The following is a 288,358-nucleotide window of genomic DNA, read 5'->3' as shown; positions in this document are numbered from 1 at the left end:
CTAGAGTTTGAGAGAATGGACATATGGATGGGCTACACTTGATTCTTAAGCTCTGACTCCAATTCTGGTGTATATCAGCATTCAATTTCCAGAGAATGTCCTACTAATTAGCAAATAGGAAAAGTACTTTGGTTAACCCTCACTTTTTTAGGGTTTTGTGTCTCAAACTCAGGCCTGGGCACTGTCCCTGAACCCTTCAGCTCAAAGCAAACACTCAACTACCTGACTCACAGTGCCACATGTGCTCTTTGTGTGGTTCATTGGAGATAAGTGTCTAACAGGCTTTCCTTGCTGAGGCTGTCTTTGAACTGTGGTCTTCAGATCTCAGCCTCCTGAGAACCTAGGGTTCCAGTTGTGAGCCACAGGCATCTGGCCTATTGTTTTTGACAGTCCTGGGGCTTGATCTTAAGGCCTGGGTACTGTCTCTGAGCTCCTTTTCCTTAAGCCTAGTGCTTTACCACTTGAACCCCTCTACAGCTTCTGGCTTTTTCTGAGTATGTGGCACTGAGGAATCAAACCCTAGCATTCATGCATGCTGAGCAAGCTCTCTACCACTAAGCCACATTTCTAGCGCCACCCTTACAATTTTATCCCTGAACTTGCGTCTCCCCAAGAAAAGGCTTCTGAGTATAAATCATCTAACGAAATTCCTATAGGAAGATTCCAATGATAAATAAGAGAAATCTCATACTTGGGAGAAACTCTAAACATGTGAAGACTGTGATAAATGTTTCCATTTAATTATGTACCATGTTGCAACACTTAATTTATAATAGATGTACAACATGTACTAAATATTATGTGTATAATAATACTAAATACAATTAACAATAAATAAATGAATCAAGTAAAAAATAAATTAAAAGTCAATAATAAAATCATAATATGTAATAAATATACATATGTAAATATATATCATATATTATACATATATATAAATATTTTTTCCATTGCAGAGCCTTCATTCAGATGCTGGGAACTCTAGCCTGAATTTCTTTTCCTCAAGACATTGAGCTTTGCCTTCACCCATGGTGCAAAAGTTTTACCTGGATGGTGAGATCAAATCTAGCAATGATGGTAATACTGGCCCCAGTTCCAAGGCAGTAACTTAATTTTTTTATGGAAGCGGTTATGTTTATTCAGTTACATACTGAACATTAAAAAGAAGCAGTGCAGAAATTTGTACATCTATTCAGACATCTTTCTCTTATCCCCCAAATGCTTCTCTTAGCACTACTTTTTCCATTTTTTTATTGTAAAAATGTTTTACAGAGGGGTTACAGTTAAATGGGCAAGTAATGAGTATATTTCCTATGGAGCATTGTTGCCTCCTCCTCTGTTTTCCCCCTACTATCCTTACCCTGTCATCTCCACAACTACTCCTCCTGCTGACTTAATTTTTATTTTTGGATTTGCATGGGGTTTGTACTCAAGTAGTGGCATCTCTGCACTTTCCCTCACATTGCTACATATTTACCAAGACCCTGAGTTCAAATCCAAGGCTAGGAAAGAAAATTGTTAGAAATTCCAAACCAGGGAGCTTTATTTATTTTTTAATTTAGTTAAATTATTATTTATTTATTCATTTATTTATTCTTTATTTTGCCAACACGGGCTTGAACTCAGGTCATAGCAACTCTACCTCAGCTTCAGTAGCCCTAGGGTGCGGTGCAGCCTCCGGACCCATAGCCAATCCAGGGATCCTAGGCCCAGAGGGCTTGCAAGAAGAAAAAAAATTATCATAGCACAAAAAGTGGTGAGCTGCAGAGGGCTGGGTATTTTATGTTTTTTTTCTTTACATGGTGACCAGCCTTGGTCTGAATGACATGGTTGCAAAGTGGACCTGACCTGCGAAGGCTGGCAGGTTATCAGGGAATCCATAGGCCAACCTGTCAACATAGGTCCCGGGTTCAAATCCTGGTACTGACACCTACCAATGGCAGGAGATGACAAGAGACTCGTTCCTATGCATAGGAATACCAACTGAAAGAGTAGATCATGCTTCGGGCTAGTCTAAAATTGGATGCAATAATCCTAGGATGCTGATTAATGATAATTAATAATATATTACACATGAAAAGAATAATATTCCTTCAATGGCGTTATAATAAATGTCTAAGAGTTGGTAGGAACGTAGTAGGTGTCATTCAATCATAGATAGATGGATCTGGCGCTCTCTGGGAACCACCTGAGGGCTTCATTGGCTAGAGGCTGCCATGCTCACTCTCATCCATTCACGAATTGGGCCTGCTAGGCCCTGAGTTCAGATCCTAGCACTGCCAAAAATGTAATCTTGGAGTAAGAACCGGAGTGTGACACTGTTTTTCTTCTCTGGGAGAGTCCTGGGTGTCAGGCATGATGGAGAATATATCTACAAATCTGGATGCTGTGTGATAGGATGTAAACAATGTAATAAATGGTAGAGGTGTCATCAGAGTCAATAAAAAAATGGTAAATAAATGAATAAAACAAGAAATAAAATGAATAACGACACCCAACATAATATGAACTCTATATCTGTATGGAAGTATAAATCCTATCTTTAAAATGGATATGAGGAGTATGTTTTCCAGGCCAGAATCTTGAATTCAGGTGTAGGGAACAAGCCTGACATTCTTGTCTTCAAGTATGGTCAGATTCCCTTCCCTCACAGTGCTGCATATTTGCCCATACCTTGAGTATAAATACCAGTCCTGGCAGAAAAAATGGCATGAATTGCAAACCAGGAAGCTAAATTTTTTTTTAATTGTGGACTATTGGGGAAGCCATAGTCCCACACAGCAACATAGGCCTACAGTTCAAATCTCAGTTATGTTACTTTCGGATGGTGGGAGATCCTAAGAGATTCTTTCCCATCCACAGTAATAACGATGGAATGTTATCAGTGTCACGATTGAATGAGTTGCTCATGAATGATACTTTTATAACATTAGACATCATAATTTCAGTCAGCTGATGGATTTTATTTAATATCTTATGAATTATCAAAAGAATACTATTTCTCACAGGGATGCAATAATTCAGGACACTGATTAACTTAATAGTTTATTAAAGATGAAAATAATAACATTAATTATATGGAGGCATAATAAATACAGAAGAATTGGTAGGAATGCAGTCTATATAACAGATCAATCGATAGTCATCTCTGGCTCTATAAAGATACATATTGATTAGCATACTACCATCTGCGTGTCAATCTGTTCTTATTTTGTCAAACCCTGGGGATCGATCTCAAGTCCTGGGAACTGCCTGTCAGCTCAATTTGCCCCAGGATAGCATGCTGACACACACCAATTCATGAATTTGGCCATGTAGCAGTGAGTCCAGATGCCAGCATGCCCAAACAATGAATCATAGAGTAAGAAACTGAATGTGACACGTTTTCCTTTTCTGTGAAAGTCCTGGGTGTCAGGTAAAAGTGCAATACATATGCAGACTAATATCCTATTTAATCAATGTAATCAATGTTCTATGTGGCATATTAGTCAATAAAATAAACAGTCAATACATGAATAAAACAAAAAACAAAAGGAATAACTACACTGAACACAATAAGGAGTCAATCTATGTATGTAAATATAAATCATATATTTAAAATGCACACAAATAAGATGTTTTCTAGTGCTGGGGATCGATTTCAGACATAATGAACAAACATGAATTTCTTGCCTTCAAGGAGGCCAGCTTTCCCTTTCCACACAGTGCAATAGAGTTACCCAGACCATAAGTTCCAATCCCAGTCCTACAGAAAAAATTGCACCTTTATACTATATGATGCCCAATTCTTAGGTATTTTATTATGTCTCCATTTAATGAATGTGATTGATTAAATGATTCATAAAGTATTGATTAAAATCGGTCAGTGTCCTATAATATAAATGTGCATATTTTTATCCTAGAATTATTTAAAAACTTCCCATTCAATCATGACATACATCACATTCCATTGGTATTAATATAGATAGGAATGAATTTCTAAGCATCTCCTGCCATTTGGAGGTGGCAGGATCAGGACTCCAACTGTGGGCTTCAGCTCCCACCACTTAAACCCGAGGATAGGGAACTCATTGGTCTGTCCAAGAACAGCAGAACCTATGATTAAGCTGGCACCTGTGGCTCCCAGCAGTCCTCCTTGATACTTACAAGGCTGTGATAGGAGGATCATGGTCAAAATCACCCTACACAGGAAAGTTCTTGAGAGCCCTGTCCAACTTCAGTGACAACAAAGCCAGAAGTAGAGCTGTTTGGCTCCAGTTATAGAGGGCTAGACTTGAGCAAAATCAGCTCATGGACTGTGCCCAGATACTGAGTTCAAGGTCCAGGACTGGCAACAAACAGTCATACACAACAATTTGTGCAGCCATCTGGCTAAAGCAGGTCACCCTCTGGTCTCCATCTGAATTGGACAGAGTTCCCTGAGAAAGGGGTTGGGGGAGTAGCTCTCATCTTGACTCTATCCATTATGCCTGCATCACAGGATTCGGACCACACCCCCATTCTTTCATTGTTCTTTCTGACCAATGGGATATAAGAATTGTGGCCACGCCCACATTCCATGCTGACCTGCACCAGGATTCCCTCTGTTGGTTGTCACCACCACCAGCAGTTGAGGAAGGTAGAGGTGGCTGAGTGATGAGCAGGAGACATGAGGCGACTTTGGATTAGAGTCAGAAATTGACATCCTAGTCAGTGATTCAGAGAATAGAGGATTTCCCAGAGTGGTCAGCCCATCTTTCCCATCCTAGTGCTCAGATATCTGAAACAAGAAGACTCCCTGAGAGAGCTATGGGCAAGAAACTACAGCCAGAAAACTGGCAGAAGAATACTTCCATCAGACATGCAACATTCAAGGAAACAAAGAACACGAAAAAAGGAGGGGTCCCCAAAATACCACTGGGGAAGGTGATTCAACAGAGGGTCCAGCCAAAGGTGATGCCCACCCTGGGCATCCCCTGCCTTTGGACACAGTCACAGCCACCAAGGTCCAGAGTGTCAAGGGAACTGATACCACCAAGGATCTGCAGAGATGTTAAGGACACATGGTGTCTGCCCTGGACTGCAGCAAAAGAAGAAACCAGGCACTCTGTGCCAAGATCCAACCACTGAAGCAGGAAAATACAGGCCTGCAGGATCGACTGAAGAAAGAGAGGGAGAAGATAGCCCAGGTTTACGAAGCACCAAAAACATAGCTAGAGATCCACAAGCCACCCATACAGAGGTTGGTTTTTACAGAAAGTGATTTACAATCTGCACTGGCCCAAGTGAAGCAGAAGGCCAATGACAGAGAAATGGAGCAAGAAGGTCTCACCAGCTGCTGGCAGGCCACAGAGCAGCACGTGGAAGAGGCTGGAGATGGTGGTTTCTGCAGTCACTGCTGCACAGAAGGAGGCCAAAATTTTCTTCTAAAAGCTGAATGATGTGACACTTCAGCTTGAGGAAAAGACCAGAAGATTCGATGAAAGCTGGAAGCATTCTGGACACAGAAGAGCAACAGGAAGAACAGAATCTGCAAGTTCCAACAAGTGCTGGTGGGGCGTGGGGCACTGAAGAAACTACTGGACAACCTCAGATGGATAGTGACCTCAGCAATTCTGGAGAGAGACACCTTGATGGAGGGTCTGAGCATTGAGAGTTCCACATGGAAGGAGAAGGGTCAGTGGCTGACGGAGCCACTGACTGACAGGAGAAGGAGCGAAGGGTGAGGCAGGTGTTGGACCTAGAGAAAGAGCTAGAGGAACTGACACAGAAGCTGGCAGAGCCATGGCTCCCCACAGGACCATCTCAGGCCGAATGGTAGTTGCAGGCCCAGGCCTACCACATGCAGATGGAGTTGAAAACCTGGAGGAATAACTTCACATCCAGGTCCAGGAAAACCAGAGGCTCTATCTGCAGAATGTGTAGCAGCGGGAGAAACTGCGGAGACTAGAGCAGAAGGCCAAGGACTGGCAGGAGATCCCAGAGACCCCACAATGTGCATGTGTGTGCGCCCCATAGCCAGAGGAACAGATGGCCCTGCTGTGGGATGCTCTCCACAAGGTGAGCGGTGAGAAGGAGGAGCTCGCCAGTATCCTGGACTCAGAGCAGCAGGTGAAGAAATATCTGTGGGAACAGCTAGACCACACAAAGGAGAATATAGAGGAACGGAAAGAGGTGGCTGAGAGAGAAAGCCTAGCGGCTTGGGAGCTGCAGGAGCAGCAGGAGCAGTTCCTGGCTCAGCTGCATAAGCTCAGAGCCACCTGTGAGCCGCACATTCCCTCCAATGAGCAGCTGAACTGCGAGAAGGAGGCCCTGCAGCAGCACCTGCAGAGGCAGATGCAGCTGCTGGAGCAGCAGAAGCAAGTGCAGGGCCCAACCAACTGAGCGACCAGGGGGTGCCCCGAAAGTGGCAGGACACTCCCAAGTGCCTGGAAGTGACCAGACCAGAGGAGGAACTCCTGCAGGCCCAGCTGAGCTTCCTGGCTTTCCCTGGGGAAGGGCAAGGTGTGAGTGCTGGAGAAGCAACAGGTGAGGAGGTGACTCCACACCTATGTGATTATCGCAGAGGTGATTCTTTTTTTGGGGGGGGGGGGTCTGGTAGTGGGCCTGAACTCTGGGCCTGGGCGCTGTCCCTCAGCTCTTCAGCTCAAGGCTAGTGCTCTACCACCTGAGCCACAGTGCCACTTCTGGCTTTTTTCTTTTTGCTTATGTGGTGCTTGGGAATCGAACCCAGGGCCTCAAGCATGCAAGGCAAGCGCTCTACCACTGAGCCACCTTCCCAGCCCCTGATTATTGCAGAGGATGGAGACATGCGCCAGACCTAGAGAGATGTGGCTCTGCGAGTGCTCTCAGAGACTGATCCACAGGGGGAAACTCCTGCTGCAGTTGCGGCAGCCCTACTTCAGGTGCCTGGCCCACCCGGCAGCTCAGTGCCAGACAGAGCTGGAGCCACAGGCTCCCACCCCGTAAGCTGCTACCACAGCAGGGGCAGGGATGGGATGTAGCACACGTGGGCATCTGAAAAGAAAATCTGCTTCGTTCACAACTTGCCTGATGAGGTGGATATCCATAGTCCAGCAGATGAATTCCACCATCGATGCAGTCAGCTGTTGGCACACATCTGCATTGTCAAGGAGTCCCTGGAGGCATGTAAAGAGCAGATGTTCATCCTTCATGAGCTGTGTCAGGAGAAAGCCAAGCATGTGTGCCAGCTCTCCTAGGAGAAGATGGAGAAGAAGAGAAAGCTGTGGAGCTGCTGTCGCTCCTCTCAGTGGAAAGTGTGGACAGCAGGGTCAAGATGCCAGCAGAGCCCCCCCCCCACTGCCTCAGATGCCTCAAACTCCGGGGTGGAGGAAATGAGTGAGGACCAGAAAGGTTTTGAAGAATTGCAACTTCAAGACAGCTTGGAAACTGACAGACCTCATAGATAATTCCCCCACAGAGCACGTCCTGAGGAAGATGCCCCACACCCAGAGCATCCTACAGCTCACGGGCTCGGGCAAGGAGCACTCCCTCCCTTTTTTCTGTAGAGTGATGTGGATGATGACACTCTATGTGACATACTGACTCTCAAAATCCTCAGCAGCCACCAGAAGTGGTGGCCAGGTGTACATCAAATGACCCATTGGTGGCCAGGGAAGAGGCCCATGCTATGCTTACAACAAACAGTAAATTGTTTTCAAAGGGAAAAAAAGCCTTCAACAAAATTTTGTTCTTCCAGTCCTGGGGCTTCAACTCAGGCTGTGGTCACTCTCCCTGAAAGCTGTTTTTGATCAAGGCTGGCACTTTACCAGTTGAGCCCCACCTCCCCTTCCAGCTTTTTCTGTGTGGAATGGAACCCAAAGCTTCAGGCATGCTAGGCAACCTCTCTACCCCTGAGTCACATTCTTATCTAGAATGATTCCCCCATCCCCTCCCAAACCCATATGGCCATTCCTCAGATATATAGGAAGTAGGGGCTAGGATGCATATGAAGCAAAAGTCTGGTTCACACAGAAATACTCCCCTGCCCCCTCTTCGACTCCCTTAACTAAAGTTTGTCTTCCTCCCTTGAGGGATGAGAGATGGAGAGGGGAGTCCCAAGAGAGGACTACCAAGAACAATGGCCACCTGAGCCCCACAGCCTACCCCACACAAATGGTCCTCTAGATTCTGATCTTACCTGATTCAATGTGGAGTCTACACTGTCACACCACCTCTTCAATGCTCAGGATGAAATAAATGTCAGCCTTGGCCTCAGCCCACACACAGGGTAGAAGTTCCTAGTCCCAGACCAACTTCCATCTCTGACTGCCCCGAGTTAGCCGGACCCACCACCCACCACAATGTAGGTAGCAATGACCTCACAGATGGATTCCAGGAAGAATGTTTATGGCAAAGAGCAGAAGGAGCAGGGTGAGCAGGGCAGAAGGTGACAGGGTGATTGCTCTGGGATCTTCCTCCTTTGAGCCCTCCGGTCAAGCCAGAGCCATGCTGACCCAAAGCAGGGTCAAGGCCAGAGTGTGAGACAGGATGGAGGAACATGGGACTAAAGGAGGTACTGCTTTGTCTTGGAGCACTTGAAAATTCCAATTGTATTTAGCTCATGCCAATCCCAAAGCCAACATGCAATGCCTCTCCTTATTGTTGTTGTCCATGAGCGCGTCGCTGAGCTCTTTTTCTCAAGGCTGGCACTCTACCACTTGAGGCACAGGGACACTTCTTGTTTTCTGATGGTTCATAGAAGATCAGTCTCACACACTTTCCTGCCCAGGCTGTCTTGGCACCATGATCCTCCAGATCTCAGCTTACTGAGTAGCTAGGATGACAGATATGAGCCACCAGTGCCCAGCATGTGATGCTTTTTGAAGGCATCTTGGAGATTCTGTAAAAGGAGACCAAAAAGGCCTGGATAGACCATGACCCAATCAAGAAGCTGGGATGGGGGAAGGCTGATCTTCTAGCCATTCTATTACCCAATATTAAAGGTGCCAGGTGGTGTTGTATGCATCAAACTCCTTGTCCAACAGCACTCATGCTTAATGGGTAAAAGGTAGAGAATATCCAAAGATTGCAGTGTAGAAATCTCTGATTTTGCATGCATGCGTGTGTGTGTGTGTGTGTGTGTGTGTGTGTGTGTGTGTGTGTGTGTGTGTGTGAACTGAGAGCTTAGGCTCTATCCCTGAGTTTTCTTGCTCAAACCTAGTGCTCTTCCACTTGAGCCACAGTCCCATTTGCTTTCTATGGTTAATTATAGGTAAGATTCTCAAGGACTTTCCTGTCCAGGGTGGCTTTGAAGCATGATGGGGCCCCAGGGAAGCAAGAGTAAACACAACTCACAAGTACAATCCCTATAGTGGGAGACCCCTGCCCCCTAGTGGCCAGATGTGGGACATTGGCCCCTTGCCATCATCCTCTAAAGTTCAATTGAGGGAAGTGACCAGGCCCAAGCTGACTTTTGCTCACCCTGAGTACTGATGCTAGAGCAGGTCTTTTCCACACTAGGCCAATAGTACTCCAGGAGGTCCGGCTACTAGGGCACAAGGAAGGGAGAGGTCAGCTCCAGACTGAGCTAAGAGCCTTTGCCCATGGACACCACAACTTGTCCTTCCTGATCACCATAAGACCTGTCAAATAACAACCCCCCCAAAAACCCAAAATTGGAGCTGTGGCTCCAAGTGCTAGAGCTCTAGCATTGAACCAAAATGCTCAGGGACAGGGCCCTCAAGCCCTCCCCCTTAAAACACAAGTTGGCTAATGTAAACTAGTAGGATTTGTGAAGCTGAACTTGTGACATACAGCTAGGTGCTGAGTCCTTCACAGGGTGCTGTTTGCTGGGGCCTTCTCACATGGGATTTTGTGCTGAGTCCTCAAAAACTGCTGTTTGCTGAGTCATCCCAAAGGATGCTATGTGCTGAGTCCCTGAGAAGAGTGGGCCGTCCAGGGTATTTCAAAAGGTGCTGTGTGCTGAGTCCATTACACAATGTACTCTATGCTGAGTCCTTCAAAAGATGTGCTGTGCTGAGCCCTTGAGAAGAGAGGGATGAGGTGAATATTTCAAGTGATGTGTACTGAGTCTTTTACACAGGGTGTTCTGTACTGTCCTTCAAATGGTGCTGTGTGCTGAGTCCTTCAACAGTGTAGTATGTGCTGAGTCCTTGCACAGGGTAGTATGTGCTGAGTCCTTTAAAATTGTGCTATGTGCTGAGTTTTTCAAAGGGTACTGTGAAATGAGTGTTTTACACAGTGTTTTATGTACTCAGCCCTTCAAAGGAGGCTCTGTGTGGTCTTAACAGAGGGTGTTATACACTGAGTACTTGTGAAAGAGGCTACATGGTGAGTTTTTCAAAGCATGCCATGTGCTGTGTCCTTTATACTGCGGGCTATGGACTAACTCCTTCAAAGAGTGCTGTGTGCTGAGTACTCTACACAGGTTACTATATGCTGAGTCCTTCAAAGGGAGCTGTGTGCTGAGTCCTTTACACAGGGTGCTTTGTGCTGTTTTTTGAAGTGTGCTGTGTGTGGAGTCATCTCAAAGGGTGCTATGTTCTGAGTCCTTGAGAGGTAGTTGTCCCCCAAAATCACACACACACACACACAAATACGAGGGTCATCATGCACCTGCTTGGTGTGTGGAGTGAAGAGGATGAAAGAGAGTCTGCTCCAGCAGTAGGGCTGAGGGGAGATTCGATCCCCAGGCCAGGTACTGGGGTTGGGAGGTAGTGATGGGCTGAGGTGAGGCTGCAATTGCCATGGCCTGGAAGCCTTAGGGCCCAGTCAGGGCTAGGCTTGCAGCCAGGGGTGGGGGCAGGGCCGAGGGGAAGAGGGGGCGGGGCCAAGGGGAGGAGGGGGGCGAGGCCCAGGGAGCTCTGTGGTGGCAGCAGTGGCCAGGAGCAGGGGGGGGGCGGGCAAGGGGGTGGGTGTGCCAGGCAGGGACAAAGCGGCCCAGAAGAGGAGTGTGGGCAGAGAGAGAGCACAGAAAGAAGAGTGAGCACATGCACAAGGTTAGGTAGCTTCATCAGCTGGCGGCCTCCCGGATCCTAGCAAAGATCTTGGAGGGGAGTAGAGCATGCAGAGCCAGCACAACAGGTACATTGCCAAGGGCAGCCACACGTAGGTGCAGTGGCAAGGCCGGCCTTGAGTCTGATGTCCTGGCGCAGGGATCACAGCAGCAGTGGCGGCAGGTGAGGCAGCACCAGCGCCTGAGTTTGGGGCGGCATTGGCTGAGGAGGAGGAGCAGAGGCCACGTGCAGCCCCGCCACTGCACCCTTAGACGCCCCTGCCCCTTCCCAACAACATCGTGTCTCAAACAAGGTTCTTCCGGCTTGGACCTGCAGTGCCTCTTGAATTCGCCTAGCAGAGATGGCACACCCTTGGAAGGCTTGCAGCCCCAACCTAGTCCTGGCCCCTGGTCCTCAGACTCTGGGACCATGAGCACCGCCTACAGCTTCTCCTAGCAGCTCACCTGAGTGGCCTCCCAAGGTTTGCACCTTGGGAACCCTCCCAACAACTCCCCCTCCCCCGCTGACACAGGTCCACACCTCCTACCTCCCCTCTACCATCCCGCCCGTAGCTCCCCCATGCCACACAATCCAACATGGCCCTGCCACAAATGTGTCCCAGGGGTGGGGGTTGGGGTGGGTGTCAACCCTCGGATCCCAACATCATCTCTAGTGGCCAGTGTCCCAGGATATGGGGAGATGCAGGAATCGGTGAGGAAGGAGCACAACAGAGCCTCTGTATCAGAGCAGTGGGAGCCACACAGCCATGCATCTTCACCCTTCCTCTCCCTGGTGTGAACCTGGTGGCTTTAGTCAGAGGTGGGGAGCAGCAGCTCCATACCTGCCTTCTAGGGTCTTTTCCTTTTTGCTGGGGTTGGTGGAGTATAAATCATTTAAAGTAATACCAATAGGAAGGTGTCCAAAGATATAGAAAACAAAGTTCATACTTAGAGAGACTCTAAACATGTAAAGATTATGGCAAATGCTTCCATTTAATTATGTATCATGTTTCAACACTTAAAAAGGATTAATGAAAAATGAGTCAATGTTCTATATTATTTTTTCCTGTTTAATATATTTTTTATTGTGAAAATACTGTACAGAGGGGTTACAATTACATGGGCAATATAATGAGTACATTTTTTATCAAGGATTGTAGCCTTCTCCTTTGTTTCCTTCCTATCCCTTCCCATGCTCTCCCCGATCACCATCCAATCCTCCTACCCCCCAACCAACCTTGTAAGGTTCGTTTCGACATAACGACTTGAACATCTCATTGTTGGATGGGTCCACCTGTATACCTACTAAAATGCTTTGTTTTTTTCGCTTCCCCTCCACAAATTATACCTACATCAAATACAGTGAAAGCAAGGGTTATACCATGGGGGAGGGACATACAAAGCAACAATAAATAATCTTATAAATGTGTTAGAAACAATCGCATGAAAGAAAAAGAAACATTTGAATACATACCTTAGGGTTCATTTCTCTTAACATCAACTTATCTGACCTTTTCTGCTTGACTCATATACTAGTTATTGCAAATAAGGGAAATCATGGGACCTATGTTTATTTGGGCCTGCATTACTTCACTTAAAATAATTTTTTCCAAGGCTTTCCATTTCCTAACAAATGGGGAAACGTCATTATTTCTGATGGAGTCATAGAATTACATTGTGTATATATATCACATTTTCTGGATCCATTCATATACTGAGGGGCATCTGGGTTGGTTCCATATCTTATCTATGGTAAATAATGCTGCAATAAACATAGTCATGCTGGTGACTTTAGTATGGTCTTGTTTGTCAACAATTGGGTAAATGCCCCAAAGTGGGATTGCAGGGTCATAGGGGAGCTCTATGTGGAGTCTTTTGAGGAACCTCCGTACTGCTTTACAAAGTGTTTGAACAAGTTTACACTCCCATCAACAATGCAGTAAGGTTCCCTTCTGTCCACATCCCCTCCAGCATCTGTTGTTATTAGAGTTCTTGATTATAGCCATTCTAACTGGGGTGAGCTGGTATCTCAGTGTTTTAATTTGCATTTCTTTTATGGCTAGGGAGGTTGAGCATTTCTTCATGTGTCTATTGGCCATCCTTCTTTCCGTTTGAGAGAAGATCCTCTTTAAGTCTTTAGCCAACTTATTTATTGGGAAGTTGTTTCTTTGAAGATTTGTAGTTCGGGATTTAATTTTTTGAGTTCCAGGTATATTTTAGATATAAGACCCATGTCCATTGTATGGTTAGTGACGATCTTCTCTCAATCGGTGGGTTTTCTGTTAATCTTGCTATCGATGTCCTTTGCCTTGCAGAAGCTCTGCAATTTCATGAAATCCCATTTGTCCAAACTTTCTTTGACTTATTGTGTTTCTGGGTATTTATTAGGAAAATTTCGGCCTGTGCCAACTAGTCCTAGGTTTTCTCCTATTCCATCTTGTAATGTTTTCAGAGTGTCTGCTTTGACTCTGAGGTCTTTGATCCATTTGGAGTTGATTCTGGTCCAGGGTGGTATATAAGGATCTAGCTTTAGTTTTCTCCAAATAGCTAACCAATTGTGCCAGCGCCATTTACTGAAGTGGCTGTCTTTCTTCCATTCTATTTTTTTTAGCTCCCTTATCGAAGATTAGATGGCTGTAGGTCTGTAGGTTCATTTCTCGGTTTTCAATTCTATTCCATTGGTCTTGAGGTCTGTTCTTTTGCCAGTACCAAGCTGTTTCTGATTACTATGGCTTTGTAGTAATTTGAAATTTGGAATTGGTATTCCTCCAGGACTGCTCTTTCTGTTGAGTTTCGTTTTTGCTATTCATGGTGATTTATTGTTCCATATGAATTTTTGGATTGCCTCTTCTATTTCCTTGAAGAATGGGTTTGCAATAATGACAGGTGTTGCCTTGAATTTGTAGATAGCTTGGGAAGTATTGCCATTTTCCTGATGTTGATCTGTCCAATTCAGGAGCATGGGAGTTTTTTTTTGCCATTTTCTAAGTACTGATTTGATTTCCTTTTTCAAGTTTTTAATGTTTTCATCATAGATGACCTTCACTTCTTTGGTTAAGTTAATTCCTGGGTATTTTATTTTGGTGGGGTTTATATGAATGGAGTTCCTTTCCTGATTTCAGCCACACTTTTCTGATTGTTGGCATCCAGAAAAGCCATTGATTTTTGAGGGTTAATTTAATAATTTGCTACTTTGTCAAAGTTTTGAATCAGCTTCCGTAATTTGGGAGTGGAGTCTGTGGGATTCTTTAAATACAGGAGCAGGTCATCTGCAAAGAGGGAGAGTTTTACTTCTTCTTTCCCTATTTGGATCCCCATTATGTTTGCATCTTGTCTTATTGCTGTAGCTATGCTTTCTAATACTAGATTGAAGAGAAGTGGAGACAGTGGACATCCTTGTCTCATTCCTGAGTTAAGAGGAAATGGATTTAGTTTCTTACCATTAAGTATAATGCTGGATGTAGGTGTGTCATATCCAGCCTTTATTTTATTGAGGAATGTACCATGGATTTCTAATTTTTCCAGAACCTTCATCATAAAGGGGTGTTGGATTTGTCAAATGCTTTTTCTGCATCGATCGAGATAACCATGTGGTTCTTATCCTTGCTCCTGTTGATGTCATGAATTATGTTAATTGATTTGAATATATTGAACCAGTTTTGCATCACTGAAATGAATCCTGTTTGATCATGGTGTCTGATTTTTTTGACGAATTGCTGAATTCGGTTGGCCGAAATTTTGTTGAGTAGTTTTACATCAATGTTCATCAAAGAAATGGGTCTATAGTTCTCTTTCTTTGATGAGTCCCTGCCTGGTTTTGGGATGAGGGTTATGATGGCTTCATAGAATGAGTTCGCTAGTGAACTTTCTCTTTCAATTTCGTTGAAGAGTTGGAGGAGTATTGATGTGAGCTCTACTTTGTAGAATGCCTTGAGGAATTTCGCTGTAAATCCATCTGGTCCTGGGCTTTTCTTAGATGGGAGGTCTCTTATTTCTCTTTCTATTTCAGTGCTTGATATGGGCCTGTTAGATGGTTTAACTCATCTTGGTTTAGTTTTGGCATGTCAATATGTGCTAGGAAAAGGTCCATTTCTGCCAAGTTCTCAAACTTATTAGCATAAAGATTTGAGAAGTATTCCATTATAATGTTCTGAATCTTGTTGTTTCTGTGGTGATGTTTCCATTCTCATCTCTGAGTTTCTTTATTGGGTGTGTTCTCTTCTTTTTCTGATAACATTTGCTAATGGTCTGCCAATTTTGTTAATTTTTTTGAAGAACTATCTCTTTGTTTTGTTCATTGTTTCTATGGTTTTTTGGATTCTAATTCATTTAATTATGATTTAATTTTAATTATTTCTTTCTGTCAACTGGATTGGGTTTATCTTGCTGCTCTTTTTCAAGGAGGTTTAGATGTCTCAGTAAATTGTTGGTTTCAGATCTCTCCAATTTGTTGATGTAGGAACTCAGAGCTATAAACTTGCCTCTGAGTACTGCCTTTGCTGTGTCCCAGAGGAGCTGGTACTTTGTGTGCTCATTTTTGTTAAATATCATGAACATTTGAATTTCCTTTCTAATCTCTTCTATGACCCACTCGTGACTCAGCAGTATGTTTTTCAATCTCCTTATGTTATAGGACTTTCTTTGGTGCCTTCTGCTGTGGAGTTCTAATTTTATTCCCTTGTGGACTGAGAGATTGCAAGGTATAACTTCAATGTTTCTGAATTTAGACAAGTTTGCTTTGTGGCCTAAAATGTGGTCTATTTTGGAAAATGTTCCATGTGCTGCTGAGCAAAACTTGTATTCTGATGCTACTGGGTGTAATATTCGGTAGATGTCTGTTAAATCTAGTTGATCTATGTAGTTGTTTAGATCTGCGGTTTCTCTGTTGAGTTTTTGCCGAGTTGATATATCTAGTTGGGAAATTGTTGTGTTAAAGTCCCCAACAATTAATGTCATTGGATCTATTTGGGATTATAGGAAAATAGTGTTTCTTGGAAATATTTGTGTGCTTCATTTTTTGGCGAATAGATATTTAGAATTGTTATATCCTCCTGAAGGAGAGATCGCTTAATTAGTATGTAGCGACCTTCTTTATCTCTTCTCACTAATTTTAATTTGAAATAAATTTTATCTGATATTAGGATTGCAACTCGTGCATGTTTATGGGGTCTGTCTGCTTGTAGATTTGTTCCAGCCTTTAATATTCAAAATGTGTTTGTTTTTATGGGCAAGATGTGACCCCTGAGGGCAGCATGTAGAAATATCTTCATTTTTAATCCAACTAGACAGTCTATGTCGCTTAATTGGAGAGATAATTACATTAATGTTGAGGGATAGGACTGAGGTATTTGGGAGTTCCTGCCATTTTATCCACTTCTTGGGGGCTGCGGCAACTGGGTTCTTCTTATGGTTCTTGTATTCTCAGTTTGGGTGTGGTTTCTTGGGCTTTATTGTGGTCTTCTTAGTTTTCTATGTGTAGGACATCTTTAAGAATCTTTTGTAGGGCTTGTTTGGTGGAGATATATTGTTTAAATTTTTCCTTGCTATGGAAGGTTTTTATTTGATCTTTGGTTATGAAGGAGTGTTTAGCTGGGTACAGTATTCTTGGTTGATAGTTGTTTGTCTTCAGGTCATGGCATACGTCATTCCAGGATCTTCTTGCTTTATCTCTGATGAGAAATCTGAGGTTATTCTAATTGGTTTCACATTATAGATGATTGTTCTTTTCCCCTTGACAGCTTTAAGGCTCTTTTCCTTGGTCTGAATTGATCCTGTGCGGATTATAATGTGATGATGGGATGTCCTTTTCTGGTCTGGTCTATTTGGAGTTCCAATAGCTTTTTGTATTTGAATAGGCCTATCTTTTGGCATATTTGGGAAGTTCTCTGCTAGGATCCTGTTAAACAAATTGCCTATATCATTAACTTCAGTCTCTAGGTGCTCCTCTTCACTCATTATTCTCAGATTAGGCCTTCTGATGGTGTCCTCAAGTGTTGAATAGAATCTATCACATTTCTTGGATTTGTCTTGGATGGTTGTATGTTCTTTCTCTATAATATCTAGGCTGTTCTCAATCCCCGAGATTCAATCTTCTGCGTGGACTAACCTACTATCAAGACTTTCTATTTTTTAAAAAAAATTTTCCTTCTAATTGGTTGACTTTGTTGGCTTCAAATTCTTTGTTGGAGCTTTGTTTTAGATCTTGTAAGACCTTCTTTACTTCCTTAATTTGGTGTTCAGTGTTTATTCTCAAATCACTTAGTTGATTGGTTATGGTTTCCTTGGACTCCCATTCCTTCTGTTGGGCTCCGTTCACCATTCCCTTTGTGGTCACCCTGACTTCTTTCAGCTCTCTGTTTATGGATTTCATGAATGCATTTAGCGATCTTTTTGTATTATCATCCTGCTCTCTCAATTTAATTGTTACTTTTATAACATTCCATTTGTACGGATGTAATATTGGAATGCGTTTCTTAGACCATCTTGCCATTCATTTGTGACAGTTCCGGGATTAGACTTCCAGGCCTAAGTTGCCGGTTTCAGCTATGGCTTCCCTAATAGCCCACCAAACATCAGCAATGCAAGAACATGTGCACTTTATGGGTCTTGTCATTTAGACCCAGGATGGTCACAATACAAAGGAAAAAAAAGTAAAACCACCTTATTGAACTTGTGTTTTATCCTTTTCCTATTTTTTTTTTTTTGCCACCCCTCAGATTTGAACTCAGGTCCTAGGATCCCAGAGTTGGCTGTGGCAGAGGTGCCAAGACCCAAGTTCAAGCCCCGTGCTTGGCCAATAAACAAACAAACAAACAAACAAATAAACAATAAGGCCCTGGCTTTGAATTTGTTTCATTTTTCTGGCAGGCCTGGCATTTGAACTCAGGGTCTGGGTAACTCTGTGGCATTGTGGGTGAAGGGGAAGCTCACCATCCTTAAAGAAAAGAAATTCAGACCAGTTTCCAGGGTCTGAATTAAGGCCTCAGCACTGGAAAAAATAATATTCATATATGAGATCTATTTACACACATGGGTTTACTGCCTATAACGTTTATTACCCTTATTTATTTAGTATTATTATACATATAACACTTCATTTATTACATCATATCACCTAGAATATATTTGCATATGGATTATACATCATACTGAGACCCAAGACTTTCACAGAAAAGGAAAAATGTGTAAAAATTGGCTTCTTACTAGACAAATAAATTTTTGGCCTTGCTGGGATTTTAACTCACAACCTAGAATGCCCAATCCATAAATTGGGTCTCAATCTTAGCATACCAGCCTCCAGCAAACTGAGCTGCGAGGAAATTCTGCGGACCTTTGATTAAGCCACAGTCGTGCCCAATATATACATTGATAGATATGTATATGTGTATGTTTATATATAATGCAATATACAGAAAGAGAGGGAATGTGAGGATATTCAATTATGTATATTATTACCAATAATTAATTATTACATTATGCCACTTTTTAATGAAGTATCATGGTAGAATACTTATAAGAGTATTAATTAAAAATTAATCAATATCCTTCTATTAGGGGAATCATACCATGGTGCTAGAATGAAAGACATAAATCCAATAATATTTGCGTGGCATTCTAAAATACAATCATGAATTAACTGCAAATTTAATTATTACTTTTATAACATTCCATTAGCATTCACAAAAATAAGAATGAGTTTGTCAGGATCTCCTTCCATTTGTGGGTAGCAGTCCTACCATTTGAACTCCAGGACTGGGTAGTTTACTTCGAATGCAAACCATTGGAATACCTTGAATATTTCAGATTGTCATGATAAAAAAAGAACAAGGGCTGGGAAGGTGGCTCAGTGGTAGAGCGCTTGCCTTGCATGCCTGAGGCCCTGTGTTCCATTCCTCAGCACCACATAAGCAAAAAGAAAAAAGCTGGAACTGGTGCTTTGGCTCAAGTGGAAAGATTTTCTCACAGGCACCTAGAAAGGGCCTGATGTATTAATCACCTCGGGAAGAGGGTATGCATGTGTGTTTCCACAGGATGCCGAGTCACCCATCTGGATTCCCAACTGATTTATGCGCCCTTACAATAATAACAAAAACCCAGAAACAAAAAAGCAGAAGATGCAGATGAAGAAAGCGATGCAAAAGCTCAAAAGGCTTCACCTTTCTCCTCAGCAGGAAAAGACAACGAAAGAGGCCCAACCACCAACCTGGGAACAAATTAAGAAGTTCACCCTTTCTACGGAGGAGATTGTGGTTTCTACAGGAAAGAATATCACTGTTGAAAATATGTTTCTTGCTATGCTTGCCATTATTGCTGCAGGCAGCGTTTGTTTCAGGAGAACAATACTGGGCATATGTTCCTAACCCTCCTCTTCTACATCCGGTGGGATGGGGGGATGAGTATATAATAAAAGTAATGACAAATAATAGTGACCTGCTAGGGGGTTTTGGAGGACTATTCTAATTCTCATATAACTTCTCAAACAATTAATTATGAAGGAATGACAGATACCACCCTAATTTGCATAACACTATCAGGAAAAATATCTCCGTGGGTGATTGCCTACAAACTATAGAACATTTTTGACTGATGCTCTTGATCAATCCAATGATAAAAAGTTCAAAAAAAGATTGATGTGGGAAATTGGGATGATGACCTTAGGCTTTCATACTTATAATGAATCCTTTGTCATTCCCAAGAGGAATATACATTTAGGTAACTGCCTACAAAAATATCATGACAAAGATCAATTTTGGGATGCATTAATTACCTCACCAAACCACTGAGAATGTGGATTTCAAAAGGCTTCTTTTTTACAACACTATGGGGCACTAGATAGTACTTTTTATTTTTCCATTGCTAACCCCGATTATGATTATGCCGCCTACTTAAAACATAATTCATGAAAGTTTAATGGCTATGCTCCTGATATGCATGGGGAACTCCTAAAAAGATGACTCACTCCAGGGTGGGTGGCTTCCATTTTGGTGAGTCACTCTCCCTTTCACAATAAAACAGGCATTCAGCCTGATTTGTTCAGATTTTTTTGCCACAACAAACAAATTTTACTGAAAAAGCCCAAAGAAACTAAGAGTACTGCAATTGGGGTAAAATCACGTGTGGCTTATCCTTGGGAATGTTAGCTGGAAAACTTGATAATTCAATTATTATTGTGTTTTTATTAATTGTCTTCCTTCTTCTCTAGATAAAACATATTCTGTAATTTTTATTTTAAAAAGACCTTCCTATGTAATGTTACCTGTAGATCTACAATATGACCCTTGGATTAAAAATTCTGCTTTACAAATGCTGAAAACTCTGGATATTATGTTTTGGTCAAAACGCTTTGTTGCATCCTTGATTTTAGGAATAAGTGCTTTAATAACAATAATTACCTCTTTAGCCATTTCTACAGAAGCCTTAGTAAATGAAGTAAGCACTGCTCATTTTGTTAATGATTTAAGCAAAAATGTTTCATTAGCCCTAGCAAAAAAGGAAGTACAGATAAAAATTAGAAATGAAAGTAAATGCCCTGGAGGAAGTGGTTCTGGCTATAATAGGTCAGGAAGTTCAAAATTTAAAGACACAACTCTCAGTTAAATGTCATGCTAGTTTTAAATATATCTGTGTTACTACTCTAACATATAACTTTTATTTCAATTGGAATGCCACCAAAAATCATTTGTTAGGAGTTTAGAGAGATAATGATATCTCACATGATATTGAGGCTTTATAGGACAAATTTACAGCAGTTAGTAAAGCTCATTAAGATGTAAAAAGTTTACAATATCTGGCAGAGTTACTTAAGCATAACTTGGAGGCCCTCAATCCTCTGGATTGGATTCATGCAATAATTATAATTGCCATTGTGGCATTAATTCTCCTAATTATTTTTCTTATATTTTCAGTAATTTTCATGCTGATTTTTAGATCTGTCTCTTCTGTGCGCTGAGACATTCATGAACTTCAATTAAAAAATTAAAAGGGAAGAAATGCCACGCCACCTCCTGCTGAGTCTGCATAATAGATCACGCCAGGCAAAGCATAAGCTTCATAGAAACATGCCTGCAGGAAAGGGTTGTTGGTTCAAGGATTATTATACACTTGGCTGCACCTTTATTACCTCTACTTTTATTCTTACTATATTCTTCATGGTTGTATATTTGTTGTCTTTATTCTCATTTTGGCTATTTTTCTATTGATCCACGAACAGAGCATGTTGTTTTTTTTTTCTCTGAATAATAAAGACTAGCACCAAAGATTAGATGTGGACAGTGCTCCAATCAATATATCATCTGATGTGACGCTGCCTCCAGAAACTCCTGCCACTTCACAAGCAGGTTTGCTGTTCACTCATAGTAAATATAGAAATTTAAATTTTCCAGATATGTTACAACAGGCAGAATTAATGAATTAAACTAAACCAGAAGGAGTTATCCCAAAAGCACAGAGAATTATAGAAAAAGGGACCCCTGATAATAAAAGGAATAGAAAGATTCCTCCAACAATTATGACTAAGTTTAGTCCAGCTTAAGTTATAGGGAATAGATGGAAGTTTCCCACAAAATATAAAATTAGTGACATCATATTTCCTGAGCTGACCGATGAACCATTGCCTTATACAGGAATTTTTTTGGGGGGGTTCGGTTGTGGGGCCTGAACTCTGGGCCTGGGCTCTGTCCCTCAGCTCTTCAGCTCAAGGCTAGCACTCTACCACTTGAGACACAGCGCCACTTCTGGCTTTTTTTTTCTTCTACTTATGTGGTGCTGAGGAATTGAACCCAGGGCCTCATGCATGCAAGGCAAGTGCTCTACCACTGAGCCACCTTCCCAGCCCATTATACAGGAATTTATAAAGATGAAAATAGATGGATTAATGTAAAAGGAAAAAGAGTATCTTGGTACTCATTAGATTTTATGCAAAGATTAGGCAGCTCTAGACCATTATGGTATTTGTTATAAAAAAAAAAAACCAACAAGATGGTTTAAAATGATGCTCAGAAATTTATGTGAACAAATATTGGGATTAAAATCATAGGAAACCAAAGATTGGAGGAAGATGCAGAAGAGAAGCTGGAGGCTAAACAAGCTTTAGCATAGGAAGCAGTTTTAGTGTTCCAGTGAACATCCTAGTCCAGAGAATTACACCAAGTGTGCCATCACAGTACAGAGAGTTTGGCCAGAGAGGGAAAATCCAAGGAAAGGGACAGATGTCTTAATGTGCCAGCAGCTGTGGCAGCATTGGCAGAGGTGGAGGCGGCAGCCGTAGCTGCCATACCTTCATTACAGAGAGTTGATGACAAAGGCACCAGATGCAGCTGGCAAGCGGATTCTACTTAACATCAGCATGAATTGACAAGGAGCAGATATCTTCCTCCTATAGATCACAGACTAGAGACGGCCCAGGAACCAAGACTCTGGCAGCTTGTGTAGAGATATCCTCACTCCTTCTCAGGGAGCAGAGGAGGGAAGGCACCCATCCTCCATCCCACTACTGGAGATCTCCATCTTCAATACTGACAAAGGCCTCCATGAGCTGCCAGCTCCAACTCAGGCCTTGGGAGAAAACACGAACATCATTTAGCAGGTCACAGGAACCTGACCAGACCTGCCAAGAAATTGCTAACAAAAATATATTATTTTAAATTTTAATTCCAATTTAGCCAGTTCTACAAATTCCTATATTAAATAAACTTTGCTATTTCTCCAGGCTTAACATTTTGTAATCCTTCATCATTTGTTTGGAATCCAACAGAATGATACTTACTTTTTCAAATTTTTGGTTGGGAATCATGAGCCATTTTGCATCTAGGAATGTTCTGTAATGAAGAGAGCGTTTAAAACACAACTGAGGAATATATATGAGCTGCATTTCATTAGGAAACTTGACTTTTCAAAATATAATGACAAAATTAGTTCAAACTTCCAATTCTGTATTATGTTCTTGTTTGGTTTGTTTTATTGAGACAAAATTATACTTTCTGGTACAGGGAAGGTATCACTGTGTAATTACACTCTCTAATCTCCTGTCTTAGTCTGAGTGCTAGAATTCCAGGCTTTTATCACATTACCCAGCTATAGTTAGTTGGTTTATTTAATCTAGAAACAGACTATCAATTCTGAACTTCTCCGATTATCTTATCCACTAGACTGACTGCTCAGAATGTTTATGTACAATTTTCAAAGATGTTCTAACATTTTTTTTGGTGTCTGGTCATGGAGCCTGAACTTTGGGCCTGGGTGCTGTCCCTCAGCTCTTCAGCTCAAGGCTAGCGCTCTACCACTTGAGCCACAGTGCCACTTCTGGCTTTTTATCTTTTTGCTTATGTGTGGCTGAGGAATCGAACTCAGGGCCTCATGCATGCAAGGCAAGTGCTCGATCACTGAGCCACCTTCCCAGCCCTTATTCTAACATTTGACACAGGATATGAACATTTTCAGATGCATCTGCTGTGGTCTCTGATTCATTCCTCCTTGGATGGATCTGATTCCTTTAATAATCATTATGTGACTTTCTTATTATCTCTGGGCACTACCTATGTAATATTCTCAAGCTTTAATGGGGAAAGTTCATTTTCTTTTTTATGTTTAGTTGTTTTTTTTATTGTGAAAATACCATACAGAAGGATTACAATAATATGGGCAAGGTAATGAGTACATTTCTTATCAGGCATTGTTGCCTTGTACTTGAGGACTTTCTGATGTTAAAAGTTATCATTTGTTCTAGTCTTACTCAGGACATATTTTCTATCATTTTCCAACTTTTCTGCACATTCTGAAGATTGTTTCATGTATGTGTTTGCACATATAAGTGCCTCTGTTTGTATGTGCATGTTTATATGTGTGTATGCAAAAACCCCAAACTCTTATACAGCAATCTTGCTCATAACTGGTATTCCATCACTTACGCGATGCTTCCAATGCAGCTTTTGGCTGGTTAATTATAGGTAGTGTCTCAAAGACTGTTCTGTCCACCCTAGATGCAAACTGAACTTCCCAAACATTTTTATATTCTTAGGTTTTACTTTTACAAGAGTATCAACTTATAAACTAGAAACATTTTTATGAGTGGAAAGTCTAAACTGTAGCCCAGATTTTAACACAAGAATTCATATAAAGTTAGATGAACATACACATTACATGTCCTGAATGTACGCTGTTAGAAATGTGATCTTAAGCCGGGTGCCAGTGACTCATGCCTATAATCCTAGCTACTCAGGAGGCTGAGATTTGAGGATTGCAATTCAAATCCAGCACGAGTAGGAAAGTTTCCAAGGCAATTATCTCCAATTAACCACCAGAAAATTGGAAGTGGCATTGTGGGTCATATGGTAGACTGCTAGCCTTGTGCTGAAGAGCAGAGACAGTGCCCAGGCCCAGACTTCAAGCCCCACTACTATAAAAAAAAAAAAGAGCAAAAAAGGAAAGAAAAAGAAATGTGATCTTAGCCACCAGTTCATTGCTAGTATAATTCCTGCTCTCTCAACATGGCATTTTTTCCAGTTAAGTCCATGCTCTTATATCCGACTTGCTTTGGAACCAGAATTATTCTTCCATTCTTCTTTTTACAAATTTGCATGATTTAGAGCTAGTAGAGGAAAGAGAGTGACCTCATTATTCATGTTCTACTTAGTAATAATGTCTCTTTATATCACTCCCATAGACCTACATACTGGCCTTGGCTTTATTGTTTCAAAGTTGTCTTTTTGCAGAGTCTTCTATAGTGTATTGAACCATTATACTTAAACACAGAGCTTCTCTTTCTCCTATTATTCCTATTGTTTCTCCTACTGTTAACTTATGTACACTTGGGAAATAATACATAACACGCACACTAACACACAAAAAATGTTTCTGAGAAACTTCTTGCCACTTAAAATTGGTCTTAGTTTACAGAGCATTTATTCAATTTGAACATAATATGCTCCAGAAAAATGGTTTTTTCATGCTTTTTATTGTAAAAATATTGAACAGAGGGGTTAGAGTTACATAAGTAAGTTAATGAGTACATTATCTATCAAGCATTGTTACCTCTTCTTTTGTTTTTCCTCTGCCATCCCTTTTCTCCTCACTGTCCCAAACTCCCCCCTCCCCTCCCCAAGTTGTAAAGTTCATTTTCTACATAGTGTCTGTTCATCTCATTGTTACAATGGGTCATACTGTATCCTTGTTTCAGCATTTTGTTTTTTCCTTTCCCCTCCCCATATTAGAAAAATATATATGAAAGATGCAGGTCACTGACATCAAATACAGTGAAAACAGGGGTTATACCATGGAGGAATAAAATAGCAGAGAAACAAAAAATCACATAGTACATGTTAGATACATAGAACACAATAGCAAGAACGATAAAAACAAGTTGTGTCCCTATTTTGGGGCTCATTTCAGTTAACAGTCTTATATGGCCATATGTACATGGATAATGTTTTATAAACCATGTAAACTCCATATTTTCTCGTTACTAAGTTGTCTCTGAAACACGTGTTACTTCATGTCCAAAATATACTTGAACTATGTCAGTGAAGCCAGAAAAAATTCATTTTACCTGGAGCAGCACTATAGATTGTTATTATAAGTAAGTGGAAGGAACTGTTACTGCAAGTGGAAACTGATTCCAAAAGAGGAAATGAACATAGAGAAATGACAAAGTTCAAATTAATTTTTGTTGTCCTTTTTACTGTAGAAGGAAAGAATTCAGGCATGAAAGAATCTCTCTCCCTGACTTGGAGTATGTTCTTTACTCATATAAAACTTTTCTTTAAACTTCTAGTTGAGAGTATTACAAAAGGAAATAATATTCCACTTGAAATCCAGCATAGAAAAATGGAACTAACTTTGTTACAACAATGAGATGTACAAGACTTTATGTCGAAAAACGAACTTTACCACATTAGTCGGGGGGGGGGGGAAGAAAGAGGAAGGGATAGGAAGGGGAAACAAAGGAGAGGGCAACAATGCTTGATAAGAAATGTACCCAATACAATGGTCATGTAATTGTACAGTATTTTCACAATAACAAAATCGAAAAAGGAGAAAACACAACAAACGAACAAAAAACTGTTCTACTGCAAAAAAACAAAGAAATGGAAGTTTTAAAGTGTCATGCATGGATATTTCCCTCCTGAGATGATTCTCTTCTTGCAAAAGTCAGTTATCCATTCCTTTATTCTGGTCCTGAGTTCTCCATAGCAATAAGGATTCCAAAAAGCAGGATCCAGTGAGTATGATCAGCAAAAGGATCGGCTTTTCAAACCAGTGCTTTAAGGATGATCCCAAAAAAGTATGTGGGGTTTTTTGTTTCCTTGTTTGCTTATTTAGATTTTGCTGGTTCAGGGACTTGAACTCAGAGGCTGGACCCTCTCCCTGAACAGTTGTCTTTCCCGCCCACCTCCCCCAAAGGTAGTACTCCACTGTTTGAGCCAAAATTCCACTTCTGGCTTTTTGGTGTTTAATTACAGGTAAGAGTTTGACAGACTCTCCTGCCTGGGTTAGCTTTAAACTGAGATAGTAAGAAAGCCAAGTGACATCAACTGTATGGATTTCTCTTTTGAACCAAGAAATATTTAGATGAAGTTTATTATAAATGTAATATTTCACAATTTTTAAAAGAAGAGAATACATCCATCAAAGAAGCCATAACTTAAATAACTCAGAAAAAGTAGGTGCACTGAATCATTTTAGCATTTTTTTTGCTTGGGAACATTACTATTGACTTTGTTGTTCCTTTTGGGGAAACTTAAAGTCATATTTGCACTTTTTGGTTGGTCGTGGGACTTGAATTCTGATCCTGGGTGCTGTCCCTAAGCTATTCAGCTCAAGTTGAACACTCTACCATTTTAGCTACAGCACCACTTCCTGGTTTCTGGTGGTTAATTGAAGATATGGGTCTCATGGACTTTCCTGACCAAGCTGATTTGAACCACTATCCTCTGGTCTCAACTTCCTGAGTAGCTAATATTATAGTCGTGAGCCATCTGGCTCATATTTCCACTTAGTGCACTTAATGACACTATGTAGACAAAGAATGGAAATTTGAAGCAAAGGATGACATTGAAACTTTTCAGAAAAACTGAGATAGCAATAAATATGTCCTCCTTTTTCCATGTTGTTTCATTAATGACTCATGAGCTATGGGACTTTTACATTAGCATCCTCTGCTCTCTGTATATGTGGATTTAGTAAATTGTTCATAGAGAAATATAGAAAGACTGAGATTTTTAGAAACCAAAGGAGATCAGGTATGAAAGAACAAGATACAAAGATATACAACTTATCACACAGAGAACTAATCTACGTGATTTGAATGCTAAAGGCAATGAGGAATACGCCTAGTTGACAACTAGTAATTCAACAACCAAAAATTGTTCCCTAGAAGAGTTTCTGGTATGCCTTAGTTTTTATTATTATTTATTCTTTCTATCTGGATTTATTCCTTCTCTTCTGTCACAACTGTTTGTTAGCCTCTGCCTTTTTGTTGCCATGACTGACCAAAAAGATTTCCAAAATCTCACATCGACTACCCTTCTGAATGTGATTAGCAGTGACAACTCAAAAGCCTGGAATCTTTGAATTTCCAGGATTAATCTTCACCTGATATCTAAGCACATTCCTGGCACTAATTGCAGTGACCTATCAGCAAAAAAGTTTTTTTTTTTCAACACAGAATTCTAATACAGGTAGAGTACATGAATTAAGGGCTATTGTTAGGTATCAGTTGGAAGGAGCTATTATATATTCCAAGTATGGGTTCTTTATTTTGCATTTACTAGCTAAGTGACTCTTTTGACAGTCCTGGTGCTTGAACTGAGGGCCAGCAATATGTTCCTTAGCTTCTTTTCTTTGCTCTAAGCTAGCGCTCTACCACTTGAGGCACAGCACCATTTCCAGTGTTTCTTTCTCTGTTTATGCAGTACTGATGAATTGAACCCAGGATTTCATGAATGCTAGGAAATCACTGTACCATGAAGCCAAATTTCCAGAGCCTTAAATAACTTTCTTTTTTATGTAAAAAAGTTTTTTAATTGTGAAAATGCTGTACAGAGGGGTTACAATTTCATGAGCCAAGCTAATGAGTACATATCTTATCAAGGATTGTTATCTCCTCCTTTGCTTCACCTTACCATCCCTGCCATCCGATTTCCCCCCACTAGTCGCCCCCCCCCCACCCAGCACCAAAGTTCTAAAGTTGCAATGGGACTTTATAAAATGGCATTACTTTTTTATTCCGTTACTACGTATTATAATTCAAGCCAGGTGGTAGAAAAGGAAATGGAAAACAATATTAAGTCCAGTAAGGCTGACATTCCTATCACATCACTAAAGAAGTACTGTACTGTTAAGACCTGCAGGACTCATAGGGCTGTTGCATATGACGTTATAATGGAAAACACTATTAACAGTGATCTCCGACATCCATAACATTCTGCTTCCACTTTAAAGGTCAAGAGCCAAATATGTTAGCCTTTTTGGATGTGTTTCCTACAAAGAAAGAAGGAGGATGTGGAAGGTAATGGTGGAAAAATATGTATATTAGCTCCCTGTCCACATTTTTTTGCATTTTTAAGAAGTGCTACTGATAAACTCCAACTTACATCTAATTGACTATGCTGTCTGCACAAGATGCAGATAAATGAAGACATTTATTCTTGTGGATAGTCACATACATTAACAAAATACAGTTCTGGAAAAAAGATACTAGGCATGAAAGTATAAAGTGTTGTCTATAAAATGATTTCTTTTCCTAGCAGAACAAAATGTAATATTAAAATGATTACTCCAGCTTTCTTAGAGATTTTTTGCTGCCTCCGTATCAAAATATTTTCTAATTCCTGTAATATCGAAGAAAAAAAGACAGGATTTGAAAATCTCAGGAGTTTTAGAAACAAAGGTACATAATAGCTTCCTTCTTGAAGTGACATGTGATGGCAAGTATGATTGATTGTACTACAGTTCTCTTCTTTTTCCTCTTTACGTCAAATGTTGCATATCTTGACATACTACTCGATGTCCTGTTTCAGCTTTCTGTAGGTGAGATTTACCTCTATTCGGAAATGACAAGATGGGTCATGTGACTTACTTCAGATTACAAAAATGACCAGAAATGGTGAAAAGATATTTCTAGGGGAAGATTTCTATCTTATTATGTGTCTAACAGCTGACTTGTTTTCCCTTATATATAAAAATAGCATATTTCTAGAGGGAGTCTTCTTTCAACTTATATACTGGAAGAACATAGCATGTAAAATTGAGGCAAAACTCAAATACAGCTACATATATATAACAGGCAGAACTAAGCCAACATTAGAATATAATATTAAGATTTTAGTTTCTTACCATTCATGTATATCTTTATGATAGTTGAATACAGCATGCCAAAATTTAACAAATATAAACAAGAACTAAACAAATAGATAACACTTCCTGTTTGATGCTATTACATTTTTTTATAAATAAGCATTCTTCATGTCATCATTTGTGGGGTTATCTTTTCGTTTAGATTGGTATAATCCCTCTATAGCACTGCATCTAATATTCACAATCATTATCCAGACCTTGTGATTGAGATGAGGAAGAACAAAATATCAAGAATTCGTCTTCTCTTTTCCTCTTCTCCATTTCCTAACGTGAATTCTCATCCTTTCTTCTAATTTTCCTATTAATAAAAGAATGACATATTGTGGATATCAAGCAAAAGGCTTCAAATCAAGAATTTCATTTTTCCAGAAGTAGATGAAGTAAATTAAAGTGGCTCAAGGAAGAATAAAAACGTGATTTTTTTCTCTTTCTGGCTTCCACCACAGAGTCTGAACATGACTCTAAATATCTAATAAACCATTTGGCTTCGCTAACTCTTTAAGGCATAGTTTTTAAAATAAATAATAATTTTAAAATTAAAAAATTAAATAAAAAGTAATTTGTTGTTTGCTTTTGGGAGGCATGAAATAAGACTGCATTAACATTGTGTGAGATGAGAGGCTAAATTTTATCAGAATGTAAACATAATGAAAACGGATGATTTAGATAAATAGCTTCTAGGTACATTTTTAATGTAAAATACAGAGAGAGACATCTTTTTTCTTTTTTCCCTCTCCACACTGATTCAACTTCAACAAGCAGTTATGTAATACAAATAACTGTGATTCTTTCAGAAATAGATTAGACAAAAAAGTTAGAAAAAGAGAACCAGTATTCATGATGCACAGTTTAAAAATAACAGTCAAATAAATATAACCATAATTCCAAAATAATAACAATCAAATGCTCTTGAAAAGAAAAGATTTTAATCAGAATGTATAAAAAATGATAGTGTCAGAACTGCTTCAGGAGCTGCTCTCTGGAATTTACAATTTCTAGTACATAACAATGTTTTAATCAGGATTAATAGGTTTCAGGGACTACTTTTTTCTAGTTATATTTCATTGAAGAAATATGTGATTCAAATTTAATGAAACAATAGCAGGTAATAGTAGAAAGAATGCTACACACTCATTGTAGTAGGCAGTAAAATACCTTCCATATATCTATCTACATTAATTCTAATTCCTTAAATGTAGATTTGCATTATATATGTTTGTAAAATGATCATCTTTCATTACTCAAGGAACACAAACTATAATAATTGTAAGATGGAGGAAGTATACTCAAATGGGTACTTAAAAGACTCATCTGAAGTTCAAAGGGGACATGATTAGGAAAGAAGCATCACAAAGATGTAAAGATGCTACATTAGAAGATAAAGGAAAAGACAACAACCCAGATTTTGAAATTCTGGAAAGCTGAATATGAAGTGAATGCCTTTTTTACTAGAATCATTTGAAAAATATTTTAGCTCTGTAGGTGGCTCGATTTTAATCTAGTGAGACTTCTTTTAGATTTATGTCCTTTAGAACTGTAAAATGATGAATACAGATTATTCAAGACAATTAACTTGTAGAAATATTTTACAGCAGAATTGGTTTAGTAAACTAACTCAACCATTTCCTGATGCAACAATAGGGACACCACATGTCCTAATTTCTGAGAATATGAAAAAGTAGCCACCGGCTTTATACCCATGAATGATGTACATACTACTAAGGGACTTGCATTAATGAACTCTTGAAATTCTAAATAATATTTAAATAAGAAGCTCCCTATTTTCATTTTCAAATTTGGGATCGCTAAGTACCTAACTTACGTAGAAAGCTAGGGTAAGAATATGGAAATGAAATGAAATCTGTCTCCTAATATTATAAAGATAATTTATGTAATTTTGAGTTACACTTTCTAATGTAATAAAAAATAAGGTAAAACAGAAACAGAAACTCAATTTTCTATCCTTCCTAACATTCCAACAGAAATTAGAGAATCCAGTAAAGATACAGCAATCCCAGGATGGTATAGGATGTTATAGGATCACTAGATGGTGAAAAAGAATATAACAAAAATGTATCTCCTGATACAATGAGAAACAAAATCTACACATTCAGATTGTGATATAGGTAGAAAATAGTTTCTACTATGCTAAGTCTTTGATATTTTAATTTTGTTTACACAGCAACATTCCTCTCAGGAAATGACTCTTCATTAATACTCATGGGTTTGGAGCTTATAACCCAGCAACAAATAATGCTTCTAAATGTAAACAAGCATGATACTAAGAGTAACCAAGGCTACTTCCGTTGCTTTTGCTGATAAATAAGAATGATCGTGGGGAACAGACAAAAAACCTTGAACTTTTTCATACCTTTCCTCGTCTCCAACACGAGAAGTCCTAGTCAATATATGTGAAATATTAATAAAGGATTTTTATATTTTTGGTCCACATTAAAGCCAATACACTTTCACACTTTGCAAGCCTGACTTTGAAAGAGTCAGACCCTCATAATTAGTTTTTAGGCAAAAGTTTACTGCTTTGGCTTAGGTGTTTTCCAGCCTTTTAGTGTTGCTCTCTATTATTTTGTCAACTACATAGAAAAACAAAATAAATCCATTATGCTTATGATGGATTGTTTAAAGTCAAGCTGTCTCCAAACAAAGTTCCCTCCTTCTTTACTGCTAATTAAAGTTTAATTACTCCTTTTTAAATGATGACAAAACGTGATACTTTAACGAATATTCTCATTGCATCAGGTGAAGACAGGAGTGTCTGCCATTGCTTTTTAAATTGTTTCCAAGTATTTTCCTCCACTATTTTAATTATTGCCTTTGTTACAGTCTTCTAATCAGGAACACAGGGTTACACAAAAGATCTTCTAAAGATACAGAATGTTAGGCAGAAAAAAAATTCACATATAATTAAAGATTTTCATCTCTTAAGATACTGAAAAGCTCAGAAGACATCTTGCTGTTACTGGCATGGTTAAGATGACTTGAATGTTTTGATTCTTAAACTAAGTAAAATGCATGTAAAATGTTACAGTTGTTCCAAACAATGATTATGGCTTATACTTTTCTGCTCCAATGAGACGAAACCTCTGACAAGGTTGGAGGGCATATCGATTTTCTGGTAGAAGGGTTAATGTTAGAAAGCCAAGGGAGATTCCTAAAACAGCTCTGCCTATCACGAATCAGTTCATTATACTTATGGCATATAAGTATATAAACATACAAATATGAATTGAGTGAGAAATGTCTGACTTACACAATTGATTCAATGTCAACTAAAAGCAGAAAACACTTCTTGACATTTATATAAACTAGTATATCTAGTGAGGATTTTAAAAAAATTAGAATATATATTTTAACGTTTATGTCAAGTTATTTGTTTATTTTTAATTGTTTTCAGTCGTGGGGTTTTAAATCAGGGCCTGGACACTGTCCCTCAGCTCTTCATCTGAAGACTAATGCTCTACCTCTTGAGCCACAGCCAGTTTTCTGGTGGCTCATTGGCGATAAGAGTCTCACAGACTTAACTGCCTAGGCTGGCTTTGAACCATGATTCTCTGCTCTCAGACTCCTTAGTAGTTAGGGTTACAAGTATGAGCCACTGGCGCCTAGCTACATAATTATTTTTTACACACTTATGAAGTATTGAGTGGAAATCCTCTTCACTAATATGTTGTGTAATGATCAAGCTATATCATATACATTAATTTCTGCATGTAACATTTCTTTTTAGTGAGAATGCTCAAAAACTTATCTTCTGACTGTGATGAAATATCTATTCTTAACTAAAGTAATTTTGCCTCTTGTGGTATAAAATTAATATAATTTCTTTTATTCATAGAAATATTCTAATCAAAATTATATAAAACATGAATTGTGAAATGCAAGAAATTCATGGTTCCATTACGTGTTTTAAGAAAACCAATATGCCTTTTGTTTTTAATTTTATTTCTGTGTGAATGTGTAAAATTCATTGATTTATCTGTTAAAACTTAGATACATTATATCAAGTTGATTCAAATTTGTATTTGAAATTTGCACACTTAACACAAATATACTTCCAATTTCTCATAACACATAATTAAAAATACAGCAAAGCAAAGCTTGGTGTTAGTGGTTCATGTGTAGAATCCTAGAAGCTCAGGAGGCTAAGACCTGAAGATTTTGGTTCAATGTCAGTCCAAATAGACAAAAATGTGAAAACTTATCTCCAATTATCCAGCAAGAAGCATAAGGTGAGGAATGTGGCTCAAGGAATAAAGTGTCATGAACCATGAGCAGAAAATACAAGTGAGACCTTTAAACATTTAGTTCAAGCCCTAAAAAAATGGCATATACGCACACGACAAGAAAAAAAATACTATGAACAAAAATAATGAAGACAAAATAGTAGGAATGATCATGAGAAATGTGTAAACATTTGGAAGACAGAAATTATTTGACAGAAATTTGATTCATGAGAGGGAAAAGTCTCAGTCTCATTTGTACATTCTCATTGTAGTCCTTTGCATTGAAACCTGGCCATTGGGTAACATGTGAAAGACTAGACTGGATTACCTGACATATCAGACATTGCCTATGACTATGCATCATCCCACTGTGCAAAAATCTAAAATCATGCTTGTTAATTTAAATAAAACCTCATGTTAGAGATTGTTTGGTCCCCACAGACTGGGGTTCTTATTTTGAGGCTTCAGACCAGAGCTTTTGTTTATAATCAATCCTGTTTTATGCTCACTTCCCTTGTGCAGCTATACCTTACTTAGCTGGCACCAAACAAATGTTTTGAACTAGAACCCCCTGCCTTAATCCCTCCTTTCTCCAGCTACAACACATTTCACATGCTATCTCTGTCTTAGCATTAGTTGGTTTCGTTCTAATCCCCACCAGAAAACTCTTATATTCATGTAAATCCACAATAAATAACCTAGTTAGAAAAGGGAGTAAGGATTTAGCATTGGCTGAGGCTCTCATCTTTAGGTTTGTTCCCTAATAAATCTGTGCTACACTATCTCTTTTGTCTCCATGGCTTTTGAGTCGGACAAGTGATTGATTTAGTTTGATGTAATCCCATTTATCCAGACTTATTTTGGAAGTTTTGACCTGTGCAAAGGAGCTCTCGTGTTTCCCCTAACACTTCCTGTAACATTCTCAAGTATCTGGACTTACATTGAGGTCTTTGATCCATTTGGAATCAATTCTGTTGCAGGGGGATATATAAGGATCTAAATTCATTTCTCTGTGTACAGCCAATTCTACGGCCACACTTTTTTGAAGAGGCTGTTTTTCTACACTCCTGTGATTCTGATTTCCTTATCAAAGATTATGTTCCTATAGGAGTGGATTCATTTCTGGGCCTTCAATTCTGTTGCATTGATGGAATTCTGTGCTTTCATTGGAAAGAATGGCATTACACAATACCGGAGGAAATGGAAAGACTGGAAATTAGCTAGATCCAAATAAATATATGTTGCATGGTTTTCCTCATTTGTAATAACTAGATATGTCCATAAATCTACAAATTATCCAATAGATAGTAAAGGACAAATAATTACAATTGGACATGATTAACTAAAAGCACTGTAAGCATTCACATGTCAAGAACAAGGGAAGCTATTCTTAGGAGAGAATCAAAATGGCTCAATAGCTATGTGCATATGACCATACAAAGTGATGATTATTGCAATGAACTCTAAGAATCAATAATACATGTGAAATACATACATCTGTATATAATTTTAATAGATGTCATAAAATTAACGGACTTCCCTGTAATCTCAAAAGCAAAATTTTATGTTCAGAAGATAAAATTGAGGAAAGTTTTCAACACATAAACTAAAATACATAGGGGAAAATGTAAGAGAGCAAAGATAAGATGAAAATTAGAATAGCCAACTATTGAAGAATTTATTAACAATTTCCGAAACTATACAAAATAGCTGGGGTACAACTCAGTTGTAGAACTAGACTAATATGTACAAAACCATGGTTCAATCTCCAAGAAGGCCTACTAATAAGATAATAAATATTAGTAATTCAATAGTTACTTGAAATAAATGCTTTCATATTAGAAAGGCCTGGATCCTCAGACAGTAAGCAAAATACTTTCAATTCTTGTACTCAATGATAGGAAACCACAAAAATGAAGATGAAATTGTTTCCTTTTCTATCTTTTCCTTTCCTTTTCTGTTTTCTTCTTTTCGTTTTGCCTTTGGCAGTACTGATGCTTGAAGTTGTTAAGGCTTTAATTACTTTAGATTATTTTCCAGGCCAAGCCTCCCTTGAGCAATAATTTCTTACGTATGGCTTCCACAAACGTGAGATAACAGGGAAATTACACTATATCTAGCTTTCTTTGTTTTTGTAATTTCTCATGAATTTTCTTTTGTAAGAACTGGCCTTGATATCAATCTTCTAAATCTTTGCCTTCCAATTATCAAGGTATATTTCATCTCAAACTTGGACCCCAGTTTTCAATGTAAACATTCAATATTGACTTCTGTTTTCTAGATAACATTAAATTCTATTGAGGTTAGTATGGATCTTTATGATGTTAAAAGACGAACACAGAGATATCCCTTGAATACTTTTCCAATTTATTTTATATTTGTAGTATGACATCATAAATAGGACATTAATAATTCACAAGTACCTTATTCAAACTTCAGTTGTTTTAATTATTTTTTGCACGTATTTAGTCCAGTATAATTTTATCAACTCGATATGAATATACCATATTTACAGATACGTTTCTTTACCAAAAATAAGTCTGTCTCATGCTTCCTTTTTATAATTAAACCCACTACTTCTCTTTGTCCCATCCCAAAACTGTTTCATCCTGGCAAACAACACATTTTGTTTTCTCTCCCACTTCTAGATCTTGCAATAATTACGCTTTTAATAGGGCCTTCAAATCTATGGTAGATTATTCACAGTTATTGTATGCCTTAATATTGTATTGTATTCTCTCAAGTTGCCTTTTGGTTCTGTCATTAGAGAATGTAGCACAATTAATTTCCCATTCACTTGAAGAAAGCCTGAATTGATTTCCATTTCTTTGACTACAGAAAATAATGCTGCTATAATCCTCTGTGTTTTGGCCTTTGGGTGAACATCACCTTTTATTTCTATGAGACAAAGCCTGAAGAGCTCAATTCCTCTACTATACGGTGGGTATTTGCATATTTTCTATTCTAGGAACATGTCAAAATATTTTCAGAAGAGCTTTCCCATTTGACATTCCTGCCAGCATCCAGTTTCTTTGTTTCTTGATAGCATTTAGTATGGTCATTATTGTATTATGCGAAGTAATTCTCATACAGGTTTTATGATGTAATTTTAGTTTTAATGTGCATTTATTTGATGACTAAGATGCTTCACTGTGGTTATTTTTCACAAAATGTATTTTGTTGGTTTATAATTGGTGTTCTTTTTAAAATTAGGTTTTGAGAATTCTATGTAGAGTCTAGATTTGAGGTATTCTTCATGTATAGGATTTGCAAATATTTTACCTTTGACTATGGGTACCCTTCATGATCATCATCATTACCCTCATCATCACCATCATCATCACCATCATCACTATTAGTATTACTACTATTATTTTTGTAAATGTATGTATCCTCTTGGGGCTTGAACTCAGGGTTCTTGAGATTTTTTGCAATTTGTTAACAATTTACCATTTGTCTTATGCCAAACTTCTGCCTTTTTGGCCATTAATCAGAGGTACGATTCTCAGGGACTTTATTTTTTGAGCTGCATTCAAACAGCAATACTCAAATCACAGCTTCCCAAGTAGCTAGGATGAGATAGATGAGCCCCCTACTCCCAACTTCTATTCACTACTTGCATATGAGTGTTCACAGACCAAATTATTATACACTTTCATTGATTTCTACTACATCAAGCTTTCCTTTCCTATAATTTTAATGCAAAATTTAAGAATTCTTCATCTCTAAAATTGTCAAGACATCTTTCTTTGCTTTACATTTACATCACCCTTTTTGTTTTATATGCCACGTTTTAATCCTGCGTGAAGTTAACATTTGAATAAAATGTTTAATTCAATGTTCACTTTTTAATTCTCCCAAATACTGTCTACCCAATCACCACTTATTAAAGAGAGTGTCACTCCACAAATGTTTGATTTTACCCCTTATTAAATATCCTTTGATAATATTTATATTGATCTAGTCTGGTGCCCTACAGACCCATTGAGCTGTATAATCTTTCCTATACAAATATAATATTATACACTAACAGTTTTAATATTTGATAGAGAAATATATTCCAGTTTATTTTCCTTTGTCAGTCAGTCAAAGATAGCTGGTCAGGTGTTTTTAGAAATTGTCATAAACTTATAAATAAAACTGTGACCCTGGGCACTGTTGGCTAGTGCTTGTAATCCTAGCTGCATAGGAGGCTGAGATCTGAAGATTGTGGTTCAAAGCCAGCTGAAACAAGAATCTCCCTGAGACTCTTATGTCAAATTAACCATGAGAAAACCAGAAAAGACACAGTTGCTCAATGAGTAGAGAACTCACTTAGGGCTGAAGAGCGGAGGTACAGTGCCCAGTAACAGATTTCAAGACCAATGAATGACCAAAGACAAAAGGGAGTTGACAATTTATATCTTTGTTCAACTGTACCCTCTAATCCACAAAAACTATATGTCTCCATTTATTTAGATTTTTGCTTTTATATTCAGCATTGTATAATTTTCAATGACGGTGGGTGAACAACACTTTAATGTATTTTGACATGTTTAAAGATAGCATAAAGAAGTTCACAGAAAACAACTTAAAATTAAGGGGCAATGGGAATGGAGAAAGACAGAAACAATTTAATCAGGCCTTTGATCAATATGTGAGTGTGTAAAATATTTCAATAAGATTTTGTTTTACAAATAATATATACAAATTAATAAATATCTTCCAAAGCATTGGTATTCAAGTAAGACATAAAGGATAAATACAGATTCTGTGGTGAAATGAAAGATAGATGAGAAAATTCATACTTATAGTAAGTGTGTAAATAAACTAAGAAATTTTGTCAACATTCTGAGGGCTCATGCCTCATAGGAATAGAAGGCTCTTGGTATCTAATATAGTACTAAAATGTTATACTTGAGCCTATCTTTAATACTGCTTAACAGTATTGCTTTTTGAGTCAGTATTCTTTTTTTGTTGTTGTTGGTGGTGGTGGTGTTGGTAGTGGTGGTGTTGGTGGTGGTGGTAGTTCTGGTCCTGGTCCTTGTCCTTGAACTCTGGGCTTGGGTGCTTTCCCTCATCTCTTCAGCTCAAGGCTAGAACTCTACAACTTGAGCCAAAGCTCCACTTCTTGTTTTCTTATGGTTTATTGGAGATGAGTCTCATAGACTTTTCCTTCCTAGGCTGGCTTTGAACTGCTATCCTCAGATCTCAGCTTCCTGAGTAGTTAGGAGTATAGGTGTGAGCCAATGGCACTGGGCTTGAGAGTATTCTTAGTACAAGGTAAACGTACAAGTGGTTTGGAATCAAGCTGTAGAATACTGCCTTTTTGGCTTCAGAAGACAGCTGTCAGATACCTTATGAGTAGATCGATTTATCAAAAATTGAACATATAAATCCACATGGAATGCTACAAAAAGTTTTTCCGAAGTTCCAAAAATGATAAGGACATGAACTGCAATAATTACCTTGGTAATGAAGGACATGTTTGAGCATTGTGTCTTTGTTGTTACTGTTGAAAATGTACAACGTTATTTTATTCATTTTGTTGTTGTTTCCTTTGTATATTCTTTCCCCTATGGCATATCCCCTGTTGTCATTGTACTCGATTATGATATGCTGCATCTTGTATATACATGTCTAATTTGGGGAGGGGAAGGGGAATTACAAAACCCTGAACCAAGGACACAGGATGACCCATTGCAACAAAGATACCCACAAGACATTATATTGCAAACAAACTTTACCACTTCATGCTGTGAGGGATGGGGAAATAGGAATGTGTGAGCTGGGGGCGGGAAGGGATAGTGGGACAACAAAAAGGAAAGGAAGGGGTAACAATGATCAACAAGCAATGTACTCATTGCCTTACTCATGTAACTGTAACCCCTCTGTACAATATCTTAACCATAAAATAAAGTAAAATCAACAAAGGACATGTTTGTCAAATACAGTAAAATGATAACTTACAGACAAATGAAAATAATAATGTGCATATATGTCTACATACATGAATGTTCACATCTGTATATTCATATATGTGTATACATATATAGGTATTTGTATATATAAACATATAAGTATGAATATATGCATATGTACACATAGTGTGTATACATATACATATATTTAAAGAGAATAGAATCAGAAATATATGAAGAGCATATTAATGCCAACGAAAAACTTTAACCATCCTGAATAAGTTAGCAAAAAATCCAAATAAGTATCTCTATACTAATATACAAACAACCAAAGAACATATTGAAAGATCATAACATACCTAGACATTGCATACATATAGTGATTAGTGGAAAAAGAAACAATAAGAGAGCACTGCACAACCACTATGTAGAAATTGGAATCCTTATACATTGGTTCTTGGCACTTAAAATGATATAGTCAGTTTGTTAAACATAGTGGCAATCTCTTAGATATTACACATAAAGTTGCCGCTATGATACAACATTTTGAATCATAACTTTATATACAAAATATATTTCAACATATGTCCCATGAGACACATGTACAGGAATATACATAGCAAAACCTTTTACAATAACATATAATAACATATTGACATGTCCATTGAAGGTATTACACAAGTATACACATGCATATAAAACAATACCACTAAGTCTACATTAAGCCACATTCCCAGCCCAATATACTGCATCTTGATGATCATTATCTCTCATCCCTCTTAATTCTATTTCATCCCTCAACTTACATAATTTTGTAGAATATGTCATATGTAGTCACTCAGAGGATATATCACATCATATTTTATTGATAGTCTTATTCATCAACATACTAAACCTATACCTTTCAGAATTGTGTGATATTAAATTCTAAATTGTCACTCAGATTCACCCACTACTAATCTAAAATTTTTCCTAAGGTTAAAGCAAATGCAATCTGTAATTCTTCAATAAAGTACATCAATTCTTAGAAAGTTAAAGAGTTGGACTATGAACATCACCTTCAGTTCTAGAACATTTTATCATCACTACCCTCTCAAAATACTCCAATATTTATTAGTAGTCATTTCCTGTCATAATTTCAACTTAACCTCAACTTGAGCAGCAATTATTTCATATTCTACCTCTACAGATGGGCCAATTTATAAACCTCATATAATTAGATTATGTACTCTATTTTACACATTTCTCCCAAGTAATATTAGTGTTTCCAAAGTAAGTCCATGTAAACAACAACAGCAAAAAGAATACTGACTCAAAAACAATAGCTTTAAGCAGTCTTAAAGATAGGCTCATGTCTAACATTTAAGTATTATCTTAGATACCAACAGACTTCTAATCCAGTGAGCCATGAGCCCTCAAAATATTGACCAAATTTCTTAATTTACACAATTACTATATTTTCTCATCTATCTTTCTTTCATTTCAACACAAAATCTGTTTATATCCGTATGTCATACTTGAATACCAATGCCTTTGGAAGATATTTATTAGTTGGTGTATAGAAGTAATCTTACTGAAATATTTTACACTCACATATTGATCAAGGGCCTTATTAACCTTTTCTGTCTTTCTCCATTACCATTGCCCCTTAATTTTCAACTGTTTTCTGAGAATATCTTTGTGCTAGCTTCACACATCGTCAAAATGTATTTCAGTGTTATTCATCCACTGTCATTGAAAATTATACAATGCTGAATATAAAAGCAAAAATCTAAATAAATGGAGACATATAGTTTTTGTGGATTGGAGGATATAATTGAACAAAGATATTAATTGTCCCCCACACCGCTATTTTTGGTCATTCATGGGGCTTGAAATCTGGCCTGGGCACTGTCCCTCAGCTCTTCAGCTCAAAGTGAGTCCTCTACCCATTGAGCAACTGTGTCACTTCTGGTTTTCTGGTGGTTAATTGGAGATCAGATTCACACAAACATTACCGTTCCAGCTAGCTTTGAACAGCAATCTTCAGATCTCAGCCTCCTATGCAGCTAGGATTATAAGCATGAGCCACCAGTACCCAGTTTCACAGTTGTATTTATAATTTTATGACAATTTCTGAAAACACTTGATCAGCACTCTTTGACTCAATGACAAAGAAAAATAAACTGGAATATATATCTCTGTACAATATTAACACTGTTAGTGTAAAATTGTTATACAAATTGTAGAGGAAAGGTTATACAACTCAATGGGTCTGTAGGGCACCAGATTAGAGCCACATACATATTATCAAGGTATATTTAATGAGTGTAAAACCAAACATTTGTGGAATGACATTCTCCTTAATAAGTGGTGATAGGATAGAGAGTATTGGGGAGAATTAAAAAGTGAACAATGATTTAATCATAATTTATTCAAATATTAACTTCAACCAGGATTAAAACGTGGCATATAAAACAAAAAGAGTGATGTAAATGTAAAGCACAGAAAGATGTCTTGACAATTTTTGAAATGAAGAATTCTTAAATTTGGCATTAAAATTACAGGAAAAGAAAGCTGGATGTAGTAGAAATCAATAAAAGTGTAAAATAGTTTAGTCTGTGAAAGCTCATATGCAAGCAGTGAATAGAAGTTGGGAGTAAGGGGCTCATGTATCTCATCCTAGCTACTTGGGAGGCTGTTATTTGAGTATTGCTATTTGCAGGCAGCCCACAAAATAAAGTCCCTGAGAATCGTACCTCTGATTAACGGCAAAAAAGGCAGAAGTTTGGCATGAGTCAAATGGTAAATTGTTAACAAATTGCAAGAAATCTCAAGTACCCTGAGTTCAAACCCCAAGAGGATACGTACATGTACAAAAATAATAGTAGTAATACTAACAATGACGATTATGTAGATGATGATGATGAATATAACAATGATGAAGGGTACCCGTAGTCAAGGATAAAATATTTGCAAATCCTATACCTGAAGAATGACTCAAGTCTAGACTCTGCCTAGAACTCTCAAAATCTAATGTTAAAAAAGAACATCAATTACAAACCAAAACAATACATCTTGTGGAAAATAAGCACAAGAAAAACATCATCAGTCATCAAATAAATGTACATTGAAACTAAAATTACATCATAAAACATGTATGAGAATAACTTCCCATAATACAATAATGACCATACTAAATGCTATCAAGAAACAGAGAAACTGGAAACTGGCAGGATGTCAAATAGGAAAGCCACTTCTGAACAAATTTTGTCAGGTACCTAGAATATTAAATATGCAACCACTCACAGTATAGCACAGGAATTGATCTCTTCAGGCATTGTCTCATTGAAATAAAATGTAACGTTCACCCAAAGGCCAAAACACAGAGGTTTATAATAGCATTATTTCCTCTAGTCAAAAAAATGGAAATCAATTCAGGCGTTCTTCAGGTGAATGGCAAACAAATTATGCTACATTTTATAATGACAGAACCAAAAAGCAACTCGAGTGAACACAATACAATATTAAGGCATCCAATACCTGGGAATAATCTACCAAAGATAAGAAGGCAATCCTAAAAGCTTATTTATTGTATGATCTAGAAATCAGAGCGAAAAAATGTGTTGGTTGCCAGGATAAAACAGGTTTGGGATGGGACAAAGAGAAGTAGTGTGTTTAATTATAAAAGTGAAGCACGAGACAGACTTATTTGTGGTAAGAAACGTATCTGTAAATATGGTATATTCATATTCAGTTGATAAAACTATAATAGATTTAATATTTGCACAAAATAATTTAAATAACTGAAGTCTGTATAAGGTATTTGTGAAGTATTAGTGTACTCCTTGTGATGTCATACTAGAAATATATAAATAAACTGGAAAAATATTCAAGGGATTTCTCTGTGTTCTTTTATTTGTGTTTTTTATTGTGAAAATACTGTACAGAGGGGTTACAATTACATGCACACGAGGATGAGTACATTTCTTATCAAGCATTGTAGCCTCCTCCTTTGTTTCCCCTTCCCATCTATCCTCCCTTTCCCCCCTACCCCCCGAACCAACCCTGCTCCACGCCACCACAGTTGTAAAGTTCGTTTTCGACATAACGACTGGTACGTCTCATTCTATCAATGGGTCCACCTGTATCCCTATTTAATCGATTTGTTTTTTCCCTTCTCCTGTACAAATTATAACAACATCAAATACAATGAAAGCATGGGTTATACCATGGGGGAGGGACATACAAAGCAACAAAGAAATAATCTTATAAATGTGTTAGAAACAATTGCGTGAAAGAAAAAAAAAAACATTTGAATCCTTATCTTAGGGTTCATTTCCCTAACATCAACTTATCTGACCTTTTCTGCTTGACAGACATATATTATTTATGGAAAATAAGAGAAAACATGAGACCTATGTTTCTTTGGGACTGGCTTACTTCACTTAATATAATTTATTCCAAGTCTTTCCATTTCCTAACAAATGGAGAAATGTCATTCTTTCTGATGAAGGCATAGAATTCCATTGTGTATATATACGACATTTTCTTGATCCATTCATCTACTGAGAGGCATCTGGGTTGGTTCCATATCTTAGCTATGGTAAATAAGGCTTCAATAAGCATAGTCGTGCTGGTAGCTTTAGTGTGGTCTTTTTTGTGAACATTTGGGTAAATGCCCAAAAGTGGGATTTCTGGATCATAGGGGAGCTCTATGTGGAGTCATTTATGGAACCTCCATACTACTTTTGAAAGTGGTTGAACAAATTTATACTCCCACCAACAATGCAGTAAGGTTCCCTTCTGTCCACATCCTCTCCACCATCTGTTGTTATTAGAGTTCTTGCTTATAGCCATTCTAACTGAGATGAGATGTTATCTCAATGTTGTATTATTTGCATTTCTTTTATGGCTAGAGAGGTTGAGCATTTCTTCATGTGTCTATTGGCCATCCTTCTTTCCTCTTCAGAGAAGTTTCTGTTTATGTCTTTAGCCCACTTATTTATTGGGCAGTTGTTTTTTTGAAGATTTGTTGTTGGGGTATTTAATTTTTTGAGTTCCAGGAATATGTTAGATATGAGACCCTTGTCCGTTGTATGGATAGCGAAGTACTTCTCCCAATCCGTGGGCTTTCTATTGATTTTGCTAGCTATGTCCTTTGCCATGCAGAAGCTCTGCAATTTCTTGCAATCCCGTTTGTCCAACCTTTCTTTGATTTGTTGTGTTTGTGGGTCTCTATTAAGAAAATTTCAGCCTGTGCCAAGGAGACCTAGGTTTTCTCCTATTCCATTCTGTAATGTTTTCAGTGTCTGCTTTGACTCCGAGGTGTTTGATCCATTTGGAATTGATTCTGGTGCAGGATGATATATAAGGATCTAGCATTAGTTTTCTGCAAGTAGTTAACCAATTTTACCAGCACAATGTACTGAAGAGGCTGTCTTTCTTCCATTCTATTTTTTTAGCTCCCTTATGGAAGATTATATGGCTATAGGTCTGTAGGTTCCTTGCTGGGTTTTCAATTCTATTCCATTGGTCCTGAGGTCTGTTCTTGTGCCAGGACCCAGCTGTTTTGTTTACTATGGCTTTATAGTAAAGTTTGAAATTTGGTATTGGTATTCTTCCAGCACTGTTCTTTCTGTTGAGGATTGTATTTTTTCTCTGTGTTCTTCTTATAACATCATAAAGATCTATACTAACCTCGATTGAATTTAATGATATCTAGAAAACTGAAGTAAATATTGAATGTTTATATTGAAAAATTGTCTGAGTCCCACCTGAGATGAAATATACCTTGCTAATTAGAAGGCAGAATTTTAGAAGACTGATATCCAGGGCCAGATCTGATAATAAATTCGTGAGAGACAACAAAACAAAGAAAGCTAGATATAGTGTAATTTCCCCGTTATCTCACGTTTGTGGAAGCCATAGTCAAGAGATTATTGCTCAAGGGAGGCTTGGCCAAAAGCAAGACCTCCTCTGAAAAATAATCTAAAGTGTCACAGCTTTAGCTTCATGCACCAGTAGTGCCAAAGGAAAAAAGAAAAGAAGAAAGCAGAAAAGGAAAGGAAAGGATAGAAAAGGAAAACCATTTCCTCTTCATTCTTGTAGTTTCATGTCATTGGATTCAAGAATTGAAAGTATTTTTTTCTTACTGGTAGGATCCAGGCCTCTCTTATATGAAAGTATTTATTTCAAAGAATTATTTTATTATTGCTATTTATTAACTTATTATTTGGCCTTCTTGGAGATTGAATCCATGTGTTTGTATATATTAGTCTAGTCCTACAACTGAGCTGTACCCCAACTCTCTTGTATAGTTTTGGAAAATGTTTATGAATTCTTCAATAGATAGCTACTCTAATTTTCATCTTATCTTTTCTCTCTTACATTTTCCCCTATGTATTTTAGTTTATGTGTTGAAAACTTTCCTCAATTTTATCTTCTGAACATAAAATTTTGCTTTTGAGATTACAGGGAAGTCCGTTAATTTTATGACATCTATTAAAATTATATACAGATATATGTATTTCACATGTATTATTGATTCTTAGAGTTCATTGCAATAATCATCACTTTGTATGGTCATATGCACATAGCTATTGAGCCATTTTGATTCTCTCCTAAGAATAGCTTCCCTTGTTCTTGACATGTGAATGCTTACAGTGCTGTTAGTTAATCATGTCCAATTGTAATTATTTGTCCTTTACTATCTATTGGATAATTTGTAGATTTATGGACATATCTAGTTATTACAAATGAGGAAAACCATGCAACATATATTTATTTGGATGTAGCTAATTTCCAGTCTTTCCATTTCCTCCAGAATGGTGTAACGCCATTCTTTCCAATAAAAGCACAGAATTCCATCAATGCAACAGAATTGAAGGCCCAGAAATGAATCCACTCCTATAGGAACATAATCTTGGATAAGGAAGTCAGAATCACAGGAGGGTAGAAAAACAGCCTCTTCAAAAAAGTATGTCCGTAGAATTGGCTGTACACAGAGAAATGAATTTAGATCCTTATATATCCCCCTGCACCCGAATCGATTCCAAATGGATCGAAGACCTCTATGTCCAGATACTTGATAATATTACAGGAAGTGTTAGGGGAAACACGAGGGCTCCTTCGCACAGGTCAAAACTTCCAAAATAAGTCTGGATAAATGGGATTGCATCAAACCAAATCAATCACTTGTCCGACTCAAAAGCCATGGAGACAAAAGGGATAGTGTAGCACAGATTTATTAGGGAACAAACCTACAGATGAGAGCCTCAGCCAATGCTAAATCCTTACTCCTTTTTCTAACAGGTTATTTATTGTAGGTTTGCATAAGAGTTTTCTGGTGAGGATTAGAATGACAGCAACTAATGCTAAGACAGAGATAGCATGTGAAATGTGTTGTAGCAGGAGAAAAGAGGGATTAAGGCAGGGGGCTCTAGTTCAAAGCCTTGGCTTGGGGCAGTTTAGTAAGGTTTAGATGCACAAGGCAGTGAGGGTAAAGCAGGAGTGGTGATAAACAAAAGCACTGGTCTGAAGCCTCAAAATAAAGATCCTTATATATGTGAACCAAACCGTCTCTTTCATGAGGTTTATTTAAAGTAACAAGCACAATTTTAGATTTCACAAGAGTGACATGGTACATAATTACTGGCAATGTCTGCTATGTCAGGTCATCCAATCTACTCTTTCACGGGTTACCCGTTAGCCAGGTTTCAACACAATCAGTTCAATGAGATTGTATAAATGAGACTGTGACTTTTACCTCTCGTAAATTAAAACCCTGTCTAATGATTTCTGTCTTCCAGATGTTTACACAATATTTCTCATGATCTTTTCTACTATTTTGACATCATTATTCATGTTCATACTACTTTTTTGTTGTTTTGTGTGTATATGCCATTTTTAAGGTTTGAACTCAATTTTTAATAGTCTCTCTTGCATTTTTTGCTCATGGCTGATGACATTCTATTCCTTGAGCCATATCCTCAACTTCTCCTTCTTGTTGGACAATTGGAGATAAGTTTTCACACTTTTGTCTGCTTAGAGTGACATTGAACCAAAATCTTCAGGTCTTAGGCTCCTGAGTTTCTAAGATTCTACACATGAGCTGCTAACACCAAGCTTTGCTTTACTGTTATTTTAATATGTGGTAGAAGAAAGTGGAGGTATATTTGAGTTAAGTGTGCAATTTTTCACATTATAAGTTTGAATCAACTTGATATAATGTAACTGTTATAGATTTTAATAGTTAAATAAACGAATTTTACACATTCCCACAGAAATATAATTGAAAACAACAGGCATAATTGTTTTCCTAAAGCAAGTAATAGAACCATGAATTTTTTTCATATTAAATTTCTTGTTTTATATAAGTTTATTAGCAGACTTCCAAGACTAAAATAAATGTATTAATTTTATAGCACAAGAAATAAAGTGATTATACTTCAGGAGAGATATTCATCACTGCCAAAAGATAATATTTTTAGAAGTCTCACTAAAAAGGAATGTTACATACAGAAATTAATGAATATGATATAGTTTGGCCATGACACAACATATAAATGAATGTGATTACCTCTCCATTCTTCACAAATGTGTAAAAAATAATAGTGTAACGAGGAGCCAGTGGTTCATGTTTGCAACCCTATCTACTAAGGAGTCTGAGAACTGAGAATCTTGGTTCAAAGCCAACCTAGGCAGGAAAGTCTGTGAGACTCTTATCACCAATGAGCCACCAGAAAACTGGCAGTGGTTCAAGTGGTAGAGCACTAGTCTTGAGATGAAGAGCTGAGTGACAGTGTCCAGGCCCCGATTTCAAGCCTCACGACTGACAACAATTAAAAATAAATGGTTAAAAATAAACAAATAACTTGACATAAATGTTAAAATATATATTCTAAATTTTTTTAAATCCTCACTAGATATACTAGTTTATATAAATGTCAAGAAGTGTTTTCTGCTTTTAGTTGACATTGAATCAATTGTGTAAGTCAGACATTTCTCACTCAATTCATATTTGTATGTTTATATACTTATATGCCATAAGTATAATGAACTGATTCGTGATAGGCAGAGCTGTTTTAGGAATCTCCCTTGGCTTTCTAACATTAACCCTTCTACCAGAAAATCGATATGCCCTCCAACCTTGTCAGAGGTTTCGTCTCATTGGAGCAGAAAAGTATAAGCCATAATCATTGTTTGGAACAACTGTAACATTTTACATGCATTTCACTTATTTTAAGAACCAAAACATTCAAGTCATCATAACCATGCCAGTAACAGCAAGATGTCTTCTGAGCTTTTCAGTATCTTAAGAGATGAAAATCTTTAATTATACATGTATTTTTTTTTCTGCCTAACATCCTATATCTTTAGAAGATCTTTTTGTGCAACCCTGTGTTCCTGATTAGAAGACCAGAACAAAGGCAATAATCAAAATAGTGGAGGAAAATACTTGAAAACAATTTAAAAAGCAATGGCAGACACTCCTGTCTTCACCTGATGCAATGAGAATATTCGTTAAAGTAACACGTTTTGTCATCATTTAAAGAGCAATAATTAAACTTTAATTAGCAGTGAAGAACGTAACAGAAAACTTTGTTTGGAGGAGTTCCAGGAAGATGGCAGTGGAGAAGCTGGAGGCTAAACAAGTTCTCACATAGAAAGCAGTTTTAGTGTTCCAGTGAACAATCCTAAGCCAGAGAATCATACCAAGTGTGCCAACACAGGACAGAGAGTTAGGCCAGAGAGGGAAAATCCAGGCAAGGAGATAGATCTAAGCGCTTGCCAGCAGCCGCGGCTGCGGCTGGAGCTGCAGTGAGGGAGGCCATAGCCGCCATACCTGTAGGACAGAGAGTCCCAAATGAAGGAGCCAGACATGGTGGGTGAACGGATTCTACTCAATACCAGCAAGAACCTAAAAGGAGCATACATCTTCATCCTGCAGTTCGCAGACCAGAGAGGAGACAGGAACCAAGACTTGTTGTGAGTAGAAGCCTCATATCCTCACTCCTTCTCAGGGAGCAGAGGAGGGAAAGCCACCCATCCCCCCACAGTACTGGAGATCTCCATCTTTGATACTGACAAAGGCCCAGCTGAGCTGCTAGCTCCAACTAAGGCCTTGGAAGAAAAGTATTGTCATTTAGCAGTTTACAAGAACATAACCTGACCTGCCACACTCAGCTCCACCCAAGGAAAAGTCACTCAGCCAGGGCCACCAGCCCAAGGAGTGGCATTCTTCACTGGGTAAACAGAGCCAGGGGCTGCACCTCCTTACAGCAGCCTTGTCAATCAATGGAAAGTCAGTAAACATAAACCCTGAGTATGGCTCCAGGCTGGACTCTGTGAGTGTCTCACAAGCTAGCCCCTCAGGGAAATTCTACTGTTTGCTGAAAGGCCTCAACTCTACCCAAAACATAGCCTCATCACAGCATCTCCAAACTAGAGGAAACCACCATCTCCCTCTTTTCTGATACTCAAAGCAAATCTCCCTCCCATTGAACTAGCCTGGGTAGAAGAACACAAAATCCTGGGTAAAGCAAAGCATTTTTCTGTCTGCTCAAACATTCTGACTTAAGAAACCCACCAAGACACAAAAAAATCAAACACCACAAGCAGACCAGACACTCCAACAAGAGAGTGGTTATGGCAAACGGGAAATACAGGATCTTCCCTTCCCCCCCCCAAAAAAATCAAGAACTTTTTTTTGGTACCTTGTATAAAAAATTTTTTTCTAAAACTTTTTTAATTTTTAACTTTAAAAAATTATTTTCTAGTAACTTTTTTTGCTTACTCTTACAATTTTTATTTTAGGGGTATATGTGTGTGTGCATTTTTCTTTTTTTCTTTTTAAAAAATTTATTTTTTTTGTTTTTTATTTAGCTCTACTGAACTTTTGATCTTTTTTTCTTTCTTTCTCATTCTTTTCACCTTTTCTTCTCTTTTGTTATTCTTTGTGTGACTTAATTGATATTCTGCACTTCCTCAGATGTACCCATAATCGATTATTAGACCTTATCCCCCATTGTGTACACACTTAATCCAGAAATTTATGACTCAATTCAAACCTCTGAGACTTAAATTCCTTAATAGCAGTACTACTTCTTTATACCTATATAATATTTTAAGCATTTTTTGTAAGTTTTTCACGTCTCCTTTATATCCCTCCCCTTCTCTCATTTTATCCACGTTCCTCTCAGAACATTTTGTTTTCAATTTGCATAATTTTTAAGCATGGCATATTTTAATTTTTTCTTTTCTATTTTTTCTTGTCTCTTTTTTCTCTTTCTCTTTCTTCCTTTTCTCTCTCTCTCTACTTTCATTCTATCCAACCTATTTCTGGCTTTGAGATTAGGACTTAGTTAACTCTCCCTGTGCCTTCCCACATCCTTCTATTCTTATTTTTACCTACATCTCTCCCTAAAACTAATAATTTATGGTTTGCCTAATTCTTCTTTGAGGTTCGTAGCCCACTAATATATAGTTGTTTCATGTTGAACTAGCTTGTATCTGCTGACTTTTGACTGTGCAACTACAGACTTTGGTTGATGCTTGCCTTAATATAGTGTTCTAGCACAAAACTGGTGTTACTTTCATCCCAAATGGGCAGAGTAAGCCAGAAAAACACATGAAAAATGGCAAGTCCGGGTATCTCAACTCCCACTCATGGTAATCAAGAGACAGAACAGATAATGAATAATCCAGAGGAGAATTCCCAAATAGCTCTACAAACATTGCTGGTAAACATGGTAAATGAAAAGACTGAAAACTTACAAAGGACTCTGTATGAGCGTGATAGGGAGAGAGAGGAGGCACACCAAAGGTTAATACAGGAATATCATGAGCATGAGGAATCTACTCAAAAACTGATACAGGAATTGCGTGAGCAGTTTGAGCACACTCAAAGAGAAAGGCAGGAATGGCATGAGCAGGCTGAGAACACTCAAAGAGAACTACAAGAATTGTGTGAAGGTGAAGAAGCTAATCAAAGAGTAGTACAGGAATTGAGAGAGCAGGATGAGAATACACAAAGGTCACTAAAGGCATTCATGGAATCCATTACCAAAGAGCTGAAGTAAGTCAGGGAGACCACAAAGGGAGTGCTGAATGGAACCCAACAGAAGGAATGGGTGTTCAAGGAAACCATAAACAATCAACTGAGTGATTTGAGAATAAACACTGAACACCAAATTAAGGAAGTAAAGAAGTTCATACAGGATCTAAAACAAAATTTCAACAAAGAATTTTAAGCCATCAAAGCTGACCAATTAGAAGGAAAAGAAATAATGAGATGTAGAAGTCGTTATGTCGAAAACGAACTTTACAACTTTGGTGTGGGGTTGTGGGGGAGGATTTTGTGGGGGGAGGGTGAAGGTTGGAAGGGGTGGGAAGGGGAAACAAATGAGGAGGCTACAATGCTTGATTATACATGTACTCATTACCTTGCCCATGTAATTATAACCCCTTTGTACAATATTTTCACTGTGTTTGGAGACGGCTTGACTTTGAACAATCCAACATACACATGATGGATTTATCTTGTTTTTCAATGTAGTTGCCAAAATAATAGAGAGCAAACCTGAAAGGCTAGAAAACATCTAAGCCAAAGCAGTAAACTTTTGTCTATAAAATAATTGTGAGCGTCTGTCTCTTTGAAAGTCAGGTCCCCAAAGTGTGAAAATGTACTTGCTTTAGTTTGAACAATAAAACACTTAAAATATCGTCTGATAATGTTTTACATATCTTGCCTTGGACTTCTCATGTTGGAGAAGAGGAAAGGTATGAAAAAGTTCAAGACTGACTATTCCCCAAGATCATTCTTATTTATCAGCTATAGCAATGGAAGTAACCTTGGTTACTCTTAGTATCATATTTGTTTACATTTAGAAGCATTATTTGTTGCTGGGTTATAAGCTGCAAACCCTTGAGTATTAATAAAATCATTTCCTGAGAGGAATGTTGGTGTGTAAACAAACCTAAAATATCAAAGACGGCCTAGTGGAAACCACTTTCTATCTATATCACAATATGAAGTTGCAGATTTTGCTTCCCATTGTATCAGGAAATCCATTTTTGTTATATTCTTTTTCACCATCTAGTGATCCTATAACATCCTATACCATCCTGGGATTGCTATATCTTTACTGGATTCTCTAATTTCTGTTGGAATGTTAGGAAAAATGGAAAATTGAGTTCCTTTTTCTGTTTTACCTTATTTTTTTATTACTTTAGAAAGTGTAGCTCAAAATGACATAAATTATTTTTATAATATTAGGAGACAGATTTCATTTCCATAGTCTTACCCTAGCCTTCTACATAACTTTGGTACTTAGTGATCCCTAAATGTGAAAATAAAGATAGGGGGCTTCTTATTTAGATATTGTTTAGTATTTCCATACTTTATTAATGAAGACCGTTAGTAGTATGTACATCATACATGTGTACAACACCAGTGGCAACTTTTTCTTACTCTCAGAAACAAGGACATATGATGTCCCTGTATTTGCATCAGGAAAAAGGCTGTAGTTGAGTTAGTTTACTAAACTAAATGTGCTGTAACAAATTTCTACAAGTTAAGTGGATTGTACCATCTGTATTTATAATTTTACAGTTCTAAAGACAGAACTCTAAAAGAAGTCTCACTAGACTAAAATTGAACCACTGACAGAGCTGAAATACTTTCAGATGATTTTAGTGGAAAGGCATTTGCTTCCCCTTCCGCTTTCCAGAAACTTCAGAATCTGGATTGTTGTCTTTTCCTTTATCTTCTAATGTAGCTTCTTTACCTCTTTGTGCTGGTTCTTACCTTATCATGTCCCTTTCAAAATACAGCTGGGACTTTTAAGTACCTATTTGAGTATGTTTCTCCCATCTGATAATTATTCAAATTGGCATTCCTTGGGTGATAAAGGTGATTGTTTTACACACACACACACACACACACACACACACACACACACACACATATATATATATATATAAATCTACATTTGAGGAATTAGTTATTTGGGGATGATAGATATATTGGGAAGGTATTTTGCTGTTTAGCATTCTTTCCACTATAACCTGTAATCCTGTCATTAAATTTGAACAACATATAAGCTATTTGCCTTAAAATCATCTATTTTTCATTATGTTTAGATTCTGATAAAAATTTAGCCTCTCAATTCACACAATGTTAATGCAGTCTTATTTCATGCCTGCCAAAAGCAAACAACAAATCATTATTTATTTAAAATTGTTTTTAAAACATTTAAAAAATTCTATTTAGTAAAAAAAAAAAACTGTTTTAAAAAATTTGCCAAGGCCAAGGAATTAGAGAACATTTTGATACTGAGACAACATTAAATCTCAAAGAATCCTGGAGTAATTATTTCAATATTACATTTTGTTCTGCTAGGAGAAGAAAGCATTTTATCGACAATACTATTTACTTTCTTACCAAGTATCATTTTTTTTCCAGAAATGGAATTTGTTAAACTTTGTGACTATCTACCAGAATAAATGCCTTCATATTTCTGCATCTTGTGCAGATTACATAGTCAATTAGATGTAAATGAGAGTTTATCAGTAGCACTTTTTAAAAATGCAGAAAATGTGGATAGGGAGCCAATATACATATTATTCCACCATCACCTTCCACAACCTCCTTCTTCCTTCCTAGGAAATATACCCAATCAATAAAAAGGCTTAGATTTTTGGCTCTTCAGATTTTAAGTGGAAGCAGAATATTATGGGTGTCAGAGATGAATGTTAATGATGTTTTATGTAATAATTACACATGTAACAGCCCTATGAGTCCTGCAGGCCTTAACACTATATTTCCTTAGTGATGTGATAGGAATGTCAGCCTTCCTGGACTTAGTATTGTGTTCCACTTCTTTCTGAATTATAATACGTAGTAACTGAATGAAAAAGTAATGCCATCTTAAGAAAGTCACTTAGAGCTCTAGGAATATGGCTTCGTGTTACAGTTTTATATGGGTAAATAAACCACTCGAACAATTCAGGGACAGAGTTTCCTTCAAGCCTTGGAATATTTTCTTGTACAGTAAAAAGGACAGCACAAAATAACTGAAATTTTGTCATTTCTCTATGCTCAATTCCTCTCGTGATCAATTTCCACTTGAAATAACAGTTCCTTCCACTTAACTTCCAGTAACAATCTAAGGGGTTGCTCGAGGTAAAATGAATGTTTTCAGGCTTCATTGATATAGCACAAAGACATCTTTGGACATGAGGTAACACGTGTTTCAGAGACAACTTAGTAAAGACAAAATACGGAATTTAAATGGTATACAAAATCTTTATCCATTCACATATGGCATATAAGATGATGTTAAGTGAAATGAACCCCAAGATAGTTACACAACATACATTTTTTTCTTTCTTGCTATTGTTTTTAATGTATCTAAAATGTACTATGTGATATTTTTGTTTCTTTTCTATGCTCTTCCCCCTTGATATAATCCCTGTTTTCACTGGATTTGATGTCAGTGCCCTGCATCTTGTATATACATTTTTCTAATGTGGGGAGGGGAAGGGAAAAAACAAAATGCTGAAACAAGGATACAGTATGACCCATTGTAGCAATGAGATGAACAAGACACTATGTAGAAAACGAACTTTACAAGATCGGGAGTGGAGCGGAGAGTTAGGGAGATGGGGAAGGAAGGGATAGCAGAGGAAAAACAAAAGAGGAGGTAAGAATGTTCGATAGGAAATATTCTCATTACTTTACTTATGTAACTCTAACCCCTCTGTACACTATTTTTATAATAAAAATATGAAAAAAACAATTATACAGGAGTATATTAAGTTCAAATTTCATAAGTACTCCATAAATGAAGGCCAATTTTTAGTGGGAATATGTTTCTCTGAAACGTTTATTTTTGTTGTTGTTGTTTGTTCGTTTTTTTTGTTTGTTTGTTTGTTTTTGCTAGTGTGTTTTGTGCATTATTTCCCAAGTGTACATAAGTTAACAATAGAAGAAACAATAGGAATAATAGGAGAAAGAATAGTTCTGTGTTTAAATGTAATGGTTTTATATACTATAGAAGACAACTTTGAAACAATAGAGCCAAAGCCAGTATGTAAAACTACGGGAGTGATACAGAGAAAGCACTACTACTATGTGCAACATGAAGGATGAGTCCATTCTCTTTCATCTTTTAGCTCTAAATCATGGTAGCTAATCAATCAAATTTTTAAACACAGAATGGAAGAATAATTCTGGTTCCAAAGCAAGTTAGAGATCATGGACTTAACTAGAAAAATAGGCCATTTCTTTTTCTTTGTTTTTTCTTTTTGTTCAATGTTAATGCATATAGGGGGGCTTGAATTCTGGGCCTGGGTGATGTCTTTCTGCTCTTCAGCTCAAGGCTAGTGATCTACCACTTGAGCCACAGCACCACTTCCAGTTTTCTGGTGGTTAGTTGGAGATAAATGCTTCAGAATCTTTCCTACTCGTGCTGGATTTGAACTGGAATCCTCAGATCACAGCCTCCTGAGTAGCTAGGATTATTGGCATGAGACAACAGCACATGGCTTAAGCTCACATTTCTAACAGGAAATGTAATGTGTTTGTTCACCTATGTTTATATGAATTCTTAAGTTAAAAATCTGGGCTAGAGCTTCGAGTTCACACTCACAAGAATATTTCTAGTTTTAAAGTTGATACTGCTGGAAAAATAAAACCTAAGGAGGTAAAAGAGTCTGGGAAGTTCAGTTTGCATCCAGCCAAGGAAGAACAGTGTTTGAGACACTATCTATAATTAACCAGCCAAAGCTGCATTGGAAGAATGGTTCAAGAGATGGAATATCAGTCATGATCGAGATTGCTGAATAAGAGCTTGAGGCTTTTGCATATATACATCCAAACATATACATACACGGAGAGGCACTTATATGTGCACACACAAATACACAAATGAAACAACTCTCAGAATATGTAGAAAAGTTAGAAAACAATAGAAAATATGTCCTGAGTAAGACTAGATTAAATGACATTTTCTAATATTAAAAAGTCCTCAAGTGAACGTTCTTCAAAAAAGTTTGAGACTTTTACATAGGTAGGGAACAGAGATAGTAAGAGAGTTAAGTAATCAAGATTAAATGGATCAGATCCATGGAGGATTGAATCAGAGACCCTTGCAGGTGCATCTGAAAATGTTCATATCCTGTGTCAAATGCTAGAACATCTTTAAAAATTGTACATAAACAGTCTGAGCAGTCAGTCTATTGGATAAGATCATCGGAGAAATTCAGAATTGCTAGTCTCTTTCTAGATTAAATAAACCAACAACTTATGGCAGGGCAATGTGATAAAAGCCTGGAATTCTAGCATTCAGACTAAGACAGGAAGTTAGAGAGTGGAATTATGTAGTGATACCTTCCCTGGATCTGGTAGTATAATTTTGTCTTAATGAAACATACCAAACAACAAAAAAGGTATACAAGGTTGGATGTTTGGGCAAATTTTGTTATTATGTTTTTAGAAGTCAAGTTTCTTATTCAAATGCAATTCACCAGTCTTGTGCTAGAACTCTTTTGAGGCAAGGATCAACCAAAGTCCTATAGTTGCTGCAGATACAATCTAATTCAATACATACAATCTGTTCAACATCAAACAACTATGGATTAATTGGATGAGAAGAGCAAAGAAGAATTGGGCAAACCAGAAATTATTAGGTTTAGGGAAAAATGATGGGAAAAATAGGAGTAGAGGGATTTGGGGAGGTAAAAGAAGAGTGAATTTAACCAAGTCCTAATCTCAGAAAGGGAAATGGATTGGACAGAATGATAGGAGAGAGATTTTAAAAAAACAAGGAAAATGGAAAAAACAAAAATTTAAATTTAAAAAGTGAAACCCATGAAAATTATGTAAGTTTAAAAATGATATTGAGAGAAGAAAAAAATAGGATGAGAGAAGGGGACAGATAGAAAGGAGACATGAAAAACTAAAAAATAAAATTCTTAAAAATAATACTCAGTTGTGTTTTTAATCTCTCTTCATTACATAGCATTCCTAGATGGATAATGTCTCATGATTCCAACCAAAAATTTGAAAAAATAAGCATCGTTCTGTTGGATTCCAAAAAAATGGTGACAGATTACAATAGTTTAAGGCTGGAGTAATTGCAAAGTTCATCTAATGTAGGATTTTGTAGAACTTGCTAAGTTAGAATTTATATTTAAAATAAATATTATGGTTTTGTTTGTAATTTCATATTCTATAGGATACTACAAAATTCTTTTAAAGTAGAGGGTTTAATTGACAAATTCACAAATGATTCTGACATTCTATTTGCCTAAAATATTCTTTAAAGCAAGGTATAATTAGAACTTAGTTAATAGATAATTCCAAGAATTCATGTATAAAATAATGTGAATAATCTAGAAAGAGTTGCCAACAAATGTATGATATTAATTTATAAATTTGGAAAAACAATTTTTTGAGGCTTTGGTGTAGCATGTTATGAAGAGAGTAAATGTGTGACATCTTGGTTCTTCTATCTACTCCTAACACATTAAGCAATTTCTTTAATTATGTGCCTCTGTATACAATGAGAAAAATGCTAGAGTTGGGGCTTGTTTTATTTTATTTTATTTTATTTATGTTGTCCTAGAGCTTGAACTCTGTCTGGCCACTCTCTCTGAGCCTGTTTGTGCTCAAGGTTCGTGCTATATACCACTTTTAACCTCAGAGCCACATGTGTCTGTCTTTTCCTGATAAGTTTATTGGAGATAAGAATCTAACAAACCTTCCTGCCTGGGTGGGCTTTGTACCATAATATTCAGATCTTAGCCTCCTGAATATCTATGATAGTTTAAAAAAGTATAAATATAAATAATATTTGCAAGTGTTTTGATTTCAAGAATACCACTGACCGGGGCCGGGGGGGTGGGGGTGGGGTGGGACGTTGCAGCAAAGATTAGTGTAGTGTTCTTTCCACAATAGGAAGGCATCATATTAGTAGAAGTGTAGAATTTTTTCACAATAGTCATAAGCTATTCATGATGTGAATTAAGGGAATTTTAAGGTACACCTTACAAGTTGGAAACTGTTGGGGTGGGATGACTTTATGGAATAAAAGCTTGGGATTGATGGTCGTAGAAATAATAGCTTACTCTGATGAACAAATGTTTACTTTTGAGGAATTAATTTTTACGAATACTTCATAGTTTTATCCTCTACTAAAATGTGGCTATATTTTCTGTTGACTTATCAATACGTAACACCCCATTGGAAACTGCATCTATTGAAGAATTAAATAACATGCAAACAGGTACTGTTTTGAATGTCTCTTGAAAGAAATGTTCAGAATTTGAAAATGAATAGTTAGTAGTTACAGGAATTTTGAAGAATGCATATATTCTGTCCTGTTAACAATTATTCAGTTTTGAAAGTTAGAACTTTCAATTGAATTAAACTGTTTTCTGTTTTACTATGATACAATAATAAAATATGTGTTTTTCAAAATAATGACAAGTATATTGTGAAAATATTGTATAGTTGGATCTCATTCAAGTTGATTAGCCTCTGATAAAGAAAGGGTAATTCAAATTAGATGCCATATCTTAGCTATGGTAAATATTACTGTGATAAACATAATTGTGCTGGTAGCTTTAGTGTGGCCTTGTTTGTGGTCACCAGGTTAAATGCCCAGAAGTGGGATTACTGGGTAATAGTGGAGCATTATTATGTACATCAAGGATAATCTTAGTAGATGAGCAGAATAGCTATGTAAATATGACTGTATAAGGTGATTCTAAGTGAAATGAACTCCAAGACATGTTCTTTGTTGTTGTTGTTCTTAATGTACTAGGTGATTTATTTTTATCATTTTGTGTTTTCCCCACCTGTGGTTTATCTCCTGTAGTCACTGTATTTGATTTTGATACCCTGGGTATTGTAAATATGTTGATCTGAACTGGGGAAGGGGAATGAAAAAAAACAAAACGGTGAGACAAAGGACGAAGGGGGAACCTAGGCAACAGTGATACAAAACAATATGTTGGATATAATCTTAGGAGTTGCGTTGGGAGGGAAGAGGGAGAAAATTGGGTGAAGGGGTAACAAGTTAGAAAAGAAATGATTTCATTACCTTACTTATGTAACTATAATCCCTCTGTACATTACCTTGACAATAAAATTTAAATAAAAATAAAATAAAATATATGAGAGCATCAATACAGTCGATGGGACTAGGGGAAATTCTGTACTATACAAAGAAGTGTAGAACAGCTGTGAGGAGCAGCAATTTGACTTTAACATAGGAAGTAATAAACTAGGATACAGATTTTCATCCTCATGTAAGTCACTATAAAGGGAAAACAAAATGCATAATCAGCAAACCAATAGAGATAAAATAGAAAACTAAACAATTAAGGTGAATAGATGACTTGGACCAAGAATAACAAATGACACAATTAGGAAACAATAACAAGCTGGTAAGTTTAAAAGTATTACCCATAATTCTATTAAATGTTGTTTACATTACAATTTGTTAGAACTATAAATCAAATCACATTTTAATAGTATATCATGTTAATATTAATATATTTATTACTTATTTCTTAATAGTGAATGTTTAATAGATGATTTTAATTTCTGCATCTCTAGAAAAGAAAAAGGGAAACTAATTTTAATAATATATTTCTTGAATTTTAAAATTGAGAAGCATTAGAATTTAAACAAATAATATATCATCATTGTTTCATTTGTGTGAATTAATGTATTAATTCAAAGTGTATCCTACACTCAGCACTCATCTTAACAGCAAATAATAAATTATTGCACATGACTCGGTATTACGTGGAAAGGTTCAGCACTGTAGTAAAATTCACACCACACAATACAGGAGTGTATGACTCCTCTAATCTCACTTAAATTGTGGAAATTTGATTTCTACATGCATGTTAAATTCCTGTCTAGGTGACATCTAAAAAGAATATACAATTATATATACGAGGTGTATTTCAGATGATACTTAGAAGTCATATTCATTAATTAAATTTTTACTATCTTGTACCAAATAAATATTTATAGAGAGACTGAATTTCTGAGTAGATTATGGTATATGTGTGCCAGATTATTCATATTGAGGCTTATTTTATAATTCTGACATTGTTTCTACAGTTGGATTTAATTTTCCTTAAGGGGTTAAGTGTATTATATTGGATATTGGATATATGAAAGTAAACTGAATATCTATTCCATTAATCCTTTCCCACATGTCTAATCCCAATATAATTTATCCCTGTGTTTGAAGTAATGAAAATAACAACAGATATAAGCAAGATAAATCAGTCTGTAGTAGACAAGGAATTTTGCCTTTATTTTGATAGTTGGTCTTCTTTACACTACAAAATATTCTTGGGAAAATGTGCTGCAGGCTGGTCACAAATGTAGAATATTATGGTTTGGTGTATCATAAGAGAAGGAAGGAAGGGGAACCTTCCTTCCAAAAGTCTGCTCCGAGGAATGTGATCTGCTTTATGGTGGTGACTTGGAAATGAAAATTTTTCACAGTCAACCTTGAAAAGCCATCTTGATAGAATATTTCTGGATGTTGTTACAGATTATTATTGATGGCTTTGCAAGGATGTCAGATTGCCTCATTTTGAGAAAATTAAAACAGGAATTTAGTCAGCTGTTCTTTGTATCTTTAGGAGAAAAAAACCCATTGAATCTAGGTCAGGGGTCACTGGGACCCAGAGAATCTACTATCTTGAATAGTAATCCTAGACCTCTAAAACCAAAAAAAACCCCACACAAAACAAACAAACAAACAAAAACTCCAGTAAGCACAGCCAGTCAGGACTGCTATCACAGCCTACATGAAGTCAGGCAAAAAAACAGAAGCTGAGAGTCATTTTGTTGATAAATAATACAGTTTTTATGAGGCAGACTGAAATGAGGCTCCAGAGAGATGGTCAGAAATACGGATCAGAGAGACTAAAATTGATCACACAAAGATTAGAAAGTAGAATTCCTTGTAGAACCAATACATCAAAGAAAGCCTGTGCATGTAAGAACAAGACAGCAGACCAAAATCCAGAAATGCACATTTCCTTAGAGGTCAGCTTAATGAATTTTCAATGGACATCTTTTAATTCTTAAATATTTGACCACATGTGGGAGAAGGCTGAAGAGAATGAAAATGTCATCACTCTGTTAGGAGGACCAATATCACATTAGGAAGTAATCCAGCAAAAATTTGTAATAAAAAGAGAAAACAGTTATTCCAAAAGAGGGTCTCACTTGTTTTGATGTAACAGTTCTTAATTTAGGTGTTAGCAATTGCCCTACAACTGATCCAATCCCAAAGCTGAGTTGATATTCACTGCAGTATTCCTACATGAACAAAAAGAAAAAAATTATAAATGTCTGATGAAATGAGTTGAAGGTGAAGTGTTCTAATAGTGATATCTGAGGTCTAGACACAAGTGAAGAGGTGCATTTTCTTTTCTAAAAATCCCCCATTATTAGCCTAGTGCCAGTGGCTCACAGCTGAAATCCTAGCTACTCAGGAAGCAGAGATCTGAGGACTGTGGTTCAAAGACAGCCTTGGCAGGAAAGTCCCTGAGACTCTTATCTCCATTTAACCACCAGAAAACCATCAGAAGTGGAACTGTGGCTCAAGAGATACAGCACTCACCTTGAGTTGAAGAGCTCAGAGCCCAAGCCAGGACTTCAAGCCCCTCGACCAACAACAACAACAACAAATTTCTCTTTTCTTGGACTGCCTACATCTTTTCTTAATATTCAACAAAGAAGCCATTTTATCACCCACTACCTTTAAGTCCTATGCTAGCTACTGCAAATAGAATGATTTGTATCTTATGTCCAACAGTTCATATTTGCGGGAACAAATACCAGCAGTGGTAACTTTTTTCCAGTCCTTGAACTCTGGGCCTGGGCAATGAACATGGTTATACTGGTAGCCTTTCATGTGAGATTGTTATTTATTGGATTACTACCCATGAGGGGAATTACTGGGTCTTAAGGGATATCTATATTTAATCTTTTTAGGAAACTCTGTACTGCTTTCCACAGTGGTTGAACAAGTTTAATTTCCCACCAACAGTATAATAGAGTTCCCAATTTGCTACATCCATGCCAGCAATTGCTATTGTTAGTTTTCTTGATAATGACCATTCTAACTGGGATGAGGTAGAATATGTATTGTTTACTTGTAGATTTGTGGGCACTTTCTAGCTACCATAAATGAATGAATCCATGAAACCTATATTGCTCTGTGTCTACATTTCTTTCTCTTTTCTCTTATTATAATTTTCCCAAGCCTTTCATTTTCCTTAAGACTGGTGAAAAGTCATCCTTTCTGATGGGTGAATAGAATTCCATTGTGTGTGTGTGTGTGTTTGTGTGCGTGTGTGTGTGTAAGATGACTATAGGCCCATGACTATAGGCTCATTTCTAAGCCTTCTGTTTCATCTGTAATTTTGTAATTCCATATTAAATTTGAATGGCTTTCTCAAATATTGTTGGGATTTTGATGAGTATTGCATTGCCAATTGTTTAGGGGCAGTATTTCAGTTTTCAAAATGTTAATTCTTCCAACAACGAGCATTGAAAGACTTTCCATTTCCTTGAATCTCTTTCAATTTCCCTTTTTAGATTTTTACAGTTTTTAGAGTAGAGGTCCTCCACATTTTTAGTTAAATTAATTAATTCCTGGTTTGGTTGTTGTTGTTTGGTTTTGGTTAGATTTGATTTGATTTTGAGGCTAATACATATGAGGTTGTTTTTTGGATTTCAGCCTGGAGTTTTCCATTTTTGATAAAAAAAAATTCTGATTCTTATGGGTTTTATACCCTGCTACATTGCTGAAGGTTAGCATCACCTTTACTAACTTGAGGGAGGAAGCTATAGAGTCCTTTAAATACGAGGTCATTTCATCTGTAAAAAGGGATAGTTTTACTTATTCCCTGTTTGTATGTTCTTTATGCTTTTCTCTTGTATATTGCTCTTGCTAGAAAATCCACTACCATATTGAAGAGTAGTAGAGAGAGTGGACATTCTTGTCTCATTCCTGATGTTAATATTTTCATGCTTCCACTGTTAGGTAAAGGCTAATTATCTCTGTTATGTACATACTATGTATTATATTGAGTAATGTTCCATGCATTCCTAGCTTCTCAGACCTTTTAACCATAAAGTGGTATTTGAGCTTGTTAAAAGCTATTTCTACACCCCTATAGAGGTTCATGTGTTTCTTGTCCCTGCTTCTGCTGATGGTTTTTATTATATTTATTGACAAGAATATTGAAACCAATTGTATGAAAAATGAATCCTATTTGATCATACCATATGATTTTTTGTTAGTTCCTGAAATTGATTGGTGAGAATTTTATTAATAAGTTCTGCATCAATGCTTATCAAAGATTTGGGTTTATAGTTCTCTTTCTTTGGTGAGTTCCTATGTGATTTGGGGAAGATTCTCATTTCTAGCCTCAAAGAATGTGTTTTGAAAATTCCATTTCCCTTTCTATTCCATTGCAGAGTTAGATCTGAGTATTGTAAGTTCTTTGCAGGCCTTAATTTCATGATAAATTCATTGAGTCCTAGATTTCTCTAGAATGGGATATGGTTTATTGACATTTCATTTTCATTACTTCTTTTGTGTTACTTCTTGGTTCAGATCGAGTATAGGAAAGCATCAATTTCTCCAGGATTCTCCAGGTGATTAGCATAAGGTTTTCAAAGTACTCTCTTATAACATTTTTAATTTTGCTTATATCTGTTGTGTTGTCTCATTTTTGTCTCTAATTTTCTCTATTTGGGTGAGTTCTCTTATTTTTTTTTTTGGATTTTGTATCATGAATGTGATATACTTAGGGGTGGGTTACTGTTACATATGTAATGACTACATTTTTTAACAAAGTTACCCTTCCTCATTTTTTCCTCCTTCCCCCAACCCTGACATCCTACACCCCAAAGTTATGAAGTTTATTTCTAACATAGTGTGTAGTGTATATTACTGTTGCTTTGGTTATTCTTTGTCTGACCATTTCTGTGATTTCCCTTCCCTTTCCCAAATCACATTAATTTAGGTATAAGACAAAGGGTACAGAAATAAAAAACAATGACTACAGGGAATAAACCAAAGGGTAAACACTAAATAGAAATAACTAAAAACTGTTCACTATACAATCATCTTGTATCCATTTCTTGGAGCTCATTTCGATAAGCATCCTTTTATATGGTGATATGCACGTTGTAATTGAGCTATTATGAATATCGTAGACATATTCTAGTTTTTCCAAATGAGTGCAAATCTCTAGCCTATGATTCTTTGGGTCTGGCTTGTTTGACTTACTATGTTTTCCAAGTGATTCTATTTTCTTACTAATGGGTCAATGTCATTCATTCTGACAGAAGCATAGAGTTTTGTTGTGAATATATATGACATTTTCTTGACCCATCATTGCTGGGTGATAGGGGAGCTCTATTGAGGAACTTCTATACTTCATTACAGAGTATTTGAACAACTTTACATTTTGACCAGTAGTGTAGTAATTTTCCTTTTTGGCCACATCTCCACAGTCCAGCATCTGTTATTATTAATTTTCTTCATAATGGTCATTCTAACTGTGGTGAGGTGGAATGTCAATGTTGCTTTGATTTGCATTTCTTTTATGGCTAGAAAATTTGCATATTTCATCATGTGTCTATTGGCCATGCATATTTCTTCTTCAGAGAGGTCTCTCTTTAAATCTTTAGCCCATTTATTAAGAAAGTTGTTGTTTCTTTGCGAATTTTTTTTGATGAGTTAATTTTTGGCACTCTAAATATATTTGAGATATGAGGCAATTGTGCATTACAGAGCAACTAAAGTTCTTCACCCAATCTTCGTGCTTTTTATCTATACATCTATATAAATTCTCTTCTTAGTCAGATTTGGTATGGGTCTGCCAAGTCTGTTTATTTATTTAAAAAACCAACTCTGATTTGTTGATTCTTTCTACGTTTTATTTTCACTATATTTAGTTATTTCTCATTTAATTTTTTTTGTTTCTCTCTACTGCTTTGGGTTTGAGGCTTCTTCCCGTTTTCAAGGAGTTTGAGATACATAATTAAAATATTCATTTGAGATTTCCCCAATTATTGATGTAGGCACTCTGAGCTATAAATCTTCCTGTAATTACTGCAAATACCAGAGGAGCTGGTATTTTGTGTGTTCATTTTTGTTAAATTCTAGAAAAGTTCAGATTTCCATTCTAATCCCTTCAGTGTTGCACTGGTCATTCAGCAAATTTTTGTTCACTCTTCATGGGTTTGAAATTTTTTTTTGCTTTAGCTGTTTAATTCTAAGTTTATTCTGTTATGGTCTGACAAGATATGGGTATTCAAATAATTTTTCTTTCAATTTGGACAGAATTTCTGTGTGACATAGGTATGTTCTGTTCTGGAGAATCTTCCATGAGCTGCTGTGAAGAATGTATATTCTGATGCTGAATATATATTCTGTAGATGTCTGTTAGGGCTAAGTGGTCAATTAAGTTATTTAGGTCTGCAGTTTCTTGGTTGAGTTTTTACTGGATAATCAATCCATAGATGGGAATGATGTGTTGAGATGTCTTTTTGGGTTAAGTAGAATTTGGTTGATGTAGTGGGATGCTCCAGGATTCAGGTCATTTATATTTAGACTGGCTATACCTCCTAATTGAGAGTTGCCTTTATCAATATGTAATGTCTCTTCCTACTAATTTTAATTTGAATTCTATTTTATCTTATGTTACTTATTCTACTGTGGCCTTTTTATGGTATCCATTTGCTTGAAAATTTTACTTCCAGCCTTTTAGTTTGAGTAGGTGTTTGTTTTTGCCAATAAAATGTGTCTCTTGAATATACTAGATGGATGTGTCTTGGTTTTTTTGATACTACTATCTAATCTATGTCTTCTATTTGGAAATTTAAATCCATTGATATTGAGAATTAAGACTGAGAAATATCTGATAAGTCCTACTATGTTATAACCCGGCTGTTAAAAGCTGTGCCTTATCTACTGTTGATATATTTACCTTGTTCTTTGGTAGGGAGCATTTTATAAAACCAGTTCCTATTCTTCTTGATCTTCTCTATGTTGGATATATTTGATTAATGATTATCCTGCTGATTTGGTGGAGATACATTGTTTCAAGTTTTCTTTGTCATGAAATATTTTTATATATCCTTTAAATGTAAAGGAGAGTTTGGCTTGGGACCATATTCATGATTGGTAGTTGTTTACCCTTAATGTTTGTCTTATATCATGCCAGGCTCTCCTTTTTACCATATCAGCTAAGAAATCTGTGTTTATTCTGACTGCATATTCTTTATAAATAATCAGTCTTTTTGCTCTGGCAGTTTTAAGAATCCTTTCCTTGATCTTTAATGATCCTCTAATGGATTATGATGTGGTGGTGGATTTTTCAGTTCTAGAATTCTGTTTGGTTTTCTAAAGGCTTATCTTCTCTGAATGAGCTTATCTCTTTGGATGTTTGGCATGTTCTCTGCTAGAATTCTGTAATATGTTTCCCATCAATTTAGTTTCCTGCTCTTCTCTTTCTTGATACCGATCTCCCTGAAATTTGATCTTCTGAGTCTTGAAGTTCTGGCAAGATCATTTCTTATTTCTTGGATTTGTTCTAAATGATTATTTCCTCTTTCCTATTAGACCTATTCTGTCTTTCACCATGAGATTATCTTCCTTGTCATTTATTTGCTGTGGAGACTTTCTACTTTGTTTTTGATTTCCCTGTCTTCTAATTTTGGTCATTTTTAGTGGTTCTATCTCTTTATTAAAGCTTTGTTTTAGGTCCTGTATGGACTTTTTGTACGTATTTTCTTTGGGTGGGGAGTAGCAAGGGTTGTTTTCTTAGCTGTGTCATCTCTCATATCTTTTAACCAGGCATCTATTTTTTCTTGGACTCCCTTGCCTTCTCAGTATTTTTTATCTATCTGTTTGTAGTCTCCATAAATTATTTTGCTAAACTTTGGTTGGTCTCATCTTGTTCACAAATTTCCTTGTAGAGGAAGTGGCACTGTAGCTCAAGTGGTAGAGTGCTCGCCTTGAGCTGAAGAGCTGAGGGACAGCGCCCAGGCCCAGAGTTCAAGCCCCACGACTGACAAAAAAAAAAAAAAAAAAAAAAAGATATTCTGTATTACAAATTTCCTTGTAGAGGTTTTCTATCTTTCCTTCAATCACATTTTTCAGCAGTATTTGTAATGTATTTTGATAACTATCTTCAAGGTCCTTGATTGTCTGTTCCAATACCTGGTTATTTACTATGTGATTTATACTACCTTGACATCATCTTTCTTGTATTTTTCTGATTTATGCTGTCCATTTGGAGATTTTCTTTTGGGGGAACTATGATCTTAATACATGACTCTCTGTGTTCTTGGTTGATTTGCCAGGTGTTGGTTTTCTGCTGAGATTTGCTTTTCTGGAATTAGGTTTTTGTCTAGACCATTAAGTGTAGAAGTAGAAACTAGTTGTGGTGAGATGTTGTGATGTTAATACTTGTGGTTCCAGCCACAGTTCATACTGTCCAGTGGTATGGTGAATTGTCTCTGAATATGGATGTGGCTTTCTGTAATGTACATTTCTGTTCCTGCTTTTTTCAATGTTGCCCTATTTCCACACTGCAGATGTGCTTTTGAATATGTTGGCCAACACACTCACAACAGTCACCTACCTGGCTGGGGAACTTTTCATAGATTTTTGTTTTCTTCTGAAGACAGTACAAACTCTTCTTTCGAATTGTATATCTATATGTAATTATAGCTGACTTGGTGTGACCCTCTAGAACTGGAGTACCTGCTAGGACTCTAAATCTCTGTTTCATTAGAGAAAGCTAGGGTAATCTTCTGTTGTTCTTCTGTCATTGTTTTTCTTTTTCCTCAGATTTATTTATTTATTTATTTATATTTTTTTGGGGGGTGGGGATCCAGACGTGGGGCGTGAACTCTGGGCCACTGTGCTGTCCCTCAGCTTTTCAGCTTATGGCTAGTGCTCTACAACTTGTGCCACAGTGACACTTCCATTTTTTTTTCTTTTTGCTTATGTGGTGCTGAGGAATTGAACCCAGGGCTTCAGGCATGCAAGACAAGCGCTTTACTACTAAACCACCTTCCCAGCCCAGATTTATCTATTTTTATTGTGGAATTTTTCATTTAATTTAGGATTTGTGATTGTTGTATCAGGTTATTTTTGTTTTTCTGTGTGTGTTACTTTGAAGTAGTGATTTCAGGCTTCTATGAAGTGACAGTAAAGTATGAAATGTATGTTATTATATTGAAGGAAAGAGAGCAAACATTTTAACTTTTTGCTACACAGTTAAATTAATATTAACAAAAGCTAATTAAAATTATTACTTATTTACATTTCAGAGGATGAGTATAGTACTCTTGGATATCTTGGAGGAAAAGACATTAGACTCATTATGACTGATGCCTTACATTGAAATTACCGTCTAAACTTTCTTATTCAGAAAAGCAAAAACTCCATTTCTTTCATATTAGCATTATAAAATCATACTAGCTGCATGTTGAATTGTTTTCCTCTGCTATTTTCAATTCCATTCTTCATCCATGAGTTACCTAGGGCTTTGAATGACCAATTCCTTAAAAATATCTATATTGCTTATATTTGACGTAAATCTCAGTAATATTAATATGAATTTATCTGTTTCTCATCTTGAGCTACATTCATATGAAATTTATGCAGTCTCAAGCAAGGAACATATTTTACTCTTTTCCATGTTTTAACCAATAAATCCAATCTCTTTAGAAATATGTTCTCATCTTTTATATTGCTCCGGTAAATATCATGTGTTTCTAGTACTTTTACTGAAGTAAATATAAAGTTTGGAATAGGAAGACTCCACCCCATTATTAGTTTAAAGTAAACCCTTGAGGATTATTTTATATGTAAAAATAAAAAAATGACAATGCACATGTTCATACACAAACAATGTAGTGGTTAAGTAAATAAGACACAAGAACTACCACATCAATTCTCAATTTACTTAAAAGCATCAAAATATTGTGTTCATGAATATCACTCATTTTAAGAAAATGACTAGTCAATACAAAGTTTATATTATTTTTGAAATTTACAGAATGAAAACTACACCCAGATTTACTGTCAATATCCTGTTTCCAGGAATACATTTATTCAGCAAATAGAGAAACAAAAAATAAGGGTTCGTCACATAGAATGAAACATGTAGTAGCAGACTATCTGCTTAAGATTATAAGTATATGCAAATTGTGTGATTTATTCAAAGATACTATGAACATTCATAAAAGGATTTGTGATCAGAAGTGATAGGTAAGCAAAGTAACTGGAAAACTGTATATGTAAATTGAGCTTTCAATATAGGATGACAAGTTTTCAATACATGAGCCTACAGAAGTTGATTCGGTATAACATGTGGAGGAGATGGGGACAAACAAGTCGTTTAAGGATTCAGGTGGACCTGTTGCAACAATGAGAAGTACAAAATGTCATGTCAAAACCAGCTTTACAATGTCGGAAGGGGGGGAGGGAGGGTATGATTGGGTGGGGGGGGAGGGGGGAGGCTGGGAAGGGAGGTGAAGGGTAAACAAAGGAGGAGGCAGCAATGCTTGGTAAGAAATGTATGCATTATCCTGCCCATGTAATTGTAACCCCTCGGTACAGTATGTTCTCAAATAAAATAAAATTAAATTAAAAAAAAAAAAGATGTAAGATATTGTGTAAAACTGCAGCATATTTTAAGAAGAATGAATAACATCAAAGTTACAATGAATGAAAACCAGTGTCGGTGTTACTTTAAACATTCAAATATAATTTGGTTTAAAGTGTGAGTTACTGTTTTAGTTCTGGTTAGGGTTAGGGAAAGACAAGCTTTAGGGTAAAATTTAGTATTCGACTAAGAAGTAGAAGCAAAAAAAATGTGTGATTGATTAAATAGAGACAATTTTCCTTACATTAATCATTCGGTTTTAATTCAGATTGTGATTAGCGTTAGGTTTCTGCTTAAAGGGGTTGAGGATAGAATAAAGAAATGGATTAAACTGGTGACTCATGCCTATTATCCTAGCTACTCAGGAAGCTGATTTCTGAGGATCAGAGTTCAAAGCCAGCTTCCTGTGGCTTTTACTATGAAGGAGTTTTGCCTAAATTTTATTCTTAATCTATTAGTGGTTTAGTAGCATTCTTTAGTGCTACCCTTCATTCTTCTAGTTCTGTGTTCCATTTGGAATACTATTGTAACTTAGTTTATAATCTTTGTTATCAGAATAAATAAACTACAACTGCTGAAGTTTTAAATAAAGAGACAATTTTAGGTGTGCATTACATTTTATGTGCTTAATACTTTCCTATAATTATTCCTTTTAGGTTATATATCCCTAACAAACTATTAAGATTTCTTATATGATTTATAGATTTATTATATGATTCTTACATGATTTCTTAGAGATCCATAAATAAAACATCTCAGAACAAGAAAAGAGTAGGTAAGAAGTCATAAAAATACTATTATGGTGTCTTAATGGCTAAGTGTAAAGAACATGTAACAAAACAGTTGGAAGATTCATTTGCTCTGTTTTCTATTCTCTCACCCTTCATTGTAGAAACCTCCTCACTATAAAGTGCCAAGTGGTCTGGACCTTTCAAGCCTCGTCTCAGTGACAGAAGTGATGGGATTAGGACAAGTGCTCCTATGACTGGCTTTTAGGAAGTTCACAATAAAGCAATACTAGTACATATAAAGAAACTTTTGTGAGTGATGTGTATTGACTTCCTCAATTGCCAAAATTAAATTCATATGTCAAAACATCAAATTACTTACATTATAATATATGCAGTTCAACTGGCATCACTAACACTTCCATAAATCAAACGCAAACTAAAAGCTCTATATCAAAAACCAACATCTAAGGCAGTGTTGGAAATACAATAAGAAAGACAATAAATCTAATGGAGTGAGATCTTTAACACTGGCAATGAGAAATGATAGCTGAATTTTTAACCAAGCTTGGAAAGTTCAGGTGTCCACTAATGATGTGATTATAGTTGCGGAACTGACCTTGGTATTAAGATTAGAGCTAAAATTCAAAGGCAGCTAAGGTTGCTGCAGTATTGTAGCTGTTTACAGTGTGACGTTCCCTGATAATGGTAAAGCACAGAGTAGAAGCTAAGTCAGTAAAATGTATAGGAAGGATTTTCCACTGAGAATAATTGCAGGGGATGATCATCACTCTTGTATTGAATATGTACAGCCCATCATTCTACTTTAAACTGTAGAGTATTTCTGATTTGAAGACAATTATAACACACCAATTTGCTGTGAGCACTGAGCCGTTTAGGTGTGTATTACTGTAATATATGTAAAATCTTTAGAGGTATGGCGTGGCCTGACCCTCAAATTTCATTCTGTTAAGTTTCATGGAGAAATGTTCATAATTATGCAATTCACACTCATCTAAGTCGGAATCAGGCAACTGAGATAAGACATTAGTATCATTACTTCAGTGATGAGGTTTGTGAGTAAGGTACATTCCATGTTGAATACAATGCTTGATAAGAAATATACTCACTATATTGCCCCTCTAATTGTAACCCCTCTGTACAGTATTTTCAAAATAAAGTAAAAAAATAAAAAAGAAATGTACTCATTACCTTGACCATGTAATTGTAACCTTTCTGTATATTATTTTCACAATAAAAAACAAATAAAAATTTAAAAATCCCCCCCAAAACAAAAAAATAACATTATTTCACAATGTATATGCGTTTCTGAAAATTCATGCAATATCAAATACCAAATGTAAAAATGGGACAACTGTCCATCGCTTATATTATCAGAAGTTAAAATACTCCTGAATTATACTTTCTTGCTAGAGGATCATAGGTTGACTGCTGATGTTTGGTACCTTTTCAGGTGCTCCTATACATTTGTAAATTTTCTTTGAGGAAGTGTTTTTCCATAGTTTGTTTTGAGGTGTTCAAAATATCAGTACTGTCACTAACCACAACCATAGAATAGCAAAGATGATGGGATACCTGGCCATAGAACTGAGAAATCACAGGAAGTGATAGGAAAGAGACACCAGAGGACCCAAAGCCTCATTGCTATCTTCTGGACCCTCAAATCCTGCTTAACATGCTTTATATTCATTCTACTACAGGGGTGAGATAGTGAGTGGCTACAGGTATGTCCACAAACTTAGGCATCAATCTAGCTTGTGGTTACAACTATTAACTGAGGTATTGTTTGTATACATAGTGATAATTGAATCCCTTATTTTTAGGGAGCAGAAGGAAGCAATAGTCATTACAACCATAGCACAGACATCCATCTTGTCTCCAAAGTCTTAAACTTTTAGTGTACAACAGCTCTAACTCAAATACTTTTGAGGTAATAACCCATATGCCTGTCTTCCCTTAACTGTTTGACCTTTCCAGAGCACAGCTCTCAGCCTTTTGATTGTCGTTTGAGATGGCTTCCCAATATATCCCTTTCCAGGTATAACAGTTTGACTCTAGAATCCCTCACAAGTACTTTTACAGATGGGTTATTTTGGGGTCCGGTAGTGTGGCCTGAACTCTGGGCCTAGGCACTGTCCCTCAGCTCTTCAGCTCAAGGCTAGCACTCTACCACTTGATCCACAGCACCACTTCAGGCTTTTTTCTTTTTGCTTATGTGGTGCTGAGGAATTGAACCCCGGGCCTCATGCATGCAAAGCAAATGCTCTACCACTGAGCCACCGTCCCAGCCCTACAGATGGGTTATTTTGAAAGGCTATTTTTTTTCTAGGGTAGGTTCACTTATTTAAATTGTATTTTATTTAAAGGTACTGTACAGATTGGTTACAGTTACATGAGTAAGGTACATTCCATGTTGAATATTGTTGCCCACTCCATTGTTGTTCTCCTATCCTTTCCCACTCCCACCCTTACCCCCCCACCCCAAAGTTGTAAAGTTCATTGCCAGTATAGTGTCTTGTGGATATCATTTTTGCAATGGATCACTTCTTTGATCATTATGTTATTTCCCTTTCCTTCTCCAAATCTGATAATGTATATACAAGATGGAAGTTACCAGAATCAAGACAGAGATGTCCAGGGATAAATCAAAGACAAATGAAATAAAATAAGATCAAGATACACTACTTTCCGACATCAAGGTTGATATCTGAAAAAAAAAAAAGTACTTGTTGTTTCCATGTCTTGGAGTTCATTTCAATTAGCATCATTTTGTATGGTCAAATGTACATAGCTCTGGAGCCAGCAATCCCCCTCATGGTCATTTGTCGAATTTATCTCTAGATACCTAATGGATGAAGAATGGAATTGAAAATAGCAGAGGAAAACAAATCATCATGCAGGTATTATGATTTTGTAATTCTAATTATGAAAGAACTGAAGTTTTGTTTCATGAAGAAGGAAGTTTAGCCTGTAATTTCAATACAAGCCATCAGTTGTAATGAGTCTAAAGTCTTTTCCTCTAAAATATCCAAGAGTACTATACTCATCCTCTGAAGAGTAAATAAGTAATTATTTTAATTAGCTTTGCTTAATAATAATTTACTTGTAGAAAATAAGTTAAAATATCTTCTCTCGGGCTGGGAAGGTGGCTCAGTGGTAGTGTTTGCTTTACATGCAAGAGGCCCTGGGTTTGATTTTTCAGTACCACATAAGCAAAAAGAAAAAAGCCAGAAGTGGCACTGTGGCTCAAGTGGTAGAGCGCTAAACTTGAGCTGAAGAGCTGAAGGACAGCATCCATGCCCATAGTTCATGCCCCACGACCGGACTCTAAAAAATAAAACACTAAAACTACCAGCACAAGTATGTTTTTTGCAGCATTATTACCAGATCTAAGATATGCAACTAGTCCAGATGCCCCTCAATAGATGAATGGATCAGGAAAATGTGGTATATATATATACACACAATGGAATTTCATGCTTCTATCAGAAAGAATGACACAGCCCCTTTCTTAAGAAAATGGAAAGACTTGGAAAAAAATCATTATGTGAAGGAAGCCAGACTCAAATACATATTTTTAAATGAAAAGGGTGTGCGTAATGACATTGTAGGTGATCATTATACCAACTAAAGCCTGAGCAAAAAAGAAAAGTAAGGGGCTGGGAAGGTGGCTCAGTGGTAGAGCGCTTGCCTTAAATGCATGAGGTCCTGGGTTCAATTCCTCAACACCACATAAGCAACAAGAAAATAGTTGGAAGTGGCGCTGTGGCTCAAGTGGTAGAGCACTATCCTTGAGCTGAAGAGCTGAGGGACAGCACCCATGCCCAGAGTTCAGGCCCATGACTGGACCCTCCCCCTCCCAAAAAAAGAAAAATAAAAGAACCTAGGCCCCAAATTTAAGTCATACTTCTGGCACTCATATACCATATATATATATATTTATATATATATATATATATACATATACAAATATGTGTGTGTGTGTGTGTGTGTGTGTGTGTGTGTGTGTGTGTGTAGTTCCTAAAATATACAGTGAGTTTATTTGTCGAAACCTGGTCATAGATTAAATATGAGGTGTGAAAAAGTATGTAAGTCTGATGACTCCAAGGTATTTTGAAAAGACAGCTGGAAGATTTATCACTTAATCAAATAGTAATGAGGGATTGGTTTGTAGATAGAGATCAAAGCTCACATTGGGATCTTTTGAGTTTGCTAAAATCAGTACTTAGGAGTTGTCAGTAGACAGGATGCTATTAAGGACTTGAATTAAATAAAACAGAACTGGAGAAAAAATACAGAAATAATTACTGTACTCAGTGGTAACAACCATGAGAAGGAATATTACAGAGCTAAGTCCTGGGATACACAAATATGTAAAACATGAGAAATGAAGAAAAACAGTAATAAGTATGTAATGCAGGCTTATATGGGTAGGTATTTTTAATGGTTAAGGTCTATGAAGTGATTGTGTAATGACCTAAAATTTAAGAAATTGGTAAGTTCAACTATCCTTTGGGTCAACTATAGCTGATAGTTTAAGTAAAACTTGGCCATAATAGTGTGTCTTGTTTTACCAAAGTGAAAATAGGCCAATATTTAGAAAGACGCTTTTTGGACATGTGGTTGGAGTGGCAATTACTGCAGTTTGTTCAACTGTCAATAGAAAGCTACAGGTTTAGCACAATGATAGAAATCTTTCAGGGATCTGGTAGATTTTCCCTCTGTCTTCAATTTCCCTTTTTTTCTGAGAGCTATAATATCATTACTGGAAGCCTGTCTAAATTGTGCCTTTGGCAAGTTAACAGATAGTCAGTCTGTCACATGCCCAAATAAAAGAGAATGGGAACAGGTCTACATTGAGCACTCACAGTAGACCGATCTCTGGACTTTCTCAGGAAGAGCCTTACGCCATGGTGGGATGGATAGGGCTGAATAATATGCAAAATAGACACCATAGATTGAAAGTATTCTGCTAAGTTGACACTTGAGATATCGGATGTTTTAACTGCATTGTATTGATTTTTATGAATCAGTTAATCAGATTCTTCATACCATATCATGTTACTAGACTGTAAAATGCATGCTTATTGCATTTCCTTTGTATAACATATAGTATGTTTTGAAATTTGGTATAAAATATTCATCTTTTCTTTTACTTATTTTTAATATGGATTACGCTAGTTCTCAAGAGTAGGGAAATGCCCTGGAACTTTGTAATTTGATGTCATATATAATTTATTTTTTTAATTCTTATTTATTGTCTATTGCAGCACTGGCTATATGTAATTTAAACTGTAGTTTTCTTCAAGTGTATCATCCAACACTGAAGTTTTTTTCTTACAAGATTTCTAATAAATATGTAATCTATTCAATTTTGAAAAGTACTGCTGTACCTTCCACTTTTTTGTGGCATTTCTGAAATCCAAGTTCCTCTGTGTGTCAGGGTGGATACTTTTGCCTGTAACACTTTTGTTATTGAATACATAGCATCTGGCTACTTAGGGAACAGTGGATGTGAAGCTACAGTATCCCGATAAAGAACTTCCAGGTCAATTCAAGGGCAACTCATATACTCTCTGTGTTGGTGAATAGGAGCAAGAAAAGAAATTCTTATACATGAAGGTGACTGGGAGTGTGTGCACATAGGTATTTACTTATTTATCTGTTGTTATAGTTTTACATATTCACTATTAATAAACGATATGTTATATATATGTAAATATATATGATCTATTTCATATATATATATATGAGATCACAATATCCATAATCCAGAGAACCACATCCATGGGCATCACTTTCCTATGTTGCTCTCTGTGTAATAAGAATGAACCATGGTGTTGTCCTGTGGTAGAGAAATAACTCATATATTCAATCATTTTTCTTTAAATATGTTGCCTGTTCCTACATCTAAAATTAGGCAGTCTGTTAATACATAATACATGTTATAATATATTTAATATATAATACAATGTATAATATATTCTATATTATAATATATATTATATAATAACTGACAGTATTATATATTTATAAGGAAAAATACAACAAACATATCAATGTCCATACTTTCCTAGCCATGATTAGGTTCAGTAGAGTTAGGGGCATTATATCTCAACAGGAAAAGTCTACTGAAGTTCTGATGAGCTTGAACTAGATAAGGAGAATTTCTGTAAAAGGAGCCTCTCTTCAATTATGAGAAAAGATTAGTTTGGAAGTTTTGTCTTTTGTTTTATTTTTTTGTTTTTATTCAGGCCGGACAATGGGCCTGAACTCTGGGCCATGAGCACTGTACCTCACCTCTTCAATTCAAGGCTAGTTCTCTACCACTCGAGCCATAGCAGCATTTCTGGATTTTTCTGCTTATGTGGCACTGAAAAATAGAACCCACGGCCTCATGCATGCAAGGCAAGCACTCTACCACTGAACCACATTCCCAGCCCAAGTTTAGAAGTTTTTGAGAAGAGGAATTTGGCATTTGCTTTGCATTCTTGATTAGTAAAAATAGATATCATTTTGCTCCAAATTTTTTCTCCTTTTATGTTCCCTAAACAGTTACACATGATCATCATTCCATCGCATATCTTTAAGTCCTTTTATTTCTATTATCATTATTGTTTCTTGTTGTTTTGCTGATCCTAAAGCTTGCACTCAGGGCCTAGGCCTTGTCCCTGAGCTCAAGGCTCGTGCTCTACCACTTGAACCACAGGACCACTTCTGGCTTTATCTGCCTGGGCTTGCTTTGAATCATAATACTCAGATCTCAGCCTCCAGGGTAGCTAGGATTACAGGTGTGAGCCACCAGTGCCCCGCAAGTCACTCTCTTTTAGATATTATTCTAAAAGCCTCCTATCCAAGGTCACTCCTAAGATAGTAAATGGACCTATGCCAATATTTCCTTCATACTCTCATCTCCTGTTATGGCTATGGTGTGTCTTTCCATTGTATCCTGAACCTACTTTACTGCTCTCTTCCTAATCCATGATTCTAGATGTATTACTAATAATTACCTAATTTTGTGGCTATAAACCCTAAATTACTTAACTATTAACTTAATTTAATTTTTTTCAATATGATTGTTGTTCTGTACAAATCTGAGCTTATTTTCACCTCTTGAATCTACCTTTTGACATGAGCATAGCCTGGGGCTATTCTACCTTAAATGCAAGAGGTTAGCCAAAGAAGAGCCTACAGTATTCCTGCCTAGGAGTCAGGACAGGTAGTTGAGTGCCTGAAAGAAGCAATGCATTCCTGACATGAGAAGGGTGAGAGAGACAACAGCCTAGAGAGCAAACTGGCAGTCACAACATTTAACAACTTCTCCTTTGATGAAACTGACCTCCTGCAAAGTGGCAGTGAGATGAAGGAAGTTGTCATGTCTCAATACATAACTCCCTTGTAATCAAAGAGAGGGTCATTCTTTTGTTTCCTCCTTAGGCCCAGTCTCAGTTTATATCCATCTTAGACTTTGCTCAGACTCTATTCCTACCAGAAGGTCCTTGATGAGGAGGAAAGTGTGATCTCTTGGCTTCTGACTGGCCGTTTGGGACCTGAGGCCACTTTTAGTTTTCAACCTGTTCCTTCTGACAATGGGAAAACTCATTCTCTGATTTGTGCCCTAGTATCAAATCTCTTCAGAGAAAGTCAATTAATGACAGATTCTGCCTGAGGGAGTGAGTTTCTCCATTTCCAAAGAGGTCAATTAATATCATATTCTGAGAGCCAAGTGGAAGTCCTTTACCAGATCCTCCAAGCTGGAGGGGATGTTAGCTCAGACTCCAAGCCATCCTCATATTTCTCCAGCTTTTTCTCATGAAACAAAAGATTACAGGAGTTTAGTTCAGAAACAAGGAGAAATGAGAGTAGCAGAAGAACCATTGGCAGGGTGAGGAATTAGAAACTTTGGGTGAAAAAAAGGGCTCAGAAAATCTAGAATCAGGGAGCTGGGAAGGTGACTCAGTGGTAGAAAGTTTGACTTACAGGCCTGAGGCCCTGGGTTCAATCCCTCAGCACCACATAAGCAAAAAGAAAAAAGCTGGAAATGGCACTGTGGCTCAAATGGTAGAGCACTAGCCTTGAGCTGAAGAGTTGAGGGACAGGGCCCAGACCCAGAGTTCAGGCCCCACAACCGGATCCCCCCCCCCAAAAAAAAAGAAAATGCTAGGATAACTCACATCATTTGGGAATCACATCAAAAGATTAGGGAATAAAAGTAATAAATTACTACCTAAATTACTAACTCCACTGCTCTACATTACAAGTGTTCTATCAAAAGTTAGCTGTCCTAGCTCTATTTTGATCAGGAAAACGGAACACATTCTTTCCTCAAAGTTCTACTGAGTATCTTTATCCATACCCCAGGTTGTTCTTACTCTCTACTTCTCTGTTAATTTCCTTTCCTGGATTCAATCAATGACACTTGAAAGTATTAGCATCTTCAAATATGTAATTATACTTTCTCCTAATCCATTTGTTATAAAGTAAAACAAATTATGGGGAAACGTACATCTATGGTACATTTTCTTCCATGGCATATTTATTTGATGTTATTATTATTTTAATAGTTTCATTGTTAAAACTTGAGGAAAATGTTTTACTATTAGCAGTAATTAGTTTCACATATTTTTGTATTTTTCCATGGCTGTGTATTTGTTAAGCATGTAACAGCGTCTATTTCCCCAACCGTTGCCTTCTTAAAATTGGTTCAAATTATAAACTATATATGATGGTCCGCTATGTGTTCATGGATATATTTAAATTTTGATCTAATATCCACATATTATAGGATATCTTCAACCTATTGTAACTGGTCTGAAAATCAATATGGATGTTCCTCATTAAAGCAAAAACACAATGCCACAAAACCTAGTGAAAGTAGGATTAGGTATATATTAAAAATATTTAACAATGATACAGTAGAAACATTCACTTCTCATATACCAGAACATGTTTACAGCTATGAATAGCACATTTTAATCATTTCCTCTTTCTGGTGCATCTAGGTTGATTACACAGCTTGGTTTCTATGAATATTGCTGCCATGAACATGGATGTTCATGTTGATTTATATTCCTTCAATATGCATCCAATGGTGGTAAAGGACATCAACATATCTGTCTTTTTGATATTGTGTAAACTTCCATTAAGATATCCCTATCGGTTGCACTACTTTACAATGCCACAAATCCAAATATAGTTCCAGATTTATTTCAACCTCTCCAGCATTATATTTATTTGAGTGGTGATAGCTATTCTGGTGTGTAAGATAGGATCTCAGTGACTTTCCTCTTTATTTTCCTTCTTATTTCCTATGTGTATATGAATCTCAAACATTTCATTTATTTATTAAACACTTACATTTTTCCTTCATTCCTGATTAGTGTCTTTCTTTCTCTTTTGGTATTTGATCGATTTTAAAGATTTATAACGTTTGATTTTTTCCCATTACTAATACTCAGTTAGTAAAAAGATTTTTTTTCATTACAGTGGTGCACAATTAACTAAAAACAACAGATTGTACATTTATATCACTGGATGTTTTTGTTTGTATTTACAGCCAGGAAATTGTTTCAATAAAGATGCTGAACTTCTTTCACTGATATACTGAAAGTATAGTATCTCATATTGGCCTAAACTGATCTCAGAATTAACAGTCACAGCATGGGCCATCACAGTCTAGGCTAAGTAAAACCACTAACACAGCACAAACTGCATTTAAAGAGAGCAAAGGGTTTCATAAAAGTTAGAAGAAAGACATCACCTTCATGAAGAAAATGTTGAAGTTCATAAGCAGACCTTAGGAATCTGAATATCAAGAAGATCAAATGATAAAAGAATTTAGGACAACTTCAGAACTCAAAATTGGGGAGGTGGGACAAAAAATAGATACCAAAACTCAATGCTGAAGGGCAGGAGTATTTTACCCCAAACCTCAGCTGTGTCTGACTCTCTCACACAACACACACACACACACACACACACACACACACACACACACACACACACCTAGTGAGAAGTCTTTGCCAAAGTACAGGCATTCTAGACTTAGACTCCGAATACTCTGAAAGTATCCATTGTGAAGACCTTTACTGAAAGTACTCATTGTAAGTAGACTTTTACTGAAAGTTAGAATTCAGGTTCCTGGAAAAACCATGAAATGTCACAATAACGTTCTGCCCATAACTCCCGTAGCAATAGCCATCAGCGGATGACAGGAAGTACCTAAAGCTACAGGTTTTTTTAATTTTTAATTTATTTTTACTTTTTTATTGTGAAAATACTGTACAGAGGGGTTACAATTACATGGGCAAGATAATGAGTACATTTCTTATCAAGCATTTGTTTCCCCCTCCCATCCCTTCCCATCCTTACCCCCGCCCCTCATCCAATCCTCCTCCCTCCCTCCCCCCCACCAAAGCTGTAAAGTTCATTTTTCTCCATAAGAACATTTACATCTCATTGTTGTAATGGGTCCACCTGTATCCCTATTTAAGCGATTTGTTTTTTTTTCCCTTGTCCTCCACAAATTGTTCTTTATTGCTTAGCCTGCACTCTCTAGCCAATAAGATTGTAATAAGATTACCCAGTTAACTGAAGGGTCTGGGCTCTCAACTCTGACCCACTGCAATGGTGACAGTTGTGAGTCCAGGCTCGAGTTTGCAATAAATGACTCTAATGTGGTCACATCAGACTGGCTTCATGGTGGTCTTTGGGGATCCTTATCTAAGCACAAGACTAGTGTACACAGAGAACCCCAGGGACAGCTGTATCTGGGACAATGAAGCTTTTTCCCTCTTCTTTTTAGATAATCATTCATGATGTTGCAGTTGGCTCCACAGCTGCTCCACACCAGAGCACGAGGAAGGAAAGGATGCCTTAGACTTCAGGACAGCCTTGTGTACTCCTGGATTTCTGTGTAAGAATGCTGTTTTTGGTCCTCTAGGCCGGGGTCGCCAAGCTGAAATGGGGGTATGCTTTGCCTGGAGGATGGCACCCTGTGAGCCCTGCATGCATGGTGAAGCAGCCTGAATAGCCCTGTGAACATCTCTGGGATGGCCTCTCAGTGGCTTGGAGAAGTTGACTCCTGTAGTTGGACATGGCAGGAGGCAGGAGGAGAGCAGGAATCCAGAAGATGGGAGAGGCACAGAAGCAAATGCACCTCTCCATTGAGACTCCTCGGCCATTCTAAGGAGGTTCACAACCCACACGTGGCAGCCACTGCACAGGTCCGCAGAGGCCCTACTTGTCTGGGAGCAGTGCCTGATCCTGTCCAGAGCTGGAACTTCCCATGTGGCCCTGAGCTTGGCTGGCCTGGAGCAGAGCCGACCAGCCATGCTTCCTGTGCCCTTCTGTGTATACCCTCCTAGCAGCTTCCCAGGCTACAGCACCCACAACAGGCCACCTCCTTGGGGCAGGCTGAGGCTGTGCTGACAATTCCTGGTGCCTGCTTCAAGGCAAAAGCCAGGCCTAGCCCACAGCAGAGCTGGCCCTCACTTCCAAGGGCATCGAGAGAGGCATGACAACCACAGGCCCAGCCTTGCTGTCCTCACTGCCCCGAGAGGTTACCTATAAGTCCCTGCCTTTGTTCTTGAAAATCTTCAGGCATTGGTTGTCTCATTTTTCATTATCTGTTTGGGTGGGACTAGAGACTTCTTCTTCTCCTCACCAAGCAAACAGGCCCTAGCAAATTCACCCCAAATTCCACACCTCACAGACACTCCCCAGAACCCAGCTGCCTTTAGGGCTGCTGCTGCATGAGCTGTTAGCCAACTGCCTCTTCTTCCTTTCACAGCCTCTGTCAGGGCCTCCCCACCATCCTCTCCCCACCGCCCTTAGCCCCAACCAAAGCTCGGCCTCCCATGCGGCCTCCTCCCTCTCCACACAGCCCCATCCACAACCCCAGGAGGGCCACGGCTCTAGGGAAAAGAACTGTGGGCCTGGCACAGCAGAATCAAAGGTGTAACAGTGTGCAGCCTGCTGAGAATTGGAGGCAGCATGGGTCTCTGACAACTGTCTTTACTTCACTTACACATGTATTAATGTATTAATTTGGTATTTAATATTGGATCTCATAACTTCTTATTAAACCTTTGCAGAATAGCTAGTAGAATTATAGTCCCAAATTCGTATTGTCTCTTTAATTCTTTCGAGATTTAGAGATATTTTAAGTAGCTACAACCATCAGAAATTCTCATTTACATAACAGAGTGTTATTCAGAAAATATTTGCTTATGTATCTGTTATCAATTATTTCCAAGAGTGGAATATTTTAAAGTTCCAAATATTATAGGAAGATCTTTGATTCATGTTGAATGGATGTGAGTAGATTGAACTGTTGCATACATTCGTGTGTGTGTATGTGTGTGTGTGTGTGTGTGTGTGTGTGTGTGCGCGCGCGCGGGCGCGTGCGCTTGCGCGCGCTTATGGGGGAGTTATATGTATCATTGAAATCAAGGACAAGGAATTTTTTCCTTTGTCTGAGATATGCATTATGGTGTTTCTTTGTTGGTGGTAAGCTCTGATTTCTTGCTTTTGCTTGATGTGCACATTCCAGCTCAATTTTTCAGTTAAACCTTCTTATTTATTATTGAGCATATAGTTCTCTGATATTGCTTTGTCTTTAATTTGTCATCTAGGATCTTCTTTTCCTCTTTAACTATTAACATTCAACATAAATTTTACCTCCTGACTGTTTTTCCCCTTTAATTTGCATCTTGAAATAAGAATTATAAGACCTTTGATGTCTGTATTCATGAAGAAAAAACATTTTGAATTTTCTATTTAATGTAATAACACCTGGACACATTTGTTAGCAACAAGAGCTTAAAATTTCTTTTGTAGTTTTAGTTTAAAAAACCCTCCTCCATGTGTTTGGTACGGGGAGACAAACACTTCCTAGTATCAATGATAACAGTTTTATTCATTAAAATATCAGATATTTCATAATTTTGAATTTGTCTAGTGGCAATTGAATATATTTGCTCAATAGATTTGCTTGATAGGCTGAGAAGGTGGATCAGTTGTAGACAGTTTACCTTGAATGCACAAGACCCTGGGTTTGATTCCTCAGCACCACCTAAGCAGAAAAAGGTAGAAGTGGTACTGTGGCTCAAGTGGTAGAGCACTAGACTTGAGCTGAAGAGCTGAGGGATGGCAACCAGGCCCAGAGTTCATCACCGCCGACAAATTAAATCAATAAATAAAACTCATACTCAAGTACAATAATTTCAAAGATTAATTACCATTTTAGTTATGGGCAGGGTGCCAAGATATAGCAGACCTTTGTCACAAAGATTTAAGAAGGATTCAACACCTGACAAGTACTAAAAACAAAAAGTAAAAATTTAGCTCTGACAACAACATATAGAATCGCCACTCAAAGAGAAAGAGGTACTCAGAATGAAATACTTTTTATAACATTTCTTAAGAGATTCTGGCTCTACATTAATTATCATATAATGTGACCTTCAAAAACTCCAGGTGAACCTGAGTCTTAAGGACCTCTACAAAAACTGGGATAGAGAATCATCAACCTGGATTTTTCAAATAGTTTTTGTTAAGGTAGTGTACATACAGATCACCATTTTATAAGTCGCTAATGAGATCACTTCTTGTTTGACAATCGCATCACTTTGTTCTCTCTCTGATTTTCCATCCTGTCCCTGTCCACAAGTTTAGCTCATTGTGAATATAATATCTACAGCGTACAACTGGTGCATTGGTTTCCCCGTTCTCCTTGAATTTCTGTGGCTCCTTCAATATCCATAAAAGGATAAACAAGAACAGAAAAATTACTCTTGTTTCCAATTCCTGGAATTCATTTCAATATAAATACCAGTAGTTTTATGAGAGTGTCAGACTCTGTCCACACATCCTGCACATAGTCATAACTCCCACTGGATTCATAGGTCCACAAAGTAATTCTTTTCACTTTCCACACAGGAAGAACCTGAGTGTCAGAAAGATTAAGTAACTTACTGGAAATACTGGGCTGAGCATAGTGGCTCAGATCTGAAGATCATAGTTTGAAACTAACTCAGGTTGACATATCCATTACATGTTTATCTCCAGTTTGAGGCAACCTGGACATCAAAGTAACCCATCCTAGCTACAAGAGTCTGGATATCCAGAGCCACAGAGAGAAGTTGGAAGAGCATCAGCAAATGCTCTTGCCCTATTCTAGGGAGTGGCTTGGTGCCAGCTTAGGGTATAGCTTCACCAGTGAAGGAGAGTAAAACAGGAGTGGTTAGTTAAGAAAGCACTGGTCTGAAGCCTCAAAATAAGGACCCCAGTCTGTGTGGACCAAAAAGTCTCTAGCAAGAGGTTCTTTTTAAATTAACAGGCATGATTTTAGATTTTTGCAGAGTGGGATGGTGTATAGTTACAGGCAATGTCTGCTATGTCAGGTAATCCAGTGTGCTCTTTCACATGTTACCCAATAGCCAGGTTTCAACAGAAATAACTTCAATGAGATTGTTAAAATTATACTGTGACTTTTACCTCTAATGAATCAAAATTCTGTCAAATGATTTCTGACTTCCAGATGTTCACACAACATTTCTCATGATCTTTTCTACTATTTTGTCTTTATTATTGATGTTTATACTACTTTTTTGCTGTTGTCTTTTGTGTATATGCCATTTTTAGGGCTTGAACTCAATGTTTAATAGTCTCTATTGTACTTTTTGCTCATGGCTTATGACACGCCATTCCTTGAGCCACATCCTCACCTTCTGCTTCCTGCTAGATAATTGGAGATACGTTTTCACATTTTTGTCTGTTTGGACTGATATTGAACTAAAATATTCAGCTCTTAGCCTCCTGAGTTTCTATGATTCTACACATGAACAGCTAACACCAAACTTTCCTATACTGTTATTTTAATTATGTGTTAGAAGAAAGTGGAAGTATATTTGTGCTGTGTGCAATTTTCAAATACAAGTTTGAATCAATTTGATATAATATAATTGTTATCAATTTTAAGTTAAATCAAAGAATATTACACATTCCAAAGAAATATAATTGAAAAAATGCATAATCATTTTCTTTCAACATGTAATGGAACTATGAATTTCTTTCACTTTACCATTCATGTTTGATATAACTTTAATTAGCAGACTTCCATGACTAAAAGTAAATATATTAATGCTATACAACAAGAAGCAAAGTGATTATAGTTAAGAATAGATATTTCATCATAGCCAGAAGATAAGTTTTTGAGCATTCTCACTATAAAGAAGTGTTACATGCAGAAATTAATGGATATGATGTAGCTTGATCATTAAACAACATATAAATGAATGGGATTACCAGTCAATACTTCATAAATGTGTAAAAAATAATTATATAACTAGGCACCAATGGCTCGTGTTTGTAACCCTAGCTACTAAGGAGGCTGATAGGTGAGAATCATATTTCTTTTTTATTTTTTACTGTGAACATACTGTACAGAGGGCTTACAGTTACCTGGGCTAGATAATGAGTACATTTCTTATCAAGCATTTCAGCCTCCTCCTTTTTTTACCCTTCACTTCCCTTCCCAGCCTCCCGGGCCCCAACACCCAATCCTCCCCCCCCCACCAAAGTTGTAAAGTTCGTTTTCGACATAACAACTTGTACTTCTCATTGGAACGGGTCCACCTGTATCCTTAAACGACTTGTTTTTCCCCTTCTCCTGCACAAATTATACCAACATCAAATATAGTGAAAGCTGGGGTTATGCTGTGGGGGAGGGACATACAAAGCAACAAAGAAATAATCTAATAAATGTGTTAGAAACAAATGAATGAAAGACAAAAAAACATTTAAATACATATCTAAGGGTTCATTTTCCTAACATCACATTATCTGACATTTTCCACTTGACTCATACATATACTACATATTTTCCGCTTGACTCATACATATACTAGATATTAAAATAAGGAAAACCATGGGACCTATGTTTCTTTGGGCTTGGCTTACTTCACTTAATATAATTTTTTCCAAGTCTTTCCATTTCCTAACAAAAGGGGCACTGTCAGTCTTTCTGATGGAGGCATAGAATTCCATTGTGCATATATACCATATTTTCTTGATCCATTCATTTACTGACAGGCATCTGGGTTGGTTCCATACCTTAGCTATGGTAAATAATGCTGCAATAAACATAGTTGTGCTGGTAGCTTCAGTGGGGTCTTGTTTGTAAACATTTGGGTAAATGCCCAAAAGTGAGATTGCTGGGTCATAGGGGAGCTCTATGTGAAGTCTTTCGAGGAAACTCCATACTGCTTTTGAAAGTGGTTGAACAAATTTACACTCCCACCAACAATGAAGTAAGATTCCCTTCTGTCCACATCCCCTCCAGCATCTGTTGTTATTAGAGTTCTTGATTATAGCCATTCTAACTGGGGTGAGGTCCTATCTTAATGTTGTTTTGATTTGCATTTCTTTTATGGCTAGGGAGTCTGAGCATTTCTTCATGTGTCTATTGGCCATCCTCCTTTCTTCTTCAGAGAAGTTTCTCTTTAAGTCTTTAGCCCACTTATTTATTGGGCAGTTGTTTCTTTGAGGATTTGTTGTTGGGGGATTTATATTATAAGTATATTTTAGATATAAGACCCTTGTCACTTGTATGGCTGGTGAAGGTCTACTCCCAATCCGTGAGCTTTCTATTGATCTTGCTAGATATGTCCTTTGCCATGCAGAAGCTCTGCAACTTCATACAATCCCATTTGTCCAACCTTTCTTTTATTTGTTGTGTTTCCGGGTCTCTATTCAGAAAATTTCGGCCTGCACCAAGGAGACCTAGGGTTTCTCCTATAATGTTTTCAGCGTGTCTGCTTTGTCTTCGAGGTCTTTGATCCATTTGGAGTTGATTCTGGTGCAGGATGATATATAAGTATCCGGCTTTAGTTTTTTAAAAGTAGTTAACCAATTTTGCCAGCACCATTTACTGAAGAGGCTGTCTTTCTTCCATTTTATTTTTTTTTAGCTCCCTTCTCAAAGATTAGAGGGCTATAGGTCTGTAGGTTCATTTCTGGGTTTTCAATTCTATTCCATTGGTCCTGAGATCTGTTCTTGAGCCAGTAGCAAGCTGTTTTGATTACTATGGCTTTATAGTAGAGTTTTTAATATGGTATTGATATTCCTCCAGCAGTGTTTTTTCTGTTGAGGAGCATTTTTGCTATTCGGGGTCTTTTATTGTTCCTTATGAATTTTTGGATTGCCTCTTCTATTTCTTTGAAGAATGAGTTTGGAATTTTGATAGGTATTGCATTGAATTTGTAGATAGCCTTGGGAAGTATTGACATTTTTACGATGTTAATCTTTCCAATCCAGGAGCATGGGAGGTTTTGCCATTTTCTAAGTTCTGTTTTGATTTCCTTTTACAAGTTTTTAAAGTTTTTATTATAGAGTTCCTTTACTTCTTTGGTTAAGTTAATTCCTAGGTATATTATTTTTTGTGGGGCTATTACAAATGGAGTAGCTTTCCTAATTTCAGGCACACTTTGTTAGAATCATATTTCAAATCCAACTTAGGCAGGAAAGTCCGTGAGACACTTATCCCCAAAGACCCACCAGAAAACTGGCTGTGGCTCAAGCGGTAGACCAATATTCTTGAGCTGAAGGCATGACGGACATCGTCCAGGTCAAGATTTCATGCCCCATGATCAACAAAAACTAAAAATAAACAGTTACATATAAACAAATATTTTGGCATAAATGTTAAAATATGTATTATAAAAAGGTTAAAGCCTCACTAGATATAATGGTTAATATAAATGTAGAGAATTATTTTCTGGTATTAGTTGTCATTGAATCAATTGTGTAAATCACACATTTCTCACTCAATTCATATTTGCGTGATTATATACCTATATGCCATAATTATAATTAACTGATATGTGATAGGCAGTGCTCCCTTGGCTTTCTAACATTAACCCTTCTACCCTAAACTAAATATGCCCTCCAACCTTGTAAGAGGTTTCATCTCATTGAAGCAGAAAAGAATAAACCATAATCATTTTTTTGAATAAGTGTAACATTGTACATGCATTTCACTTAGTTTAAGAAACAAAACATTCAAGTCATCTTAACCGTACCAGTAATAACAAAATGTCTTCTGAGCTTTTCAGTCTCTTAAGAGATGAAAACGTTTAATTATACATCTATTTTTTTCTGCCTAACATCCTACTCCTTAGGAAGATCTTTTGTACAACCTTGTGTTCCTGATTCGAAGACAGAACAAAGGCAATAATGAAAATAGCCAAAGAAAATATTTGAAAACTATTATAAAACAATCGCAGACACTCCTGTAATCACCAGTTTCAAAAAGAATATACGTTAAAGTATCACATTTTTATCATTTAAAGAGTAATAATTAAACTTTAATCAGCAGTGAAGAAGGGAACAGAAAACTGAAGACATCTTGACTTTGAACAATCCAACATAAGCAAAATGGATTTATCTTATTTTTCTATGTAGTTGCCAAAATAATAGAAAGCAACATGCAAAGGCAAGAAAACACCTAAGCCAAAGCAGTCAACATTTGTCTATAAAATAATGGTGAAGGTCTGACTGGTTCAAAGTCAGGCTTCCAAAGAGGAAAAGTGTATTTGCTTTAGTGAAAACAAAAAAAATATATAAAAATCCTCTATTAAAATTTTACATATCTAGACTAGGACTTCTCGTGTTGGAGAATTGGAAAGGTATGAAAAAAATTCAAGATTGTTTGACTATTCCCCAAGATCATTCTTCTTTATCAGCTATCGCAATGCAAGTAGCCTTGGTTACTCTTAGTATCATGCTTGTTAATATTTAGAATCATTATTTGTTGCTGGGTTATAAGCTGCAAACACTTGAGTATTATTAGTCATTTCCCAAGAGTGAAAATTAGCTGTGCAAACAAACCTAAAATAGAAAGACTTAGCATAGTAGAAACTATTTTCTAGCTATATCACAATTTTTATGTATAGATTTTGTTTCCCATTGTTCCAGGGGACCCATTTTTGTTAACTTTTTTTTCACCATCTAGTGATCCTATAACATCCTGGGATTGCTGTATCTTTACTGGATTCTCTATTATTTTGTTGGAAATTTAGGAAAGATAGAAAATAGACTTACCGTTTCTGTTTTGCCTTATTTTTTATTACCTTACAAACTGTAAATCAAAGTGACATAAATTTTCTTTATAATATTGGAAGACAGATTTCATTTCTATATTCTTACCCTAGACTTCTACATAACTTTGTTAATTAGTGATCCCCAAATGTGAAAATGAAGATAGGAACCTTCTTAGTTAAATATTATTTAGAATTTCAAGACTTCATTAATGCTAGGCCCTTGGTATTATGTACGTCATACATGTGTACAAAGCTGGTGGCAACTTTTTCTTATTCTCAGAAACTAGGACATGTGGTATCCTTGTAGGTGCATCAGGAAAAGGCTGTGTTTGAGTTACTTTACTAAACCAAATCTGCTGTAAAATATTTCTACAAGTTAATTGGCTTGAATAATCCGTATTTATCATTTTACAGTTCTAAAGGACAGAAATCTAAAATAATTCTCACTACATTAAAATTGAGGGCCCCACAGAGCTAAAATATTTTTCAGATGATTGTAGTGGGAAAGACATTTACTTCCTGTTCCGCTTTCCAGAAACTTCAGAATCTGGATTGTTGTCTTTTCCTTTATCTTGTAATATATCATCTTTACATCTTTCTGATGGTTCTTACCTAATGATGCCCCTCTCGAACCTACAGCTGGGACTTTTGAGTATATTTTTCCCATCTGATAATTATTCAAATTTTGTTCCTTAGGTAATGAAAGGTGATTATTTTATGAACTTATATATAAAATGTAAATCTACATTTCATGGATTAGATATTTCTGGACTATAGATATTTTGGGAAGGAATTTTACCGCCTACCACAATGAGTGTGTAAGCATTCTTTCTCCTATAACCTGTTAATTTTGAACAAGATATTTCTTCAATGAAATATAACTAAAAAAATTTAGTTCCTGAAAGGATTTAATCCTGATTAAAACATTGTCATGTACTAGAAATCTTAAATGTCAGAGAGAAGTTCCTGAAGCAGTTCTGGCACTATCACTTTTTGTAATATTCTGCTTACAATCTTCTCTTTTCAAAAGCATTTATTTGTTATTATTTTAGAATTATGGTTAATAGTTATTTGACTGCTATTTTTAAAGAATGCACCACCAATCCTGGTTCTCTTCTTCTAACTTTTTTATGTCTAATATATTTCTGAAAGAAACACAGCTATTTGAATTACATGAAGTGCTTATTGAATTGTGGAGAGGAAAAGAAGAAAAAAATGGCCCTTTGTGTATGTCATGTTGAAAATGTGCTTAAAAGCTATGTATCTTAACATCATATATTTTTCATTTTGTTTAGATTCAGATAAAATTTAGCCTCTCAACTCAAACAATGTTAATGCAGTCTTATTTCATGCCAACCAAAAGCAAAAAATAAATTACTATATATTTTAAATTTTTTAATTTTTAAAATTATTATTTATTTTTAAACACTATATTTTTTAAAAATTAGCCAAAACAAATGGTTTATTAAATATTTAGAGTTGTGTTCAGACTCTATTGGTGAAACCAGAAAGGGGGAAAAAATCATGTTTTTCTTCTTCCTTGAGCCACTCTGATTTACCTCATCTATTTCTGAAAGAATAAAATTCTGGCTTTGAAGCCTTTTGCTTGATATGTACAATGTCTCATTCTTCCTTTACTAATAGGAGAATTTGGAGAAAGGATGAGAATTCTCACTAGAAAAAGGAGAAGAAAAGAGAAGCGAGAAATCTAGATATTTTGTTCTTCTTCATCTCAATCACAAGATCTGGATAATGATTGTGACTGTTAGATACAGTGCTCTAGAGTGATTAAACACATTTATAGAACAAGTTAACCCCTCAAGTGATCACATAGAGAATGCTTATTTAAAAAATGTAATATCATCAACCAGGAAATGTTATCTATTTGTTTAGTATTGTTTAGTATTTCTTAAATTCTGATGTGCTGTAGTCAACTATCATAAAGATATAAAAGAATAGTAAGAAACGAACATCTAAATATCATATTCTAATATTAGCTTAATTCTTGCTGTGTTTGAGTTTTGCCTCAATTTCACATGCTATATTCTTCCAGTATATAAGTTGAAAGAAGATTCCCTCTGGAGATATGCTATTTTTATAGCTAAGGGAAAAGAAGTTAGCTCTTAGACATAGACAATGGGATAAAAATTTTCCCCTAGAAATAGCCTTTGACCACTTCTGGTTCATTTTTGTAAGCCGAAGTAAGTCACATGCCCCATCTTAACATTGCAGACTAGAGGTAAATCTCACCTACAGGAAGCTGATGCAGGACAGACTAATATGCTAAGATATGCAACATGAGATGAATAGGAAAAAGAAGATAACTAAAATACAATCAGTCATACATGCCATCACATGTCTCTGCAGGAAGGAAGCTACTATGTACTTTTGTTTCTGAAACTACTGAGATCTTCAAATCAGGTCTTTTATGCTTGTACATTATTGGAATTAGAGAACATCTTGATACTGAGACAGCATAAAATCTCAAAGAAAGCTGGATTAATCATTTCAATATTGCATTTTGTTCTGCTAGGACAAGAAACCATTATATAGACAATATGTTATACTAGTAACTTTTTTTTCCAGAACTGGATTTTGTTAATATAAGTGACTATCCACCAGAATAAATGTCTTCCTTTATCTGTATCTTGTGCAGACAACATAGTCAAGTTGATGTGGGAGTTCATCAAGACCACTTTTTAAAAATGAAAAAATATCGACTGGGAGCCAATATACATATTTTTCCAACATCACCTTCCACATCCTCTTTCTTCCTTCCTAGGAATAACACCGAATCAATAAAAAGGCTTAGATTTTTGACACTTGAACTTGAAAGTGGAAGCAGAATGTTATAGATGTCGGAGATGACTGTTAATGGTTTTTTACATAATAATATAAAATATTATGTAAGAATGTAAAATAATAATGTCACATGCAAGAGCCCTATGAGTCCTGAAGGTCTTAACACTGTACTTCCTTAGTGATGTGATAGTAATGTCAGCCTTACTGGGCTTGTATTGTTTTCCACTTCCTTTTCTACCACCCAGCCTAAATTATAATACATAGTAATTGAATGAAAAAGTAATGTCATCTTAAGAAAGTCATTTAAGGCTCTGGGAATGTGGCTTCATGGTACAGTGATTGCTTAGCATGCATGAAACCCTGGGTTCAATTCCTCAGTACCACAAAAACAGAAAAAGAAGTGGTGTTATGCCCCAAGTGGTAGAGTGGTAGCCTTAAGCAAAAAAAAGAAAAATCTCAGGAAGAGTTCCCTGGCCCTGAGTTCAAGCCCCAGGACTGGCAAAAAATTCATTTAGCTAGTAAATGCCAAATAAAGGAGCTATACTTGGAATATATAATTGATCCTTTCAACTATGACCTAACAATTGTTCTTAATTCATGTACTTTACCTATATTAGAAGACTGTGTTGAGAAAAAAAAAAAACAAACGTTTGGTTAGTAGGTCACAGCAATTAATGTCAAGAATGTGCTTAGATATCAGGTGAGGATTAATTTAAGTCTAACTGAGATTTGGAAAACTTTTTGGTCACTTTTGGCACCAAAAAGGCACCAGCTAATTAATAGTTGTGATAGAAGTGAACGAATAAATCCAGATGGAAGAAATTAAAGATAATAATAACTAAATTATACCAGAAACTGTTCGAAGGAACCATATTTGGTTATTAAAGAACTAGTTATCAAGTAGGTTTATTCCTCATTGCCTTTAGCATTCTAAATCCCTTAGGCTAGTTCTTAATCTCTGTGAGATAAGTTTATCTCATTCTATGTTGTTCTCTCATATCTGATCTCCTTTGCTTTCTAAAAATCTGTTTCTCTATTTCTCTACTAACAATTGCTTATACTAAGTCCACTGATGCAGACCTAAGAGGATGCTAAAGTAAGAGTCCAATATCTCATGAGTCATTAATGTAACAACATGGAAAAGGATGACATAATTTTTACTACCTCAAATTTTCTGAAAACTGCAATATCATCATTTAATTCAAATTTCCATTATTTGTCTACAGTGTCATTATGTGCACATAAATGCAAATATGAGCCGGGTGTTGGTGCTCACGCCTGTCATCCTAGCTACTCAGAAGGTTGAGACAAGAGGATTGTGGTTCAAAGCTAGCCTTTTCAGGAAAGTCCATGAGACACATCTTCAATTAGCTACCAGAAACCCGGAAGTGGTGCTGTAACTAAAGTGCCAGAGCACGCAACTTGATCTGAAGAGCTGAGGGACATGCCCAGGATCAGAGTTCATGCCCCACGACCAACAAAAAAGTGAAATATATTTTAAGTTTCCCCAAAAGGAATTACGAAGTCAATGGTAATCTACACAAGCAGAAAAATTTTTCCAATATCACTCAGTGCACCGACTCTTGCTAAGTTATTTAAGTTATGGTTTCTTTGCTGCACATAAAAATTCTCTTCTTTTAAAAATTGTCAATTATTACATTTATAATAAACTTCATCTAATATTTCTTGGTTCAAAAGAGAAGTCCATACAGTTGATGTGACTTGATTTTCTTACTGTCTTAGTTCAAAGCCAACTTAGGAAGGAGAGTCTTTTAAAATCTTATCAGTAATTAAACACCAAAGAAGCCAGAAGTGGAGTTTTTGTTCAAGCAGTTGAGTACTAGCTTTGGGGACAGATGGTCAAGAAAGACAACTGTTCAGCCACAGGGTACAGCCTCTCAGTTCAAGCCCCAGAAACAGCACAAAGTAAACAAACAAACAAGCAAACAAAAAAAACCCACGTATTTCTTTGGGACCATCCTTAAAGCACTTCTTTGAAAAGAGGCTCCTTTTGCTGATCATAGTCACTGGATCCTGCTTTTTGGAATCCGTATTGATATGGCGAACTCAGGACCAGAGTAAAGGAATGGATATCTGACTTTTGCAACAAGAGAATCATCTCAGGAGTTAAATATCCATGCACAAGACATTTAAAAATGTCCATATCTTTGTTTCTTTGTAGTAGAACACTGTAAAACAATGTTATTTCCTTTTTTTTCCATGCTGGCCTTCAAATGGCATATTGTTTCCTTTTTTAATACTCTCAACTAGAAGTCTACAGAAAAGTTTTATGACTAAAGTGCACACTCGAAAAAGTTAGGGACAGAGTTTCCTTCAAGCCTTGCATTATTTTCTTGTACAGTAAAAACGAGAGCACAAATTAACTTGAACTTTGTCATTTCTCTATGTTCAATTTCTCTCCTGGATTCAGTTTCTACTTCCTGTAGAAGTTCCTTCCACTTATTTCCAGTAACAATCTACGGTATTGCTCCAGGCAAAATGAATGTTTTCTGGCTTCAATGAAATAGCACAAAGACATCTTTGGACACGAGGTAACACGTGTTTCAGAGACAACTTAGTAATGAGAAAATATGGAATTTACATGGCTTATAAAACATTATCCAGGTACATATGGCCATATAAGATGATGTTAAGTGAAATGTACCCCCAAATACGGACACAACTAGTTTTTTCTTTCGTACTATTGTTTTTAAAGTATCTACCATGAATTATGTGATTTTTTTTGGTTTTTCTTCTATTTTCTTCCTCCATGGTATAACCTGTTTCCACTGTATTTGAGGTCGGTGAGCTGCAACTTGCATATACATTTTTCTAATGTGGGGAGGGGAAGGGAAATAAAATGCTGAAAGAAGTATACAGTATGACCCGTTGTTACAATGAGATGAACAAGAAACTATGTTGAAAATGAACTTTACTAGTTGGGGATGGCAGGAGAGAGTTGGGGCGGTGTGGAGAAAAGGGATGGCAGGGGAAATACAAAAGAGGAGGTAACAATGTTCCTTAGATAATGTACTCATTAACTTACTTATGTAACTCTAACCCCTCTGTCCACCATTTTCACAATAAAAAAAAAGAAAAAAATTCATCCTGGAGTACATTAAGTTCAAATTTCCTAAGTGCTCCGTAAATTAAGACCAATTTTAAGTGGGAAGAAGATTCTCAGAAACATTTTTGTCAGTGTTTGTGTTGTGCATTATTACCCAAGTTACATAAGTTAACAGAAGGAGAATCAATAGGAATAGGAAAAAGAGAAGTTCTGTGTTTAAGTATAATGGTTCAATACACTATAGAAGACTGCAAATAAGACAACTTTGAAATAATAAAGGCAAGGCCAGTATACAGATCTATGGGAGTGATATAGAGTGACATTATTACTAAGTAGAACATGAAGGATGAGGTCACTCTCTGAGTTCTGAGTTCCTGAGTCAATACAATAAAGGCTGTATATGACAAACTTACAGCCAGCATTATACTTAATGGTGAAAAACTAAAGCCATTTCCTCGAGTGATAATTTTTAATAATAGAAAGTCCTCAAGTGAAATTTCCCCAAAAGAGCTTGAGAATATTACATAGGTGGGAGCAGAGATAGTAAGAAAGTCAAGTCATCATTAATAAAGGGATCAGATCCAGGGAGGAATGAATCCGAGACCCCTTCACTGCATCTGAAAATGTTCATATCCTGTGTCAAATGTTAGAACATCTTTGAAAATAGTACATGAACAGTCTGGGCCATCAGTCTAGTGGAAAATATTATTGGAGAAGTTCAGAATTGCTACTATATATCTAGATTAAATAAACCAACAAAATATGGTAGGACAATGTAATACAAGCCAGGAATTCTAGCACTCAGACTAAGATAGGTGATTAGAGAGTGGAATTACACAGTGATACATTCACTGGACTAGGTAGTATAGTTTTGTCTCAATAAAACAAACCAAAAAAGGAATAAAAAATAAACAAGAAAGTTATACAGTTAGATGTTTGGGCTAATTTTTGTCATTATGTTTTGAGAAGTCAAGTTTCCTATTGTAATGCAACTCATATATACTCCTCAATTGTGTTTTAAATGTTCTCTTCAAAACAGAACATTACTAGATGCAAAAGAGCTCATGATTCCCAACCAAAAATTTGAAAAAGTATGCATCATTCTGTTAGAGTCCAAAGAAATGATGAAGGATTAAAAAAGCTTAAGCCTAGAGAAGTAGGAAAGTTCATTTAATGTAGGACTTTGTAGACCAGGCTAAATTAGAATTTAGATTTAAAATAAATATTTTTTGTTTGTATTTGATATTCTATAGGTTACTACCAAATACTTTTAAAGTAGAAGATTTAATTTACAAATTCACAAATGAATCTGGCATTCTATTTGCCTAAAATATTCTTTCAAGTGAGGTATATTTAGAACTTAGGTAATAGTTAATTCCCACAGTTCATAAGTAACATGATAATGTGACTAATCTAGACAAAGTTGCCAACAAATTGATGCTATTAATTTATAAATTTAGATAAAGAGCAATTTTTTGAGATTTTGGTGTAACATGGTATGAAGAGAGTAACTGTGTGACATCTTTTTTCTTCTGCTTATACATAACATATAAAGAAATTTCCTGAACCATGTACCTGTGTATAAAATGAGAAAAATGCTACGGTTAGGGTTTGTTTTTATTTTGTTTTGTTGTTTGGTTTGTCCTAGGGCTTAACTTCTAGGCCTGGCCACTGTTTTTGCTCAAGGCTATTACTCTTCCACTTGAACCTCAATGCCACTTGTGTCAGGATTTTCGTGAGCAGTTTATTGGAGATAAGAATCGAACTAACCTTCCTGCCTGGGTGGGCTTTGAACCATAATCTTCAGATCTTAATATTCAGACATTCTGATCTCCTGAATATCTATGATAGATAAAATATATAACTATATATAATATTTGCAAGTGTTCTGATCTCAAGAATAACACTGGGTGGAAAATTATGCTGCAAAGTTTTGTGCAGTATTCTTTCCACAATATGAAGGGCATCACATTAGCAGAAGTGTAGTATTTTTTTACAAAAGTTATACGCTTGTCATGATGGGAAATTAGGGAACTTTAAGGTACACCTTAAAAGTTGGAAATTGTTGGGCTAGGATGACTTTATGGCATAAAAATTTGGGATTGATGGTCATAGAAATCATAGCTCACTTTGATGAACAAATGTTTACTCTTGAGGAATTATTGTAGATACTTCATAATTTTACCTACTACCAGACTGTGGCTATTTTTTTCTGTTGAATTTAAATATGTAATACCCAATTGAAAACTGCACCTATTGCAGAATTAAATAAAATGCAAACAGGTACTGTTTTGAATGTCTCTAGTATGGCATGTTCAGAATTTGGAAATGAGTAGTTAGAGTCATAGGAATGTTGAAGAACACATATACTCTCTCCTCTTAACAAATATTCAGTTTTAAAAGTTAGCGGTTTCAACAGAATTGAACTATTTTTTTTTAGTATGAGACAATACAAAAAATTTTTTTTCAAAATAATGGCAATTATATTCTGAAAATATTGTATACTTTGATAATATTCAAGTTGATGACCCTCTGATAAAGAAAGGGATAATTAAGTCAAATTAGCAGCCAAAATGTTCATTTTAAATGAACATTTATTATAATATATTATAATATTTATATTTATAAGTATTATAAATAAATATTTATATAATATTTATATATTATAATATTTATTATACCAATACAGTGAAATTTTATTTTGTGCAGCTCATTTTTAAATTTAATTTTATTGTCAAAGTGATATGTAGAAGATGTTGCTGTAATTGTAAGGTAGTGAATACATAACATGATGAAGTTTTTACCCGCTCCCTCATTTTTCTCACAGTTTTCCTTCACTCCAATACCCCTCACAAATTGTAATGTAAATTTCCAACATGTTGTCTTGTGAGCATTGCTATTCCTTTAGTTTTCCCTTTTTTTCTTTGTCTCCCATTTTGTTGTTCCTCTTCCCTTGCCATATTAAGATAAATGTATATACAATACACAGGATACTTTAATCAAATATAACAGGGATAAACCAAAGGGAAAACACAAAAGAAAAAAGAAATCACATAGTACATTAAAAACAACAACCACAAACAGAAAACTCTGTTCCCATATCCAGGAATTCATTTTGCTTATCATCATTTTATACGGTCATACATGCATACAGTTGAGCAATTCTGTTCAACTGCTAGGACTATCCTAAACATTTCCTACTTATTACAAATGAGGAAACCACGGAATCTGTTTCTATGTGTCTTGTTTATTTTACTTAGTTTGATTTTTCCAAGACTTTCTATTTCCATATGAATAGGAAGCATAAAATTAGACAGTGCCTACATAAATCACATTTTGTCAATTCATTCATCTACTGAGTGGCATATTGTTTTAAAACATGACTGCTTGTAAGTATCACTTAAGGGCATTCAAAAACGAGAGATGCCACTTCCCCTGACATTCTAAAAGCATGATTTCTAAGTAAGATAGGATGTTATGGTGGTACGAGTGTTGAGATATCTGGATGATTCTAATGTATATCTTGCACTGAATTAGGCAGGAAGATATCCAATATCATAAAGGATAAATACGGTAGTGAAAAAATATTTCCCTTGAGAAATATATAGGAGGCTTCCAGAAGTATAAAGTAGTTCAGATAATTTTGAAGAATTTATAAATGCAAGGTCAAGTATGTCTCTTTAAATAATAATTATGTAAGTGGAAGGGCAAAAGAAGGGGAAGAGAAAAAAATAAGTGACAGCAGATCACTGTCCCAATAGAATATAAAAAGACACAATCTATAACTTTCATGTTAAAGAGAGACCAATAGAATATATGCAAAATCTGTACTTGGCTTTTTCCTACTTTAATGTTCCAATGGCTTTCATAAAATGCAGATGCATAGATTTGTGTCTTCATTTGCTAAAAGTTTCTTCCAGAAAAGGTTATCAATTACTTATAAATGATGCATAATTCCTAGGTATTCCAGTTATCACATACACTTTTGATTGAGTTATCTCTGTAGAAACTCAAAATAACAGACAAAAAAACCCTCAAAATGAACAGAAATCACATCTTTGTCTTAAACGCTGTAGATTACAAAGATTTTAGCCAACACCAAAAACGTCTCTTTAGGTATTCTGCATTTTGTGTGAAGAATTTTTAACAATAGTTTTTTTGCTGACATGTAATTCACTTGCAATATATTATCTCCTTTTATTGTATACATTTAGTGCTTTGGAAGTGAATTGTACCTTCATAGGCTTTCAAAGCCTAATTTTCACAAACTTGCATTTCTTCAAATAGAAATGCTATACATTTTAGAATAGACATTAAAATAGATATAAAATTCTGTTACAGGAATTTGTCCAGCATACATCCTCTATAGTGTGTCTTTTCAAAATTTGATTGTGGGGATTTTTTTTCAAGGGTCTCACACATACTACTCAAGTGCACTGTCAATGAACTACTTTTCCCTTTCCAAATGCTTTTTATTTCTCTTTAATACATTCATAGAAGTGTAATGAATTGATCCTATACAATTTTTTTGACCTTTAAGATTTGAAAACTTGCTCGCTAAAATAATTGCAGTATTATACAAATCGATCATTATGAGGAGTTTATCAATTTCTCCACAAATGCATTACTATATTTTGTGTCATCTTTTTATATTAAGGTCATACTAGTGAGTTTTCTTTTTCTTTATTCTTAGATACTAAAGAGGAACTTATTTCATATGCTCCTCCTATTGGCTAATAATTTACACATGTTCTTTAAAGAAATATCCTATTCAGGAAAAATTATATAGAATTAGAAGATATAAAAATACTTAAGATTCAGAATCATTGTAGCATTCACATTGTAGCATTAACAAATATGTTCCCTGTACCTGTTGAATATGTTTTCACTTCGGTTATAGTGTCCTTTGAATTATGGGTATAGTGTCCTTTGGATTTGGAAAGGCTATCACTTGATATAATCCAGTATATTCTTACATTTCTTTAGCCACTAATGCTTTTCATTTAGAAGCCTTTACTGATACAATGTCATGAATTTTTACGTTTATCTCTTTTAGGTTTTTATATCTCACATTTAGTTTGATAATCATTTTTTATTTTAAATTTTTGTATAAGGATTGAGGTAGGCCAGGCGCCTGTAGGTCACGCCTATAATCCTAGCTTCTCAGGTGTCTTAAATCTGAGGATCACGGTTTAAAGCCAGCCCGGGCAGGGAAGTCCATGAGACTCTTATCTCTAATAAACCACTAGAAAGCCAGAAGTGGTGAGGTGGCTCAAGTGGTAGATTGCTCCCTTTGAGCTGAAGAGCATACGGACAGCGTCTATGCCCAGAGTTCAAGCCCCATGAGTGACAAAAAACAAAACAAAACAATCAAAAAAAAGGATTGAGGTAGTAGTCTAAGATCAATCTTTAAATCTCGAAAGAGATCAATACACCCATTTAAGATTTTATTTTTATTTCATAAAGTCATAGGATAGTTTTCAAAATCTATTGACCATAAAACAGAATTTATTTTTGACAAATCTGTTACATTCTTCTATATGTCTGCTCTTGTAGTAGAACTATGTTGTCTTCACTACTAGACATGGTAATAAGATTCAAAGCTAGTATGAAGGCTGAAGCTACACCATTTTACAAGATTGTTCTGACTGTATTCCTTGAATTTACATACGAGTTTATTGATCAGGTAGACCAATAATCTACAAAGATATCTAGATGTTTGATAGACACTCATATTTTGTACCTTGTAAAAACACAAGACCCCAGATATTATATATAGAAAAATGTCTTCAGAGAATACTTGAAACAACCAAAATTAATTCAGGAATTAGTTAAGATGTAGATAACACTGTAGCATAACAAAGCTGAATGCTAAAAACTTGAGCTGTAAAACAGAGGAGAGTGAGAGGGGAAAGAATGATGGACCGCATAGGAGCTATATATCATTACTATTGTGTTTCAAAAAACAGAATCAGAGAAGAGAAGGAGAAAAATAAAGTGTCCTGAGACAAGTTTATTTTTAATCCATCTAATAGCTTGTACTAAAAGACAGTGAAAATGGGAAAAATTAAAATAGAAATTAAAGCATTGTATATACCTGTTACAATGAAAAGAAATTGTAATAGGAATATGATAATTAATTCCCAAAGAAATAAGAGAAAGAATAGTTAAACTCTAAAGGGAAAAAGAATGAAGAGAGAAAAGAAGCAAAGTAAAAACTTTATCAATAACAAATACAAGAGTTTGGAAGTGGAAAGGCAGTGGAAATATTCTAAATAACAATAAAAATTGCTACCATTGAAAGAATATGGGTCACATGTCATCATGTATAATTTTGAAAAAACATACTAGGAATGAAAGTTTGAAAGTCATGGTTTAAAACACTATTAGGATTATAACTAGACAGTATAGCTCAGTGGTAAACCATTGGCTTTGCATATATGAAGCAATGGTTTGATCTCCCACGCATTACAAAGTACACACAAAGCACACACACACACACACACACCCAAAAACCACATAAGTACACACACACACCACATCCACAAATTTGCAATATTGATTTTATCATATTAAACGGAGGAAATTATCACAAATAGTAAAAGTATGTTAATATATGAAATCATAATATTGCTTGTACTATTTAAAAGTTTAGTAGAAATAAAATAGTCACAATATACTTGGATTTTAATAGATTAAGTAAATTGAAATTAATAGAAGACATGAGAACTTTTGCAAATAAGTTTTAAATAATAAACATTTTGAAACATGTGTCCATTTATTTTGACAAAAGATTGATGTTACTGGTGTTTTGACTCAAGATTTAGAATATGATAGTGATGTGCTGTATATAACGCTAGGGATGGCTATATCTATAATCATGTCACTCTTACTACTTTTATAATAAGGTCTCATAGTTTCCCAGTCTCTCCCAAATGACAAAGCCTATTTACACTTCCCAACATAGCTAGAAAATGGATGCAACAAATCACTATGCCGACTTCAAACTTTTTTTTAAATTCAAGTACAAATATTTCCAAAAAGTGATCAGGTAATGAAGCCTTTCTTAATAAAGTATGTGCTTCTTGAAAATAAAGTAAGTATTTGTTAGCTGAACAAATACGTTTATAACTATAAGAAAATAAATGTGGTTAGATTCACAAACCACATAAGAATTAAGAAAATAATTTTTAAATAGCCACATGTTAAATATTTTAAAAGCAAAATATATGTGTCTGAATAATTTACATGTGTAAAAATCATGCAAAATTAAATTAACTGATCCTAAACTCTGAAAAAAGTATTACCCTAAAGAAACAAAAGGAAACATTTAATATCAAAATTTGAAATTTAGAAAATAAAATGAAGTAGGGGCTGGGAAGGTAGCTCAGTGCTAGAGCACTTTCCTTGCATGCATGAAGCCCTGGGTTCGATTCCTCAGCACCACATAAGGAAAAAGAAAAAAGTCGTAAGTGGCGCTGTGGCACAAGTGGCTCAAGCGCTACCCTTAAGCTGAAAAATTGTGGGACTGGGCCCAAGCCCAGAGTTCAGGCCCCACAACCGGACCACCCCCCACAAAAAAAAAGAAAAGAAAATGAAGTGTACTATTTAGTTGACTTAATTAAGTGTAAGCCCTCTGTATATCAATTTTATCATAAAATGCATGAACAAAAAAAGCAAAAGTACCCATTGATCAATAGCAACAGCAAAAACATCAGTAGTTCTTGTTTTGAGTGTACAAAAATATCGATGGAAGATATAACAATGTTCCTTCCTTATGAAATGTACTCGTTACCTCATTTACGTAACTGTAACTCCTGTGTACATTACCATTAAAATAAAATTAATTTGAAATTAAAAATTAACCAAATGATATACCAATTACGAATTCTTAGAAACCATTGGTTAAAAACTTTGTAAAAAACTGCACTAAATATCCAAGGAATATAATTTGATGATACTATTTAAATACTTCAACTTCTGCAGAAAAGCAAAGAGTTTGAAAACTGTTACAAAGTACCTCCCATGCTCCTGGATTGGAAAGATTAACATCGTGAAATTGGCAATACTTCCCAAGGCTATCTACAAATTCAACGCAATACCTATCAAAATTCCAACCTCATTCTTCAAGGAATTAGAAGAGGCAATCCAAAAATTCATATCGAACAATAAAAGACCCCGAATAGCAAAAACGCTCCTCAACAGAAAGAACACTGCTGGAAGAATATCAATACCAAATTTCAAACTCTACTATAAAGCCATAGTAATCAAAACAGCTTGGTATTGGCATAAGAACAGACCTCAGGACCAATGGAATAGAATTGAAAACGCAGAAATGAACCTACAGACCTCTAGCAATCTAATCTTCGATAAGGGAGCTAAAACAATAGAGTGGAAGAAAGACAGCCTCTTCAGTAAATGGTGCTGGCAAAATTATTTAACTACATGTAGAAAACTAAAGCTAGATCCTTATATTTCACCCTGCAACAGAATCAACTCCAAATGGATCAAAGACCTTGAAGTCAAAGCAGACACTCTGAAAACATTACAGGATGGAATAGGAGAAACCCTAGGTCTCCTTGGCTCAGGCCGAAATTTTCTGAATAGAGACCCGGAAACACAACAAATCAAAAAAGGTTGGACAAATGGGATTGCATAAAGTTGCAGAGCTTCTGCAGGGCAAATGACATAGCTAGCAAGATCAATAGAAAGCCCACGGATTGGAGAAGATCTTTACTAGCCATACAACAGTCAAGGGTCTCATATCTAAAATATACTTGGAATTCAAAAAATTAAACCCCCAACAACAAATCCTCAAAGAAACAACTGCCCAATAAATAAGTGGGTGAAAGACTTAAAGAGAAACTTCTCTGAAGAAGAAAGAAGGATGGCTAATAGACACATGAAGAAATGTTCAACCTCCCTAGCCATAAAAGAAATGCAAATCAAAACAACATTGAGATATCACCTCACTCCAATTAGAACGGCAAAATCAAGAACTCTAACAACAACAGATGCTGGAGGGGATGTGGACAGAAAGGAACCTTACTTCATTGTTGGTGGGAATGTAAACTTGTTCAACCACTTTGGAAAGCAGTATGGAGGTTCCTCAAAAGACTTCACATAGAACTCCCCTATGACCCAGCAATCCCACTTTTGGTCATTTACCCAAATGTTTACAAACAAGACCACATTAAAGCTACCAGCACAACTCTGTTTATTGCAGCATTATTTACCATAGCTAAGATCTGGAACCAACCCAGATGCCCCTCGGTAGATGAATGGATCAAGAAAATGTGGTATATATACACAATGGAATTCTATGCCTCCATCAGAAAGAATGACATTGCCACATTTGTTAGGACATGGAAAAACTTGGAAAAAATTATATTAAGTGAAGTAAGCCAGGCCCAAAGAAACATAGGTCCCATGGTTTTCCTTATTTGCAATATCTAGTTTATGTATGAGTCAAGCGGAAAGGTCAGATAATGTGATGTCAGGAAAATGAACCCTTAGATATGTATTTTAATGTTTTTTTCTTTCATGCATGTGTTTCTAACACATTTATAAGATTATCTCTTTGTTGTTTTGTATGTCCCTCCCTCAGACTATAACCCCTGCTTTCACTATATTTGATGTCAGTATAACTTGTGGAGGAGATGGGGAAAAACCAGTTGTTTAAGGATACACGTGGACCTGTTGCAACAATGAGAAGTACAAGTTGTCATGTCCAAAACGAGATTTACAACGTCGGCGTGGGGGGGGGGGGAAGGGGAGGGAAGAAGAAAGATTGGGATTGGGGAAGGAGGGGGGAGGCTGGGAAGGCAGGTGACGGGTAAACAAAGGAGGAGGCTGCAATGCTTGGTAAGAAATGTATGCATTATCCTGCCCATGTAATTGTAACCCCTCTGTACAGTATGTTCACAAATAAAATTAAATTAAATTAAAAAAAACTGTTACAAAGTAAAGAAATAAATCAGAATAAATTACTATTAATAATAATCATAAGACAAATATATAGAATCAAATATGTAAGACCTGAGGCAATTTGCATTCTTTTGCACTTAATAAGTGAAAATTTTCTAGGTCTTTTAAAATTATCATAAGTTTAATGAAGAAATTATTCTGTCACATCATATGATAATCAGATAAAGCTGATATTTGAGCAAAGAACAGATTGCATTAAGTTTTGGGATGTTAATGTATATACTTATTTTGATTGTGGGAAAATGTGGGGATTTCCACTTTGGGTATATTGTTCTTGCAGGCCGGTGTCATATCAGTGGTTAATTTTAGGAAAGGGTTCCCTTTCCACAAGAACATGCACCTGATCTGTCCTTTTAGCCTTCCCATCATCAATAGCATCAGAGTTGCACACCAACTTGTCTAGCTTGCTACCTTGACTGGCCTGGATCTGCAGTCCTTCCAATCTTAGTTTCTAGATAGCGCAGGATGGTGGAAATGATCCAATTCACCCAGCTATAGATTGAGAAGTAAGTCCACTAAACTTTTGGCTTGGGTTCTGTTTTCAAGCCTCCTAACTAGTTAAGAGTACACATGGTATCCCTTGGTGCCAAGCAGTAAGAATATTTTTAAAGCAACTAGACATATATATGACTTAGGCTTGTGAATACCTCAGAAAAAAGAATAAAAGAGCAGTGAAGCGCAGAGGACAGGGAGAATTTTAACTAGCTATTCAGAGGCTGAATAAGCTTAGCTAGCTACTCGGGAGTCTGAGATCTGAAGACCACTGTTCAATCATGAAAGTACAACGATTATCTCAAAAAAAAAAAACAAAAACAAAAACCAGAATTGTAGCAGTGGCTGAAGTGGTAGACCACTATCCTTGGGCACAGAAACTGAGGAATAGTTCCCAGGGACTATGAAGGCTCAAGAATGATGAATGCATTCATGAGCATATGCACATGTGCGTGTGCGTACTCGTACATGCATGCACACATACAAAAACACAAATGAGTATTTCAATGTGTAGTTCTTTATTTTTTTACCTTGCTGTACTTTGTTTCCCTGTATTAGTTCACAAATTAACAAAATCAGCTAAGGACATATTTACATAAAATTCATCATGTTTCTCTAAAATCTACTCTCTCTTTGGAAGCCCGGTTTTATTTGACGCAAAAGTAAATTATTCAGGAAGTCAATTCATCACTCTCAAGTCTATAGTATTAGAAGATTTTTAGTTTCCTCCTAGCAATATGATTTTTTGAAATCCTGCAACAAGCAATATATTTCTTTCACTAGAAGAGAAACCTCTGTCAAACAGTTAATAATAGCTTATTCTCCTCCTGGCATTCATCTGTAGTTTTATTTTCTTCATATATTTCATGATCTCTCTGTGTATGCCAAAGACTGCCGTGAAAATAAAAACACCCTTCTCAGAGCTTAGCATGTGTATACCATTCATAGATACTGAAATTGCCTTGGAATAAATAATGTTCACGCTGACTATCTTGAGAAAGAAGAATTGGTTTTTCAGCCCTTTAGGTAAGAACTTGAGGGAAAGAAACAAAAGGAAAAGTGAGGAACAACTCAGCACATAGATTCAAATGAAACAAAACAACCCAAGAAAACACAAATTAATTCAGTACTCAAGAACCTGCAGGAAATGAAAGATTTTAAAAAAAATCAGCTATGACAAGCTTATGAAATTCATGACTACACGGGAGTGCACTGTTTTGAGGATAGTGGCTAAAGCCCAGACTGAACAGAAAGGTCTGTATACAATGCACCTGTTATTCTAAATTCCAGGCAGAATAAAATCAAATTGATTGAGGCCAAGTTCATACACAAGTAGGAAACCAGTTTCTAGCTGAAAAATAATCAGGATAACTTAGGGCTGGGGGCATGACAAAGTGGTAAGAACACCCATTTAAGGGGCACAAAACACTCAATGCAAACTCTAGTATTAGGGGTATTAAAAAAAAAGCTATGGTTTTAAATAATTAGAACAATCATAATACTTGAGTATTTGAGTGGAGAAAAATCCATTAGAGAGATAGAATGAACCCACATTGCAATGCTACTTTAGTGATGTTTAGTGGTACTTCAGACAAAACAGAGTTACCTTGCAAATAAACATGGATGTGCATTTGGGTGATGGAAATACTCTACTTACGCAGGTGTAAATTAAATAGATTTTTTGGGTTAGATTGTAGTTCTTGAACTAAGAGCCTGGGTGATGTCCCTGAGCTTTTTCTCTCAAGGCTACCGCTCTAATACTTTGAGCCACAGTTCCAATTCTGATTTTCTATTCGTTGTTTGGAGATAAGAGGCCCATGGACTTTCCTGCCCAGGATGGATTCAAACCATGATCGTCAGATCTCAGCCTCCTGAGTAACCAGGATTCCAGGCATGAGCCGTCAATGTTTTTAATAATTTAGTAAATTGTATAGGTACAGAAGTTATAAATTATCATTGTAACCTTTTTAATATATGTGTGTATGTATAGATCAATGCATACAGTTAGAAATGTATTAACATATTTTTACATCTACAGTAGATTTATGAAATAATCCTTCATTATAAAATAAAATGGAAACAAAAGTTAATAAGGAGCAACACAAAGGGAATTGTTATACGTTACTTTTTGTTGAATGGAATATGAATTGTGAGAAATAGTTTGGGAAAACCATCTCTACTTTAACAAAATGGATAATTGCTATTAATTCCAATCCATCTATTTGCCTATATTGTGCACCCTCACACATGAGTGTCAAAATCAAACCACACTTTTTGCCTTTGTATTTAACACCCCTGATATAATTTAGGGGATAGATGAAGTAATCAAATAAAGATTAAAATAATAATAAGTGAGTCTATGAGTTAGAGCTGAAAAAGATTTTAAATATGATAATAGCTAATTAAAATGCATACTTCTTACTTTTTCTCTGTTGTTATGTCTCTCATGCCCACATAAGGAAAGTGCATAGACTGTTCTCACTAAATTTATGTAATTATTAAAAATGTATTGAAAGAATATGGGCACAGTGTGGTATTAGCTTATTGAGACCTGTATGAGTTAGTGTGTTTTTGAGGACTTTCAATACGTTGTGATGGAGATGAAGGGAAGGATGTGCTTATTCTGGAAACTGGCTAGAGGATTTCACCCAGAAAGATAGTGATGAATTCTTCCAAAAGGTTACAGTAAAATCACTTTCACTGCACTATTCACTGTAGCCATGTTATGGAAACAGCCCAGATGCTCTTTGGCGGAGGATGGTTGGCAAAAGTGTCATATATACATAAGTGGATTGTTCCTATCCATTATGAAGACTATTACGTTATTTGCAAAGAAATGGATAGATCTAAAATTATGTTAAGTAATCGAAGTCAAAGCCAGACACACAAAGGACCCATGTTCTGTCTCATATTTGGAAGCTAGAACTTTATGCAAGTTTATACAGCAATATTAACCAAATCGTGCTATTTGTAGAGGAGTATTTAAAAGATGTAATTTTTTATAAAATTGAACTTTTAATAAAAAAAAATGAATACCAGGAAACTATCACTTGGAAGATGTGAGGGGAAGTCAAAGGGAAGGAATAAAGAGAGTTATGGAGGAAGAAACTGAAGACATAATATTCAATGCAGATAGTATGAAACTAGAAAAAATTAAAGTGTGGTGAGGTTTAGAAGGGTAGGGAAAAGTTATATAAAGATCCATTATACTTAAAAACATGATTTATTGAATGGAAATTGCCTCGTACAACTAGTTAAGATAATAAAAATATAATTAAGAACAATGAAGACATCTGATCTTAAACTGTGTTCTCTTAAACCATGAGTCAACATAATAGTTACCTCCTCAGAAATTTTCTTTGCAGGTATTTTCCTCATAGTGAGAGAAAAATGATCAATGCAATGAGTGTCAATACATCACATTGCACATCATAAAGAAACACAATAAAAATCACAGTAAAAATGTTAGAATTCACCACATGATTAAATAAAGGTAGAATGTGCCAAATGCTAATTGATTATTTTTCCAAGTACTTTACCTGTGGTATCTAATTTAATCCTCACAATAATTCCATAAAGTGGAACTACTTACATTTTTAATTCTCAGATGATGATATTGAAGTCTTCAGAGTTGTAATTCCATGTACAACATTGCACACATGGTAAGTGTTAGCCTGAGGTCCATCTCCAACTGTATCAATTAACCTCATTCTATTTTATGACTAAAATACCAGCATGTAGTCTACAAATTCAAGGAAAAATTCCCAGAATTATTGTGTACACTCATAATATTTCAGTTTACCTTTGTTAGAAAATAGGGAACTGTAATATGAAAACTCAAAGTTCATAATCAATGCATACCTCCCTGGTGAAAGGAACTGCTAAAGTGTAACATTCTTGTTTTCTAGGTCAAAATAGCAGAAATCATATTATATCCCTTCACTCAACACTGCACTGCCTGGGGACCCTATTTCTGTTTAACACTGTCTTACTGAAAGAATGACCTCCCCAATTCCTGATGGAAAGAGACTGCAGGTTTCATGGACCAATCATTTCCACATTGTAGCTCAACTAAGTTGTTAACCATTAGAAGTATTTTGATTGCTTTTTATACCCAACATTTTGAGAGAAAGGTACTACTTTAAAATGCTATTAAAGCAAGACTGATATAAAAATCACCTTTGATCCCAGATAAATATTTTACCTTTCATGTACCCAAAAATGCAGTCTGACCTATCATTAATGCTAGGAATGAGAGGATAAAAAATCATAGACAACAAGGCCTAAGCATGAATTAAATCCTCTCCAACTTGTGAATACTATTGGTTTAAAAAGACATAAAGGGCTGGGAAGGTGGCTCAGTGGTAGAGCGCTTGCCTAGCATGCATGAAGCCCTGGGTTCGTTTCCTCAGCACCACATAAGCAAAAAGAAAAAAGCCACAACTGGCGCTGTGGCTCAAGTGGAAGAGCGCTAGCCTTGAACTGAAGAGCTGAGGACAGCGCCCAGGCTCAGAGTTCAGGTCCCACTACCAGACTCCCCCCGCCCCCCCCAAAAAAGACATCAATACTACTACATTTGTTTAAAATTTCTTATGATACTGAAGATTCAATTGTAAACTGTTAACACTTGAAAATAACTCATTTTCTTGGGAGTAGGAAACAAAAAACAAGATTAATCTTAATCATTTTCAAAGACATTTATTTATACTACAAATTCACTATTATAACTACAAAGATTCTAAAAATAACTGAAGCATAGTGTCACAAAGGCCATAATTTAACTTCATCATGTACATTCAAAGGACTTTGCTAATAGAAAATAAATTTATACTAATAATTACCTCACCCAATTCACTTCCATTCTTTTACTCTATGTCTTTTAGTTTCATAAAAACTGGCTTTTCATAAAATGATGCATAAAAAGCCTATATACCCACTTACATTTTCAGATTTTAACCATGTTTATTTCAGAAATGTCTTTAGCTGTGTAGTCAATGAACTGAAATAACACTAAAATATTCAAAGGGTTTTCAGAAATTGCAAGACTCACTCTGGGTTGTTATTTATATTGGAAAATATATTCAAAAAGCCATATTTGTTAAAGTTGTGATAGTTACTCCCACAAAAGAACTATTAATGAAGAAACCTTTGTATGTATAATACAACTTCAAATGCATCCACAATCTGGAGGTGGCACATGTTTTTGTTTGTTTTTTCAATGTGTATCTATCAAACATATCCACAATACTGATTTTTCAGTCAATATGATGGGATATTCAAACCTAAAAAATACGGGGTTTATTATCTTAGTGTGAATAGATACAATCTTACAAAGAAAGTTATTTTCAACAGAAATCCGGAAAGAGTTTATCGACCTTGAGTTTCACAGGAATAACCAGAGAGTAATACCTGTTTGGTCAAGTTGGTCAAAATCACTCCATGAGTATATCTTAAAAGTATATCCAATGTAAGAGGTCAAATTCATATTTTGTACTGACAGTCATCTTACAGCAATAACTTACTACCTAATTATATGTGTATCTTCTTACCTAACATATACTAAGAGCTGAAAGTGATCTCTTTTATCTAACTTAATGATGTAAATGCTTTGATTATGATGATGTTATTATTTGACAAATAAAATGTACAGAAGGGTGGTTCCACTGAAATGACTGGACAGAACACTGATAAATAACAAAATTACAACCCAGCTCTTTTTAGCTTCACTCTGTCCACATTGGCAAGCAACATTGCAACCGCACACACACATACACACACACATGTGTGCACATGTAAACACACATAAACATGCATGCCAAATTCAGGGCTTATTGTACAAAAAAGTTCAAATAAAATATTAGTGATTAGGAAAAATGATAATTTGACTTATTACAAAATAATACATAATCCAGTCACCATGGTTGTTATATTTTACCTGTCTCTCCACATGTGACCACTTAATTTATTTTTAGTTCATTCATTCGTTCATTCATTCTTTCATTCATTAGTTTGGTGCTAATACTAGAGCTTGAACTCAGGCCTTGCTCTGTCCCAGAATTTGTTATTATTTTTTGTTTTAGTTTTCTCAAGGCTAGCGTTTTACTGCTTATACTACAGCGCCATTTCTAGATTTTGTTGGTTACTTTCAAACCAGAATCTAATGGACTTTTTTTGTCTGGTTTCAAAGCACAATCATCAGATTTCATCTTTCTGATTAGGTAGGATTAAAGATCTGAGCCACCCGTGTGGCTCCTACTTTTTCCTGTACTTATGTAATGTACATACTTAGATAGTAATTTAAAACTGAGAACATAGAAGCAAGATGTACAGTGATGATATTGTCCTGTCAAAAATTCAAGTTAATAATGTAAATTTCTTCTTAAGACCATACACAAAAAATACTTAAGAAGAAATCTGATGATGATGTGTGTGTGTGTGTGTGCTGTTGCAATATGTTCCACAAATAAGCACTGTGCAGGGGTGTCCAGCCATTCACAGTTATTGCATGAATATGTGCCTTCAGATACCAACTCATGGACAATGTCTAGGTGTCCACTCTAGGCTTCCCGATGAAGAGGGGTATACTCATCCTCATCCCTAGTATTCATATGAGTGGCCTTTTTGGAAAGTAGTCTCTGCACTGTAGTAAGCTGCAAGGCAAGCACTCTACCACTGAGCCACCTTCCCAGCCCAAGGATTAAGATTCTTCTCTTTATGTAGGCGACTAAAAATGTATTTACTAATTTCTATATATGAATTCTATTTCCATCTCTTTTAAAAAATCAAAAAATTGTTTGCTCTGTTAATTGATTAGAAGCATGGATTTTGTGGCTAGTTAGGTCATTGCACATCTGTATCTTTCTTCCTCTTTCTCTTTCATGGTTCTCATAGACAATATGGTTGCTCCATAATTATCCTAATTTATTTTGCTTTTATATTTTTGGTTGCATCATTTCACTTTCTGCTCTGCCATTTCCCAAAACAGCACCAAATAAACAGAAAAATCCAGAAGTGGTTCTGTGGCTCAAGTGGTAGAGCCCTTGCCTTGATTTGAAGAGCTAAAGGACAGTGCCCAGGCCCAGAGTTCAGGCCCCACAACTAATTTTTTTTAAAAAAAGAATCTAAATACTTGGTAATTCTACTAACAGATGTGACTGAAATCAGGTGAATTACACTTTTCCTGTACAATGAAGGAATAGATCCAGGCTAGGAAATCAACTAGAGAAGGCAGACAGATTGTATCTGTGACAAAACTTTGTGGAAAATGGAATCGTGGATTACTTACTGGTGATTCATTTGCAGTTGAAGCATGATTCTGAACTATTGCTTGCTGATTGTGAACTATTGCTTTGATCATTATATTCTCCAAGAAGTAAAAGTGAAATTTAATTGATAGCAAAGGACTACTAATACATTTTGACTTCTCATTAAGCATCTTCAATCATCAAAGTCACCTGAAGACAATAGACAGGCCTATTTGTAGATGAAAACAAGTGTCTTTAAAAAAACAAGAATTGGACATTCTTCTTTCTTCTTCAGAGAAGTTTCTCTTTAAGTCTTTAGCCTACTTATTTATTAGGCAGTTGTTTCTTTGAGGATTTGTTGTTGGGGGATTTAATTTTTTGAGTTCCAATTATATTTTAGATATGAGACCCTTGTCCTTTGTATGGCTAGTGAAGATCTTCTCCCAATCCGTGGGCTTTCTATTGATCTTGCTAACTATGTCCTTTGCCATGCAGAAGCTCTGCAACTTCATACAATACCATTTGTGCAAACTTTCTTTCATTTGTTGTGTTTCTGGGTCTCTAATAAGAAAATTTCAGTCTGCACCAAGGAGACCTAGGGTTTCTCCTATTCCATCCTGTAATGTTTTCAGAGTGTCTGCTTTGACTCCGAGGTCTTTGATCCATCAGAAAGAATGACATTGCCCCATTTGTTAGGAAATGGAAAGATTTGGAAAAAATTATATTAAGTGAAGTAAGCCAAGCCCAAAGAAACATAGGTCCCATGGTTTCCCTTATTTGCAATATCTAGTATATGTATGAGTCAAGCAGAGAAAGTCAGATAAGGTGATGTTAAGAAAATGAAACCTGGGCTGGGAACGTGGCTCAGTGGTAGAGTGCTTGCCTTGCATGCCTGAGGCCCTGGGTTTGATTCCTCAGCACCACATAAGCAAGAAGAAAAAAAGCCAGACGTAGCGCTGTGGCTCAGGTGGTAGAGTGCTAGCCATGAGCTGAAGAGCTGAGGGATAGTGCCCAGGCCCAGAGTTCAGGCCCCACGACCGGACCCAAAAAAAAAGAAAAAAGAAAATGAACCCTTAGATATGTATTTAAGTTTTTTTCTTTCATGCATTTGTTTCTAACGCATAAATAAGATTATTTCTTTGTTGCTTTGTATGTCCCTCCCCCACAGTATAACCCCTGCTTTCACTGTATTTGATGTTGGTTTAATTTGAGGAGGGGATGGGGAAAAACAATTCGTTTAAATAAGGATACAGATGGATCCGTTGCAACAATGAGAAGTACAAGTTGTCATGTTGAAAACGAACTTTACAACTTTGGTGGTGGGGGGAGGCTGGGAAGGGATGTGAAGGGTAAACAAAGGAGGAGGCAACAATGCTTGATAATAAATGAACTCATTATCTTGCCCATGTAATTGTAACCCCTCTGTACAGTATGTTCACAATAAAAATTTAAAAAAAATTCAGAATTGTGTAGCTATTTAAAAAAAAACACAAGAATTTAGGTAGTCATACAAAGGACTTCTATTTTACTACTGCATTATACATTTTTTCTAATGTTGGATACCAACATTAGAAAGCTATTAGAAAACTCTTAAACCCTTTTTGTTGACTAGTGAGTTCTTTTACACTATAACATGGTATTTCCCAAATCATTGATATAGAAGTCATTGTTTCCTATTTTCTCATTCCTAGAATAAGCTGCACAGGAAGACCCCACTGGTCCTCAATTTCAGTCTGTACTTTTGAATACTGAGGAAAATCTTTCCTCTGCTCTCTATCAATTCCGTACTATCCAGTTAGAATAATTTAAAATAGTAAAAATGGAAAAAGATAAAGTAAATCATGGTGAAAAAACATATGCAGGAAATTCACCAGATTTTTCTGACCAGTTCAACCAATGTGAACTGTTGGTGAAATACATGGACATCTCATTCCCACTGGCACTCAAAGTCTCTGGTTAGGCAATTCTGAGGAAGACAAGGAACAAGATGAAAAAGTCAGGAATGGTATCAATTGCAAGAAAAAAGTGGAGTAGGATCCAAGCAAATTTATTCTTTGGGATGCCGAAATTAATCAACTTACTATGATGCGGAGACTACTTTCCAAAAAGGCCACCCAGATGAATACTGGGAATGAGGATGATTATACCCCTCTTCATTGGGAAGCCGAGAGTGGACACTTAGACATTGTCCATGAGTTGGTAGCTCAAGGCAGATATTTATGCAATAATTCTGAATGGCTGACAACCCTGCACAGTGCTTATATGTGCAATAATACCAGGGTGGCTTCTTTCTTAATTCATCATGATGCAGATACCAATACCCAAACTAAAGGCCTCTTGACTGCCTTGCATCTTGTTGCTGGAAATAGAAATAGAAAAGATACTCTGTTGAACCATTATATCAAACCAGGTCTGAAGAACAACTTGGAAGAAACTGCATTTAATATTGCAAAAAGGATAAGTATGTATCACTACCTTTTTGAAGTTGTGGAAGGCTGTACAAATTGTTCTCCTGAGTTGTAATGGTTTGGTTAAGTTTCTTATATTTCAAAAATGCCAGTCCATCCTTTGTGTCCCTTAAATTTTTTTTCATAATACAAAGCAACAGCAATATCTTACTTTAAAAATTCATGGATTCCATGGTATTCTTCCAAGTGAATTGCCTGACTTTGATGTCAAAATATATTCAAGAGTTGTTTGTATACATCTATAATGATTTATGCAGAGTTTGTGATTTTTTAAATCAGAAATAATTTTAACTTATCTGTTAAAATGAATAGTATAGAAACTACAGTTGTTCCTGGTAGTTTTCTGAAAAAAAGTATATCTATGTTTGTATAATATCCCTAATCTATTTCATTCGCTCCTAGATATAATACTTGGAATTCTACATTGTTATATAATGTATAGATTCATTAATAAATGCGTCCTTTCAAATTGCATTTCATATAGAAGAAGTTTAAGATTTCTTTTTTTCCTAGGTCCTTATATTATTTTATTTCTTTGGGATAAAATTACAATGTTATCTAATTTCAAGTTTTGTAAAAGTTATGCTGTGTAAAGGCCTTTCTAAGGTGAAGAATTAATACACTGATGTGAAATTAACCTTTAATTCTATGAATTACATGTATTGTTACACTTGTATTTTTATAATTAACTTTTTAATAACTGTTTTTCATTTCTTGCATCAGAAGAATGAAAAATATGGAATACTTCACAAATTTTCATATCATCTTTGTGCAAGTGCCATGTTAATCTCTGTATTGTTGTAATTTGGGTAGACCTGCTTCTGAAGCATATAGTACCCTCTAAATTTAAGTACTTAATGATGCAATCTTTATACAGGCATATATCCATGGTTCCCTATTTGTAACAAGGAACCCTTATTGTTCCTAAAAATGCTATTGATCTTATTTCTCTAAAATTCTGTGTATAGTGGAAAAAACATATCGTTTGGTCCATTGCTCATATTTACAATTTTTTTGTCAATGTCTATTTTGTCGTGTTCATTTTAAATTTGATCATACTTTGAAACATTTTCAGCTAAGTCCAAGTACTTATTTATCAACTCAGTTAGCTTTGTAGAGCTAATGGATTCAAAGTAAGCCTTGCTTAAGAGCTACTTCTAAACTTCTGCAGCATAAAATTTCCTAAATGAGGTCTCAGTGGTACAAATGTCTACCTGAACCTTTACCCTTCTTCCATGTAGAAACAGAACAACCAGAATATTTTACCCTGACAGCATAGATTGTCTTACTGGAACAAAACTATTCTTAGTTACAAGGGATCATAGAGAGATGAACAGTTCAGACAGAATTGTTCAGAATGGAAGTTATTTTATCAAAATTAATTGTTTATTATACTTATCATTTCAAAAGTAGATAAAGCCAAGAAGGTGAAAAAATTGTTCATATGCATGATTACCTACTGTTCTGGCCTGTCTATCATCCAACCAGGCAGGAATTTACGCTACTGACTTTCTATCACCAAATATTTCCATAGCTCCTGGAGAAGGCCTTATGTTTCTCCTTGATATTAGGCCTTAAATTGGTAATGTTTTAATCATAGCGTTTCCTCTTGCCTCTAGGCTGTAAATCTACAAATGGTAAAGCTTTAAGTCTAACTCTACCAAAAACTGAGGTAGAGATAATGGAATAATACTTTAAAACAGAGTTGCCTTTGATTCCCTAACCACAACACAACAATGCAAAACAATTTTTATTATATATATATTTACATATTTTCTATTTATATGTGCTGATTTTGAATTTCACACAGTGAATCTTTCTAGAAAATAATTGAAGACTCATCTCACTTTCTCATTTCCTACATTATTTCAGGACCCCAATTCCTTACAAGAATTAGCAGAAATCAATTGTGAAATGTAAGGCAACTTAAAATGAAAGATGAGATCACAAAATCTGAGAGAAAGTACTGTAATTCAAACTTTCAATTTACAGATGACCAGCCCATACAAGTGAACAAAATCACAAATGAACAAGATTATTTTTAATACTCCTCTCCTAATGATTAATGAAAGATTTCAGTGCAGCCAAAAAAATAGTTCCTGTAGGGCTGGGAAGGTGGCTCAGTGGTAGAGCACTTGCCTTGCATGCCTGAGGCCCTGGGTTCGATTACTCAGCACCACATTAGCAAAAAGAAAAAAGCTGGAAGTGGCACTGTGGCTCAAGTGGTAGAGCGATAGACTTGAGCTGAAGAGCTGAGGGACAGTGCCCAGGCCCAGAGTTCAGGCCCCACAACTAGACCCCCCAAAACAATAGTTTCTGTAATGATAGATCCATAATTGGTCTACCAAGGCTAGGAATACTTGATTTAGAGGTCAAATATAATTTAGAAAAACATTAAGTGGGAAGATCCTTAACGCTTCAAAACACTGGTACTTCAGTAAAACTAGGTTCTGTAGTATAAAAATGTTGTCATTCTCAAACCAATGATAACCTACATTTAATCTCCTGAATGTATATTCATTTTCAAATAAACTGTTAAAAATCACATTTGCAAAAATAACCATTGACAAGTAGATGATAGTGACATTACAACGTTTTCAAGTTTAGGGAGCAAGTTACAATAGAGTTGATTTACGTACCCAGCAATAATACCAAACAAGTTCAACCATTCATTAAAGTGTAGAAATAGTACCCTCACCATTCGTGTTGTTCAGTAGGTGCCTTCCATAAATGTGTTAAATGTATCAGCCTCCCATATTTCAAACCCAAATATTAGCTAACAAAGTAAATTTCATCACATAAGAAGGTACATTTTTAAAAGTCACTAATAGATGCCTTATCATGTGTTGTTTTATGTTTTCCCTATCTTTCTAACATAGTAAGAAATATGATTTTAAGTCTTGAATATGGATACTGATGAGAGATGTGACAAACATAAAATCTGTCTTCTATTTCTGTCATATTCGACTAAGAAGTAAATTTTAGTTTTCTTATTTTTCCAAAACTTATAGGTAGTAGAAAAAATTATCCTATGTAAAATAAATAATCACACACCATTGTACAAAGCCATTTATAAAAACTGGTAGTTAGGAATAAATTCTAAGCCATTTTTAAACTTTCTTATTGATTAAACATTAATCTTCCAAATGAACGAGAATAAAATCATGTCTAAGTGCTTAACATCTCCAGTCTTGCAAATTGTTATTACAGATGAATGAATTATGGAAATATAAGCTGACAACAGTTCAAGTGTATGTGGGAGTGAAACTCCATGGAATGTATATAAACCTTTCAAAGTATTAACAAGCAGTTTAACAGAATGACTATCAGGAAATTGAAACCAGAGAGGAACAATAGTCAAGAAATAGAATGAATGAAAAATGGAACAAGGGGCAAGTACAGCTAGAATACTCAAAGTACATATGTAATAAAGGAAGTGGAAAATCTGAACTACATCTTGGAGAAAGGGTTGGTTGAGATTGATAGAAGGAGTGACTCTGATCCAGGAGCATTAGACAATTAGATGGACAAATTTAATTATAACACACTTGCACAACCTTTTGAAATTCAGTTAAAAACAACAAATAAAAACACACAAAAATCACAACCAAACAGCAATGTCTAGAGCGTATGAATATGACCTCTCAAAATTTTAAGCAGTTAATGAAGAGCAGTCTTTGGGAAAGCAAACAAAGCTGTTCAAAGAGGGCAGTTTGGGGTAGGGGAGAATTTTGAACAGATTTAAAAAGGTTGTCTAAGGTTATAAATCACCCATATCTACTGCAAATATTTTCTTCTGCGAGTGCTCTTTGTCTGAACTGGATACTCCAGTCCTGAGGCACATTTGATAGCTTGTGAAGAAAGAATGGAAGAATCAAGATCAAGAACCTATTACTCCAGTGGAGAGAAAACAGTCCTCTATGTTTTCTCTCAATCTCTTCACTACTCCATTTTCATATGTTTAATAACGTCATTTGATTTTGAATTATCTTTCCTTCTTTGTTCTCACAAAGTAATTGTTCAAAATAATACATTAAATATTATTTGCCATTATTTTCTATCATGCTGTTTACTTGTTCAAGCGAGTCCATTAAACTTCCCCTTTTCATTTGGTTGCCACGAAAACCCAACAACTATGTTAATGAGGACCAACATTAATGCAACACTTTGTCTCCAAAAATCCAGTCCAAGAACCTATAATCACAAATATTTGGCTATATTTTTTTTCTTTTTTCTTTTACCTTGAAATTTTCTTGTGTCTAAAGTGCCCACAAAAATAAGTACTCCACCACTTTTTGATTCAATCACTTTTAACCTCAAAGATATATTTTGCTAACAAGATATTTAAAGGAAACCTAAGAATACTCCACTTTTATCTTCTCTCTTAATACTTTTATCTTCTCTCTTAAGACTCTCCTTAGATACCATATCAGGAACAGTGAAGTTATTCTTTGCAAAATTATTTCAATAGATTATTTTCCTCTTGGTCTTGTATTTGCTCAACATGATGTATGGAGAAGAATAGAGTTAAATCACAGATTCCTTGGATGACATTGTCTGTTACAAATGACAATACTTCTATCTCCTACTTCTATGTCCTCCTCTTAGCTCTTGCTTGATTTCCAATTAATCACAACTTCTTGGCTTCAAGTCTAGTGAAGCTGAAGGACTATAAGGCGTCACCCACTGCTACATCTTCATGGTTTCTCTTTGAAAACTCTTTTACTTGGAGATGGAATTTATTGTCATGTCTTCATTCAATTTGTTCTGCATTATACTGAGCCAAATAGGCTCTGTAAAATCACTTTAGGTAGCAAAAACATTAAGACAATCTATATCAAAAAGTTTGGCCCCCTCCACTGCTGAAACCAAAATGCTTAGCTAGGGTTTCTAATAACGTGTTTTCTTACCTTTTCAAATTGCTCAATTATTTTCTGATCCCCAAACTTTTAGGCTTATGTAATAAAAGAAGTCTTCACTATCTCATATTAATAAGGATATTATATTTTTGAGCTACTATGAAATGTGAAATCATTAGTTTGAAGTATCTAATCAGATTTTTTTCTATGTTTAAGTGCTTCAAGTGCAAAGGCATTGTGGAAAGTATTAAAACAGAAAAGTGTAAACTCAATACGTTCTTTCATTGTGAAGGGCACTTTCTCCCTAAATATTTTGACCCAAATTATCTTTTTAAGAGAAATACTGTTTAGTAATTAAAGGTCAATTCACAAATTTTGATATCTTATTTAAAAAAAAAACTTTGAATTTAAATTCCACTACAACCTTGTTTCACGCAGTAAGAGTATATTTCCTGGGTAAGGACAATTCTCATGGGAACCTACAAGATTTACAGCAAGGTTTTTGAGGTTTGTTTGTTTACTGTGAAAATGAGCCATCTTATCCACATTGCTCCTTCTCTGCTAAGTCTCCATGAATTTCTTAGCATGAAAGCCTATTTTCCCAGGCAATTTTAAATTTCCTTAATAGGCTAAGTTAAAAAGTTTGAACAATTAAAATTTACCTGTCATAATTTTAAAACTCTTTTGAAATTCCTTTATCAGAATCGCAAATTTACCAATCCTAATTCCACCTTTACCATCAAAAACAGTTAACATGTTGTTTTCATGATATAGTATCCATGAAACTATTATTTTCCAGTGGCTTTGTTATGCATATATATGAACATATAAGCTGATGCTGAGCAAAATGAACTCCAAGATATGGAAAGAGATATTTATTTGCAGTTGTTGTTTTTAATGTACTATGTGATTTCTATTTTCCTTGGGTTTTCCCCCTATGGTTTATCTCCTACTGTGTTTGATTTTGGTGTATTGTGTATCCATTTACCTTAATTAGGGAAGGGAAGAGGAACAACAAAATGGCGACACATAGGACAAAAGGCAAACCAATGCAATAACAATACTCAGAAAACAATATGTTGGAAATGTACATTACAACTTGTGAGGAGTTTTGGGGTGAAGGAAAACTGAGAAAAATGAGAGAGGGTATAAAAAGTTTGAAAAGTTATGTATTCACTGCCTTACAATTGCTAACCCACTGCACATCACATTCACATTAAAATTAAATTTAAAAAATAAGCTGCATGAAATAAAATTTCACTGTATTGGCATAGTAAATATTGTTCTTTATGTAGTAACTTTTTAAAAAATCAGTACTATTTGGCATCTATTTTGAATGAATTACCCCTTCTTTATCGGAGGGCCATCAACTTGAATGTTATTGAACTTGACAATTTTTTCACAATATACTTGCCAATATTTTCAAAAAAGAATTAACTAGTACTTTCTCATACTAAAACCGAAAACCGTTTAATTCTATGGAAACCCATAACTTTTAAAAGTAAATAAGTTGTTAAGAGGACAGAATATGTATGTTCTTCAAAATTCCTATGACTAATAACTACTCACTTTCAAATTCTGAACATTCCATACCTAAGAGATTCAAATAGTACCTGTTTCCATGTTATGTAATTCTGCAATAGATGCATTTTCCAATGCGGTGTTACAGATTGAGAAGTGAACAGAAAAATAGCCACATTCTGGTATAGGATAAAACTATAAAGCATCCATTATAATTAATTTTTCAAGAGTAAGCAATAGTTTATCAGATTAAGCTATTATTTCTATGACCATCAATCCCAAAATTTATACCATAAAGTCATCCTAGAACAACGGTTTTCAACTTGTAGGGTGCACCTCAAAATTCCCTTAATTCACATCACAAATAGCTTATCTCTATTGGGAAAAATACTACACCTCTGCTAATGTGATGCCCTCCATGTTCTGGAAAGAACACCACAATAAACTGGGTTGCATCATTTTTCCTCCACTGGTATTCTTGCAAATATTATTTATATTTATACTTTTTTAACTATCATAGATATTCAGGATGCTAAGATCGGAAGATTACATTCAAAGCCCACCCAGGCAGGAAGGTTCCCTAGATTCTTATCTCCAATAAACTTCTCAGCAAAAGCCAGACACAAGTGATGCTGAGGTTGAAGTGGTAGGGCACAAGCCTTGAGCTTAACAGGCTCAGAGACAGTGTCCAGGTCCAGAGTTCAAGCCCTATGACAAAGCAATAAAACAAAAGCAAAAATAAAAACAAACCCCAAACCTAGCATTTTTCTCACTGTATACAGAGGCACGTAATTAAGGAAATTGCTTCCTGTGTTACATACAGGTAGAAGAAAGAAGATGTCACACAATTATGCTCTTCATACCATGTAACATTAAAGCCTCAAGAAATTTCTTTTTCTACATTTATAAATTAATATCATCAATTTGTTGGCAACTCGGTCTACATTATTCATATCATTTTCTACATGAACAGTTAGAATTATCTATTAACTGAGTTCTAATTATAACTCCTTGAAACAATATGCTAGGCAAGTTGAATGCAAGAAACACTTGTAAATTCGTCAATTAAACCTTCTACCTAAAAAAAAAAATTGTAGTATCCTATAGAATATGAAATTACAAATGAAACCAAAATATTTTTTGAAGTCTAAACTCTAATTTAGCAAGATCTATAAAGACCTACATTAGATAAACTTTGCTATTCCTCCAGGCTGAATCTTTTGTAATCCTTCATCCTTTCCTTGGAATCTAACAGAATGATGATTACTTACTTTTTCAAATTTTGGATGGGAATCATGAACCATTTTGCATCTAGGAATGTTCTGTAATGAAGAGAGCATTTAAAACACAACTGAGGACTATATACCAGTTGCATTTCAATAGAAAACTTGGCTTTTCAAACCATAATGAAGAAATTAGCCCAAACTTCCAACAGTGTATTCCTTTCTTGTTTGGTTTGTTTTATTAAGACAAAATTATACTACCTGGTCCAGGGAAGGTATCAGTAGTAATTGCAGTCTCTAATCTCCTGTCAGTCTGAGTGCTAGAATTCTAACCTTGTATCACATTGCCCCACCATAGTTTCTTGGTTTATTTATTTATTTGTTTGTTTGTTTATTTTTGGGTCCGGTAATGGGGCCTGAACTCTGGGCCTGGGTGCTGTCCCTCAGCTCTTCAGCTCAAAGCCAACGCTCTACCACTTAAACAACAGACCCACTTCTGGCTTTTTTCTTTTGCTTGTGTGGTACTGAGGAATCGAACCCACGGCTTCATGAATGCAAGCCAAGCTCTCTACCACTGAGCCACATTCCCAGCCCCTTCTTGGTTTATTTAATCTAGATATAGATTAGCAATTCTGAACTTCTCCAGTGATATTATCCACTGGACTTCTCAGACTGTTCGTGTACTATTTTCAAAGATGTTCTAACATTTGACACAGGGTATGAACATTTTCAATGCATCTGCCGGGTCTCTGATTCATTACTCCATAGATCAAATCCCTTTAATATTGATTACTTGACTCTCTTATTATCTCTGGTCTTTACCTATGTAATATTCTCAAACTTTTTTGAAGAAAGTTCACTTGAGGATTTTCTCATTTCAAAAATTATCACTTGATTCTAGTTTTACTCAGGACATCTTTTCTACTGTTTTCTAACTTTTCTACATATTCTGAGAGTTGCTTCAAGTGCCTCTGTGTGTATGTGTATGTTTATATGTATGTATGCAAAAGCCTCAAGTTCTTATTCATCATTCTTGCTCATGACTGTTATTCTATCACCTGAGCCATTCTTCCATTCCAGCTTTTGGCTGGTTAATTATAGATAGTGTCTCAGACACTGTTCTGCCCAGGGTGGATGCAAACTGAACTTCCCAGACTCCTTTATATTCTTAGGTTTCATTTATCCAGTAGAATCAACTTTTAAACTACAAACATTTTTTGATTGTAAAGTCTAAGCTGTAGCCCAGATTTTTAACTCAAGAATTCATATAAAGATAGATGAACATACAAATTACATATGCTGAGTGTACACTGTTAGACATGTGATCCTAAGCTGGGTGGTGGTGAGATCTGAGGATTGGGGTTCAAAGCCAGCCCATGTAGGAAAGTCCCGGAGACTCTTTTCTCCAATTTACTGCAAGAAAACTGGAAGCGGCACTGTGGCTCAAGTGGTAGAGCATTAGCCTTGAGCTGAGTAGCAGAGGGACAGTGCCCAGGCCCCGAGTTCAAGTGCCAAGACCACCACCAACAAAAAATATATAAGTAAAGGAAAGAAAAAAATGTGATCTTATCCATCAGTTCATGGCTAGTATAATCCCTCTCTCTGAAGATTGACTTTTTTTTTCCAATTAAGTCCATGCTGTTATATCTGACTTGCATTTGAAACAGAATTATTCTTCCACTCTACTTTCTACAAAGTTATGTCATTAGCAAGCATGATTTAGAAAGGGAGTGGCCTCATACTTCCTGTTTCACGTAGGAGTAATGCTTTCTCTATATCACTTTCGTAAATCTACATACTGGACTTGGCTTTATTGTTTCAACGTGGTCTTATTTGTAGAGCCTTCTGTAGTGTATTGAACCCTTATACTTAAACACAGAATTTCTCTTTCTCTAATTATTGCTATAGTTAACATGAGTTAACAAATTCATGTAAACTTGGGAAATAATGTGCAGCACATACACTCACAAAAGAAATGATCTGAGAATCTTCTCCCCTTTAAAATTCGCCTTAATTTTCAGAGAATTTACAAATTTGGAACTCAATATACTCATGGATAATGTATTTATAAGAAATATAAATTTCATATTTTCTCTTTACTAAGTTGTCTCTGAAACACGTGTTAACACAGGTCCAAAGGTGTCCTTGTGTTATTTCGGTGAAGCGAGAAAACATTCATTATACCTCAAGCAGCACCATAGATTGTTCCCAAAAGTAACTGTTACTGGATGTGGAAACTGATCCCAGGAGAGGAATGGAGCATAGAAATTTGACAAAGTTAAAGTTAACTTGTGCTTTCCTTTTTACTGTAAAAGAAGAGAATCCGAAGGCTTGAAGGAAACTCTGTCCCTGACTTTTTCTAGTGTGTTTTTACTCATATATAATTTTTCTGTAAACTTCTAGTTGAGAGTACTACAAAAAGAAATAATGTGTCATTTGATGTCCAGCATAGAACAAAAGGAAATAACAATAACTGTGTTTTAAATATGATCTATTGCAGGGGCTGGGAAGGTGGCTCAGTGGTAGAGCACTTGCCTTGCATGCCTGAGGCCCTAGGTTAGATTCCTCAGCACCACATAAGCAAAAATAAGCCAGAAGTGATGCTGTGGCTCAAGTGGTAGATCGCTAGCCTTGAGTTGAAGAGCTAAGGTAAAGTGCCCAGGCCCAGAGTTCAGGCCCACGACTGGACCTCCCCCCCCAAAAAAATTCTACTGCAAAGAAACAAAGACATGTTGGTTTAAAAGTGTTTTATGGATGGATATTTCACCCCTGAGATGATTCTTTTGTTGCAGGAGTCAGTTATCAATTCCTTTATTTTGCTCCTGAGTTCTCCAGAGCAATAAGGATTCCAAAAAGGCATCTCGTGCATATGGTCAGCAAAAGGAGCCACTTTTCAGACCAATACTCCTTTAAGGAGGGTCCCAATGAAATATCTGGTTTTTTGTTTGCTTTTTTATTTAGCTTGTGTTGGTTCTGGGGCTTGAACCCAGAGGCTGGACCCTGTCCCTCAACAGTTTTCTTTCCTGCCCACCTACCCCCAGAGCTAGTACTCTACTGCTTGAACCAAAACACCATTTCTGGATTTTTTTGCTGTGTAATTACAGATAAGAGTTTGACAGACTCTCCTACCTGGTTTGGCTTTAAACTAATATAGTAGAAAGCCAAATGACATCAACTGTATAGACTTCTCTTTTCAAAAAGAAATATTAGATGAAGTTTATTGTAAAGCTAATATTTGACAATTTTTTCTTTATTTGTGTGAGCATACCGTACAGAGGAGTTACAATTACATGGGCAAGATAACGAGTGCATTTCTTACCAATAATTGTTGCCTCCTCTTTGTTTCCCCTTCCCATCTCTTACCATATACCCCCTCCCCACACTTGATCCTATCCCTTCCCCACCAAAGTTGTAAAGTTTGTATTTGACATAACGACATGTACATCACATTATTTCAATGGGTCCACCTGTATCCCTAGTTTAACGATTTGTTTTTGGAGAATATGTCCAGCAAAGAATCCATAACATAACTCAGCAAAAGTAGGTGCACTGAATCATTTTGGAATTATTTTCTTTTGCTTGGGAAGATTATTGATCTTGTCGTACCTTTTGGGGAAACTTAAAGTCATATTTCACCTTTTTTGTTGGTTGTGGGGCTTGAACTCTGATCCTGGGTGCTTAGCTACAGCACCACCTCTTGGTTTCTGGTGGTTAATTGAAGGTTAGGGTCTCATGGACTTTCATGACCAGGCTGGTTTTGAACCACAATCCTCTGGTGTCAACCTCCTGAGTAGCTAGGATTACAGGAGTAAACCACCAGCACCTGGGTCATATTTACATTTATGTGCACTGAATGACACTGTGTAGACAAAGAATGGAAATTTTAACCAAATGATGACATTGCAGCATTTCAGAAAAATTGAAGTAGCAATAAATATGTCCTCCTTTTCCATTTTGTTACATTAATGACTGATGAGCTATGGGACCATTACATTAGCATCCTCTGCCATCTGTATAGGTTTATTTAGTATCAGGAAATGTTCATAGAGAAATATAGAAATAATAAAATTTTTAGAAAGCAAAGGAAATAAGGAATGAAAGAATAGCATAGAAGGAGATACATTTATCACTCAGAGATTAGGAGCTAGCCTAATAGATTTAGAATGCTAAAGGCAATGAGGAAAAGCCTAGTTGACAACTAGTACTACAATAACCAAAAATGGTTCTCAAGAACAGTTTCTGTTATACCTTAATTACTATCATTTATTCCTTCTATCTGGAGTTATTCCTTATTTTCTGTCACAACTATTAATTAGCCTCTGCCTTTTTGGTGCCATAACTGACCAAAAAGGTTTCAAAATCACACATAGCCTACCCTTCTCTTTGTGATTATCAGTGATGACACAAATCCTGAAATCGTTGAATTTCCAGAATTAAACTTTCCCTGACATCTAAGCACATTCCTGGCATTAATTGCTGTGACTTAATGAACAAAACTTTTTTCAACACAGTATCTTCATATTAGTAAAGTACATGAATTAGGGACTGTTGTCAGGTGTCAGTATGGAAGGACCAATTATATATTCCAAGTATGGGTTATTTATTTTGCATTTACTAACTGATTTTTTTTTTGTTTTGATTTGTTTTTCTCTTTTTGCCAGTCAAGGGGCTTAAACTCAGGGGTAGGGAATTTTCCTAAGCTTTTTTTTTTCTTGCTCAATGCTAGCTCTTTATCACTTCAGGCACAGCAACACTTCCAGTGGGTTTTTTTTATGTGTTACTAAGGAATTGACCCTAGGGTTTCATGGATGCTAGGCAATCACCGTACCATGAAGCCACATTCCCAGAGCCCTAAATAACATTCTTAAGATGGCAATACATTTTCATTTCGTAACTACGTATCAGAATTTTGGCCAGGTGCTAGAAAATGATGTAGAAAGCAATACAATACAATAAGTCTAGTAAGGCTGGATGGACAATGAAGAACTCTCACGGTCTAGCCAGGGAACAGAGGGGCTTATCTCATGGAGCTGTTTCAACAAGCTGAGAGAGACAGCTCTTGACCCACAGCCAACCTCCAGAATGAGAGGGCCTCCTTGGGTTCCAGCCACATGGGGATGCTGGTCCCCCTCCTCCAGCACCCATTCAACCAGTTCTTGTGAGAGAGAGACAAAAAAATGTAGATGAATGGATCAACAAAATGTAGTATATATACACAATGCAATTCTATGCCTCCATCAGAAAGAATGACATTGCTCTATTTGTTAGGAAATGGAAAGACCTGGAAAAAATTATATTAAGTGAAGTAAGCCAGGCCCAAAGAAACATAGGTCCCATGGTTTCCCTTATTTGCAATAACTAGTATATATCTGAGTCAAGCAGAAATGTTCCGATAAGTTCATGTTAGGAAAATGAACCCTAAGATATGTATTCAATTTTTTTTCTTTCATTCGATTGTTTCTAGTACATTTATAAGATTATTTCTTTGTTACTTTTTATGTGGCTTCCCCATGGTACAATCCCTGCTTTCACTGTATTTGATGTTATAATTTATGGAGGGGAATGGAAAAAACAAATCGTTTAAATAGGGATTACAGGTGGACCCATTGCAACAATGAGACGTAGAATTTGTATTTCGAAAATGAACTTTACCACTTTGGTAGGGGGAGGTGGAGGATGGGGTAGGGGGGCGGGGGGAGGATGTGATGGGAAAGGGAAACAAAGGAGGAGGCTACAATGCTTGATAAGAAATGTACTCATTATCTTCCCCACGTAATTTTAACCCCTCTGTACAGTATTTTCACAATTTAGAAGAAAAAAAAAGATTCGGCTGCTATGGACTAAAAGTTTGGGATAATCCATCTAAATCAATGACTGTGCATGTTGCTACATGTCTACCATCCCAACTACAGACTACCAGGCCTGGTGAAGCATACCTGTCACAGATAGGAGGAACTCGATCCAGCCCAGCCAGAGCATATATTGAGGCTCTGCTTCAGAAATGCCCAAGACAGAAAGGTGGCTCCTCACAGCCAGGGAGAGGACACAAGTAGGGGGTCATGGTGGCCCCAGAGGGTTGTCTGACCCTGGGTAGGGGTGGTTTTGGGGCAGCTACTCACATGTGCTTCTGGGAGAAGTTGCTTGAGGCTGCTCCAGGTAGGGCGAGCAGCGATGGCAGTGCCATTGCCGACACATGGCCTCAGAGAAGAGAACCAGGCCCAGGGACCAGGTTGGGGCTTTACATAGCCTGGCAGGGTGCCATTGCCTGATGTTTGAAATTCTGAACCTTGGGAAGGCGGGAGGGGGCTGGGGTGTAGGCTGGCATCACCATTTCCTTCTATATTCCAGTTGCCTTGAGTCTCTTCTCACCACTCAGCCATCTCTACCTTCCTGAACTGCTGGTAGTGGTGTAAACTAACAGAGGGAATCCAGGTGCTACCAGGCAGCATGGAATGTGGGCGTGGCCACCATTCTTGTGTCTCATTGGTCATAAAGAACAATGAAAGAATGGGGGTGTGGCCAGAATCCTGTGATGCAAACAGTATGGGAGGAGTCAAGAAGATAGCAGCTCTCCCAGCCCTTTTCCCAGGGAACAATGTCCAATTCAGTTGGAGACAAGAGGGTGACCTGCTTCAGCCGAATGGCTGCACAGATTGTTGTGTATGGCTGTTTGTTCCCAGTCCCAGACCTTGAACTGAGGATATGGGCACAGTCTGTGAGCTGCTTTGGCTCAAGGCTGGCCTTCCACAATGAAGCCACAGGGATTCTGGCTTTGTTGGCACTGAAGTTCGACTTTCTTGTCTAGGGTCACTTAGACCATGATCCTCCCATCACAGCCTTGTAAGTATCAAGGAAGACTGTTGAGAGCCACTGGTGCCTGCCTAATCATTGGTCTTACTGATGTTCTTGGACAGACTGGTGAGTTCTCTATCCTTGGTTTTAAGTGGTAGCAGCTGTAGCCCACAGTTGGAATCCTGGTCCTGCCACCTCCAAATGGAAGGAGATCCTTAGAAACTTATTCCTGTCCATATGATTACCGATGGAATATGATGTATGTCATGATTGAAAGAGCATTTCTTGAATGATTCTAGGATAAAATTATATGCAATTATGTTATAGGACATTAATCAGTGTTAATTAATGCTTTATGAAGCATTTAAACAATCACATTCATAAAATGGAGGCATAATGAAATACCTAAGAATTACTATACTAATATATAATATAAAGGTGCCATTTTTCTGCCAGGAATGGGATTGGAGCCTATGGTCTTGGTAATTCTGTTGCACTGTGTGGGAAGGGGAAGCTGGCCTCCTTGAAGTCAAGAAATTCAAGTCTGTTCTTTAGGCCTGAAATAGATCCCCACCACTAGAAAACATCCTATTCATGTACAATTTACATATATGATTTATATTTATATACATATGTTGACTCCATATTATATTCAGTGCTTTTATTTTATTTTTTTGTTTTATTCATTTATTGTCCATTTATTTTGACTATTATAGCATATAAAACATTGATTACATTGATTACATAAGATACAGGTCTGCATATGTATTCCACTTCATACCTGACACCCAAGCCTTTCACAGAAAAGGAAAACATGTCTCACCATCAACTTCTTACTTCACAATTCATTTTTGGGGAGTGCTGGCATCTGAACTCATGGCCTACAAGCCTACAAGGCCCAATTTATGAATGGGTGAGTGTCAGCACGCCATCCTGGGGCAAATTGAGCTGACAGGCTGTTCCCAAGACCTGAGATCAAGCCCCAGGTGTTAGCAAAATAAAAACAGATTGACATGCAGATGGCAGTACGCTAATAAATATGTATTTTATAGAGTGTTAGAAATGTCTATACATTATTCAGTTATATAGACTACATTCCTATCAATTCCTGGGTATTAATCATGCGTCCATGTAATTAATATTATTGTTTTCATCCTTATTCTATTAATGAAATCAATCACTGTCCTGAAATTATTGTGTTCCAGTACGTAACAATATTCTTTTTATGCTTCATAAATATTAAATAAAATCAATTAGCCTCCTGAAATGATGCTGCCTAAATTTATAGGAGCATCATTCATGATCAACTCATTGAACCTTGACATTGATAATATTCCATTTTCCTTCCTATGGATGGGAACCATTTCTTAGTATCTCCTGCCATTGGTTGGTGTTAGGAGGGGGCCTATGTTGCCATGTGAGCCTATGAGTTAACAGATATTCCGGCAGCCTTCAGCAATGCAAGGTGAAGTACCCTTTGCAACAGTGTCATTCAGACCCATGTGGGTCACCGTTCAAAGGAAGAAAACATAAAAAGTCCACATTTTTTCTGTGCATAGCTTTCCCTGCAAGACCTGGGGGTCTAGGATCCCCGAAGCAGCTATAGATCTAGTGGCTGCACCCCAGCCTCAGGTGATTGAAGCTGAGGCAGAGTTGCCACCACCTGACTTCAAGCCCGTAATGAGAAAATTAAAATAAAAAAAACTAGCTCCCTGGCTTGCAATTCGTGATATTTATTCTTCCAGGCATTGGATTTGAACCCAGGATCTGGGTAAATCTGAAACAATGTGGATGCAGGGGAAGATCACTGTAGTTGAAGATAAGAAAGTCAGGCCTGTTCACTAGTCCTGAATTCAATCCTCAGCCCTGGAAAACATACTATTTATATACATTGTAAAGATAGGATTTATACTTACCTATAGATGTTCAGTCTATACATTTTTGGTGTGGTTGTCCCTTAAATTTTTTGTTTTATTCATTTATTTACCATTGATTGTACTATGATGATATCCATTCCGTTTATTATATTGATGACATCCTATCACAGAGCATCTAGATTTGTAGAAATATTCTCCATCATGCCTGTATTCTCAGGATCACTCAAGATATTCAGAGAAAAGGAAAACCAGTTTCACACTTGGCTTCTTACTCCACAACCCACTTGATGGTATTGCTGGGATCTGAACTCAGGACCTAGTACTACCAATTGGCCAATAAGTCAAGGAGAACACACAAAGCTGTGAGCAACTAAGCATGTAGTCCATTCCCAGGATCTGACACTGATCCCTAGGGTCGTCCACTATAGTCATAAATTCATAATTTAAATATACAATCTATATTGACATACAGCATCTTGTGTTTAGTGAACTTCTCCTTATTTTGTCTCTATCAATGAGGTATTGGGTATTTTACTAAATATGGTGACAGGTATAACTTTGCTGACATGGATGACAACCTGTTGCTATGGTTATAGGGTGCCTATGAATTTCTCTTCTTGGTTGAGACTCAGGACTTTCACAGGAGAGGAAAACGTGTGAAACAACTGGCTTCTGACATCAGGAGGAAATTTTTGTCAGTGCTGGGATTTGAACTCTGGTCTTGGTAGCTCTGTTGCACTGTGGGGGAAGGGGAAGCTCACCATCCTTGAAGACTAGAATTTCAGGCCTGGTCTAGGGCCTGATTTGAAGCCCCAGCACTGGACAAAATAGCAAGCCCACCTATTTTAAACATAGGATCTCTCTTTACCTAAAGGAGTGGTATACATCTTGCATTCAGTGTAGTTATTCTTTTTATTTTGTGTTTTATTCATGGATGTATTGTGCGTTTTATGGAATATGGTGACAGATATAACTGTGTTGGCATGGATGACAACTTTTCCCATGGCTATGGAATTGCTTATATAGCATTCTCCATCCTCGATGAGACCCAGGACATTCACAGAACAGGAAAACATATGCAACCTTGGTTTTCTCACATCAGAATGAATCTTTTGGCAGTGCTGAAATTTGAACACAAATCCTAGCAGGCCCAATTGGTGAATGGGTCATGGTAAGCACAGCAGCCTGTGAGCCTCTAAGGAGCTAGGCCATTCCCGGTACCTGAGATTGAGCCCTGGTGGGGGGCCAATATACTCATAAATTCATAATTATACAAAGGATCTATATTTCCAAACATGGGTGGGCTGCATCTTGCATTTGGTGTAATCATTCTCTTTATTTTTTATCTTATTCATTGATGTATTGTGTATTTTCTTGAGTATAGGTTGACATATAAATGTGGTGAACTGGATGACAACCTATTCCCATGAGTATAGAGTTGCCTATATATTCTTCATCCTGGCTGAGACCCAGAATTTGCACAGCACAGGAAAACCGGTGCAATGACTAGCTTCGCACATCACAGTGAATTTTTGGCAGTGCTGGGATTCGAACTCGGGGCTTAGGAGGCCCAACTGCCCAATCGGTCCACGTGATCACACTAGACTTTGAGGCACTAAGGAGATGGGCTCTTCCCAGGAACTGAGATCGAGCCACAGTGAAGCCAAAATAGTGCTCAATGCATCATTGAAACATGAGATGTATATTCACATCAGTTTGTGGACTGCATGGTGCATTGTGTGTACTTATTTTGTTTATTTTGTATGCTATTCATGGATGTATTGTGTATTTTCTTATGTATATGATGACAGGTATAACTGGGCTGACATGTATAACAACTTATTCCCATGGCCACAGGGTGGCCCATGCATTCTCCATCCTAGCTGAGCCCCAAGACTTGCACAGGAAAGGAAAACAGATGCAACAATTGGCTTCTGACATCAAGATGAATCTTTTGGCAGGGCTGGGATCTGAACTCAGGGCCTAGCTGGCCCAATTGGTGAATGGGTGCACATGAGCACACCAACCTGTGAGCAACGAAGGAGCTAGGCGTTCCCAGTACCTGAGTTTGAGCCACACTGTGGGGAGTATGGGGAGCACAATAGTCACCCATTCATAAGCTGAAGGTAGAATGCAAATAAGCATATATTTGTTTTTTTTTGGGGGGGGGTTCCTGTCTTGGGGCCTGAACTCTAGGCCTGGGTGCTGTTCCTCAGCTCTTCAGCTCAAGGCTAGCGCTGTACCACTTGAGCCATAGCACCACTTCCGGCTTTTTTCTTTTTGCTTACATGGTGCTGAGGAATCGAACCCAGGGTCTCATGCATGCAAGGCCAGCGCTCTACCACTGAGCCACCTTCCCAGCCCCAAATAAGTACATATTTGTATGGAGTAGGATTGATGGTGAACTGTGATTGAATCTAATCTATGAGTTCCTATATTTGGATCTTTTCTGATGCATCCATTTCATGTCTGTGATGATTTAATCATGCTTCATTAACTCTTCTGTACAAATAATCTACACCCCATGAGTCTTGAGTATCATTTCCTACTCGCATCATGCACGAATTTCTCATTCAAGGATGAGATCGATCGCATGCCATGACTCTTCCTAGGTCCAGAAACAAGTATCTCAGGATCTCCTGCCATTCCCTCCTCCTACGGGGACTGAATTCAAGCCTCAGACCTGGAAAAGATGCTCCTTATATATATGTTAATGATAGGATTTATACTTCCGTTTAGATGTTCAGTCCATATTGTGTTTGGTGCATTTATTCATTTTATTTCTTGTTTTGTTCATTTATTTACCATTTATTTTATTGACTCTGATGACACCTATACCATTTATTATATTCATTACATTCTATCACATAGAATCTAGATTTTAGATGTGTTCTCCATCATGCCTGGCAATGTGAGGATCTGAACTCAGTGCCTAGCAGGCCCAATTCATGAATGGGTGAGTTTGAGCATGGGAGCCTCTAGCCAATGAAGCTGTCAAGTGATTCCCAGGCACTGAGATCAACCCCCAGGTTTGGCCAAAAGAGTGATACATGGATAGGCATACAAATAAATATATATTGTTAAAGAGTGCCAGAGCTGGGCTGGGAAGGTGTCTCAGTGGTAGAGTGCTTGCCTTGCATGCACAAGACCCTGGGTTCAATTCCTCAGCACCACATAAGCAAAAAGAAAAAAGCCAGAAGTGGCGCTGTGGCTCAAGTGGTAGAGCACTAGCCTTGAACTGAAGAGCTGAGAGACAGTGCCCAGGCCCAGAGTTCAGACCCCACAACCAGACCTATCTATGATTGAATGACACCTACTATGTTCCTACCAACTTTTAGGTATTTATTATACCACCATTGAAGGAATATTATTCTATTCATGCTTAAAAACCTATACATTAAGATCAATCAGCATTCTAGGACTATTGCATCCAATTTTAGACTAGACGCATATATGAACTACTCATTCAATCTGTATTCCCATGCATAGGAATGAATCTCTTGTGATCTCCTGCCATTGGTGTCAGGATTGGGATTTGAACCCAGGGCTTATGTTGACAGGTTGGGCTATGGCTTCACTGATAGCCCACCAGCCATCAGCAATGGCAGGTCAGGTATACTTTGCAGCCATGTCATTCAGACCCAGGATGGTCACCATGCCAAAAATAAAATCTTAAAATGCCAGCCATCTGCAGCTCACCACATTTTGTGCTTTCCATCTTCTTTTTTCTTCCTGCAAGCCCTCTGGGCCTAGGATCTCAGAATCAGCTATGGGTCTGGAGACTGCACCCCAGTCTAGGGAGGTCCAAGCTGAGGAAATGTTTCCAGGACCTGAGGTCAAGCCCCATGGATGGGCAAAAAATAAATAAATAAATATATATATTAATTATTTAACTAAATAAAAAAATATAGCTCCCTGGTTTGGAATTTCTGCCAGTTTTCTTTCCTAGCCTGGGATTTGAACTCAGGGTGTTGGTAAATTTGTAGCAATGTGAGAGAAGAGTTGCCACTACTTGAGTTCAAACCCCATGCCAACCCAAAATGAAAAACTAAGTCACTGACCTCAGCAGGGTGAGGTAGTTGAGGAGATGGCAGAGAAGGGATGGTAGGGGGAAAACAAAGGAGGATTCAACAATGCTCAATAGGAAATGTACTCATTACCTTGCTCCTATAACTGTAACTCCTCTGTAAACCACTTTTGCAATAAAAAAGTGCAAAATAAAGAGAAAAAATGTCGTTCTCAGAGAAGCACTTTAGAGGTAAGGAAAGGATGTCTGAATAGCTGTACAAATTCCACACTGCTTTTTCTTAATGTTCAGTATGGAACTGAGTAAACATAATTGCTTCCATTAAAAAAAAAAGAAGTCACTGTCTTGGAACTGGGGCCAGTATTTATGCCATTGTTAGGATTTGAGATCACTGACCAGGTAACTCTTTTACACCATGGGTGAAGGCGAAGCTCACTGTCCTTGAGGAAAAGAAATTCAGGCTAGAGTTCCCAGGGCCTGAATGAAGGCTCTGCAATGGAAAAAATATTTCTATACATATTTAATATATGCTATACACATACATATGTATGTTAATTTCATATTATGATTTTTATTTTTGATTTTGTATTTTACTTTTCTTTTAGTGATTGATTGATTATTGTATTTAGTATTATTATACACATAATATTTATTACAATTTGCACATCTATAATAAAATTCTATACAATAATTTAGGATATTGACTCATTTTTATTAATATTTTATTAAGTGTTGAAACATAATACATAATTAAATAGAAGCATTTGTCACAGTCTTCACATGATTAGAGTCTCTCACAAGTATGAGCTTTTTACAATCTTTGGACATTTTCCTATTGGGATTTCTTTCAATGTTTTATAGTCAGAAACCTTTTCCTGAGGATAGGCAAGTGAGGGATAAAATTGTAAGAGTGAGACTAGAAATGTGGCTTAGTGGTAAAGAGCTCGCTTAGCATGCATGAATGTCAGGGTTTAATTTGCAGTGTCACATACACAGAAAAATCCAGTAGCTGTGGAGTGGCCCAAGTGGCTAACCTTGAGGAAAAGGAGCTCAGAGACAGTACCCACGCCCTAAGATCAATCCCAAGGACTGCCTAAAACAATAGACGAGATGTCAGTGGCTCACACATGGAACTCTAGCTTCTCAGGAGGCTGAGAGCTGAAGATCACAGTTCAAAGACAGCCTAATCAAAGAAAGCCTTTTAGACCCTTATCTCCAGTAAACCACGAAAAGACCCCATGTGGCACTGTGGCTCAAGTGGTAAAGTGTTCGCCTTGACCTGAGGGGCACTGAAACATGCACAGTGGAAGTCAAAACAAGGATGAAAGTTAACCCCTCTGACTCGGGTGATCCTGACGGTCGTAAGTCCCCTCCCTATTCCCTCGATTGGACGGGAGGTATGGCACCCTACGAGACCTGTGAGAGGGACTTGCAAGACCCAGATCCCTATCCCATGGAGTTGTCAAGGGCTGGGGAAGTAGCTACTGGAAGGCCTACCCTAGAAAGTAAGGGTCATCCGAGAGCCCATACTCTAGGCCACAGGATTTGCTTCCCCAAGCCTATCCATTCAATCTGTCACCAGGGGCTAACAGGCCCTTGGAGTAGTATCCATGGCAAGCTAAGGATCTTAAAGAGCTCCACAAGGTGGTGGCAGAGGATGGCCCAAACTCTCCTTGGGCCCAGACCCTATTACAGAACACTGCTTAACCCCCATGTGTCCCTAAGGACTGGCTGGATGTGGCCAAAACCGTCCTTACTATTTCTCAGTTTATTAAATGGTGGGATTTCTTTGAGGAGGAATGCAGAGTGTGCGCGGAGAATAACTGGCAGGCTCAACCCACGATGCCTATTACTTATGCCATGTTAGCAGGGATGGGGGAAGGGTACTCCACTGACATCCAACAGGCCACCATACCTGGCCCATACTGTGACCAGATGAGGCAGGCAGGACTTGCCACGTGGTACAAACTGGATGATAGGCCTACTGAGTCCCCCATAGCAGGAGTGAGACAAAAACCGGGTGAGCCTCTACCAGATTTTGTAGACCGAATCCAATCGAGCATTCACAGCAAGCTGCCGGAAGGGAACCTCCATGATCAGTTTGTAAAGCTGCTGGTCTGGGAAGGGATGAATGCAGACCACCGCATGGCCTGCATGGGATTGAGAGAGATCCCTGGGCAGCTGGGTGGTGGCCTCCCAGGATGTGGGAATGCAACAGCACCAGTTCCAATCATTAGCTTTAGCTTTAAAGGCTCAGACATCTGCAATGACTGAAGCTATTACCCAGGAATTGGCAGCTCAGGGTCAAGGAACCCCAAGATCATCTGGGAGAGGACTTGTTTTGCATGCAGGCAGGAGGAGCAGTTTAAGAGGGACTGTTTACAACAATCCCCCACCAATCAGCCTGGGGGCAAACCATCCCCTACACTCTGCCCCAGGGGCAGGGAGGGATACAAGTTTGATTTAGATGGGAAGCCTTTAAACTAGGGGAGGGGCATCCTCCAGCCCAGCTAACTCAAGGATTATCCCCCTTGTGGCAGGGTGACTCAGGCCCATTGGACCGTCCCTCTGGTGGAAGGACTAGGCCCTAAAATGAGTATTCTCGTAGGCGGAAAGAGGTCTCACTGCTTAATGGACACTGGGGCAGAGCGAACCATACTCAGGGAGGAGGAAGTGCCCTTGGACTGGAAGCTTTCACCTGGGCCCCTGTTATTGGGGTAGAGGCAGGAGGAAGTGCACTTGGACTGGAAGCTTCACCTGGGCCCCTGTTGTTGGAGGTAGAGGGCAACACGCAGTTCCAAGAGATGGTTGCCCTTATGACATGGACTAGCCCAAATGGAGAACAGGAAAAGATATGCCCTTTAGTGGCAAAAAAACTCACTGCCAATTTACTAGGACAAGACATTCTAAGATAAATGGGTGCTGTGGTCACTACAGACCATCAAGCATCCTATGATGATATCCTGGATGGGGATGAAGCACAAAGGCTTAAACAGGATCTAGAGGGAGTTAAGGAAAAGGATTTTTTTAACTTTCATAATTACAGAGAAGAACATAGGGGACTGCTCAGGTGCACCCCCAATCCTAAAATGTCACTTCCCCCGGAGTACCTCCCATTAGGTGGAAGCCAGGAAGCCCAATCTGGATGGAACAGTGGCCATTGACAATATCTAACACCCATATTTGTTATTCAAAAAGCCTCCAGGGCTTGGCATATGCTCCAAGATCTACATAAGGTACATGAAAGAATGGAGCTAGTAGGAACGCCCCTAAGAGGCATGCCCTGGATGCCTGCTATAGCTTCAGAATATGCCTTGGTTGTGAAAGATTGTTATTTTCTATCCCCCTGACATGACAATGGAGAGGACCTGAAGCCCTAGTTACTATGGGCAGGGGATTTGGATGTGTTTTTCCCATAGGGGAGACAGCCCCCATTTGAATCCCTGCCAGGAACCTTAAGTTTTTACCCATCTCCTCTATACAGGAGGATGCCCAAGGATAAACTAACTAACAAGGAAAGAAAAACAGCCGTGGCTGAGGCTTGTGTTTAAAAGAGAAAATCCAGAAAGATAACTAATAACTATCCCCAAGGGCAACCAGCCCTTGAGAAGCTCTTTTGTTCTCTAACAATTGCAGATGGCGATACTCCAGCTGTTTGCTGTCCTGACCCTCCCAGTCCTGGCAATGGCCCTACGGAATCTGCATCAACCTCAACGGTTGACCTGGGCAGTGATCAGCGCTGGCAATGCAGAAATCATCAATAGCACCACAAGAGAAGCTGTCCCTTTGATCTGGTGGCCTGACCTTCATTTTGATCACCACCGTATGTCATTTTAATATTACCTGCTTTAATTGTTCTTTTACTAATTGCTTGTATGGCGGCATTGAATCCATACTTATTGTTAAAAAACCACCTTTTGTTACAAGCCCCACCTCTGGACTCTGAAGTGGCAAAGACTGCTATTCCATCCTTCACTAATGTTAAAGGACTGGTAATGACATTTCCTGGCCTGCTAATGCTTTTGCTAATAGTTTTTCTATGCCTTCCTTGCATTATACGTACACTGCAAAACTTGTATGAACTTGGCCAGCCTGTTACATAAGATCAAGCTCCAAGTGAATGAATTTCCCCCCTAGAGGAATTGCAGCCAGAGACAGGTAAGAGGGGGTGTCAGTCTAACCAACCTAATACAGGACCTTCAGCTTTGCTCTGAAGAAGTTCCCGATGACGAGTAAGGCAGACAAGGCAATCCACCCAATGTAAGACAGGTGGGTTTGCTTCTTTAAACAAAGATGGGGGAGATGATGTTGGGAGCCATTGAGAGTAAAGCTCAAAGGTCATTTTGACCCCTGTGCTAGCTTAAAGGCATATACAAGGAACTTGCTTACTTAAAAGACACCAGGTGCCCAGGATTGCTTTGCTATGTCTGCAGTTGGTTTTAAATTTTCCTTATTTTTCTGGACTATAGTAGAATGGCCTGAGTGTGGGGCCCCACGAGGATATACCGTCCCACATGTGTGCAACTCCCAATACCCAGGATGCTCCCATGTTCTAAAGAGGACGACCTTACGAGATACTGATACTGACTTTTATATATGCCCAGGAAATAATTGAACTGCTTCAGACATTTCTAACTGTGGTGGGACTGATGTTCATTACTGTGCTAGGTGAGGATGTGCGGCAACTGGGACAGGATTTTGGATCATGCACAAGGGCCCTCCTTATCCTTGTCTGGCAAATCTCGACCCCCAGACTTCCCTCAAACCCCCTGTGTGGCAAATCCTATTCTTACAAATGTAATCCTGTGAAAACAAGAAAAAAATGAGGGGGAATCTGCAGGGCACATGGGCAGCAAAAAAGTGCTGAGAGAGTAGAGTGGGCTGAGCCCAATTTGCCTTAAGTTCAGTGCGGAACCAGCCCGTGAAAGCTTAGTTGCCTGATAGGGTGTGACCTTGACAGTGGTTGGTTCCTCTTCTTCCCCTGCCATGCCACCCACCCTTTTTGGCTTTAAAAAGGGCTGTTCTCTGTTAATAAATGAGTTTTTCTTCCTGCTTGATTTGGCTCCCCACTGTGTCTGATTGTCTCCCGAGCTGAGGTAGCCTAGGGAACAGGAGAGCACACGGTAACCTTTCCTAGGACCCCGTTCATCTTTCCTGGGACAGACGAAGACCCAACACCTAGGTATATTTTTGCCAGTTCTTGTTTTGAACTCAAGGCATGGGCACTGTCTGTAGCACTCTACTACTTGAGCCACAGTCCCAATTCTGACTTATTCTGTGTATGAGCTACCAAGAAATCGTACCCAGGGCTTCTTGCATGTTAGACAAGCACTCTCTCATTAATCCACATTTCCAGCTCCCTCATCTTTTCCTTAATGGGATTTTACATAAGTATGCTGCCATTTTACGTCCCCAAGTTTAATTTTCTGAATACTGGTTACTTATACGAAACCTGATCTTCTCTTCCCCTGCCTGATTTGTTACTGTTCCTGCATTGGCCTCATAATAAAATGTAAATAAAATCTGCTGAGAGCGTCAGTGTGTCATATAAGGACACAGGCCTGGAACCCTGGAAGAGAAAAGCCATGGGCCTGAAATGAAGAGAATGATGCAGTATGCATAAGGAGCATAACTGAAAAATAAATCAGTAAATAAAAGGAGAAGCATTGCGTAAGGTCTGTTTGCATTCTGGGAGGTAGTATACAGACTAAGTAGGTAGAGCACTGAAAATTTTTTGTGGCCATACTACGGCTTAAACTCAGGGGCCCATGCGTTTCTCAGCTGTTTTTACCAAGGCTGAGGCTTTACCACTTCCACAGCTCCACTTCCAGCCATCTGGTCGTTAATTGGACATAAGCGCCTCCAAAGTTTTCCTTCCTGATCAGGCCTGTGAATCCTGCTCGGCTTTCTCGCTTACAGATGGAGCTCTACTCTCTGGACCACTGGACCACTTCTGGTTTTCTGGTGGTTTATTGGAGATAAGAGTCTCACAGAATTCCTGCTCAGGCTGAATTTGAACGGCAATCTCGCAAATAAGATTCAATCGGGTTTCCTCAGGAAGACACCAAGGACCCCCTCCACAGAAAACCTTAGTCTAAATCTCGAGAGGCACTAGAGAAAAAGAAATACATGAAGACGAGTCTAGTGTGTTCTAGATATTTAAGGTTGGAGACACACAACACTCATAATTACTAGATCATTTTATAGACAAAAGGAGCAATGAAGACAGTATAAGGATCTCTCCAGCTTTTGGTCCTCTCATCTTGAGACAGCAAATTCACTGCAGCTCAATGCTAAGTGACAGAACGTGCGTGTCCTGTGGACATTTGCTCCCAAATCCTGTGACACTCTTTTCTCACTTTTGGCTTCAAACCTGTGATCGAGAGAAGATGAGAAGAGAAAAGCCTTCTCAGAGAAAACAGCTATAAAGAACATTGGGTAGATAATTTATAAATTCAAACCTTTGGAATGACCCTGTTAAGAAGACAGATTGTCCGGATGAAAAAATGAAGAAGAAAAGAAAGAAGGCGCCAGTCGCTTCTCACTGTAATCCCAGCTTCTCAGGAGGCTGAGGTATAGAGAATCTGAATTTGAACCCAGCAAGTATAGCAAAATCCATGACACTGTTATTTCTAAGAGATCACAGGAAACCAAGAAGTGGGTCTGTGATTCAAAGTTAATGCACTACCCTTGAACAAAAGTTCAGGGACAATGCCTAGGCTCATAGTGCAACCCCAGCACCTGCCCCTCAAAAAGAGCCTGTTCCTCCATGTCTTTGGGTATGTATGGATATATTCCTATAGGTGAAGCTCCAGAGTAGTTATGATGAATGGCATCAAGCTAGGAAATTTCTATTCAATAAAATGATTTCATAACAGAGACTGCTTTCATGACAGTGCATAATACAGAGCTCCCCTCACTGTTCCCAGTGTAGCCTGAGGGTTTCTCTGCATCCCAGACCTGCTGGAAAAAGTCTCTCTTGCTGGAAGAAGTCTCTATCATTGTCTGGACAGGCAGACAAAAGCCCTCACTCCTGTACAGCTGTCTAACAAACAACTCCATCTGGGTCAGATAGTGAGGATGATTTGGGGTAGGCTCTGAAGGTCAGGAGAAAAAGGTCTCTTTGTATCCCAAACTATCTCTCTCCCTAGTGCTCTGGTTTGACAGGAGGCCTTTATTTGTGCCCCCTCATGTGGCAGGCCAAGACCTGTGCACTTATCCTGCCTTTCTGAGACTATATTCCGGTGTTCAGATACAATGCTCAATATAATTCAAGAGTCCTCCTGGCAGACAACTAGGGCACCGAACTTAATTGTTTCATTGCCTGTGATGATGGGCCTATGATGCCTCTCCTAGGTTTCTGGAAGCTTGGGAAATCCAAGCACATATCTGATATCACAAAGCTTCCTGTCATCTAGGGCTGGTGAATCTCATCAGGTTTTGAAACATTTGCCCTCTCCTAGTTGGGCCCTGGGTGGCTAGGTTTTGGGGTTGAACACAGGGCCCGAGTGCTGACCATGAGCTCAGTGCAGAAGCCCGGTGCTCTACCATTTTGTGTAACAGCATCAATTCTAGTCTCTGTGTGTGTGTGTGTGTGTGTGTGTGTGTGAGAGAGAGAGAGAGAGAGAGAGAGAGGGAGAGAGAGAGAGAGAGAGAGAGTATGCACGCGGATGCACAGGATACACCATTCTTGGAGGTTGAACTCAGTACCTGAGCACTGTACCTAGTTTCTCTTGCACAATCATAACCTTCTCCCACTTGAACCACAGAGCTACTTCAGTATTTTTTTACTGTTGTGGTCCTGAGAAATCAAACCCAGGTTTTCATATTTGCAAAGCATTCTACCCCTAAGGCACATTCCCAGCCCTCTACTTCAGGTATGTTAGTTTGTTTCTCTACATTTTTATTATTGTAGGAGTTGATGTCTGGGCCTGGATGCTCTTCAGCTCAAGTTTGTGCTCTACCATTTGAGCCAAACACCATTTCAGCTTTTCTGGTGGTCCATTGGAGCTAAGTGTCTCAAGGAGTTTCCTGCCCAGGCTGGCTTTGAACTATGATCCTCAAATCTCATCCTCTTGAGTAGCTAGGATGACAGGCATGAGTGACAAGCACCTAGCTTCCACTTCAGGTTTCTTAGTGGTGAACTGGGACCTTTTGTGTCTTGGATAATTTGCAACCCAGATCCTCAGATATCAGCTTCCTGGGAAGGCAGGATGAGAGACCTCAGCTATAGACCCCTAGGCTGTGGCATCTGCTGCAAGGGTGTCCATGGCTCCAAGCGGTGGAGTGCTAACCATGAGCCCAAGAGGTAAGGGTCAAAGATTAGGCCCCTATTTCAAGGTTTATGACTGAGAAAAAACAAAACAAAACAATTGTCTGAAGTAGACAACTCACTAGTCTACAGTAATACATAATTTTGTCCCTGCCGTGGATACATATATGAGCCTCAATATTCTTGTTTGCATAATCATCTCAGTGGGGAGATCTTACAAGGACCCAATGAAAGAATGCACCTGGTGAAGGACACAGCACATGGCACTCTTTGCATGATTCAGCACACAGCATCCTGTAAAAGACTCAGCACCCAGCACCCAATGCAGGACTCAGCACACTGCAACCTGTGAAGGACTCAGCACATAGCACCATGTGCAGGACTCAACACAGAGTACCCTATGGTTGACTCACACATAGCTCTGTTCCACAAGCTGTCATTAGACTTAGGGCGTTCCAATCAATATCACAATTCTTTGAGGAACATTTCACAAACCACACAAGTTCACACCTAACTGTTTAGTGGGATTTTTTTTGGGGGGGGTGTTAGTCATGGAGATTGAGCTTAAAGATTGGGGATATTATTGTTCTAATAACATTTGCACAAGGCTAGAACTCTACCACTTTGAGCCATATTTCAAAGAGTTTAGGAGACTTCCTGCTAGGTTTTAAAGGCCCAGAGAGGCCAGGATATTGGAGGTAAGCCAGGGTAAGCCAGGGTAACCCATGGAGCTGGGTTGCAGCAGTTTATATCTGGCTAAGTCAGTTTAGGTGGCAGCTGTCAGCATCAGACTCCTAGCTTGCTCTGTCATGTGGTATTTGAAGTCCTGTCCTTCTATAGTTGCCGTTAGAACATTGTACCTCTTTTTGGCAGCAGTCCTGGGTCTTGAGTAAAGGTTTGGCACTGTCCCTAAGCATTTATGCTCAAGGGTAGAACTCAATTGATTGAAAGACAGCAGAACTTCTGGGTTTTCTGTTTATGTGGCACTGAGGAATCGAGCCCAGGGCTTCATGCTCACTAGGTGAGCACTCAACAACCGAGCCCCAGGAGTGAACAAGGTATGAATAGAGATTGATGTATATAAGCATTATATACACAGAAAGATGTGTGTATATTATTAATTTATAGATATTACTACCAATTATTACTTATTAAATTATGTCTCCATTTAATGATGTATCCCAGTTAACAATTAATAAAGCATTAACTAAATTACTCAATATCCTGTTATTGTTTATCACATATGTACATACATCCATACACATAATTTCATATTTTATAGAATGAGACAAATATATATATACATATATATTGTTAAATTATACATCATGTGTTACTTCCAATTATTAGGTATTTATGTTTCCATGCAGTTTTTATTCTGGTAATGCTTAATTGAACTAGCTCCTGAGAGGAGATTTGAGCTGGGACAGCTTCTTTACAGGTTTTGTTTTTGTTTTAGGGATTATAGAAAAATAACAAAAACCTTGGCTCCAACCAGTCCAGTTCTTGGAATGAAAAGAATGCCGCTAGGTCCCCCTCCCCTTAACTTAACCCACCTTCATTGTTTTGTTAAATACTGACCAATTAAACAGGTAGCCAGTAATCCAGCTCATGCTGGCATGCTGGCTGGCATAAACTCTACCTTTTTCATATGTATATGTTAAACTCCTTTGTGTATGTTTATGTATACCTTAAGCTCTTCTTTACCATTGAATTCACGAGTCATTTAAACCAAAAGTGATAGGCTGGTTCAAACAGCCATTATGTGACAAAGTGTAACCTCACTGGCCACATGTGTGTGGTCTGGTATGATTGTGCAATCTTTTGGGTGTGTGAAAATCTCATTGGTCACCTACGTGACCAGGCTTCACCTTCTGATTTTTGCCTTTAAAAACCTAAGCATGTGGGCCGCTCAGGGCCACAGTATCGGCTCCCAAGCCTGTGCTGCTGCCCTGGCCGGTCAGTGTAGAAACCTTCTCAATAATGTTGCTTCTTAATATCAACTTTGTTGCGGTGGGCTCTGTAACTCGGATGACTAGGTGGGCTTGCCTGCCTGAGTAGGGGTCTTCCTACTACATAATAAGATATTAAACTTAATCCACATCCTATAATTTTTGTGTCTAATTTTATCCTAGAATGATTCACTAATAATTCAATCTGCTTTTCATTTATTGTAGTAACAATTCTTCCACCTATGACATTTTTTACATTTAGGATATCCTATTACATATAGATTTGCATATACTACATATAGATTTTCATCTGAATTATACATCCTACCTGTCACCAAGCACTTTTAAAGAAAAAGAAAACATGTGTCACGCTCGGCTTCTCATTCCAAGATTACATTTTTTGGCAGTGCCTAAAAGGCTGAATTCATGAATGGCTGAATGTCAGCACAGCAGCCTCTAGGCAATTCAGCTGCCAGGCACTTCTCAGGCCCTGAAATCGAACCCCGTATGCTGACCCCATATTGCGCTTAGTGTACTTATTCATTTTACTTTTGTTTTATTCATTTAATTACCATTTATTTTATTGACTGTTATTACCCATGAAATATTTATTACATAGGATAGAGATTTGCCTATGTATGAAACTTCACACCTGATACCCAGGACTTTAACAGAAAAGGAAAACATGTGTCACCATTGGCTTCTTAGTCCATGATTCAATTTTTGTGAGTGCTGGCCTCTGAAGTCACAGCCTACAAGGTCCAATTCATGAATGGATGAGTGTCAGTATGCCAGCCTGAGGCATATTGAGCTGACAAGCATTTCCAGAACATGAGATCCAGCTCCAGGAGTTGAGAAAATTAGAACAGATAGACATGCAGTTGGTAGTACACAAATAAATATTGATTTTTATAGAGTTTCAGAGATGTCTATACATTATTCGGTTACATAGGTTACATTCCTATCAATTCTTGCGTATTTTGTATACCTCCATGTAATTAATATTATTGTTTTCATCCTTAATTATTAATTAAATCAACCACTGTCCTGAAATTATTTTGTCCATGTAATTAATAGTATTCTTTGACTGTGTCAAAAATATTCATTAAAATCCATTGGCCTCCTAAAATCACTCTATTTATATAGTAGTATTCAGAAACAACTAATTCAACCTTGTCATTTATAATCTTCCATCGGTATTCCTATGAATAGGAAGGAAACTCTCAGGATCTCCCTCCATTGGTAGGGGTCAGGACCTGGCTTCAAACACAGGGCCTATATTGCCATGTTGGCCTATGGCTTCCCTGGTAGCCCGCCAGCCTTCAGCAATACCAAGTTACCAACATTCTTCAACCGTGTCATTCAGATGCAGGATGGTCACCTTGCAAAGAAAACAAATGTAAAATTGGTAGCAATCTGCAAGTTGCCAGTTTTTTTTTCCATTATTTTTTTTCTTGGCAGCCTTTGGGTCCCAAGAACCCAGGTTCGGCTGTGGGTCCAATGGCTGCACCCAGCCTAGAGTGATCAAAGCAGAGGCAGAATTGCCATGACCTGAGCTCAAGCCCTGTGCTTGACAAAAGAAAAATACATACATACATACATATATACATACGTACATATATACATATGTACATACATTAAAAATATATTAAAAAATTATGAGGCTCCTTGGCTTGGAATTCATGCCATTTTTTCTGCCAGGCCAGGGATTTGAACTCAGGGTCTGGGTCAGGGTCTGGGTAAATCTGCAGCACTGTGGGGTATGGGGAAGGTCACCATTCTGGAAGACAAGAATGTCAGGCCTGTTTCTAGGGCCTGAATTCAAGTCTTAGCACTTGAAAAAATAATATTTGTATATATTTTAAGTACATGATTTTTATTGACCTACAAATTTTTACTGCATATTGTAGTTAGTGTATTCATTTTATTTTGTGTTTTATTTGTTCCTTATATACTTTCGTGAATATGATTACACATATAATATTTTTTGCATCTTATTACATAAGACATAGATTTGCCTATGTATTCTACATCATTCCTGAGTCCCAGGAATTTCATCGATAAAGAAACCAAGTGGGACAAGTGGCTTTCCACCAGGATTAAGTTTCTGGCAGTTCTGTGACTTGAACTCAGTGCCTAGCTGGCCCACTTCGTGAGTGGGTAAATGTTAGCACACCAGTCTGATGCAAGAGAAGTTGGCAGCCAAATTTGAGGACCTGAGATCAACCCCTAGGAATGGCCAATATATAAACAGATAGATGATTAGACTGCAATGTGTGTGTGTGTGTGTGTGTGTGTGTGTGTATGTGTGTGTGTGTTGTTTGCTGCTTTTGACCAGGTCTAGCCCTCTACCACTGGAGCTACACAGCTCTACTTCTGGCTTTGTTGTCACTGAAGTTGGACAGGGATCTCAAGGACTTTCCTGCCTAGTGTGAATTTGACCATGATCCTCCTATCACAGCCTTGTAAACATCAATGAGGACTGCTGAGAGCCACTGATGCCTGCCTAATCATTGGTCTTGCTGTTCTTGGACAGACCAGTGAGTTCCCTATCCTTGAGTTAAAATGGTGGGAGCTGGAGCTCACAGTTGGAATCCTGGTCCTGCCAACTCCAAATGGAAGGAGATCCTTAGATACTCTTTCCTTTCTATATGAATATCAATGGAACGTGATGAATGTTATGATTGAATGGGCAGCTCTTAAATAATTCTAATTATACACATTTATATTATAGGACACATCAATTTTAATCAATACCTCATGAAGCGTTTAAATAATCACATTCATTAAATGGAGGCATAATGAAATACCTAAGAATTGGGCATCACATAGTATAAAGGTGACATTTTTTTTCTGCTAGGACTGGGATTGGAACTCATGATCTGGGTAACTCTGTTGCATTGTGTGGAAAGGGGAAGCTAGCCTTCTTGAAGTCAAGAAATTCATATCTGTTCCTTAGGTCTGAAATCGATCCCCAGTACTAGAACACATCTTATTTGTGTAAATTGTAAATATATGATTTATATTTACATACATAGGTTGAGTCCATATTGCATTCAGTGTAGTTATTCATTTTATTTTTTGTTTTATTCATGTGTTTGTGGGGCACATGGGCAGCAAAGATGAGACTGAGAGGAAGGTGAGTGGGCACAGCTCAATTGTTTACCTTAAAATTTGATTGGATAAAGCTTAGGTGCATAATAGGGTGTGACCTTTACAGTAATTGGTTGGTTCCTTTCCCTCCCCTTCCATTTCTCACAGTTTTTCCCTTTAAAAGGTGCTTGTTGTCTGGTAATTAAGGAGTTCTTGCTTGACTTGACTCCCCATTGTGTCTGAATGTCTCCAGGGCTAAGGGACAGGACCTGTGGTACACTTACCATTCCTGGGTTCCATCCATCTTTCGGGGGCAAACAAAGACCCAACATGTATTGACTGTTTATTTTATTGACTAATATGGCACAAAGAACATTGGTTACATTGATTAAATAGGATATAGCTCTGCATATGTATTCCACTTATACCTGATACCCAGGACTTTCACAGAAAAAGAAAACGTGTATCACCATCAGTTTCTTACTCCATGATTCATTGTTTGGGCGTGATGGCATCTGAACTCAAGGCCTACAGGGCCAAATTCATGAATGTGTTTGTGTCAGCATGCCATCCTGGAACAAATTGAGCTGATAGGCTGTTCCCAGAATCTGAGATCAAGCACCAAGGGTTGAGAAAATAAGAACAGATTGACACGCAGATTGTAGTACACTAATATATATATATATATATATATATATGTATATATATATATTTACAGAGTGCCAGAGATGTCTATCCATTGTTCAGTTATATAGACTACATTCCTACCAGTTCTTGGGTATTTATTATGCCTCCATGTAATTAATGTTTTTATTTTTATCTTTAATAAACTATTAAGTAAATCAGTGTCCTGAAATTATTGCGTCCCTGTGAGAAATAGTATTCTTTTAATGTTTCATAAGATATTAAATAAAATCAATCAGCCGACTGAAATCATGAATTCTAATTGTGTACAATTATCATTCATGAGCATGTCATTCAACTGTGACATTGATAACATTCCATCATAATTCCTGTGGATGGGAACGAATTTTTTAGGATCTCCCACCATCTGGAAGTGGCATGACTGTATTCGAACTGTAGGCCTATGTTGCCGTATGGGACTATGGCTTCTCCAATAGCCCTCAATTAAAAAAATATTTAGCTCCCTGGTTTGCAATTCATGACATTTTTTCTGCCAGGCCTGGGATCTGAACTCAAGATCTGGGTATATAAGCAGCACCGTGATGGAAGGGAATCTGAACATGCTTGAAGACAAGAAAGTCAGACCTGTTCCCTAGGCCTGAATTCAAGCCTAAGAGCTGGAAAACATACTCCTCATATCCAGTTTAAAGATAGGATTTATACTTCCATACAGATAGTCAGTCCATATGTTGTTGGGTGTGGTTATTCATTTTATTTCTTCTTTTATTCATTTACTTACCATTTATTTCATTGACTCTGATGACCCCTTTACCATGTATTACATTGTTTACATTCTATCACAGCATCCAGATTTGTAAATATGTTCTCCATCATGCCTGACACCCAGGACTCTCACAGAAAAGGAAAACATGTGTCACACTTGGCTTCTTACTACAAGATTAAATTTTTCGAAATGCTGGCATGTGAACTCAGGGTTTAGCAAGGCCAATTCATGAATGGATGAGTGTAAGCATGGAAGCCTTTAGCCAATGAAGCTGTGAGGTGGTTCCCAGGTGTTGAGATCCAGCCCCAGGTTTGGCCAAAATAGTGATACATGTATAGGCACAGGGTGGTATACAAATAAATATATATTAGTAACGAGCGCCAGAGCTGTCTATCCATGATTGCATGACACCTACTACATTCCTACCAACTCTTAGGCATTTATTATATCGCCATTTAAGAAATATTATTCTTTTCATGCATAATAACCTATTAATTAAGATCAATCAGCGTCCTAGGATTATTGCATCCAATTTTAGACTAGACAGAAGCATGATGTACTCTTTCAAGTCTTTTGTAATCTCCTGCCATTGGTAGGTGTCATTACTGGGATTTTTTACCCGGGGCCTATGTTCACAGGTGGGCCTATGGATTCCCTGATAGGAAGCCAGCTTTCAGATATGGCAGGTCAGGTCCACTTTGCAGCCATGTTATAAAGACCTAGGATGGTCACTGTGCAAAGAAAAAAATGTAAAACTCTCAGCCCTCTGCAGCTTGCCACTTTTTGTGCTATGCTACGTATTTTTTTTCTTCTTGAAAGCCCTGTGGGCCTAGGATCCCTGGACTGGCAATGGGTCTGAGGGTGCCCCACCCTAGGGCGATTGAAGCTGAGGCAGAGTTGCCATGACCTGAGTTCAAGCCCCATGTTTGCAAAATAAAGAATAAATAAAAACATTAATTAATTATTTAACTAAATTAAAAAAGAAATAATGCTCCCTTGTTTTGAATTTCTACCAATTTTCTTTCCTAGCCTTGGTTTTGAACTCAGGGTCTTGGTAAATATGTAGCAATGTGAAAGAAAGTGCAGATTTGCCACTACTTGAGTTCAAACCCCATGCAAATCCAAAAATAAAAATTAAGTCACTGAGCTCAGCAGGGGGAGCAGTTGTGGAGATGGGAGGGAAGGAATGGTAGGGGGAAAACAAAGGAGGAGGCAACAATGCTCAATAGGAACTGTATTCTTTACCATGCTCATTTAACTGTAACCCCTCTGTACAACATTCTTACAATAAAAAAATGAAAAAAGTAGTGCTTAGACAAGCATTTTGGGGGTAAGAGAAAGTGTCTGAATCAATGTACAAAATTCTGCACTGCGTTTTTTTTAATGTTCAGTATGTAACTGAATAAACATAACTGCTTCCATTAAAAAAAATTAAGTCACTGTCTTGGAACTGAGGCCAGTATTTCCATCATTGCTGGGATTTGATCTAACCATCCAGGTAACTCTTTTGCACCATGGGTGTAGGCAAAGTTCACTGTCCTTGAGGAAAAGAAATTCAGGCTAGAGTTCCCAACGTCTGAATGAAACCCCTGCAATGAAAAAAATATTTCTATATATGTGTAATATATGATAAATATTTACATATGTATGTTTATTACATATTATAATTTTATTAGTGATTTTGCATTTATTTTATTTTTCATTTACTTATTGTTTATTGTATTTAGTATTATTATGCATACAATATTTAGTACATGTTGTACATCTATTATAAATTTATACATAATAATTTAGGACATTGACTGGTTGTTTTTTTTTTTTTTTAAATTTTATTTTATTTTATCATGTGTCTATTGGCCATCCTTCTTTCTTCTTCAGAGAAGCTTCTCTTTAAGTCTTTCGCCCACTTACTTATTGGGCAGTTGTTTCTTTGAGGATTTGTTGTTGGGTGGTTTAATTTTTTGAGTTCCAAGTATATTTTAGATATGAGACCCTTGTCCGTTGTATGGCTAGTAAAGATCTTCTCCCAGTCCGTGGGCTTTCTATTGATCTTGCTAGCTATGTCATTTGCCCTGCAGAAGCTCTGCAACCTTATACAATCCCATTTGTCCAGCCTTTCTTTGATTTGTTGTGTTTCCGGGTCTCTATTCAGAAAATTTCGGCCTGAGCCAAGGAGACCCAGGGTTTCTCCTATGCCATCCTGTAATGTTTTCAGAGTGTCTGCTTTGAGTTCAAGGTCTTTGATCCATTTGGAGTTGATTCTGGTGCAGGGTGATATATAAGGATCTAGCTTTAGTTTTCTACATGTAGTTAACCAGTTTTGCCAGCACCATTTACTGAAGAGGCTGTCTGTCTTCCATTCTATTGTTTTAGCTCCCTTATCGAAGATTAGATGGCTATAGGTCTGTAGGTTCATTTCTGGGTTTTCAAATCTATTCCATTGGTCCTGAGGTCTGTTCTTATGCCAATACCAAGCTGTTTTGATTACTATGGCTTTATAGTAGAGTTTGAAATTTGGTATTGATATTCCTCCAGCAGTGTTCTTTCCGTTGAGGAGCGTTTTTGCTATTCGGGGTCTTTTATTGTTCCATATGAATTTTTGGATTGCCTCTTCTATTTCCTTGAAGAATGAGGGTGGAATTTTGATAGGTATTGCGTTGAATTTGTAGATAGCCTTGGGAAGTATTGCCATTTTCACGATGTTAATCTTTCCAATCCAGGAGCATGGGAGGTTTTGCCATTTTTTAAGTTCTGTGTTGATTTCCTTTTTCAAGATTTTAAAGTTTTCATCATAGAGGTCCTTCACTTCTTTAGTTAAGTTAATTCCTAGGTATTTTATTTTTTGTGGGGCTATTGCAAATGGAGTTGCTTTCCTAACTTCAGCCACACTTATCTCATTGCTGGCATACAGAAAAGCCATTGATTTTTGGGGGTTAATTTTGTAACCTGCTACTTAGCCAAAGTTTTGAATCAGCTTGAGTAATTTGGGAGTGGAGTCTGTGGGATTCTTTAAATACAAGATCATGTCATCTGCAAAGAGGGAGAGTTTTATTTCTTCTTTCCCTATTTGGATCCCCTTTATGTCTGCATCTTGTCTTATTGCTGTAGCTAGGCATTCTAATACTAGATTGAAGAGAAGTGGAGAGAGTGGGCATCCTTGTCTTGTTCCTGAGTTAAGAGGAAATGGCTTTAGTTTTTCACCATTGAGTATAATGCTGGCTGTAGGTTTGTCATATACAGCCTTTATTGTATTGAGGAATGTTCCATGGATTCCTAATTTTTCCAAAACCTTCATCATGAAGGGGTGTTGGATCTTGTAGAATGCTTTTTCTGCATCTATTGAGATAACCATGTGGTTCTCATTCTTGCTCCTGTTGATGTGATGAATAATATTAATTGATTTGCGTATATTGAACCAGCTTTGCATCCCTGAAATGAATCCTGTTTGATCGTGGTGTATGATTTTTTGGATGAATTGTTGAAGTCGGTTGGCCAAAATTTTGTTGAGAAGTTTTGCATCAATGTTCATCAAAGAAATGGGTCTATAGTTCTCTTTCTTTGATGAGTCCCTGCCTGGTTTTGGGATGAGGGTTATGATGGCTTCATAGAATGTGTTCGGTAGTGAGCTTTCTCTTTCAATTTCATTGAAGAGTTGGAGGAGAATTGGTGTGAGCTCTGCTTTGAAGGCCTTGTAAAATTCCGCTGTGAAACCATCTGGTCCTGGACTTTTCTTAGCTGGGAGGTCTCTTATTGCTGTTTCTATTTCAATGCTTGATATGGGCCTGTTAAGATAGTTTGCCTCATCTTGGTTTAGATTTGGCATGTCAATATTTGCTAGGAAGAGGTCCATTTCTGTCAAGTTCTCAAACTTATTAGCATAAAGTTTTGAGAAGTATTCCCTTATAATGTTCTGAATCTTCTTGTTTCCGTGGTGATGTTTCCATTCTCATCTCTGAGTTTATTAATTTGGGTGTGTTCTCTTCTTTTTCTGATAAGATTTGCTAAGGGTCTGTCAATTTTGTTAAGTTTCTCGAAGAACCAACTCTTTGTTTTGTTGATTCTTTCTATAGTTTTTTTGGATTCTAATTCATTTAATTCTGATTTAATTTTGATTATTTCTTTCCGTCTACTGGATTGGGGTTTATCTTGCTGCTCTTTTTCAAGGAGGTTTAGATGTGTCATTAAATTGTTAGTTTCAGATCTCTCCAATTTGTTGATGTAGGAGCTCAGAGCTATAAACTTGCCTCTGAGTACTGCCTTTGCTGTGTCCCAGAGGAGCTGGTATTTTGTGTGTTCATTTTTGTTGAATAGCATGAACATTTGAATTTCCTTTCTAATCTCTTCCATGACCCACTCATGATTCAGCAGTGTATTGTTCAGCCTCCATGTGATACCGGACTTTCTTTGGTGGCTTTTGGTGTTGAGTTCTAACTTTATTCCCTTGTGGTCAGAGAGAATGCAAGGTATAACTTCAATGTTTCTGAGTTTAGACAAGTTTGCTTTGTGGCCTAAAATGTGGTATATTTTAGAAAACGTTCCATGTGCTGCTGAGAAAAACGTGTATTCTGATGCTGCTGGGTGAAATGTTCGGTAAATGTCTGTTAAGTCTAGTTGATCTATGCAGCTGTTTAGAGCTGCGGTTTCTCTGTTGAATTTTTGCCGAGTTGATCTATCTAGTGGGGAGAGTGGTGTGTTAAAATCCCCAACAATTAATGTCTTTGGATCTATATGGGATTTGAGGGAAAGTAGTGTTTCTTTGATAAATTTGGGTGCTCCATTGTTTGGCGAATAGATATTTAGAATTGTAATATCCTCCTGAAGGAGAGATCCTTTAATTAGTATGTAGCGACCTTCTTTATCTCTTTTCACGAATTTTAATTTGAAGTCTATTTTATCTGATATTAGGATTGCAACTCCCGCCTGTTTATGCGGTCCGTTTGCTTGGTAGATTTTGTTCCAGCCTTTAACATTGAAAATGTGTTTGTTTTTACGGGCAAGATGTGACTCCTGTAGGCAGCAGATAGAAGGGTCTTGTTTTTTAATCCAACTAGACAGTCTATGTCGCTTAATTGGAGAGTTCATTCCGTTAACATTAAGAGATAGGACTGAGAGGTATTTGGGAGTTCCTGCCATGTTATCTACCTTCTTGGGGGCTGCGAAAACTGGGTTCTTCCTATGGTTCTTGGATTCTCAGTTTGGGTGCAGTTTCTTGGCCTTTATTGCGGTCTTGTTGGTTTTCTATGTGTAGGACATCTTTAAGAATCTTTTGTAGGGCTGGTTTGGTGGAGATGTATTGTTTCAATTTTTCTTTGCTATGGAAGGTTTTTATTTGGCCTTCAGTTATGAAGGAGAGTTTAGCTGGGTACAGTATTCTTGGTTGATAGTTGTTTGTATTTAGGGCATGGCATACATCATTCCAGGCTCTTCTTGCTTTGATTGTCTCTGCTGAGAAATCTGAGGTGATTCTAATTGGTTTCCCTTTATAAGTGATTACCCTTTTCTCTCTGACAGCTTTAAGGATCTTTTCCTTTTTCTGAGTTGATCCTGTGTGGATTATAATGTGACGGTGGGATGTCCTATTCTGGTCTGGTCTATTTGGGGTTCTAAAGGCTTCTTGTATCTGGACAGGCCTATCTTTTTGTATGTTTGGGAAGTTCTCTGCTAGGATCCTGTTAAACAGATTTCCTAGACCATTAACTTCTGTTTCTAGGTGCTCCTCTACACCCATTATCCTTAGATTAGGCCTTCTGATGGTGTCTTCCAGGTGTTGGATAGATCTATCATATTTCTTGGACTTGTCTTGGATGGTTGTATGTTCTTTCTCTATAATATCTAGGCTGTCTTCAATCCCTGAGATTCGATCTTCTGCATGGTCTAACCTGCTGTCAAGACTCTCTACTTTGTTTTTTATCTCTTTTCCTTCTAGTTGGTCAGCTTTGATGGCTTCAAGTTCTTTGTTGAAGTTCTGTTTTAGGTCTTGTATGAATTTCTTTACTTCCTTAATTTGGTGTTCAGTGTTTGTCCTCAAATCACTTAGTTGATTGGTTATGGTTTCTTTGGGCTCCCATTCCTTCTGTTGGGTTCCATTCAGCATTCCCTTTGTGGTCTCCCTGACTTCCTTCAGCTCTTTGTTAATGGATTCCATGAATGCCTTTAGTGATCTTTGTGTGTTCTCTACCTGGTCTCTCAATTCCTGTATTACTCTTTGATTAGCTTCCTCCCGTTCGTGGGATTCCTGCAGATCACTTTGAGTGTTCTCAGCCTGCTCACGCCATTCCTCTCTTTCTCTTTGAGTATTCTCAAGTTGTTCACGCAAATCCTGTATCAGTTTTTGAGTAGCTTCCTCACGCTTATGATATTCCTGTATAAACTTCTGGGATGCCTCCTCTCTCTCCCTATCACGCTCATACAGAGTCCTTTGTACGTTGTCAAACTTTTCATTTATCATGTTTGCCAGCAGTGTTTGTAGAGCTGTTTGGGAACTCTCCTCTGGATTATTCATTATCTGTTCTAACCCCTGATTATCAGGATTGGGAATTGAGATACCCGAATTTGCCATTTTTCTTGTGTTTTTCCGGCTTACTCTGCCCATTTGAGATGAAGATAGCACCAGTTTTGTGCTAGAACACTATCTTAAGGCAACCATCAACCAAAGTTTGCATTTGTACAGTCAATAGTCTACAGATACAATCTAGTTCAACAGATACATCTATTCGACATCAAACAACTATATGTTAAAGGACTTCGAACCGCAGAGAAGAATTTGGAAAACCAGAAATTATTAGGGTTAGGGAGAGATGTGGGTAAAAAATAGGAATAGATTGGTGTGGGGAGGCACAGGGAGAGTTAACTATGTCCTAATCACAATGCAGGAAATAGGTTGGGTAGGATGTAAGTAGAGAGAGAGAGAGAAAAAGAAGAAAGGGAAAGGGGAATGAAAAGAGACCAGAAAATAAAATAGAAACGTAAAAATTAATGTTATTTTAGAGATTAAAAGACCATCTATTTATAGAGGAATATGAATATGTTGAGAGAAAGGGAGGGACATAGAGGAGATGAGAAAAACTTTAAAAAAATGCTTAAAATATTATATAGGTATAAAGAGGTAGTACTGCTATTAATGAATTTAAGTCTCAGAGGTTTTGAATTGAGTAATAAGTTTGTGGATTAAGTGTGTACACAATGGGGGATAGGGTCTACTGGTTAACTACGGGTTTATCTGAGGATGTGCAGGACAAGAGTTAAGTCACATAAAGATGAACAAAGAGGAAAAGATGGAAAGGACAGGAAAGTGAGAAGAAAAGATCAGAAGTTCAGTAGAGCTAGACAAAAAAACAAAAAGATAATTAAGAATGAAAGAAAAAGAGAAAGAAGACAAGAAAAGAAAAGAAAACACACATTCACGTATTCGCGGAGTCTTGGATCCCGGGTCGTCTCTGGTCTGCAAAGTGCAGGATGAAGTTGTCCGCTCCTTGTCGGTTCTTGCTGGTGTTGAGTAGAATCCGCTCGTCTGCTGCGTCTGGCTCCTTCGTCCCGGACTGCGTCTCAGGTATGCCTCTGCAGCGGTGGTCGCCGCTGTGACCCTCCCGCCGCAGTGGCAGCTGCTCAGATGTGTCTGCTTGGCTTCCCCTCTCTTGACTAACTCTCTGTCCTGTGATGGCACACTTGGTGTGATTCTCTGGCTTGGGACTGTTCACTGGAACTCTGAAACTGTTTTCTATGCAAGAGCTTGTTCAGATTCCAGCTTCTCCTCCCTGACTGGTTTTTTATTAATATTTTATTAAGTGTTAAACATGATACATAATTAAATGAAACATTTGTCACAGTCTGCACATGTCTAGAGTCTCTCCCAAGTTTGAACTTTGTCTTCTTTATCTTTAGAACCTTCCTATAGGAATTTCTGAGATGATTTATACTCAGAAGCCTTTTCTTGGGAATAGTCAAGTTGAGGGATAAAATTGTAATGGTGCGCTAGAAATGTGGCTTAGTGGTAGAGAGCTGGCTCAGCATGCATGAATGGTAAGGTTTGAATCCTCAGTGCCACATACTCAGAAAAAGCCAGAAGCTGTGGAGTGGCTCAAGTGGTTCAGCGCTAGGCTTGAAAAAAGGGGCTCAGGGACAATACCCAGGCCCTTAGTTCAAGCCCCAGGTCAGGCAAAAACAACAGACGAGATGTCTGTGGCTCACAACAGGAAACTTAGCTTCTCAGGAGGCTGAGATCTGAAGACCACAGTTCAAAGACAGCCTAGGCAAGGAAAACCTGTTAGACTCTTATCTCCAATGAACCACAAAAAGACCACATGTGGTGCTGTGGGTCAAGTGGTAGAGTGTTCGCCTTGAGCTGAAGGGCTCAGGGACAGTGCCCAGGCCTGAATTTGTGACCAAAAACTGGAAAAAAGTGAGAGTTAAACAAAGTACTTTTCCCTTTTGCAAATTAGAACATTCTCTGGAAAAAATGAATGTTCATGTACACCAGAATTGGAGTTAGAGCTCAAGGTTCAATTGTAGCCCATCCATATGCATAGCCTCTCAGATTCTAGCATTATAACCTTGTGTCTTACAGGTTTCTGAAAGGTCCAATATTGAAAGGCCTAATATGCTGCCCAAGCCCTTTGTGATAAGCAGCTGACTTGTAATGCCAACGTTATTACAGTTCTGAACCTAGCAGAGCACCAGTAGCTCATGCCCATCACCTTAGATCAGGAGGCTGAAGTCTGAGGATCACAGGATGAAGCCAGCAAGGGCTGGAAAGTCTATGCCTTTCTGACTTCTACTGCTGAAAGGTCAGATGTTCAAGAGCTTCCTGTCTTTCTCTTGGTAATGAGAAGTTGCTTGCAATCTAAATGTTCTTAGAGTTCTTGAGTTATAAAAGCAGGAAATAAACATCATTGACCAATCCTGGGTTCAAATGTTCTCAGCATCCAAGCCCTAGTCATGTTAGCAGGAAGAACTCCAGTGTAACAATATTTGAAGGCAGAAACCAGTTTCAAAAGCCAGACTAGGCGAAGAGACCTAGGCCTAGGATTAGGAGGCAGAATGTACACACTCAACAGGGAAGTGAGCTGCAAAACCACTTCATTCATTCCAGACACGGCTAGCAATGGGGGGAAACCTAGAACATTTGTCAGAGTTACACAAGGATCAGGCTTTTCTCAGTCTCTTCAAACAATGACTCATTAACCTTCTTCCCTCAGGTGGAGGGTACCTCAGGCTATCTTTTGGTTAACAATAGAGAGCCTTGCTCTTTGGTCTTAGGGAGTGGGTTTTTGACTCTCCATTTGTCAGATTTGAAGGCGCTTCTTCTACCTCTGCCAGTCCATTACCATTCCTTCATTCTCCACATCATTAATCCCCAGTCCAAGGAGAGGCAGGGTCCTTTCTCTTCTGGCTCCAAGCACCTGAGTTAGAACCGGGCTCTGCCCTCTTGACTCTGGGGACCTCGGCTGACTGAGAAGTGGGAGACAGTCTTCCTTCTCTGTGGTTGTGTGAAGACCATGTTGGTGTCCTAGCACACTGCAGAAGGCCTCATGATTGGGTAGTGTTCTCTTCTTTCCTCCTGACATCCAAGACCAATTCTGGCTTTTTCTTGAATGTGCTACTGAGGAGTCAAACCCAGGGCTTCTTGCATTCTAGACAACACTCTTTCACTAAATCACATTCCCAGCCCCCTCATCTTTTTCTTAATGGTAGTTTTTACATAAGTATGCTACCATTTTATGTCCCCAATTTTAATTTTCTGAATATTGGTTACTTGTAAGAAACCTGATCTTCTCTTCCACTGCCTGGTTTGTGACTGTTCCTGCATTGGCCTCATAATAAAATGTAAATAAAGGCTGCTAAAGGTGACCTGCTTTAGGCAGATGGCTGCACAGATTGTTGTGTATGGCTGTTAACACTCCTCGACCTTGAATTCAGGATCTGGGCACAGTCCGTGAGGTGCTTTACTGAAGGCTAGCCCTCTAACACTGGAGTCATATGGCTATACTTCTGGCTTTGTTGGCCCTGAAGTTGGACAGGGTTCTCAAGGACTTTTCTGCCTAGGGTGACTTTGACCATGATCCTCCTATCCCAACCTTGTAATGAGAAGTGTGATATATATAATCATTTAGCCCTGTATTTGCCATTTTGTATTAGATCTGCTTGAAGAATGCAGCTGCTATTCTACCCTCCCTTGAGCCCCAGACACTCCTGGATCTGGAGCTGAAATTAACGACCCTCTGGCAGGGAGTACCTGAAAAATTACACATTCCAGATCACTTTCCCCCATGCCTAGGATCAGAGATAGTGGCTGCCTGGCAAAACCACTTCCCCCGGGTCAGGGTCAGAGATAGTGGCCGTCTGGCAACCACTTCTCATAAGTTACCCTAGGAGTACCGTCTAATTAGGTTAGAGCACAATAGCTCGCTAGCCTGACCAGTTATTAACCCCAGCCCTTTTCCCACTTTGTATTGCGCCAATCATCTGCTAGAATTCTGATTTAAATTTCCCACGTGGTGTATTGATTCCTTGCCAATACATACTGAGGCCTTACTCCTACCAAAGAACATATAAAAAGTGCTGTAACCCAGTGCTGGGGGCCTCTCTCCGCAATCGGACAAAGTGCACAGAGGGGTCCGTGCTTGAGCTCGTCAATAAACGACTCATTGCCCCTTGCATTGATCTTTGGCCCTGGTGGTTATTTTGGGGGCTACAAGTCTCCGGGCATTATAGTAAGTATCAAGGAGGACTTCTGAGAGCCACTGGTGCCTTCCTAATCATTGGTCTTGCTGATGTTCTTGAACAGACCAGTGAGTTCCCTATCCTCGGATTGAAGTGGTGGGAGCTGGAGCCCACAGTTCGAATCTTGGTCCTGCCACCTCCAAATGGCAGGAGATCATAAGAAACTCATTCCTATCCATATGAATATCAATGGAATGTGATGTATGTCATGATTAAATGGGAAGTTCTTAAATGATTCTCGGATAAAATTGTAAACAATTAGATTATAATACACTGATCAATTTTAATTATTACTTTATGAAACATTTAAACAATCACATTCATTAAATGGAGGCATAATGAAATATTTCAGAAATGTGTGTCACATAGTATAGGGGTGCCATTTTTTCTGCCAGGACTTACTTTAGTTAATTGTTATATCCAATTTTCTGAATGTAATTTGGTATATGAACCTAGGATATATTATAAATCAATTATGCAAACAGTTTTTATCATAAATATTTATAGCAAAATATAGAGGTAAATCCAAATTATATATATTTGAAGACAGTGCTTGGTTAGTCCTCTTCTCATATTCCCCATGCCCTTCATGAGAATAATACACATTGTAAGGTAATGCTTAGAATGTTTTGCTGAAATAGGTTGACTTTAAACCAGTGAGTTACTCTATGCTGCATTTTGTTTACTTTATATCCAGAAAATCTAATTTCTTACTTTGTGGTTTTCCTTAGGCTTTATACTCAGATTTAATCTCTGATGGGTGACAAATAAAGATATAAACATTTTTTAACAGTGGCTAAATTTAGGCTGAGGGATCTAGGTACAATGTAACTCATGCAGATAGGCCTCATAAGTCATGAGACCTTGGTATCAAAATGTTAACCAATGCTTACTGGTGTCATGCTTATGAGATTTTGTGTATTATAAACAGTGGTTATTAGAATGTTTATGGAATCAACATCATTTCATGGGTTAGGAACTGAAGAGAGACATTATACTCAGAACAAAATTTAAGGAGGCATCCAAAATTAGTTAGCAAGATATACATCATGTAACACAATGTTTTAAAAATGCAAACTAAAGGAAATAATTTATGAAAAAACATCAACATTTACAGTAAATACAGAATCACTTTGACTGATTTTTCTTTTACCCCATTTGCTATACAGCTTACATAATGACTTTTCTGGTGATATATTTACTTAGGTCTTGATATTTAGTTGGAGAAGTTATGCTCTTTCATATACTCATTTGACAGATCAAAGCAGAAATGAATTCCATGTCAGAGTCAACATCCATAATAATGTTACAGATGTATCCTGCTACTTTGCCAAAGTTTCAAATCACCTTTAGTAACTGAGGTCTTTTTTTGGATCTAAATAAATAGGTATGCAATTTTGTCAGTAGTAGAAAGATTTTGACCACCATTTGTTAATCTATTATTTTCCAGAAACTACTTCTCTCTTTTCATGAGATTTTTAATTTCATTTATATCATGTTTTGATGTTCTCCTTTAGATTTCCCACATTCAGTCTTCTACAAAGTGTAATTTGGAGTAGTTTAAAGTTATGTACACTCATGTACACTGCTCAGATTTTATTATTTGCATATTTTTTCTTGATAAATCAGTAGGAATTAGTTCTCAATATGGATAATATTGGACTTATTCTTTGCTTTTCTGAATTTATTAAGTATGTCATGATTTTGTTATTCTGTTCTTTTAAATATGTTCAGATATCACTCCACATACAGTCACATTCATTTTAAACAATTTGATCCATCCAAGGGATTTGCTACATTAGGTTCATCTAGATGAATTTAATTACAAATTAATGCAACCGTATTTCTGAGACACAGTTATCTTTATGGCTCTACTCCAAGTTAACATGTATTTCAAGTTTTTATGAGTAAAAATACTGGGCACAACATGTTTTTGTTCCTGGGGGACTTCTACTTTGTTGGTTGTTTTCCAGTTTTGGTGACTTCAATATATGTGTGCATTTTATTTCAATTGTTTTGTTTCAGTATTTTGTTTCAAATAACAGACATTACAAAAATAGTTAATGATTTAGAACTTTTCCAAATATATTCTAAGAGAGACACTTGAAATTTTGTGACAACTGGGAATGGGCAGGTCTTCATAGTGAAGGGCATAACAGAATATCAGATATTGTTTGACATGATTTTCCTCTTGCCTCCTCCTCTTCCTCCTTGCCTTCCTCTTCCTCCTCTTGCCTCACTATTTCCAATGGTATTACTTCAAAGTCTTTAGTGCAAAGAAAATATTTTTGTCTGTATGAACTCAGAATTTTTGATTCAATTGGGACACATTATATATTTAAATTTCATTTTAACTAGAAAATCATCTTTCCCTCATTTAAAATCACAGTTGTGAATTTATAATGCTAAAGTAGCATCTACTAATTTATACGAAATGGTCCAAAATATTTTCACTTCTCACTATATGTAAGATAGAGTGTAATAATATTAATGAGTAATAGAGTATGTAATAATTTCTTTGGGGAAAGTCAATTACAGTGGGTTTTTGTGAGATACTGAGTAATAGTAAATCATATTTGATTCTATTAAAAAATTCCCAGTTACATCTAAAATTTACTGATAGTTATAAATTAATGCTGAAAAATAACATTGTTTATTAGAAAAACCAGAAGTTTCAATAAGCTTGCTTTTTTAAACTTGTCTTGAATCTGGGCGTCGGTGGCTCATGCCTGACATCCTAGCTACCCAAAAGTCTGAGATCTGAGGATAGTGATTCAAAGCCAGTGTGGGCAGAAAAGTATGTGAGACACTTATCGCCAATATATCTCTTGAAAACTAGAAACGGCACTGTGGCTCAAGTGGTACAGTGTTATCCTTGAGCTGAAGTGCTCAGGCACAGTGCCCAGGCCCAGTGTTCAAGCCCCATGACAGGCAAAAAAAAATTGACATGGATTTTTACTTTATTATTTCATGATTTTTAATGTGAAAATACATACAGAAGGTTTTAAAATTGCATGAAGAAAGTAATGAGTACATTTCTTATCAAGCATTGTTGCCTCCTCCCTTGTTTCCCCTTCCCAACCCTTCCCATCTTCCTTTCTGCCCCTTCCCCCCGCCCCTGCCCCCTGCACTAAGGTTGTAAAGTTCGATATTCGACATAACGTCTTGTACATGTCATTGTTGCAATGGGTTCACATGTATCCCAATTTGTTTTTTCCTTCCCCTTCCCAAATTATACCAACATCAAATACAGTGAAAATAGAGGTTATATCTTGGGGGAGGGACATAAAAAGCAACCAAGAAATCATCTTGTAAGTATGCTAGAAACAACAGCAAGAAAGAAAAACCATTTGAGTCCTTAACTTGGTGTTCATTTCACCTAACATCAACTTGTCTGAGAGTTTATGTTTATCTCTGACATATACTAGGTATTGCAAATAAGGGAATCCATGGATGCTATGTTTCTTTGGGCCTGGATTACTTCACTTAATATAATATTTTCCAAGGCTTTCCATTTCCTAACAAATGGGACAATGCCATTTTTTCTGATGGAGGCATAGTATTCCATTGTGTATATATACCACACTTTTTTTATTGTAAGAATGCCGTACAGAGGAGTTACTGGGCAAGATAGTGAGTACATTTTGTATCAAGGATTGTTGCCGCATTTTATCGATGCACTCATTTACTGAGGGGCATCTTGGTTGGTTCCACATCTTAGGTATGGTAAATAATACTGCAATAAACATAGTGGTGCTGAGAGCTTTAGTATGGGCTTGTTTGTGATCATTTGGTAAATGCCCAAAAGTGGGATTGCTGTGTCATAGGGGAGACTTATATTGAGTCTTTTGAGGATCCTCCATACTATTTTCCAGCATGGTTGAACAAGATTATAGTCCCACCGACATCCTGTCCAGCTTCTGTTGTTATTACAGTTCTTCATTATAGCCATTCGAACAGAAAACACTTTTAAAAAATAAAAATTCAAGAAAAGTTTCAAAATAGAGTTCCTTAATTTTTTGTTTTTTTGGGGGAGGTGAATGGGAAGACCCTGTAGCTCCCTGTGTCCATAACAAGTCTCTTGGTGGACTCTCGGTTCTGCTTTTGTTGTTTGGTTTTCCTATGGCTTGATTGGTTTCTTAAGTCTGTTTGGGCCAGCTAACTGCTCTGTGTTAGGCATGTTTTTTGATCCTCCTCCCAGGCTAGATCAGTGGGAGAGTGCTTGGAGTATCAGAAAAGAGAGAGATGGCTGTTTCCTCTAGTTTGGAGATGCTGTGATGAAGCTATGTTTTGTGTAGGTTTGAGGTCTTTCAGCAAACTGTAGCTTTTCCCTGAGGGACTAACTTTTGAGACACTCACAGAGCCCAGCTTGGAGCTTTTCTCGGGGTTTATATTTACTGAATTTCAATTGTTTGTCTAGGCTTTTGTAGGGAGGGGCAATGTCTGGCTGTGTTTACCTGGTGAAGAAAGTCACTTCTCTGTCGCAGGAGTTTTTCTGCCAGCGCGGGATGGCTTTCTCCTGGGTGGAACGGAGATCATGACTGACATCATAAATCTATTGTGTGATCATGGTATTTCCCCTGCCAGGTAAGTATGTGAAGGGATGGGAAGGGGAAACAAAGGAGGAGGCTATAATGCTTGATAAGTATGTACACATTATCTTGCCCATGTAATTGTAACCCCTCTGTACAGTATTTTCACAATTAAAAAAAAAAAAACCTATTGTGACTTATTGTAACATCATAAGCATATTGTGACCTCATCACCATTATGGCATCACCTACTAAGTATAACATCAAAATATTATTATCACTCAATATTGTGACATCATATTGCCATTGTGATATCATTGTTCCATTGGGTTTTTCAAACCTATTTTGACCTCATAACATTTTACAAAAATCGTGGCCTTTGAGACTATTAACTTGTGAACTTGTACACTTATGATGCATAAAACACAAGGCAATCCAATGAGGCACATTGAAGATAATTTTATTTACACTAGAAATGGGCCTGCATTTACCTTGTCCTGTGCTGTACACTCAGTGAAAGCCCAGCCCCAACCACCAAACCTCAGACCTCCAATAGGCATAGTTAATTGGTTTGCAAAACACCAACCCCCCCAAATTATCATCTCCACGCTCCGACCTTCAATAGATAAGGCTTTTTCCTTTTCCCTTATTCCTTCCTTCTTTATAGACCTTTCCTTCATTTCCCTTTTTTCCGTTCCATCACTTCCTTCTTCTCTTTAGGCCTCTCCAGTACACTTCTCTGGCCTGGTGGCCAATTGTCTTTCTTCCCCTCCTGATCTCCCCCAAATTCCTCTTCTCCCAGGTTTTTCCTCTCCTGCTGTCTCACCACTTCCTTCCTTGCAGGTCTTCCCTTGATTTTCTCCAATTCCATTGCTCTGACCATGCAGCCTATATATAGGTTGAACCCCTCCATCACTCCAGTGGGTCTCCTACCTAACAGTGTTCAACCATCACTTCACAAACTGCCTGGTCCCCAATCAATTCTTCACAAATCATCATGTGAGGATGACATTCTACCCCCTCCAGCAGCATGCCCTGCTCACTTGGGTGGCATGCCCCATGCACTGCAGTGGGCCAGGTCATGGGGCAACATTGATTAGTGGGCCTTGCTCATTATTGAGATCATGCTGCTTTATACATCCCCCAGTGTTTTTCATGTCCAATGAAATACTTGATTCCTTCTTACCAAATTCTAAAAATTCCCTTCTCTCCACCCATGAATAGGCTTAAAATGCGAATTTAATAGAAAACAAGTAAATTATAGAAACACACTAGTCAGCAATAATTAACACTTAGTAAGTCTTATCCTTAACAGTCCATCTTGCAGCCTTCTCTGTATATTGGTCCACTGCCTATTCCACTTGAGACTGATGGATCCAATGCTGTTTTCGTGCTAATTTCATAGGCGACAGTGATGTTATCACCACCAAGTAAGGTCCTTGCCACTTCGGTTCCAATTCAGGAGCATGATGCATTTTTACCCACACCAGCTGTCCAGGCAAGAAAGACTGGGTGGAGTTCCTTATTTTCTTTTTTCAACTCCATTTCTTAGTTTATTTCACTTACCTGGGATCTAGTTTTTGAATTTATTTCTGAAGTGAGACTTGGTATAGATAAACTAAACTATTCTCCCCAAAGAAATTTTCCTTCCAACTGGATTTAATTTCTTATTTTATATTTGAAATTTTATTTTCATCCTAATGTTTATTTTTTAAACACTTATTATGATTATTATCTTTAAATAGTTGTACAAAGATGTTCCCATTCTACAAAAGAGTACACAAATACAAGGTATCTGACAACATTGTCACCCATCCCTCTAACCCTTCCCTTCTCACACTTTTTTGTAAAAATTGAGATAGGTGATTACATATATTTCACATATTTCACAGTATTGTGTAATTGTGATACTTAGTTAAAGTCACAAACACATTTTAACCTTGACAAGGCAAATTATTGTTACCATGGTCCAAAGTTTGTTAATTCATGAGCTTTTACAATCCAAATTATTTTTCCCACCTCAGGTGATATTTACATATTTTTGCTTTTGCTTAATAAGGCTATTCCCTCTTGCCCACTTTCCCTCTCATTCATCTCTTCCCATCACTGTATTTGGGTTGCTTAGTTATTTTTCTTCTATTTCCAGCTGATGGGCCCCTTTGTTGTATGTTCTTCCATTTCCCAATTATTGTGTTCCTCCTCCTGGCTTCCCTCCGTTGTGTGCATATTTCTACCGTCTACATAGTGAAGAACATGGAGTCATTAATGGTGATACAACAAAATGACTGGCTGTCCTTTGATTCTTTAGTTCTGTTTACTTTGTCGTACCTTCTTGCATTTTAGCTTTAGCATCCACGTATCAGGTAGACCCTATGCTGTTTGTCTCATTGTTCTTGGCTTAACTCACTCAAATAATTTGGTCTAGCTCCATCCATTTCCCTGCAAATACCATCATTTTGTCCTTTCTAATGTCTACATGTATTCCATTGTATATAGGTTCTATATTTTTTGGATCCACTTATCAGTTGTGGCTTATCTGGGTTGTTTCCAAATCTTAGCTATTGTGAATAGTGCTGTAATAATCATAGAGGTGTTTATGTCTATATATACTGGTTCCTGTTGTTCAGAGTAGATATCTAGGAGTGGTATGGACAGTTTATAGGACAGGTCAATATTTAGCTTTCGAAGGTACCTCCAGACAGCTTTCCCAAGTGGTTGTATTAGTATACATTCTCACTAGCAATGCAGTAAAGTTTCTTTCTTTGTATCCCTTCCAGAATTTGTCATTGGCTGAATTTAGGATGTGGGCCACATTGACTGGGGTAAGGTGGTATCTCAGAGTTGTTTTTATTTGCATTTCCCTTACAGCCAAGGATGATGAACATTTCCTCATGTGTTTCTTTGCCGTTTTTATCTCTTCTTCTGAGAAGTCTCTTTTTAGCTTCGTTGACCATTTCAAGATTGGTTTGTTAGCTTTGTGAAGGGTTAGTTTCTTGACTTCAGCATATATATTATAATGGATATTATAATATAATGGATATTAGACGCTTGTCTGTTATATTACTGGTAAATATTTTTTCTCATTTCTTCCCATTTCCTGGTAATCTCTATGATTCCTTTTTGTAGGCTTTTATAGTTTTCATGAAACAGACCCTCAATAACTTTGGTTAGGTTAATTCCTAGATACGTTTTTTTTTTTTGAGGGTATTGTGAATGGGGTTGGTTCCTTGATTTCCCTTTGTATTTGTACATTGTTACTATACAGAAAGGTGACTGATTTTGTGGGTTAATTTTGTATCCTGATACTGTGGCAAATTGATTTATAAGCTCTAAGAGTTTGGGGATGGAGCTTTAGGGATTGGTAATTTATAAAATAATGCCATCTGTAAAAAGAGAGAGTTTATCTTCTTCCTGTCCTATGTGGATCCCTGTAATGTCTTTCTCTTGCATTATTGCTCTGGCTAAGAATTCCCGAACTATAGTGAAGAAGCGTGGATAGAATTGGCATCCTTGTCTTGTTCGTGTTTTTAAGGGAATTGTTTGTAGTTTTTCCCCATTAAGTATAATATTGGCCTTTGATGTGCCATGTAAGACTTTTATTATCTTATGTAATGTTCCTTCTATTCTTATTTTTTCCATAGCTTTTAATATAAATGAGTGCAGAATTTTATCAAAAGCCTTTTCTGCATCAATGGAGATAATCTTACGGTTCTTGATCTTGGATCTGTTGATGTGATGGATTAGATTTATTGACTTACATATGTTAAACCATCCCTGCATCTCTAGGATAAAGCCCACTTGGTCATAAGGTATGATTTTTTTGATATGTTTCTGGATTCTGTTGGCTGCAATTTTATGGAGGAGCTTTGTATCTGTCTTATTAAAACAGATTGGTGTGTAGTTTTTCTGTTGGGTCTTTGCCTGTTTTGGGGATGAAAGTGATATTGGCTTCATAGAATGAGTTTGGGATTACTCCCTCTGTTTCTATTTCTCTGAAGAGCTTGAGGAGTGTGGGTTTTAGTTCCCATTAAAGGCATTACAGAATTCTGTAGTGAATCCATCAGGTCCTGGGCTTTTCTTGTTGGAAGATTTCTGATTACATCTACTATCTCATTGTAGGTAATTGACATGTTTAATTGATTTCTTTCTTCTTGGTTATGTTTGGGAAATTTGTATTTTTTCAGTTTATTTACTGAACTGCTGCCCACACCATGTATGGTGGAGAAGCATAGCTTAAAAGGAAGGGGGAGACCCACCTCTGGGCCAGGACTTATCTAGGCTAGGGAAAGGAAGAAGTGTGGCCCGGTGAGGGAAAGGTGTGGCCACACTGGATCTCAATGTGACCTCAGGGTCTGGGACCCTCCTATGGTCAGATGGGAGGTTTGTGACCAGAGATGGCTCAGGATGTGCCCTAGAAGGAGGGGAAGGTGGCTGCTTCCAGGTCTGCTAGTTACCTATGTAACAGATATTGGGCAGTAACTTAGCCAAGAAGGAGGGAGGTATTACTGTTCAGACCTTACATTCCAGCCTTTTGATAATTATGAAAAAGGGTGAAGATTCTCTCTGTCTATTTCCTGTTTGCAAGGGGTCTGGACAGTAGGGGTAAAAGGCTGAAATGAGATCCCATCTGAGAGAAGGCAGCAGGCAACAACTGTCACTTGGACAATGAGTCCTTAGATGAAGTCTGGAGGAGGCAAGTCTCTTGGACGAAGTATGGAGAAGTCTCATGAGGCATTGAGGGGACTGAAAAAATATACTTGAGAGCAAATAAATGGCAAGAGGAAGGACTTTGGGCTGAAAATGTTGGTGGAAATATCCCTATTTACTTCTGACATCTGGCGACTGGGTAGAGAAGAAGGCAATTGACAAAGGCAAGAATATAAATTCCTGTCCAGTTGTAAGTTAGATTGGTATGGACATTAGATGGGCAGTCTTCTTACTTCTATTGGCCTCCCGGCTCTGGTTAATTTTGAAAGGACAGGCACAAAGTGGCTGATTTGTATCATTTCCTCTTACTCCTTTCCATGTTCCTTTGTTCTGCAGACTGGCTTAGTCTAAGTGTTGTTGCTGGGATGGTTTGTCCCAGTTGGTATTCAAGGAGGTTTGAACTCAAGGCCTAGGCACTGACCCTGAGCACTTCTGCTCAAGGCTAGCACTCTACTACTTTGAGTTATAATACTACTTGCAGTGTTCGCTGGTTAGAGTTAAGAGGCTTGAGCCAAGCTTCCACCTTGGCTCTTTGCAGGTTAGTTGGGAGATGGAGTGTTAGGGACTTTTCAGCCCGGGCTGGATTTGAATTGCAACTTTTGTCATGAAAACCCTTTGTTATTTCCAATTAAAGCAGCAAGAAGATCAAATAGAATAAGTAAACCTTACCTGGTCCTTATCAAGAATTGACCAAATATTCTGCAATGACAAAACTTGCTAGATGGGAGAATCTTAGCACAGATATGCCCAATATTTTAGCATCATGTATTCAGTACGAAACTAAACAACACAAAACAAAACAGGCAAAACTCAAATCCTAAAATTTTAGAGAACTATGTTTATACATCTTTGATAACAAAGCACATCAGATTGTTGGGCCTCAGTTACCAGACTCTGTGAAAAGAGCAACTTGTTAGCAAGGCACATTTGCATAGATGGATGGAGGACAAGTAAGGTTTTTGGAAGTGTAAGGATTGGAAGGGGCCAAATCCTTATCCCACCATTTGGCCAAGATGGTGAACTCAAGATGGCAAATTTCTAAAAAAGTGCAAAGAAAGCCTGAACAAAAAATCAAGCCTAGTTTGGCTAGCCTTTTAGAGGGAAAGTGGAATGGGTCCCCTGGACCCAGCCCATGTTGCATGCTTCATGGCACAATACAAATAGTTGTAGAAAAGAAAAGGAGGGATATAGAAAGTTGGACATGATTAGCAGAGAGCAAAGAGATCCTGAAAGTGAACAGACTTCTGACCATTTACAATTGCAGAGGCAAAACTTGTCTAAATCTGAGAAAAGCATAAAAAATTAGGTGCTCTGGCTATCCAGGGAGCACAGGAGGCATTTCAGAGGGGTGACATGGCTCGGGCATGACTTGTAGCACCCCATTAAATGTGGAGGAGAGTCAGTCTGTTGAGTGAAGGAGAGCTGACCAAGCAGAAGCGTTGTCCCTACTTCCTCTAGAGCACTCTAGAGAGAAATAGCCAAGACACCATAACCAAGTATCCTCAGGTTCAGAGGTGACCAGCCTTTCTGCTAAAGACCATAGGAGCTATCTGGCATGGTGCCACATCTGAACAGAGATTGAGCAACAGAGAGCATTACAGAGTAGTTTCACTTGCCAAAGAAAAGAAGTGGTGTGGATGTGGATATGAAGGCTAGCAATGGTATTGGTGAAATATCTCGTGTGGTGTCTCAAGGCAGTTTAGTTCACAGAAAAGGGGTGGTTAGGAAATTCTAACATTTCCAACTCAAAAACCCCATCTGAGTCACAGCATCATATGTAAGGAATATTAAATAGGTAGGTTTCATTTGATAGCCTATTAAGAGAATACTACACACTATTAAGGCAGGAAAAGAAGTTTATTTACCGAACTGCTGCCCCCACCATACATGGTGGAGAAGCAGGACCAAAAAGGGCAGGAGGGACAGCAATTTGTATTTCTGTAGACATTCATCCATCTCTGCTAGTTTTTCCTTCCTTTGTGAGTAGAGTCACTTATGATTGTTATAGAGTCCTTATGATTGTTTGGATGTCTTGGATGTTTGCTGTAATTTTTCCTGTGGTATCTCTGATAATATTGATTTGGGTCTCCTCACTTATTTTGTTAGTTACTCTTGCCAGTGGTCTGTCAGTTTTATTGATTCTTTCTTAAAAACAGGTTTTTGTTTAATTAATTTTATTTATAATGTTCTCAGTCTCTATCTCATTAATTTCAGCTCTTATTTTGGTTATCTCTGTCTAGCAACTTTAGGTTCATTTTTTTCTTGTTTCTGTAGCAGTTTTATTGTATCATAAGATTGTTTATTTGGTCTCTGTTTTCTTGATATGTCCACTGAGAGCAATACATTTGCCCCTCAGGACTGCTTTCGCTGGGTCCCATAGGTTTCTTTGTAATGTTTCTTCATTTTGACTGAATTATAGGAACTTTTTAATTTCTTCTTTAACTTCTTCTGTGACCCATGTGTTGTTCAACTCAGTGCAGTTTAATTTTAATGTGTTTAAGTTTTTTCTACTTTATGTCTTGTTATTGAGAACTAGTTTGATTCCACTGTGGTCAGATAGAATACAGGGTATTATGTTGATCCTCTTGTATTTGCTTAAATTCCTTGTATGAACTAAGAAATGATCTATTATAGAAAAAGTGAAGGGGTTGGCAAGAGTTAGACCCTGCTGGTGTGAATTCCTGTAATTGTAGCTACTCAGGAGGCTCAGATCTGTGTATTCAGGTTCAAAGCCAGACGAGGCAGGAAATTTCATGACGCTTTTTTGGGGTTTTTCAGCACCACACCCTGCGTCATGTCTGGGGTTGTTCACCACCTTTGCCACCATGGGTTGGGCTGGGATGCTTATGCAAGCCGATATGGAGAGGCGCTCCACACCACCATGAGTCAGTGTTAACCAGTGCTGCTGCCTCAGGCTGGGCTAGGCTGCTTATGCGGGCCAGTATGGAGAGGCACAAAAAGCAATTGTTCTGGAGTTGTTCACTGCCACTGTCTCTGCCACAGTTATCACTGCCGCCCCGGGCTGGTCTGGGCTGTTCCTGTGGGCTAGTACCAAGGGGCATTGTGCCCAGAGTCTGGGTGGTTTGCCACTACTGCCAGCTGCTGCTGCTGATCCAGGTTAGGCTAGGCTGTTTACACCAGCAGGACTGAGGTGCCACACTGTGGGTCTAGGGTCGTTCACCACTGCTGACAGCTGCTGCTGCTCCTGACTGGGTTGGGCTGCTTGCACCAGCCAGGCAGAGGTGCCATGCCAGGGAGGGTGAGGGGAATCTTCATGTTGGCTCTGTCTTCTGAGATTTCGGTTTGTATTTTCTGGGTAGGCACTGGACCTTGGGAGTCTTCTGTGAGTCTTGGAATGCTTGTGGGTGTGTGGTACTCGGAGTGTCCAGAGCCAGGCTACTTAAGCAACCTGGCACAAAGCTCCACCACTTAAGCTGCTCAGTGGGGAGCTCCATCACCAACAAGGGGTGGGGGAAGGGTCTTCCCACTTTACTGTCTGTGTAGGTTTTTCCATTTTCTTTTTTCACTTTCTGTATCTCTCTGAGTAATTGCCTTTTTTTGTGAGTCACTTGCGGAAACGGAGCATTGAAATCCAAACTCTGTATTTTGTTGAGGAGAGCTGTGGGGTTTTCCTGCTGTTCCACCACCATCTTGGCCCCTCCCCTTCAGGTGGAGTTTTTCTTAGGTGGCTGCTGGGTTACCAAAGGATAGGTCCATAAAAGAATATGTTGTAAAGCCTACAGATTGTAGTTAGACATTTCTGTTAATATAGCCTTCCCAAATTTAGGAAGCGAAGGGGGTGGTCTACGCCAAAGTATTTCAAAGGGACTAAATCCTTGAACATAAGGGCTACATCTTGCTCAAAGTAGAGCAAAGTGGAGGAGGCTCACCTAGCCATGGACAGTCTCTGTATTTAATGTAGTTAGGTTCTTTGACTGCATGTTCATTCTTTCTAATGCCTTGAACTCTGAGTTCTATAAATGGATTGTAACTTCTAATTTATTCCTAGAGTGTTAGTTAATAATTGAGAACTTGGGCCATGAATGCAGGCCATCTTTGGACCCCACAGCTAAGGGTAAGCCAAATCAAGGAATTATTACATGCCTCAGCTAAGCCTGAAAAAGTGTCCACTATTACTAATAGATACCAATACCCATACTTTCCAGCTTTACCTCTGTGAAGTGCACTTTCCCAAATTCACCATCTGAGTCTCCTCACATATGAATTCTTTCCATAAGTTCCAGCTGTTCAGCATTTACCTGTTGGAAATTACCTCCAAACCTTACAAAGTATTGTCAGGCTAATGCCCCACTGGTTTTCAGAACAGTTTAGGTAGTGGCCTCGGGAAATTTACCAGGGTGCAAATATCTACACGTAAACTGACAGAAAGCTTGAGCCTGTATGCTTTTTTCACAAGTTCAGTGTCAACATTTGCCCACTTATTACAACTGTTTTTGATTCTTCCTTTAATTTTAATGACTAGTAGTTCTAGAAATCCTATTGGTTTTAGAATGATCTCCCAAGCTACCTGATCAGCTCAGATGTTTCCCTATATCTTAGGGTCTCTAGTTTCTTTAACATCTGTTCAGTACTCTGAATCTTGGAGACTTCTTACATTTTATTCTCCTCCTTTTCTCTCAAACTTGCTTTCAAAATCCCACTCTCCTTCTCAATGTGCTCCTTAATCTGTAACTGTTTTGGCAGGGTCACAGTAGAGTTCTTTTGACTGGACAACTGCTGCTCCTTCTCACAACACCTTTGCTTGATTTTCAGCTCCTCCCTGAAGTTCACAAAAGTGCTATTGTGAGGTATTTTTTCCCACCTCCACCAGTTCCATTGGGTCACGAAGCTTCTGCATTACATTTATGGTGAAGATCTCAGCAGTCTTTTGGGACTTTTACTCTAATAGTTTCTCTTTCTAGTTTTCAACTTCAGTGTATTTTTGTGACAGATCTTTCAACTGTTTGTTTAGCCCTTCTGTTTTTCTTCCTAATGCTCTTTCCCTTTCCCTAGCATTCTCTATCAAAGCATGTGGCCCTTTAACTCTTTCTGAAGAGTAACAATCTCTTTGTTGAGCCTGATATTTTCCTGTTCAGTTTACTTGGCCTCATCTATGACAGCACTTCCCTGTCTTCTCTGCTAATTACTATTTCCTTTTTGCTCTGTTGCTTTGAATTTCTGGTGACAATTTTCAAAGCTTATAATCGACATGTATTTCAGCCTAATACATTCTTATATCGGGTCCAGCTCCTTTTTCAGGTCCACGATTTCTTAATGCAGCATCAGGATCTCTTCTTGGCCTCTCTTGTGGTTAGCAAGGATGGCAGTATTGCTGTCTTGTGCTTCTGTTGGCTTGTGATCACCTAATTTGCCTCATACTCATCCAGGCTAATGAACTTGAATTTCATTTGATTCTGAGTGTTTTCTAGGTTCCTTTTGAGGATTTTCTTCTCATTTTTGACACTCACAAGTTTATATCTTCAAATATTTTCTTCACGTCAAATAATTCTGATTTTTCCAATGTGCTCTTCTATGTGCTTTTAACCTCTTGGTTGCTTTTGACTGGCACATAATGGAGATTCAGTCTTTTATAAGCCTGTGTTTTGAGATAGAAGTGTATGAATTTTTCTTTGCCACATTACTTCTTAAGTTCAGACGGCTGCTTTTTAAATTGAACACAGTTGGAATTCAGAGCCCCAAGTTCCTTTGCATGTTACTCCAGAGATATGAACACATTTTCCAGGTGTTTAATGTGATTACATACCTGTCATTTTCTATCTTTCTCCTCCTTGGATATTCCCTTTCCCAGTGTCCATATTGCTTTCAATAAGCACACTGATCTAGTCCTAGAGGTTCCCTACTGCCATTTGCAAATGAATTCTACTGTCTTTGCCAAGGGTTTCTTGATCCCTAATCTGGTGCTCTTACCAAAACTCAACCCCCTTTCTTAGAGTCTTTTTTATCCAGGGTATCTCTGTTATAAAACACCTACTGGGCATCCACTTCCAACTTAGAATACACCTTTCCCTCAAATCCTTCTAACTTTTGAAGTTTTTTCTAATATCTGGGACTGACTGGGTAACAAATGCCATATTTAGGGCTCTTTGACTCTCCAGGGCTTCAAGATCTATAGGCCTATATGTCCTATAGGCTTCTGGGAGAAGTTCCAGAAAAGCATTATGGTACTCACTGGGGTACTTTACCATCTCACTCACCTTAGATTGATGACTTGGCTTTCTAGCCAATGAGGTATCCCTGCTAATCAAACCTAGCAATAATAGGTAAGCACTTCCATACCTCGATCACAGTTAGTCTCAGCTTGGGTAAGTCTGTGAAAAGACTTGTTCCAAATGGTCTGGTTAATAGTGGGGCTACTCTCTGGTGTATGGACTACTTTCAAGTCACCGAGAAGGATTGACTCCCTTTTCTACCAGGTAAAAAGCACCTGTAAAATTTGCTGACAGTCATTCCGGATGTGCCTGTGTGTGAAAATTACTGTCTCTAATGAAAAAAATGAGCCTCTGTTTTTTTTTTTTTTTCCTGAAAAGGATGGAGTTTGCTGTTTCCAGTTATACAGATCACTAGTTGTAAAGGGAACATATATTAAAAAGGGAGCCTGCCCCCATCTCCTTCATGTTCCTGTCTTAAGTATAATAATGGTAACATATTACCTACCACCTCAGGCTGGTAAAAGTAACCACTTTTGGTATGGGAGGACTTAACATTACAGGCGCTGATGGCAAAGAATAGGAAAGAGAATACAACAATGCATTTTCCTCTAAGGGACTCTATAACCCTTGGGGAGAATATTTTTTGGCTATAAGAATTTTAGGCCTTGTTCTTCCATCCTGAGAAAAGGAGTAAACATAGGTGCATACAAGACACAGATAGAACTATTAGCATACACAAACAGACCAATAGCCACAGGCACTTAACTTACATGTCCCATACCTCTCAATGTTGACCTCTGCAGGAGGACTTAGATGACAGAATGTCCCAGATTGCCTCTTGAGGAGGCCGCAGATGACCCCTGGAAAATGTCACATATGTCCTCCTTAGGAGGCCCTAGATAATCTCTCATGGAGGTTCCAAATAGCTCCCCAAGGAAGTGTCAGATGATCGCCAAAGGAGATCCCAGATGTCCTCTCAATGAGGCTGAGATTACCTCTCGAATAGCTCCCAGATGGCCACTCAAAGAGGCGATATATGAACCCCAGAGTAGGGTCCAGATAACCCTCTTGAGAAAGTCACAGATGACCTCCAGAGAAGGTCCTTTATGGCTTCTCAAGGAAGTCCCAGATGATGTCTGAAGACATTCATGCATTTCTCATCAAGGTAACCCAAGCTGACCTCCCAAAGAAGTTTCAGATGACCTCAGGAGGTGGTCCTAGATTGCCTCTTAAGGAAGCCTCAAAGACTACTTTTGAAGAGGTCTCACGTTGCCTCCTGAGGAAGCTCCAGATGACCTCTGGAGAAAGTCCAAGATGGCACCTGGAGAAGGCCCCAGATGACCTCCAGGGTAGATTTCAGATGGCTTCCCATGGAAGCCCTACATGACCTCTCAAGGAGTTCCCAGAAGCCACAAATGACCTCCAGAAGGGGTCCCCAAAACAGGCTGGCAAGCTTTCCCAGACATACCCTTAGAGGGACCTAAATGACTTTTGTTAATGTTGGTCCTCTGGAGACAAACACTCGAGGTAGACTCTTAACCCTGAGGGTTGACACTTTCACCTATGGGGATTTTTCTCTGGGGCCAAGGCTTGATGCTATCCAAATGGATTATCTCGATGGGGTTTCTGAAAATTAGGAACTCTGTAGTTCAAGAGAATCCATCGAGACACATCTAATATAATAAATGTTCTCCAAACCACCAACCCCCAAAATTATGATATCCAAAGTTCCAAACATCAAAGGGCAAGCCTTTTTCCCCCTTCCTTTTGCCTCTCCTTGGCTACAGAACTATATATCCTTCGATGTCTTTCCATTTTTCCCTTCTACCAGTTCCTTCTTCTCTTCAGGCCTCTCCACTCTCCACAGGTATGAACTGCTTTGCCTGGGTCGTCAGTTGCCATCCTTCACCTCCTGCCCCCCCTCAACTTCCTCTCCTCCCAGGTCTTTCCCCTTCTGCTATCACACCACTTCCTTCCTTCCAGGACTTTTCCCTTTTTCTCTTTCTTTTTATTGTTCTGAACAAGTAACCTATATAAATTCTGTACCCCTTCTCTACACCAACTGCCTAACAGTTTTCAACTGTCACATCCCAAACTGCCCACAGCCCAATCACTTCTTAACAGCTCAACATGTAGTGATTAATGCAACAGCCCCTCCCACAGAATGCCCCACCTTCTTTGGTGGCATACTTTGTCCTCTCCAACTGGCTAGGAGATGGTGCCTGACTGATTATCAGACCCTATAGATTATTGGGGTCCTGCTGATTATTACAGTATCTTCCTTGTGAACTAGTAGCTATTGAAATTGGAAATTTGATTTTAATATTACAAACTCGTTGTGATATCACAAACCCATTTTGACATCATCAGCATGACATCACAAACCCATTGTGACAATATTGTTATTGTGACATCATGATTCCATTGTGACATCTCAAATCTATTATGACTTCTTAGCTCCTTTGAAAAATCCATGCCCTTTTCAAAAGCACAGTAACTTTGTGTACTCATATCCTTGTTGTTAACTGACAATTGAGATCAGACATGCCATTATAACATCAAAAAGTGTTTGTGACATCCTCAACAGTGTGACATCACATTTTCATTATGAGAGCATCAGCTCATTGTGATATCACCAAACTCAATGACATAATTTCATTATGACAAGAATTCTCATTGTGACATCATAGACATTGTGAATGCCTATTCTGTGATTTCATTGTATTTCAAATGTGGCATGAGAGTTGATACCAGAAACACATTTTTGTGCCTACATAACAATTTTGTCATCATAATCACATTGTGATATCACAGTTCCATTGTGATACTACTATCACAATGTAATATCACAAACATCTGTCCTCATAACTTTTGTGACATGCTAACATTGTGATATCTTAGACCTTTTTGCCCTCATAATTTTCCAACCTCATATTTCAGGTATGACATGAGATACCAGAAATCCACTGACATCATGTCCATTGTGACATCACACTGACAGATGTCATGATCATCGTGTCACATTGGGACATCACAAAAGTTTTGATGTCACAATTAGTTGGTGATGCCATAGAGGTAAGGGGTCACAGTAGGTCTATGATGTCACAATTGGTTGGTGATATCCAAATGGATCGCATTTGTCATGAAATCACAGAGAATATGAGTTCACGAATGGACTGGTATCTACAAAGGCATGTGTTGTTGCAAATGTGTTGAAGTCCTAGGAGGATTATGTCACAGTGTGACACAATGGTCATGATGTCTGTCAGTATGATGTCACAAAAGTCATGATGTCACAGTGGATTTCTGATATCACATATCCTAACTGAAAAATTATAAGGTTGAAAAAAGTTTATGAGCTCATAAAGGGCCTAAGACATCACAATTGGAGCACATCACAAGACTTATGAGGACAGTGCCGTCACACAGGCATCAAAGATGGCCCTGAGAGGAAGTTGAGTGGGCAAAGCCTGATTTGTTTAAGTTCAGTGTGTACACAGCTTGTGGAAGCTTAGGTGCATGATAAGGTGTAACCTTTACAGTGATTGGTTGGTTCCATTTCCTCCCCTCCCACGCAGTCTTTTGCTTTAAAAAGGGCTTGCTCTATGTTAATAAATGAGTCCCTGCTTGACTTGAATCCTGCTGCTTCTGATTGTCTCTTAGGCTAAAGGAGGCTGGGGAATGGGTGAGCAGCCACAATTACCTTTCCTTGGACCCTGTCCATCTTTTTTCGGTCAAACGAAGACCTGACATCAGGCTCCCCACATGGGGATCGAAAGGAAAAGATACCAACTGAGGCTAAGCACTCTCTCAGGCTAAGTGAAACCCTTAGTATGGGTAATGCTATTTCACAGAGGAAGGAGGAAGGGGCAACATCAGACCTAGAGGGAGTAAAGGAGGACTTGGGAAGTGAGAAGGAAATGGAATGGGTTAAATTTCACCGAGAAAACACCAAAACTTGCACAGTGGAAGTCAAAAAGGAAGGTGAAAGTTACCCCCTATGATTTGGGTGCCCTTGACGGTCCTCGGTCCCCACACTATTCCCCTGATTGGGGTGGGGAGGTAAGGCTCGTTACGGGACCTGCAAGACCCGGACCCCTACCAACCTTCCATAAAGGGGCCGAGGGCTGGGGAAGTAACCTACTTGGAGTCTTGATATTTACGGGAAGTGCCACATAGGAGTCCGGACCTTAGGCCACAGGATTCACTTCCCCAAGCTTATCCGGTCAATCTGGCACCAGGAGGTAATATGCCCTTGGAATGGTATCCATGGGAAGCTAAGGATCTGAAAGAGCTCCACAAGGAGGTGGTGGAGGATGGCCCGAACTCTCCTTGGGCCCAGACCCTATTACATGACGTTGCTTATCACCTAATTGTGTGTCTGGTGGGATGTGGCCAAAGCCCTCCTCACCAGTTCTCAGTTTATTAAATGGTGTGCCTTCTTTAAGGAGGAATGCAGAGTGCGGAGAGAGAATAACTGGCAGGCTCAACCCGTGATACCTATTACTTATGCCATGTTAACAGGGTTAGGGGAAAGGTACTCCACTGGCGTCCAACAGGCCACAATACCTGGCCCATACAATGACCAGGTGAGACAGGCAGGACTTGCTGTAGGCTACAAACTGGATGATGGGCCCACTGAATCCCCCATAGCAGGAGTGAGACAAAAACCTGGTGAGCCTCTAGCTGAATTTGTAGACTGAGTCCAACAGAGTATTAACCACAAGCTGTTGGAAGGGAACCTCCAAGATCAGTTTGTAAAGTTACTGGCTTGGGAAGGGGTGAATGCAGACCACTGCATGGCCTGCATAGGATTTAGAGAGAGTTCCATGAGCAGATGTGTGGTGGCCTCACAGGATGTGGTAATGCAACAGCACCAGTCACAATCATAACCTTTAGCTTTACAGGTTCAGACATCTGCAATGACTGAGGCTATTACCCAGGTGCTGGCAGCCCAAGGCTGAAGAACCCGAAAACCATTGGGGAGAGGGACTTGTTTTAAATGCGGGCAGGAGGGGCACTTTAAGAGGGACTATTCACAACAACCCCCCCCCCCCCCGCCAAACGGCCCGGGAGGTCCTAACCTCCCCCTACACCCTGCCCCCAGTTGCAGGAAGGGGTACCATTGGAAAAAAAGATTGTCCATCCAAATTTGATGTAAATAGCAAGCCTTTAAACTAGGGGAGTGGTGTCTTCCAGCCCCATTAACTCAAGGAGGAACCCACTCTGCTGTGAATCCCAGGCAGCCTCATGGCAGGATGACCCAGGCCCATAGGACTGTGCCCCTAGAGGAAGGACTCCACCTTAAAATTACTATTTTCATAGGTGGGAAGCAATTTCACTGCCTAATTGACACGGGGGCAGATCAAACCATACTCAGAGAGGAGGAAGTGCCCTTGGACTGGAAGCTTGCTCCCGGGCCCCCAATATTGGGGGTAGAGGGCAACTCCCAGTCCAAAGAGATGGTTGCCCATATGAAATGGACTAGACCAGATGGAGAACGGGGAAAGATATGTTCCTTAGTGGCAAAAACCTCACTGCAAATTTACTAGGGCAAGACATGCTAAGATAAATGGATGCCATGGTCACTACACACCATCGAGCATCCTATGATGATATCCTGGATGGAGAAGAAGCACAAAGGCTTAAACAGGATCTAGAGAGAGTTAAGGAAAAGGATTTTTAACTTTCATAATTACAGAGAAGAATATAGGGGATCCGCTCAGGTACACCCTCAATCCTAAAAGCCACTGCTCTTGAGTACCTCCCATTAGGTGGAAACCCAGAAGCCCTATCTTGGTGGAGAAGTGGCCATTGACCAAACCTAAACTTGTAGCCCTCCACTTTCTGGTGAAGGAACAGATAAACCTTTGGCACGTATGTCCTTCTATTAGTCATTGGAAAACACCTGTATTTGTTATTCATAAGGCCTTCTGGGGCTTGGAGTATACTCCAAGATCTAAGTAAGGTAAATGAAAGGATGGAGTTAGTAGGAACGCCCCTAAGAGGCATGCCCTGGACTCCAACTCTACCTTCAGAATATACCTTAGTTGTGATTGATATTAAAAATTGTTTTTTTCTATCCCCTGCATCCAGATGACTAGGAGAAGTTTGCTTTCTCCATCCCTTCTCTTAATTTTTCCCAGCCTGATCGGAGTTTTGAATGGATGGTGCAGCCACAGAGAATGGCCAATCGCCCGACCTTTTGCCAACAATACTTGGCCCCACTTTTAGGGGCTCTGCTGGGTTCAGATACCTCCTTTGCCTATGCCTACATGGATGAAATAATTCTGGGGCACCAAGGCCCGTGATGCCTGGAGGGCCTTTTGGACCAGGTTGTCGCCATATTAAAAATGGGTTTTACCATAACCCTCAATAAAATTCAAAAGGTAACTCCTTTTAAGGTGCTCGTGTCCCACCTGACCTTGACTTAGGCCAGCTCCCTTAAGCCTTTGCTGGATATTCCAGCCTCTCTGAACTTAACCCAACTTCAGAGCCTTTGGAGGGAAATCAGTTGACTGTTGGCATGGGTTCCTCTCCCTAAAGATAGTCTTGTGCCTTATTTGCTCTACTAAAAGACAGAATGGCCCAAAAAGTTATTACAATTTCAGATAGCCATTGGGCAACATTTTTGCAGTTCCAAAAAGCCCTGGATGAAGTTTACCTGAAGGGGTATTCTATTTTTGAGCCCATTTTCCTTTGGTTGTTTGCAGGTGTTACATTGATTTCTGCAGTTTAAACTTTAAGGGGGGAGCCATTAGAGTGGTTTCATACTCCCCTGGGGGTCACACCTAGGGTGTACTCTCAGGCAAGCCAACTTGCAGATGTTATTGTCAAGGGAAGGACACAAGCTCAAAGGCATTATGGCCTCAACCCTCACTCCATTGTTTTTCCTTTTCAGATGGTAGACGTTGAGTGGCTCACTCGAGCCAATGCTCATCCTGCTCTCTCCGAGGATGGGTTCCTAGGCCAAATTGATTGCCATTATAGACCATCCAAATGGACTGTCACGTTATGGCATCTTCCCCTCAAATTACCTTCTCTATTTTCTCCTACGAATCTTCCTGGTGCCCTCCATATTTTTTTCTGATGGAGGTAAAGCAGGCTCTGTGTATGCTGCCTTTGAAGAGCAACAAAAGACCCTGAGCCAACAAATATTTCAACCTTGTCAAGGGTCAGCACAATATAAAGAAATGCTGGCTGTAATTATGGCCCTTCAGGGCATTCAAAAACCCTTTAATTTGTATTCTGATATCCTATATATGATTAACTTGTTCCCTCATATTTCCCAGGCACATATTAAGCTGGATGAAAACCCTATTTCCCCTATTATGGTTACCCTTAAGGGTGTGTTAGAAGGGTGAGAAGCCCCTATTCATATTCAACATTTGAGAGGGCATTCAAAACTTCCTGTGTTTTTATCCCTTGGCAATAATTGGGCGGACCAGTTAGCTACTGGTCCACAAGTATTATCGTTACAAGAGGCTACCTGTTTGCATGATTTCACCCACATTAACTGAAGAGGTCTTCAACATAGATTTCCTCAGAGTCCCGTAAAGGACCTCAAAAAGATAGTACGTACCTGGAAAATATGCCAGCCCTTCTTAAAAGTACCCCCGTTACAACCACCAGCGGTAAATCCCAGAGGCCTTAATCCTGGCAAACAGACATTATTCATTTCCTCGCCTTTGGTATGTTGAAATATATCTTTGTCTGTATAGATACCTACTCAAGAGCATGCTGGGCCACAGCACATACAGGAGAAAGAACTAAACATTCACAAGCACATTTTCTTCAATGCTCTGCCACCTTGGGTCTACTAGCACAAGTTAAAACCGATAATGGACGCTGTTTTGTTAGTAAAGCAATGTCAGAGTTTTTTGACAAATGGCACATTAATCATACTACAGTATTTTCCTATAATCCCCAAGGCCAATCAATTATAGAAAGAAATCACCAATGTCTTAAGGAGAAATTATTAAAACAAAAAGTAGGAGTTAGCCCCCATATACAGTTACAGATAGCTTTGTTTACCATTAACATTTTAAGTTTTACAAAAGGGGCAACTGAATCCAGTTTTCAGAAGCACTGGGGACAACTAAACCCTAAGCCCCAAGTGAAATTCAGGTGGAAGGACCCCCTTGACACAACAATGGCGAGGACCTGACCTGCTAGTTACCATGGGCAGGGGATTTGGATGCATTTTTCCCACAGAGATGTCAACCTCCATTTGGAACCTTGCCAGGAACCTTAAAGTTTTACCCATTTCCTCTATACAGGAGGATGCCCAAGTGTAAACTAACCAACAAGGAAAAAAAAATGGCTATGGTGGCAGAGGCTTGTGTTTAAAGGAGGGAAAGCAAGAAGGATAACTAACCATTCCCAAGGACAATCGGCCCTTGAGAAGCTCTTGTGTTCTCTAAGTATTGCAGATGGCAATACTCAACCTCAGTGGGTGACCTGGGCAGTGATCAGTGCTGGCAATGAAGACATAGCTCCACAAGAGTAGCTGTCCCTTCGACCTGGTGGCTTGACCTTCATTTTGATCACCTCCCTATTTCATTACGTATGGACCATTTAATATTTCTGTAGGAGCTATTTATTTTAATGCTACTTGCTCTAATATTCCTTTTACAAGCCCCACCTCTGGACTCTGACATGGCAAAGACTGCTATCCCATTACTGACTGTTAAAGTACTGCTAATGATATTGCTTGGCCTTGGAATGCTTTTGCTGATGGTTTTTCTATGCCTTTCTTGAATTATATGTGCACTACAAACCTCTTATGAGTTTAGCCAGCCAGTTATAAATATCCCCCAAGAGGAACCACAGCCAGAGATGGGTAAGAGAGGGTGCTAGTCTGACCAACCTAAGACAGGGCCTTCAGCTTCGCTTTGAAGAAGTTCTGGATGAAGGGTAAGACAGACAAGATGATCCACCCAACCTAAGACAGGAGGGTTCTCTCCTTTGAACAAAGACGTGGTGTTGGGAGACAACAGTAAAGCTGAAAGGTCATCTTGACTCCTGTACTCCTTTGAAGGCACAAACAAAGAACTGGGTTAATTGAAAGAATCCAGTTGCTCAGGATTGCTTTGCTATGTCTGCAGAGTTTTTTTTTTTTTTAATTTTCCTTGTTTTTCTGGACTATAGTAGAATGGCCTGAGAGTGGGGGCCCACGAGGATGCACTGTGTCGCATGTGTGGAATTCCCAATACCCAGGCTGCTCCCATGTTCTGAAGAGGACAAGATAAAGACTGTTCCATATGCCCCGGAATTAATCGAACTGTTTCAGACATTTCTAACTATGGTGGGGCTTATATTTATTACTATGCTAGTTGGGGATGTGAGGTAACTGGGATGGGCTCTTGTATCATGCACAAGGGCCCTATCCTTTTCTGGCAAATCTTGCCCCCCAGACTTGCCTCAAACCCCCTGCATAACCAATGCTATTCTTTCCAATGTAATCCTGTTAAAATAACCTTTACAGAGGAAAGGAAAAGGATAACTAACTGGGAGTTGTATCTGCCATTAACACAGAAAGAGGGAATCTGTGGGGCACACAGGCAGCAAAGATGGCCCTGAGAGGAAGTTGATTGAGCAGAGCCTGATTTGTTTACCTTCAGTGTGTAAACCGCTTGTGGAAGCTTAGGTATATGATAAGGTGTTACCTTTACAGTGATTGGTTGGTTCCATTTCCTCTCCTCCCACGCAGTCTTTTGCTTTAAAAAGGTCTTGCTCTGTGTTAATAAACGAGTCCCTTCTTGACTTGACTCACTGCATCTGATTGTCTCCTGGGCTAAGGGAGGCTGAGGAATGGGCGAGCAGCCACACGTAGCTTTCCTGGGACCCTGTCCAGCTTTCGTGGGATGGATGAAGACCCGACAGAAGAGGGCAGTTTGTGATGTCACAGTGTGTTCGTGAAATCACTATAGCACTGTGATGTCACAAAGTAATTGTGATGCCATATATTTATGAGATCACAATGGTTTTCTGATATCAACCCAAATGCCACATTTGAAATAGAATGAACTAAGAGAATAGGCATTTACAATGTGTCTATAACATCGCAATGAAAATTTAATGTCATAATGCTATGAGGTCATTGTAAATTGATGTTGCAAGGAGGTAATGATGTCATAATGACTATGTGTTGTCACACTGGTGATTGGGTCACAAAGGGTTTGTGATATTACAATGGCATATATGAATTCAATTATGTGTTCACAATGAGGATATGGATAAACAAAGGGACTGTGATGTCACAAGTACCATATGTGATTTCAAAGGTACTTAGGGGTCAGGATAACTTTATGATACACTGTTGTGATGAGGTCACAACAGGTCTTTGATGTCATAATGATTTGGTAATATCTCAAACACATGCCCAGTTTCAACTGCTAGTATTTCACAAGGTGCATACAAGTTCAAAGAAGGGGCTTGAAGTCTTAATGGACATGAACTTTTAAAAATGTTATGAGGTCATATTAGGCTTGTGAATACACAATGGGACAGTGATATCATCATGCCCTTGTCAACTCAATACATCATGTCAAAATATTGTTTGGTGTCACAATTAGTTGATGATGCTACATTGGTGATGAGGTCACGAAAGATTGGTGATGTCACAATGTGTTGGGCATGTCACAATGACATGATGGTTATCAATTGTCTTTACCTTACAATGAGTATATGAGTTCACAAAGGGACTTTGGTTTCTCCAATAGTATGTGTTGTCATACATATATTGAAATCCTAAAAGGTTTGTGATGTCAGAATTTGTCACAATGGATATGAAATATGGCAGTGTGATATCACCATAGTCATGATGTCACTGGGAATTTCTGATATCAAATGACATATGTGAAATTTAATGAATTCAACAAGAGATTATTAGTACAAAAAGGCCTCAGATATTAGAATTGCAGCATGTCACAAAAGTTATGATGACAGGATAGGTTTGTGATGTCACGGGGGGTTATGTGATATTGTGATATGTGGTTATTGTGATATCACAGTGGCAACGTGATTTACAAAGGGATTGTAATGTCACAATGGTTATGAGTTCACGATTTGTTTAATACATCAACCTACAGGCCACATTTTAAATAGAATGAAATCACAGAAAAGGCATTCATAATGTGTCTATGATGTCACAAGGACAATATGAAGTTCTAAATCTATCATATCATTTTAGTTGTGTAATTTCCCAATGTGCAGATGTTGTCAAAATGACAATGTGATGTCACAATTGTGATGAACTCACAAATTGTTTTTGATGTTAAAATGTCCTGTCTGATTCTCAATTGTCAATATTTCACAGTGGGGATTTGAATACACAAAGGGAATGTGATGTCACAAATCTATGTATTTTTTCAAAGGATATAAGAAGTCATAATAGATTTGGGATGTAGCAATGTGATCCTTGTGTCAAAACAGCAATGTGATGTTACAATGGGTTTGTGATGTCATACTGGTGATGAGGTCATAATGGATTAGTTATGCCACGACTTTGTAATATGACAATTATTTGTCCAATTTCAATTGCTACTAGATCACCATGAGGACACGGTAAAAACCAGCAGTGCCCCTATGATCCACGGGAACAGATAGTTATCATGGCCTCTTGCTCTGGACCGCCGGAGAGGGGGGCTGCATGCCACTGGAGGGGGCAGGACATGCTGCTGAAGGAGATAGGATGTCAAGCCCAACATAGTGAGCTGCCAAGAAATGATTGGGCATGAACATTTGGGAAGTGATGATTGAAAACAGTTATGCAGGAAATATATTGCAGTGGGGGAAGGGCACAGCCTATATATAGGCTGCATGTTCAGAGCAACAGAAGGGGAGAGAAAAAAGGGGAAAGGCCTGGAAGGAAAGAACTGATGAGACTGCAGGAATGTAAATACCTCGGAGGAGAGGAAATTAAGGGAGAGCAGGAGGTGAAGGATGGCAGCTGGCCACCTGGATAGGGCAGGGCAGGACTGTCAAGAGTAGAGCAGCCTGAAGAGAAGGGAATGGTGGAAGGAAAAAATGAAAAGACCTGAAATGTAAGACAGGTCTGGAGAGAAGGAGGATGAAGAGAAATGAAATAGCCTTGTCCTTTGAAGTGTGGAGTTTTGGAGATCATTATTTTGGGAGATGGTTGTTTGCAGACCAGTTAACAAATGGCTGGGCTGTTCTTTGGAGCTCTGAGGGTTCATAGTTGAGGCTGAATTTAGCTCTGGGCATTCAGCCCAGGTCAAGGTAGTCGCTTATTTCAAAATTTATGAGGACAAGGCAGGTTTGTGATGTTACATTGCATTAATGATATCACAATATCAATATGAGGTCACAAAGGGCTTGTAATGTCACAATTGTGATGGGTTTCTGCAATCAAACTATATGCCACATTTGAGATAGAATGAAATCACAGAATAGGCAATCACATTGTCTCTATGACCTCACAATGAAAATGTGGTGAGTGGCGCTGTAGCTCAAGTGGTAGAGCGCTCGCCTTGAGCTGAAGAGCTGAGGGACAGCGCCCAGGCCCAGAGTTCAAGCCCCACGACCGACAAAAAAAAAAAAAAGAAAAAAAGAAAATGTGATGACATAATGCTATGATGTCATTGTCATTTTGTCACAAATCATTTGTAATGGTACAATGGCATGTCTGATATCAGTTGTCCTTTGTTCACAATGAGGATATAACTACCCAAAAGGACTGTGATGTCACAAAAACCATGTGCTTTTTCAAAGGTACTAAGAGGTCACAACAGGTTTGATATATCACAAGATGATCATGATATCATTGTGGAAATATGATGTCACAATGGGTTTGTGATGTCACAGTGGGGATAAGGTCACACTTGGATAGTGATGTCACTATGAATTTGTAATATCACCATTACATGGTGATATTACTAGATCACAAAGAAGATACGAGTTCACATAAGGTGTTAGAAGTCAGAAAGGCCATGAATTTTGTAAAATATTATGAGTACGTAATATATTGGTGGAAATGCGATGGGACAGAGATATCCCATTGGCAATATAATGTTAACATTACAAGAGATAATATTGTTTTAAAGTCACAAATAGTTGATAATGCCATATAGGTGATGAGGTCATATAGATTTATGATTTCACAATGGGATGGTGATGTCACATCTCATGCTAGGACTCTAATTCACAATGAATATATAAGTTCACAAGGGATAATGATGTATCCAAAGGTATATGTTGGCACAAGTGTAATGAATCTTAACAGGTTTTTGATGTCACAATGTGACTCAATTTTCATGACATCTGGCAATGTGATGTCACAGTGGTCGTGATGTCACAGTGGATTTCTGATATCACATATCATACCTGATGTATTATGAATTAAACAATTTATGAGCTCAGAGAGGACAGTGATCACACTGGCAGCATGTCAAAACATTTATGATGATAGGACAGTTTTGTGATGTCACAGTGGGTTAGTGATATCATAATGGCAATGTGGTGTCATCAAGGTATTGTGATGTCATAATGGTTATGTTATCACAATCTATTTCTGATATCAACCCACCTGCCGCATTTGAAATAGAACGAAATCACAGAATAGGCATTCCAATGTATCTGTGACATCACAATGACCATGTGATGTCATAATGCTATGAAGTCATTGTTGTTTTATGACGTCACGATGGGCTGATGGTGTCATAATGACAATGTGATGTTACACTGGTGATGATGTCACAAAAATTTTGCCATGTTAAAATGGCATGTCTGATCTCAATTTGCTCAAAATGAGGATATGAGTACACAAAGGGCCTGTGATGACACAAAGGCCAAGCTTTCAAAGCTTCTGAGGTCATAATAGGTTTGGGATGTCACAATATGATCATGGTGGCACAATGACAATGTGGTATCACAATGAGTTTGTCATGTCACCGCACTGATGTGGTCACAATGCGTTAGTGATGTCTCATCCAGTTTTAATATAACAATGACATATGCAACTTCAATTTCTTCTAATTCACTATGAGGATACTGTAATAACCAGTGTTGCCAGAATTATCTGTGGGAGCCCTTAATCATTGTAAATTCTTGGCCTGGCCCATGGGAGAATGTGTGGAATGCCGCCAAAGGTGGAGGTGTCAAGCCTCACTTAGTGAGCTGTCAAGAAGTGATTGAGCATTGGGCAGATTGGGAAGAAATGGTTAAAAATTGTTAGGCAGTAGACCCGTTGGAGTGAGGAGGGGTACAACCTATATATAGGTTGCATTTTCAGAGCATTGGAAGCGGGGATAAAAATGGGAGTTACCCGGATGTAAGAAAGTGATGAGATAACAGAAAGGAAAAAACCTGAGAAGAGAGGAAGATGAGGGAGAGCAGAATGTTGGCAAGTGGTAACTGCGGTAGAGTAGGGCAGGCCTGTGGAGAGTGGAGAGACCTGAAGAGAAGAAGGAAGTGGTGGAAGGGAAAAAGGGGAAGACCTGGAAGGAAGGACAGGTCTGTAGTGAAGGAGGAAGGAATGAAAAGTAAAAAGCCTTGCCCATTGAGGTTTGAAGATTCAGAGAGCATAATTTTTTGGCTGGTCATGTGCAGACCAATTAAGAAAGGGTGGGGCTGCCCATTGGTGGTCTCAGTTAGATGGTCAAGGCTGCTCTTGGACCTGGGTATCCAGTCCAGGATAAGGTAATCTCATCCCCCTTTCTATTGTAAATTGTTTTATATATTAAATGTGACCACATGGTTTGTCTCCTTGCCTTATAGGTCATAAGTACACGAGTTCACAGAAAGAGCTTGAAGTCTCAAAGGCCACGAATTTTCTAAGATGTGATGTGGCCATATAGGTTTGTAAAAACACAATGGGACAGTGATATCACAATGGCAATACCACAATATCATGTCAAAATAATGCTTTGATACCACAATTAGTCGTTGATGCCATTCTCGTGATGAGGTCACAATAAGTTTGTGATTTCACAATGGATTCATGATGTCAGAGTGGCATGGCAGATCTCAATGGTCATTAATTGGCAATGATTACATGAGTTCAAAAAAGGGACTGTAATGTCTCCAAAGGCATGTGTTTTCACAAATGTGATGCCGCTCTCACAGGTTTGTGATGTCACAATGTGATACAATGGTCATGATATCTGGCACTATGATGTAACAGGGGATTTCTGATATCACATGTCATATCAGAAATAAGAGATTTAAAACAGATTATGAGCTCACAAAGGGCCTAACATATGACAATGTCACAAAACTTATAAGGACAGGACTGGTTTGTGATGGCACAGTAGGTTAATGATGTCACAATGGCAATGTGATGTCACAAAGGATTGTGATATCACAATGGTTATATGGTCAAAATGGGTTTCTGAAATAGAATGAATTCACAGAATAGGCCTTCACACTGTTATGTCTATGACATAACAATGTCACTGTGATTTATCATGCTATGATGCCATTGTCATTTGGTGATATCTCAATGAGCTGATGGTGTCACAATGACAATTTTATGTCACTGCTGATTTATGATGTTACAACAGTTATGAGGTCACATTATTTTTCTGATATCAACACACATGTCAAATTCTAAATAGAATGAAAAAGCCTGGCACGGGTGGCTCATGCCTGTAATCCCAGTTACTCAGGAGGCTGAGATCTGAGTATTGCAGTTCAAAGTCACCTCAGGCTGGAAAGTCCATGAGACTCTTATCTCCAATCAAAACCACTAGAAAACCAGAAGCGGTGCTGTGGATCAAGTGATAATGTGCTCGCCTAGAGCTGTAGAGCAGGGACAGCACCCAAGCCCAGATTTCAATTCCCATGACCAACTACAACAACAAAAATGATTAAAAACAGGCATTCACAATCTGTTTATAACATCACAATGACCATGTGATCTCATAATACTATCTTGTCCTAGTTTTATGATGTCAAAAGTAGTTGATGCTTTTTTTTTTTTTTTTTTTTTAATTTTTTTTTATTTTATTTGAGAACATACTGTACAGAGGGGTTACAATTACATGGGCAGGATAATGCATACATTTCTTGCCAAGCATTGCAGCCTCCTCCTTTGTTTACCCTTCACCTCCCTTCCCAGCCTCCCCCCTCCCTCCCACCCAATCATACCCCCCCTCCGCTCCCCCCCCCACCGACACTGTAAAGCTGGTTTTGACATGACATTTTGTACTTCTCATTGTTGCAACAGGTCCACCTGAATCCTTAAACGACTTGTTTGTCCCCATCTCCTCCACAAGTTATACTGACATCAAATATAGTGAAAGCGGGGGTTACACTGTGGGGGAGGGACATACAAAGCAACAAAGAAATAATCTTATAAATGCGTTAGAAACACATGCATGAAAGAAACAAAAACATTAAAATACATATTTGAGGTTTCGTTTTCCTAACATCACATTATCTGACTTTTTCCGCTTGACTCATACCTATACTAGATATTGCAAATAAGGGAAACCATGGGACCTATGTTTCTTTGGGCCTGGCTTACTTCACTTAATATAATTTTTTCCAAGCCTTTCCATTTCCTAACAAATGGGGAAATGTCATTCTTTCTGATGGAGGCATAGAATTCCATTGTGTATATATACCACATCTTCTTGATCCATTCATCTACTGAGGGGCATCTGGGTTGGTTCCATGTCTTAGCTATGGTAAATAATGCTGCAATAAACATAGTTGTGCTGGTAGCTTTAGTGTGGCCTTGTTTGTGATCATTTGGGTAAATGCCCAAAAGTGGGATTGCTGGGTCGTTGGGGAGCTCTATGTGGAGTCTTTTGAGGAACCTCCATACTGCTTTCCAAAGTGGTTGAACAAGTTTACATTCCCACCAACAATGAAGTAAGGTTCCTTTCTGTCCACATCCCCTCCAGCATCTGTTGTTGTTAGAGTTCTTGATTTTTGCTGTTCTAACTGGAGTGAGGTGATATCTCAATGTTGTTTTGATTTGCATTTCTTTTATGGCTAGGGATGTTGAACATTTCTTCATGTGTCTATTGGCCATCCTTCTTTCTTCTTCAGAGAAGCTTCTCTTTAAGTCTTTCGCCCACTTACTTATTGGGCAGTTGTTTCTTTGAGGATTTGTTGTTGGGTGGTTTAATTTTTTGAGTTCCAAGTATATTTTAGATATGAGACCCTTGTCCGTTGTATGGCTAGTAAAGATCTTCTCCCAGTCCGTGGGCTTTCTATTGATCTTGCTAGCTATGTCATTTGCCCTGCAGAAGCTCTGCAACCTTATACAATCCCATTTGTTCAGCCTTTCTTTGATTTGTTGTGTTTCCGGGTCTCTATTCAGAAAATTTCGGCCTGAGCCAAGGAGACCCAGGGTTTCTCCTATTCCATCCTGTAATGTTTTCAGAGTGTCTGCTTTGAGTTCAAGGTCTTTGATCCATTTGGAGTTGATTCTGGTGCAGGGTAATATATAAGGATCTAGCTTTAGTTTTCTACATGTAGTTAACCAGTTTTGCCAGCACCATTTACTGAAGAGGCTGTCTGTCTTCCATTCTATTGTTTTAGCTCCCTTATCGAAGATTAGATGGCTATAGGTCTGTAGGTTCATTTCTGGGTTTTCAATTCTATTCCATTGGTCCTGAGGTCTGTTCTTATGCCAATACCAAGCTGTTTTGATTACTATGGCTTTATAGTAGAGTTTGAAATTTGGTATTGATATTCCTCCAGCAGTGTTCTTTCCATTGAGGAGCGTTTTTGCTATTCGGGGTCTTTTATTGTTCCATATGAATTTTTGGATTGCCTCTTCTATTTCCTTGAAGAATGAGGGTGGAATTTTGATAGGTATTGCGTTGAATTTGTAGATAGCCTTGGGAAGTATTGCCATTTTCACGATGTTAATCTTTCCAATCCAGGAGCATGGGAGGTTTTGCCATTTTTTAAGTTCTGTGTTGATTTCCTTTTTCAAGATTTTAAAGTTTTCATCATAGAGGTCCTTCACTTCTTTAGTTAAGTTAATTCCTAGGTATTTTATTTTTTGTGGGGCTATTACAAATGGAGTTGCTTTCCTAATTTCAGCCACACTTTTCTCATTGTTGGCATACAGAAAAGCCATTGATTTTTGGGGGTTAATTTTATAACCTGCTACTTTGCCAAAGTTTTGAATCAGCTTGAGTAATTTGGGAGTGGAGTCTATGGGATTCTTTAAATACAAGATCATGTCATCTGCAAAGAGGGAGAGTTTGATTTCTTCTTTCCCTATTTGGATCCCCTTTATGTCTGCATCTTGTCTTATTGCTGTAGCTAGGCATTCTAATACTAGATTGAAGAGAAGTGGAGAGAGTGTGCATCCTTGTCTTGTTCCTGAGTTAAGAGGAAATGGCTTTAGTTTTTCACCATTGAGTATAATGCTGGCTGTAGGTTTGTCATATACAGCCTTTATTGTATTGAGGAATGTTCCATGGATTCCTAATTTTTCCAAAACCTTCATCATAAAGGGGTGTTGGATCTTGTCGAATGCTTTTTCTGCGTCTATTGAGATAACCATGTGGTTCTTATTCTTGCTCCTGTTGATGTGATGAATAATATTAATTGATTTGCGTATATTGAACCAGCTTTGCATCCCTGAAATGAATCCTGTTTGATCGTGGTGTATGATTTTTTGGATGAATTGTTGAAGTCGATTGGCCAAAATTTTGTTGAGAAGTTTTGCATCAATGTTCATCAAAGAAATTTGTCTATAGTTCTCTTTCTTTGATGAGTCCCTGCCTGGTTTTGGGATGAGGGTTATGATGGCTTCATAGAATGTGTTCGGTAGTGAGCTTTCTCTTTCAATTTCATTGAAGAGTTGGAGGAGAATTGGTGTGAGCTCTGCTTTGAAGGCCTTGTAAAATTCCGCTGTAAAACCATCTGGTCCTGGACTTTTCTTAGCTGGGAGGTCTCTTATTGCTGTTTCTATTTCAATGCTTGATATGGGCCTGTTAAGATAGTTTAACTCATCTTGGTTTAGTTTTGGCATGTCAATATTTGCTAGGAAGAGGTCCATTTCTGTCAAGTTCTCAAACTTATTAGCATAAAGTTTTGAGAAGTATTTCCTTATAATGTTCTGAATCTTGCTTGTTTCCGTGGTGATGTTTCCATTCTCATCTCTGAGTTTATTAATTTGGGTGTGTTCTCTTCTTTTTCTGATAAGATTTGCTAAGGGTCTGTCAATTTTGTTAAGTTTTTCAAAGAACCAACTCTTTGTTTTGTTGATTCTTTCTATAGTTTTTTTGGATTCTAATTCATTTAATTCTGATTTAATTTTGATTATTTCTTTCCATTTACTGGATTGGGGTTTATCTTGCTGCTCTTTTTCAAGGAGGTTTAGATGTGTCATTAAATTGTTAGTTTCAGATCTCTCCAATTTGTTGATGTAGGAGCTCAGAGCTATAAACTTGCCTCTGAGTACTGCCTTTGCTGTGTCCCAGAGGAGCTGGTATTTTGTGTGTTCATTTTTGTTGAATAGCATGAACATTTGAATTTCCTTTCTAATCTCTTCCATGACCCACTCATGATTCAGCAGTGTGTTGTTCAGCCTCCATGTGATACCGGACTTTCTTTGGTGGCTTTTGGTGTTGAGTTCTAACTTTATTCCCTTGTGGTCAGAGAGAATGCAAGGTATAACTTCAATGTTTCTGAATTTAGACAAGTTTGCTTTGTGGCCTAAAATGTGGTCTATTTTAGAAAACGTTCCATGTGCTGCTGAGAAAAACGTGTATTCTGATGCTGCTGGGTGAAATGTTCGGTAAATGTCTGTTAAGTCTAGTTGATCTATGCAGCTGTTTAGATCTGCGGTTTCTCTGTTGAGTTTTTGCCGGGTTGATCTATCTAGTGGGGAGAGTGGTGTGTTAAAATCCCCAACGATTAATGTCTTTGGATCTATATGGGATTTGAGGGAAAGTAGTGTTTCTTTGATAAATTTGGGTGCTCCATTGTTTGGCGAATAGATATTTAGAATTGTAATATCCTCCTGAAGGAGAGATCCTTTAATTAGTATGTAGCGACCTTCTTTATCTCTTTTCATGAATTTTAATTTGAAGTCTATTTTATCTGATATTAGGATTGCAACTCCCGCCTGTTTATGCGGTCCGTTTGCTTGGTAGATTTTGTTCCAGCCTTTAACCTTGAAAATGTGTTTGTTTTTATGGGCAAGATGTGACTCCTGCAGGCAGCAGATAGAAGGGTCTTGTTTTTTAATCCAACTAGACAGTCTATGTCGCTTAATTGGAGAGTTCAGTCCGTTAACATTAAGAGATAGGACTGAGAGGTATTTGGGAGTTCCTGCCATGTTATCTACCTTCTTGGGGGCTGCGAAAACTGGGTTCTTCCTATGGTTCTTGGATTCTCAGTTTGGGTGCAGTTTCTCGGCCTTTATTGTGGTCTTGTTGGTTTTCTATGTGTAGGACATCTTTAAGAATCTTTTGTAGGGCTGGTTTGGTGGAGATGTATTGTTTCAATTTTTCTTTGCTATGGAAGGTTTTTATTTGGCCTTCAGTTATGAAGGAGAGTTTAGCTGGGTACAGTATTCTTGGTTGATAGTTGTTTGTTTTTAGGGCATGGCATACATCATTCCAGGCTCTTCTTGCTTTGATTGTCTCTGCTGAGAAATCTGAGGTGATTCTAATTGGTTTCCCTTTATAAGTGATTACCCTTTTCTCCCTGACAGCTTTAAGGATCTTTTCCTTGTTCTGAGTTGATCCTGTGTGGATTATAATGTGACGGTGGGATGTCCTATTCTGGTCTGGTCTATTTGGGGTTCTAAAGGCTTCTTGTATCTGGACAGGCCTATCTTTTTGTATGTTTGGGAAGTTCTCTGCTAGGATCCTGTTAAACAGATTTCCTAGACCATTAACTTCTGTTTCTAGGTGCTCCTCTACACCCATTATCCTTAGATTAGGCCTTCTGATGGTGTCTTCCAGGTGTTGGATAGATCTATCATATTTCTTGGACTTGTCTTGGATGGTTGTATGTTCTTTCTCTATAATATCTAGGCTGTCTTCAATCCCTGAGATTCGATCTTCTGCATGGTCTAACCTGCTGTCAAGACTCTCTACTTTGTTTTTTATCTCTTTTCCTTCTAGTTGGTCAGCTTTGATGGCTTCAAGTTCTTTGTTGAAGCTCTGTTTTAGGTCTTGTATGAATTTCTTTACTTCCTTAATTTGGTGTTCAGTGTTTGTCCTCAAATCACTTAGTTGATTGGTTATGGTTTCTTTGAGCTCCCATTCCTTCTGTTGGGTTCCATTCAGCATTCCCTTTGTGGTCTCCCTGACTTCCTTCAGCTCTTTGTTAATGGATTCCATGAATGTCTTTAGTGATCTTTGTGTGTTCTCTACCTGGTCTCTCAATTCCTGTATTACTCTTTGATTAGCTTCCTCCCGTTCGTGGGATTCCTGCAGATCTCTTTGAGTGTTCTCAGCCTGCTCACGCCATTTCTCCCTTTCTCTTTCAGTATTCTCAAGTTGTTCACGCAAATCCTGTATCAGTTTTTGAGTAGCTTCCTCACGCTTATGATATTCCTGTATAAACTTCTGGGATGCCTCCTCTCTCTCCCTATCACCCTCATACAGAGTCCTTTGTACGTTGTCAAACTTTTCATTTATCATGTTTGCCAGCAGTGTTTGTAGAGCTGTTTGGGAACTCTCCTCTGGATTATTCATTATCTGTTCTAACCCCTGATTATCAGGATTGGGAATTGAGATACCCGAATTTGCCATTTTTCTTGTGTTTTTCCGGCTTACTCTGCCCATTTGAGATGAAGATAGCACCAGTTTTGTGCTAGAACACTATCTTAAGGCAACCATCAACCAAAGTTTGCATTTGTACAGTCAATAGTCCACAGATACAATCTAGTTCAACAGATACATCTATTCGACATCAAACAACTATATGTTAAAGGACTTCGAACCGCAGAGAAGAATTTGGAAAACCAGAAATTATTAGGGTTAGGGAGAGATGTGGGTAAAAAATAGGAATAGATTGGTGTGGGGAGGCACAGGGAGAGTTAACTATGTCCTAATCACAATGCAGGAAATAGGTTGGGTAGGATGTAAGTAGAGAGAGAGAGAAAAAGAAGAAAGGGAAAGGGGAATGAAAAGAGACCAGAAAAAAAATAGAAACGTAAAAATTAATGTTATTTTAGAGATTAAAAGACCATCGATTTATAGAGGAATATGAATATGTTGAGGGAAGGGGAGGGACATAGAGGAGATGAGAAAAACTTTAAAAAAATGCTTAAAATATTGTATAGGTATAAAGAGGTAGTACTGCTATTAATGAATTTAAGTCTCAGAGGTTTTGAATTGAGTAATAAGTTTGTGGATTAAGTGTGTACACAATGGGGGATAGGGTCTACTGGTTAACTACGGGTTTATTTGAGGATGTGCAGGACAAGAGTTAAGTCACATAAAGATGAACAAAGAGGAAAAGATGGAAAGGATAGGAAAGTGAGAAGAAAAGATCAGAAGTTCAGTAGAGCTAGAAAAAAAAAACAAAAAGATAATTAAGAATGAAAGAAAAAGAGAAAGAAGACAAGAAAAGAAAAGAAAACACACATTCACGTATTCCTAAAATAAAAATTATAAGAGGAGAAAAAAAAAAAAAAAGTTAATGGAAAACAATTATTTTTTCAGAAGAGGCAAAAATTAAAGATTAATAAAAGTTTTAGAAAAGCAAAAAAAATTTTTATATATATATAAGGTAACAAAAAACGAAAAAAAAACAAAACAAGAAAAAGAAAAAAAGAAAAGAAGAAGAAAAAAAAAGTTCTTTGATTTTTTTTTTTTGGGGGGAGGGGTGGGAAGAGTCCTGTATCTCCCTTTTGTCTGTAACCAGAGTCTGGTTGGAGTCTCTGGTCAGCTTGAGGTCCTGTGGCTTGATTGGTTTCTTAAGTCAGTTTGTTGGAACAGGCAGAAAAATGCTCTGCTTTACCCAAGATTTTGAGATCCCCCTCCCAGGTTAGTTTACTGGGAGGGTGATCTGCTTTGAGAATCACAAAAGAGGGGGATGCAGTGATGAGGCTAGGTTCTGGGTAGAGTTGAGGCTTTTCAACGAACAGTAGCTTTTCCCTGGGGCTATTTTGTGAAAAAAAAAAAAAAACTCACAGCACCGAGCCTGGAGCCATTCTCAGGGTTTCTGTTTTTCAATTGATTGTGGTGGCTGCTAGAGGGAGGGGCAGCCTCTGGCTCTGGCCACCCAGCGAGGAGAGCCACTCCAATGGCTGGTGCCTGAGCTGGGCGACCCCTCCCTGGATGGAACTGAGTCTGTGAGGTCACCTCGCCGCCAAGTTCCTGTGACCTGCCAAATGACTAGCTCTATTCCAAGGCCTGAGCTGGAGCTAGCCGCTCCTCCGAGCTTTGTCGGTATCCAAGATGGAGATCACCGGTGCTGGGGGGGGAGGGGTGGCCTTCCCTCCTCTGCTCACAGAGAAGGAGTGAGGAAGTGGGGCTTCTACTCACGCGGAGTCTTGGATCTCGGGTCGTCTCTGGTCTGCAAAGTGCAGGATGAAGTTGTCCGCTCCTTGTCGGTTCTTGCTGGTGTTGAGTAGAATCCGCTCGCCCGCTGCGTCTGGCTCCTTCGTCCCGGACTGCGTCTCAGGTAAGCCTCCGCGGCGGTGGTCGCCGCTGCGACCCTGCCGCCACAGCGGCAGCTGCTCAGATGTGTCTGCTTGGCTTCCCCTCTCTTGACTAACTCTCTGTCCTGTGATGGCACACTTGGTGTGATTCTCTGGCTTGGGACTGTTCACTGGAATTCTGAAACTGTTTTCTATGCAAGAGCTTGTTCAGATTCCAGCTTCTCCTCCGCCATCTTCCCGGAACTGGTAGTTGATGCTTTTATAAAGAGAATGTTATGTCACACTGGTGCTGTCACAAAGTGTTCATGATGTTACAATGGCATGTCTGACATCAATCGTCAGTTCATAATGAGGGTAGAGTTACACAAAGGGACTGTGATGTTACAAAGGCTACGTGTTTTTTCAAAGGTGCTAAGAGATCCTAAAAAGTTTGGGATGTCACAATGTGATAGTGATGTCAAATATCTATGAAAGCTCACAATGGTTTTGTGATGTCACACTGGTGATGAAATCAAAGTTTTGTGAAGTCATATCTCATAATCACATGCCCAATTTCAGTTGCTACTACTTCATAATGAGGATATGATTTCACAGAAGAAGACAAATATAAAAGGCCATGGATTTTCTAAAATGCTATGAAGACATACTAGTTTATTGAAAACACAATGGAACAGTGATCTCACTATGGAAATGTGATGTTGCAATATGACGACTTAATAATGTTTGATACCACAATTGGTGATGCCACACTAGTGATGAGTTTACAAGAGCTGTGTGATGTCACAATGGGTTGGTGACAACAAAATGACACATGTGATCTCAATTGTCAACTCACAATGAGTATATGAGCTCACAAAAGGACTGTGATGTCTCCAAAGGCATGGGTTGTCTCAAAAGTGATGAAGTCCTAATGTGTGTGTTGTCAGAATGTGACAAATGCTCATATTATCTATCAGTGTGATGTCACCATGATCTAAATGTCACACTGGAATCGGGTATCACATTTCATACCTGGATTGGGTAAGAGAGGATTGGAATTTCACAGTGGATTAGTGATATTACTATGGAAATGTAGTGTCACAAAGGGATTGCGCTACCACAATGGCTATTAGATGACAATGTGTTTTTACTATAATAGGTTTGTGCTGTCACAGTTGGTTGGAAATGTCACAATGGCATGGCGATTCTCAAATATCATTAATTCACAATGAAGATATGAGTTCACAAAGGGACTGTGTTGTCTCCAAAGTCATGTGTTGGCACAAATGTGATGAAATCCTAACAGATTTGTGAATTCACGATGTGACACCATGGTCTTGATGTCTATCAATGTGATGTCACAATATTCATAATGTCAGTTTCAATTTCTGATATCATATGTCATACCTGAATTATTATGAGTTTGAAAACAGAATATAAGCTTACTAAAGGCCTAAAATATCCTAATGGCAGCATATCACACAAGTTATGACTAAAAACTCATGGTCTTTGGATCTTAAGATTATTTCTTTGAAATTATATCCTCATTGTGAACTAGTAAATATTGAAATTAGACATGTCATTTTAATAATACAAACTCATAGTGACATCACAAACTCATTGTGATCTCATCAAGACTGTGACATCACAAACACATTGTGACATCACATTGTTGTTGTGCATTCACAATCACATTGTGGCATCACAAAGCAATTGTGAAGTCTTAGCACCTTTAAAAAAACACATGACCTCTGTGGCCTCACAGACCCTTTGTGTACCCATAGTCTCATAGTGAAAATTGTGATCACACATAGCATTGTATCATCACAAATATTTTGTGCAATAATTACGACTGTGAAATCACATTGTCATCATGAAACCATCATCTCATTGTGATGAAACCAAACCCCAATGACACCATACCATTTTTTTATTTTTTTCTTCTGTACATTTTTTATTGTAAATATAGTGTACAGAGGGATTACAGTTACATGAGTAAGGTAATGAGTACGTATCCAATCAAACATTGCTGCTTTGATATCACATTGTCACTTTGATGTCATAGACCCATTGTGAATGCCTATTCTTTGATTTCATTCTATTTCAAGTGTGTCATGTGGGTTGATATCAGGAAACCTTTGTGAACTCATTACCTTTGTGACATCAAAATGTCTTTGTCATAGCACATTGCCTTTGTTATATCACTAATCCACTGTGACATCAAATACCTCTCCTGTCCTCATAACTTTTGTGACATGTCATTGTATTATTTTAGGCCCTTTGTGAGTTGAAAATCTGTGTTTGACTTCATATTTCAGATATGACATGAAATATCTAAAATCCAGTGTAACATCATGATATCACACCACTGGACATCATAACCATTGTGTCACTTTGTGACATCTTAGAACTGTTAGTTCTTCACCTTTTTGACTACATATACTTTGGGGACATCAGAATCCCTTCCCAAACCCATATACTCATGGTGAGTTAATGACAATTGAGATCCCACATGCCATTGTGACATCACCAACCCGTTGGGACATCTCAAATCTATTGCGACCTCCTCATCAGTATGGTGTCACCAATTATGACATGAAAACATTATTACATGATGTTGAGACATCACATTGTCATTGTGAAACCAGTGTCCCATTGGGTTTTCACATAGTATGACCTCATACTATGAAGCTTCTTCTATCACCTGGTATCCTCATATTGAATTATGAGTAATTGAAATTGGATATATCATTCTGATATTATAAACTGTGACATTACAAAACCATTGTGACCTCATCAAAAACCCAATGGGACATCTCATTTCCATTGTGATCTTATGAATCACATTGTGCCATTCCAAAACAATTATGACCTCTTACCACCTTTGCAAACACACATGACCTCTGTCACATCACAGAATATTTTTTGTATCCATATCCTCATGGGGAACTAATGACAACTGACATCAGACATACCATTGAAATATTAAAAAAATCCTTTCTGACATCGTCATAATTGTGACATCATGTTGCCATTATGACAACATCAGCTCATTTTGACATGTAAAACTACAATGACATCATAGCACTGTAACATTACATTGTCATTCTGATATCATGGACACGTGTTTGCCCTTTATGTTATTTGATTCTATTTCTAATGTGGCATGTCGGTTGATATCAGAAACCCATTGTGAGTTCATTACCATTGTGATTTCATGGTGCCTTATTAGCATCACATTGCCATTGCGATGTCACATTGCCAAATTGATGTCACAAAGGGATTTTGATGTCACAAACGTTATGACATTACAATGAGTTTCTGATATCAACCCACATGCCACATTTCAAATACATTGAAATCACGGATTAGGCATTCATAATGTGACTATGATATCACAATGACATAATGGCAAATGGTATAATGTCATTGTCATTTTGTGATGTCATCATAAGCTAAAGATATCATAACAACAATGTGATATCATACTGGTAATGACGCCACACAGGGTTTATAATGTTACAATGGTTATGAGGTCACAATGTGTTTCTTATACCAACTGATATGCCACATTTAAAATAGAATGAAATCATAGGATATACATTCACAATGTGTCTATGACAGCAAAATGGCAATGCGATGTCATAATGCTATGATGTCACTGTAGCGTGGTGATATCACCATCAGCTGATGGTGTCATAACGACAGTCTAATATCACACTGGTGATGATGTCACAAAGGGTTTGTGATGTCACAGTGGCATGTCACATCTTAATTGCCATTAGTTTATAGTGAGGATATGAGAATGAAATCAAAATGACATACACAAATGAACTGTGATGACACAAAGGCGATTTTTTGGTCAAAAGTGCTAAAGTTCCTAACAGGTTTCTGTTGTCAAAATGTTAATGATATAAAAATGGGTTAGTGATGTCAAAACTAGTTTGTAATATCACATCTTATTACAAATTTCAATTGCTACCAATTCACAGTGATACACGTTCACAGAAAGAGCATGATATCCCAAAGGCCATGAATTTTCTAAGATGTGATGAGGTCATAATAGGTTTGTGAAACTATGATGGTACAGTAATATCAAAATTGTAATATGATGTCAAATTATAATGTCATGTGTGTTATGTCACAATTAGTTGGTGATGCCATAATTGTGATGATTTCAAAAGACATTTGTGATGTGACAATTGCATTCCAGAACTCAATTGCCATTAACTCACAATGAGTATATAAGTTTAGAAGGGGATTGTGAGGATTCCAAAGGCTTTTGTTGGCACAAATGTGATGAACTCAAAACAGATTTGTGATGTGACAATGTGACACAATGGCCATTATATCTAGCAGTGTGATATCACTATATTCATGATGTCACAGTATATTTCTAATATTTCTTGTCATACCTGAAATAATATGAGGTCAAAAATAGAGTGAGCTCTCAATGGGCTTAACATAACATAGTGGCAACATGTCACAAAACTTATTAGGACAGGACATGTTTGAGTTCTCACAGTTGTTTAGATATCACAATGGCAATGTTATGTCACAAAGGGATTGTGATGTCACAATGGTTATGAAGTCAAAATGTGTTTTTGATATGAACCCACATGCCACATTTGAAATATAATGAAATCACATAACAGATATGCATAATGTATATATGATGTCACAATGACAATGTGATGTCATAGTGGTATGATGTCATTACATATTTGTGATGTCACAATGAGCTGATGTCCTAATGACAGTGATGTCACACCAATGATTATATTGTAAATGTTTTGTGATATTACATTGGCATATCGGATCTCAATTGATACACAAAGGTACTGTGATGTCAAAAAGTTATGTGTTTTTTCAAAGGTGCTAAAGATGTCATAATGGGTTTGAGAGGTCTCAAGATGATTGTAATGTCACAATAGCAATGTGACATCATAAAAGTTTGTGATGTCACATTATTGATGAGGTCACAATGGATAGGACAAGTTTGTGATGTCACAACAGGTTAATGATATCACAATGGCACTGTGATGTCACAAAGGGATTTTCATGTCACAATGGCTTTGAGGTCACAATGGATTTCTGATATCCTCCAATATTGCTCACTTGAAATAGAATGAAATCAAAGAATAGGCATTCACAATATGTCTATAATGTCACTATGACATATGATGTCATAATAATAATAATATATTTAAGTTTAGTGATGTCTAAATGGCATGTCTAATTTTATTGGTCATTAGATTACCATGAGGATCCCAAAGGTTGCTATGTGCTGAGTCCTTCAAAAGGCACATTGTGCTGAGTCCATTACACAGGGTTCTTTGTGCTATCTTTTTAAAGTGTGCTGTGTGCTGTCATCCCAAATGGTGCTATGTTCTGAGTCCTTGAGAGGTAGGTATCCCCAACAATCACACACACACACACACACACACACACACACATACATACACGGAGGTTCACCGTGCACCTTCTTGGTGTGTGGGGTTCATGGCGAAGAGTATCCCTCAGTGGTTGGGCTGAGCAGCTGCTGGATTTAGGGGGAAGCCCTGAGCTGAGGTGAGGCTGTTTCTGCTATGGCCTGGTAGCCTTAGGGCAGAGTCAGGGCAGCAAAAGACCAAGGATGGGGAGGGGGTGTGACTGAGGGGCGAACAGGGCAAAGCCAAGGGGGTACATAGCTGCTACAGCCAGGGGCACACGGGTGCTAGTACACTGACGTGGCGGTGGTGGGCAGCCCGGGAGAGAAGTGGGGGCAGAGAGAGAGAACAGATAGAAGAGCAGGCACATGCACCAGGGGAGGTGGCATCAATGGCTGGCCTCTGCTGATCTAGGAGCACAGTTCTGGGCCAGGAGCACAGAGCACAGAAAGCCAGCACAGCAGGGACATAACTTGCACTGCCCCAAGGAGGCTCAGGGACTAGGTAGGCCCTAAGTCCAAGGCTCCTGGACCTGACGCTCAGCTTCAGGGAGGCGCATTCAGCCCTACCACCCGCCTGCCCTGCCCCAGCCCCCTTTGCTGCCCTTCTTGTGGCACTGCTTTTCAAGCATGTCCCTGCCGGTTCAGACCAGTGGTGACTTTTGGAGTCATGCAGCAATGTTGCACCCCCGGCAGGATTGCGGCCCTGACCTTGTCCCACCCCCCGGTACTCTGCTCTGGGCTTGAGCGTCCACCAAGACACTGCCATCACTGCCTGGTGCACCTGGAACCACAGCCTACAGCTTATCCCCAAAGCACACATGAGCGCTGCTCCAGGGACCCACAACTCACGAACTCCCCCTATGCACCCCCTTCTCCCCCACTCTTCCCCCCCACGGACCCAGACCAGTGACTTTCATCTCTCCTCTCATGTCCCAACCACACCTCCAGGGCCAAGCAGGCCAGCCCTGAGTCTGAGACAAATGCAACCCAGGATGGGGGTGGGGGAGTGGATGTCGACTCAAAGAACCTACCCGCATCCCTAGTGGCCAGCGTCTCAGGAAACAGGGAGATTCAGGAATGGGTGAGAAGGGGGCATCACCTCACCCCTGGCCTGGAACACTGGGAGTCACACAGCTGCTCATCTGCACCCTTCCTCTCCCTCGTGGGGACCTGGTGGCTTAGTCAGAGGTGGGGAGTAGCACCTCCACACCTGCCTTCTTGGGTCTTTTCCTTTTTTCTGGGGGTGGGGGATGTTGGATGCAGAAGATAGGCCCCCATCATGCTATGTGAGCCCTTGTCCTCTGTGCTGTTACCCTTTCACCTGAAGAAAGTCCCAGAAAAGCCCACTAGGGAGGTGATGGCACTGGGGGTCAGATAGAAAGTGAATATCGGGGAGTTCCGGGAAGATGGATTTTACAAGGGAACAGGATATGGGAACCTTTGTCCTTCAGCTTGTACATTGTCCCACATGAGGAACCAACAAACTTAGGAGAGGCACTACTCTGAGTCTGTGTGTGTGTGTGTGTGTGTGTGTGTGTGTGTGTGTGTGAGAGAGAGAGAGAGAGAGAGAGAGAGAGAGAGAGAGAGAGAGAGAGAGAGAGAGAGAATCTTTCTCCTTGTACAGCCTGACTGTGCTCAGGTGAGTGATCAGTTGGCAAATTGCAGGTGCTGCATCGATGATGAGACTTCTGTCACCGTTCTGGATTTGTGTGTGTCTGTGTGTGTGTGTATGTTGGGAGAGCAGGGAGATGAGACCAATGAAAATATATTTAAGTCATCATGTCTAAAAACAGCTAAAGCATTTGATTTCTGTTTGTGTATTTGTTGTTGTTCTTTTTTCAATACCTAGTACGAGCCCAGCCACAATTTTTGTTTTCTCCTTCACAGTTTCTTGGCTCCTTTATGGGAAGATTTCAGTAGACATTCCTTTCCTCCTATTTCCCCCTCTCTCTTCCCCCTTTCCTATAGCCCACAGTAGATGCTGGGCCTTCATGTGCCTCCCCTAGGTGACCTGTTTGAACCCTGGACTAGAGTGGACACCTGTCCTTCTATCCACAGCCAAAAGTTTGATGAGGCGAGTGTGACAACAGCCACACTATTCCATCCAGACACTCTGCTTTTGTGTTTATATTTGGAGCTAATTCAAGGTTTGGGAATGTGTCTGCCTAACAAAATTAGGGAATGAGGTGGGGGAGAGGGGAGGGCAGGGGCTGTGAAGCTATGACATGGCAGATGGTTCACCATGACCGAAGATGAGAGGGGAACTTTACCTAGGGCATTTATGATCTCTGTGGGCATTCAGGCACGTTTCTCTGGACCCCCACTGGTGGAATGGATTCCCTCCTGGGGCATCTCACCAGTTTTCAATCCTCCCTGGAGTCCTGCAGACTCCAATCTGTGTCCCGCCTGGGCTGTTTCCAGCTGGGCAGTGGTACGCAAGTCCATTCCCCCTGCTGGAGCCCTCTCCATATCAGGAGGTGTCAATTAGCTAGGGCTCACTGAATGCCAGTTTCTGCAACCTGCTGTAGGCTGTCTGGAAGAAAAAGGGGACCACTGACTTGGGAACATTTTAAGTTTGATATCTTCACCCTGCAGATCACAGACCAGAGATGACCCAGGAACCTACCCTCTGGCGTGAGTAGAAGCCTGACATCCTCACTCCTCAGGGAGCAGAGGAGGGAAGGCACCCATCCCCTACCACACTACTGGAGATCTCCATCTTTGATACAGACAAAGGCTTGGCTGAGCTGCCAGCTCCAACTCAGGCCTTGGGAGAAAACAAAACAGTCATTTAGCAGGTCACATGAACCTACCCAGACCTGCAAGGCACAATACCACCCAGGAAAAAGGCACCCACCCCAGGCAGAAGAAAATCTGCCACCAGGAGTGGCTTTCTTCACTTGGTAAACAGAACCAGAGGCTGCCCCTACCTACTACAACCTAGACAATTCATTGAAATTCAGTAAGCATAAACCCTGAGAAAGGCTCCAGTTTGGGCTCTGTGACTGTCTCAGAAGCTAGCCCCTCAAGGAAAAGCTACTGTTTGCCTAAAGGCCTCAATTCTACCCAGAACCTAGCCTCAACACAACATCTCCAAACTAGAGGAAAAAGCCATCTCCCTCTGTTGCGATACTCAAAACAGATCCCTCTCCCACTGAACTAGCCTGGGAGGAGGATCACAAAATCCTGGGTAAAGCAGAGCATTTTTCTGCTTGCCCAAACAAACTGATTTAATAAACCAATCAAGCCACAGGAAAACCCAACACCACAAGCAAACCAGAGACACCACCAAGTGACTGGTTATGGACACAAGGGAGATACTGAATCTTCCCATCCCCTCCAAAAAAAAAATCGAAGGACTTTTTTTTTGTACTTTATTTTATTTTTTTAATTTTTAATTTTGAAAAAAATTTAAATTATTTTTCCTTTTCTTCCTAGTATAATTTTTATTTTAGGTGTACATGTGTGTGTGTGCTTTTTTTTTTTTTATCTCTACTGACCTTTTGATCCTTTTTTTTTCTTTCTTTTCTCATTCTTTTCATTTCTTCTCTTTCATTTTTTCTGCGTGACTTAATTACTGTTTTGCTCACCCTCAAATATACCCATCATCGATTATTAGATCTTATCTTCTATTGTGTACACACTTAATCCAGAAATAACTCAACTCAAAACCTCTTAGACTTAAATACCTTTATAGCAGTATTACATCTTTATACCCATATAATATTTTAAAACTTTTTTTATTTTTCTAGTTTTTCATGTCTCCTTTCTATCCCTCCCCTCCTCTCATCCCATCCCCATTCTTCTCTGAATAATACTCTTTCAAATTTGCAGTTTTTAAGGGTTTAACTTTTCAATTTTAAATTTATTCCATTTTTTCTTGTATCTTTTTTCTTTTTCTTATCTTTTTTCTTTTTCTTTTTTTCACTCTCTCTGCTATCATTCTGTCCAATGCATTACCTTCTTTGAGATTAGGATATGGTTAATTCCACTCTCCCTCACCTTCCCAAATCCCTCTAATCCTATTTTCCCCACATTTTCCCTAAACCTAATAATTTCTGGTTGCCAAATTCTCCTTTGCTGTTCTTAGGCCATTAAGACATAGTTGATTGATGTTCAATAGATTGTATCTCTTGAACCAGATTGTATCTGCAGATTTTGGACTATGCAACTATGGACTTTTGTTGATGTTTACCTTAAAATAGTGTTCTAGAACAAAATTGGTGTTACTCTCATCCCAAATAGGCAGAACAAGCCAGGAAAACACAAGAAAAATGGCAAGCCTGGGGAACTCAACTCCCACTCATGACAATCAGGGGACAGAACAGATAATGAATAATCCAGAGGAGAGTTCCCGAAAGGCTCTACAAACACTACAGTTAAACAGCGTAAATAAAAAGAGTGAAAACTAGCAAAGGTCTCAGTGTGAGCATAATAGGAAGAGAGAGGAGGCAAACCAAAGATCAATACAGGAGACTCCTGAATGTGAGGAAGCTACTCAAAGATTGATACAGGAATTGCTTGCCCAGATTGAGAACACTCAAAGAGAAAAAAAGGAATTGAGTGAGCAAGTTGAGATCAGTCAAAGAGATAGACAGGAATTGCGTGAGCAGGCTGAGAACAGACAAAGAGAAAGTCAGGAATGGCATGAACAGGCTGAGAACACTCAAAGAGAACTACAGGAAATGTGTGAACGTGAGGATGCTAATCAAAGAGAAATACAGGAACTGAGATCGAGATGAGAATAGACAAAGATTAAAGGAGGCATTCATGAAATCCATAAACAGAGAGCTGAAAGACATCAGTGAGACCGCTAAGGGAATGCTCAGTGGAGCCCAACAGAAGGAATAGGAGTCCAAGGAATCCATAACCAATCAACTCAGTGATTTGAGAATAAACACAGAACACCAAATTAAGGAAGTAAAGAAGTCCTTACAAGATCTAGAACAAAGTTCCAACAAAGAATTTTAAGCTCTCAAAGCCAAGCAATTACAAGGAAAAGAAATAAAAAGCAAAGTAGAAAGTCTTGAGAGTAGAATAGACCATGCAGAAGATCGAATCTCGGGGATTGAAGACAGCCTAGATATTATAGAGAATGAACATACAACCATCCAAGACAAATCCAAGAAATATGATAGATCTATTCAACACTTGGAAGATACCATCAGAAGACCTGATCTGAATATATTGAGTGTAGAGGAGAACCTAGAGACAGAAGTTAGTGGTTTAGGAAATTTGTGTAACAGGATCCTAGCAGAGAACTTCCCAAACATGCAAAAAGATAGGCTTATTCAGATACAAGAAGCTTTTAAAACCTAAAATAGACCAGACAAGAACAGGACATACCACGGTCACATTATAATCCGTACAGGATCAATTTAGGCCAAGGAAAAGATCCATAAAGCTGTCAAGGAGAAAAGATCAATTACCTATAAAGGGAAAACAAATAGAATCACCTCAGATTTCTCAGCAGAGACAACCAAGAATACTGTACCCAGATAAACATTCCTTCATTATGGAAGGTAAAATAAAATTGATCCATAGCAACAAAAAATTGAAACAATATATCTCCACCAAACCAGCCCAACAAAAGATTCTTAAAGATGTCCTACACATAGAAAACCAACAAGACCACAATAAAGACCAAGAAACCACAACCAAGAATCCAAGAACCATAGGAAGAACCCAGTAGTTGCAGTCCCAAATTAGGTGTATAAAATGGCAGGAACTCCCAAATACCTCTCACTCCTATTTCTCAACATTAATGGACTTCACTCTCCAATCAAACGACATAGACTCTCTAGTTAGATTAAAAAGCAAGATTCTTCTATCTGCTGCCGTTATGAGTCACATCTTGCCCATAAAAACAACCACATTTTCAATGTGAAAGGCTGGAACAAAATCTACCAAACAAACGGCTCCCATAAACAGGCAGAAGTTGTAATCCTAATACATATAAAATAGATTTCAAATTAAAATTAGTGAGAACAGATAAAGAAGGTCACTACATACTAATTAAGGTATCTCTCCTTCAGGAGGACATTACAATTCTAATTATGTATTTGCCAAACAATGGAGCACCCAAATTTATCCAAGAAAAAACTACTTTATCTCAAATCTCATATAGACACAAAGACATTAATTATTGGATTCTTTAACACACCACTATCCCCACTAGATAGATCAACACGGCAAAAAACTCAACAGAGAAAATGCAGACCTAAACAACTGCATAGATCAACTAGATTTCACAGATATCTAACAAATATTTCACCCAGCAGCATCAGAATACATGTTCTTCTCAGCAGCACATGAAACATTTTCCAAAATAGACCACATTTTAGTCACAAAGCAAACTTGCCCAATTTCAGAAACATTGAAATCATCCCATGCATTCTCTCAGACCACAAGTAAATAAAATTAAAACTCAAAAACAAAAGCCACCAAAGAAAGTCCTGTAACACATGGAGGCTGAACGACACTCTATTTAATCACCAGTGGGTCATGGTAGAGATTAGAAATGAAATTCAAGTTTTCATGATATTCAACAAAAATAAGTACATACACTATCAGTTCCTCTGGGACACAGAAAAGGCAGTATTCAGAGGCAAGTTTATACCTCTGAGTTTGTACATTAACAAATTGGAGAGATCCGAATCCAACAATTTAATGAGACAGCTGAGCCTCCTTGAAAAAGAGGAGCAAGATAACCCTCAATTCAGTAGACAGAAAGAAATAATTAAAATTAAATCAGAATAAATGAATTAGAATCCAAAAGAAACATAGAAAGAACCAACAAAAAAAGAGTTGGTTCTTCAAAAAAATTAACAAAATTGACAGACCCTTAGCAAATCTTATCACAAAAAGAAGAGAACACATCCAAATAAATAAACTCAGAGATGAGAATGGAAACATCACCAAAAAACAATCAAGATTCAGAACATTATAAGGGAACACTTCTCAAAACTTTATGCTAATATGTTTGAGAGCTTGGCAGGAATGGATCTTTTCCTAGCAAATATTGACATGCCAAAACTAAACCAAGATGATTTAAACCATATTAATAGGCCCATATCAAGCATTGAAATAGAAACAGCAATAAGAGACCTCCCATCTAAGAAAAGCCCAGGACCAGGTGGTTTTACAGCAGAATTCTACAAGACCTTCATAGTAGAGCTAACACCAGTACTACTTCAACTCTTCAATGAAATTGAAATGAAAGTGCACTACCAAATTCATTCCATGAAGCTATATTAACCCTCATCCCAAAAGCAGGCAGGGACTCATCAAAGAAAGAGAACTATAGACCCATACCTTTGACGAACATTGATGAAAAACTTCTCAACAAAATTTTTGCCAATCGACTTCAACAATTCATGAAAAATCATACAATACGATCAAACAGGATTCATTTCAGGGATGCAAAGCTGGTCCAATATACTCAAATCAATTAACATAATTCATCACATCAACAGGAGCAAGGATGAGAAACACATAGTTATCTGAATAGATGCAAAAAAAGCAATTGACAAGATCAAATGCCCCTTTATGATGAAGATTCTGGAAAATCTAGGAATCCATGTTACCTTCCTCAATACAATAAAGGCTGTATATGACAAACCTACAGCCAGCATTATACTTAATAATGAAAAAATAAGTCATTTCCTCTTAACTCAGGAAAGAGACCAGAATGTCCACTCTCTCCACTTCTCTGCAATCTAGTATTAGAATGCCTAGCTACAGGAATAAGACAAGATGCAAACCGAAAATGGATCCAAATAGGGAAAGAAGAAGTAAAACACTTCCTCTTTGCAGATGTCATGATCTTGTATTTCAAGAATCCCATAGATTCCACTCCCAAATTACTCAAGCTGATTCAAAACATTGGCAAAGTATCAGGGTATAAAATTATCCCTCAAAAAGAAATGGCTTTTCTGTATACTAACAATGAGAAGAGTGTGGCTGAAATTAAGAAAGCGTCTCCATTCGTAAAAGCCCCACAAAAAATAAAATACCTAGGAATTAACTTAACCAAAGAAGTGAAGGACCTCTATGATGAAAATTATAAAAACCTGAAAAAGGAAATCAAAAGAGATCTTAGAAAGTGGCAAAAACTCCCATGCTCCTGTATTGGAAAGATAAAGATCGTCAAAATGGCAATACTTCACAAGGTTATCTACAAGTTCAATGTGATACCTATCCATATTCCAACTTCATTCTTCAAGGAAATTAAAGAGACAATCCAAAAATTCATATGGAACAAGAAAAGACCCCGAATAGCAAAAATGATCCTTAACAGAAAGAACAGTGCTGGAGGAATAATAACACTAAATTTCAAACTCTACTACAAAGTCATAGTAATCAAAACAGCTTGGTACTGGCACAAGAATAGACCTCAGGACCAATCGAACAGAATTGAAAACCAGAGATGAAAATACAGACCTATAGCCATCTAATCTTTGATAAGGGACCTAAAAATAGAAGGGAAGAAAAACAGCCTCTTCAGTAAATGGTGCTGGCAAAATTGGTTAACTACTTGTAGAACACTAAAGCTAGATCCTTATATATCACCCTGCACCAGAATCAATTCTAAATGGATCAAAGACCTCAGAGTCAAAGCAGACACTCTGAAAACATTACAGGGGAATAGGAGAAATCCTAGGTCTCCTTGTCACAGGCCAAATTTTCTTAATAGAGACCCAGAAACACAAAAAATCAAAGAAAGGTTGGACACATGGGATTGCATGAAATTGCAGAGCTTCTGCATGGCAAAGGACATAGATTGCAAGATAAATAGAAAGCCTATGGATTGGGAGAAGATCTTCACTAGCCATACAACAGACAAGGGTCTCATATCTAAAATATACCTGGAACTTAAAAAATTAAATCTCCCAACAACAAATCCTCAAAGAAACAACTGCCCAATAAATAAGTGGGCTAAAGACTTAAAGAGAAACTTCTCTGAAGAGCAGAGAAGCATGGCTAATATACACATGAAGAAATGCTCAACCTCCCTAGCCATAAAAGAAATGCAAATCAAAACAACATTGAGATATTCCCTCACCCGAGTGAGAATGGCTATAATTAAGAACTCTAATAACAACAGATGCTGGAGGGGATGAATACAGAAGGGAACCTTACTTCATTGTTGGTGGGAGACTAAACTCGTTCAACCACTTTGGAAAGCATATGGAGGTTCCTAAAGACTCCACATAGAGCTCCCCTATGACCCGGCAATCCCACTTTTGGGCATTTGCCCAAATGATCACAAACAGGACCACACTAAAGCTACCAGCACGACTATGTTTATTGCAGCTTTATTTACCATAGCTAAGATATGGAACCAACTCAGATCCCCCTCAGTAGATGAATGGATCAAGAAAATGTGGTGTATATACACACTGGAATTCTATGCCTCCATCAGAAAGAATAACATTGCCCCATTTGTTAGGAAATGGAAGGACTTGGAAAAAATTTTATTAAATGAAGTAAGCCAGGCCGAATGAAGCATAGGTCCCATGGTTTCCTTTATTTTCAATATCTAGTATATGTCTGAGTCAAGCAAAAAAGGTCAGATAAGGTGATGCTAGTGGAATGAACCCCAAGATAAGTATTCAAATATATTTTCTGTTTTTTTTCCTTTCAAGCAATTGTTTCTATCATATTCATAAGATGATTTCTATGTTGTTTGTATGTCCCTCCCCACAGTATAACCCATACTTTCACTGTACTTGATGTTGGTATAATTTGTAGAGGTGAAGGGAAAAAAAAACAAATTGTTAACTAGGGATACATGTGGACCCCTTGCAACAATGAGCTGTACACCTTGTTATGTCGAAAAACAAACTTCACAACTTTGGTCGGGGGGTGGGGAGAGGTTCGGGTGGGGGGACGAGAGGAGTATGGAAAGGGATGGGAAGGGGAAACAATGAGGAGGCAACAATGTTTGATAAGAAATGTACTTGTTATCTTGCCCATGTAATTGTGACTCCTCTGTATGGTATTCTCACAATAATAATAATAATAAAATTACGTTCAAAGCAGCACAGGCAGAGTTCCCAAGCCAGATTGTCTCCTGCTTTGAATGTTGTGCCTTGACTGCTGACAGCTGCTGAATCTCCTGCAGCTCTCTCTAAGGTTAGCACCGCAGTGCAGGACATCATGGAGAGCAGAGATTGTGACCTCACCATCCCCATCCTGCCAGCTGTGAGAGAGACGATTCCCAGCACCTGTACTGGACTCTGAGATATTCAGAGACCCCAGGCTACCTCAAGGATCCTTTCTCTGCAACATGAAACTTGGGGGGGGCGGATGTGATGGACCATCATGTCTGGCCCCATGGGGAGGAGAGGAGGCCCCTTGAACCAGACACTCAGCTCAAGGCAACCTCATTCACACCGGAGTGGGGAATTGAGTGCCACAGAGCTGGTCAGCCGCTGGACAGATATCTTTGAGAAGATAGGCATCCCAGAGGCCCCAGAATCCAGCGAGTACATTGTGGCTCACATCCTCAGAGCCAAAATAGATAAGTGAACTGGCACCAGAAGGCCATGAAGAGGGAGGAGGGAGAATAGGTGAAAGCTACATCAGGCTCTCCACAACAGAGGATACTTATCTGAATCAGATGGGACTTTTCTGTAGTATTGTCATAGACAGATACTCATTTATTTTCCCACAAACAGTTACAGAGTGTGCCAGGCTTTGGGGGGCCATAGACAATGAAAGGTTCTAGGACTGGTTCCACAGAACATGAAGAAACCTTGGTTTGAGCTGGATGCTGGTGCTTCACACCTGCCATCGTAGCTATTTAGGAGGTTGAGATGGGAAGATTGAGGCTTTTGGCCCAGGCAGGAAAGCCTGTAAGACTCTTGTGTCCGATTAACTACCAAAAACAAAACGCCAGAAGGGGATGTGTGGCTCAAGTCATAAACTGCTAGCCTTGAGTAAAAAGGCTCAGGGACAGCACCTAGTCTATGAGTTAGAGGCCCAGGACTGACACAAAGAAAGGAAAGAGAGAGAGAGAGAGAAAGGAGGGAAGGACAGAGGGAGAAAAAGAAGAAAGGAGGGAAGAAGGGAAAACATGCAAGCCTTGGTTTGGAGTCCCTGGATCAAGGGAGCCAACCATTCACAATTTCTGTGGGGACAGTTTCAGAGACTAAAGCCAGTATGTAGGACCAAGCCACTGAACCCTTAGCAAATTCATGACATCCAGGAGCTGTGTGGTCACTGATTGCAGAGGAAAGCAGCCTCTGGTAGATCCTAGGGCTCAGGGTTTTTTTTTTTTTTATCATCCCCGACTCCAAGGAGTTTATTTTCTGGTCAGATAAAAAGAAAGTGTCCAAGGGTTAGGGAGGTATTGGGGTAAGGGAGTGTCAAGAGTGGGGAGGCAAGGGATAAGCAGGAAGATAAAGAGGGAAGATGAACCCAGGTCAGGTGTATCAGACATTGGAGTCATGATCTTACCTGACAACCTAGACTACCAGTGATAGAGCCTTTGATCCAGCCACACTGCTATTAAAAATCCTGACACCTTGAGTTCACTGTTGATGACCTGGCCGTTGTACGCTGCAGGGTGCCTGTGCAGTACATCCTTGGGGCTAGGACTTTCCAGGGCTCAATCTGAAGATGACATCCCCGTTGTTCATTCCTCCACCAGAGACAGAGGTAAGCATACACCAGAGACAGAGGTAAGCATATCACTGTCACAGGACAGCCTGGGAATGAGGGTGTGAGTTGGGAACCTTGTCACCCTGAGACTTCATAGCGAGGGTGCTAGGGCCCTGTGCCTGCCATTCTCAGAGGCAGAAGTGGATCTCTTTGCTGCCTCAGTCTTTAGTCTAGGTGGCAGAACTGGGATTCAGAGAGGGCAGGGTGAAGGTGGGGCAGGGCTGGGTAGAGGCTGGTGGGAAAACCAGAGGCACTGGGCTCTGAGCATGGTTGTTTCTTTGATAATACTCACAACACAGGAACATTCCTGGGATAGAACACCCCTTTTCACCTTCCCAAGAGGGACCTAGAGACCTCCATTCTCCATCCCTTGATCAAAAAATCCTTTGGTTCCCATATCATGTGTTTGGATGACTAGATCTCACCTCACTGCCCAGTGTTGAAGCAGGACAGTGAGAGATCCTGATTCTTTGATAAGGTTATTGGATCCTCAGTATGAGATTATACTTGAATGTCCTAACTTGGTGCATGGTCAGTCCCATCTAATACTGCCATGATGTAAGATAAAGAATCTAGAGAATCAGAGCCGGATAGGGTCTGTTCTGGGAGGCTTGAGTACGATGTATTAGCTTTGAGCTCCGATGTGCCCACCTGCTTCACTTTCTTGTGTGTCTCTACGCTAGAAAACGCTTGAAACTAGGGTGTGGGTCTTGTCTTTGATGCTGAAACCTAGCACTCTGCCATTTGAGCCACAGCTCCACTTCCCAGTTTTTGGATGTTTAATTGGAGATAAAGAGTTCTCATGAACTTTGCTGCCAAGGGTTGCATCCAACTGCAGTCCTCAGATCTCAGTCTCCTGAGGGGATAAGATGACAAGCATGGAAAAGTATCTTTGGCTGGGTGCCAGTAGCTCATGGTTGTCTTCCTAGATACTCAGGAGCTGAGATCTGAGGATCATGATTCAAAGCCAGCTTGGGCAGGAAATACCCTGAGAGTCTTACCTCCAACAAACTACCAGAAAACAGGAAGGGGTGCTGTGGCTCATGTAGTAGAGTGCTCATCTTGAGCTGAAGAGCTCAGGGACAGCACCTAGATCCTGAGTTCAAACACCACAACTTAAAAAAAGAAAGAAAGTAAAGTATGTTTGCCTGCAAAGATGTGGAGGTGTGTGTGGGTGCTGTGATTGAGAAACCAGGTGCTGACCTCACTGTACAGACATTTCTAAGAACTCCTCAAGTTTGCCCCAGTTTGAAGCCACAGTAGGATGGGTGGTGCCTTACCAAGAACTCAAGAGGATGAGGCCTGTGGCAGGCAGGGAGTGGTTGGATGGGTGCAGGGGTGGGATTGTTGTATCTGTATTCTCTCCATTGAAGGATGGATTTGGATGCTGGGTGTCAAAGTTTGAAGTCAAGGGTTGCAAGAAGTTTGTGGCCTGACGAATTGGGTTTCCTCTGACTTTATGAAGGTGGCTGAAGCCGGTCACTGCCGGTGCTCACATCTGTCATCCTAGCTACTCATAAAGCTGTAAAGACCACAGTTCAAAGGCAGTTTCTGCAGGAAAGTCTGTGATACATGATATCCAATGAACCACCAGAATACAGGAAGTGGTGCTGTGTCTCAAGTAGTACAGTGCTCATCTTCAGATGCAAAGCTGAAGGACAGCACCCTGGCCCAAAGTTCAAACCCGATGACCAACAATAAACAAAGAGGTGGCCTGATTTTTCCGCATAGCATTGTGTATGGTAGGAAATTCCTTGGTGGGTTATGAGACATTACAGATATGTGAGAGGCTCAATGTTGTGTCTACGGTTAGTCTGAGTATGATAGTGCCATCTTCTCGTAGGTCGGATGTGATCCTAATGGAGGGAGTTCATGGTTCTGTTCTCAGGAACTTCTGAGGCCTTGGAATGTCCATGTGTATCTGTGTGTTTGTGTGTGTGTCTGTGTGTGTGTGTGTGTGTGTGTAATTTTCCTTCGTCTTTCTCTGTTCCCTTCCTGGGTGCCTGTCTGCCTCTTTCTGACCTCAGATGATGCCCCTCCTCCACACCAACCTTGCCTTTACCCCCTACAATGAGCACTAAATTGCCAGAGGCCTGTGTTCCAACTTTTCTCTAGGGCCCAAGTCTGGCTGTCCCAATATTTGGCCGCCTCCAGGGGATTCTGGGAAAACAATGCCAGCTGGCACAGGGTCTTCCCTGCCTCAGAGGGAGGGCCTCAGTCATACGATGTCCTGTCGTTTTCCTCAGCTTGGCCACTGACTGCACATCCCTCTCAGGAGGCTTGCAGTGGCTTGGGGAATGGGGGTTGCTGGTGTCTCTGGCCAATTCAAGCTTGACATCTGACTGAAGGCCACTCAAGCAAGGAGGATCCAAGGCTACATGAGAGGTGAGGCCAAGGTGGCTTGGAAGTATCTGTCAGTGTCTAGGAAATGTAAACATACTTTATTGCAGGAAAGTTTATCTTCCAGAACCAGCTGGGACTCTCAGGTCCTTCCAGACAATTCCGGATGCCCAGAATACAGAAGACACAGATTTTAGATTCCAGGGCCAGGGAACTGGAGGATGAGAGAATGGTATGGCCAATACCTCAATGTTCTGGAGCATTAGTCTTGACCTGGCTATGCCCCAATCCTTGTGTAAGTTCACTTCTTAACACAGTGTTGGCCACACCCCAGCCACTTGTGGCAGTACTGTGGAAGGGGCAGGAGTGGAAGTGAGATCTAGGATGAACAAAATCGGGATTTATGGCCTGTGAGGGTGGCAATGGGTGTCTTTATAAAAATCTTAGAGCTGAAACTCAGGGTCTAGGCACTGTCCCTGAACTTCCTTTGCTCAAAGGTAACATTCTACCACTTGAACAACAGCTCACCTTTCATCTTTTTTACTAGTTTAGTGGAGATAAGAGTCTCATGGACTTTCTTGCCTGGGCTGGCTTCAAGCAGTTATCCTAAGATCTCAGCCCCTTAAGTAGCTAGGATTGCTGGCATCAGCCAAAGGCACCTGCTAAGGATGTTAGTGTGTGTGTGTGTGTGTGTGTGTGTGTGTGTGTGTGTGTGTGTGTGTGTGTGTGTGAGTTTACCGGGACTTGAACTTAGAGCCTAGGTGCTATCCTTTAGCTTGTTTGTACAAGGTTGATGCTGTACCACTTGAACTACAGTAGCTCTGCTTCCCAGGTTTTGTTGATTCATTGGAAATGAGTCTACCCAGGCTAGGTTTGAATCGTGATTGATCCTCAGGTGTCAGCCTTGAGTAGCTAGCATGACAGGCGTGAGCCACAGGTGCACAGCTGATAATGGCCTTTCTACACAGTGGACTGGAAGCTCCTGAAAGCTTTTCTTTATTTTTACTGTGCCAGTACCGGGGCTTGAACTCAGGTTTTGGGCTCTGGTCTCTTAAATATTTCCCTCAATGCTGGCACTCTACCACTTGAGCCACAACTCCATTTCTGGCTTTCGGTAGTTCATTGGCAAGAAGAGTCTCAATAACTTTCCTCCCCTAGGCTGGCTTTTACCCAGGATCTCTGATCCCATTCTCTTGAGTAGCTAGGATTTACAGGGCTTGAGCCACTGCTGGCATTGTGTAGAAGGTTTTCTTAAGCAAGAGTTCTTCCCTGCATTTGCCCTGACTCGTTCCATGCAAAGGAGGCCTGAAGGTCAGGAGCTGTGAAAATTAGGCTTCAGCCACAGGAAATGGCTGGGGTCCATGGAGAAAAGTCAAAGCTAATCTTCACCCTGGGCCCCACTCGGGGCCCCACCCTCTGCCCTACCTGTGACTGAATTACAAACCTTGACCCACCCTTGAATGTTCCGCTAGACTTGTCTGAGGCCAAAGAACCTTCATTCCACCCACACTATCTGCTCTACACCACACCTCAGGACCTTTGCCCATGCTGTGAACCTTCTGCCTGAGACTCATTTTGTTCCACATCTTAGAACTCCTGTGGAATTTTGGCACTGCTTATGTCACATAGTGGATCAAGTCTTTCCTTCCCTTCTCCATCTTTTTTAAAAATATTGAGTTGCTAGAGATGGAAATTGTGCATGCTGACTGGCAAATGCTCTATATTGGTGTGTGTGTGAGTGAGTGAGTGTGTGTGCGTGTGTGTGTGTGTGTGTGTGTGTGCCACTCCTGGGATTTGAATTCATGGCCTAGATGCCATCCCTGAGTTTTTATGCTCAAAGCTAGCATTCTACTACTTGTATCACAGCTCTGGCTTTTTGGGTGCTTAATTGGAGAAATGAGTTTCATATACACTTTCCTGCCTGCACTGGCTTGTAGTTATGATCCTGAGATCTCAGCCTACTAAGTAGCTAAGATTAGAGGGGTGAGCCACCAGCACCTGCCCTCTACCTGTAACCTATAACCTCAGCCCTCCTCTGAATCGCAGAAGAGTATGTCTCACCAAGGTCACATTTTTTTTGCCAGTGTTGGGGCTTGAACTCATGGTCTGGGCATGTTCCTGAGTTGCTTTTTCTCAAGGCTACATTCTATCAGTTAAGCCACAGTGCCACTTATGGCTTTTTCTGTCTATGTGGTACTCAGGAATCAAACCCAGGGCTTCATGCTTGCTAGGTAAGCACTGTATCACTAATCCACATTTGCAGCCCAAGGCTCACTTCTTACAGGAGCTATGTGGGTGGGATTTGTTTAGGTACCCTTTCAGCACAGAAATTGCTGGCCATTTGATATCTTTGCCAGGAATTGGGACCAGCCTGAGACTCGGAAATGAGGAATGGTGAATGAGTGATAGCCACCATGCCCCAGAGATTTAGGCTCACATCCTACAGATGGATAGAGAATATGGAGACAGAACCTTCCACAACTCCTACAACCTGGGAACTGTGGCCTCCCTGGAGGCAGTGCTGGCTGCTAGATGTTCCAGTGGGACACCTTAGCCAGAACATAATGCCCTCATTGCATATGCCAGCCCAGGCAAGCCTTTGGAGGTTCAGTTATTAAATGGCAGAGAAGGGTGCTTTGTTCAAGCTACTTCCTCAGACTTAGTACTCTCTGACGGCTTGTCCCAGCTTTCCCAAGTTGGGGGTCTGGGCATGGGCAACCTGCTGTATGCCCATCATCCATACATCATCAATACATTCACAGAGACAGAGTTACTGCCTTCTTTTTTTTTTTCCTTCGGCAGCTCCGAGGTTGAAATATGAGCCTAGGCCCTATCCCTGATCTCCTCTTTCTCAAGGGTAGTGCCCTCCCCTTGAGCCACAGCCCCAACCCATGGGGATATTTTCCTGTAATCTCTTAGAAATAAGAGTGTCTGGACTTTCCTGCCCTGGCTGAATTCAAATTGTCATTTTCTACATCTCAGCCTTCTGAGGAGCTAGGATTACATACTGACAACCTGGCTTACTTTTCTTCTTGTTCTTCTTGTTCTTGTTCTTGTTCTTGTTCTTGTTCTTGTTCTTGTTCTCCTCCTCCTTCTCCTCCTCTTCCTCCTCCTCCTCCTCCTCCTTCTCCTCCTCCTCCTCCTCCTCCTCCTCCTCCTCCTCCTTCTTATCGTGGCAATCTTAAATCTTCACAGTGTCATTCCAATGGTTTGCATTCAAAGTAAACTACCTAGCCCTGGATTTCGAATGCCAGGACGGCCACCCACAAATGGAAGGAGATCCTGACAAACTAGTTTCTATTTATGTGAATGCTATCAAAGTAATAATTAAATTTGCAGTTAATTCATGATTCTATTTGAGAACACAAAATTTATTGGATTTATATCTTCCATTCTAGCACCATGGTATGATTCCCCTAATGGAAGGATATTGACTAATTTTTAATTAATGTTTTTATAAGTATTCAACCATGATACTTCATTCAATGGAGAAATAATAACTAATAATTGGTAACTATATATATATATATATATAATTTAATGATATCCTCACATTCTCTCTTTCTCCACACACACACACACACACACACACACACACACACACACACACCCCACACACACACACACACACACATATATATCTATAAATATGTATATATATATATATATATATATATATATATATATATATATATATGCAATCTGCACATCCACCAATGTATATATTGGGCACTACTATGGCTTGATCACAGGTCCTCAGAACTTCCTGGCAGCTCAGTTTGCCAGAGGCTGGTGTGCTAAGACTGTAACTCCATTTATGGATTGGCCATTGTAGGCTGTGATTTGAAATCCCAGCATGGCCAAAAATTTATTCATGGATTAAGAAGCCACTTTTCACACATTTTTTTCTTGAAAAAAATCCTGGGTATCAGTATGATGTATAATTCATATGCAAATATATCCTGTGTGATAGGATGTAATAAATGAAATGTTATATGGGTAAATAAATAAGGGTAATAAACGTCATAATCACTAAACCCATGTATGTGAATAGATATCATATATGAATATTATTTTTTCCAGTGCTGGGGCTTCAGTTCAGGCCTTGGGAATTGGTCTGAATTTCTTGTCTTCAAGGAAGGTGAGCTACCCCTTTACCCACTGTAGCACAGAGTGACCCAGACCCTGCGTTCAAATCCCAGGCCTGCCAGAGAAATGGTGCAAATTCCAAGCCAGGGCTTTATTTAATTAAATTTTAGCCCAGCACAGGCCTTGAACTCTGGTCTCAGCATTTCTGCCACAGCCCATCCTGGAATCCTAGGACCCGAGATAAAATATCAGAGTTGTCAAAAAATAAATAAATAAAAAGGATTAGGATAAAACTAAGAAGTTCAAGAAGGTGCTTTTACATTTTTTCCCTTTGCATTGTGACCATACTGCGTCTAAATGACAAATCCCTGAAAGTGTACATGACCTTGCATGCTGATGTTTGCCTGGCTATTAGGGAAGCCATAGACAAAACCTCAACTTAGGCCTGGAGGTCGAATCCCAGGACTGCCACTAATGATTGGCGGGAGATTCTAAGAAATGCATTCCAATATACATCCATACAAATGTTATAAAAGTAACAATTAAATTAGTAGTTAGTGTATGAGTATACTATAAAAGTCTACACAACAATTATACTACATTGATTAATTTTCAATTAATACTTTATTATGTATTCAACCTTGATACTTAAAAATGGAAGGAATAATTTAATTGTCAATAATTGGTAGCAATATAATATATGCAATTTCATAATATACAGACATCTTTCTTTTGTTTTATGTGTTTGTATATGTGTGTGTGTGTGTGTCAATGTACACAATTATCTTTTCATACACTTTTCACTCCTGGGGCTCAGTGGTATAGTTATTGTTAGTACATACAAAGCCCTCGATTCAATTCCTCACTACCACATGCACAGAAAAATCCAGAAGTTGTGCTGTTGCTGAAGCAGTTGAGCACTAGCTTTGAGCATAAAAGATAGGGACTGTGTCTAGACCCGTACTCAAGACCCAGGATGGGCACCAAAATAAGACTGAATGTTGTGACTGCAACTCTGTAAAGATAGGACTTCAAATACCTCATCACAGAGCAAGCTGGGTGTCTGGTGCTGACAGCTGCCATATAACCTGACTTAGCCAGAGGTATACCACTACAACCAAGCTCCAATCCTTGTACAATCCTTGTACAAGAGAAACTAGGTACAGTGCTCATGTCCTGAGTTCCAGCTCAAAGGACTAGTGTATGCAGAGAGAGAGAGAGAGAGAGAGAGAGAGAGAGAGAGAGAGAGAGAGAGAGAGAGAGAGAGAAAGCAGAAGTGAAGCTGTGACACAAAATGGTAAAGCATTAGACTTCTGCACTGAGCACCCAGGCCCTATGTTCAACCCCAAAACCTAGCCAGCCAGGGCCCAACTAGGAGAGGTCAAAATTTCACCAGCCATAGATGACAGGAAGTTTGTGATATCCAACACGTGCTTGGATTTCACAAGCTTCCAGAAATATAGGAGAGGCATCATGGGCCCATCATCACCCTCAATGAAACATTTCATTAGGTTCAGTGTCCTAGTTGTCTGTCAGAAGGACTCCTGAATTATATTGAGCACTGTATCTTAACACCGGAAAGTAGTCTCACAAAGGCAGGATAAGTGCATAGAACTTGGACTGGCACAAATGAAGGCTTCCTGTCAAACCAGAGCACTGGGAAGAGAGATAGATTGGGGTACAAAGAGGACTTTTTCTCTTGACCTTCAGAGCCCGCCCACACTCCTCCTCACTAATTGGCCCAGATGGAGTTGTTTGTTACACAGCTGTACAGGACTGAGGTCTTTTGTCTTCCTGTCCAGACAATGAGAGAGACTTCTTCCAGCAGGCCTGGGATGCAGAGAAACCCTGTGGCTACACTGGGCGCAGTGAGGGGAGCCCTGGAACACGCAATGTCATAAAAGCAGTCTCTGTGTTATGAACTCGTTGTATTGAATACAAATTTCCTAGGTTGGTGCCATTCATCATAGATATTCTGGAGCTTCACCTATAGGAATACATCCATACATACACAAAGACATGGAGGTACAGGTTCTTTTTGAGGAGGCAGGTCCTGGGATTGAACCATGAGCCTGGGCATTGTCCCTGAGCCCCTTTTACACAAGGCCAGTGCATTAAGCTTGAGTCAAAGCCCCACTTCTGGGTTTTTCTGTGATCTCTTAGAAATAACAGTGTCAAGGACTTTTTTACACTGGATGGATTTAAATTCAGATTCTCTACATCTCAGCCTCCTGAGGATCTGGAATTACAGTCAGCATTCACTGTGACCTTCTTTCTTTTCTTCTCCATTTTTTAATCAGGAAAATCTGACTTCTTAATGGGTCATTCCAATGGTTTGAACTTATAAGAGACTACCCAATGTTCTTTATAGCTGCTTTCTCTGAGAAGGATTTTCTCTCCTCATCTTCCCCTCTGGTCACAGGTTTGAAGCCAAAAGTGAGAAATGAGTGTCACAGGATTGAGGAGCAAATGTCCACAGGACATGCCAGTTCTGTCACTTAACATTGAGCTGCAGTGAATTTACTGTCTCAGGATGAGAGGACTGAAAGCTGGAGCAATCCTCATACTGTCTGCATTGCTCTTTTGCCTTTAAAGTGATATAATAATTATGAGTGTTTTGTGTCTCCAACCTTAATTATTTAGAACACACTAGAAGCATATTCATGTTTCTGTTTTCTCTAGTACCTCTCAACATTTAGACTAAAAGTTTTTGTGGAGTGGCTCCTAGGGGAATCCCTGAGGAAAGCTACTTGAAGCCTCCTCAGGAGATCACCATTCAAAGCCAGTCCTAGAAGGAATTTCTGTGACATTCTTGTCTCCAATAAACCACCAGAAAACCAGAAGTGGAGCAGTGGCCTAGAGGGTAGAGCTCTAGTTTTGAGAGAGAAAGTTGAGCAGGATATATAGGCCAGACCAGGCAGAAAAGCCTGGGAGTTGCTTATGTTACAGACCTGTGTCCTTATATGATGCACATTGAAGCCCTCAGCAGCCTTTATTTACATTTTATTATGAGGCCAATGCAGGAACAGTCACAAATAATTCATGGGAAAAGAAGATCAGAGTGTATAGAAATAACTGGTATTCAGAAAATTACACTTGAGGACACAAAGTGTATCATACTTATGTAAAAACTAAGATTAAGAAATAAAGATGGGGCTGGGAATGTGGATTAGTGAGAGAGTGCTTGCCTAGCATGCAAGAAGTCCTGGGTTCTATTTTTCAGTAGCACATACACAGAAAAAGCCAGAATTGGTGCTGTGGCTCAAGTAGTAGTGTGCTAGGGAAAGTGCCCAAGCTTTGAGTTCAACCCAAGAAATGTCAAAAGTAGGTAGGTAGGTAGGTAGGTAGATAGATAGATAGACAGATAGACAGACAGACAGACAGACAGACAGACAGACAGACAAACAGACAGACAGACAGACAGACAGACAGACAGACAGACAGACAGACAGACAGACAGACAGACAGACAGATAGATAGATAGATAGATAGATAGATAGATAGATAGATAGATAGATAGATAGATAGATAGATAGATAGATAGATAGATAGAAAATTGATACATGAATCTGGCCTTGGATATCAGGAGGAAAGAAGGGAACTATTCCCAGTCATGAGGCCTTCTACAGTGTGCCAGGCCACCAGCATTGCCTTCATACAACCACAAAGTAGGAAGACTGTCTCTTTTCCACTTCTCAGGCAGCAAAGTGCCTCAGAGACAAGAAGGCAAAGCCAGGTTCTAACTCAGGTGCTTGGAAACAGAAGAGAAATGACCCTGCCTCTCCTTGGACTGGGGATTTGCATTAACGATGTGGAGAATGAAGGAGAAAGGACTGGCAGAGGTAGAAGAAGGGCCTTCAAACCTGACAGATGTAGAGTCAAAAACACACTCCCTAAGACCAGAGAGCAGTGTTTTTCTAGTCTCTTCCTTCCCTCTCCGCCACTAAACTGACTCTCTATTGGTAACCTAAAGATAGCCTGAGGCTCCCTTCACCTGAGGGAGGAAGGTTAGTCATTGTTTGAAGAGGCTGAGAAAAGCCTGACCCTGGTGTAACTCTAACAAATGTTTCAGGATTCCCCCCATTGCTGGCTGTGCCTGGAGTGAATGAATGAAGTGGTTTTGCAGCTCACTTCCAGGTTGAGTATGTACATTCTGCCTCCTAATCCTACAGGCCTAGGTCTCTGCACCTAGCCGGGCTTTTGAAACTGTTTTCTGTCCTTCAAATACAGTGTTACACTGGAGTTCTTTTGATTAGCCGCGCTAGGGCTTGAATCCTGAGAACTTCATTTGAACCTTGGATGGGTCTCTGATGTTTCTTTCCTTCTATAGCTTGAGAACTCTAAGAACATTTAGAGTGAAAGTAACTACTCATCACCAAGGGAAACACACAAAGCTGTTGAACATCTGATCTTTCAGAAGTGGAAGTCAGAGTGTCATAGACTTTCCTGCCCTTGTTGGCTTCACCCTGTGATAATCAGACCTCAGGCTCCTGAGCTAGAGTGATGGGTGTGAGCTACTGGTGCTCTCCTAGGTTCAGAACCGTAATGACATTGATAATACAAGTCAACTGCTTATCTCAAAGGGCTTGGGGAGCATATTAAGCCTTTCAACATTTCACCTTTCAAATCCCTTAGCACACAAGGTTATAATGCTAGAGACTGAGAGGCTGGGCATATGGATGTGCTATACTTGAGCCTTAACCTCTGACTCCAATTCTGGTGTACATCAGTGTTCGTTTTCCAGAGAATGTTCTCCTAATTAGCAAATAGGAAAAGTACTTTGATTAACCCTTACTTTTTTCCAGTTTTGTGTCTTATATCAAGCCTTGGCTCTGTCCCTGAGCAATTCAGCTCAAAGCTAACACTCTACCACTTGAGTCACAGCACCACATGAGTTTTTTTGTGGTATCTTGGACATAAGAATCTAACAGGCTTTCCTTGCCTAGGCTGTCTTTGAACTATGGTCTTCAAATCTCAGCATCCAGAGAAGCTGGGATTTCAGGTGTGAGCCACTGCCATCTGGCCTATTGTTTTTGAGAGTCCTGGGGCTTCTTTTTATCAAGGCTAGCACTCTAGCATTTGAGACACTCCATTGCTTCTGGCTTTTTCTGAGTATGTGGCACTGAAGATTCAAACCCTGGTATTCATGCATATTGAGTGAACTCTTTCCACTAAGCCACATTTCTAGGCTTGCCCTTACAATCTTATCCCACAACTTGCCTGTCCTCAAGAAAAGGCTTCTAAGTATAAATCATTAAAGAAATCCCTATAGGAAGGTGTTCAAAGATAAAAAGACAAAGCTCATCCTTGAGAGATACTCTAAACATGTGAAGACTATGACAAATGCCTCCATTTAATTATGTATCATGTTTCAACACAAAAAGTTTTTTTTTTTTTAATTTAATTTTATTTTATTTGAGAACATACTGTACAGAGGGGTTACAATTACATGGGCAGGATAATGCATACATTTCTTACCAAGCATTGCAGCCTCCTCCTTTGTTTCCCCTTCACCTCCCTTCCCAGCCTCCCCCCCTCCCTCCCACCCAATCATACCCCCCCACCCCCCCCACCGACATTGTAAAGCTGGTTTTGACATGACATTTTGTACTTCTCATTGTTGCAACAGGTCCACCTGAATCCTTAAACGACTTGTTTGTCCCCATCTCCTCCACATGTTATACTGACATCAAATATAGTGAAAGCGGGGGTTACACTGTGGGGGAGGGACATACAAAGCAACAAAGAAATAATCTTATAAATGCGTTAGAAACACATGCATGAAAGAAACAAAAACATTAAAATACATATTTGAGGTTTCGTTTTCCTAACATCACATTATCTGACTTTTTCCGCTTGACTCATACCTATACTAGATATTGCAAATAAGGGAAACCATGGGACCTATGTTTCTTTGGGCCTGGCTTACTTCACTTAATATAATTTTTTCCAAGCCTTTCCATTTCCTAACAAATGGGGAAATGTCATTCTTTCTGATGGAGGCATAGAATTCCATTGTGTATATATACCACATCTTCTTGATCCATTCATCTACTGAGGGGCATCTGGGTTGGTTCCATGTCTTAGCTATGGTAAATAATGCTGCAATAAACATAGTTGTGCTGGTAGCTTTAGTGTGGCCTTGTTTGTGATCATTTGGGTAAATGCCAAAAAGTGGGATTGCTGGGTCATTGGGGAGCTCTATGTGGAGTCTTTTGAGGAACCTCCATACTGCTTTCCAAAGTGGTTGAACAAGTTTACATTCCCACCAACAATGAAGTAAGGTTCCTTTCTGTCCACATCCCCTCCAGCATCTGTTGTTGTTAGAGTTCTTGATTTTTGCCGTTCTAACTGGAGTGAGGTGATATCTCAATGTTGTTTTGATTTGCATTTCTTTTATGGCTAGGGATGTTGAACATTTCTTCATGTGTCTATTGGCCATCCTTCTTTCTTCTTCAGAGAAGCTTCTCTTTAAGTCTTTCGCCCACTTACTTATTGGGCAGTTGTTTCTTTGAGGATTTGTTGTTGGGTGGTTTAATTTTTTGAGTTCCAAGTATATTTTAGATATGAGACCCTTGTCCGTTGTATGGCTAGTAAATATCTTCTCCCAGTCGGTCAACACAAAAAGTTTTAATGAAAAATGAGTCAATGTCCTAAATTATTGTGTATAATTTTATAATGGATGTGCAAAATGTAATAAATATTATGTGTATAATAATACTAAATAAAATAAAAAATAAATGAATGAATCAAATAAAAAAATAAGTACAAAATCAATAATAAAAATCATAATATATAATAAACATACATATGTAAATATATATCATATATTTCACGTGTATAGAGATATCTTTTCCATTGCAAGGCCTTCATGAGGGCATGGGAACTCTAGTCTGAATTTCTTTTCCTCAAGGACAGTAAGCTTCGCCTTCACCCATTGTGCAAATGAGTTACCTAGATGGTGAGATCAAATCCCACAAATGGTAGAAATATTGGTCCAGTTCCAAGACAGTGACTTAATTTTTAATGGAAGCAGTTATGTTTATTAAGTTACATACTGAACATTAAAAAAAAGCAGTGTGGAATATTGTACAGCTATTCAGACATCCTTCCCTTACTCCCAAAGTACTTCTCTGAACACTACATTGTTTCTTTTTTGTATGTTTTTTATTGTAAAAATGTTGTACAGAGGGGTCACAGTTACATGAGCAAGGTCATGAATATATTTCCTATTGAGCATTGTTACCTGCTCCTTTGTTTTCCCCCTACCATCCCTTTCCTCACATCTCCACAACTACTCCCCCTACCCAGCTCAGTGACTTAACGTTTTAGTTTTGGCTTGACACCGAGTTTGAACTCAACTAGTGGCAAATCTGCACATTCCTCACATTGCTACAGACATACCAAGATCCTGAGGTCAAATCCCGGGCTAGTAAAGAAACCTGAGAGAAATTCCAAACCAGGGAGGTTTATTTTTTTAACTTAGTTAAATAATTAATAATTTTTTTCTTTTTTTGGCCAAACATGTGGCTTGAACTCCAGTCGTGGTAACTCTGCCTCAGCTTCGAACACTCTAGGCTGGGTGCTGCCTCGGGACCCATACCCAATCCTGGAATCGTACACCCAGAGGGCTTGCAGGAAAAAAAAAAGTGGGATACCACGAAAAGTGGCGAGCTGCAGAGGGCTGGAGGTTTTACGTTTTTTTCTTTGCACGGTTACCATCCTGGTTCTGAATGAGACAGACGGCTGCAAAGTAGATGTGACCTGCCATATCTGAAGGCTAGTGTGCTATCTGGGAACCCATAGGCCAACCTGTCAACAAGTGTGACACCTGTTTTCCTTTCCTGGGAGAGTCCTGAGTGTCAAGCATGATTGAGAACATATCTACAAATCTATATGTTATGTGATAGAGTGTAAACTATATAATACATAGTTAGGTATCATCACAGTCAATAAAATAAATGGTAAATAAATGAATAAAACCAAAAATATAATGAATAACCACCACCACATAATATAGGCTGAACATCTGTATGGAAGTTCAATCCTATCTTTAAAATGTATATAAGTAGTACGTTTTCCAGGGCTGGGGCTTGAATTCACACCTACGGAACAGGACTGACTCTTTGGTCTTCAAGCATGGTGAGCTTCCCCTTCCCCCACAGTGCAACAGAGTTACCTAGACCCCGTGTTCAAATCCCAGGCCTTGCAGACAAAAAAATGCCACACATTCCAAGCCAGGGAGCTTCACTAACATTTTTAATATGTTTTTAAGTTCACTTTGCCTTTATTTGATACATTTTGATTTTATAACACGAGTTTTTCAAAAGAGGTGTTTAAACTTTTACATTTCAGCATAGCACATTGGTGTTTCTATTTTGACCATCTGCCATGAAGAGTGAGAATGAAAATAAGGACACCATTTCTCCCTAGATGGTGGGGACAGTTGAATTTATTTCTATTTAGAGTTATTTCTATAATTATAGAGTTATTTCTATAATTATAAACTCTCTGCATTTGTGTCATGTTAGTTTTCCTCAGCTCCTACCACGAAATACACTAGGGGATTCTTGATAGCACAAAAGGTTGGGTTTCTGAATAAATACTCACTTCTGTGAGGACAGTAGGTAATTGTAAGCATTTTGGAAATAAACTGGATTGTAAAATGAAAAACAAAAACATTGGGACTGGGATGTAGCTCAGTAGTGGAGTATTTGCCTAAAGAGCATAAGACTCTGGCAGAAAAGTTTCCTAAATCTTAGAAAGTTAGAATTTTATAATCTGTATGAACAAAATTCTTTTTGGTCATGGGCCTGACCTCAGCGTTTATCTCACTTGTCCAACCTTTCTTTCATTTGTTGTGTTTCCGGTTCTCTATTAAGAAAATTTTGGCCTGAGCCAAGGAGACCTAGGGTTTCTCCTATTCCATCCTGTAATGTTTTCAGAGTGTCTGCTTTGACTCTGAGGTCTTTGATACATTTGGAGTTGATTCTGGTGCAGGGTGATATATAAGTATCTAGCTTTAGTTTTCTACAAGTAGTTAACAAAATTTTGCCAGCACAATTTACTGAAGAGGCTGTCTTTCTTCCATTCGATTTTTCAGGTCCCTTATCAAAGCTTAGATGGCTATAGGTTTGTAGGTTCATTTCTGGGTTTTCAATTCTATTAAATTGGTCCTGAGGTCTGTTCTTGTGCCAGTACCAAGCTGTTTTGATTACTATGGCTTTATAGTAGAGTTTGAAATTTGGTATTGATATTCCTCCAGCAGTGTTCTTTCCATTGAGGAGCGTTTTTGCTATTCGGGGTCTTTTATTCTTCCATATGAATTTTTGGATTGCCTCTTCTATTTCCTTGAAGAATTTCGATAGTTATCGCATTGAAATTGTAGATAACCTTGGGAAGTATTGCCATTTTCACAATGTTAGTCTTTCTAATCCAGGAGCATGGGAGTTTTTTCCCATTTTCTAAGTTCTGTTTTGATTTCCTTTTTCAAGTTTTTAAAGTTTTCATCATAGAGATCCTTCACTACTTTGGTTAATTTAATTCCTAGATATTTTATTACAAATGGAGTTGCTTTCCTAATTTCAGCCACACTATTCTCATAGTTGTCTTACAGAAAAGACATTGATCTTTGAGGGTTAATTTTATACCCTGCTACTTTGCCAAAATTTTGAATCAGCTTGAGTAATTTGGGAGTCGTGTCTATGGGATTCTTTAAATACAAGATCATGTCGTCTGCAAAGAGGGAGAGTTTTATTTCTTCTTTCCTTATTTGGATCCCCTTTATGTCTGCATCTGTTCTTAATGCTGGAGCTAGGCATTCTAATACTAGGTTGAAGAGAAGTGCAGAGAATGGACATCCTTGTCTTGTTCCTGAGTTAAGAGGAAATGGATTTAGTTTTTCACCATTAAGTATAATGCTGGATGTAGGTTTGTCATATATAGCCTTTATTGTATTGAGGAATGTTCCATGGATTCCTAATTTTTCCAAAACCTTCATCATAAAATGGTGTTGGATCTTGTCGAATGCTTTTTCTCCATCTATTGAGATAACTATGTGGTTCTTATCTTTGGTCCTGTTGATGTGATGAATAATATTAATTGATTTGCGTATATTGAACCAGCTTTGCATCCCTGAAATGAATCCTGTTTGATCATGGTGTAATATTTTTTGGATGAATTGTTGAAGTCGATTGGCCAAAATTTTGTTGAGAAGTTTTGCATCAATGTTCATCAAAGACATGGGTCTATAATTCTCTTTCTTTGATGAGTCCCTGCCTTGTTTTGGGATGAAGGTTATGATGGCTTCATAGAATATTTTCGGTAGTGAACTTTCTCTTTCAATTTCATTGAAGAGTTGGAGGAGTGTTGGTGTGAGCTCAGCTTTGAAGGTTTTGTAGAATTCCTCTGTAAAACCATCTGGTCCTGGACTTTTCTTAGCTGGGAGGACTCTTATTGCTGTTTCTAATTCAATGCTTGATATTGGCCTGTTAAAGATGGTTTAACTCATCTTGATTTAGTTTTGGCATGTCAATATTTGCTAGGAAAAGGTTTCATTTCTGTCAATTTCTCAAACTTATTAGCATAAAGTTTTGAGAAGTATTTCCTTAAAATGTTCTGAATCTTCATTATGTCCGTGGTGATGTTTCGATTCTCCTCTCTGAGTTTATTTATTTGGGTGAGATCTCTTCTTTTTCTGATAAGATTTGCTAAGGGTCTGTCAATTTTGTTAAATTTTTTCGAAGAACCAACTCTTTGTTTTGTTGATTCTTTCTGTAGGTTTTTGGATTCTAATTCATTTAATTCTGATTTAATTTTAATTATTTCTTTCTGTAATGGGGTTTATCTTGCTGCTCTTTTACAAGGAGGTTCAGATGTCTCATTAAATTGTTGGTTTCAGATCTCTCCAATTTGTTGATGTAGGAACTCAGAGCTATAAACTTGCCTCTGAGTACTCTATTTCCTGTGTCTCAGAGGAGCTGGTAATTTGTGTGCTCATTTTTGTTGAATGGCATGAACATTTGAATTTCCTTTCTAATCTCTTCCATAACCCACTCATGATTCAGCAGTGTGTTGTTCAGCCTCCATGTGATACCGGACTTTCTTTGGTGTTTCTGAATTTAGACAAGTTTTCTTTGTGGCCTAAAATGTGGTCTATTTTAGAAAATGTTTCATGTGCTGCTTATTTTAATTTGAAGTCTATTTTATCTGATATTAGGATTGCAACTTCTGCCTGTTTTGGGGGGCCGTTTGCTTGGCAGATTTTTTCCACCCTTTATCATTGAAAATGTGTTTGTTTTTACGGGCAAGATGTGACTCCTGAAGGCAGCAGATAGAAGGATCTTGTTTTTTAATCTAACTAGACAGTCTATGTCGCATAATTGGAGAGTTAAGTCTGTTAATGTTAAGAGATAGGACTGAGAGGTATTTGGGAGTTCCTGCCATGTTACCCACCTTCTTGGGGGTTGCGAAAACTGGGTTCTTCCTATGGTTCTTGGATTCTCAGTTTGGGGGCAGTTTCTTGGCCTTTATTGTGATCTTGTTGGTTTTCTATGTGTAGGACATGTTTAAGAATCTTTTGTAGGGCTGGTTTGGTGGAGATGTATTATTTCATATTTTCTTTGCTATGGAAGGTTTTTATTTGGCCTTCCGTTATGAAGCAGAGTTTAGCTGGGTACAGTATTCTTGGTTGAGAGTTGTTTGATTTTAGGGCATGGCATACATCATTCCAGGCTCTTCTTGCTTTGATTGTCTCTGCTGAGAAATCTGAGATGATTCTAATTGGTTTCCCTTTATAGGTGATTGATCTTTTCTCCTTGACAGTTTTAAGGATCTTTTCCTTGGTCTGAGTTGATCCTATGTGGATTATAATGTGACTTTGGGATGTCCTATTCTGGTCTGGTCTATTTGGAGTTCTAAAAGCTTTTTGGATCTGAATAGGCCTATATTTTTGCATGTTTGGGAAGTTCTCTGCTAGGATCCTGTTAAACAATTTTCCTAGATCATTAACTTCTGTTTCTAGGTGCTCCTCTACACCCATTATCCTTAGATTAGGCCTTCTGATGGTGTCTTCCAAGTGTTGGATAGATTTCTCATACTTCTTGGACTTGTCTTGGATGGTTGTATGTTCTTTCTCTATAATGTCTAGGCTGTCTTCAGTCCCCGAGATTCGATCTTTTGCATGGTGTAATCTGCTGTAGAGACTTTCTACTTTGTTTTTTATTTCTTTTCCTTCCAGTTCGTCAGCTTTGATGGCTTCAAATTCTTTGTTGAAATCTTGTATGAACTTCTTTACTTCCTTAATTTGGTGTTCAGTGTTTATTCTCAAATCACTTATTTGATTGGTTATGGTTTCATTGGACTCTCATTCCTTCTGTTGGGTTCCATTCAGTATTACCTTTGTGGTATCCCTGACTTCCTTCAGCTCTTTGTTAATGGATTCCATGAATGCCTTTAGTGGTCTTTGTGTATTCTCATCCTGCTCTCTCAATTCTTGTATTACTCTTCGATTAGCTTCCTCCTGTTCGTGTGATTCCTATAGTTCTCTTTCAGTGTTCTCAGCCTGTTCATGCCATTCTTGCCTTTCTCTTTGAGTATTCTCAAGCTGCAAATCCTTATCAGTTTTTGAATAGCTTCTTCATGCTTATGATATTCCTGTACAAAATTTGGATTGCCTCCTCTGTCTACCTGTCATTCTCATACAGATTCCTTTGTATTTTTTCAATCTTTTCATTTATCATGTTTGCCAGCAGTGTTTGTAGAGCTATTTGGGAACTCTCCTCTGGATTATTCATTTTCTGTTCTTTCCCCTGGTTATCATGAGTGGGAGTTGATATACCTGGACTTGCCATTTTTCTTGTGTTTTTCTGGCTTACTCTGCCCATTTAGGATGAAAATAACACCAGTTTTTTGCTAGAAAACTATCTTAAGGCAAGCATCAAACAAAGTCTGTATTTGCACAGTCAATAGTCTGCAAATAAAATCTAGTTCAACAGATGCATCTATTCAACATCAAACAACTGTATATTAATGGGCTACATACAGCAAAGAAGGATTTGGTAAACCAGAAATTATTAGGTTTAGGAAGAGATGAGATAAGGGGAGGGATATAAAGGAGATGTGAAAAACTTAAAAATAAAAATACTTAAAATATTATATAGGTATAAAGTGGTAATACTGCTATTAAGGAATTTAAGTCTAACAGGTTTTGAATTGCGTTATAAATTTGTGGATTAATTATGTACACAATGGGGGATAAGGTCTAATAATCCATTACGGGTTTATCTGAGGATGAGCAGAACAGCAATTAAGTCACATAAAGAATGAAAGAGAAGAAAAGGTGAAAAGGATAAGAAAGAAAGGAAAAAGATCAGAAGTTCAGTAGAACTAAACAAAAAGAAAAACAAAACAAAAAAACAAAAACAAAAACAAAAAATTGAAGAAAAATGCACACACACTTATACCCCTAAATTTAAATTCTAAGAGGGAAAAAATATTACTAGAAAACAATTTTTTTTCAAGAAAGGTAATAATAAAAGATTAAAAAAAATTTAGAGAAAAAAAATTTTTTTAAAGGAACAACAAAAAAAAGTTCTTTAATTTTTTTTTGAAGGGTTGGCAAAAATCCTGTGTCTCCTTTTTGTCCGTAACCAGCCTCTTATTGGAGTCTTTGGTCTGCTTGTTTTCTTGTGGCTTGGTTGGTTACTTAACTCAGTTTCTATGAACAGGCAGAAAAATGCTCTGCGATCCTCCTCCCAGGTTAGTTCAATGGGAGGAGATGGCTTTTTTCTCGAGTTTGGAGATGCTGTGATGAGGCTAGGTTCTGGGTAGAATTGAGGCCTTTCAGCAAACAGTAGCTTTTCCCTGGGGCTAGTTTGGGAGAAACTTGCAGAGCCCAGCCTGTAGCCACTCTCAGGGTTTCTGTTTACTGAACTTCAATTGATTGTCGAGGCTGCTAAAGGGAGGGGCAGCCTCTGGCTCTGATTAGCCAGTGAAGAAAGCCACTCCTGGGGCTGGCGCCCTAGCTGGGTCACTTTCCTTGGGTGGAGCTGACTGAGTCTGGCAGGTCAGGTTAGGCTCTTGTGACCTGCTAGAAGACTCAGGATTTATTCCAGGGCCTGAGTTGGAGCTAGCAGCTCTGCCGAGCTTTGTCGATATCCAAGATGGAGGTCTCCGGTACTGGGGGGGAGGGGTGGCCTTCTCTCCTCTGCTCCCTGAGAAGGAGTGAGGATGTCAGGTTTCTACTTACCCCAAGTCTTGGTTCCTGGGTCGTCTCTGGTCTGCGAACTGCAGGATGAAGACGTCTGCTCCTTGTCGGTTCTTGCTGGTGTTGAGTGGAATCTGCTTGCCCGCCTTTTCTGGCTCCTTCGTCACAGACTCTCTGTGATTCTGGTATGGCACCTGAGGTCTCTGCCGCCACCGCTGCCACTGTGGCGGCGGCTGCTGGCAAGTGTTCAGGGCTGTCTCCTTGCCTGTATTTTCTGCCTCTGGCCTAACTCTTTGTCTTGTGAAGGCACACTTGGTGTGATTCTCTGGCTTAGGACTGTTCACTGGAACTCTAAAACTGCTTTCTATGGGAGAGCTTGTTTAGCCTCCAGCTTCTCCTCCACCATCTTTCCGGAACTCCATTATAACACTTTTAAAACAAAGTTATTTCTATGCTGGCCTTCAAATGGCATACTGTTTCCTTTTTTAATACTCTCAACCAGAAGTTCACAAACAAGTATTATATGAGTAAAGAACACACTCAAAAAAGTCAGGGACAGAGTTTCTTCAAGCCTTGGATTCTTTTCCTGTACAGTAAAAAGGAAAGCAAAAGTTAACTTGAACTTTGTTATTCCTCTATGTTCAATTCTTCTCCTGGGATCAGTTTCCACATCCAGTAACAGTTACTTCCACTTACTTCCAGTAACAGTCTATGGTGCTGCTCCAGATAAAATGAATATTTTCTGGCTTCATTGAAATAGCAAAAGGACATCTTTGGACACTTGGTAACAAATGTTTCAGAGACAAGTTAGTAAACAGAAAATGTGAAATTTAAATGGCTAATAAATACATTATCCTTGAGTACATTTTGTTCAAACTTCTTATTTGCTCTGTAAATTACGGTGAATTTTAAATGGGAAGAATGTTCTCAGATCTTTAATTGTGAGTGTATATGCTGTTCATTAATTTCCCAAGTGTACCTGAGTTAACAGTAAGAGAAACAATAGCAATAATAGGAGAAAGAGAATTTCTGTGTTTAACTGTAAGGATTCAATACAATATAGAAGATTACAAATATGACAACATTGAAACACTAACCCAAGTCTAGCATGTAGAGTTACGGGAGTGATATAGGGAAAGCATTATTCCTAACTGGAACATGAAGAATGAGGCCACTCCCTTTCTAAGTTAAGCTTGCTACTCCCAAAATTTTGTAAAAAGAATGGAAGAATGATTCTGTTTCCAATGCAAGTCAGATATACGATCATGGACTTAACTGGAAAGAAAGAGTCCATCTTGAGAGAACAGGAATCATACTAGCAATGAACCTGGTGGCTAAGATCACATTAATTTTTCTTTCTTTTTCTCATATATATTTTTTGCTGTTGTTGGTCATGGCACTTGAAATCTAGGACTGGGTGCTGTCCCTCTGCTATTCAGCTCAAGGCTAGTGCTCTACCACTTGAGCCACAGTGCCACTTCCACTTTTATGGTAATTATTGTAAAAAAAAGTGTCTCCAGTACTTTCCTACCCGGGATGGCTTTGAACCCCTGTCCTCAGATATCACCACCACTTGGCTTACGATCACATTGCTAGCAGTGTACACTCAGCATATGTAATGTGTATGTTCATCTATCTTTATATGAATTCTTGAGTTAAAAATCTGGGCTAGAGCTTACACTTTACACTCTCAAAAATGTTTGTAGTTTAAAAGTTGATACTTGTGGAAAAATAAAACCTAAGGATGTAAAGGAGTCTGGGACGTTCAGTTTGCATCCAGCCTGGGTAGAACAGGCTTTGAGACACTACCTATAATTAACAAGCCAAAAGCTGGCATATCAGTCATGATCAAGATTGCTGAATAAGAGCTTGAGACTTTTGCATACATACATACAAACATACACAGACACACATAGGCACTTATATGTGCACACAAAAATACATAATGAAACAATTCTCACAATATGTAGAAAAGTTAGAAAACAATAGAAAATAAGTACTGAGTAATACTAGAATTAAGTGATAATTTTTAATATTAGAAAGCCCTCAAATGCACTATCTTCAAAAAAGTTGAGAATATTACATAGGTAGGGAACAGAGATAGTAAGAGAGTCAGGTAATCATTATTAATGGGATCAGATCCATGGAGGAATGAATCAGAGACCCCGGCAGGTACATCTGAAAATGTTCATATCCTTTGTCAAATGTAAGAACATCTTTGAAAATAGTACATAAACAGTCTGTGAGGTCAGTCTAGTGGATAAGATCATAAGAGAAGTTTAGAATTGCTAGTCTGTTTCTAGATTAAATAAACCAACAAACTATGGCAGGGCAATGTGATACAAGCTTGGAATTCTAGCACTCAGACTAAAACAGGAGATTAGAGAGTGGAATTACATAGCCATATCTTCCCTGGACAAGGTAGTATAATTTTGTCTCAATAAAACAAACCAAACAACAAGAAAGGAATCACAGTTTGAGGTTTGGGATAATTTTGTCACTATGTTTTGAGAAGTCAAGTTTTCTATGGAAATGCAACTCATATATAATCCTCAGTTGTGTTTTAAATGCTCTCTCCATTACAGAACATTCCTAGATGCAAAATGACTCATGATTTCCATCCAAAATTTGAAAAAGTAAGTAATTACGTTCTTCCTTACACATTGAGAAAAATGCTAGGTTTGGGTTTGGTTTTCATTTTTGTTTTTGTTTTATTGGCTTGTCCTAGAGCTTGAACTCTGGGCCTGGACACTGTCTCTGAACCTGTTTATGCTCAAGGCTCGTACACTACCACTTCAACCTCAGTGTTACTTGTGTCTGGCTTTTTCTGAGAGTTTTATTGGAGATAAGAATCTAAGGAACCTTCCTGCCGAGTGGGCTTTGAACCAAAATTTTCCGATCTTAGCAACCTGAATATCTATGATAGTTAAAAAGTATAAATATAAATAATATTTGCATGTGTTCAGAACTCAAGAATACCACTGGGGAACAATGATGCAGCTCAGTTTATTGTGGTGTTCTTTCCAGAACAAGGAGGGCATCACATTAGTAGAGGTGTAGTATTTTTTCACAATAAAGGTAAAATATTCATGATGTGAATTAAGGAATTTTCAGGCGCACATTTCAAGTTGGATACTGTTGGTCTAGGATAACTTTATGACATAAATCTTGGGATTGATGGTCATAGAAATAGTAGCATACTCTGATAAATAATTGCTTACTCTTTAAGAATTAATTATTACAGATGATTCATAGTATTATTCTCTATAGAATGTGGCTATTTTGCTGTTGAATTCTCAATCTGTTACACCCCATTGGAAACTTTATCTATTGCATAATTTCATACCTTACAAACAGGTACTGTTTTGAATCTCTCAGGTATGGAATGTTGAGAATTAAAAAATCAGTAGTTGTTAGTAATAGGAATTTTGAATAACATATATTCTGTCCTCTTAACAACTTATTTGCTTTTAAAATTTATGGGTTTCCATAAAATTCAACTGTTTTCGAACTTAGTATGAGAAAAAGTACTAAATTTATTCTTTTTTCAAACTATTGGCAAGTATATTGTGAAAATATTGTCTAGTTGGATAACATTCAAGTTGCTGAGCCTCTGATAAAGAAGGGATAATTAATTCAAATTACATGCCAAATAGTATTGATTTTTTTAAAGGTTACTATATAAAGAATAATATTTACTATACCAATACAGTTAAATTATATTTTATGCAGCTTATTTTTAAATTTTTATTATCAAATTGATACACAGTGTGGTTACAGTAATTGTAAGGTAGTGAATACATAACTTTTCAAACTTGTTACCTCTCCCTCATTGTTCTTATAGTTTACCTTCATCCCTTCACCCCTCAGAAGTTGTAATGTACATTTCCAATATGTTGTATTGTGAGTATTGCTATTACATTGGTTTTGCCCTTTGTCCTTTGTCTCACCATTTTGTTGTTCCTCTTCCCTTCCCTAATTAAGATAAAAGTATACACAATACACAGGGTACAAAAATCAAATACAGCAGGGGTAAACCATAGGGGAAAAACCCAAAGAAAATAGAAATCACATAGTACATCTAAAAGAACCACCACAAATAAAAATATATATTTCTGTATCTTCGAGTTCATTTTGCTCAGCATCAGCGTATATGGTCATATATAACATAACAAAGCAACTGGAAAATAATAGTTGCATGGACACTATATCATGAAAACATGTTAAATTTTTGATGGTAAAGGTGGAATTAGTATTGGCGTTTTTGCGATTCTGATATAGGAATTTCAAAAGAGTTTTAAAGTTATGACAGGTAAATTTTAATTGTTCAAACTTCTTAAAAACTTAACTCATTAAGAAAATTTTAAATGGCCTAGGAAAGTAGGCTTTCATGCAAAGAAATCTATGGAGACTTAGTAGAGAGGAATAAATGTGGATGAAGATGGCTCTTTTTCACACTAAACTAACCTCAGAAAACTTGCTGTAAATCCTGTAGGTTCCCTTGACAGTTGTCCTTACCCAGGAAATATACTCTCACTGTGTAAAACAAGGTTGTAGTGGAAATTAAATTCAAAGTTCTTTAAAAAAAAGACATCAAAATTTGTGAATTAATCTTTAATTATCAAACAGTAATTATCTGAAAAAGATAATTTGGGTCAAAATATTTCGGAAAAAAGTGCCCTCCACAATGAAAGAAGGTATTGGCTTCACACTCTTCTGTTTGTAATACTTTCCACAATGTCTTTGCACGTGATGCAGTGAAACACAGAAATCTGATTCGATACTTCAAACCAATGATTTCACATTTCTAAGTGGCTCACAAAACATAATATCCTTATTACCATGAGAGAGTGAAGACTTCTCTTATTACATAACCCAAAAAGTTTTGGGTTCAGAAAAGAATTGAGCAAATGGAAAAAGTTAGAAAATAATGTTCTTAGAAGCCCTAGCTAAGCGTATTGGCTTCAGCAGTAGAGGGAGGCCAAAACTTTTTTTTATAGATTGTGTTAATGTTTTTGCTCCCTAAAGTGATTTTTCAGAGCTGATTTGGCTCACTAAAATGCAGAACTTATTGAATGAAGACATGAAAATAAATTCCACATCTAAATTAGGCAACTTAAAAGAGTTTTAAAAGAGAAACTATGAAGATGTAGTAGTGGCTGAGGCTGTATAGTCCTTCAGCTTCACCAGATTTGAAGCCAAGTAGCTGTGATTAATTGGAAATCAGGCAAGAGCTAAGAGGAGGACATAGAAGTAAGACACAGAAACATGGTCCTTTTGTAACAGACACTGTCTTCCAAGGTATGGCTGATTTAAATCTATTCTTCTCCATACATCTTGCTGAGCAAATGCAAGACCAAGAAAAAAATAATCTATTGAAATAATTTTGCAAAGAATAACTTCACGGTTCCTGATATGGCATCTAAGGAGAGTCTTACATAGCGGTGTAATTTTTGGTTTCCTCTTAGCATCTTTTTTATCAAAATCTATCTTTGAGGTTAGAATTGAATGAACCAAAAAGTAATGGAGTACTTATTTTTCTCCTCACTTTAGACACAAGCAGACTTTCAAGATGAAAGAAAAAAGAAAAAAAGTGTAGCCAAATAGTTGTGATCACAGCTTCTTGGACTGGTTTTCTGGAGACAGTATACATTAGATTTGTTCTCATTAAAATAGATGTTGTTTCATGGCCACCAAATGCAAGAGGAAAGTTTAATGGACTCGCTTGGCCAATAATAGTATGATAGGAAAAATGGCAAATAATATTTAGTGAATTACTTTGACCAATTATGTTGCCAGAACAAAGAAGGAAAATATAATTCAAAATGAATTGACTTAAAGGTATGAAGAAAAAGTAGTGAAGAGAGATGAGAGCAAACATAGAGGATTTTTTTTCTCTTCAGTGGAGTAATGAGTTCTTGATCTTTTTTCTTCCATTCTATCTTCACAAGCTATCAATTGTGGCTCAGGACTGAAGTATCCAGTTCCAACAAAGAGAACTCGCAGAAGGAAGATAATATTTGCAGCAGATGTAGGTGAGTTATAACCTTAGACCATCTATTTACATCTGTTCAGAATCCTCCCCTACCCCAAACTGCTCTCTTTGAACAGCTTTGTTTGCTCTTCCCAAGACTGCCTTCCATTAACTGCTTAAAATTTTTGAGAGGTCATATTCATACTCTCTAGAGATGCCTATTTGGCTGTGATTTTTGTGTTTTTGTTTGTTGTTGTGTTTTTTAACTGAATTTCAAAAGGTTGTGGTACAATTAAATATATCACTCTAATTATCCAATGCTCCTGGATCACAGTGACTCATGTCATTCTCAACCAACCCCTTCTCCAAAATTTACTTCCAATTTACCACTTCCTTTATCATATGTGTATATTGTACTTGCCCCTTGTTCCATATTTTACTCTTTCTATTTCTTTACTATTATTCCTCTCTGGTTTCAACTTACTGATAGTCATTCTGTTAATCTGTCTGTTAGTATTTGAAAGATTTATATACATTCCATGGAGTTTCAATCCTGCATATACTTGAACTGATGTCAGCTTACATTTCCATAATTCATTCATTTGTAATAACAATTTGCAAAACTGCAGACTTGAAACACCTAGACATGATTATATTCTCATCCATTTGGAAGATTAATCTTTATTCAACAAGTAAGTTTAAAAATGGCTTAGAATGTAATCCTAATTACCAATTTTTATAATTGGCTTTGTACAATGGTGTATGATTATTTTATTTTACATGGGATAATACTTTCTACTACCTATAAGTTTTGGAAAAAGAAGAAAAGTAACATTTACTACTATAGAGGAATATGATAGAAATAGAAGACAGATTTTGTTTGTCATATTTCTGATGAGCACTCATATTAAAGTCATATTTCTTTCTATGTTAGACAGATAGGGAAAACATAAAACAATGTATGATAAGGCAATTATTCATGACTTTTTAAAATGTACCTTATTAAGTGATGAAATTTACTTTATAAGTTGAGGTTTGGGGTTTGAAACATGGCCGGCTGATCTATTTAACACATTTCTGGAATGCACCTACTGAACAACACAAATGGTGAGGGCTACTATTTCTACACTTTAATGAATGATTGAACCTGTCTGGCATTAGTGCTGGGTAAATAAATCAACTCTATTGTAGCTTGCTCCCTACACTTGAAAAACTTGTAATGTCACTAAGTATTATCTACTTATCGAATGTTATTTTGGCAAATGTGATTTTAAAAAGTTTATTTGAAAAGGAATACACTTTCAGGAGATTAAATGTAAAATGTAGGTTATCATTGGTTTGAGAATGACAACATTTTTATACCACAGAATCAAGTTGTACTAAAGTACCAGTGTTTTGAAGCACTAAGGATCTTCTCAATTAATGTTTTTCTGCATTACATTTGACCTCTAAGTCAAGTTTTCCTGGCCTTAGTAGACCATTTATGGATCTATCCTTCCAGGAACTATTTTTGGGGCCATTTATGCTGGACTGAAATCTTAGATTCATCATTAGGGTAGGGGTATCAAAAATAATCGTCTGACACTTTGTGATCTTGTTCACTCATATGGGCTCATCATTTGTAAATTGAGTTTGAATTACAGTAATTTCTCTCAGATTTTGTGAACTCATCCTTCATTTAAAGTTACCTTGCATTTCACAATTACTTGCTGCTAATTCTTGAATCTCAAGTAATTGGGGCCCTGAAATATAAGAAAAGAGAAATTGAGATGGATCTTCAATTACTTTCTGCTGGCATGTTGCATAGCCTAGCTGAGAAGTCTTGCCCCTTTTATCTGATGATAACATGTAACTGGGACATTGGATCCTAGGACCCATGGGTCCTGCAGAAGAATAATATTTTTAAGACATCATATCATGTAAATTTGGATATAATCTTTAGGAATGCTTCAGAAATATGGAGAAAAACAGTTTGGGGCAAGAGAGTTAAAACAATAAACAGAGTAGCAGAGTAAAACCTCCTATAGATTAGAGGAAAACAACATTGTTTCTTTACGATGTGAATTTAGAAGACCACGAACACTTAGAAGGTATCACAAGTTTATACCAAAGACATTTGCATTGACACATTTTATATTCTAATATATATTCTAAACTTAATTATTTATATTCCAATTCTACTTATTGGAATAAATATCAATTTATTTGTCAAATTATCAATTAATTATATTAAGTTTCATTGCGTGAAACATGGAATCAACACATAAATATAAAATATATAACTATATATAACATAATAAAATGGCACATGTTTTGCATTGTTCTGTTGTGGATTGGGCATCAAAGGCAGCTCTGTTCTAAAGTATTATTCCATTATCTCTACCTCAGTGTTTGGTGGAGTTATACCTAAAATTTTACCATTTGTAGATTTACAGCCTGGAGGCAAGATGAGACATTACCAATTTAAGACCTAATAACAAAGAGAAACATATGGACTTCTGTTTCTATAGAAATATTTGGTGATATAAAGGCAGTAGTTTAAGTTCCTGCCTGGTTGGAAGGTAGATATACCAGGACATTAGGTAATCATGCACATGAACAATTTTTTCACCTTCTTGGCTTTATCTCCTTTTGAAATGATAGGTATAATAAACAATTATATTTTGATAAAATACCTTCTATTCTGAACACTTTTGTCTGAAATGCTCATCTGTATATGATCCCTTGTAACTAAGATTTGTTTTGTTCCAGTAAGACAATCCATGCTTTTAGGATAAGATATTCTGATTGATCTGTTCCTACATGGAAGAAGGGTAAAGGTTAAGGTAGACATTGGTGCCAGTAAGACCTCATTTGGGAAAATTTCAGCTGCAGAAGTTTAGAAGTAGCTCTTAAGCAAGGCTTACTTTGAATCCATTAGTTCTACAAAGCTAACTCAATTGGATAAATAAGTACTTCAAAAAGCCATTCCTTTTGGACCTAGCTATAAATGCTTCAAAATGAAAAAGACTTAAAATAGTCATTGACAAAAAAAATGAAAATGCGAGCAATCTTCTGACCAATATAATTTTTTCCCTTATGCACAGAATTTTAGGGATATAAGATCAGTACCATTGTTAGGAACATTAAGGTTTCCTTGTTACAAATAGGCACCCAAGGCTATAAGCCTGTATAAAGATTGTATCATTAAATTGCATGCTTCAATTTAGAGGACACTACATGCTTCAGCAACACGTATACCCAAATTGCAACAATACAGAGATTAACATGGCAATTGCACAGGATGATATGAAAATTTTTGAAGTATTCCATATTTTTCATTCGTCAGATGCAAGAAATGAAAAACAGTTATTTAAGTTGATTACAAAATTACAAGTGTAATAATACATGTAATTCATATAATTAAAAGTTATTTTCACATCACTGTATTAAATCTTCAAATTAGTGAAGTCTTTACATAGCATAATCTTTAAAACACTTTTGAAATTAGACAACATTGTTATTTTATCCCAAAGAAATATACTATAATGACCTAGGAAAAAAGGAATCTTACACTGTTTCTATATGGAATGCAATCTGAAAGGACACATTTATTAATGAGCCTATATATTATAAAACAATGTAGAATTCAAAGTATTATATCTAGGACAGAATAAAATAGATTATGGACATTATACAAACATATAATATAGAATATTTTAAAATATACTTTTTCAGACAAACACCAGAAATATGTTCAGTTTCTATACTACTCATTTCTTTCTGATTAAAAAAAGCACAAACTCTCCAGAAACCATTATAGATGTATACAAATCTTTTTTGAATACATTTTGACATCAAAGTCAGGCAATGCACTTGGAAGAATTCCATGGAATCCATGAATTGTTACAGTAAGATATTGTTGTTATTTGGATTGTGAAAATATTTTGCATGGACACAAACAATGGAATGGAATTTATGAAATTTAAGAAACTTAACCGAACCATGGTGATTTAGAAGAGCAATTTGTACAGCATTCCAAAACTTCAAAGAGGTAGTGATATATACTTATCCTTTTGGCAATATCAAATGCAGTTTCTTCCAACTTATTCTTCAGACCTGATTTGACATAATGGTTCAACAGATGGAGATCCCACATGTTTTTGTTATCTCTATTCCCAGCAGCAAGATGCAAGGGGGTCAAGAGGCCTTTAGTTTGGGAATTGGTATCTGGATAATGATGAAGTAAGAAAACAGCCACTCTGGTATTATTCCACGTAAAAGCACTGTGCAAGGGTGTCCAGCCATCTACAGTTATTGCAAGAATATCTACCGATTGAGCCACCAACTCATGGAAAGTGCCAAAGTATCCCCTGTAGGCTTCCTGATAAAGATGGTTATACTCATCTTCATACCTAGTATTCACACGAGTGGCCTTTTTGGAAAGTAGTCCCTGCACTGTAGTAAGCAGATTATTTTCAGCAGTCCAAAGAAGAAATTTGCTTGGATCCTTCTCCATTTTTTTCTTGCAATTGATACCATTCCTCACTTTTTCGTCGTGTTCCTCATCTTCATGACAATTGCCTAACCAGAGACTTTGAGTGTCAGTGGGAATGATGTGTCCATGTATTTCCCTAATAATTCATGTTAGTTGAACTGTTCAGCAAAATCCGGTGAATTTTCTGCATCTGTTTTTTTCACTATGATTTATTTTCTCTTTTTCCATTTTTACTATTCGAAATTATTCTAACTGTAGAGTAGGGAATTGATGCAGAGCAGAGGAAAGATGTTCCTCCGTATTCAAAGATACAGACTGAAAATATGGACCAGTGGTGTCTTTATGTGCAGCTTATTCTAGGAATGAGAAAAATGCATGCCTCTGATCAATTTATAGAGCACGCAGAATTTTTTTTAGGGGGGGGGGGTCCAGTCGTGGGCCTGAACTCTGGGCCTGGGCACTGTCCCTCAGCTCTTCAGCTCAAGGCTAGTGCTCTACCACTTGAGCCACAGCGCCACTTCTGGCTTTTTTTCTTTTTGCTTATGTGGTGCTGAGGAATCCAACCCAGGGCCTCATGCATGCAAGGCAAGTGCTCTACCACTGAGCAACCTTCCCAGCCCAGAGCATGCAGAATTTTATGTTTTGAAAAGGATGGAAATAGAATTTATGTATTTACTTGAAATTAGTAAATACATTTATAGCAGTCTACATAAAGAGACGTAGCTTTGACCAAATTGCAGACAAGAATCTAAATCCTTGATAATTGTAGTTTCAGACCTGAATGAAATCAATTTAATCACACATTTCCTGTAGAAGGAAGGAATAGGTCCATGCAGCAAGAGAAGGCAAGCCAATTATATCTGTGACAAATCTTTGTGGAAAATGGTATCAAGGACTACTTACTGGTGATACACTTGCACTTGAATCATGATTCTGAACTATTCCTTGCAGATTCTCAACTATTGCTTTGATCATTATATTCTCCAAGAAGAAAAAGTGAGATTTAATTGATAGCAAAGGACTACTAATACATTTTGACTTCTTATTAAGCACCTTCAATAATAGAAACCACATGAAGACAATAGACAGGCCTACTTTTATAGATGAAAACAAGTGTCTTTAATAGCCATGCAAGGGACTTCTATTTTATTACTGCATTATACATTATTTCTAATGTTGGGTAACAATAAATAATGAATCTATTAGAAAGCTCTTCAAGCTCGTATGTCCAATAATGAGTTCTCTTATAATAAATCATGGTATTTTTTTGTGTATGGTCTTAAGAAGAAATTTAAATTGCTAACTCTCTGTTTTGGCAGGACAATTTCATCACTGTACATCTTGCTTCTATACTCAGTTTTAGATTGCTATCTAAGTATGTGGATTAGATAAGTATAGAGGAAAAAGTAGAAGCCACACTGGCAGCTCATGTCATTAATCCTAGCTAATAAGAAAGATGGAGTCTGAGGGTTGTGGTTTGAAACCAGACCAAACCAAAAAAAGACCATTAGATTCTGATTTGAAAAAAAACAACAAAAGCAAGAAATGGAGCTGTGGTACAAGCAGTAAAATGCTAACCTTGAGAAAATTAAAACAAAAAAATATCAATTTCTGGGACAGAGCCAAGCCCTGAGTTCAAGCCCTATTATTAGCACCAAACAAATGAATGAATGAATTAGTTAATTAATTAAAAATAAATTAAGTGTTCACATGTGGATAGACAAGTAAAACGTAAAACCCGTGGTGACTGGATTGTGTATTATTTTTTAGAAAGGCAAATTATCATTTGTACTAATCACTAATATTTTATTTGAACTTTTTTGTACAATTAACCTTGAATTTAGCATATATGTATATGTGTGTGCACATGTGTGTATGTGTGTATGTGTGCATGTGCTGTTGCAATGTTGCTTGCCAATGTGGACAAGGTGGAACTGAAAAGAGCTAACTGTGTTGCAATGTTTTTATTTATCATTGTTCTGTCAAGTTATTTCAGTTCGACCTCCCTTCTGTACACTTTATTTGTCAAATAATAACATCATCAGAATCAAATCATTTACATTAAGTTAGATAAAAGAGACAGCTTTAGCTCTTATTATATGCTAGGAAAGAAAATACAGACATAATTAGGTAGTAAGTTATTGCTGTAAGATGACTGTCAGTTCAAAATATGTATTTGACCTCTTAAATTGGTTATAATTTTAAAATATGCTTATGGAATGAGTTTGACCAACTTGACCAAACAGGTATTCCTCTCTGGTTGTTCCCGTGAAACACAAGGTGGATAAACTCTGGCTTTCTGTTGAAAATAACTTTCTTTATAAGATCATATCTATTCTCACAAAGAGAAAATCAACTCCAAATTTCTACGTTTGAATATCCCATGATATTGACTGAAAATCGGTACTGTTGATAAGCTTGTTAGATATTCCTTTCAAAAACAAACAAACAAAAAGCATATATCATCTCCAGATAATGGATGTATTTGAAGTTGTTTTGTACATGCAAAGGGATCTTCACTAATGGCTCTTTTGTGGGATTAACTATCGCAACTTAACAAATAAGGTTTTTCGAATATCTTTTCCAATATAAATAACATCCCAGAGTGAGTCTTGCAATTTCTGAAAAGCCTTTAAATATTTTAGAATTATTTCAGTTCATCGACTACAAAGCTAAAGACATTTCTGAAATAAATATTAAGATCTGAAAATGTAAGTGGGCATATAGGCTTTTATGCCTCATTTTATGAAAATCTAGTTTTTATGAAACTAAATGAAATAGAATAAAAGAATGTAGGTGAATTTTGTAAGCTAATTAATTATTAGTATAACTTTGTTTTCTATTAACACAGTCCTCTGAATGTAGATGATGCAGTTAAATTATTTCTTTTGTGTGTCTGTACTTCAGTTATTTTTAGAATCTTTGTATTTACAGGAGTGAATTTTTGGTATAAATAAAGGTCTTTTAAAATGATTAGGATTAATCTTGTGTTTTGGGTACTAGTCCCAAGAAAATGAGTTATTTTCAAGTGTTAATAGTTTATAATTTAATCTTCAGTATCATAAGAAATTTTTAAAAATTTAGTATTGATGACTTTTTAAACCAATTGTATTCACAAGTTGGAGACTCTTTAATTCATGCTTAGATCTTGGTGTCTATGATTTTTAACTTCTCGTTCCTAGCATTAATGATAGGTCAGAGTGCGTTTTTGGGTATATGAAAGGTAAAATATTTATATGGGGTCAAAGGTGATTTTTATATCAGTCTTGCTTTAATAAAATTTTAAAGTAGTACATTTCTCTCAAATTGTTGCACATCAAAAGCAATCAAATATTTCTCATGGTAAACAACTTAGGTGAGCTACAATGTGGAAATGATTGGTCCATCATACCTGCAGTCTGTTTCCATCCAGAATTGGGCAGGTCATTCTATCTGTAAGACTGTGTTAAACAGAGATGGGGTCCCCAAGCAGATCTAGACATCAAGAATGTTATACTTTAGCAGTTCCTTGCACCAGGGTGGTGTAAATTGATTATGAACTTGGAGGTTTCATATTAAAGCTACCTATTTTCTAACAAAGATAAAGTGAAATATTGTTAGAGTGTACACAATAATTTTGGGAAATTTTCCTAGAATTAGTAGACTAAGTTCTGGTATTTTAGTCATAAAATAAAATGAGGTTATTTGATACAGTGGGAGATGGGCCATAGGCTAACTCTTACCATGTGTACATGTTGTACTAGTAATTCCAACTCTAAAGACTTCAGTATCATCATCTCAGAATTAAAAATAGAAGCAGATCCACTTTATGGGAATATTTTGAGGATTAAATTAGATACCATAGGTAAAGTACTTGGAAAAACAATCAGCATTTGATGCTTTCTACCTGTTATTTTATCATGAAATGAATTCTATCATTTTACTCTGATTTTTATATTCTGTCTATTTAGAATACACAATGTGATCTATTGATATTCATTGCATTGGTCACTTTTCTGTCATTATGAGGAAAATACCTGCAAATAATATTTCTGAGTAGGAGACTATTATATTGACTCATGGTTTAAGAGAACGCAGTTTAAGATCAGATGTCTCCATTGATTTTAATTATATTTTTATTAAATAGCTGGTCAAAAGAATTTCTATTCCACAAGTCAGTTTATAAGTACAATGGATCTTTACATAACTTACCCACACCCTTTCAAACCTCACCCCACTTTCATTTTTTCTAGTTTCATACTATCTGCATTGAATATTATGCCTTCCCTCTCTTCCTCCATTGCTCTTTATTCCTTCCCTTTGACTCTCTCTCACATCTTCCAAGTGACAGTTTCCTGGTATTCATTTCCTTGAATTTAAAGTTCAATTTTATAAGAAATTACACTGTTTAAATACTCCTCTGCAAATAGCATGCTTTGGTTAATACTATTATGTAATTGTAACCCCTCTGTCCGGTATTTTCACAATACAAAAATTCTCAGTTTTATGATGCATATATTTTGAAAAGAATGCCATGACTTTATGAAATAAAAATAGAATCTTTAATGGGTGTATTGTCACTATTGCCTGCCAGATTTAAAAAAATTTCTTAGACTACTACCTCAATCCTTATACAAAAATAAAAAAAGATTATAAAACTAAATGTGAGATGCAAAAACCTACAAAATATAAATGTAAAAATTCATGACATTGGATCAGTAAAGGTTTCAAAAAATGACAAGGAAAGCATTAGTGGGTAAAGAAAAGCAAGAATAAACTGGATAATATCAACTGATAACCTTACATAATTCACAGGACAATATAACAGAAATGAAAACATATCCAACAGATATAGGAGACATATTTGTTAATACTACAATGTTAATGCTACAATCATTTTGAGTCTAAGTATTTTTATATCTTCTAATTCTATATAAATTTTTCCCGAATAGTGTATTTCTTTAAAGAACATATGTAAATTGATAGTCAATAGGAAGAGCAAATGAAATAAGTTCCTCTTTAGTATCTAAGACTAAATCAAAAGAAAACTCACTAGTATGACCATAATATAAAAAGATTACACAAAATATAGTAGTGCAATTTTGGAGAAATTGATATACTCCACATAGCAAATCAGTTTGTACAATACTACAATCATTATATCAAGCAAGTTTTCAAAAGGTCAAAGAGAATTTATATGATCTATTTATTACACTTCTATGTATGTATTAAAGAGAAGTAAAAAACTTGTTTGGACAGGAAATGTAGTTTATTGACATTGCACTTGAATAGTATGTGTGAGACCCTGGAAATAATCCCTAAAAACAAGTTTTGAAAAGACACACTATAGAGGAGGTATGCTGGACAAATTCCTGTAACTGAATTTCATATCTATTTTAATGTCTGTTCTAAAATGCACAGTATTTCTATTTGAAGAAATGCAAGTTTGTGAAAATTAGGCTTGGAAAACCTATGACTGTACATTTCACTTCCAAAGCACTAAAATGTATGCAATACATGGAGATAATATATTGCAAGTGAATTACATGCCAGCAAAAAAAGAGAAATTATTTTTAAAAATACTGCACACAAAATGCAGAATACCTAAAAAAATGTTTTTGGTGTTGGCTTAACAAAGATATAATGTCTGACTATTTTGAGGTTTTTGTCTGTTTATTTTGAGTTTATACAGAGATAACTCAATCAAAAAGTGTATGATAACTGGAATACCTAGGAATTATGCATCACTTATAAATAATTGATAACCTTTTCTGGAAGAAAATTTGGTAAATGACAGAACACAGAATCTATGCATCTGCATTTTATAAAAGCCATATGTTACTTGCTCAATCCAATTGTTATTCTCTACTTTGCTAGGGGAAAAAATATTCTTAAGATAAGAGTCAATAGCAATGAAAAGAAACAAAATACACAATCATCTTGATTTATTTGTGAAAATAACAAATGAAATAAAACAATTCCACTTAAAGGACTCCAATATTAGTATCTAAGAAGATGTTCCTGAATGACAACATCCACTGAATTTTTGGAATTTTAATTTCTACAAACATATGACAATTAGAATAAGAAAACAAATATAGTCTTAGAGCAAACCAGCCTTGGAATAACTTTCTTAATTGTTTTGAAATTACATAAGAATTGATACTCCTTTCCTTTGGAAACATTTAAATAAGTTTATCACTTATTACAATTCAAATACGAAGCAAGAGTAATTTCATATAATCATTACAAATATCATCTTATAACTATCGCAAAATAGAGTAAAAGACCAATCCCAATATAGTACCTTTGTATCGTTATACTTCATTCCTAATCATTACCTAAATATCTTAAACAGGGCTGGGAAGGTGGCTCAGTGGTAGAGCGCTTGCCTTGCATGCTCGAGGCCCTGTGTTTGATTCCTCAGCACCACATAGGAAAGAAAAAAGCCGGAATTGTCGCTGTGGCTCAAGTGGTAGAGCGCTAGCCTTGAGCTGAAGAGCTGAGGGACAGAGCCCAGGCCCAGAGTTCAGGGCCCACGACCGGACCCAAAAAAAAAAATATCTTAAACAAACTAAATATTAATGTCTTTAACATAGATGTAATTATTCTTTACTTTTTACTTAACATTTTCCATGGGCCTGTATTCATGTTTCTAAGAAATGTTCACAGCATTTAAAAGATGCTTTTGTGAAATTAATGTGTTACATTTTGTTGGAGTTGAGTTGTTGTTGTTGTTTGCAAGGCATAGGCATTGTCCCTAAGCCTTTTTATTCTCAAGGACAGCACTCTACAACTTGAGGCCCAGAGCTAATTTATGTTTTTAAGAATTTAACAAGTAATTTTCTGTCTGGGCTAGTTTCAAACTGAATTTTAAGATCTCATTACAGAGAATAGGTTGAATTATAAGAGTGAGTCACTGTCACTTGTTTAGATGTATTTGTTAATTTTAATTATGTTTTAAGATTTTTGTTTCACCATAGTGTCTATCTCTCTACAAATAAATTTAGATATATGTATATATTTCTGATGACAAATTATCTCTAAAAATGTATGTCATTCGAAACATAACATTTAAATATATATATATATATATATATATATATATATGTATGTATATATCTGAAGACAGACTCCCTCTAAAATTTGTTCTACTGTTTTTGAACTTTTTCATTTCAAAGATATACAGTCTATTTTTCGAAAAGTTTCCTAGCATAAAATAATTAATATTTCAATAGAAAGTAGAGTTTATTACTTTCAAGGGAATTTTAGATATACACATGATATTGTAGTAACATTTACAGTATATTACTTGAAAAGTTCTGTCTAAACTCTTAAATATTTTTGTGTAGTGAAGGGGAAAGAGGAAGTTAATTTATACTGGTTAGGAATTTCCAATGCTTCAAAAATCTATTCCATAATTTGTTATGAGCACATAGTCAAGCTACCTGATATGGTTTAGTTTTTCTGTTTCTTTATTTGTTCAAAATTTTAATATGGATGTATGCACAGTGGTAACATTAAAATTATTAATCAAAAGAAAAATAATAGCAAAATCATAGACACATATCAGACTTTCAATAATTAGCACTATGATGCTAATAATAATTTTGATGAAGATGATGATGATGACCACAGTGTAGCCTGATAATGACAATGTTGTGATTGAAAAGGAAAAAAAACCTTAGACATCATTGAAGGTAGATTTGCCACATTGAATACACAGTTATAAACAGTGTTGGATTACATACAATAAGAATAACAAGAGGACAGTTTCAATATCAATAAATAAAATCACATAAACAGGTACAGAGAGTAAAAAAAAAAAAAAAAACCTAACGTTATTAGTTAGATGGACTAAGCTATAGTTTTCAACTAAGTGTTATTAGATCAAATAACATTCTCATATAGATAGTATTCAAATCAATGTTTCCAATGATATATTATGAGTATGTTCTTCAGTACAGCTGTAAACACATGACACAACTTACATAATACCACTTACATATCTGTAGTTACCATAAATGGACAGAGGCCCTAGAACCAGTAGTTAAAATTTATTTTTATTTCTGCATGAAACTATTTGTGAATTCATACCAACAAATTGAATTTGACTATTTATAAGCTAAAGTGGAAAATATAAGGACGCTTCCCTTATCTTTTTTCTTGCTCCAGAAGGCAACAAATATATTCTTCAATATTTCTGGTAGATTACCTCCATTTACAGATGAGAAATGTAAGGCCAACAGTCAATGTAGTGAGTAAATAATGATGCTTGAATTTGTATCTGTGCTCTTTACTCTGTGTGCTTACAAGAAGAGTAACTTGGTGATGGAGAGGACCAATAGGAAAAGACTATGTGGAAAAATCATACTTTGTAAACGGTTGTTTTAGGACTAGGGGATCAATGATGAGTATTTGAAACAGGCTGGTGTCAGGCGCATAAAACGGAGTACATAGAAATTGTGTTAGTGAAAGAAACTGAGAAAATCTTCATCATTCATCTTATCTAATGGCAGGGAGTAGAAGGGTAAGAAGAAATCTAAAGTGTATCCACATTTCTGGCTAGCATTTGTGTTAGTTATATTCTTGGTGATAAGAACTACAGGTGGAAATGATGGATTTAGAGGAAAAAACTCTCAGAAAATTCTAAAGTTTATGTTAAACAGATGTAAAGATAAGTCTGTTTAGATATCATCAATATATCCACGACCATGAATATGAAAAATGATAAAAAAAAATCAGGGGTATTATTAAAGGGAAGAGGAAAAGGAAAATTCTGACATATGTGTGAGCAATGTGAGCAACAGTGTGGACAAGATTAGAAGAAAGAAATAAGGATACAAAAACGTAATAAACACAGATTTACAGAGGTAAAGGAAGGAACGAATTTTCAGGAAGGTATTGAAGGAAATATGCTATTTTGATTTGAAAAGTAAAAGACATAGACAAGTTCAAAAAGAACAGTGTTTTGGTGAAAGTCATATTGATAAAATTTTGAGATATGAATGTGAAGTCATGAAATTCTGAATCCATGCATTCAACAGATCCTGTTGATTTTAAATGCAGAGAACAAATGCTTTTATCCTGACCTTAGAAGATTTATTCAGATATAACTCTCATTAACTACTTAGAGGTATTCTGTGAATATTTTTGAAGACTTTGTTTAGCCAGGTGAATAAAGATTGAATTACAGCACAGGCAAGCCTAATTTGTGCTACCGTTCCAAGGAGTGACCCATGTATCCACACCATTTTGGGATTTTATTGAAATGTCTTTAGATATGTTCGTATATCTTATCAGCCTAATCATTACAAATGTAGTACAAGTAGCACCAAGTATTAGGTTGAACATACAGCTTTACTGATGTGACTGAAGACTCCTCGAATTGATTCTTCTTTAGAATAAAAAATGCCTCAGTACCATTGACAAATCATAACTGCCATATACTCTATTTAAATCTAATTTTTGTTAGGAATATCTCCATGCTGTAATAACCCTGTCAATCAACCTGCTACAAATTCTTATATGTAGAAAGTGCTCTTATAACCTTCAAGTTTTTATTGAATGGAAGAAGTCAGACATTATCCTCACCACTAAGATTAAATGCCAAAAAGATTAGACATTTTGTGTTAATGCCTTTCTTTTATTTTTTCATACACATTGGCAAGTGGGAAAGAATTCCGATGTAATAATAACACAATTTTGACTTGTACTAACAAATATCTAGGATCTAGTGTTAATTCAGATACTTACTAATTAGCTCCATATTTTGTGGATATTTATATTTCTCCTGGGAAAACAAATGAGTTCCAAGAAAATGCCCCTAAGGAGCCTTTCAATTCCAATATCACTGTTAATGAGATAATGTCTCATATTGCTTTAAATTCTACCTCCTCGAATGTAGGCATAGGGTTATACTGTGGAACTTTTCTCCTCAGAGAGTGAGTACTACCCTATTGTTTAACATGGACAAAATACCGTGATAAATAGACTGGGCGTGTGCAAACAAGAACTGGTAGTGGAACAATGTTCTTAGCAGTTTGTAAAGATGAAATGGAAATAGAGCAACCATGATCTCAAAAGGAACGTGCAAAGAAGACAAAGGCACAAAGTAGAATGTGCCAAGGAAATGCTGAAGTAAAATTTCAAATTATTTGCTCAGGAGTGAGGATGTGTTCAAAGTACTGCTTCAGAGAATGTAGTTGAATATCTTGGGGGAAAAACTGCTTTAAACAATTCTGGGATAATTGTACAAGTAGAAGCCCCTAACTCTGACTGTAATCAGCCACAACATCATTAAATTAGGGACTATTTTCCAAGTGCAAAGTGAGAAAAAGAGGGCTCATCACAGTTAGTGTTCAGGTTGAAGTAATGGAAATCACATAATTTTTCTGATAAATCTTCATTTATTTTTGGAACATTAAAGTAGGGAAAAGCCAAGTAAATATATTGCAAGTTCCTAAATTAAGCAGGATGTATCATATTGTTCTCTTTTTTAACTTGGAAGTTATAGATTATATCTTTTTATATTCTGACTTGGGACACTGATCTGCTCTCAGTTATTTCTACTCTTCTCCTTCTTTTGACCATCCGCTTACATAATCTTTATTTAAAGAGACATACCTGAGCTTGCATTTCTAAATTCTTCAAAATTATCTGAATTTCTTCATACTTCTGGCATCCTCCTAAATCTTTCTCAAGGGAATATTTTGTCACTACCATTTTTATCCTATATGATATCTTCCTGCCTAATTCAGTGCAAAATATATATCATCCAGATATCTCAACACTTGTACTAACCTAAAATACTATCTTAATTAGAAATCATGATTTCAGTATATCTGGGGAGGTGACATCTGTCACTTTTCAATGACCCTAAGTGATACTTACATGAAATCATGTTTTAAACCAATATGCCACTGAGAAGATGAATGAATAGATAAAATCGGTGAAATCATTAATACACACACACACACACACACACACACACACACACACGGTGGAATTCTATGCTTCCAATTCATAAGGAAATGGAAAGACTTGGAAAAATCCTACTAAGTAAAATAAGCAAGACACAAAGAAACAGATTCCATTGTTTCCCTCATGTGTAATAAGTAGGAAATGTCTAGGATGATCCTAGCAGATGAGCAGAATGGCTCAAAAGCTTTGTATATATGACCATATAAATGGATGCTGAGCAAAATGAACTCCTAGACATTGAAACAAAGGTTTTCCTTTGTGGTTGTTTTTTTAATGTACTATGTGATTTCTTTTTTCTTTTGTGTTTTCCCCTGTGGCTTATCCCCTGCTGCATATGATTTCAGTATCCTGTGTATTGTATACATATTTATCTTAATTTGGCAAGGGAAGAGGAACAACAAAATGGCGACAGAAAGGACAAAGAGCAAACCAATGCAATAGCAATACTCACAAGACAACAAGTTGGAAATTTACACTACAACTTGTGATGGGTATTGTGAATGAAAAGTGTGAGAAAAATGAGGGAGGGGGTAAAAAGTTCAACATATTATGTCTTCACTACATTACAATTACTGAAACTATACAAAAATTTCAGAATATGCTTGCCATTATTTGAAAAAAACATTATTTTAGTATTGTCTCATACTAAATAGGAAATAGTTCAATTCTCTGGAAACTCCTAACTTTTAAAACTGAAGTTTTGTTAAGAGGAGAGAATATATGTGTTCTTCAAAATTCCTATGACTACTAACTACGCATTTTCAAATTCTGAACATGCCATACCAGAGACATTTAAAACAGTGCCTGTATGCATTTTATTTAATTCTGCAATAAATGCGGTTTCCAATGAGGCGTTACATAATTAAAGGTCAACAGAAAAACTAGCCACATTCTGGTAGAAGATAAAACTATGAAGTATCTATAATAATTAATTCCTCTAGAGTAAACATTTGTTCATCAGAGTAAGCTATTATTTCTATGAACATCAATCCCAACATTTTATGCAGTGAAGTCATTCTAGCCGAACACTTTCCAACTTGTAAGATGCACCTTAAAATTCCCTAATTTCACAGCATGACTAGCGTAACACTATTGTGAAAAATTCTACATTTCTACTAATGTAATGCCCTTTCTATTGTTCTAAGGACACTGCACTAAACTTTGCTGCATCATTTTCCCCCAAGTGGTATTCTTGAGATGAGATAATTTGTAAATATTCTTTATACTTATCTTTTTACCTATAATAGATATTCAGGAGGCTAAGATCTGAATATTATGGTTCAAAACACACCCAGGCAGGAAGATTTCTTAGATTCTTATGTCCAATGAACTGCTCAGGAAAAGCCAGACACAAGTGGCACTGAGGTTCAAGTGGTAGATAGTAGTCTTGACCAAAAACAGGCACAGGGACAGTGCCCAGCCCCAGAGGTCAAGCCCTAGGACAAACAAAACAACAAAAACAAAATGAAAAAAAAACCCTGAAAACTAGCATATTTCTCGTTGTATACAGGGGTATGTAATTGAGGAAATTTCTACGAACTTTGCAACTTTGTGTGGGGGGAGGGGAGAGCAAGATTGGGTGGGGGGCCGGGGGGAGGATGGGAAGTCATGGGAAGGGGAAACAAAGGAGGAGGCTACAATGCTTGATAAGAAATGTACTCATGATCTTGCCCATGTATTTTAACCCCTCTGTACAGTATTTTCACAATAAAAAAAAAGAAATTTCTTCCTGTGTTATGTATAGGTAGAAGAAAAAAGATGCCTCACAATAACTCTCTTCATATCATGTTACACCAAACTCTCAAAATATTGCTCTTTTTCTAAATTTATAAATTACTATCACCCATTTGTTGGCAACTCTTTCTAGATTATTCATATTATCACGTTATACATGAACTGCTGAAATTATCTATTAACTAAATCCTAATTATAACTCTCTTGAAAGAATATTCTAGACAAATAGAATGCTAGAATCATTTGTGAATTTGTAAATTAAAACTTCTACTTAAAAAGAATTTTGTAATATTCTGTAGAATATGAAATTATAAACAAAATATTTATTCTGAATCGAAATTCTCATTTAGCCAGGTCTACAAAGTCCTACATTAGATATCTTTTCTATTTCTCTAGGCTTAAGCTTTTGTAATCCTTCATCATTTCTTTGGAATCCAACAGAATGATGCTTACTTTTTCAAATTTTTGATTCAGAGTCATGAGCTTTTTTGCATCTAGGAATATTCTGTAATGAAGAGAGCATGTAAAACATGACTGAGGATGATATATGAGTTGCATTTCAATAGGAAACGACTTCTCAAAACATAATGACAAAATTATCCCAAACTTCCAACTGTGAATTCCATTTTTGTCCTTTGTTTTATTGAGCAAAATTATAGTACCTAGTCCAAGGAAGTTATCACTATGCAATCCACTCTCTAATCTCCTGTCCTAATCTGAGTGCTAGAATTTCAGGCTTGTATCACATTGCCCTGCCATAGGTTGTTGGTTTATTTAATCTAGAAACATACTAGTAATTCTGAACTTCTCCGATGATCTTATCCTCTAGACTGACTACTCAAACTGTTGTTGTACAATTTTCAAAGATGTCCTAACATTTGACATAGAATATGAACATTTTCAGATGCATCTGCAGGGGTCTCTGATGCATTCCTCCATGGATCCGATCCCTTTAGTAATGATTACTTGACTCTCTTACTATCTCTGGTCCCTACCTATGTAATATTTTCAAGCTTTTGGGGGGAAAGTTCAGTTGAGGACTTTCTAATATTAAAAATAATCACTTGATTCTAGTCTTACTCAGGACATATTTTCTATTATTTGCTACATATTCTGAGAGTTGTTTCATATGTGTGTTTGCTCCTATAATTGCTTCTGTGTGTATGTGAATGTTTGTATGTATGCATGCAAAAACCTCAAGCTCTTATTCAGCAATCTTGTTCATAACTAGTATTATATCACTTGAGCCATTCTTCCAGTGTAGCTTTTGGCTGGTTAATTATAGGTATTGTTGCAAAGACTATTCTGCCCAATCTGGATGCAAAGTGAATTTCCCAGATTCTTTTACATTCTAAGTTTTTATTTTTTCCATGAATATCAAGTTTTAAACTAGAAATACTTTTGTTAATGTAAAGTCTAAGCTGTAGCCTGATTTTTAACTCAAGAATTCATACAAAGATAGATGAACATACACATTACATATCCTGAGTGTACACTGCTAGAAATGTGATCTTGAGTCGGGTACTGGTGGCTCATGCCTATAATCCTCTCAGGGGGCTGAAATTTGAGGATTATAGTTCAAATGCAGCACAAGTAGGAAAGTTTTCTGAGGCACTTATCTCCAATTAACCACCAGAAAAAGGAATTGACACTGTGGCTCAAGTGGTAGAGCTCTAGCCGTGAATTGAAAAGTGGAGGGACCAGAATTCAAGACCCATAACCATCAAAGAAATAAAGAAAAAGAAATGTGATCTTAGCCACCAGTTCATTGCTGGTATAATTCCTGCTCTCTCAACATAGCTTTTTTTTTTTCCAGTTAAGTCCATGCTCTTATATCTGACGTCTTTGGAACCAGAATAATTCTTCCCTTCTACTTTTTACAAATTTGCATGATTAGTTACCATGATTTAGATTTAGTAGAAAACAAGAATGGCCTCATCATTCATGTTTCACTTAGTAGTAATGCTCTCTATATCCCATAGATCTAAATACTGGAATGGCTTTATTTTTTCACAGTTTACTTATTTGCAGAGTCTTCTGTAGTGTATTGAACCATTATACTTAAGCACAAAACTTCTTTTTCTTCTATTATTCCTATTGTTTCTCCTAATGTTAACTTATGTACACTTGGGAAATAATGCACAACACACACACTCACAACAATATATTTCTAAGAATCTTCCTCCCAAGTAAAATTGGTCTTAATTACAGTGCACATAGGAAATTTGAACTTGAACTACTCCACGATGTTTTTTTCATGTCTTTTATTATAAAATGGTGTAAACAGGGGTTAGTGTTACATAAGTAAGTAAATGAGTACATTATCTATCAAGCTCCGTTACCTCCTCTTTTGTTTTTCACCTTCCATCCCTTTCCTCCCCACCGCCCCAACTCCCTTCTACTCTGCTCAAGTTGTATAGTTCATTTTCTACATAGTGCCTTATAAAACTCATTGTTAAAATGGGTCATATGGTATTCTTTTTTCAGCATTTTGTTATTTCCCTTTCCCTCCCCACATTAGAAAAATGTATATGCAAGGTGCAGGTCGCTGACATCAAATATAGTGAAAACAGGGGTTATAGCATGGAGGAAGAAAAAAAAAATCAGATAGTACATGTTAGATACATTAAAAACAATAGCAAGAAAGAAAAAGCAAGTTGTGTCCCTATCTTGGGGTACATTTCACTTAACATCATCTTATATGACCATTTGTACATGGATAATATTTTATAAACCATTTAAATTACATATTTTCTCCTTACGAAGTTATCTCTGAAACACGTTACCCCATGTCCAAAGATGTGCTTGTACTATTTCACTGAAGCCAGAAAATATTCATTTTACCTGGGGCAGCATCATAGATTGTTACTGGAAGTAAGTGGAAGGAACTGTTACTGCAAGTGGAAACTGATCCCAAGAGGAATTGAACATAGAGAAATGACAAAGTTCAAGTTAATTTGTGCTATCCTTTTTACTATACAAGAAAATAATCCAAGGCCTGAAGGAAACTCTGTCCCTGATCTTTTGTAGTGTGTCCTTTACTCATATAAAACTTGTCTGTAAACTTCCAGTTGAGAGTATACAAAAGGAAACAATATGCCATTTGAAGGCAAGTATAGAATAAAAGGAAATAACTTTATTTTAAAAGTGTCCTACTGCAAAGAAAGAAAGAAAGACATGCAGGTTTTAAAGTGTCTTATGCACGAATATTTCTCTCCTGAGATGATTATCCTATTGCAGGATTCAGTTATTCATTTCTTTAGTCTGGTCCTGAGTTCTCCATAGCAATAAAGATTCCAAAAATCAGGATCCAGTAAGCATGATCAGCAAAAGGAGCTTCTTCTCAAACCAGTGCTTTAAGGATGGTCCCAACGAAATATGTGGGTTTTTTCATTTTCTTGTTTGTTTGTTTAGTTTGTGTTGGTTCTGTGGCTTGAATCCAGAGAGTGGACACTGTCCCTGTACAGTTGTCTTTCCTGCACACCTGTCCCCTAACCTAGTACTCTACTGTTTGAGCCAAAACTTCTGGCTTTTTTAGTGTTTAATTACAGATAAGAGTTTGACAGAGTCTCCTGCCTGGGTTGACTGAACTAAGACAGTCAGAAAGCCAAGTGACATCAACTGTATGAACTTCTCTTTTGAAACAAGAAATATTAGATGAAGTTTATAATAAAGCTAATATTTGACAATTTTAAAAAGAAAAGAATATGTGCAGCAAAGAATCCATAACTTAAATAACTCAGCACTGAATCAGTTTGTAATTATTTTTTCTGTTTGGGAAGATTACTATCGACTTCGTTGTTCCTTTTGGGGATAAAGTTCTATTTGCAGTTTTTATTTTTGTTGGTCATGGGGCTTTAACTCCAATCCTGGACTCTGTCCCTCAGCTCTTCAGCTCAACTTGAGCACTCTGCCACTTTAGGTACAACACCATTTCGGGATTTCTGGTGGTTAATTAAAGAAAAGGGTCTCATGGACTTTCCTGACCAGGCTGGCTTTGAACCACAATCCTCTAGTCTCATCTTCCTGAGTAGCTAGGATTACAGGTGTGAGCCACCAGCATCCGGCTTATATTTGCATTGATGTGCACTTAATGACACTATGTAGACAAAGAATGGATATTTCAATCAATGATGACATTGCAGCTTTTCAGAAAAATTGAGGTAGCAATAAATATATCCTCCTTTTCCATGTTGTTACATTAATGACTCATGTGTTATGGGACTCTTACATTAGCATCTTCTGTTATATGTGTATGTGGACTTAGTATCAGAAATTGTTCATAGAGAAATATAAAAGACTAAGATTTTTAGAAAGCAAAGGAAGTCAGGTATGAAAGAATAGCATAGGAGGATATACAATTTATCATACAGAGATTAAGAACTAGCCTAAGTGACTAGAATGCTAAAGGCAAGGAGGAATAAGTGTAGTTGATAACTAGTTCTTCAATAACCAAAAATGGTTCCCTAGAACAGTTTGTGGTATAACTTAGTTATTATTATCATTTATTCCTTCCATGGGGAATTATTCCATCTCTTCTGTCAAAGCTATTAATTATCCTATGACTTTTTGATGCCATGACTTACCAAAAAGTTTTCCAAATCTCGAATAGACTACCCTTCTCATTGTGATTAGCAGTGACCACTCAAAATCCTGGAATCTGAATTTACAGGATTAATCTTCACCTGATAGTTAATAATATTCTTGGAATTAATTGCCATGACCTATTAACAGAAAATGCTTTTTGTTTGTGTTTTTTTCTTTTTTGTTTTTTTTGGGTCAAGTCTTGGGGCCTCAACTCTGGGCCTGGGCGCTGTCTCTCAGTTCTTCAGCTCAAGGCTAGCGTGCTACCACTTTTGCCACAGCAACACTTCTGACAGTTTTTTTTTTTGCCTATGTGGTGCTGAGGAATCGAACCCAGGGCCTCATGCGTGTAAGGCAAGCACTCTACTACTGAGGCACCTTCCCTGCCCTTTTTAAAAAAATACTATTCTAATATAGGTAAAATAAATGAATTACAGACTATTGCTAGGTATCAGTTGGAATGAGCAATTGTATATTCCAAGTATGGGTTATTTATTTTGCATTTACTAGCTAAATGACTTTTTTGCCAGTCTTGGGGCTTGAACTCAGGTACAGGGAACTGTTCGTGAGATTTTTTTTTTTGGCTGAAGGCTAACACTTTACCAATTGAGGCACAGTTCAACTTTCAGTGTTTCTTTTTCTATTTATGTGGGACTGAGGAATTTAACCTAGGGTTTGATTCATGCTAAGCAATAACTGTTCCATTTAGCCACATTCCCAAAGCCCTAAATAACTTTCTTACTTATTTATATTAATACGTTTTCTTATTGTGAAAATACTATACAGAGGGGTTACAATTACATGAGCAAGGTAAAGAGTACATTTCTTAGCAAGCATTGCTGCCTCCTCCTTCCCCTTACCATCCCTGCCCACCGATTCCCCATCCCTCCCCCGCCAAAGTTGTAAAGTTCGTTTTTCAACATAACGTCTTATACATCTCATTGTCGCAATGGGACTTGGTTAAGATGGGATTACTTTTTCATTCCATTACTATTATGTATTATAATTTAGGCCAGGTGGTAGAAAAGGAAGTGGAAAACAATACTAAGTCCAGTAAAGCTGACATTCCTATCACATCAGTAAGGAAGTACAGTATTAAGGCCTGCTGGACTCATAAGGCTGTCGCATGTGACATTATTATGTAAAACATTATTGACCATCATCTCCGACATCCCTAATATTCTGCTTCCACTTTCAAGGTCACAAGCCAAATATCTAAGTCTTTTTATTGATAGGGTGTGTTTCTTAGGAAGGAAGAAGGAGGATGTGGAAGGTGATGGTGGAAAAATATGTATATTGGCTCCCTGTCTACATTCTTTGCATTTTTAAAAAGTGCTACTGATGAACTCCCACTTACATCTAATTGACTATATTGTCTGCACAAGATGCAGATAAATGATGACATTTATTCTGGTGGATAATCACATATATTAACAAAATCCATTTGTGAAAAAAAAAGACACTAGGTAAGAAAATATAAAGTATTGTCTATAAAATGATTTCTTTTCTTGGAGAACAAAAGGTAGAATTGAAATGCTTACTCCAAAGTTTGAGATTTTATGCTGTCTCAGGATCAAAATGTTCTCTAATTCCTGTAACATCCAAGCATAAAAGACATGATTTGAAGATCTCAGTAATTTTAGAAACAAAGGAACATAATAGCTTCCTTCCTGTAGAGACTTGTGATAGCAAGTATGATTGATTGTACTATAGTTCTCTTTATTTTCCTCTTTATCTCAAGTGTTGCATATCTGGGCATTTTACTGTATCAGCTGCATCAACTTCCTATAGGTGAGATTTACCTCTACTCTGCAATGTCAAGATTGGTCATGTGACTTACTTCAGTTTACAAAAATGAAACAGAATTGGTGAAAGCCTATTTCTAGGGGAAGATTTCTGTCTCATTGTCTGTGTTTAATAGCTGACTTGTTTTCCCTTAGCTATAAAAATAGCATCTTTTTAGAAGGAGTCTTCTTTCAACCTATATACTGGAAGAAAATAGCATGTGAAATTGAGGCAAAACTCAAATACAGCCTCATACATATAACACAGGCAGAATTAAGCTAATATTAGAATATGATATTAAGATGTTAGTTTCTTACCATTCTTGTATACTTTTATGATAGTTGTCTATAGCACACCAGAATTTAACAAATACTAAACAAGAACTAAGCAAATATATAACATTTCATGTTGGAAATTATTACAATTTTTTATAAATAAGCATTCTCCATGTGATCACTTATGAAGTTATATTTTTTCTATAGATGGGACTTATGAAGTTATATTTTTTCTATAGATGGGGTTAATCACTCTAGACCATTGTATCTAATATCCATAGTCACTATCCCGACCTTGTGATTGAGATGAGGAAGAACAAAATATCCAGATTGGTATTTCTCTTTTACTCTTCCCCTTTATCTAGTGTGAATTCTCATCCTTTCTCCCAATTCTCCTATTAATAAAGGAAGAATGACACGCCGTGGATATCAAGCAAAAGGCTTCAAATCAAGAATTTCATTCTTTCAAAATTAGATGAATAAAACAGAGTGCCTCAAGGAAGGAAAACAACATGATTTTTTTCTCTTTCTGGCTTCCACCATAGAGTCTGAACATGACTCTAAATATCTAATAAACAATTTGCCTTGGCTAACTTTTTAAGAATATAGTTTGTTACAGAAATTTTTTAAAACTAAAAAAATAAATTTTAAATAAATAGTAATTTGTGGTTTGCTTTTGAGAGGCATGAAATAAAACTGCATTAACACTGTGTGAGTTGAGAGGCTAAATTCTATCAGAATCTAAACATAATGAAAAATAGATGATTTTAAGTTAAATAGCTTGTAGGTACATTTTTAATGCGACATACCCACAGAGACATGTATTTTCTTTTCCTCTTCATACTGATTCAACTTCAATAAGCAGTTCATGTAATTCAAATAGCTGTGTTTCAGAAATAGATTAGACACAAAATGTTACAAAAAAAGAACCAGTATTGGGTGGTCCATTGTTTAAAAATAGCAGTAAAATAAATATTAACCATAATTCCAAAATAATAACAATCAACTCCTCTTGAAAAGAGAAGATTGTAGCAGAATGTATAAAAAGTGATAGTGCCAGAACTGTTTCAGGAGCTGCTCTCTTGCATTTAGGATTTCTAGTACAGGACAATGTTTTAATCAGGATTAATTGCTTTCAGGAACTAATTTTTTTCTGGTTATATTTTATTGAAGAAATATGTTGTTCAAAATTAATGAATGGATAACAAATTATAGTAGAAAAAAGTGCTAGACACTCATTGTGGTTGGCAGTAAAATACCTTCCAATAATGTCTCTCATCCCCCAAAATGTTTAATCCCTCAAATGTAAATATGCACTATATATATATGTGTACACACACACACATACACACACACACACACACACACACACACATATATATATATATATATACATTTGTAAAATATTGATCTTTTATTACCCAAGGAACACAAATTTGAATAATTACCAGATGGGGGAGGTATAATTCAAATCGGTACTTAAAATCCCAGCAGTAGTTCAAAGGGGAAATGATCATGTAAGAATCATCAGAAAGATGTAAAGATGCTATATTAGAAAACAAAGGAAAAGGCAACAACCCAGATTCTGAATTTCTGAAAAGCGGAACAGGATGTAAATGCCTTTCGACTAGAATCATCTAAAAAATCTTTTAGCCCTGTAGGTGGCTTGATTTTAATGTGGTGAGACTTCTTTTAGATTTCTGTCCTTTAGAACTGTAAAATGATAAATACGGATTATTCAAGCCAATTAACTTATAGAAATTTGTTACAGCAGATTTGGTTTAGTAAACTAACTCAGCTATAGCCTTTTCCTGATGCAACTATAGAGACATCACATATCCCAGTTTCTGAGAATAAGAAAAATTTGCCACTGGCTTTGTACATATGTATGAAGGATATACTACTAAGGGCCTTGCATTAATGAAATCTTCAAATTCTAAATAATATTTAAATAAGAAACACCCTATCTTTATTTTCACGTTTGGGGATCAAAGTACTAAAGTTATGCATAAGGCTAGGGTAAGAACATGGAAATGAAATCTGTCTCCTAATATTATAAAGATAATTTATGTCATTTTGAGTTACTAAAGTATTTGAGTTTCTAAAGTATTATAAAATAAAATAAAACAGAAACAGACACTCAATTTTCCATCCTTCCTAACTTTCCAACAGAAATTAGAGAATCCAGTAAAGATACAGCACTCCCAGGATGGTATAGGATGATATAGGATCACTAGACAGTGACAAAGAAGATCACACAAAAGGGTCCCTTGGAACCATGGGAAACAAAATCTACACCTACAGGTTGTGATATAGCTACAAAATAGTTTCCACTATGCTAAGTCTTTGATATTTTATGTTTGTTTTCACAGCAACTTTCCTCTCTTAGGAAATGACTCTTTATTAATACTCAAGGTTTTGCAGCTTATAACCCAGCAAAAAATAATGCTTCTAAATGTAAACAAGCATGATTCTAAGAGTAACCAAGGCTACTTGTGTTGCTATAGGTATTAAATAAGAATGATGTTGGGGAATAGTCAAACAATCTTGAACTTTTTCATGCCTTTCCTCTTCTCCAATACGAATCATCCTAGTCAAGATATGTGAAACATTAATAGAGGATTTTTATATTTTTTATTGTTCACACTAAAACAAATACACTTTTTCTCTTTCCAAGCCTGAATTTGAAAGAGTTAGACCATAACAATTTTTTTATGTACAAAAGTTTACTGCTTTGGCTTAGGTATTTTCCTGCCTTTGGATGTTGCTCTCTATTATTTTTGTACTTACATAGAAAAAACAAGATAAAGCCATTATGCTTATGTTGAATTATTCAAAGTTAAGCTGTCTTCAAATACAGTTTTCTGTTCCCTTCTTCACTGCTAATCAAAGTTTAATTATTGCTCTTTATTGATAACAAAGTGATACTTTAAGTTATATTCTCATTGAAACTGATTAAAACAGGAATGTCTGCGATTGCTTTTCAAATTTTTTCAAGTATTTTCCTTGGCTATTTTCATTATTGCCTTTGTTCCAGTCTTCTAACAGGAACACAGGGTTACACAAAAAAGATCTTCCTAAGATATAGACTGTTAGACAGAAAAAATCAGATGTATATTTAAAGATTTTCATCTCTTAAGAGACTAAAAAGCTCAGAGGACATTTTTCTATTACTGGCATGTTTCAGATGACTTAAATGTTTTGGTTCTTAATCTAAGTGAAATACATGTAAAATGTTAAGGTTGTTCCAAACAATGACTACGGCTTATACTTTTCTGCTCCAATGAGTTGAAACTTCTGACAAGATTGGAGGGCATATCGATTTCAGGGGAGAAGTGTTAATGTTAGAATGCCAAGGGAGATTCCTAAAACAGCACTGCCTATCACATATCTGTTAGTTATACTTACGGCATATAAGTGTATAAACCTACAAATATGATTTCAATAAGATGTGTGATTTACACAATTCATTCAATAACAACTAAAACCAGAGAACACTTCTATATATTTATATAAACTAGTATATCTAGTGAGGATTTAAAAATTTTTAGAATATATATTTTAACATTCATTTCAAAGTACTGTTTATTTTTAACGGTTTATTTTTAATTGTTGTCAGTTTGAGGGCTTGAAATCTGGACCTGGACACTGTCCCTCAGTTCCTCAGCTCAAGATTAGTGCTGTACCACTTAAGCCACTTCCAGTTTTCTTTTGTCTCATTGGAGATAATATTCTCACAGAATTTCCTGCCTAGCCTGGCCTTGAGCCATGATTCTCAGCTCTCAACCTCCTTAGTAGCTAGGGTTACAAGCATGAGCAACTATATCCATTAATTTCTGCATGTAACATTTCTTTTTAGTGAAAATGCTCAAAAACTTTTCTTTTGGCTTTGATGAAATATCTATTCTTAACTATGATCACTTTTTTCTTGTATAAAATTAATATATTAACTTTTAGTCATGGAAGTCTGCTAACTAAAGTTATATAAAACATTAATTGTAAAGTGAAAGAAATTCATGGTTCTATTTCTTGTTTTAAGTAAACAATTCTGCGTTTTGTTTTCAATTATATTTCTTTGGGAATGTGTAATATTCTTTGATTTAACTGTTAAAATTGATAACAATTACATTATATCAAGTTGATTCAAACTTGTATTTGAAAATTGCATCCTTACCACAAATATACTTCCACTTTCCTCTATCACATAATTAAAATAACAGCAAAGCAAAGATTGGTGTTAGCCATTCATGTGTAGAATCCTAGAAACTCAGGAGGCTAAGACCTGAATACTTTAGTTCAATGTCAGTCGAAACAGACAAAAATGTGAGAAAACTTATCTCCAATTATCCAGCAAGAAGCAGAAGGTGAGAATGTGGCTCAAGGAGTAGAGAAAAAATTAGAGCAAAAAATAGAGCAACAAAACAAAGCCATGAGTAATAAATTCAAGGAAGTCCATAAAACATTGAGCTCCAGCCCTAAAAATGGCATATACACCCAAGACAACAACAAAAAGTAATATTGTAGTAAGAAGATCCCTACTCAGACAGGCAAGCCCACCTAGTCGTCCGGAGTGACAGAGCCCACCGCAACAAAGTTGTTATTAAAGAAGCAACTTTATTGAGAAGGTTCCTACACTGACCGGCCAGGGCCACAGCACAGGCTCAGGAGCTGATGCTGCGGCCTCGAGCGGTCCACATACTTAGGTTTTTAAAGGCAAAAATCACAAGGGGAAGCCTGGTCATGTAGGCAACCAATGAGATTGTCACACACCAAAAGATTGTACAGTCATACCAGACCACACGCAGGTGGCCAATGAGTTAACACTTTGTCACATAATTGCTGTATAAACCAGTCTATCACTTTTGGTTTCTATGACTCATGAGTTCAACGGTAAAGTGGAGTTTGAGGTAAGCTTACACAAAGGAGGAGTTTAGTGGAATTTAACATAAGCACGTGAAAAAGGCGGAGTATATGATAAACTCATGATGTTGTCAATATGAGCCAGATTACTGGCTATCTGTTTAATCGGTCAGTCCTTAACAGACCAATCCCTAAAACAAAGGCAAAGCCTGAAAAGAAGCTATACTAGCTCCAGTCTCCAATCAGGTCCTACTTCACTCCCGCCTTTGACTTGTTCCTGAGTCAAAACATTGACTCAATTTTTCCATTGGGATGGAATCATATTGAGTTCTCCTTACCATTAATTTTATGGCCCCAATCTTCTTTTGTGTGAATGACATTAATGCATTAATTACACAAGGGCCAATTTATAGCATCAGGAAGGTAAGAATCAAGGTGGGCAGCAATAGCTGAAATCAGGGTCATCATCCATGGAGACCTACAGTTCATATCAGAAGCAAAAGAACTACACCAGCCAAGGCAGTTATTAGAGTTGTCACCCATGGGGACCATGAGAGGAGAGGCTGATAACATGACTCAGTCCCTCAGACTCTTCTAACCGAGGCCAAACTTTCCCTAACACAAAGGCTACCTTGCTTCATGAGAAGTCCAGTGCCGGGCGATTTCAGAACTACCTCTGCCAGTGAGTCTACCTGGTGGCTCTAACTGAACCAGCATCTAGATTGCAGTAGGCATATAGATAAGACAAAGAATATTCCATATCAGTGTGGAGCACACGGGCAGCAAAGATGGCACTGGGAGGGGGTTGAGTGGGCAGAGCCTAATTTACTGTAGAGCACATGGCCAGCCAAGATGGCTCTGGGAGAGAGTAGAGTGGGCAGACCCCAATTGATCTTCTGATCAGTGCCTAACCAGCCCGTGAAGGCTCAGGTGAATGATAGAGTGTGACCTTGACAGTGATTGGTTCCTCTTCCTCCCTTACCACGCCACCCACCCTCTTTGTCTTTAAAAAGGGGCTGCTCTCTGTTAATAAAAGACTTTTCTACCTGCTGGATTTGGCTCCCCGCTGTGTCTGATTGTCTCCCAGGCTGAGGGAGGCTGGGGAATGGGCAAGCGCCGCACTTACCTTTCCTCGGACCCCGTCCATCTTTTGTGGGATGGACGAAGACCCAACATCTGGCGCCCAACGTGGGGCATGAAAGGAAAAGATACCGGCTGAGACTAAGCGGTCTCTCAGGGTAAGTGAAACCCTAAATATGGGTAATGCTATATCACAGAAGAAGGAGGAGGAGGCAACATTAGGCCTAGAAGGAGTACAGGAGGACTTGGGAGATGAGAAGGAAAAGGAAAGTGTCAAATCCCATCGAGTATGCCCTGAGACGTGCACAGTAGAAATCAAAACGAGGGTAAAAATTACCCCCTCTGACCCAGCTGATACTGACGGTCCTAGGCCCCCTCCCTATTCCCCTGATTGGAGGGGAGGTACGGCACCCTATGAGACCTGGGAGAGGGACTTGAAAGACCCAGACCCCTACCAGCCTTCCATGGAGGGGCCAAGGGCTGGGGAAGTAACCTACTCGGAGACCTCCTCTGGAAAGGAAGGGCCACCCAAGAGCCCAGACTCTCGGCCACAGGATTCGCTTCCAAAAGCGTATCCGGTCAATGTGGCATCAGGGGCTAACAGGCCCTTGGAATGGTATCCATGGGAAGCTAAGGATCTTAAAGAGCTCCGACATGCAGTGGCGGAGGATGGCCCAAACTCTCCTTGGGCCCAGACCCAGTTACAAGACATTGCCTATAAACCATGTTTCCTTAAGGACTGGATGGATGTGGCCAAAGCCGTTCTTACTAGTTCTCAGTTTATTAAATGGTGTGCTTTCTTTAAGGAGGAATGCAGAGTGCGGGCAGAGAGTAACCGGCAGTCTCAACCAGCGATACCTATTACTTATGCCATGCTAGCAGGGACAGGGGAAGCCTACTCCACTGGCATCCAACAGGCTGCCATACCTGGCCTGTACCATGACCAGGTGAGGCAGGCAGGACTTGCTGCGTGGTACAAACTAGATGATGGGCCTACTGAGTCCCCCATAGCAGGAGTGAGACAAAAACCGGGTGACCCTCTACCTGATTTCATAGACTGAGTCCAACAGAGCGTTCACCCGCAAGATACCAGCAGGGAACCTCCGAGATCAGTTTGTGAAGCTGCTGGTCTGGGAAGGGATGAATGCAAACTACCGCATGGCTTGCTCGGGATTGAGAGAGAGTTCCCTGAGCAGATGGGTGGTGGCCTCGCAGGATGTGGGAACGCAACAGGACCAGACCCAATCACTAGCTTTAGCTTTACAGGCTCAGGCATCTACAATGACTGAGGCTATTCCTCAGACGCTGGCAGCCCAGGGCCAAGCAACCCCAAAACCATCGGGGAGAGGGACTTGTTTTAAATGGGGGCAGGAGGGGCACTTTAAGAGGGACTGTTTACAACAATCGCCTGCCAACCGGCCTGAGGGCAAACCCCCCCCCTACACCCTGCCCCAGGGGCATGGAGGGATACAAGTTTGATTTATATGGGAAGTCTTTAAACTAGGGGAGGGGCATCCTCCAGCCCTGTTAACTCAAGGAGGAACCCCCTCTGCCGTGAGGCCCAGGCAGCCTTATGGCAGGGCAGCCCAGGTCCATTGGACCATCCCCCTGGTGGACGGACTCCACCCTAAAATGAGTATTCTCATAGGCGGTAAGAAGTTTCACTGCTTAATTGACACTGGGGCAGACCGAACCATACTCAGGGAGGAGGAAGTACCCTTGGACTGGAAGCTTGCACCTGGGCCCCCAATATTGGGGGTAGAGGGCAACTCCCAGAACAAAGAAACGGTTGCCCTTATGACATGGACTAGCCCAGATGGAGAACAGGGAAAGATACACCCTTTAGTGGCAAAGAACCTCACTGCCAATTTACTAGGGCAAGATATGCTAAGACATATGGATGCCGTAGTCACTACAGACAATTGAGCATCATATGATGATATCCTAGATGGGGAAGAAGTACAAAGGCTTAAACAGGATCTAGAGGAAGTTAAGGAAAGGGATTTTTTTAACTTTCATAATTACAGAGAAGAACATAGGGGACCCGCTCGGGTGCATCACCAATCATAAAGGCCACTGCCCCCTGAGTGCCTCCCATTAGGTGGAAGCCAGGAAGCCCAATCTGGGTGGAGCAGTGGCCATTGACCAAACCTAAACTTGAAGCCCTCAACCTTCTGGTGGAGGAACAGATAAGCCTCGAGTATATCCGCCCTTCTATAAGTCCTTGGAACACACCCTTATTTGTTATTCAAAAGGCCTCTGGGGCTTGGCAGATGCTCCAAGACCTACATAAGGTAAATGAAAGGATGGAGCTAGTAGGAACGCCCCTAAGAGGCATGCCCTGGACTCCTGCTATACCTTCAGAATATACTTTGGTTGTGTTTGATATTAAAGATTGTTTTTTTCTATCCCTCTGCATCCAGATTACTCTGAGAAGTTTGCTTTCTCTATACCTTAATTTTTCCCAGCCTGAACGGAAGTTTGAATGGACGGTGCTGCCACAGGGTATGGCCAATAGCCTGGCCTTCTGCCAACAATACTTGGCCACACTTTTAGAGCCTGTGCTGGGTTCAGATACCTTCCTTGTCTATGCCTACATGGATGATATGATTCTGGGGCACCGAGACCCAAGCTGCCTGGAGGGCCTTCTGACCCAGGTTCTCGCCATATTAAAAAAGGGGGGTTTTACCATAGCCCTTAATAAAATTCAAAATGTAGCTCCTTTTAAGGTGCTTGGGACCCACCTTACCTTGACTCAGGCCAGCCCCCTTAAGCCTTTGCTGGATATTCCAGCCTCTCTAACCTTAACCAAACTTCAGAGTCTTTTAGGGGAAATCAATTGGTTGTTGCCATGGGCTTCTGTCCCTAAAGATAGTCTTGTGCCCTTATTTGCCTTGCTAAAAGACAGGATGCCGCAAGAAGTTATTACAGTTACAGACAACCATAGGGCAATATTTTTGCAGTTCCAAAAAGCCCTGGATAAAGTTTCTCTAAAGAGGTATTCTATTAGTGAGCCCATTTCCCTTTGGTTGTTTGCAGGGCTCACATTAATATCAGCAGTTTTAACTCAAAATGGGGAGCCATTAGAGTGGGTTCACACTCCCCTGGGGGGCACACCTCAGGTGTACTCTCAAGCAGACCAACTTGCAGATGCTATTGTGAAGGGAAGGACGCAAGCCCAAAGGCATTATGGCCTCGACCCTCACTCCATTGTTTTTCCTTTTCGGATGGCAGACATTGAGTGGCTCACTCGAACCAATGCTCGTCTTGCTCTCTCCTTGGAGGGGTTTCTAGGCCAAATTGACTGCCATTATGGGCCATCCAAATAGACTGTCATGTCATGGCGACTTCCCCTCAAAATACCATCTCTATTTTCTTCTACGCCTATTCCTGGCGCCCTCCATGTTTTTACTGACAGAGGTAAAGCAGGCTGTGCATATGCAGCCTTTGAGGAGCAACAAAAGACCCCGAACCAACAAAGATTTCAACCTTGTCAAGGCTCAGCACAATATAAGGAAATGCTGGCAGTAATTATGGCCCTTTAGGACATTCAAAAACCCTTTAATTTATATTCTGATAGCCTATATATGATTAACTTGCTCCCTCATATTCCCCAGGCACATATTAAGCTGGATGAAAACCCTATTTCCCCCCTTATGGTTACCCTTAAGGGCCTATTAGAAGGGCGGTTAGCCCCTATTCATATTCAACATTTGAGAGGGCATTCAAATCTTCTGGGTTTTTTTTCCCTAGGCAATAAGTGGGAGGACCAGTTAGCTACTGGCACACAAGCATTAACATTACAAGAGGCTACCTGTTTTCATGATTTTACCCATATTAATTGGAGAGGTCTTCAGCATAGATTTCCTCAGATTCCTGTAAAGGACCTCAAAATTATAGTACATACCTGTAAAACATGCCAGCCTTTCTTAAAAGTGACCCCGTTACAACCCCTAGGGGTAAATCCCAGAGGCCTTAAACCCAACGTCCTCTGGCAAACGGATGTTACTCATTTCCTGGCCTTTGGTAAGTTTAAATATATCTTTGTCTCTATAAATACCTACTGAGGAGCATGCTGGGCCACAGCATATACAGGAGAAAGAACTAAACATTCACAAGCACATTTTCTTAAATGCTTTGCCACCTTGGGTCTACCAACACAAGTTGAAACCAATAATGGACCCTGTTTTGTTAGCAAAGCAATGTCAGAGTTTTTGGACAAATGGCATATTAATCATACTACAGGAATTCCCTATAATCCCCAAGGCCAAGCAATTTTAGAAAGAAATCATCAATGTCTTAAAGAGCAATTATTAAAACAAAAAATGGGAGTTAGCCCCCATATACAGTTACAGATAGCTTTGTTTTTAAATTTTTCAAAAGGAGCAACTGAATCCAGATTTCAGAAGCACTGGGGACAACTAAAACCTAAGCCCCAAGTGAAAGTCAGGTGGAAGGACCCCCTGACACAACAATCGAGTGGACCTGACCCCCTAGTTACTATGGGCAGGGGATTTGGATGCGTTTTCTCCATAGGGGAGTCCACTCCCATTTGGATCCCTGCCAGGAACCTTAAGTTTTTACCCATTTCCTCTATACAGGAGGATACCCAAGAATAAGCTAACCAACAACAACAACAACAACAACAACAAAAAGGCCATGGCCTAGGCTTGTGTTTTAAAGACAAAAGCCAGAAAGACAATTATTAACCATCCCCAAGGGTAACCAGCCCTTGAGAAGTTCTTGTGTTCTCTAACAATTGCAGATGGCAATACTCCACTGTTGGCTGTCCTGACTCTCCCAGTCCTGTGAACGGCCCTATGGAATCTGCATCAACCTCAGCAGGTGACCTGGGCAGTGATCAACGCTGGCAATGCAGAAATCATCAGTAGCACCACAAGAGAAGCTGTCCCTTCGACCTGGTGGCCTGACCTTCATTTTGATCACCACCCTATGGACTGTTTAATATTTTTGTAGGAGTTAATTATTTTAATGTTACCTGCTTTAATTGTTCTTTTACTAATTGCGTGTATAGCAGCATTGAATCCATACTTATGTTAAACAACCACCTTTTGTTATGCTTCCAGCTTAGATCTTGTCCAACCCCACAGGCAAATAGCTGGATTAGAACAATCCCCACCTCTGGACTCTGAAGTGGCAAAGACTGCTATCCCATCATTCACTAAGGTTAAAGGACTAGTAGTGACATTTCCTGGCCTGGTAATGCTTTTGCTGATGGTTTTTTCTCTGCCTCTCTTGCATTATACGTGCACTGCAAAACTCTTATGAGCTTAGCCAGCCAGTTATCAAGCTCCAAATGAATGAATTTCCCCCCCCCCCCCCGAGAGGAATCGCAGCCAGAGACGGGTAAGAGGGGGTGTCAGTCTGACCAACCTAAGACAGGGCCTTCAGCTTCCCTCTGAAGAAGTTGCCGATGACGGGTAAGGCAGACAAGGCGATCCACCCAACCTAAGACAGGCGGGTTCGCTTCTTTAAACAAAGACTGGGGGAGATGATGTTGGGAGCCATTGGGAGCTGACAGTAAATCTCAAAGGTCATCTTTACCCCTGTGCTAGCTTAAAGGCACGTACAAGGAACTGGCTTACTTAAAAGACACCAGGCACCCAGGAATTAATTGAACTGCTTGCGACATTTCTAACTGTGGTGGGACTGATGTTTATTACTGTGCTAGGTGGGGATGTGAGGTAACTGGGACAGGCTCTTGGATCATGCACAAGGGGCCTCCCTATCCTTATCTGGCCCCCCAGACTTGTCTGGAACCCCCTGTGTAGCCAATGTTATCCTTACCAATGTAATCCTGTTAAAACAACTTTTACAGAGGAGGGAAAAGGATAACTGGGAGGTGGGTCTGCCATTAAAAAAAAAAGGGGGGGGGAATCTGTGGAGCACATGGGCAGCAAAGATGGCACTGGGAGGGGGTTGAGTGGGCAGAGCCTAATTTACTGTAGAGTACATGGCCAGCCAAGATGGCTCTGGGAGAGAGTAGAGTGGGCAGACTCCAATTGATCTTCTGATCAGTGCTGAACCAGCCCATGAAGGCTCAGGTGAATGATAGGGTGGGACCTCCTTGACAGTGATTGGTTCCTCTTCCTCCCTTACCACGCCACCCACCCTCTTTGTCTTTAAAAAGGGGCTGCTCTCTGTTAATAAAAGACTTTTCTACCTGCTGGATTTGGCTCCCCGCTGTGTCTAATTGTCTCCCGGGCTGAGGGAGGCTGGGGAATGGGCGAGTGCCTCACTTAAGTTTCCTCAGACCCCGTCCATCTTTTGTGGGACATATCAGTACACCAATCCAGACTTTATGTATAGCACAGCTAACTTAATTTTATACCATCTCTAACGTAAGCTCCAATTTCAAGACATACTTATACCATTTGCTACATACTTATACTTTCTGAGGTTTGTCTTCTTTCCTTTCAAACATTTATAGACAATCCTTACTTTTCAAATCCTTTCTTATGCAGGATGCTAATTTTTCCCCAATTCCTTTCCCAAGGCTTTCTTTACCACCCTCCTCTTTTCAGTTTCTTGAGCATCTTTGTGGTTAGAGTTTAAGACTGCCCAATTTTCCTTTGGCTTGTGGAATCTTTATCTTAGAACAGCCCTAAGGCACCACTGTGATGCAGAAGCTTGCTAGATTTTAAGGCTAAGAGTAGGGCTGGGTCTAATTTACCATACCAGAGCCAAACCAGGCTGTGACAATAGAGTGGATTTCCAGTCACTATGCACTGAAGTGCCTAAGGCAAGCAAGCCAGTGATATCCTTGTCTCCAATATCCACTGTGGGAATACAGAGGGTTTCTGGATATCACCCAAAAGAATGTCCCACAAGATCTTAGATTTAGCATCTGTCAACCAGGAAGCAGACTCAGATGATGTAATCAGGCAGGAGTTCCTCCAGGTGACTGTCAGGCCATCCTTGAACTTTACCCATTAGGGTATACAGCAACAGCAGCAGCAGCAGCAGCAGGGTCTCTCAGTGACTCCAAGGGACTGTTACCTCATGTTGGGCTGCAAATTCCTACACAGACTGGTTAAGGATGCAAGTAATACATAGGCTTGGCAGGCTGTGGCCCCGTTGGTTTTTAAGAACATTTAGACAATAGCCCAGGACAATTTACCAAAATAACAACTTTTTTGCTAACCAGATATTTTTGTAAATAGACACAAAGGCTTACTCTTGTAATCATTTTTGACAGATGCAATCTCCACACTTGCACACCTAAAACTGTTAACACTATTCTTTATGCCTTTTTCTTAAAAAAAAATATTTTGCCTCATTTTTACAAAACTGACTCTGGACTCTTGATCTTAAAAAGGTGGTAGAAGGGCGAAGGTCCATCTTCTGTAACTTCTTCAACCTGACTTCAGGGGCGTTGATCCTACCTAGCCAGGAACCTATAACCTTAGCCTATGTTACAAAGTGGCTATCAGGGTTAGATGTCATTAAGAACAATATTTAAATTCTGATAACTGCACAGACCTTTTCTCCAGCTACATCAGTGTAGCTTGTTTAGCACTCCGGTTTGCAAAAGCATATTTCTAGATGGCTTAGGAATGTGATCTCTAGTGACCCTAACAATGCCTAAATTACCTTTCCAGGCCTTTAGACAGATGTTAATAGAAACACACTCTCAGGTTTACAAACTTTTTCCTGAGCAGATGAATTTCATGTAGCTGGTGTCAGCTCAATAGTTACTGCCAATTAGAGCTTTTTGCACATAAAGGGGTTAAGATTTAAACTATCCCCCACATTTTATAACAATAGCTTTTTACTATCACAGAAGAGTGGCAAGTTCCTGTCCCTTACAAGGTAGTCATGAACATTAGGCATGCTTACAAACTATTCCCATGACCTCCTGGCTCTGAACAGTTTTGAAGGGCCACACACAAATGATTCTAGGATCTGACATTTCTGCCATCCAAGCAGTGGCTTACTGCCTCTGGATACTCCTCCATTGCTTTTGTCCCAGGAGTGTCTTCACCACACTGGGATGAATGCCTCATTGACATTTCCCTTAGCTGGTCACTGGACTTGAACTCTGGCCTGAGTGCTGTCCTTCGGCTCTCCATCTCAAGGCTAGCACTCTGCCACTTTCTATTTTCCAAGGTAAAGAATCCTTAATAAGTCATGTAAAACACTATGAAGTTTCTTTAAAAATTTTGTTGACATCCAAACCTCATAACTTTTTGAATTTTAAATTTAAACTCACCCAATTGTTACTGCATGCTGACAATTCTTATCTTTGAACACTTCACAAACACACACAAAACACTCACACAGATCTTAAAGCATGCAAAAATCAAATCAGTTGTACTTACACCTTCTAAAGTTTTCAACAAAAATTTAAGACAGTATTTCTTTTAAACTAGGTACCTTTGTTGGGCTTCATTTTCCCAGAGCTTGCTTGTTTAGCAAGGCAATTCACTAATCAGTCTTTTGAATCCCTTCTGTTGGAGGAGGGCTGGGGGAGGGGGTCACCTAAAACTAAACTGGCCAGATTTTTTTTTATCCAGTTTTAGAGAAGAGCACTTTACAAATTGTTACATTGTCAGGACTAGCTGAAAAAGTCCAAACCAGGCATACAGCCTTCTTCACTCTCCCTGCCGGCAGCCTCCACAAGGAGAAAATGCAGCCTGAGGCTTGAAAGGAACCAAACTAGCCCAGTAACCTTCCATGCCTCACAGGGAGGGTGGGCATAGCAGGTCTGTGACCGAGCCCAGCTGGAACTTTTATTCCCCCAGAGATGTTCAAATAAATAAATAACAAAGACACAGATAAACACAAAAACCAAGGATCCACATTCTAAAACAGAACTAGACAAGAACCAAAGGCTCAGTTGGGGACTAATGGGACCCAGTTTATCCCTACTGGAACTCTGTGCTTCTCCCACTCAGCAAGCTGAATCCAGAGTCTGTTGAATGAGCATGCCATGCTCACCCAAAACTTCCCTACCTCTGGAAACAGAACAGAAAATGCACCGAAGTAAACGAAACAGACAAGTGGACACAAAGACAAAATCTGGTCTCTGTGAATGGGGCGAAATCTCACCACCATTCACTTACCAGGGGCCTCAACCCCCCTACTCACCTCCAGAGGATTTTTCTTTTAGATTCCTGCAAATGTTGACTCAGGGGCCTTCCAAGGCAGAGGAGAATTCCCAGTCATCTTGGGGCAAGGGAAAAAAAGTCCCTAGCGGTCGTCCCCTCAGACTGACATGTTCTCCCCCATGCTCAGACCCCTTGAGCTAAGGCCTGAGGCTGAGATCTAACTGGGGTCAATTGCAGATGGTCAGTGGCAGTTTCATAATTGACTAACAATCAAGTTACAAAACCAGAATCAGCAGTTTGTTTTTGTTTTTAAACGAACTAGGACAAGTACTAGGGGTGTCCCCGGAGTGGACTCACTTTGCCCCACATTTTTTCTGTAAGGTAAATCCAATTACAAACATGGCAAGCAAAAGCAAAAGCACAATGAGACCCAGACAGACACGATTATACCCAGAACAAGGAGGGATCCCCAAACCAAAAGTTACTTTTTTTCTCAACCTATTTTCTCCACAAGCAAGCCCCCCGTACAACAAGGACTGCTATGACTGGTGGAATTGAGGGGTACAGGTGTCCCTGGACCTCCTCGGTCGTAGGCTACTCTACTGCGTCCAGCCTCACCCTACTTTTGGCCTCACTCTGGCACCTTCTCTACCTAGGTCGACCACACTTACCTCGAGGCTTTCCTTGGAACTTCTCTCCATCAGCCGAGTGCCCACACACTGTCCTCCCGGCTGTGGATAGCAGTCCCCCTCAGGTTGCAGGCTAAAAGCTCTATCCCGGACAAGCCCCTATTAAATGAAGTAGGAAGACCCTACTCAGGCAGGCAAGCCCACCTAGTCGTCAGGAGTGGTGACAAAGCCCACCGCAATAAAGTTGTTATTAAAGAAGCAACTTTATTGAGAAAGTTCCTACACTGACTGGCCAGGGCTGCAGCACAAGCTCGGCAGCTGATACTGTGACCACGAGCGGCCCATGTACTTAGGTGTTTTTTTTTTTATTGTTTTTTTTTGGGTCCAGTCAAGGAGCCTGAACTCTGGGCCTGGGTGCTGTCCTTCAGCTCTTCAGCTCAAGGCTAGCACTCTACCACTTGAGCTACAGCACCGTTTCTGGCTTTTTTTTCTTTTTGCATATGTGGTGCAGAGGAATCGAACCCAGGGCCTCATGCATGCAAGGCAAGCGCTCTACCGTTGAACCACCTTCCCAGCCCTGTACTTAGGTTTTAAAAGGCAAAAATCACAAGGTGAAGCCTGGTCATGCAGGTGACCAATGAGATTGTCACACACCCAAAAGATTGCACAGTCATAACAGACCAGAGGCACGTGGCCAATGAAGTTACACTTTGTCACATAATGGCAGTTTAAACCAGCCTATGACTTTTGGTTTCTATGACTCACAAAATCAACTGTAAGGTAGAACTTGTGGTAAGCATACACAAAGGAAGAGTTTAATGGAATTTAACATAAGCACATGAAAAAGGCGGCGTTTATGGTAAACTCGTGATGTTGACAATATGAGCCAGATTACTGGCTATCTGTTTAATTGGTCAGTCCTCAACAGAACAATGAAGGTGGATTAAGTTAAGGGGAGGGGGACATAGAGACATGCTTTTCATTCCAAGAACTGGGCAGGTTGGAGTCAAGGTCGAGTTAACCTTGTTTAGGGGTTGTTTTTTATTTCCCCTAAAATCCCTAAAACAAAGGCAAAGCCTGGAAAGAAGCTATACTAGCTCGAGTCTCCAATCAGGGCCTACTTCAATATGAACATCAATAATGAAGACAAAATAGTAGAAATATCATGAGAAATATGTAAACATCTGGAAGACAGAAATCATTTGACAGAATTTTGATTCATGAAAGGGAAAAGTGGCATTCTCATTTGTACAATCTCATTGTAGTTATTTTTATTGAAACCTGGCTATTGGGTAACATGTGAAAGAGTAGATTGGATTCCCTGATTTAGCAGACCTTGCCTGTGACTTTGCACCATCGCACTATGCAAAATCTAAAATAATGCTTGTTAATTTAACTAAAACCTCATGTTAGAGACTGTTTGGCCCACACAGACTGAAGTCCTTATATTGAGACTTAAGACCAGTGCTATTGTTTATAACCACTCCTGTTTTAACAAGTTGGGACAAATAGAAGTAGTGGGTTTAATTATAAATGGAAGCATGCTACAGACTTATTTTTGTTGTTAAGGCTCTAACCACTTTAGATTATTTTTCAGGCCAAGCCACCTTTGAGTAATGATCACTTACCTATGGCTTCCACAAAGGTGAGATATCAGGAAATTTCATTATATCTAGCTTTCTTTGTTTTGTAGTTTCTCACGAATTTGTGTTTTTCAGAACTGGCCCTCATATCAGTCTTCTAAATCTCTGCCTTCTAATTAGCAAGGTATATTTCATCTCAAGCTTGGACCCACATTACTTTTCAATGTAAACATTCAATATTCACTTCTGTTTTCTAGATATTAAATTCTATCGAGGTTAGTATGGATCTTTATGATCTTATAAGAACATAGATAAATCCCATGAATACTTTTCCCAATTTATTTAAATATTTCTATTCCGACATCACAAATAGGACATTAATATGTCTCAAGTACCTTATGCAGACCAGTTAATTTAATTATTTTGTGCACATATTAAGTCCAACATAATTTTATCAAATCTATTTTAATATCCAGTATTTACAGATATGTTTCTCTACCAAAAATAATTGTCTCATGTTTCCCTTTTATAATTAAACCCACCACATCCCTTTTTTCCATCAGAAACCTGTTTTATCCTGTCAACCAACATATTTTTTTCTCCGTCTTTTAGATCATGCAATAAATAAACATGTTTACCTTCAAATCTATGGTAGATTATTCCCAGTTATTGTATGCTTTAATTTTTTATTGCATTAACTCGAGTTGCCTTTTGGTCCTGTTATTAGAGAATGTAGCACAATTCGTTTCCCATTCACTTGAAGAAAGCCTGAATTGATTTCCTTTTCTTTGACTAGAGAAAATAATGCTGTTATAATTCTCTGTGTTTTGGCATTTGGGTGAATGTTACATTTTATTTCTATGAGACAAAGCCTGGGGATATCAATTCCTGTGCTATAGAGTGGGTATTTGCTTATTTCATATGCTAATAACCTGTCATATGTTTTTAGAAGTGGATTTCCCAGTTGACATTTCTGCCAGCATCCATTTTCTCTGTTTCTTGATAGCATTTAATATGGTCATTATTGTATTATGTGAAGTAATTCTTATACATGTTTTATGATGTCATTTTGGTTTTAATGTGCATTTATTTGACTACTGATGATGTTGTTCTTGTGCTTATTTTTCACAAGATATACTTTGCTGGTTTCTAATTGATGTTCTTTTTAACATTAGCTTTTGAGAGTTCTATGTAGAATCTAGATTTGAGGCATTCTTCAGGTATAACATTTATACATATTTTATCCTTGACTATGGGTACACCTCATCATCATTATAATCATCATCATCATCATCATCATCATCATCATCATCATCATCATCATCATCATCATCATCATCACTATTAGTTACTACTATTACTTTTCTACATGTATGTATGGTTCTTGGGCTTGAACTCAGGGTCCCTGAAATTTCTTGCAATTTGTTAAAAATTTCCCATTTCAGTCATGCCTCACTTCTGGCTTTTTTGCTGATTAATCAGAGATAATATTCTCAAGGACTATATTTTGTGGAGGGCTGGCTTCAAACAACAAAATTTAAATCAGGTTCCCAAGTAGCTAGGATGAGATACATGAGCCACCTGCTTCCAACTTCTATTCACTACTTATATACGAGCTTTCACAGACCAAATTATTTTACACTTTCATTGAGTTCTACTATATTGTTTTCCTTGCCTATAATTTTAATGCCAAATTTAAGAAAACTTTATCTCCAAAATTGTCAAGACATCTTTCTTTGTTTTACATTTACATCACTCATTTTGTTTTATATGCCACGTTTTAATCCTGCTTGAAGTTAATATTTGAATAAATTGTTATGTTTAAGTCAATGTTTACTTTTTAATTCTCCCCAATATTATCTAACCTATCACTAATTATTAAAAAGAATGTCATTCCACAAATGTTTGGATTTACCCCATATTAAAAATTCCTTGATAATATTTATGTGGCGCTAATCTGGTGCTGTACAGACCCATTGAGCTGTATAATTTTCCTCTACAAATATAACAATTTTATACTAACAGCTTTAATATTGGACAGGGAAGTATATTCCAGTTTATTTTCCTTTGTGAATGAGTCAGAGTGCTGGTCAGGTGTTTTTAGAAATTGTCATAAACATAAATAAAACTGTGAAGCTGGACGATGTTGGCTTATGCTTGTAATCCTAGCTGCATAGGAGTCTGTGATCTGAGGATTGTGGTTAAAATCCAACTGGAACGGGAATGTCCGTAAGACTCTTATGTCCAATTAACCACCAGAAAACCAGCAGTGATAGTTTCTCAATGGGTAGAGCACTCCTTTGAGCTGAAAAGCATTGTGTCAGTGCCCAGGACCAGATTTCAAAACCCACGAATAACCAACAAATAGGGGAGGAGACAATTTATATTTTGGCTCAATTGTATCCTCCAATCCACAAAAATTATATGTCTCCATTTATTTTGATTTGTGCTTTTATATTCATCATTGTATAATTTTCAATGATGGTGGGTGAACAGCACTTTAATAATTTTTTTTTTGTTTCTTTTTTTTTAATTTTATTTTATTTGTGAACATACTGTACAGAGGGGTTACAATTACATGGGCAGGATAATGCATACATTTCTTACCAAGCATTGCAGCCTCCTCCTTTGTTTACCCTTCACATCCCTTCCCATCCTCCCCCCTCCCCCCCCCACTCAATCCTTCCCCCTCCCCACTCCCCGAATCGACGTTGTAAAGCTCATTTTTGACATGACAACTTGGACTTCTCATTGTTGCAACAGGTACACCTGTATCCTTAAACAATTGTTTTTCCGCCATCTCCTCCACAAGTTATACTGACATCAAATATAGTGA

The 288,358-nt window shown here is 38.0% G+C and overlaps 2 pseudogenes; one reads left to right on the top strand and one right to left on the bottom strand.

The window, feature by feature from the left end:
• Positions 1 to 116,817: 116,817 nt before the first annotated feature.
• On the bottom strand, positions 116,818 to 116,917 carry LOC122124796 (annotated as a pseudogene).
• A 130,784-nt stretch (positions 116,918 to 247,701) lies between these two features.
• On the top strand, positions 247,702 to 247,800 carry LOC122124800 (annotated as a pseudogene).
• Positions 247,801 to 288,358: the final 40,558 nt, after the last annotated feature.

The sequence above is a fragment of the Dipodomys spectabilis genome, unplaced genomic scaffold (genome assembly GCF_019054845.1).
Source record: "Dipodomys spectabilis isolate Male_0828 unplaced genomic scaffold, ASM1905484v1 ptg000247l, whole genome shotgun sequence".
Taxonomy (NCBI): Eukaryota; Metazoa; Chordata; class Mammalia; order Rodentia; family Heteromyidae; genus Dipodomys; species Dipodomys spectabilis.
The sequence above is the reverse complement of the archived record's forward strand: the minus strand, read 5'-3'. Positions and strand labels throughout refer to the sequence as shown.